The sequence below is a fragment of the Dermacentor variabilis genome, chromosome 4, assembly GCF_050947875.1.
Source record: "Dermacentor variabilis isolate Ectoservices chromosome 4, ASM5094787v1, whole genome shotgun sequence".
Lineage (NCBI taxonomy): Eukaryota > Metazoa > Arthropoda > Arachnida > Ixodida > Ixodidae > Dermacentor > Dermacentor variabilis.
The window spans coordinates 132,312,328-132,564,412 of NC_134571.1; the positions used below are offsets into that span (position 1 = coordinate 132,312,328).

Genomic DNA, 252,085 nt, shown 5'->3' on the forward strand with positions numbered 1-252,085 from the left:
ACTTCATTGTCTTGCTGTCAAACATTACATGTAGTGCATTGCTCAGTCGTTCAATGGTACGTCACATTGGTGCATAGGTTCAGGTGATACCACAGCTGTGAAGGCTAAGCACCTTTCCAGCGTAGTTTGGAGCCGTATATGTATTTTTTACCGACAGTCCGTACTACAAAATTTTGTGAGAGACGTGTGCTTTCAATTTGCTAACCTCTAGCGGTGTTTCTTCGGTTGATACCGCGTTAGGAGCCTACGCTTCAGGCCACACACGCTTTTCTCTGCCCTTCTAGGTGGGTGAGAGTAGCTTTGCTCAGAGCTATAAAAAGTTTGCTAGTAAAATACAATGCAAGACTTCCGCCTTAGCCTGCCACTCTTTTGACTCTTCGGCCGACTACCTCGAGAGAAGATACCAAGTCTCTTGCCAACTGTATTTCTCTATCGGCGCCAAATATACTGACGCTTAGACTTTTGTTGCTCCTTTTTGTCAAAATACTCGCGGCCTAGACCATGAGCCAGCTAACACTGCTAGATTTGGGCCATTTTTCTCTTTTATTTTTTTCTGTAGGATTGTTTCCATCGCGACAGCAGAACACTTTCGTGGGAAGCGAAAGACAGAGCGATACTCTAATGACATAAATGCGTAGAACTTGCAAAAATATGTTTGCCTATGGCTATGCTGATTTTTGCGGCACGAAGGAACTGTACATTGGTACACATGGACTCAACACACGTACTTGTTGTTGCGAAAAAATAGTTGAAGATCTTGAATGCATTTCAGCCGCTGCGATGAGGCAGCCGTTGGCACCGATGACTCGAGACCCTCTAGATGTGACTGCTTTTTCTGCCGCAGAGCTTCCTCTGCGCCAAGGCACCTCTGTTGTTCAAAATGTTTTGTAAACGTTTAGTCTAAAAGAGTTGGGGCGAATTGTGTTAAGTGACTATCTGTCGCTAAATCTTACACGGGTTAAAAATTTTCCGCGTTGTTCTTTCTGTGTGGATTTTTGCAATAACTTTCTTGAATTTGATATGCTGGGCCTGTTCGTCGACTATATGCTCATTCTCATATGAGGAACTGCAATATTTCAGCTTTACGTTTGCAATAATAATGATAGTAATTTATTCCTATTCAAGCAATATGTCCACTCCTTTTTGAAGCTTTTATCATTTAACCACGTTTTCCACTTCTTTCAACCTTTTAAGCTTTCGAATTTGAGCGGTAAGCTCTTTTGGCACAAATTGAGCATACCGATTGATCGAGTTCCTCTCACATATGCTGCGCATTTCCCAGTTTTCAGCCGCTGCGATGAGGCAGCCGTTGGTACCGATGAATCGAGACCCTCTAGATATGACTGCTTTTTCTGCCGCAGAGCTTCCTCTGCGCCAAGACACCTATCTGTTGTTAAAAATGTTTTGTAGACATTTAGTCTATAAGAGTTCGGGCGAATTGTGTCAAGAAAGAAGAAGTGCCACATCTTCTTTCCAAAGTAGAGTGGCTGTTTCCGTGAGGGACTTCATGACTTGGCCCGGAGTACCTCATCATCATCATCATCATCACCAGCCTGGTTACGCCCACTGCTGGGCAAAGGCCTCTCCCATACTTCTCCATACTTCTCCGGTCATGTACCTATTCTGGCCATGTCGTCCCTGCAAACTTCTTAATCTTATCCACCCACCCAACTTTCTGCTGCCCCCTGCTACGCTTCCCTTCCGTTGCAATCCAGTCCGCAACCCTTAATGATCATCGCTTATCTTCCCTCCTCGTTACATGTCCTGCCCATGCCCCCCCATTTCTTTTTCTTGATTTCAACTAAGATGTCCTTAACTCGCGCTTGTTACCTCACCCAATCTGCTCTTTTCTTATCCCTTAACGTTACACCCATCATTCTTCTTTCCATAGCTCGTTGCGTCGTCCTGAATTTAAGTAGAACCCTTTTCGTAAGCCTCCAGGTTTCTGCCCCGTAGGTGATTACTGGTAAGACACAGCTATTATACATTTTTCTCTTGAGGGATAATAGCAACCTGCTGTTCAACCTGCTGTACGCAACGATCTATGGAAAGAAGAATGATAGGTGTAACGTTAAGGGATAAGAAAAGAGCAGATTGGGTGAGGGAGCAAACGGGAGTTAATGACATCTTAGTTCAAATCAAGAAAAAGAAATGGGCATGGGCAGGGCATGTAATGAGGAGGGAAGATAACCAATGGTCATTAAGGTTTACGGACTGGATTCCAAGGGAAGGGAAGCGTAGCAGGGGGCGGCAGAAAGTTAGGTGGGCGGATGAGATTAAGAAGTTTGCAGGGAGGACAAGGCCACAATTAGTACATGACCGGGGTTGTTGGAGAAGTATGGGAGAGGCCTTTGCCCTGCAGTGGGCGTAACCAGGCTGATGATGATGATGATGATGATGATGTTCATGATCTGAGAATGCCTGCCAAACGCACTCTAGCCCATTGTCATTCTTGTAATTATTTCCGTGTCATGATCCGGATCCGCCGTCACTACGTGCCCTAAGTAGATGTATTCACTTACCACTTCCAGCTAGTGCCTCGCTACCTATTGTAGATTGCTGTTCTCTTCCCTCAAGTTTTCATTAAATGATACCGCTTGACTCACTTGTGTATAGAGCGGTCGGTAGCTCATTGCAAATAGTCACTTCTTCAAATCAAGCTCCGCCGAGCCAGCGTTCATATTCCGGAAGAGATTTTCCATAGCTACAACGTGCTCCAGGTCAGCGAAGCTCCTTGTTCTCAGTAAGCTGCTTGTTTTTGCACCCGACCGACGAGACCAATAACTACGGCGGACACACTTGAAATTCCGCTGTATCGTCTCATATCTTGGTTGATTATTCGCACATTTTATTGCGATAGAAATTAAGCGTACACTTCCAGCACGTTTTTGCCGTCGCCATGATGTTCTGTATATATTCCAAGGTCGATAACATCGTCATCACGCCTCGTGCGGGGCAGTGGACGATCGGGGCTCAATCTGCCGCGCGCGACGTAGAACAAACGTGTCTTCTGTCGCGCGAAAGGCCGTGAGCGGATGGGAGGGAGGAGAGGGGGGGGGGCGGCCTTGTACGCCGGCAGCAACTGCGCATTTAGCGATTGGGCGCAAGGGGAACTGTCGATGGCGGCTCAATCTCGCGCGCAATATATGGAGGAAAGCGGGAATCCCGAGCGCCTTCGACTTCGCCAACAAGTGCGTACTTTACACGGCCGCGTGTGCTCGCGCGTGCGTTATCTCGAAAGGGATCTGCTGGCGACTCATACCTTGTTGCACGCTGTGTTCTCGCCATTCTTGCCTATAAGCAATACACAGCGCGAAGGTCACTTCGCTCCCTGCTGCAGACGCGCATGCTCACACCAGCGTTTTGACATCGAGTGCCCCCGCTCATCAAATATGATTTTTTTACGCTTGATTGTGCGCGATGACATCACGCTTGCTAATTTACTTAGTAAGTGAATGTTTTCAATGATATACGGCCCATAAATTGACTATACTTGCTTAGTATATATGTTTCACGTAATAGCTCTGCGGAAACCTGCAAGTTGCAGAGTTGTCGTTAATTAAGGGAAAATGAGACATCCACCCAATCATAGCAATTGCTACATAGGAAACCCATATGGTTTCCTCGAAAGAAAGGCCTCGCAGTTGAAGAAAAATTCGTCTTGGTCCGGTACTAGAACCCGGGACCACCGCCTTTCCGGCGCAGCCGCTCTACCATCTGACTGAACCAGGCAGCTAGCAAATGGCAAATGGAAAGTTCTGGGAAGGTCACGCAAAATTCGAGTTGTTGACAAATTCGACTTCGCCCTGTCGTCTGCTAGCCGCCTGGTTAGCTCAGATGGTAGAGCGGCTGCCCCGCAATGGCGGTGGTCCCGGATTAGAGTCCCGGACCTGGACGAATATATAGTCCCGGACCAGCACGAACAACGAGGCTTTTCTTTCGTGGATCCCGTATGGGTTTCCTTTGTATGAATTGCTACGATTTCGTGTATGTCTTATCATCCTTAATTATTAAATATGTATACTAATTTAATATCACAATCGATGCTTCGCCTTTCGGGCGAAAGTGCAGCTTTTACGAGACCTTATAAAAGCGTATCTAAGACAGCTTTCTACTGAGACGTGAACAGTCACATCTCCTAATGGTCTAGTTTTCGAATGGTGAATATGGCAGAGGTTTCAGGAAGATGCGCCATTTTCTTTGAACACATGGGACCGAAACCTAGTAACAAAAGCTGTGTAAACGCGGAGTCAACTAGGGACGATGTATTACCCAAACACCTTCATGAATTCAAGCCTGGATCTAACAGCTCTTGCAAATTCAAGAACTAGCAGTTCCTTGATATTTTGTTGGGGGAGAGAAGTTGGCCAATGAGATGCAATTCCACGTCTTCTCTGACACCAGCCCAGTCGCGTAGGCACATGCAATTCACGGCGTGATGGACGTGCCATAAGTACTTGTCCTTCTGATCGGAAAGTGACATTTGGCTCCTAATAGCAGAACGACACTATGAGCTCGGGGCTCTTTAGGTGCGATGGCTGGCGCACGACTGCCGCCCTACGTGAATAGTTGCATGTAGTAGCATTCATCTTGAGAATGATATGTGCAACGACTTTACGACGGTAGTTTCCTGGAAGCAAGATTACTGCACGAAACAAAAGCAGTTAGCGGCCAATCGGATGAGTTAGATAACAGAAGTGTCGCTGCGGAGATACCCCCTTATCAAAGAATTATTCTGATTTAGTGACGTGTTGTGTGTTTCTTGAAAAAGTGACTTCTAGCTCCTTGTGCCGGATGGTGCGAACAGGTTAGAAGGACCAATAAACAAGTGCCCTTTCTAGCAGCCCACACTTCATTGATCGCGAAAATAATTGAGATTGCGGATGTCCATGCAGCAACGGCAACGAAAATTTTCAATCTAATCATAGACATTTAGCGTTTCATCTAGATTCAGCAACTTTTGAGGATCGCAGCATGGGTGTTTAGACTTAAGGACCAGTGCCTACACCTGACAAAAGATATTGGCCACCTGACAGCAACAGAAGTACTACGGGTTGAGCACTATTGGGTTAACTGCACCCAACGTAACGACCATTCACAGAACTTTTCTGCAAAGTACAAGGATGACCAATGGGATTCGCGTCTCTTATGGCGAATTTGCGAAAGACAACCATGGCACTCTCAGAGCCGGTTGATGTTCGTCGCTTATGGATTTCCCGAAAAACAGAATAACCCAATCATCGGCTCAGAAAATCACTACTACTCAACGCTGGTAGTCATGAGAGCTTTTCGCCAGCTTCAGCATAGGGGCGTACGCGACCCGCTTACGCAACTCAGAGAGTGGCACTGGATTTACCGAGTGCATCTCCTATTAAAGAAGGGGATTCATTGCAGTTATGTGCCCAAATATTTCGCTGCACGGTCGAGGAATGACTCTTAACGCACCGCAACGAAGTCAACGGATGACGGCGACAACACCATTCGAACTTGCTGCTTCCGTTGTTATCGTCCCGCTCTTGCAGGGACACAAGCCGAAGATGGAAAGTGTAGCGTTCTGCTTTTCACGGTGCTCTTTCGCGAGTACTCCACTTCCCGCTTAGCTCCTGCATGACCCCTTAGGTCATCATAGTCTGCTTGTGACGGCTTGTCGGCCGAAGGGGACTATCTAGTGATATCTATGCTGGCAATGCGCGGACCTATCGAAAAATTCACGTGTTAGTAGAAAAACACAGCGACAAGAAGACTTCATTGAAGTTTATTGTGCTTAATACCAGTCGGTGGGGTAGTGAATGGCGGGAGTGACTGTTCTAATCGTAGAAGGCTGCGCACCGTAATATTCTCGGCAGAGCCTGCGTAAAGTTTGTATAAGTCATCCAGATCTGACAGAATTCGAAGCAGTTATCAAGACCAGGCCTTTCCCAAACAGACGAAGCCTGCCCTTTCATGGAAGCCAACCTATTGCATGGACGTCGGCACACTAGTGTACCATACCATACAGTAAAAGTCATAGCAAACTCAAGCTGAACATATGACACTCGGCGAAATGCCCAGCGAATGTTTCGAACGGGCAACTTTTAGGTGCGATGAGGAAAGAAATATCTTCTGCAACTGCAATCACCTCATCTGGAGCCGCGAGACCCGCAATGAAGTTAAAGGTAAGCAATGTCATGGTCGTGCATTGTGGGGCCTTATCCTGACAACTGTATGAAAGGTCATGGAGGTTTTCAGAAGTCCACATGATCGCGTCCACTCATTCAAAGTAAAGCAACGAACTCTTTGTTCTTATAGCCAGACCTATTTAGACAAACTAGGTGCTTGAACTGTGTGAAAAAATGCGTGTCAAGGTAGGTAATTTTGCTTTCATCGAAAGATTGTGCCTGTCAAAGAAAGAGAAAAGCGTGCGCGCGATGAGAAGGTAAAAAGACGAGGAATCTTAACCACCAGCAGGCCACTTTGCTTGGCAATTGACCCTTTCCTTGGCATATCTGCCGGTCTTCGGCTACTACTACGCGGTGAACTGGTATGACATCCGCAAAGTCTAATTAAAAGTGTTGTGGGCGCAAATAATTACCATTCTCTCTGAAGCGTTACAATGTCTGTAGTTACGTTATCCGTCCACTGAATAGCAGTCCTGAAGTTTCAAAAGCCTGATTGGCGCAATGATGCACATCAAAGCAACGATTATCGTACTCATTTCAGGAAAAATTTCTTTTGAGTATTGCAGAGGGGCTCAAATTCTGTGAAAGGAAACACGGCCTAACATTTCGTACGAATTAAAAGATTCAGCGGATCATCAGCAATTCCCTCGGTTCACTTATTGCGGAAACAGATGCCCCCCTACAAATGAAAGCGGTGGATCTTATGAATACAGAGGCCTCGGCCTGCCGTGCGACAGCCCCGAGGTACTTCCCTTCCCGTTGGCTCACTCCCCGGCGATCGGGCGCGCCTTCACGACGCTGCTCGACTACTTGGACGGCCTGTACGAACGGCTGTAGCGGTCGTGACTTCCTTGACTTGCCTTACTGCTCGGCTCCTCTCTCCCCTCTATACACTATTTTCTTCCCTACTCTTTTTCATCACCTTCTCCCACCCGTAAAGCGCTGTGGAGGTGCCCTTGCACGAGAGGGAGTAACGGCGCTGTACTTATGTCTTTCTTTTCTCTTTTAATATCGCTCATCATACCAAGTTGACATTTCCGAATTTCCTGAGTTCTCCAGGTTTTCTCTGAGTGTCCTTGCAATATTCGCCAAGTGACACAGATCTTTGTTTTATGTCAAGGCGAGCTGACACCATGTCATCCGATGCTGTCACTCTCTAGTAACCATGTTAAAAATAAAAAAAAAACTACTTCCAGTTTTCCTAATGAGGAGTAGTGCTCATTTTATTCAATGAGAAAACAGAACGGGGGTGTGAGTTGGCTTGTGAAATGCTCAGCCAATAAGATGTCTTCGAAAAGATTGGTAAAAGCAATTGCGAATCGAGTCCACCGTTCTCAAATATGAATAAAAAGGAGATGCACATAGAAGCAAATATTTTTGAACATGAGCTATTTCTATCTATTGATTACGAGCTCATTGGTATGACGTCCGAACTTTGTCACAAGTGAAATTCTCTCTCAGCAGCTGTTAAGTCACCTTCAGCTGTCCAGACGTGCTCTCACATCACGCACAGCGCCTCAGTGTTGCGTTTCGTTGCTTGAAATAGTTTATTTTGGTTTGAATGAGGGACACCTGCATCTCGGTGTCAGCCAATACGCTTTGTTCTTTTTTTATCTCAAGTTTCTGTAAAGAAGCGGCGGCATGCCTCCTTTCCCGTTCATTCCTCAATGCGAGAGCCGTTTCTGTTCTCGTCCTCCTGCCGAAGCACGTTCGCTTCACGAATCATTTGAACCATCCGCTTGGTCAGCTGTACAGTGAACGTACGATTTTCAATACTCTCTAGGGGCCGCGAAAACATAAAAAAAATTTGGCTGTTCGACAACCTAAATATAGGTCTTTTACTGTCCTTTAAGGGCCCCTGAAACGATTCGGACAAATTTTGTAGACGCGTATTGCACAGCTAAAGTTAATCATTCGCACCACAATTTGTGTGAAACGTCTCATTATAAGAGAGCTACAGACGAATATAAGTTACCCTCCTCCACAGTCATGAATTTTCTCGTCAACTTGTTCGCCGAGTGATCGGGGCTAACCTCCACCTTCACTGGCTCTGCGCGATGATGGCACATCATGTCGTCAACTTCCGGTTCTCTAGGAGCGAGCGCACGAAGCCTCTCCAAACTCTCCACCAGCTGCTTGGAAGACCAACCCATGCGAGACCTATCGAACTAGTGTGCGTTGCGAGCATCCTGTCGCACCGCCGAACATGTCTGGTATTCCAAAAATCACAGGCTAGCTAGGCGTTTCGACGGATGGCTGGAGGCATAAACTCAAGCTCATGAAGGAACCTTATCGTAGACGTACGTGTGCGGCCTGATCGGTCTGCAGTGTCCAGACACCTGTTGGCGCAGAACGAGCCAAACAAAGCGGTAATATTGCTCTAACCAAGCGTAAAACATTTTAAACATTTGCAAAAACAATGTGTTAACGATTACACCCCTGTGAAAAATTTACACCAGCAGCAAAGAAGAATACATTTCGTTACTGCTACTGTGTGTGACAGAGCTCTGCGTCACCAGCTGGCTGCACTGTGCAGACCATTCACATTTGCGCTCTTGCTCGTCCCGTGAAACGACACGGTCAGACGGCCAGGCCCTGTCCCCTTGCGCTTGCGTTTACCCTTATACAGGACTCGCAAAACGCTATTGGGTTAGTAATCTTCCGGTGTAAATCACGGCCACAACACGCCAATCCTGGCGCCGATCGGATAGAGGCAGTAAGATGCACTGCAGCCAGTCCGCTCGGCTGCGGTCTTGCAGAGGGACACGATGTCCCAGCTTGACACATTTCCAGTCACTACGCTTGCCGTCCGCAACGCAACAAAGTCGAATCATAGTCCTTGCGAAAAGACTGAGACCGACTCTGACCGCGGAGCTCTCATCAACATGGAGCACGTTGTAACACAAGCAGACGACGCTTACATTGTGCCGGAAGTTCATTAGTGAGAAATTGTTCTTGTGCATTCTCTTTCTCTTACTTTCTTTTTATAGAAATAAATTAACTAACATTGCAACTACTACGAACATCATTCGTTCACCATAAAGATGGAAAAATTATCGATGACGCGCCCTGGGCACCCAATCGGATAGCTCGCCCTACTGACATCCATAGGGTGATTTACGTCAGATGGGTAGGGGCGGCTAAAAATCCCGCCGAGCACTGTGCTGCGATCGGCAGCAATGTACATTTTTAAAACCTTATAATAAATTACGCGCTCTACGCGGAGCACTTAGATGCATCAATTAGTGATCAGAAGGGCCTACTCTATGGACTCAGAACGTTTGTACAATATCGCCAGATCATTTCAGGGTCCCTTTAAGGGATCAAATCACCACAAGCACATGCGAAAAAGCTCTGAATGCGTGCCAGTACACTTATTAGCCATGATGGTGCTCATACTGTGACAGGAGATTGGAGTGTATGCCTGTATGATTAAGGAATACATACTGCGTGCCGTGACAATTGCCCCTTCCAACGCTTGTTATGTTTCACTGCAGTACTTGGCTTATGTTTCACTACGCAACATGTCTGTACCAAGGCGAAGATAACTTTCACGAACCAGCCTTATGTAACGCGCCGTGCTTTCCGAGCATCGAAGCTAATAGCGAGGACCACAAAGGCGGAGTCGCATTGCTGACGGCGGCGAATTCTTTCATTGAAAAACACAGCACCGAACGGCAAGAAGCTTAGCAGCGAACGTCGAAGCAGCTAGGCCTAGCGCTGCCGCGATGGTGGCTACAGCTGCAAGCGGATCTGCGTGCTAGAGCACTGTTCTAGGCGGCGAGGTAAGCAAAATTGCAGCGGTGGAGGCTTTGCTTGATTAATGAAATTTCGGACCTTGGTCACGGCAATAAGCCCGGAAAATCGGTGGGCGAAGGGTTCTTGCGTCCAAAATGTCAGACATTGACTCTATGGTGTACGCGGTGGTGCCGCGAAGCTGTCAGAATTATCGGGCGCCCCCAAAGTCGGTCGTTGACTGTACACTGGCACCTCCTCCAGCCGACGACACGGCGTCAAAGAAGATTCGTTACGATTCCTCTTTGTTACTCGAACCAGCATTACCGCGACTTTCGTTCCCATTCAATAAAATTAAAGCTAATTTCCCTTATAGAAGCACGAATACCCTGAGTTTCCACTGAGTGTTCCCAGACTATTCAAAATCCCTGAGAATTCCCGGTTTTCCCGGCCGGTGGACACCCTGCAATACCTACCTATTTGTGAAAGCAGAAAATTTTGTCTGCTGTAGTACTGCCACCGATGACACAAACCGCACTAGGGCAATGCGCGGTGAGCCAATGTGTAACAATCGAGAGACGCTAATGGCGTGCTACATAATCCATATAGAATTGAAACGATCTCCACAGGAATACATACCTGCCTTTAGACAACAGCGGTGCCTCCATATCGGTGTGATATTGGCCGAAAAATTCGGCGTGGAAGCACAGAACAGTCACACCACAAGGGCGCAGTTTGCTAACGAGGCCTTTATTGCGAGATTAGAGGCAAGTGACGAATAGGTGTTGCGACTTGCACTTTCCGGTGGCCCACATTTGTAGACACTTCGCAATGTGGTTCATATAGCAGATTCTGGGTGGGCAAGAACAAATGAATTTTTTCACCGCTTGAGTGCAGCCCATTGCTCGTCCATATTGTTCCATTCTCACAGGAAGCCCGCAGCTGCAATCACCGCACTTTATCTGTATGAGCGCACCGTCTATGGAACTTGGGTTACCCGAGATGCCTGTACCTAATGAAGACGGAGAGAATTTATTTTGCAGACTGAATGAAGTATCCATTTCTGAAATACGCAGTAAACAGGCCGGAAATTGTACGTCAGCTACTGAGGCCTGTTGAATACAATTGCGAATGAATTTTCGCGTAAAGCTCAACATTTTTTGCAAGCGGTATGGTATTTGCCGGTATTATGCGTGAATATTTGGTTTAAAAAAACATTATTTTTCAGCAGAATCTAATAACAGGATCTTCATGCGCAGGGCTCCATCGCTAAGCCATAAATAAAGTGCAACTGCTGGGCGCAACACCATGTGCATCATCCTTTTCCTCCGACTTTTTCATCTTCTTCATTTACGCCCAAGAGACACGCACGTCTGCAAGCCAATTTTAACTGACAGACTTTATTCAACCGCCATATCATCAGTTGTGCAACATACTTCCACGAATATAACCATAAAATTTTCTCATATCCAGGTCCTAAATGTATCCCCATTAAATATCTGCGCATGGGCTTTAATAACAAGCACTGGGTGCCGACACCTCCAGCCGCAGCTGTTTATGTGTGGGGACTTTGTGAGATCAAAAATATATTTGCAGTCAGATATATATATAAGAATGCAACCAACGATCACAAAATATTTCTACTTGGAGTTCAGCCGTAGTGTGCTAGATTTTAGAGTGTACTTTCGACTTGAAATGATTTTAAAACATTAGGCTATCAAAAAACGATCTCAGAAAATAGTGGACCTAGTGCGTTTCCTAAATGTAAAAGAAGTAAATGTGCCTAAATCACACTGAGTGCGAACGAACCGCAGCTACAAAGCACTGGCAGCTCTGCAATAACCTGATCTGAAGAACCACGCCTTCACTATTTAAGTGTTATATTTGGAGGAATGCTGCCAACAAAACGGGGTAAAAGGCTATACTCACCGTTATATCCAGTGTCTGGGCCTTCCGCATCGGGGCTGGGAGCTAAGCATATATAAAACATATATACTTTACATGTGCTGCGTGTGAAAATGTAAACATTTGATCGCCTAAAGAAAGTCAGATAATCCCTAGAAAGGCAAAGGGAAATGCATAGTTGAAACAGGTTAACATTACATAATATTGTTGCGTCCAGAAGACTCATCCTGTTCAGAGGTCGAAGATATGCAGGCACTGTTAGCTAAACGGGAATGTTAGTGACAGAAGCTCTGGAATCGGTGACGCCAAGCCTATTTCTTAGGTAACAAAGAAAAGGAAAAGCGCTTCATTGCCATAACATGTACACCGTACAACGGATATTTGAAAGAAATTGTCCGTATCGCCATTCAAGGATTATTTGGTACGACACTGGCCGCTTGCTAGCAGACCAAATCTGGTGCGTGATGATCCTACTCTCTTCAAACCAAACGGAAAACGTTGAGAACAGCTTTCGACATAGGAATATGCTGCTACTGAACGCTAGCGCAAGAAGAAACCACACGACAAGTACGGGGGGTCTTTACATATGAGACCCTGCTACCTTGACTCACACCCCTAAAATACACATTGAAATAAATTTTATGTACGGCATTTCCAGAGAGTTCTCCGTAGTTCACCACAATTCGTTGAGTATACCTTCCACTCTTTTTTTTACATCTGATGTGTATTGGACCAGATTCGAACTTTATCTGACGAACTTTACCGTCTTCTAAACATCCTTCTCGAAAACCCTCTGTCAACCTCCTTAACCTTGCAAAGCACACACAGCGTGCGACATAAACGGAAATTGGATGGACTTATTCGCTTCTAATTCCGACCTCGCACAGCACAGTATAAAATAAGTGAACTGCTCTATAAATCAAACTTAATTTTTATAGTAAGTAAAAAGCTAATATTTGTTTTATTGAATTATTCACAACTGAGCCTTTCCACCATCCAAAAACACAACTTTAAATTTTCATTTCACTTTGCAAGGCTTATGGGCAGCTTGAAGCATCAAGCTCCGCGTAGGATGCATGATACAGTGAGCATTGCTTAGGTACCCTGCAGTTTATTCCTTTATATAATTTGAACATTGCATTTCCACCACATTGTTCATTCTTTTAAATTGTTGTGGACGTTAAAATCCCAGAAAAAATGGTGTCAAGGGTCAAAAGCAATAAAATAAATGGCTTCATTGCGTTCATGCAACTTTTTTCATTACGTTTCTCCGGTGCATGTTTCTTGACGTCATGATAAAGAAGGTAGTGAAATCAAAACCTCGCAAATGTTCAACAAGTATACGACAAAAGTGGGAGGCAAGAGTTACCATGATGATCATAATATTAACTGCATATTCATTGATCTGGCATAGTACGCCGGAAAACTCACCTGTTTCCACTAGTTACAAATTGCGCTTTATGCGCGAACTTGTATTTATGTGTTTTCTCACTTATTGCAGCATTTCTGGAACCCACACAATGGTTCTTTACAGTAAAAATTCCACAGCGCAGAATTAGGTTACCGCTCAATTGTGCCGCAGCAATCCCATCCAGTTTATCCTTGAAGAGCGTACAAGTTTAACCTATATTAATTCTTTAAATGTGTACAGTTTAGACACTTCGAAAACATCCACCCGACTTATGTAAATACTGGCACTTTCCGTGCCTGCCGCGGAAGTGTGAACTGTGAGGCTAACTCTGTTCACCTAGAACAGGCCACCCAGTAAACAACTTTCTTATGCGCATGCGCATAACCAAAAAGCTTCACGTAGATGTTGAAATATATTTGATTGAATGCGTGCACGCTTTAGCTTATAATGTTACTCGTCCTTACGCATGCTCTGTTACGGTGCATTATTTGCCGAGCTGCCCATGCATAGTGCTTTAGTGGCACTAACGAATAGCATCCTCAACCATGACAGCGCCCGTGGCTCCTGATTCAGTGAGAATTTTCCTGATAGCCAGACTTTTGCCATCGTTGACCGCCAGCAAGTTAGCTGTGAGGTTCCTCAAACGCTGAATTCCCCTGATTCACAAAGAATAAGCAGCGAACCGGCGCAACATGTGAAATTGTTCAGCAGTTTTGGCGTCTTCATGAGCGGCGAAACTCACTAGTGCAGAATTCCATGCCTGGCTTACTGAACCAAGTTGTCTTTGACGTGTTGGCACCAGCACCAAATACCGCAAGGCATGTTTATGGTTAAGTTGCGTAACTCTTCCCGTACAGTATAAGCTAAACATAATCAAATCACGCAACCTTAACGCTATAAAGGACACCTTCATTGAACGTGCGTAAGTGGCCATTCGCTTTTCTATGCCTGTCTGGTAAACGTAGCGAAGGTAATTGCAATATTTTGACGAGACTGAAAATATGTCACTTTGTGTTGGCCTGGAGATTTTTCTCCTTATGCATGGCTGCAGAGTAGCGTAATTTTTCGATATTTAGTACACTACGGGGCAAAGTTTCTTATCACCACATCAACGATTAGCTCTACTGTCAGCGGAATTAACTACACCTCGATACCTTAAACGGTCAGGCAGCAGATGATGTATGAAACGCCGACATTTTAATTTTCTATGGCAGCTGCTGCTGTTCGCCATTCATTGCATCCTCACAACTTTACTCCCAGAAATATTTTCAAGCAGCGTTTTGATCACAGCCATCGTTACTTGTCAGAAAGCCTTTGAAGGCTGCAATGCGCCTGCAACAGCACTCCAGCTTAGAAGCACGGCAAATGTCCCGCCAAATATTGCTAAGCCAGTTGGCTTCGGGAGCCCACGCTAAATCCACAAATGAGGTAGGGCAAGGATACGTGGGTCGGGCCTCTTTTAAAGTCAGAAACGTGAAGAGGAAAGTTAGTTTTGAAGACCCAGGAACGCAGATAATAAAATAAGTGGGTGGCTGAAGTCCACAAGTATCTGTACCCGAACAGCGCGCAGACAGAAAGGAGGAAGAGGTGAAGAAAGTTGGCAACCAGATACAGGGTAAATGAATGTGTAAAGAGACAACCAGGAGTCATCAAAAAGAAAGTTAAGGAGGCAGAACCAATTAATTGGATTCAACGAATGGAAACAAATCAGACCATGGAGATTTACAAGAACCTCAAAAAAGAAATTAGAAGGGAAAATATATACGATAAGACCAAGGGATGCGCCTTTCTATTTGAGGCTCAGGCTCCCTGCCTATGGACAACACACCAAAGCAATTATTCGTAACAAGATGAGGTATCTGAAGCAAAAATACATGTAGCACGGCGTAAGGTGGTTTTTGTTTTCTATAATACGCTCAGAAGCCAAGTTCTTGCTCTTCTCAAGGTACAGCATGACAGAAGGCTTGGTGCTGCTATTCCTAAGTTCAAGTTCGTGTTGCTCACAGGTTAATACTTTAGAAGGCTTGAACTGGAAATAGGAAGAGAAACCTGTTCGCTGAAGGGCAGGCAGCAGTGTTTTTGTGTGCGTGTGTGTGAACTGCGTGCGCTGCACTTGGAATTGTATTTTAATCTGCTATGTGCTTTTTGAAATTTGTTGTCGTACTTGCCAAAACATCTTCAGCCTTCATAGAATAATTTCGTCGACCGTTTTTCAACACGTACGCTGACTCACTTGTGTATAATACTCATTCTTCAATTGTTCAACATGCGTAATATTTATTCGCATCCTATTTGCGTGAACGAAGTGCAAATTCGCCTCACTGTTTCTTTAGGATTGCTTAAGCATCGAAGTCCTGCTTATCCTTTCTACGGGAGTTTTCTTTCATCTGGAGCGCCGGGTAGCATCGGAGGGATAGTGTCACACATTAATTGCAGATGCACACTCGGAACCTGCATGATGCGTTCAACGAATTGCTCCTCGAAGTGGCGCTCACACACGGTTAATGCGGTTCAAACTTTTTGTGGACATGACACAATGCAAGCTCACGTTTCTAGGAATGTTCTAGGTCTCGTGGTGTCAAAATCAATGACATTTCAGGTAATGGCATGCATTTGTCTATCGATCATACGGCTCGACGCAAAGTAATTTGTGCTCTTGTGGTTGGTTATCTTTTGTACAGGAAGATTTTCACTCTGTCTCGAAGGCTCCCAAGCTTCACATTCACCAGCATCACCACAGTATTCACCTCGCTCCTTAAATTGCTAAATAAATTCTGGGAAATCTAAGAACTATCGTGATTACTAGCGTAGCGCACCGTGTGGTGAACCAACCATCATCATCATCATCATCATTATCATCATCAGCCTGTTCACCATCACCAATGCTTTTCGACCTGGTCATGTCAAAAGTGGCAAAGGGATTAAAAGGGATAGAGGGCATTCACTTTACCATTTATGCAGACGATGTGACCATATTGACCGCTGAAGGAAGTATGGGACATTCGGAAAGGAGACTTCAGAGGAGCATTTATGAGGTAGAGTCTATATTAGAAGACATGGAACTCAAATGCTCTGCTGCTAAGTCTGAATTCCTTGTACTCAAGAACAGAAGACGGGGTAGAAAATCGAGGGGACATGTTCACGAGGAAGAACCCAGGTTAATACTAACCACGAAGGCAGGCGAATGTATTAAGAAAGTAGTATCCATTAGAGTCTTAGGGTTATTCCTGGAGGCAAACGGGGCAAATGGAAGCACAATACGACACATCACAAGCAAGACTGAGGAGGTAATGAGACTACTACGGAGAATCACTAACAGACACAGAGGGCTGGGAGAGGAGAGCGCCACGAGACTGGTCCACGCTTTCGCCTTGTGTCACTTCTCATATGTAGCTGGGATGCTCAGTTGGACACAGGCAGAGCTAAACAAGTTGAACAGATTAATTAAACGTCTAGTCAAAACAACAGTGGGGTAACCGATTAACACGTCGGATAATAAATTAATGAAACTGGAGCTCCACAACACAATAGCCGAGATAATTGAAGCTCAGCAAATTGCCCACAGAGAGAGGCTCTCTGGAACAAGGACAGGTAGAGTAATACTAGAAGAGGTAAGGTGGTGCCCAACCGAATCCCAAATTTCGGGTGAAGGCACAGTAGAACTAAAAGATAGCATAAGAGCGATAATCAAGACGACTCCTTTCCCCAGAAATATGCACCCGGTGCACAATCTGGAAATACGGAAGGCAAGGGCCAAAGCTCTTCTGCAAGAGATAGAACACGACAGAGAACATGCGGCTTTTGTAGATTCTGCATGGGTCAGAGGAAAGAATGCCTTTACGGCAGTAGTAGTAGATGCAGATGGTCTCACTCGGGATGCTATTACAATCATGACTAAAGACACGACAGTCGCGGAACAAGTAGCGATAGCATTGGCTTTAAGAAATAATAAGTGGACGAAGATTTACAGTGCCCCCTAAGATGGGCTATTAGACACTTTACCAATGGCTTTGGAACCAAAAGGGCTGCCCAGATGATCGGTGAGTTGGACTACCGAAGGATCGAAATCCGCTAGTTTCCTGCGCACATGAGGTCTGTCGATCCATCTCAGAAGAGTTTAAACGAGATGGCTAACGCAGCTGCACGAGGACTTACTATCCGTGCACTACGCGACCAGGACCTTAAGAATATACAGGAGGAGAACAGCGACCAATTACTTACATATAATGAAATCACAAGGCATTACTACATGAACAGAAGGTTAATCCCCCTGCCACACGCTAAGCTCAATAGAGCTCAAGCGGTGACTCTGAGATTGTTGCAGATAAGAACTTATCCAAGTCCCAACTTTATTAACAAGATATATCCAGAAAGAGAGGTCGTAATGGCATCATTACTCTGGATCACATGCTTTGGCAATGTCCTGTGTCTTTCACAGACTGTGACAGGAGAGAGGCTGATGGCGGCGAGTCCTACACAGTGGAGTTCTCTTCGATCAAGTACAGGCCGTCCAGAAGGCCTACGATACAGCGGTAAGGTTAAACCTTGCTGTCCCGACGTTGGAGCCGCCTGCATCAACCTAAGGGTTGATCTTCAGCACATTAATAAAGTTCATCATACCATACCATACCATAGGCCACATTATGCGCCATTTAGTGGTCAAAGCATTCTGCGTTGGTTCCAGCCGACACGTTGGAGCTTATACTTCGATTGCAATGCATCAAATAATGTAAAGGATCAATTTTATATGTTTGTGGACGCACTTTTTGCCGCAGTTGTTCTGCTAGACAGCACATATTCATGTAACGTAGATTCCGCAGTTTGAATAATACTTAGTGCGCAGTTGGTTCAGAAGAAAACAGTGGGCGCATAGACGTTGGATAAAACTGGAATTCGCATCTATGGTTTCCACGTGCTGGCTCCAATATTTGTAATGCACTGCACATTACGTGGGACGATATATTCTAAAATAGTTCACATCTAATTCTCCAATCATTCGTGAACTGAAGCGCGGAAGTATATTATTGATATCTTATCTTAACGCACTCACCATATTTGAAAGCTTTAGGTTTTTCCTCTTAACTTTCGGGAGCAGCGTAACATTCATCTGTTTAAAGATGGAGGAATCGATCTTCGAACCGCGATTGGTGGCTACTGCCAGTTAATTTGCCGGCTACCGCTAGCCTTTTGTTTCTTGCCAGTTTACTTGGCACAATAACTAAATATAGGCATTAACCCATTAAGGACCGGTTTCTTTTTATTTTCCTGCTATATTGAAATAAATCTTATATATTACCTTCCCTTTACACTAATAATTCACGTGCAAAAAATTATTACTCTTGCCTAATTAGTTTTTGAAATATAGCCCGTGACCATATGGTCACACTGGGCCCTTACACTACAGCAAAATACGAGAAGTGAAAAACATTTATTTCAAGCCATCAAACACCACAGAAACATACATAGCGAATAGTCGAGCACTTATTTAGTGTGATAAGGTTGAAATCATCGAATACAGATGCCGACGTAATACATTTTGTATTGTGTGTGCACCGCGCTGTTGCGATTATCTCATTGACAACACCACCTCTTGCCATTAGGTATTGCTGCAACAAAGTGGGCCACTTGGTCACACTTTGTACCAGTCAGGACACCACCAGTCTTTGGGATTCTGCATTGACCAGGTTCTCTAGGCTTATTGTCCCATCGCATCAAGTAGCCTTGGGCAATTTGCCTGCGTAATTCCACCTGCGTGACGTTGAATCCTGTGCTACGTATTAGCGCCCAACGTTTCTGATAGACACATTACAAAGTCAAGTGAAAGTCGGCCACCACCACTTTTTGCTACGTATTGCAATCCTGTAGGCGCCTACATTTGCATTGATCTGGTCCGTACTTCCCATAAAACTTGTACTGAGCAGCATTGTTTGGACGGGCCGTCTTGATTCGCTTCTCCTGAACACGAGAGTACCTGTCGGCAGATGATATTGGCTCTACGCCTTGAATTGTGCTTAGGATCGTTACTACAGAATTGTACATTCAGCGGACAACAAACATCCCATTGTCGCTCAGCACGGGCTCTTCGTGCCCGCAAGGTTGGCGCTTGACGAATTCTGGCCGAGTGATAGCGCACGCTTTGGGAACACGGTTCTGCTTCTCTGTGCCCGTGCCTTCGTAGCCCTGTGGCTTGAGATACTTCAGTAGCTGCGTGCTTGTGAATAAATTATCGAAATAGAAAAAAAAGGAATGTGGTGCGTCTCTGCTGCGAGTTCATCGACCATTTGAAGAAGTGGTGCCACTGTCTTTCCGAAATCCTTCCTATATTTTCCACATGTTCCGGGATCCAATGCTTCCCTTATTTATTTATTTTGTTTATACATACTGCAGCCTCTTTATGGGGCTATTGCAGAAGTGGGTTAAACAAAAAGAAGTCATACAAAAAACAATACACTTTGAAGTTTGGAAGGTATCCCTTGTCGCCATTTGGGCATCATATTTTATACCCAAGGGGGATAGGTTTTCCGCGTATAAATTGTTTGCAGCCATGGCGATCATAATACTCAATCATACTTTCGTCATAGCTCGGGTGACGCACAGGTTGAAAGTGCTCCAGAAACCTTGCTTTCAATTGTTCCATCAATGGACGCAACTTTGCCAACTTGTCACTAAGTGTTAGGCTTGTATTTCGCACAGTGCAGGAATCGCATTATCTGTACAAAGCGATTTCATTGTATAGCATTGTAGGACATCGTGTTGCACATATCCGTGCCGCTGTCCCAATAGCAGTTCTTCCCTGGCGAGCCGTTATAGAAAACTTATCTTAATTCTTCTTTGGTAATCTCCGGTTCGGGCGTATTCAAAAATAACGCATACTTTCTTCTTTCTTCGACTAGCAGCTCCATGACGGTTTCGTCGAAAAAGAGTTCGAACAACTCAACAGGTGAAAAGTCCCTCTAAGCAGCAAACTTTGGGTCAGGATATATGCCAAGGCTCTTCTGCAGATCACCCTTCATCCACTTAGAAGCAGTGAATAATTTCGCAGGAATGGCCGCATCAACTACAGCAGAAGAAACCTCTGATGTTCCGTCACATTGCCCGCCGGGGCAATGTCACATCGTCCGAGTCGCATCCACCAATGCGGCGACTGTCAGTGAAAACAGTTTCAGCGCCGGCTGATAGCTGCCGCCCGCTTAGATTGTCAATGAGCCCGCCTGAGTCTTCATCGGCCGAGTCTTCATCCCAATGAGTGCTAGCCTCTGGCGGCTTAATATAAATCACCCACACAGTCGTCATCTTCCTCTTCGCGTATCATCGCTATTTCTTCCAACCTCAACCTATTCAGACAATAAAATGAGAAATAACTATTGCTGGAACGCGCCAGCAGCCATTCAAGTGATGAGAATGCAGTTAAAAAATAAAATGAAAAGTTAGGTAGCCTAAAGGCCCAGCATGACCGTATGGCAACGCGCAAGATAACACGCTTGTTCATGGATAAATCAAACAGCAATCTTTCACAAATGCTCATCGAAGGTTACATATTCAAAGAGCAACACGGAGGTAAGGATATCCGAACGTTGATTAAACAAGTAGTAAAAAAAAACACTTGCCCCTTGGAGTGTTCCATGGCTACGCTACTCGCAGAGCAACACTTATTCCCGCCTTTGCGAGGGACTCCCACAAAACGACTGACAGCTGCTGGAACTTCGTATCCCTAAAGCGAACTCTAATTCGTCAAAGGGCATGTCAAAGGTGATTTTGGTGCCGTTTTGTTAATCTTAATTGAAATCCACTGCGCAGACAAACGTGACCATATGGTCACGCTGGTCTTTTTAAACAAAGACACCTTCGTGAAAAAGAAATGAATCACTAAGAATAGCGCAGTCACCGACAGAATATGTCCCTAATTCACCTCATTTCGACATACTCCTCTTTAAGAGCACCTTCGTCGCCGTTTTATTTATGCCAGTACTTCCAAATAATCCCATTACCGTACCATTCCATGCAAGATTTATAAAACTTGCCAAATCAAGTGTTTATGGCTCGTAACATAATATGGTCATTGAATTAGGGAAATAACTGTACGAGAGGAATGTGCAATACAGAAAGGCTTTATCTCCACCTGATGGCTACTATCATCAAGTACTTTGCAAGATGCGATTTCATAGCAATAATAACTTATGAACTGTGACTTACCCAAATCCAGCATTACATCAATTTTCTGGTCGATGTGCGGGTCGATCTTCTGCTCTTTGACTGCTGAACCTAGTGAAACATAAACGAAAAGATGCCACACATGGCATAAATGAATAAATAAAGCAAGAAAGCAACATATTATATACATATATATATATATATATATATATATATATATACATATATATATACATATATATATATATATATAGATATAGATATATATATATACAGCTTGCAGAATAACTAACAAAGTCGCTTGTATAACTTTGCAGTCATTCATCTGAAAGATCGCACCAAATTGTGTAATAGAACCCTAACTGAACCCAATCTCTTGATTGCCAATTGCGCCGCTGATATCTCTAAATTCAGTGGATGGTAGGTTAATGGTTGATGTCGAAATCCCCGTGTGAATTTTATTAGTTGGGTTTTATAGAATTTCAACGTATTATATACAGAATTTATCATATAAGTCATATGATAAGATACTGTGACATGCTCTAAACCAATCATATACGCAAAATATTGCGAGGTTGTATCTCTATTGGTAGTTGTATTCCAAGTAAAGAAAATCGGCCAATAGAGAATGCTTAAATACTTTTTGGCTTCAGCTGAATGTCGACAGAAGCACGATACAACGAAATATATATACAGAAGGCGGCTAATCAGAATTCTTTTTTTACCTAAAGCATCACTCTAGTTCAGCAGCCAAGCAATGCCTCTTTATTCAAGTAACCCAGTTATCGAATCTGACAGAATATTGCTGTGAGTTTTCTGCTAAAATTTCCAGCGTGCTCGTTGGAGCGATGCGTGGCGCCATGCAGTGTGCTGCAGGAGGCTTGGTGTGCTGCGGATGCAAGGGTCAGGTTGTGAAGGCCAGCCGAGAATTTTGGCATCTTAATGCGGGCGCTGCGTCCCGACTCAGCCAGTGTTGGAGGTCGGGTTGTCTGCTGCATTTCGGAGTGGCGGCCAAATTGTTCGAGGGAACGGCAACACGGAAACATCTGCTTTGTGACAGAAGATCACACTTCCATTGCCGGCTCTCACCTTAACCCTGACTTTGTTATGACGTGTAGTCACGGTTCACGAGTTAACTCTATTCCTGTGGCGTATTTGTCAAATTTAAAGCGCAACGTTGTTCCGAAGAAATAGGACGAGAATATTTCCTGCTTGTTACAGTCGGGTATGAAACCGAAACCTCCTTCACGGCTTTGGGAACAATCTACTGTAAAAGCCGTAAGATGCGGCGTCATCATCATCGCAAGATGGCGGCAGAGCTCGCTCACTTGAAAGTTGCTGAAGGTTCCGTTTGTGCTTGACAATGATCGTTTTCGAAAATACTCTCACTTTGGCGAGATTTCACGTGACAGGGCGTCGGATGGGTTGCCGTATACGGCAACAAGCGTTTCTGGCGCCCTGCCAAGGTCGCTATCTGTGATGAGTTCCATGAACACACTTCGCTGCCTGCTTCGACAAGTTCCTAAAATCTCGTGGAAGTGAAACTCCTATCTCAAAAAATGATCGCTCAAGAATATCGCCTTGTGTGTTTAATGTCTGAGGCCACGAAGCGCGAATGGCGACGATGACGCACTGCTTTCATTAAGAAACATAACTTAAAAAAAAGATCTTCCCATCTGTGAGAGGAAATTTCACCACTTGCCTTCGTGAACGATATGACATGCTATATTTCTTTATAAATCATGGTCCCGTTATATACTACCTCCCTTTTGTTTACTTAGTTTATGCCCACGAGAATTAGGTGCGTATTAGGTTCGGTGGCGTGTTGCAATAGTACTAATATGGTTTGTGTAGGTGAGTGACGCCACGCGTATTTCTTTCGTGCACAAAGATACGGTAGCTTTTGATTCGAACCCCACGAGACAGACCAAACTCCTACACATGACGGGAGCTCCCGCCACCTTTCTTGCACGCTGAAACGATCAACGGCACAACCGCCAGCATCGTTGTTGGATCGAGAAAATGGAGCGCGGGATCGAGGTTTAGACTCTCGGTCTGGCGTTACAGCATGGGAATATATACGACAGCATGAACAGGCAGCTGGGTACTAAAAAGACGTTGCATTTCATACATTTGTTTGATCCTACGGAATCAAAGATCTCCCTGTGCGACACTTTAGCGCACCTCTTCGATCAATTCCAAAATATTGACACAGAGATGCTTGCAGATTTACGCCACCGCTATCTATTCACAGCGTGTTTACAGGAGGTATTCAGAGACCTAGATTGGTAAGAATTGGGGATAAAAGTTAATGGAGAATACCTTAGTAACTTGCGATTAGCTGATGATATTACCTTGCTTAGTAACCAGGGGACCAATTGCAATGCATGCTCACTGACCTGGAGAGGCAAAGCAGAAGAGTGGGTCTAAAAATTAATCCGCAGAAAACTAAAGTAATGTTTAACAGTCTCGGAAGAGAACTGCAATTTACAAAAGGTAGCGAGGCACTGGAAGTGGTAAGGGAATACATCTACTTAGGGCAGGTAGTGACGGATGATCCGGATCATGAGACGGAAATAATCAGAAGAGTAAGAATGGGCTGGGGTGCGTTTGGCAGGCATTCTCAGATCATGAACAGCAGGTTGCCACTATCCCTCAAGAGAAAAGTGCATAATAGCTGTGTCTTACGGGTACTCATCTATGGGGCAGAAACCTGGAGGCGTACGAAAAGGGTTCTACTTAAATTGAGGACGACGCAATGAGCTACGGAAAGAAGAATGATGGGTGTAACGTTAAAGGATAAGATAAGAGCAGATTGGGTGAGGGAACAAACGCGAATTAATGACATCTTAGTTTAAATAAAAAAAAAGGAAATGGGCATGAGCAGGACATCTAATAAGGAGGGAGTATAACCGATGGCCACTAAAGGGTTACGGACTGAATTCCAAGGGAAGAGATGCGTAGGAGGAGGCGGCAAAAAGTCAGAGGTGGGCGGACGGGATAGAGAAGTGCGTAGGGACGACATGGCCACAATTAGTACATGACCAGTGTTGATGGAGAAGTCTGGGAGAGGCCTTTGCCTTGCAGTGGGCGTAACCATGCTGATGATGATGATGATGATCTGAATATGTCACACACCGACTCTATACCCTCCTGTGAAGGCCTCCCAAACAAGGCCCTCGATGCAGACTTCAGCGAGCTGAAGTGCGCTACTCACTAAATTAACGTCATACCACGTCGGCCCCGGACCCCGGCGGGGTCTCGAAGCCCTCCTGAACTTTAACCTCACCTCCCTATCGACGTCAAGCGACCTTATGAACCACCCACTTGGGGGAAGGCAAACACCCCAAACCATAGGATATGCTCAAGTCATATTTATTCTGAAACCCGGTAAACCCCTCTCGAGCAAAAAAGCATTTCGTCATGTAATCCTCTCCTCCCGTCTACCGAAGTTTTAGAGCTCGTTTTCTTCAACCTATTCCAAAATCACTTGCGAAACCACTACTTTCTCCCCCACCCCCACTATGATCCCATTTTGCACCCAACTGTCCCCGCGGGACATCATGCTTCAAACCTTGCGAGAAGTTCGTGACCCCGCCCACAACGTGCACGATGGCCAAGCTAACCGAAGCTTTCGACATCAGGCATGACGCCCTCCTCACTAACATCTCCCTCGAAAATCTCGGTGAATGCTCGTTCAACTACGTATTCCCTTTCCTATCCGGTCAGACTGCCGAGATAAGGCTAGGCAGTTTGAGGTAGGGTCCAGTACTCCTAGGCCGTCGCGACCTACCACAAGGTTCGTTTCTTTCGTCATTCTTCTTTAAACGTCACCCTTATGATACTTCCCCCTAAACTCGCCGTCATTCTGGGCCTGCAGCACTCCTTCTATACGGACGACATCACCCTGTGCGTAACCGTGTGGCATAACAGCCAAGTAGACGAGACCGGGCGGAACGCGGCCGATGTGATCGTGCTTGACATCTCGGAGTAGGACTCGAGTGTTCCCATGGTAATTCCAAATTTCTATTCACCACGGGCTCATCACCAAGCCTTGCCCCCCTTCCTGCCCTCCAGATAACTGCACGCCGCCTCCCTATAAAGTAGCTCACCACATTGTGCGTTCTCGGAAACCTCCTCAGAGAAACCGTGTGAAATTCTCGTTAAGCTCACCACAACGATTACTAAAACCTCCCGCCTCTAACGGGAAATTGCATAGCAGCATCACGGCATGAAGGAAGCTGAAGGAATTTTATTGCTGCATTGATATTTTATATCTCCCGACTTTACCATAAGTGGCCACTACGTGCTAGCCAATACTTCTCACCTTCGCCTTCGTAGATGAGGTTTATACTGTCTGAAGACATCAACTTGGGATTTTCTGTTTTATTCACACGCTCAATAGAACTCGCCACCTGTGCCTCGCTCGTGAGATTTGGCTTTTTTTAGTAATACCGAGATATTTCTCTACACCTGTTGCCATCCTACTATGACCATTTTTTCTCCTTTTCTTCAATAAAACATTTCTATGATAAATTTGAGGACTTAGGTTTACCTGTCGGTGAGTCTATTTGAGTCTGTACCACACTTTCCTTCTTGCCGAAGTTATCTAGAATGACGTCTTTCATGCACCGCAGCGGGTCCTCTTCCTCGAACATGCTACCGCGTTTATTTTTCAAGCCGTTAGCGAATTTCTAGTTAGGTCTCCAAGTTCTTCCTCACTCTAGAATCTCTTTTTTGAACATTTGACTCTTACGCGAATGCCATGCACCCAATGTTCGTTTACACAACTACAGCGCAAGCGGTTATGGGCCCCTTCGAATAGCCGTTTGGGTTGGCGATGCTGTCCTCCGCCACCACCGCCACCGCCGGTGTCCTTAGCAGCTATCGCAAGGATTTAGAAAAAAAATGCCCTGTTATAACCGGTATTGAGTCCAGGCCAGCTACGAGGGCATCAGCTACTCTACCATTGTGTCAAGCCAGCGCTTGGTGGCACTCAGCAGGAACATGCCCTATAAATATGTCCTAGCACGAAACGAAATACGCGATGTAACATGCGTGCCGCGTAACGCCGATACGTACACATTTTGCATTGTAGTGGCATATTATTACAGCAGGATAGAACGCCATGCAGTAGATGCACAGGTAGCGGTAAAGTCAGCTAAAGAAGATTTGAGAAAGAAAAAGAAGTTTCAGGAGATTTAGAGAAGTTAGACATAGTACAGAATATAGAAAAGCGATAGCACTTGGTTCTGGTCAAGTATCTGGCGGTTTTCTTTTGTTATTTTTTTACCTAATTGATTTCGACCATTTGTACCAAAATCTCTTTCTACCAATATCTCTTAAGAATATATTTTGTTACAATATCTGTAATTACCTACTGATCTGCAATGTGTCTGTCATCGCCAGGCCAGGAAGCTTCCTCGTGGTCAGCTTCTCTTCCTTCCCCTGACTTGCCCGCGGAGCTTTTCTTACGCAGTGGGACGAGCAACATACCTGCGGCTTTACTCCCGAGTGATGGCGGCAATTCAAACCGACTTCAGGATGGCCTGGGCCAATTTTCAACAAATCCGCGAGGTTCGACAATGTGGCAGCGGGGCATTTTTTGCTCTTCGTCAGACCGGGCTTCTGTTCAATACTTACTGAAGTTCGATGCTTTTGCGACACATCCGCTGAGCAGTTTCATTCCTGATCACCTGAATGTACTGAAGGCCTAGCACGCGGTGTAGACATAAGTCTAAGTCCTGCACAAATGTTGCAAAAATTTTTCAGTGGTAGCCGTGTTTTTTCTGTATTTTTGCAGCCGTGTCGTTGATAATAAGTGCATGCCCAAGGAAACAGTCATTGCTACATTTACTGGACTGAACCGCGCATCGAAAATCAAGGCATGACGACTGATATACAGAGTTGAGCCTCAATTACACTTTGTCCTTCAATGTATAAAATGCTGGTGGTTTGGGAACTCCATAAAAGGTTCCAGGTCGAACACACGGTGCCGGATTTGTGGAGAAGCTCATAATTCAATTGGCTGTTCTTCACTTATTGAGTCCTGCTGACTTTGCGATGGTACTCACCCTACAGATGAGCCTAACTGCCTAGCATGGTCAACATAAATAGAAATCCTTGAAATAATTGATAGACGTAATCGCGAGGCCATTGGTTCAATGCAGAGCAGGACTCAAAGGTATGCTGGTCCCGTAAAACTGTGTAGATGGAAACTCAATCTCTCAGTCTGTGGTAGTTTGCGTTGGAAAGGTGTCGGAGAGACAGGGAGGAATACAAGAAGGCAGGGATATTAACAATTCAATAGCCCGGTTGGCTACCCTACGCTGGAGTAAGCGCGAAGGAGAAGAGAGAGAAGGGAAAGAGAAGGTGTAGATACGTGTAAGGACAGCACTTGAGTGAAAGCCGAAAGACGAGGGAAAAAGCAATGGGGCCCATTGTGACAAATCGCACCGAGTCGCTTGTTCAGAGGATGTCCTTACAAATAGTTCCCTGGTTAAAACTTACTAATAAAGCCAACATTGAGGATCATGTGCCGAGTCCACCGGGGAATTCACCTAGTGAAGTGTCGCCCGTGCAGCCATTGACCAATAACGATTTACCAGAGCCATCAACTTCTGAAAAAGTTGACCACATCCATGTGTTGAACAAAGATGGGAGAGCCAATCAAGATGAGTAATGGATCCCCGATCTCTTAAACTAAAGAGATCACCGATGGAGAAAAAGTCTAGCTGTCCCAGCAACTTCAAAGCAAAAATGTCCGTGAGAGAGATTTTTACTAAGAATGAATTCTTGAAAAAGAGCGTTATAGACCGAGCAGTCTCGGTTGCACGGATTTGTTTATCATAGGAAGTTTAACAGCAATTCCGAGCAACTGTCGTTCCATGCTTTCAACTGCAACAGCTTTATTATATACTGCTTCTAAATATTATCCGGGTATTTTTATATTACAGTAAGCTTGGCTTGCTGCTGGCGAGACTTCTCTTCTAAAAAATTGCGATGTTCTCGTTTGGATCGCCTTTCCCGAGGCGGTGGTTTAGTTTTTTTTATTTAAGCAATGATCTGCCATAGCGCTACTATAGCGCAAAGCATATAATTACCAAACTGTGAGCCATGAATATAACATTTCCTGTTTGCACGCCTTTTTTCTATAATTAACACGAACTTCCCCGCTGGAGCGTAATACACCCGTTATCTCGATACCTCCATTGCTTGCTATCAGATGAACACCATACTACTAGGCGATCTTAATTCTCATCATGTATCATGGGGTTTACGAACAGACAATTGTGGCAAACTGTTATGGGATTGGGTTATATTAAATCACTTCTCTTTTTGAAATTCGAGGGTACATACTTTTGTTCGGGGTCAGTCGCGATCTCCCATAGGTCTTACATTTGCTACCTCGAACATTTCAGTTACACTCTGGAACACTGATGAATCCGATAAAAAGTGATCACCTCCCTGTAATTTTTGAACTACCCGTTAAGACGCTTAGAGAGCTAGAAGTTAGATATTTATTTAAAGATGCGGTAAAATCAGCGTTAAACGCCCAGGAGGGCATGGAGAGGGATAGTAAAGCAATGAGCCCACGTTCAATGCTAAAACAGTAATTAAAAAGGCTAAATTTGTTGTACCACCTACTGCGGGTGCGTCATATTGTGCCTGGTGGAAGTGTGACTGTGAGAGAGATTTTATGCGTCGAAAACCTGCATGGAAAAATACTTCCATAACCAATGCTCTGTACCTTTGGGCGGATTGTACATATACAGCTAATACATTTAAGCGAACTCTTTCTAAAGCTAAGGACGATAATGATATTTTGATTCAAGCCCTTACACATATCTCTCGAAGTTTAGCAATAAAGAAGCCCTGCTTAAATTTCTTCGAAACCCGTAAAATTATACCGGCGCCCATGAATATCAATTCCATCGTTCTATCAACAGATGATTTATCAGAGTCACTTGAGAAAATTGCTCAAGGACTTGCACGATGCCGATAGGACTATTGAAACCTCCTTCGGGAGACGACTTTGTGGAGATTACAGTGGCAGAGCTTGCGGGCATTATTATATCCTTAGCCTTGTCAACCCCATGTCCAGATGGCATTAAAACAGGAACGATAAAAGGCTTGTTTGATTATGCGCCTGAGGACCTAGTTAATATTGTACATCTTTCTCGAAAAGATTCCTGGACTCCAAGAGAGTGGAGAGTAGCTAAAATTATTCAACTGTTGAAGAAAAAAGCAGCAAGACTTGACCTATGCAACATAAGACCCATTTCTCCTACTTCCAATGTCGTCAAATTACTAGAAAGATTTGTTCGGGTCCATATAACAAAGTTTCTGCAGAATGCTAAACTTCACAATGCTTGCCAAATTCGATCATTCCGGGCACTCCATTGGTGCGACCGCGTAGATCTAGAAGGCAGGTTAAAGCTTGCTCGGTTGGTGCAAACAAGAGTACGCAGCTTTGGCGACGCTAGATGTAGAAAACGCACACGGCTGCGTAGAATATCGTGTTCTATTCGATAAGCTACAGTCCATGAATTTCCCGAAGTATATCTGTGAATTTATGAGATAGAGAGTTTTGCTGTTATCAACGAAGTATTTCCACGGCTAAACACAAGTAGACATGAGGTGTTCCACGGGGCGTGGTTCATGCCGTTAGATTATTTAACGTTTTGCAAAGTACAATTTTTTTGTCTCCGGGAGTACACGTTTGTGTTTATTTGGGCGATATCGCAATTTTTTATATTTCCAAGTAATATACAGTCCCTAAACTAGATTGCGAAATTACTTAGAAATGCTGGAGAAATAGCTAGAGGGATTGTGCATGCGGTTATATGTTAGCGAAAGTGCGGTACTAGTCTTTCCGTTATTTTTACAGATGCATATAACTCTACAATAGCGCCAGGAAAATATTCCTCAAGTTGACTCAGTCAAGTACGTTGGTGGTATTTGCGATGCCAAGCTCACTTACACAGTCACATTGAACATACTAACAGAAAGGCAAAACCTGCCATAGCTATGTTCTGCCAGCTCAGCCAACGTCACTCTGGACTACTCAGGGATACCTTACTGATGATATATCAGATGTTCGGACTTTATTAGAATTCGGCAGCGTATTATGTTCCGGCGGCCCCACCTACAAAAGTGAACCTCTCGTACTTTTAGAAAGGGAAGCTCTACCATTCAGGATAGATGCTTTGGGCTACATTGGGCTACCTTGGACCTTGGGCTACCTTGGGCCACTTGGGCTACGCCTTCGGCTAGTTAGATTCATTGCCACCACCGTTTAATATCACGAAGCTCATAAACCCACCCTAGATTGCCCATTCAGCATGCTTTCGCTTAAGATATTCTCTTTAATTTATGACTCTTTAAAGAGGCGTACGCAATATGTATTTACACTGGACCATCCGACCTTTTTGAAGTATCGCGATCAAGATTACACAGGTCTCAGATAACATTTGTGCAGTCACAGTTGCAACAACTGGATATGTCCTTACGTCAAGTGTACCCTTCAAATGATGTTTTTCCGAGACCTCACAATTGAGTTCGAGCACCTATTTCCAAATCATGCAAAACTATTAGCAAGCAGACATTAATACTGTACACGACCACCTACATCAGATAGCAATTGACAATATAATAGCTACTGAAGCTTCTGCGTTCGATGAGAAGGCAGGAGGGGGAATCTTCTCTGAATAGCTTCAATGGACTTGCGGTCTTCGCTTTCCAGACTTCACATCCATACTTGAGGTAGAACTATTAGCGATTGTATTAGCGTTACGAGAGCTTTCCCAAAATGACCCATCAGCTGGTATTGTGACCGACTGACAGTCTGCATGCGCATCACTTACTCCATCTTCAAATTCAAGAATTCAGCGAACATTTTGTTCGATGGTACGTCCGTACTTACGGCAAGTATGCTGGTTTTGGGAATCGGGACATCTTGGTTTGCACTTGACTGAAATGGCTGATTCGCTCGCACAAGCATCTCTCAATGTCCCTATCATGTCTCATTTGCCAACGTCAGGTCATGTCACCAAGGCTAGGTATGGAAATTTATCTATACCTCAAAATTCTGCAATATCCATGCTAACACCATCTTCTCTATTTCACCATCTTGATTTCCCATGGAATATTAATTGGTGTCCTTCAAGGCAACTGGAAGTTTCCTTAGCCAAAACTAGATGTCGTAGGCGAACCCCAAATGTTTACTTACACAGGCCTGGTCTCGCTGTGTCTCCTCTGTTGTTCTTGCAATGCACCTGAATCTATTGAACCTTAATTTCTCACGTGCCACCTATTCTATAGACAAAGAAAAGTCAGAAACTCAAACAAGAAAACTTGCACCTTGCTCTTTACACATTCAAGCATTAACCAACTAGCCCAAGCAACAGTTTTATTTGAGTATATTTCTTTTACATTCGTGCCTTTCATTCAACGAAGCTTTCGCACCGATCGTGCCATTTCGTGCGTCAACTTGATCGCCGCCTCAACTTGCGAGTGGCGCCGGTCCTGTCGTTTGTACGGATACGTATTGCATACGGCAGACATTGTCAGCTCCTGACTGGAAGTTTACCATTATGATTGAAAAGGTGGGCGTATAATCAGTGCATTTTACCGGTGCAGACATATGGGGCAGAGACTTGGAGACTGACAAATAAGCTTGAGAACAAGTTGAGAACCGCACAAAGATCGATGCAACGAAGGCTGCTAGGCATAACCTTGAGAGACCGAAAGAGAGCGGTGTGGATCAGAGAGCAAACGGTTATAGTCGATATCGTATTTGACATTAAGAGAAAAAAGTTGCACTGGGTAGGTCATGTAATGCGCAGGTTAGATAACCGTTGGACCATTAAGGTTACAGAATGGATACCAAGAAAAGGGAAGCGCAGTAGAGGACGGAAGAAGACTAGGTAGTGTGATTAAATTGGGAAATTCGCGGCTGTTACTTGGAATCGCTTTGCGTAGGACAGGGGTAATTGGAGATCTCAGGGAGAGGCCTTCGTCCTGCAGCGGACATAAAACAGGCTTATAATGAGGATGATGACGCTTTCGTTATAGTAAGCCGTGCGCTTGACGGTGTCTTTCGTTCATAGATAGTCTGCGACCACTCAAGTTACGTGGTGTCCCAGTGCTAGTTAGAAACCTTGCCGCAAACATTCAGTTGCACGCAGTAAGAAGTCAATTGGGTGGCGTTATCTTCAATTTACTGAAAATGCATGAGGAATTAGTATTTTAGGCTGAATAAGACTGAGCTGTTTTGCTCATGCATTGAAATGGTGTGAATATATGCGTGATTATGTCTCCTGCTGCAGTTTTTAAGCACGATGGAAATGTTAAATTGGGGTTATGTTTACGAACTCAATGAATTGTCAAGCGGGGAGTTATGCATCGGAATCGAATATAAAGCCTACTGTGTAGAAATACAGTTGCAGGGTGTTTTGCATACGCCTGCTGTTTTGTATACGCCTGTGCATTTCCTAATATGAGTCGGCGCTGCAGAGTTATGTCATATGAGCAGTCACCCGTCCTGCGGGGTCACAAGCGTAAACTGTGCGTCTTGCTATTGCATGGCAGACCACAGTGTGTTCACCGCTTTAATATTTTAGTGGAAAAATAAAGTATCAAAATAAAACGTTGCCTTAGTTCTGTGTTATCAGTCTTCTGATAAACACAATACAAAGAATTGGTCTTGTAAACTAATAACTCTGGTCTGATCGCCACTTTTACATGCCTCCGAGAATGTAAAATCCTAGATTTCATGCTGTAGCAATAGTCGAGTCTATCAAAAATGAACTCCATTTCGTACCTCTAAAAAGAAACAACTTCGTGCCTTTTAGTATTCTTAGATGCAGTCCACAGTGAATTGTTTCTTGTTAGTCTTTGAATGTGGGTAAGCTTGCCGTAAGAACCCTTGTTGCGTATTCTTATAGGCACACCCAGTAATATGCATTCAACTGGTTGACCGCATTTTCATCCCTGCTAAGCGTCATGTTTGCCGATATGATCCTCAAATTTGGCGTAAGCTGTAGCACAACCAGAGATGGTGTGGGGCCACATTGGACACGCATCGCTTAGGATGTGTCTCTAGTGGTGTTTATGAAGCACCAGACTAATCACGGACTTATGGCATCAGACCAATGATCAATATTCTATTTATTAGTAGGAGTGTTTTGATATTACTGCTGAACTAGGATGAATTCTTGGTTATTTCTTTTTTCCATATATATATATATATATATATATATATATATATATATATATATATATATATATATATAGTCACATCATAAGAAGCCCACAACCACTGACTCCAAGAACAACATAGGGGAAATTACTTGTGCTTAATAAATGAAATAAAGAAACGATAAATTAATGGAAATTAAAGCGGAGGAAAAAGAATTTGCCCCAGGTGGGAACCGAACCCAGAACCTTCGCATGTCGCGAATATATATATATATATATATATCAAGCTAATTTAGCAGTTGACTATTGCAGTGATTTAAGCGTTGTGCATGCATTTCAATAAGCAGACTAAGCGCTAAGGCTTTCTTTTCGTGCAGTGACCTTACTTCTTCATCTTCTTGATGTTTTACACCATGTTCTCATTTAGACTTCTGCACGCGATATTTCTCAGACACCCACTTTATATAATACAAGAAGGCAGCTGCAAGGACACAAGATTGTCAGAGAGCCACGCAAGCACGACTCTACATTGTGCAGAGGAATACACTCCCAAGAATGAAATACATTGCCATAAAACTTGGGCGTGAAAACTAGAATGTGGGAATATTGGGTGCGCCATTTGAATAAATATCACCAAAAGGTTGCAAGGAAAGTACGTCAGACAAAGGTGAAAGTTTTCACGTGCTCTTGGCAGTCATTGGCAGTCACTAAAAAAGAACATTTCCATGCACATTACCCGCCACAAAGAAAAATGGAATGTTATGACCCCTCGGGCTAACAACTCTACAGAAAAACTGACATTCACCCTGCCCACTCTCCTGAATAATTACAACAAAACTACCGCTGATATTTTAAAAATAACTAATGCTGCAATACGGCAACACTATGTATAAGGTATCTAGTCTTTCTCATTGGATGATCTTTGTTTTGATTCCCAGTGTCCATTTCGGTGCCTATGTATGTTTTCGGTGTTCTTTCCTGTAACCTTTTTACTGCCGCTTTGTAGAGGAGGCTGCGGGCCCCTGTCAAGCTGCCGTTCTTACGTGCAGCTTTTACCTGCAGCCTCCTCCATCTATCTTGATGGAAAATAAACATTATTATTATTATTATTATTATTATAATTATTATTATTATTATTATTCTTATTATTATTATTATTATGATACAGCATTCTTGCAATGCCTCTAATTGGAAAGTTAAGATTAAGTCTGCTCTCTGGAGACAAACACATAGGAGCAAGTGTCAATGAACAGTTAGATATGTGTCTTACAGAAAAGTTTATGAGTTTTTTAAGATGTGACCGCTTTTTGTCTTGCCGCTTCAAAACATATATCCAAATGGCACAAATATAATGGTACATTAACATTGCAGGTTTGGCGTCTTAATGACGCAATACATGTTTGCACAAAGTACGGTGCGTGCCTTGACGATAAAATCAACAGATCAGGCTTTGTTAGCTGCTGACATAATTTAACAGGATGTAAACGCAAGGGTACAAGTACACACCACTGTCATTCTCTATTTTAAACGTTGACATGAAGGACACAGATTTTCCTCTCTCCTCTTTGATCTGTTTTTTGCACCTACCTTTACAAGTATGGCTTCCTCCTAGGTTTTAGAAAGGGGAATCGTTGGGAGCAGAATTCCCATGCTTTAAGAAGTAATTATCGCATACTTATATGCTCACAGAACCATTTCATACGAACCACTTGCGACTCCCGAAGCGGGAGCAAGGAGCGAGTCCTCTAACTATGTACACCGTGGTGAGCATGTTGCATCTTCATTAGAAGCCGCATGGCCGCTCGCAATTTAAAAAAAAAAATATGCGCGGCTCAGCTATAGCAAACGCAAGAGGCCAGTGAAGCTGGGTGAAGGCCAGTAAAGTAGTGCCAAGCCGCACACAAGACCCTCGACGGCCGGCAACGTGAACCTACGGCGTCCGCCAAAGGCGTCTACAACGGTGTCCGTGATTCACCTGGACAACGCCGTAGTAGACGGCGCGTTTGGCTCCACTCTGTATGGAGCATTGGGTGAGGTGGACATTGAGGCACCCTAGCAGCTGTCGAAGTACGCCCCTCCTCCATCGCGTGAATCCCCTGCCTCGTGCGCCACAGAAGAGGGCACGCCCACACGCCGCGTTCCTCGCTCGCGTGCGCGCCGCTACTTCACCCTCTCTAGGCTGCATCCACCCTCGCCGCTTCGCTATGCTGCACGAGGCTAGTTTGATACTATGGTTTCTCTCTCTCTCTCAGTTCACCCTTCGCCAGCTTGGCGAAGCTGCGCGCATCAAGAAAAACGCAGCGAAGTTCTAACAGCTCAACTGTAAAATTAATTTGCACATGTACAACAGGTATCCCCTAGTGCAAAAAAAGTCATATGTACGCTTCTGGCTGGTATTTCAGATTTTGATTAGGCCGGCGCAATCTACTTGCCAGCCAAGTATGTTAATGGAGGCACGGATCTGTTTAATGCAGAGAACTGAGAACATCTGCGTGGAACATTTGTTCATCACTTGACGGATGCGAGCAATAGTGTTAATCAAGCAAAAGCCCCTTAGAATGATGGCTTCTGCAGGCATAATTTTTACAAGGCAATATAAAAAAAGCATTTTTGCACATAGTGAACTTCTCGATTTAAAAAAAAGGGTGCAGTGAGCTACTGCATTTTCTTCCCAGATACATATATAAGTTTTGAGACGAAGACAAGATTCTCTGAAGCCTGATAATTTTTCTTACTTTAGTGTACCTTAACCACGTCATTAGGAGGAAAGCTTTCCTTTCAGGTGCCAGTATATGCACAGCCAGATGCGAAATTGACGGGCATGGAAGGGATATGTAATATAGGATGGTGCCGTTTCCAATTGATGATTTTCTTCTTTGTCCTTTCGTGCACTGCCCGGCATGTACTTATGCTGATGGCGCTTTTGATGCGTCATATTCATCACATTTCATTTTTGGATCAACCTGAAGCAATGGTACTTTATTTACAATGCATTTTCAAATTGTCACAATAACCGATCGTGTAAATATGCAAGCTGCTCCTCAGACGTATAGCATTCATACCGTAATGCCGAACCGAAAGCTCCAACATAAGACAAAAATGATCTGGAAAATGTTAGTGCCCGTGCTCCTTGTAGCTTTATACTGATTTGCTACACACTAGACAATACTGCAAATTTAATTTGATTTATTGTACGAAAGTTCAACGGATCAATCCCAACAGCACCAGGAAACTTTCCTGAGGACGCCAAAAGAACAGGTAAATATGACATGCCTCTGCACCGCTTTGAGATCGAGTTGGATATTGCTGCATAACCAGTATCAGACACACGCTTAGAAACAATTGGGTGCAGCCCACACTTGAATTACTTTGTATGAGTATTGATAACCAAAACTACACCTGCGGCCTCACATAAGAATATACGACACATTTCTAAATGCATTGTATTCTCAGTCAGGGACATCCATACGTTGTAGAACACGTTATTAAATGAGCTTCTAGAAGGCCCAAAAAGCATAGTCTTGCAGAATTTAGGTTACCAGCCCCATGCTTAGCAACTCATCTGGTAACCTTTGCCATATAAGTACATGCGTTTTGTGCTAGAGATGAGTTTGCTGGCCAGTAATGCGGCGCATATTTTTCTTCGATCGTAGTGTCAATACTTTGTGACTTTGAGCACATTTGTTCTGTTTAATTATTCATTGTATACTTTATTTTTGAAAAGATGGACCCAATTGAAGTTAAAGGATATTTCTACACTGAAATACTGATGAAATTTTAGAGAATATGCTAGTGTTCTTTTAGCATATATGTTGTAAAATTCATGGACATCATTGTAACATAATTTTATGTGTGTGTGAGTATGTTTATCGAACTCAGTTTGTCTTGTGACTAATAAATGAAGATTTCGACCTTTTAAGAGAAAAAATGTCTGATTTGAGTAACTCGGCCACTACAGATTACATCCACTTCACCAAGTATAAGCTCAGGAGCTGCTTATGAAGGAATGAAATTATCCCGACATGTAAGTATTCTGCACACCTTTTAACGCGGCCGTGGCTCTACATCGTGAGTTCTTTCAATTTATTGGGAAGAGTACTAGCATCTGTTCTGAAGAAGTAGAACCTCTCTGTTAGGAGGAGCGCAAGTTCTCTGTTTGTGGGAGTAGAAGAACTCGGTTTGGAGCAGTAGAAGCACTCGGTTTGGGAGAGTAGAAACATTTTGGTTGAGTGCTCTTGCCCTTGTGGTGAGAATATTAGCACTCTGCGGAAGAGTGCTAGAACTCCCTTGCGGTGGAGTAACTAAACTCTGTACGGAGGAGTTATTCTGCTCTCTTTCTAAGGAGGATCTATTTTGGAAAAAGGGAGCGAAATATGGGACAAGTAGATACTCCTTCGATGAAAGTTCTCAGAACTATCTTTGTGTTAAGAGTGTAGGTGTCATGCAGGGCTGCGCAGCGAAAGCGTAAACAATATTTGCATTAGTTATTTTTGCTTCTGCTCTCCGTCGAAAACCTATGTCGTTGTTAAACTACTGATTAGTTCGGTTACTTTGTTTCGCATAGGAAAAAGAGTAACCAGACTTTAACAGTCATTTGTTGCAAAATGTTTAGTTTGTATCGAATATCTTCAATTACCGTATAGTTTATGTTTAAATGCGAAGATTCAGTGCGTAATATTCGATTTGTATTTGAAACTTCAAATATCTGGCAAGTACAATTTCTTTTCCTTCTGAAATGCAAATGATTTGATCTTTTAAAGAGGTAGCAGTGTACTCACCAAAGTTGCGCACCCCTTTTGGAATTTTTGGCATTTTTGGCATTTTTGGTAATTTCTGGAGCACTGCTGACCCGGCCACTAGAATACATATTGAAAAAGGTGCATTACGTGCCATTACCGTAAATTGAACATATTTATTGAGGCGAAAGCATCGTGCGGTAAATTGCGTGTAATTGTTGGAAGCAGGGGCGTAGCCGGCGGGAGGGGGGGGGGGTGCTTCTGAGGCTACAGCCTCTCCCCCGAAATTTTTTCATGCTGTCTTACACAGCCGACCAATACCAACCACGGCGCCGGAAAAAAAATTCTAGATTTTGTCTAGAATGGGTCTTTTTCACGCTCGAAAAAGCACAGACATTTCAGTGTGATCATTGCGAACTCGGACTGAATTTCGGGGCAATGCCCACGCACATGGAATCATATAACTCAAGGAGCCCCACCTAAGCACGAAGTTTCAAGGGCGTTTTCAATGCGAGTAGGCTCGTCCGGCATCTCGTAGAGGCTGCAGAGTCTACGGAGCACATGGATTTCAATACTGAAACATGATGGGTGTAATGTTCCCCATAAACTTTAGATGTGATAGGTGCATTGTCATTTCTATAGTCTTGCTTTAGATTCTGAATTCCGGAACATTAAGGGTTTAATGTTGTTATAAACATTTCACGTCAGAGGTGCATTCAGTTTTCTAAAGTCGTACATCGGACCATACGACGAGACAAGTCAAATAAAAAAAATCTATCAGAAAAGTTGAGAAAGCATGCAGTGAGGTACGATGAAACCAACCTTTCGCGGTGGTTCATTTGTGCCGTCTAGCAAAGCCGTCGTGCAATGCCATCAAGAAAAGAATATCAAAATTTTCTTCATCTGCGCCAACAAACTAAAGCCAGCTAAGGTAGCTAAGTTCTTATTTTTTTGTACTTTGACTTTACTCACGAAGACACATTGAGCCTCTTCGATTTTCTTGTTCACGCTACCCGCAGGCTGCCAGAGCCGGCCAGAGCGTACGCGTTTTTCCCGTGTTGCCCCGTCCACCACGGGGCCACTTTGGTGCGCGTTCGTTTTTCTCTGGCCCAGTGAATTTTCGCCTGGCAAAGTTTTCGACGCTTTCCGGCGTGCCGACGAGAAAATAAACAATGGTCGCTCGCCACCATCCCTCTGGGGTAGACGTACTGCAACGCGCTCGCTGAACACAACCTCTCCGGGTAGTTTTGTATCGCCGTTGTAGGGTACCGAACATGAGGCGTATGCTTCTATGTGGACCAAGCGTTTCACATTTTATTCGGTATTTCTTCGGTAGCCACACATTAGGTGCCAAAGTAGGCATTTCGTTGTGGACAACATGCTTTCGTCAGTTTAAATTTTTTTTTCATTTCGGTGCCACCGTCTCAGAAAAGAAAAAAAAAAAGACATTGTTGCCGCGCAGCCATTTGTCGCATGGTGAATGTTCGATTTTCTTGCTCCTTCTTTTGCGGTAAGTGATGTGCCGCGGGACGCTTCAGTTGCCGGATATTCCTAACATACTATGGCCACAGCAATTATAATGGACACTCCAGGCGCATTCCTGCCATCACCGTCGCCCTCATGTTCCGACGGCGATAACGTAATGACTGCGCGCCGCATGTTGTATGTGCAAGTGAATGCGTAGGGCGGGAGCTGGGTCTTGCGTGCGCAAGGGAGAAAAACGAGGAGGATGCGCACCGCCTTCCGTCACACCCGATAAGTCAGGGGAGTCGACTCAGGGGGGGGGGAGGGGGGAGGTGGGGGTGGCGAGCTTTAAGCTGCTGTGATCTGTGAATGTGTGATTGCACAAGATGTTTATTTGCCTTGTTTGACGCATTATACACTGTGACTTTTTCTTAGATACGTAGATTTAGAGGAGACATTTTCCCATATTTAAGTATCTTGTAACGAGGTTTTGTCTATACGTGCAGTGAGCTTTGCTTCCAGTGACAGTTTTTTGTCCTTTATCAAGCTGTATCTTCACATTTGTGTATTTAATTGTATCTCCAGATTTGTGATGTATGAAGGCGAGTCAATTGAAAGTGAGTGAACCCATCCCGTGCAATACCGGTTTGGTTCATTATCTGCAAGGCATGCGCGTCGCACGCAGGCATGTCTCATTTGCAAAAGGGACACACGAGTGTGATAATAAATGTCCTTTAATGCTCTCATACACTGTGTTGAACATGTTTGAGAGACATAATGGACGTTCCAAAAGTTGAAGAGCATGGTGTTGTGAGGTTTCTGACAGCTGAAGCTTTTTCTGAAAGAGAAATTAGTCGCCGTAAGGCTGCCGCGTAAGTTGAACCTTGTATTTCATTGGGCACTGTGAAGCATTGGAGCAAATTGTTCAAAAATGTAGTGAAAACTGCAAATACGCTTCAAGACCGGGCCAAATACACTGTGTCTGAACACAATTACAAAGGTTGACGAGCTGATTAGATAAGAACGGAGGACAAGCATCGACGAACTAGCACAGCATGCGAACATTAGCCACGCTTCGCTTCACACCATAATTCAAGAACATCTCGGTTAGCGGCTCTTGTGTGCGCAATGGATGCCTAAGATTTTGAACCACAGCCACAAGACGGAGAGGTTCGGCGCTGTTTTGACTCATCTGATCCCGTATCACAATGAGGGCGAGAACTGCTTCTCTGCAATTGTGATCAAGGGACGAATCATGGTGCCACTACTACGAGCCTGAAACACGATGGCAAAGCTTACAGCGGAAACATTCGAGTTCACCACTCCAAAGAAAGCAAAGGGCACCGTTTCCATCGCAATGTTATTGTTGGCTTTTTTTCGATCATCAAGAGCCATTACTGATCAAATTTGCTAAACCTGGAGAGACAGTCAATCGTTTCCGATATTGTGAAACGCCGGGTCAGCTGCGTGTCGCAATGAAGAATAAACGACGAGGAAATTTGACGAATGGTGTCAAGTTGCTCCACGACAATGCCCGTTCCCCCGTCATTGATGTGGTTAACACAACACTGGCAAAGCTCAAGTGGGAAACGCTGCAACATCCGCCATACAACCCAGACCTCTCACTTGCAACTTTCACATTTTGGGGCAATTAAAAAAAACAGCTCAAGGGAACCAGATTCGTGTCGGAGGATGACGTGAAGGATGTGAGTTAGACTTTCTAAAGCAGTAACTCACTATGAGACGGGAATCACGTGACTCGTTATTCAGTGGGACTAATGTCGAAATGGTCATGCAGACTACACTTAAATAAAGTATGCCATTTGTCATATGTTCGCCTTGGCTCACTGTCATTTGAATCGCTCTCGTATATTTGCAGAACACCTACCTTTTTAGAAGCTCTATGTTGCGAACATAATTTCGGTGTATTTACTCAAAATGCGCGACCGGTGACGGCTGCTCCGGTGGAATACATTGGAACAAAGAACAGCGTCATTCATATGTTACGGGGTTGTTGCGAGTATAGAAAAACTCTATTTGCAATATATATACAGGATGGGTCGGAATTGTTAACATGGCAGACCACAAACAACACACAGCAGCTAGCGTCTCCGGTTTACTCCTCTCTGTTATTTCATTCTTCCGTAACAGGACCCCCGGGTAGCGAAGAACCGTCTCGGGGCATGGCAGGCGAACAATTGCGACCGAAGTATGGCTTCAGCCGCGAAGCGTGCACGACGGCGATAGGCGCCTGTCTTAAGGATGCATCAAAGTTTATGGCGAAATCTTGTAATTTACGTCGTTAACATGGAGTAAGATTTCTAAAGGCCCTGTGTAGCGAGAGAGAAGCTTCTGGGAGAGGACAACTCGGCGACATGGTGACCAGAGGAGCACCCAACCACCTGGTGCGAACATAAAATCGCAATGGCAGGGGTCGTAACGCTCTTTTTGTATGTGATATGAGGCTAATAAACGAGATCGAGCGAATTGACGTGCCATATTAGCGCGATCGATGACATTACGTGCGTAGTGAGTTACAACATGTGGCACAGAAGGGAGGATGGTGTCGAACGGCTGTGTTGGGTAGCGACCATACAAGAGATAAAAGGGTAAATGTACTGCGGTGTCATGTCGGGATGAGTTATACGCGAACGTCACGTAAGCCAGAGTGGCGTCCCAGTCGCGGTGATCGTTGGAGACGTACATCGACAGCATCTCTGTGATTGTTTGGTTGAGACGTTCTGTAAGGTCATTCATTTGTGGGTGGTAGGCTGTGGACATGTTGTGCTTAGTGGCACAAAAGCGCAGGAGATCATCGACAACTCCAGGTAAGGACCAGCGGCCCCGGTCTGTGAGCAACTGTCGAGATGCAGCGTGGTGGAGAATGACGTCGAGGAGGAAAAAATTGGCGACGTCAGTTGCGCAACAAGTTGGCAACGCCTTTGCTATCGCGTATCGTGTCGCGTAATCAGTAGCGACGGCGATCCACTTGTTTCCTGTCGGGAAAGGGCCGGCAAAGGGCTGGAAAAGGAACAAGTTGTTGAAGGCCAACGCGAAAGAACGGTTCAGAGGGAACTTCATGAGATGGAGCCGTCCGACAGGTGCCAGGGGAGTTTTCTTCCGGTGCTGACACAATTCGCAAGTTGCGACATTACGACGCACGGAGCGGTAGAGACCCGCCCAGAAGAACTGACGTCGTACGCGGTCGTATGTAAGCAAAACTCCAAGGTGTCCCGCCGTTGGTGCATCTTGAAGTTGTTCAAGAACGACGGGTCGCAGGTGACGAGAAAGGACAAAGTGCAACTCAGGGTCGTCAGGGTTGATATTGCAGCGGTAGAAGACGCCGTCATACAGCACGAACATGCGGCACGAGCCGTCAAGACTGCGAGATTGCACTCCGGCGATTATGCACTCTAAGGCTGCGTCGCGTTGTTGTTCGGCGCGCATGGCGGTCATGTCAGTCAAAGCCATCACGCAGGTCACCGGATAATGCGCAACAGGATCGGGAGGATCCACAGGGTGTCACGAGAGGCAGTCAGCGTCCTTTTGGAGACGTTCATTCTTGTAATGAACACCAAATATGAAACCCTGGAGCCCCAAAGCCCAGCGACCAAGCCATTCAGTCGGGTCCCGTAGGGAAACAGCCAGCAGAGTGCATGGTGGTCTGTGACGACCGAAAACGTAATGCCGTACAAATATGGCCGGAACATGGCGGCAGCCCTCACTAAATCCAAGCTCTCCCGCTCGGTGACGGAGGAATTGCTCTCAGCAGGTGACAGCAGGCGGCTAGCGTAAACTATCACGCACTCGGCACCATTGTGGTATTGGGCGAGAACAGCGCCGATACCATAGCCGCTTGCGTCAGTGTGGACTTCGATCGGTGCAGACGGACCAAAGTGGGCAAGTATGGGACGGGTGGTCAGAAACCGGATGGGAGTAGCGAACGCGTGAGCCTGCTCTGGGCCCCATGAGAATGTCGTGCTCTTCTTTAGAGGATTTGTCAAAGGCCGAGCAACGTCAGCGAAGTTTTTAACGAAACGGCGAAACTAAGAGCACAGGCCAACGAAGCAATGCACGTCAGAGGCAGAACGTGGCACAGGGAAACTGCGTACGGCGCGAACTTTTTCAGGATCTGGCTGAATACCGGATGCGTCATCAAGGTGTCCAAACACGGTGATCTGACGGTTCCCGAATTTACACTTCGTGGAGTTCAGTTGAAGGCCGGCTTTTCGGAAGACCGCTACAATTGTAGCGAGTCGGGTGCAGCTGCGATCGTCTCCGATCTTCTTCCTCTCTCTTTTTTCGTTCTTCCCTAACAATATTTTCCTCTGGCCGTCAGATTTGTACAAAAATGCAAACAAGGTTCTTGAATGACAAAGTGCCATTAAAATATTTCTCCTCAACTCGTTGATATCAGGGTCATGACATTTGTCACATAAGCGGAATGCACTGCTTTGGTGGTTTCCAACTAATATAGTTCTAAACTTCGTGTGATATTTATTTACTTGCTAAATTGACAAAAAACATATAAGCATGAATATCAGTTATTTCGGGCAAAATTTTTGTGACATACGAATATATTCTTTCATGAAAAATGCATATTCTCATTGACTTCACAGTGCGTAGCGTTCAAATTCAGCTGCTCCATCTTTTGCAATGGCAATGCGGTTATTATTCGCTTACTTGATCCCTCAACAAATTCCATAACGGTGAGGCCGAAATGCAACGTGAGCCCCCCCCCCCCCCCCGAACAAAATTTCTGGCTACGCCACAGGTTAGGGGGTACTTATTTGGTACAGCTGTGAAGTCTGCGTTGTAATTTTGAATCATGGATGGTTGTGCGATGGATCTATTCTGTACATAAGTACCAACCACTATTTTGTTCATTACATGAGTTGGGGACTGACCCGTTGAAACAGAAAATAATAAACGTTTGAATAAACCATGACGAAGTCAACAAACTGTTCTCGCTTTATAATTGTATAAGAGAGTAGAGGGCCTGATACGGTGGTGAACACAAAACAACTTGGCTGATCGTACATTTCAACCCTAAATTTCCATTTGAAGAAGTTACCTCTAATGGTCTCCCACCGACAGGGAAAGCTGTGTCAGCATGGAGTGTTACATATTAGCAGATGATGCGCCATCGCTGTGTCGTCTGCTCCGAGACATTGCCAGACTACATCGGACGTCTTCCTATGCAGGGTCTCGCGCAATACGACGAAGCGAGGGTATTGGCGTTCACCTGTGCCCGCGAGTCTGCCATTCGCGAGGTAAAATGCAGGAGCAAACTGCCAAGACGAAAATGCAAACACAAGACCACGTATGTCTACCGCGACGTATTTCAAGTACCTGCAATTATTTCCGGTGTCTGCAGCACGCAGAAGCCTGTCCTTCGATACCGCTTCGGTTTCACATGGGGAAACGTTTCAGCAGCTGCTAATTCATTTGATCAACACTTGGTGTGTCCAAGCTGCTGCGTAGTTCAACTGCGGCATAAGAATGTTATTGCGATAGCAATAATATGGACACCCCAGGCTCAGTTCTGCCGTCACCTTGATTTTCCGCATAAAGTCGAAGGGTGATAAAATCGTCGCCGTGCGCCGTATGCTGTATGTGCGAGTTAAAAGGTGCGACGGTGAGCAGACGATCGCAGCTCAATCTCGCACACGCAAGGAAAGAAAGCGGGGACGAAGCCTGACGTCTTCCGTTCCATGCAAGGCTCCGGGGAGAAGAGGGAGGGGCCGGTCGCGCGCCCGCTGCAGGCGCTTTATCTTGAAAGCCACCTTTGACGGTGACGGAATCCACCGTGCGCTGTATTCTAGCGGCCTATTTTGCGTTGGCACGAGACAGCACGACGATAAATTCGTTCGCTGCAGCTGCCGCGCTTGCGAAACACCAGTGTTTTGAGAGCGAGTTTCTGTGGTCATCTACTGAGATGTGTTTATGTTTGCTTGTGCGTGCGTAAAGGCGTGCTTGTTAATTTAGTTAGTATGCCTACGTTTACACTTTTACATGGCCCGTGTAACTACACTCCTTACTTATGATATCTGTCCACCAATTTGCTATCGCAATCGATGTTTCCCCTTTCGGGAGAAAAATGCGCCTTTCTTCTGTTTTTATTGCGATAGCAATTTCCAGCTCCCAAGTCCGTCACTTGTGCTGGCAGCTGCCCAAATAAACAACCGTGGCTACGACATCCAGAGTCACGACGACCATTTCACTTCTTGCTGCGCTCAAGTTTATCGTTTGTGGCGTCCAAACAAGCTGTTTAGTAGAAGCCCAAACGGCCCTGGTGCCGACCCAATTATTTTGATAGGTCTCAAGGACTCCAGCGAAAACACCGCACAGATAGTGGCGCAGTGCGTACAAACGTCCGGCTTGGCTACCAAGCCGGGCCAGATTTTTTAAAGACAGAGAGCGTTTCAAGTGACCAGGTGGTTAAATAAATTTGCGGCAGCTTCGCCCTACCGGCGAGAAGACTGGGCATACAACAAAACTAGGTGCCCCACCTAGGTTATTCTTGGTTCGACTAAGTTTATGGGTGGTTACGCTTGCAGACTCGTATAAGGTTTTGGCGTAGTTATGCTTCGAGACCCGGTCAAGTTTTGCGCGTGTGTCGTCCTTAGCCCGCGAAAGAGCAACGAACACTAGATCATTACAGTATGTACGATGTGTTTTTTTTATTACCAGTAAATTTTTTTCGTCCTTGTCTGATGGCACAACTACAAAGGGCAAATCTTCGTCCAGCGCATCTTAACCCCAGTAAACCTCGACCTCAACGCGTCTGGTTGCAGGCACGCTTTTTCTCGCTAACGCAAGCTCGTAACACCGAAACTTTTGCAACTCGCTTATGTTTTCCCGCTGTTTCAGCAGCTCGGTGGGACGAAGACGAAGTGATTCCCGTAGAGACGACAGTTCTTTGGCGCTGCAGTAGTTTCGGATTCGTCCCCTGTTTTACTGAGAGACGCCGCTCCCATTTCCGCGGCAATGGAAGTGGAGTCGGCAGAATGCCGACGCGACATGACTGCTTCGGCAGCAACCAGCCCGAGGAAGAGAAATTGCCCTCCTAGTCAAGCTGACAGTGAGGACACTGTGTTGTACACCTGTTCAAGCGATGACTCGTCAGATGACGAAGGCTTCGAAAGAGTGGTACACCGGAAGGCCAAGAGCAGAAACATCAGCGGGCGGTCTTCGCCAAGTAAGTCTACCGTCGTGCCACAGCGAAGGCCATTGGCGCACACAATTATTTTTCTGCCGGACACACCTGCCGGCAACCTCAACCCCCTTAAATGACAAGCGATTTCCGTTTCTCTGGAGGCTCTTGTCCCAGCAAAAATCAAAGATATCAGAATTAATACTCGCAAGAACGTCCTGGCTATTGATGTCCACAACCGAAGCGCAATCAACGCTTTGATGGCAGTAAAGCTCTTGGGCAACATCAATCTCCCCTACCTCATTCCGCAGGACAACGAAACCACGGCTAGTGTTGTTTATGATATTGGTACATCGATTAGTGACAGTGACCTGCCAATTTTATTGAAACCTGCGACAGATGGTGTTGCCTCACTACAAATTCGGCGCCTTGGCAAGTCGACCTGTGTAAGGCTCGTGTTTAAAGGTGACTGCCTATCATCACATGTAAAGGACGGCCACTTTCGGCATGTGGTACGACCTTTCGTACCCAAACCATTTCAGTACAGAAGGTGTCAATTAATTGGACATGAGAGTGCTGTCTGCCGAAATACAACAATATACCCACGGTGGTTCGAACAACACGATACTAATACTTGCCGTGCAGCAGAGCTCAAGTGCCGAAATTGTCAAGGCTCTCACACCGCATCCTCAAAAGGCTGTCCACGCCTACATAAAGAGCAGAAAATCATGAGAAAATTGGCCACAGACGGATCGTCACACAGAGATGCTTCTGAAGCGATAAGGCGACATCGCTCCCCGAAACGAAAGTCTAAGAAATCCTATTCCGGTTCAAGGGAAATGTCTAGTCCTACAACGCTGCCTCCTGTTCCATCTGTCTCCACTAAGAGCACGAATGTCAACGAAAGAAGTGGCCATGCTATTCATACTTCATCAAGTGAGGTGTGGCCATCACTGCCGAGGACATGCCACGCACCAGAGCCACAGGAAATGACTTGCCACTTAAAGCGGTATGTCACTACAGTTCTCCAAATGCAAGAGAAGGACTCCCAAGTGATTGCTATGCTCAAATCGCTCACGAATGTCATGCGTCTACTACTGACAAACATGGACACTCCGGCTGCTCGTAGCGCACTGCAAGTGTTAGACGCGCTGACTCCAGTACTTGAAAGCATCGCATAGCACCATACCCCATCCCTCGCCACCCTTCCACAAGGAAGTGAAGAAAACATCTCAACTGCAGTGGAATTCCCGTGGTCTCAAGTTGAGAATTTCAGATTTTAGACATTTTTTCTTCGAGTGAGTGAGTGAGTGAGTGAGTGAGTGAGTGAGTGAAAAACTATGTTGAGCTCTGGATTCGCTGGTCTTCTGCGGTCTTCAGATGGCTTCGTTTATTTTCTTGCACAACTGTCGGTTGCCCCTATAGTCGAGGGTTCCGCTGAATGCTGCTGCCACTTGTGCTCGTCGAATCACATCTTCATGGTCGACCCGGCGATCGCTGGAGAGCACTCCCTCCCATTGCTCTGCACTCGGGTTTGTTATAACGGATACCACGTCTATCTTCTGGCATGCCCACGTTATGTGATACAGCGTGCGCGTTTCATGGCACCAGGGGCATTTGTCATTGTATTGTGTGGGATACATTTTGCTGAGTACGTTTAGCCTCGGGTACGAGCCCATTTGTAGCTGCTTCCACGCGGCAGAGTCCTCTTTGGTAAGGGAGTTGTGCGGTGGTGGATACCGCTTTCTGCAGCCCTTGTAGTAATTTAGGAACGTCGAATAGTCTTGGGGTACAGGTTCGGTCCCCTCGAAGTCACTTACGTTGGATGCTCGGTAATAAGTTTACCCTCGAGCTATCCTGTCCGCCTCTTTGTTCCCTGCCATTCCCATGTGTCCCAGCGTCCATACTAGCGCATGCCTAATTGGTTCTTCTTTTGGTTGTCGTTGTGTTATGTGGTCTCCGGAGCGGACTATGCGGAGCGCTCCGTGCCTATTCTGCCGCGCAGGTAGTTGCGGCACGTCTTTTGTGAGTCTGTAAGGATTGTTAGAGACCTTTTAGACCGATATCCCTCCGCTGCCTCTAGAGTGACGGCTGCTTCTTCAGCCTCGACTATCGTACACTCTTGTAGTGATGCGCTGGTGACCGCGCGTAGGTTCGACTCAATCACAGTTGCTACCGCTTTGCTGTTGCTCTGCCCCACTGCTCTGGCGAATGTGGCTGCGTCCACGTGTACCGTCGTTTTTTGGGGTGCTAGTGTCTTTTGTAGGTATTCAGTCCTTGCCTCTCTGGGTGCTTTGTGTAGGTTGGGATCCATGTTCCTGGGTATGGGTGCTACTTTTAGCGTGTTGTGGTACTCGTCCGCCATTGTTTTGTTCCTCTGTATCTCTTGGAGTTCATCGGCGCAGCCTAGTTTCTTCAGGAGCTCCCTGCCAGGTGGGGTCTGCTGCAGCCTGCGCAGTTGGGAGAGTAGTTGCGCCTCTCTCAATTACTCGAGGGTGTTGTTTAGTCCTAAGGCTAGGAGGTTTTCTGTTGAGGTGTTGTGGGGAAGGTGGAGTGTGGTTGTGTAGGCTTTGCGCAGAATCGCGTCCGCCTGCTGTACCTCACTCTTGAAGGGATTGTAGTAGGGGAGTCTGTATGCCACTCGGCTGAACACCAGGCTTATGATCAACTTGAGTGTGTCTTCCTCTCGCATGCCGTGGAGTCTGTGGGATATGCGCTTGATCATGCGGGTCACTTGTAGGGTGGATGCCTTGAGTAGAACGAGGATGTGGGTGGAGCGTAGGTTTGACTGTATCCACATCCCCAGGATTCTGATGAGCGTCCTTTCCGGTATCGGCTTCCCCTCGAGGTAGACGTTGAGCTTTAACTCGTCGCTGGTGGGGACTGTGCGCTTTTGCTTTCCTCTCCAAACGCTCAGGAGCTCGGACTTCTCAGTGGAGCACGCGAGCCCTCTATAGCTATGACGTAATCCTCTACGCAGGTGGCTGCCTCTTGTAACTTCTCTTCTTTCTCTCTGAGCAAGCCTGTGTTCACCCAGATGGTGATGTCGTCGGCATACATGGCATGGGGTATGCCGTCGATTTCTTTTAACTGTTTTGCCAAGCCAATCATGGCTATGTTGAAAAGCGTGGGGGAGATGAACGACCCTTGAGGCATCCCTTTGTTTGGAGTAAGGAACTTCTCTGAGCGGACATCTCCCAGGCCAATCGTTGCCGTTCTGTTTGAAAGGAAGGCTCTGACGTAGCCGTAGACTCTCCTCCCGCAGTTCAGGTCGTTCATGCCCGTGAGGATAGCCTCGTGGCTTACATTCTCAAAAGCCCCTTGATATCCAATACCATTATATTCCCCCCGCACCTGGGGACGTTCCCGAGTACTTCTTTGATTTGAAGCAGTACGTCTTGAGTCGATAATTTTGCTCTGAAGCCGAACATGCTGTGGGGATACAGTTCGTTGTCCTCCATGTACTGTTGTAGTCTCAGCGTCACCACTCGTTCGTACAGTTTTCCCAGGCACGATGTTATTTAGATCGGTATGAGGTTCTCAATTTGCAGTTTCTTGCCCAGTTTAGGAATTATGACTACCTCCACATGCTTCTACTCCTCGGGGACGGTCTCCGCTTCCCAGTGTTTGATGAGAAAGTCGGTTAATTCTGCGACTAAGTCGTCACTCAGGTTCAGGATGAGTGCGTTATTGATCTTGTCTGCATCCACGGCCGTGTTTCTGTTTCTGTTTCGAATCACTGCGTAGACCTCTTCTCGGGTGATGGGTCTGTCCAGGTTATCGTTTTCCCTTCCCCGGTAGCGCTCTGCGTAAGCTGCTGGGTTTGTGTCCCCGAAGCACTTAAGCGTACCTTCTCCTGGAGTTCCGAGTCTGGTCCCGCGAACTGGTGGATGAACTTGAAGATGGCTTCGTTGTTTGCTGCCTTGGTCTTGATCGAATCTATGAGAGGCTTGAGGATATGCCACGTCCTCGCTGTGTTCAAAGTTCCGTTAAGGGAGTCGCTGAATTGCTGCCAATTTTGCCTTGCCGATTGCGCCGCGTACTCCTCTGCTTTCGCTGTGACGTCTGCGAAAACTGTGCTCCTATCCTCGTAATTTGCTCACTATCCGCTTTGGGGGAGTTTGAAGATGCACTCCAGGGGAAGGAGACTAGCATCCTTTGCGACACAGCACGACTGTTACGACCTCAGCGATGGTAGTCCGACATATTTACGCGGGCTTACGTACAGCAGCTGCCTTGACTTGACCCTGGTTTCTCGGCGTCTTGAAACAAACGTGCGATGGTTTCCAGACATCGAATCACATGGAAGCGACCATATTCTGACGTACCTTAAGATCAAGGGACTATCTAAATGCTCCTCCATGACCCTCCGGCGAATTCACTGGTCGGCGTTTGGGTCGCACATGGAGGGAGTAGGTCAGCAAGGGAACCATTCAAGTCTGGAACACGATATTCAAAAAGCGATGCAAGAGGCTACGCGCAGTTTTCAGCCTTTCCCGAAATATGAAGAACTTGAAGAACTGCAGCGACTACGAGGAATTCGCCGGCGGGCTGAAGAAAGATACAGGAGAACTAAATCCTTCCATGATCTCCGAGATGCAAGGTGGATGCAAAAGAAGATTCAACGTCGCATCGATGCACTACAATCTCAAAGATGGAAACGTTTCTGTGAATCGTTGGATCCACGTCAGCAAATATCTCAGATATAGAGAACCGTGCGTGGACTTCGCGTATCACTGTAACAGCGTGTTCCAATCTTTGTAGACTTGTATAACATGTCTGTGTCTATAGTCTGTCTATAGATTAATGAAAATTTGTTTGTGGACGAATGCATGCAGAATGTCATAGAAGAAAGTGTATCGGATTATAAAGTTCTTTTTGTAGACTGAAGTCTATAGACTATCTACAGACGTTCCAAAGGCATCAATCTACAAAAATGGAACTGTATATGTAGTTCTACTTTTGTAGGATGAATGTGTATAAAATGCCTGTAGATAAATGTCTATACATAGTCTATAGACATTCTATAGACTTGAGTCTACAATAATAGAACTGTATAACCTTATACACTTTTGTCCCTAAACATTCTGCGGACTTTTGTCTACAAACGTGAATTTTCATTAATCTATAGACAGTCTATAGACTCATACTTTTTATAGACTAGTCTATAAAATGTGTATGGCCATAAGTCTATAAACTGTCTATAGACTGGTCTATAGCAATAGTCTATAGATTGTCGATAGACATTCTATAGAGTTCAGTCTACAAAAGTTCTAGCTATAAGTCTATACACTTGCCTATAGAGATGCTGTGGACAATTGTCTACAAACCAATTTTCATTATTCTGTAGACAGTCTATAGACAGCCTATAGACTCAGACATTTTATAGACTAGCCTATAAAAAGTGTAAGACCATAAGTCTATGGACTATCTATAGACTAGTCTGAAGAAATGTCTATAGACAGTCTATAGACTTCATAGACAAATGTCTGTAGACTGTCTATAGACTTTCTATAAAAAATTTTGTAAGGGATAGCCAGTTGTAATGCCATTCAACTGTATGCACAGTGCCGCAAAGCAAACTACCGGCTCTGTGCGCAGTACGAGCACTCCATAATTGGAGCGAACACTGTTTGAAGTTGCTTCTAAATTTATTGCGAACAAATAAAATGACAGCTTCCGCCATTGAATGAAAAAACAGCATCTTTTTCTTACATCGCAAGCCTAAAGCACGCTATAAAAACGATATGTCGCTTCTCGACATATAACATGTGTCATGACCAACTTCGCACTCTGCGAGCTAGTTATCGTTCTTGCGACCATGCCATCGAAGACGAGTAAATTAACCAGAACATTCCCGCTGCGCAAAGTATTCGTAGCACTAATGCTGGTGCATAAGGCTAAGCTAACGAAATAAAATGCAGCGTAAGTGTGTCACCCTTATGCCTCGCTCCGATGCAGGTCGTCTGCTTATTTTGGGAAACGATGAATCATACACTGATGTCTTGCCTCCGCGACGACACGCACAATGGTTCACAGCAGGAGTCTTTCGACATCACGATTACTTGAAAACTGCGACACATTCTATGCATGCTGCTGTGATAGGAGACCATCTTTAGCCTCATGGCTAAGCGTGGATCGGCTGGTTCGCGGCACGGCCGCCAGGTGGTGAGCGATTACTTGGAGCCACAGCAAGAGCTTGGTGGCGCAACCCACCACCCCGTTCCAAAGGGGACGCTCATAACATCCATTCATTCATCCGTGAATTATATGGATAATCAAGACGAATTCTCGGCGTCGGCTTCGCGTTATGTCCTGTATATAATTACGTATGTGTGTGATGTACGCTTGCCCATGTGTTATACTCAAGGTACATATGAGATAATATTCAACTATCATTCCTGCTGTAACCAGTTCTGCTGTAATTGACAAAAAGCATGAAACCTGGGATCCACAGCGAATGTATTTATTTTAAACATCTGATTATGAAAAAGTGTAAAACACTATTAGTACTCGCTATTTGGAAATGACTTGATTTTACAGGCGCTGGCCTTTACGGGCAGCGTAATTGCACGGCTGCGATGCTATTATACGCCAGACACAACGCGTTAAAGTATTGATCTTGCCACAAATCCGATCACAGCTGCTTATGTTGCATTTGCGCATTTTTAGGACACCATCTGAAAGTTCAAGCGCAAGGCTACACTTAGTTCTTGCTGCCAGTGCTTCGCCCTTGGATCGAAACTTCCAAACATCGCATACATATATTTTACTATACCTAATGTGCATAAATTTTGCCACCTCGCCGTGGGATGCGATGCTTGATATACCATGAAAAAATCAAGCACGAAAATTTTTAACTGTCCCCCGTTCCAACGAAAATAATTTACTTCCACGAAACTTTTTTGTTCAAGGCAGAGAAGTCACAACCTGGCAAGAGCCGTTCAAAGAATAGACTGCATCTTATTATTCCCTAGCAGAAATGGTTTTGATAGCAGAAAATAACAATCGTTATTCTCATTAGCTCCTGTCTAGAGCCCCTACTTCTTGCACCAGAACTGAATTTGGAAAAGCCGCACTTCAAGTTTGGTATAAAAGGTGATAGCAAAATAAATTGAATATAACTCGCGAGGCAATATACGTCATTACATTTCGCGCTTGCCGCTTCTCTAAATTATTGAGGCCTTTCGCTGCTGAGCATACAGATATATGTGAAGTGATAAAACTTCCGTATAGCATCATAGGCGTACTGCAGCCACATTGAACGTATCAATCTAACGAAAAACATTTGGGACACGCTTAACCTTGACATTTAAGAGCCAAGTGCGATAGTGTTAGAAGGTCCCTGACTGCTCCTCTTTCTGTCGTTTCTCACCACGACCTGCTTCCCATGATCTCCACACAGAAAACGATCTGCTTTTCACCGCATATTAATGTCTTTATTTCGCACAATCGCTTATGCACACCAACATTTCCTCCTCATTGCATCGCTGTTTACTTTGTATGCTTTGATCTGACATTTTACTACCACAGCTCTTTGCTCCGATACACCATTCTCTTCGACATCTACGCCAGAAATGAATGACCAATCGCTATCGATCGCAAATCATTAGTCACCAATTGAAAATCAATCACTTATCTCTACTTACTTCGACACTCATGTACACTCAATCGCGTGACACGCTTATCTATATTCACAATAACTTCTCTACAAATTCAATGAAGCATCCAAGTACTCCCAAAACAGCTGTAATTATCTTACTATTTACCATAGAGACTCCTTAACAATACCAGATACTAGAACCACAACCATTTAGTCGATACATCGCACATACACATGCATGCAGTCGTTCAAGTTCAATGAGCCCCCCACGCCTTTACTTCAGTATCATTACCTCATTCCCATTAAGCTTACTAACATTTATCATATACGCGTCAGTACATTGCCCTAAGACAATTTACCAAGTAAGAACACAATTTACTTATCGATACACGCAGATTTACCTGTTTCAGTACAATGAACCCTCCCCCCATCCTAGAGCTTGCATTCCCTTCAGTCTAATTAGCCCATTTGAATTATCCTGTTCATAACTGCCATGCACGCAGCAGAAAATGTACCTAAAACACTTTACTACGTGAAAGATCACAAAGTATTTACTACTACTACCTTTAACACGCTTAAACCAACGAGCCTTTGCGAACGTTTCGCATTCCGAAGGAACAGCTTTTGTGACGCAAGCTAGCTTATGTGAACTTTGTGTCATGCCTTTCGGGCTTTGCAACGCCCCCGAAACATTTCAGCGTCTGATGGAGACCTTTTTGCATGGTCTCAAGTGAAAAAAGGCTCCCTGCAGCTTAGATGATGTGGTTATTTTTTGGGGGCTAATTTCCCCAGACATCTCTGTAGGCAAGAGGAAGTGTTATAGCGCCTAATTCCGGCTTCGGCATAACCAGAAAACGCCACTTTTGCGCAAGTGAGCTCACCATCCTAGGCCACGTAGTATCAGAATACGGTATCTTCCTGACGCCGCGACGCTCTATGTAGTTGATTTTTTTTCAGACCTTCCTCCATAAAGAACTTCGTAACTTCCTTGGCCTATGTTCATACTTTCGCCGCTTCAATCAGAATTTTCGAACAGAAGAATGGGCCTCAATGGCCAGGCTTGGTTTCGCAGTGACTGTTTCGCGGTGTTGCAGCCAGTGTCGCTGAGGACTCTTACTTCCTTGCCTCCTACGAAGCCGGTGACCACAGTTGGGCTTTCAGAGATTTCAGTGCAGCTTTCTGTGAGCCATGAGTTGAGGACGGGGACCTACCCGCCGTTCTTCAGTTTCAGTGATCCATGGTTGATGCAAGAAGTTGCCGACTCGTTACGTGGTACACCAAGTTTTGGTGTTTCATTCTTCCAGCACTTCCAACTGCGATGACCGGGTTTTCCACAATATTGACAAGACTTTTGTTTGCCCTCTTGCCGTTGTTGTAAACCCTGCTGTTCTCGGAGGCATGACTCGAGCGCGAGTACACGACAGGTCTCCACTCGGCCTATGCATTTTGAAAGAGAATGGCAACTTCAAAATTGCCTACATGGAAAGATCGTGGCTTTACCACCTGCATCATCACCTGAGAAGCAGTCTTCCTCCGGTTGACTACATTTGATTTTAAACCTGTCATACCCATACACTTTTGGACAGTTTTTGGGACTTGTGCAAACAGTTCATGTGAAGGGTTAGCCATTTTACATGGCTTGATTTCGTTTAAGATAGTCTCTGTTGAAAAACCTGAAGCGGTGAGGCCTAATATTCACGTGCTAGATGTTTGGTATGTAGAAGCGGCATGTTAGCTGCAACACTGAGAAGTCGTGCCTTATTCACGATTTTTTATCACCAGGGCAAAGCGCCGGCTTTATGTTTTAAGGAAGGCTTTTTTTGTCTTTGAGATCTCTCACTTGTATTTTGCAAAGCTGAGATGTTTAGTTATTTAAAATGTTGCCACTTGCTTTCCAGAATTTCTTACCTTTATATTTCGCTGTTGCATTGTTGAATCTTCAAAGTGTGTAACATGCTTGCCGCTACATGGTGCACAAAATTTTAGAAACATTTACACTAGCTTTCATGGTAATGAATTGGTAATGGATGAGTTATCCTAATCTACATAATGCCGGGGAAAGTAACCTACCTCGAGTGGGAGGCTTTTTCTGAGTGCTTATAAAGTGTATTGGTCACGATTAGCCTTGTATTATACGTACATCTGTGAATTGCCAACTGTATTGCTTTTAGTGTTCATGTTTTTGTTGTGATATTTGCCACGTGCTTCTGCCGAGCTTTCATTTGCAAATGTTCCATTATTTATTTTGGCTTCTACTGTATTTTACGTTTAATAACTCATTCACTACATTCTTCATTGGCCGCGTGATAATTCAGCTGTGTAAGCCCATTGTTTTATGCCTTGTTAGTACAATTTTCAGAGTACTCAATTCATTGGGAACAGGCATGCGTAAACTCGGTAAATGGCAGATAGGTACTTGAGCATTTGAGGTATGTTATTTCCTGTGATAAGCTGTGATGTGTCCGGTCACTTTTATTGCCCACTTCTTTAATAAAGGGGCATACGCGTGAATGCCACTTAGAGCCTAGCTTATATTCTTTTTTGGTATTTATTCCTTGTTGGCTAGTCATTTTTTATGAAATTTGAGACGAATTTGTCTTAAGTGTATGCAAAACTGCGAAACAATTTCACCAATAATGTACTATTCTGAAACAGTTGCCTAAACTAATGACAGATATAAGTTGTTGATACCCGAAGCATTTTTTGTACTACAAGAGCAGGCAGTGTTTTCTATGTAATTTACATAATACAAGGGCTCCTAACAGAACATACCTACGTTTCACGTTTTCACTGTGTAAGGAACGTGTGAGACAGGGAATAGTTGAGCAAGATGTACTCACATATATTTGTTAGGAAACCGGCGTCTACAGCAACGTGTGTGAGAGTGACGAGTACGACAGCGACTACGCAGCCCCTCATGATGGTTTGTTTTAGCTGAAAGGCAGCCTCCCTTCTTTCTCTGAACTTTTCTTGCAGGTGCAGGTACAGAAGTAGCAGTCTGCAAGGAGAGGTTGTAAGCAGTGGGAAACACAATACCAGTAAGATTATTTTACAACGTCGAGCTCCGCATTTTATTTTATGTCCTTCCTGATCAAGACATGGGTTGCTTATATTAGGCTCGAATGTGTCACAACATAGCGAAAGAATGCGGTGCTATCCCATACAAAATTAAATATTCAGAACAGTATATGGCTCGTTGTGTCGAATTTTTAAGCCTCTTCAGGTTAACCCTCTATTGCATGAATTATGAAAAAGTCGTTTTAAAAATTATTTTTTCAGCTTTTACTATTGATTGAATGAAGAAACACATATACAAAAAGTTTCAGAGTTATAACGACTGTATTAATAAAGATACTATTGCAGTTCTCAGCATTCGTGAAATGAGAAAATTCTTCAAGACGCACTTGGTTGTATATTGTTAACATGTGCAGGACGATTTCGCGATCTTTGAACAGTTCTACGTAAGACCGGTCTAGAGAGCACGTCTGGTACGCGTGCTCCTGACTCGACGTGGCTGGTCCAGTACTGTGGATCTACCACTAGAGCCACTTCAAGCTGCAATGCCATATCGATTTTTCTTTTGGAATTCGTGAGCAACGGAGGCATAGCGTTCAGATTCCCTTGAACAAGTCCAGCGGTTCCCATATGTTAGCTTTCCAACAGGTCATTTGTCGTTATTCACTTGCTGCGTTCTAAAGCTCCTCATGTACTCTATTGCAATTGTTATAGTTCAATTATATTTACCTCTACGGTTGCGAACGTTCACCAGTCGAAGGTTTTTTATGAAACTGCGGGGGTGTGTAATGCTAAAACCCATTCAACATTTTACTTGTGAGTCAAATATGAAGCCTGTCAGACCACCGCACTCGGAAGCACAAGCATAATGTCAACACCGTGGAGTGGGGACAACTACTGCTTCATCATGGTCACAGAACTCACGCACCGGAGAGACAATTTCGTTGACTTACTTGCTGATTTTTATATAAATTGGTATAAAAGAAACTTTCCCAACTTCGTGGGTGCTAGAACTTCTGTGTCTATTCTATACTTTCTCTTTCACATATTTATTAGCAAACCTGAATTCCTACACTATTATTTCCTTTTTAATATCCTTTGACAAAACGACGCCATCTTCGTCGCTATTTTTATAGCGTAGCTTTTAGTTGCGCGCTCCTTCAGCGAACTTCGGCGTAACCGAGCGAACGAACAAAGGATAAAAGCGCGAACGCTGAGCTTAGCTGGGGATCAAATACGCGAGGAGGAAAGTCCAGGGGGAGGGTGCAGCGAAAGTATAAGCTGAAAAGCGGAGGAGGAAGGTGGGGCGAAAATACGAGAAAAGCGTAGTGCGGCGACGATGGCTACGAGATGACGCCACAGTATCGCGCGTCGTCTTGGATGTCCATCTGCGGCGGCCGCTGTGAATAACGCCCACGCATCACCCATGCGCTGCCTGGTGATCTCTAGATAGGCGAGGAAGACGCCCCCCACTTCGCTCCTTTGCGACATGCCACACGAGAGAGATTGTTTGCATTAGCATATATATCACGAAATCAAAACACGTTTAGAGCTTCGCTCAAATTTTCCGTAAGGAAGTATCGTAATCGTCAGTGAATGTTCTTTTTTACACTGTGTATATCTATTCATCGTGAATCTGCAGCGTGAATATAGTTTCATATTCAGCTCATGTATATTGAGACAACAATATGTGGTTTGCACAGTCACAGATAGCACAATACCTTAGTATTGTTGGCGTATTGTGGTAAGCGCTGCTTTGCGAACGGCACAGGGGTGTTCTTGAATGTCATTTTTGCGATTGATTGCATGGTTGGCTACACTTATCATTGTCGGCAAAAATACTTTCTTATCAGCAAATAGGAGCTAACAGATAATTATAAACTCTTAAAATGATTCTTGGTAGCACAAACATCAGTGTTGTGCGAAAAAACAATCTGGTGGCCAAATATTCCAAAACATAACGAATATTTACTTTGGTAAACTCATAAGCTGGGAACGCTACTCGAACAGTGTTCTAACTAATCTATGTAACTTAGTCTTTATCATTCCCAGCTGTTATACGCCCATCCCTTACTTAATATCCCATTGAAACTCTGCATATATAAATAAATGAATAAATAGATAAATAAGTAACGAAATAAATAATAACATAAACACCGACCTATTAAGACTCTTTAAATACCGTTTATTGCACCATGCATTCTTAGGGCTGCACATGCGGCTTTGTTAGGAAATCCAATATGATGTAAAAAAAGAAAGCTGAGTTGCCCGAAAGGAAGGTATTCGAGACAGTCCCATTGCCCTTGAAAGAAAGGAAAAGAAAGTAACAGGCCTGCGCAGCACAGGCAGCATAGTTACAGCTTGGCCATATTGAAAAATTTGTATGAGAATTCAAGAAATAAAAGGGATGTATGCACAGCGCACACATCTTGAGAGAAGTGAACGATATACTGCGCACATTGGACGAAAGAGCGTAGAAAATGTGCGGGATCTGTATGTTGTGCTAAGAATACTTTTACGAAGTGCACGAGATCTATGCACCGTTCTATGAGAATGCGTAGAGCACGTACGAGATATGTGCGATGTGCTGCGTAGACCTAACGATATTGCGTATGAGGTGTGTCAGGTGACATGTGATGTGAATGCACATTAGTCGTGTGAGCAACGAGATCTTTGAAGATGACATCAACTGCACACAAAGTACGTGTACCCAGGTCGTAGTGCATACAAAAGCTCATAAATGACAGCGAGATCTTATAATGAGTCGTTTGTAGCACATGCAACAGGATAATCAATGTTCTATATCATGACATCGAACTATTGTGACACATATACTGGCATAAATTACAGAACGAATGAGAGATCCAGTGTTCCATTTCTGGAATTTCATGCTGTAAACACACACATCCCCATTAAAGCTGGTGTCGGTACTAATGACGCAATAATTTTCAGTCGGCGACGTGTTCGCGGATGACCACTTTGATGGTGCAAAGGCGTTCGCAGGACAGATTCTACAACCAGCCAGTAAGCACGCAATGGCAGTGATATCGTCGAAAGCCATTGTCCAGAATACGTACCTCGTTCAGACAATATCAGCCTAAGACTTTAACTGCAATATAGGAGTTGGGTACCTTCAAAGTTTAAGAACAAAATGCTATAGGTTTGTTTGTGTGCTCAACAAAAGAATCAGGCAATACGATTATAGCTCATTGGAAACACATCCAACAACGACGAGTTGACAAGGGAGTTTATTGCATGCAGTCTGATCAGTAACAGAAGATGCAACGCACTTTGTCACATCCTAATTATATAGCATTAGAGATGTTAGTCAGAGATAGTAATTCACGAACATCAAGCTGCACATTTTCCAAACAGCTCAGTCTGTCATCCACAAGATTGTCAAATACAGATATGCTAGTCGCTTTCTTTAGCAATGTTGAGAGGATGTTATTTCCTGTTCATGTCTTATTTTCGAAGTCTTGAACCAACCCACCACCTTGCCATCGCCGGGTTCAAACACCTTGTGGTGTTTATGTAAAACCGTAGCAGACAGGCATGAAATTGGCCATGTATGCCCACATGTAAAAAATAAAAAGAACCATAAAACACAGTGTCAATAAATTTCTCCATAAATAGCCAAAATAGCAGTCAAAATCAATCGCACGTTCTCATAAACAAATTGAAATAATGAAAACGCATAACAATCTATCACTTAAACTGTCATAGGATCATTGCATGATTACTGCAGTGAAAAATGACTTGCACAAAGTATTTCACAATTTGCTCACTGAATGCTGAGAGAGCTTGACCTAGTAAGCAATCCCCATATGTGCACAGCACCGGCGAAAAAAGCGAGATTAGCGTTGCAACTTGGCAACCATTATCTGCCTACATACTAGAAAAAAGTCAGTTTGAAATTAAAGAAATAACAAAGTAGTTTGCGTGAAAATGATGGTACAGCAACTTGAATAAGCTTTTTTCGGCGCAGTGACGGGCTTAGGAGGTTAGTTGAAAATTAAGTTGTTTAAAGATGGGTCGCATCAGAGGGCATTATTCTTGCTCTTTCTATCCATTGTAGCATTACCTGGGCTCAGTGACCCCTTACATACTATTCACAGTTCACACATAATAAAAAGATAAGGGGCAGGCAAATGGTCGAATGTGCAGCATGCTCATATCAAGGAATTAAGCGACACACAGTGCGCAAAAGAGGACAGTGCATTTTCACTCTCTGCAGCAACTGTTAAAACTAGCTCAATCTCCAGCTTTTGCAAATGGCGTTTTTGTCTAGAAACTACCCATATGTCAATGGTAGTGGTAGAGAAAATGGTAATGGCAGAGAAAATGTAAGCAGGGTGCTGTGTTATTGGCCAGTGCGGATATCGACACCTTAGTTGGTGCCACAACATCCAAGCACCACTGTGTTTTTCTTCATTGATAAAGTATTATAATATGGAGAGCTTGCACCTCTATATCAGTTTTGAGTTTGAGTTTTGAGAGATATGTTAAGGAAGAATAGTCGACGGTTGGCCTTGACGATAAATACAGTGGTGTTTTTTCAAGTGCCATTTTGCTATGCTCCTCACGGACATGTTTTAAGAGGAAGCTTACCCTCCTTAATTGTAAACTGCCGTTGAGCTGGTTTATGCCTCAAAGTAGCACTGTTTCTCCAAGAAAAACACTTATATCGTGCACAATTCATAAGGAAGGCAAAGAGCTGACAGGATATAAGACAGCTAACAACCATCCAATTTGACTGCTTGGACAGCAATGTAAAGCGAGAGGCGAAAGGGGGAGAGCAGATAAGTAAGTTTGCATTGCATGTTCCTTGCATAAGTGCGAAAAGGACCCATGAGAATGCTACCATGACGTTTCACAGTTACAAATAAACAGTGTTGCTATCGAATAATTATCTGGAGTGGCAGCTTACTTACAGTTCCTCTATCATATATATAAGGAAAGCCTCACAGTTCTAGCCAGCCCTATGGTTCTTATACATTGCAACATTTGCACACGTTTAAAACAAAATCGTGCAAGCGAGCTCTGCACTACCAGCGGATTGCCAAGTGGTCTGGACATCAAGTTAGCATGGTCGCAAATCCATTCTTTTATGCATTGGCCTGTTTTGTTGACGTAGCATCTAGGGCATCATAGTGGTACTTGATACCCATGAACGCTTCTGCGCGCTATGTAGTTGTGCGCTATGTACTGTGCGCTATTGTTCTACATGCTTTTCTTTTCCACAGGTAGTGATGCATGCTTCTTCGTTATTTAGGTGCCTACACAACAAAGCAAGCTTCTGCCATGCCGAGAAAGGATTCTAGGAAAAGCTAACGTGAGGCTACTTTTCTCATCATTGAAGAGGCTAGGTTTCTTGGTTTGGGTTTGTGTTCGTTGGTTCGATGGGTTTTGGAACATCATAGGGGCTCTTTCCTCGCACGAAGGCAGAGAAGCTTCTGGGATGTGCTTCTGCAATTTGTACAGCACACTGAAAGTGCAGGTGTGGGCCTCGTCTTCGGAAGAAAGTAAACCGACGGCACCATCCAAGGCGCAGATGACTCATCTTGAGTCAGAAAGGGGGTTAACTGAGGGGCCCGATCTTTATTAGTGATATAATGAGAAGCCAACGAACACTGACACCAAGGACAACATAGGGGAAATTACTTGTGCTGAATAAATGAAATAAAGAAACGATAAATTGGTGGAAATTAAAGTAGATGAAAAAACAACTTGCCGCAGGTGGGAGCCGAACCCACAACCTTCGCATTTCGCGTGCGATGCTCTACCAATTGAGCTACCGCGGCGGCGTTTCCCCATCCACTTTCTTGGGTATTTATGTGTACTAGTAGAACCCTGGGAGTGTTAGCCAGCGCCACCACTCATAGACCTTGGCGGCCGACGTGGAACGTCGTTTTTGCCGCAGGCGTCACGAGAACGTGATCTTTTTGGGTGAAGGCAACTGGTCAATAAACCCACATATGCTACCTGAAGGCATCAATGTTGCCGGATTCGATTGGTAGAGCATCGCACGCGAAATGCGAAGGTTGTGGGTACTGGATGTACTGGATTAAGAAAAAGAAGCAACTGGTTATTGCTCCCTAAGAAGCCCGACAAACATACAGTGCGACGCAACTGCAGCAATAATAATATTGAACTGTCCAAGACTTTCGAATAAAAGATAACGAAAGGTTGAGTTATCGCGACGGAACATCAGAACTCGTCATCACGTCGTAGTCGTTGAAGTCCCTAGTTATACCGAGATTATTTTTGAACAGCGTTGATAGTTGCCACCCAAGAATGGTTGCTTCTGTACTGTGAAATGCTCATATGATAGGGTCAATAGCTCTCTCCATGGTGCAAAAACGCGCTCGCAGCGACAGCGAAAGATTGTACACGGACATGCATGCAGACGCGCAGTCGGTCACCGGGAACCCATGCAGTTTCTGCGTTGGGGCTTCATTCTGTTATGTTCCACATGGTTATGCAGAGCACATTATATATGAACACATTTCGCATAGTTCACTCTGAGCTATTTTCGACCTTTCACTCAAGAACTGGTTCGGGTGACTCTATCACGGTGACCGCGCGCATCGGGCGTTGACTGTACGTATTCGGTGGAGCCTGTAAACCATTGTGTGCTTTCTGCTTGCCGAAGATTATTGCTTTGACGGTAAAAGGTTTCCTTCGTTTGGAGAGTAGGTACAGAAATGTGCAGGAGGGCTCCCACGCATGGTTTTATTCAGCGCCGACAGCGAAATTTATGAGGAGCGCGCCATGTAATTCCTCATACTGTAATTCGTCAGACCGATGGCGACTCCACAAGTCATCGCTTTCACTACACGCGTCTTTTGCATATCATTCAATCGTGCTTCGCACTGCGAAGGAGGCCTGTAGGGGCGCGACTATTGCCACCAGAGCCCGTGAAGAAGATGGGCTAACGTTCATGTAGCATAAGTATAGAACACGCTAGCGCGCGACCGAGCGTCCGCGGTATTGGCCGCTTCCGAGATGACCGGCCGGTCTGCAACCGTCGGTACCCCGGCTATCTCTTCGCGGTGCCTACCACAGAGGCTTTCTTAAATGTTTTGGTGATGGTGCAATAAAAGTCATTGCGAGGACCACATGTAGAGCTGACTTAGAGCCTTGTAGACACCACCAAAACTCCGCTTTTGCTAAAATTTGATTCCAAACACGCCTCACCTTAAAAGCATTTCTGTGGTCACGGGAGGCGGCTTCGGTTGGGGCGTTCATTCACCTATGAAATTGTGACCAATCTCTGAGAGCTCATGTGCTTCGCGTAGCGCAACACAGACAGATAAGCAGACAGTGAGTCGATAAAGTTGATAAAGAGTGATGAGTGGTTATACGGGTCTCATTGCGGTAGATAATGATTCCACGGGGATGGCTAAGGTGCTGAATAGCGATAAGGCCTTATAGGGGTAAGAGCATTGCGGATAATGTTTATAACGACCGATAAGGGTTGATAAAGGTCCGGGCAAGTTCTATAATGTGGCTAAGAAACTACAAAGATTGCTAAGGGATGGGTTATGTACTATAAGGTTCATAAGAGTCGGATAAACTGCGATAAAATTGACAGCGACCGACACGGGTATAATCGAGTCCAACAAGATTGATAAACGATAAGGATTGAAGGGTCGCATCGAGTCCCATAAGAGTTATAACCACCAATAATAATTTGCAGGGGTTTTTACTGATCAAGTGTGATAAGATTAATACCCAGGCTGCATGGAGTTGAGCAAGTGACACAATACTTACGCATACTTAAACAACTCCAGTGCAGTTTCTACGTTATTTTTGTTCATTGCTGACAATAGCTCTGTCGGACAGTGTCGGCGGCGGCGGTAGGCAACATGAATAACTGAAAACGCTTTTCAAATGAGCTCATAGAACCTTACGCTCTAAAACAAGTTTTTAGAAAGCGGAGAAACCACAATAAAGGAAGAATGCCAGCGTTATTCCTTTATTATTCATATTCATTCGCTTTTATTGACGTTTGTGCAAGTGTTTATTCCCGTGAGTTCTAGTAACGTCTCCCATTTGTCTGACCGCGTTGGCAATCCATATCCTCAGTTAAACCATCCTATGTATACCTACAAACTGTGCATTATATCTGTGCAAGAAAACATATCACTCGGGTACTGCTATCGTGGTGCTGCAATAGCTTGAATCTGTAGTACACATACATCAGGGACAATATGAAAAGTTTCGTGGCTATCCTGCTAACTGATACTCAGCAAAATACACACAGTGCACTGTGGAATAAACCAGGATGACCAGTTTTCATGACAGGCATACGCACACCCGGAGTAACGTGAAAGAAGACGAGTTGTCATCGACCACGGAGCATATATAAACTGAAAATAATTAGCACCTTTCCCGAATGGCAAAACGTTGGCTTTGATTTTTATTCAACTGCTGCACTTGCTTAAGGTTGTGTTCAGAAAATTATTGGACAGTGCTTCTCACAAGACTGTAGCTATGGCCTCTGTATTAGCAATGTCCTTCCAAGTGATTCACTGACTTCAGACCCCAGCCTTCAGTATTGGTAGCAAGAGTTCGGTCATCATCTATTTGAAAAATGGTAATGAAAAGAAGCTGATATTCGAATATTGCTGCAAGCTAAAATGTTGAGGGATGTCTATTCAAGATGACTACTCGCACGCGACGCTGTAGAAACGTAAGCTTCTCTCTGGGAAAGTGCGAAAGCCGAGAAAGTGCAGGATAATTACACTTACTTTATGACAAACTAAAGGTTGATAAAGATCTTTCCTTCTGGGATGAGATAGAAAACATGCACGTCAAGGCAGTGAGCCAACTCTCCCGGAAGCCTGAGACCTGACACCACTCTAAAGAATGCGACAAGCACTTGCGCATAATCAACTTAAACGCTCGTAGCGTATTCAACGAAACGGAACCTATTGAGATTTCCCTACTAGAAGAAGACGCACATGTTGACGTCATAACCTTAGACGTGGCTATGAACTGAAATATGCTACGAGGATGTTTCCCCACACCGCCATCCAGTTTTCCGCAAGCTACAGCCTTCCAGGGGACGTGGCGTGGCCGTCCTTATTGAAAACCGCATAGGTGCTGTTCCCTTGGACGGCATTTTTGGCATCAAACGTTCGTGCATAAACTTCTCGAGCTCGGGGCATCACTTTTTAGTCTGTGCCATTTACAGACGACCCGTTGGTGATTCTGAGTGTCTAGTCAAACTGTAAAAGCACATGTCTCAATTCCCCCCCCCCCAAAAAAAAACTTCTACAAATAGCGGATGCTAACTTTCGAGGTCCTAATTGGGAGCGCTTTGAATCACTTCCCATAACAGCAATCATTAAGACAGTACACTTACCATAATATTATTTTATGACCTAATAAATATCACTCAGGAACGAACACGCGTGCAAGGAACTTCGAAATCTGCACTGGATTTGGTGTTTTTAGCTAGGCTATTGCTTAGATATACAATTGAAGTTGTGTAAGTCACTTATAATCGCTTGCTTTTCAGTTTTTGCTTATTCGTTGCTACATTTATCAAATGAAAAATCCTGTGAAGTAGTCTACCAAAGCCTACTCACGTCGGAACCATCCATCTAATATAGCACATTTGGAAACTTGCCTTATTGATTTTACCGAAAATGATATGACCACACTTTGACGTCGTTTCGAAGGTATATGCCACTGCTGTATAAATAAGTTTGTGCCGAGGAAACGTAAACTAATTCGTAGACGGACGCCGTGGATTACGGGTGAAATAATCCACCTGAAGCGAAGGATAAAAAGGTTAAAGAAATAGTGCATGCGTATCGGTCATATAAAGGAACTAAAATAAAACCGTTCACATACAGTACACTCTTAGGAAAAACACTGCTTTAATATAGTGCGGCCGAATTTCATTTTAGACGAGCCAAAAAATTTCCAGAATATGTAAGCGAAAAAAAAGGAAACGGCTGTCACAAATTTCTAATAATGGTTCTATAGTTACCGATAATGGTGACATTGCGTGTCATTTCAATGAATATTTTAACAGCATGCTCTGTAACTCTGGTATTCGTTCATCCAGTGATACGGTGCTCAATCCTTCCGATGTCAATTTTATTTCATACAATGGCGCATTTTCTGTGGTACTAAATTTTAGAACTGAATCATCATGTGATCCTGACAACTATCCTAACGTGTTTAAAATCGACATGCTGAGTCCATTGCAAAGTTTCCTGTTATTATTTATTGTATTTCATTAGTTCGTCGAAATTTACCTGATGAATGGAATACAGCCTGAGTTGTGTCTGTACACAAGTAGGGTGATAAGGCCCTATCACGAAAGTACCGTGCACAGAGTTTCATCATCACGCTGTAAACTAAGCGGCCGTATTACTGCCAATCAGATAAATGAATTTTTAGACGAACACTCAGTCCACCCTAATTACCAACACGAGTTTATAAAAGGCTGCAGAACAATTACAGAATTAGTTACTGCTATACATTTGCACACTTTATGCCTTAATAAGAAGGGTCCGATTAATGCAATATTTCGAAGCTTTTGATACAGTTCCTCATGACAAACTCACGCATTGAACTTCCAGAAATATTGAACACATCGATAAGGAACTATTTGCTAAATCGCTACGAAATTAGCAGAAGTTAATGAGCGCCAACCAGGCTGTCTTCCGGTCGGCTCTGGGCTCCTCAACGGAGAGTGTGAAGACCAATATTGTTTTTACTGTATATTAATGATTTATTCACTGTAATTGATCCTAACGTGCAAATCAGGTTGTTTGCCGATGACCGCGTGTTTTTTTTAAGAATAACTTCAATTAACGATCCGAGCCATCTTAACTCCGCTCTTGCTAAAACGTTTGAATGGTGTGAAACGTTGAATATGCAGCTTCATACTGATAAGGCCACCTTTCTTCGCTTGTCTAGCCAAAAAGCTCCCCTCACGTTTACGTACAGGCTAGGGTCTGCAGGAAAAGAATCATTATAAGCACTTAGGTGCTACTAGTACCTTATCCTGGAATATACATATAGAGAAGATTTGCGCATCTGCATTCTGTAAGCTATATATTTAAGAAATAAGCTTAAACATCTCCCTGCCCAAGTGGAAAATTACTTGCGTACAATACAACAATTAGACCGAGACTTGAATGCGCATGCGTTGTTTGGAATCCGTTTACAAAACACATTAGTGTTCGTCGAAAAGGCACAGAGGAAAGCTGTAAGGTACACTTATTCAAAATTTTCACCGTGTGACTCACCCTCTGAAATAATGCAGGCAAATTGCATTCAATGTATCGAAGAAAGAAAAAGAAACTTCACGTTCGCAATTTCTTTTTGGCTTTGGAGTCGGGACCTAGGAATTAATCCATCACCCTATGTATCGTCTTTAAATATCAAGGCATACTCGCCACCATCATCTGAATTCGTTGACACCGTACTTTGCACGAACAGATCTACTCAATCTTTCATTTTTTCCTCGTACGGTAAGTGATTGGGAGGATACTTTATTGCCTTTCGTAACACATAGATGATTGCTTTGCTTATCTTTTTTACCTACTGTGCTTGAAACTGTACATGGTTTGGAGTATTGAACAAATAATAAATAAAGAAAACTGCAGTTATCTACCTACATTTTTTTTAATGAAGCACACAATATAAATATGGCTGCGTTTGTGATGCTGTTCAAAACTGAGTTCGGATACGAATGTGGCATTTACTGCCCTTTTTGAGACAATACTTTTTGGAGATTTGCACACACAATTTCGGGTGCGACTTTTCGACTTTCATGGCAAGGGAGGGGACTGCAACTGTTCCAAAATACATTTAGTTGTGATGCGATGCACTGCCCGGTTCCTTTCAATCAGAATTAATTGAACTGCAGTCACATGCCATTTGTATGTAAACGATGTGGTTTGACTGGAGATAACACATGCTTCCCCATTTGTTCATATGGCAATATTGAACAAGCAGAATAGGATAATTTACATATGTGAGCATTCCACCCCCCTCCGCATAACTTTGTTTTTGGCTAGAGTTCTGCTCCACGTTGCTTTACTCGCGTCGTTATCACCTTCAATATATTATTTGGATCGCGTGCTTTTGCTTTTATATATTGTACTTTGTATCCACGGCCATAGGTGCTATCTTAGGGCGGAAGTCACTAACGTGCGCTATTCGTACGCATTTTCTTAGCCAAAAATTTCTTACGCTAAGAAGAGGGTGCATGCCAAGTGACAGCGCACTTAACTGACGGCGTTGCACAAGAGCGAGAATGAAACAAAACTCGCATTTAACGACAAGAAATGAAAAAAAGCGCATTGAAATAGCATTATCACACATCATGCATCTGCTGTTGAGACTATATTCTCACGGCCAATCACTACACACCCCTCTACGACAGCTTCCTTTTCCGGGCGTGTACGTGCTACAGCGCTGACCAGCGTAACCACGCTCGGCCGTTCACCACACCGCCGTCTAAAGAATGACAGTGGAAGTGTCACGCGTTCCTCTCAAATTTCTGCGTGACACCGAACTAATAGGCACATGGTGGCATATTTGGCGCGGGAAACCACGTCCAGTGGAGCTATTGCCGGTCAAGTATGCAAGCCTAAGCCCGCCTTTAGCAACATCACCACCACCGCCATACTGCAAAGCGACTAAATATGTTTATTTCAATAATATTTGCGGGAAAAAAAAGAGCTTCATGTTATACAGTGTTTATAGCCTCGAGGCAAGACGACAAGCTCCCGTATTTTCATCGGTATGTTACGATCGCGCTGCACACGGTTGCAGGCGCTGTTCGTATGGCCTGCATAGCCTTCATATCGTCTCCCTCGGCTGCATCTACCGTCTGAGGGGTTGGTGGACGAGGCCGTCAAGCGCCAACCGACGAGGAAACGCGCCCTCCCGTCGCATAAGATCCCTGTCGAGGGCACTGAGAGCTATGAAAGCAATCCTAAAAGAGAAATGCGGCAAGAAGCCTTGGCTATGGACACTCCAAATTATGACAAAAAACTGCACATTGTAACATCCGCCCGGGAAAGTTTTGCTGCTTATCATACTTTGACATCGTATCAGCGTTCATCACTTCTTGGCTTCTCCTGTTCATGCGTAAGAACTTCATGTTCTCTGTGTATTGTGTGGCTATGTCTCCACAGGAGTGACGACTCCAGTGCTTCGGCATTGAAGGCGAACAGTCACATTTGTAGTCGTTATTTTGCCATCCTATCAGTGACTCAGTATTTTAGTTTGTTGTTATACATTTTTTGCTCGCGATACTCATCTCTGCTTGCGCCTGTACATGATCGACTTCGCAATGTTTCAATGTCTAATGTAAGCGCCGCGGCGTTTTCATACTCGCCGTCAACGCCGGCTCAACAACGGCCACGTGCAGCTCTCATCACGCTAAGGTGTTTGAAATAGATCACTACTTAAGATTAGGCTAATTTCCAAGACGTGAAAATTTACAAAACAACACAAGCGCTAAGGAGCTACACTCGACAGAGAATGGACATTCGATGATACTTGCACAATTGGCGAAACGTGACGAGAAAAAGAAAAGGGTGATGTGCGCCTTACATTTTTGTTCGATATGTTTAGCGTGCTCCGCCCCTTTAAATAAATATATACACGACGATGTTAACAGCTCCAGGAAACTAATATCCATAACAGCTAGAAATCTGCGCCCTAACTTGCCCCGGTAGGCTCTATTTGAGGAGTGCATTTGCATCGTTGTTGAAGTCGATTTCTATTATACTGTCACGAACAGTGGCTGGGTCAGAGTCTCCTCTGTCGGACTGAAAGACCTGCTAAGACCTCTGTGCCCTGTGAAGTCTTGCCTAGCGAAGTGCTAGCCGTCTACTGTTGAATAAATACTCCCTGTAACATCTTTTTGGTGTAGGTTTGGCGCTCTATTCCTCCCGGCGCTGGAGCTTCGAAGCGGACGCCAAGTTTCTCCCACCTCCATGGCCGAAGACTGTACGCCGTCGTCGCAGCCCGCGGCTCCGGCGACCGTCGTCCTTTCGCATCCCCTCGATGCTGGCCCATTTTGTGGTACGGACAACAACGACGTCGATGATTGGCTCCTACTCTACGAGCGCTTCAGGAATCACCGTAGGTGGGATGAGACGCTAACGCACGCGAACATCATTTTCTACCTACGGGGCACAGCTCGCGTGTGGTTTAATACGCACAAAGAACTGACGAGTTGGGACGTATGCAAGCAGATGCACGAATTGTTTGTTCGATCGGTGGTACGAAAAATGACAGCTCGGCACGAACTCGCCGCCAGAGCTCAGAAGTCGACGGCATCGCACGTCACATATATCCGAGACGTGCTAGCCTTGTGTGCACCCTTGACAAAGACATGCCGCAGGCGGACAAGGTTGGCCATGTGTTGAAAAGCATAGCTGATGATGCCTTCAACATACTCATGTGTAAGAACTGCCGAACGATTGGCTCCATCATAGGAGAATAGCGTTGGTTTGGACAAGGAAAAAGCAGGCTCATTATTCTCCGCTTTACCAGACTCCCGAACACGGGTGCGACAGCCTCATGCGAAGATCCCGTGACGCTCCCTCCGTTCTCGACGCCTACCAACCTAACCAGTTTTGTTCGCCAGCAGCTCAAAACCATGGCTCCAAGCCGCTTATCAGGCACCTGCACACGACCATTTGGCGACAATATCCCTGGCTCAAGTCATCGTTCGTCAAGAAGTTGCGCCTATGGGCATTGAACAAGCTACCTGCCACGACCCTCAGCCCATGTGCGCTTCCGGTTCTTTCACTGTCACTGAACACTTGTCTGCCCCAGTTGTTGTTGCTGCCACTTCCGCACCCCGGTTCACACCCCGCTACAGGCACCCATCTGAGTGGAGAACACCAGACAATCGACCAACCTTCTTTTCATGTCCTCGCGTCGCTTACATTTCATGACACTGCCGCAATAGTCGGTATTGCCGATCAAGCTTCCCTGGTCACCGCCGTCAAGATCGTGGCCCGCCTTCTAGCACATCTCTTCTCGACGACCACCTTCCGGCGTATGAACCTCACCTTCTATCTTCGCGCTCTGCACCGACGTACGCCGATATTGGCGCTCCAGGACATTGGTCTAGCCGATTGCAGTCACCTCAGAGTCGCCAGTCGCGCTCCCCTCAACGCCGTCGCTCTCCATCTCCCGCTTACTCTGGACTCCACCTAGGAAGCTAGCCAGTGCAGCTCCCGCAGGTAAGGCTGCATAGCCAACCAGTATAAAAAAAAACATCTATGGACCTCTTCTTCAAGACTCAATTTGCTCGGTGTTCTCGTCGACGGCGTGACCGTTACTGCTCCCATTGATACTGGCGCCCATATACCTGTTAGGAGTTCTACGCTCCGACGCCGCCTACGAAAAGTGTTGAAACCTGCCGTCTCTGCTACTGTGCGAGTAGCTGACGGCACCTGAACACTGGTTCTTGGTAAGTGAACTGCCCGCGTTACTGTTACACTTCAGTTTTCTTCGCTGTTCTCGACGCATGCCCACATGATGTCATTCTTGGTATTGACCTCTTAGACGCCCACTATCCCGTCATCGATTGTTCTACTGGCCCTTTCGGCTCGAACAATCATTGTGTCCTGATGGCGCCGCATCACGCAACACTGGTCTATGTTCTGTGAAGTTTCTACGACTACCTGCTCAGCCTGCTACCTACGTCCTTCTGTCACCGTTTCCCGCAGTCCCTGATGGTGACTATGTGGTCGCTCCCCTGGCATAACTGACCCTCTCGCGCAACATCGCACTTCATCACACCATACTGGTTGTTGCCATAACTGAGCTGGAGGCCAGCTCGGCAAAATATGTTGAGAATGGCCAGCAGAGGAGGGAGGAAGGGCTAGAGAAAGGCTCTATCGCGTCTTTGTCAAGCATTTTCTCTACCTCCTTTTGGATGACTCGGCGCTCAGAATGAGACGCTCGGTAAGGGCGCTTGTGGGGGGGGCTAGCATCTCCAGTGTCGATTCGGTGGGCAACGACATGTGTAAGGCCTATTGGACTGTTCTAAACACAAAAACGTCCAGGTAAGAAAATAGGATGGCACGGAGTGCTTGAGTTTGCAAAGGTAGCAGGCCGGGGAAACTCCATATGAGAACTCCAGCAACGTTACAACAGAAGGATGCTTCCAGCCCTCAACTTTTCTTCTTCGACTCATATTCTTTCTCAAGGAATTTCACTACCTGAACTGTCATCGCTGGAAGAATGTACAGTTTGTGCATTCGCTGCTGACACTGACACCATGCCCCAAACTATCATACCAGCAGCAAACAAGGCACTTCTGAACAAAATATCCCCCGACATCCTACCTTTCCACACTCAAGCACTCCATGCCGTCCTATTTTCTTACCTGAAGATTTTTGATGTTGAGAACAGTCCAATAAGCCCTACGCATGTCGTTGCCCACCCCATCGACACTGGAGATGCTAGCCCCCTACACAAGCGCCCTTACCGAGTGTCTCACTCTGAGCGCGAAGTCATCCAAAAGGAGGTAGAGAAAATGCTTCAGAAAGACGTGATATAGCCTTTCTCTGGCCCTCCTCTCTCGTCTGCCGGCCATTCTCAACATATTTTGCCGGGCTGGCCTCCAGCTCAGTTCCTCTAAGTGCATCTTTAGGCGCCGCCAAATCAAATTACTTGGACACCTGTTGATGCTTCTGGTGTCCAACCAGACCCTGACAAATCAGCGCCATCCACGAGTTTCCGGTACCGCGGTCCACGCATGAAGTACGAAGCATTCTTGGGCTCAGCTCCTACTTTCGCTGTTTTCTTCTCAACTTCACGGACATTGCTCGGCACCCCCTTAGACATATTAAAAAATTATGCGACCATTTATGGGGCAGGGACCAAGCGAATTCCTTTCTATCGCTGATTTCCGCCCTCGTATCACCACCTATGATGGCTCATTTTGACCCAACTGCTGGAACAGAGCTTCGTACCGACGCAAGCGGCCATGGCATAGGTGCTATTCTCGCCCAAACACAGAATGGAGTTAACCTTGTGATAGCGATGCTAGTCGCCTCCTGTCACAGTCGGAAAAGGATTACACCATTGCTGAGCGAGATTGCTCAGTAATGGTGTTATTGCTCGTCCGTACCTATATGGATGGCCGTTCGTGGTCATAACAAGCTATCATGCGCTTTGCTGGCCCTCTACTCTTAAAGAACCCACTGATAGGCTCGCCCGTTGGACGTTACCATTAGAGGAGTACATGCTCTCGGTTATGTACAAATCTGGCAAGTTACACACTGACGCGAACTGCCTATCTCGTCACTCCATTGAATCATGCGACTCCACTGAAACGGACCCCGACACCAAGGTGTTATGACAGACTTCATCCATATGGCTGACGAACAAGGCAGAGATCTATCCCTGCTCTCTCTTATTTACCTTCTGCAATCCGGCCCCCTCGACTCCTCACTCACCTTCTTGGTTCAGGATAACGTTCTTTACCGCCGCAACATGCACTCCGACGGTGCAGAACTGTTGTTACTTGTCCCGTATCGTCTACGCAGAGATGTCCTCCTCCAGTTTCATGAAGCCCCAACTTCCGGGCACTTAGGTGTCTCCAGAACTTATGATCGCATACCACGACGTTTCTTCTGGAGGGGCCTTTATCTTTCAGTTCGCCGCTACGTAACACCTTGTGACCTGCCACTTAACTTGCTGGTCTCGTTAAGCCAATTGGCGTTCAAACCGAGCCGTTTTATCGAGTTTGCCTGGACTTGCTCGGCCCCTTTGCCATTTCCACGAAAGGCAATAAATGGCTTGCAGTCGCTACAGGTTATACCACGCAATATGCACTTACTCAAGCGTTGCCAACCAGTTGCGCAACAGACGTAGCCGACTTCCTACTGTAGGACGTCATCCTCCAACATGGTTCTCCACGTCACCTACTTACAGATCGCGGTCGCTACTTCCTGTCACTTGTGGTTGACGATCTACTTCGATCATGTGCTGCTCATCACAACTTCCCCACCTCATATCACCCTCAAACCAAAGGTCTCATCGAACGTCTCAACCGTACACAGACCAACATGCTTTCCATGTACACTTTCTGATGATCACCGCGATTGGGACGTTGCCTTTCCGTTCGTCACATTTGCATATAACTCATCGCCTCATGACAACGCCGGCTACTCACCATTCTATCTTGTATTTGGCCACCATTCCTTATTACGCTTTGATATTTCGTTTCCTTTTGATCTGGAAACCTCCAATGCCCAAAAGGCCATCACGCGTGCGCTCGTCACGCGCACAGTAACCCGCGCTCGGCTCTCGTCATCGTAGACCACGCAAAATCCATTTGCGATCGTCGACACAGGGATGCTGTTTTCCACCGGGCTCTATCGTCCTTCTCTGGCTCCCATCTCGTCGTCTCGGCCTCTAAGAAAAGACACAGAGTCGCGGTATGTCGGGTCCTACCGCGCGCTACTCCAGGTGAGTCCTGTCACCTATGAGAACTCCCATGGCATCCACTTGATCGACGGCCACACTACGAAGTGACATATCGTAAATGTTTCCCGCCTCGAGCGTTACAAGTGTGATGGCCCATTTTGACCACAGCCAGTACCGGGACGGTGCTTCACCGGCCGGGGATAAAGTCACGAACAGTGGCAAAGGCAAAGACGTTGTAGTCTGGCTGGGTCACAGTCTCTTCTGTCAGATTGAAAGACCTGCTGAAACCTGTGCCCTCTGCAGTCTTGAATAGCCAAGTGCTAGCCGTTTACTGTCGATTAAATATTTTCCGTAACAATATATATTACCTGGAACTACCAGACCTGACTCGCACACGTCACGACGTTTCTTAAGAGCAGCCACACGAAAATACGTGTACCGGTACCTGAGGCATTAAGCCGCAGAGTGAAATTACTGGAAGCACCGTGTACACAATCGCCCCGTCATCTATTTCCCATACCAGTTCTCTTAGTGCTGCCGTTCGCGGCGCTGTTCACAATCGCGCCGCTGGCACCTTGCGCCGGCCGGCGGCTACCTATAGTTATAGAATATGCGGCCAGCTTTTACTAACTTCTGGGCCACTGCCGTTCGCTTTCGAGTTGTCGTTTAATTTCTTCCATCTTTTGCTGGCCATAGTCATAACGAGAAGAAACGCGTACAGTGAACACCGTTAAGGAACAAATTCGCCATTATTCTTGCTCCTAAGTCTTGTAGGTTTACGAACAATATTATTGATGCGTGTACAACGTCGCTTAAGTGGGGACCGAACAGTATGGAAGCAACATTTAGGCAGGGTTTAATACATAGTAGCTGGCTGCTTTTGTGACTGTGCGCATCTTATTTTATTCTTACAGTCTTTTCTTCGTTTGACTTTATGTAGTCTGCAATGCTACGCTTCCCACTGAGCGAAAACAATATAACTGGAATAGCATTAGATATCGCTATGAAGCTTCTGTCGACAATTTTTTTAAATATTGCGATGCACAGCACTTTGTGGTAATGTTTCCAATATCGGTATAGTTCAAATATGGAATTACGAACTGCTCCTCACTCATTACTGAGAAGGTAATTTGTGAAGTTCTCTTGAATCTAAAGACGACTGCTCGCTGCTGTCGACACTGCTATAGATCAGAACCATTGGAGACAAGTGCGATATATTTTGAACGAAACGGTGTAGTTAGCGCTCATTTGATGTCTTACACGATGATAAAACTGACGGGAGAAAGGTGCAGGTGTCTCAAGTCTGCTATACACAAAGAACATGCGCGAGAAATCGCAGTGCAGCAATGTGTACTCTCGTCCCAATGTTGGAAGTTTTCCTACTTCTACAACAATGCGGTGATCGCGACGAATATGAAAGCAAGCTTTTGGGCCCTCGTTTTTTCGCATAAAGAAAGAGCATCGAATCTGACAATCCGGTTGTTTTAAGAGACCATAACAAGACAAGGCGGCGACCGGATGTAATTAGCAAATTCCTTACAAGAGGTCTATATTTTTGTTTTGCGGTACTAAATATCACAGTCTTATTTTTCTATTTTCAATCCTGCTTCTGTCTGCCTTGGTGCGTTGGTTATGTTAGGCTCGGAAATACCAGGAGGTGGTGAAACAATCTGGGTATATCGTATGCTAAGGAATGTCAACAGCAACATAACTTCGGAATTGAACCTGAGGTAATTGTGATGTTGACATAGGTTTAGTGTGCGATTGTTGTACGTAATTTTACTTCTCAGCTTTCTCCGCCCGTTTGAATGTCCAAATAACATCAAGACCATTTGTTATTGCTGCCAAAGAGATAATCGCAAGGAATTCTAGCCAACTGCCTTACAAACTTCGACACTGCAAACAAAGATATCATAGTTCGAATGCGCATTTCTCTGCTGTTTTGTTCGACCGATGATCACCATAATTATCATCATCATCAGACTATTTTGATGTTCACCGCAGGACAAAGGCCTGTGTCTTGCTATAGCTATAGCGTCTTGCTATAGCTGATTCCAACTTGCGCCTCCAAATTTCCTAATTTTATCACCCCACCTCATTTTCCGCTCTCCTCGACTGCACTTGCCTTCCTTTGTCACCCATTCTGTTACTCTAATGCTCCACCGGTTATCTACCATACCCATTACATGGCCTCCCCAGCTCCATTTTTCCCTCTTAATGTCACTTAGCATATCGGTTATCCCTGTTTGCTCTCTTATCCACAGTTGCTCTTCGCCCAGTCTTTAACTTGTTCTCGAGCTTCTTTCTTGAGGTACAAGTTTCGGCCCTTATATTAGCACCGGTAGAATGCAATGATTGCACTCTTTGTATTTACCGACAGTGGTGAGCTCCAAGTCAGGATTTGGTAATGCCTGCCGTGTGCATTCCAACGCATTTTTGTTCTATAAATTTCCTTCTCAGGATCAGGCTCTCCTGTGAGTAATTACCCTAGGTAAACGTACTCCTACACATACTGTTGAAGTTCGCAGGCAATTATGAATTCTTGTTTCCTTGACAGGCTATTGAGCATCACCTGCATGTACCGCACCAAGTGCTATGCGTCACGTTACACTGACGTGCAGTGTAACAGCTTAACAACGGGGGCACCGACACCATCCGGTTCTGCTATTTGAGACATTTCTCTTAGATGCGTCAGCATGAGCAGCCGCCGCGGTTTTGTTGGGACCGCCAGCAGTTGCAATATCTCTTCCCGCCTCCGATGTATTGTAATGTAACAGAGATTTACACAATGTTGTTCAGGAAAATCTAAGTGTATTCAAATATGTGGATTTAAGGGTCGAAGCAGTTTTTATTCTCTGAATGATTGCCTACCACAACGATTTCAAACTTTCTAGCGTATGACTAGTTTCAATACGGGCGTTCTCTGGACTGCAAATGCTCGTATTCAAGCGTGATTAGCATATCTGTAACTGTATTGGTCCACCGGTATTTGGAGTAGATAATATATGTCGTCAGCTTTTGATTTTTCTTTATTTGAGCTTTCTCAGTTTTGCGGGGTGGGTACTATACCACGCAAGGGTACTTCATTTTATTTTATTTATTTATTTCTGAATACTGTTGACCTCAGGGTCGTTACGGGGCGGCTAAGGGTCGTTACGGGGCGGAAGTACATAATACAATATAGGAATAAGAAGCAGTGTTTTAGCCGAACATAAGATAACAGCAATCATAAGCAGATCTCAATGTGCAAGTGGGAATACAGTCCATAATATGCTACAGAGCAAATCACACGCGACACCAATGAGGAGGCAAAAAAAAGAAAATCTTAAAAGATTGCCAAGCAATCCGATGTATAGTGCTCCGAAAAATATTCGAAAATAAGAACAACACTGCCGAAATTTGTTGAAAATCAGCAGAACAAGGCATCTCTACAACATTAATGGCCGCAACGGAAATGAGATGAAAGCGGCTGTTCAAATTGTTTTAATGAGGCTGATTGAAGGACTGTCAGTATAGGGAATTCAATTCTTCTACTCCTTTAGGGAATAGCGAATATATAAAGGACTTTTGCGCGCAGTGAAAAGCCTGACACATTTAACACGCTGTATTTTAAGGCAAAAGCTTTAAGTGGCTTAATGCAATGGCCCCTACCCAAAAAACATGTCGTTCGGTCCAGTGGTAAAAAAATTACGGCCCATACCCAAAAACACGTCATCCCCACCAATGGTACAAAAACTATAATCCTCAGCTGTGGGTCATAACGCCCCCTCCCCCCCCCCCCACCCCCACCCTTAGCAAGCTGAATATGCGGGGCTCATTCCTGTGGTAATGCAGAGGCTTGGAGTACTCAGAAAAGTGCAACGTAGAGTCCATACATTCATTAGAATCATGCATACTGTTTGGGATCGGACTGCTGGTACGATCTGTTGGGAACTCGGCGCTGACGCCCGTGGTTGTACCTGGGTCGCAAGCCCCAAGGGTAGCGTTGGCCTGGCGGCCTGGGGTACAACTGGAAGCATCCGAAGGTCCCGGCAAAGCATGAGTCGACTGGTAACAACGAAACAACTTGTTTATTTTAACATCGCAAAGAGTTGGCGGTCAGGTTTGACCGAAGTAGAGAGACGGGAGAGCACTTCACTCAACAGAAGAAATCGGAGCCCTTCCTTTGGCGTCCGGGGGCAGCTGTTTTTATACTCTCGCAGTTGAGGGCAAGAAGGAACCCCTCAAAAGACGAGCACGTGAATGTACAATGGGCTAATGGTGACGCACACTGTCGTAGCGATGCCGTAGCACCATGTCGAGCACGATCTCGTAGCACCCTGTCGTGGCGCTGCCGGTCGGACACAATGACTGTAATGAGAGGATGGTCCCTGCTTTGGCATCGCCTGTTTCGGGCACAATGACTGGAACGAGATCCCTGCTTTGGCATCGCCTGTTTCGGGCCCAATAACTGGAATGAGATCCCTGCTTTGGCATCGCCTGTTTCGGGCACAATGACTGGAACGAGATCCCTGCTTTGGCATCGCCTGTTTCGGGCCCAATAACTGGAATGAGATCCCTGCTTTGGCATCGCCTGTTTCGGGCACAATGACTGGAACGAGATCCCTGCTTTGGCATCGCCTGTTTCGGGCCCAATAACTGGAATGAGATCCCTGCTTTGGCATCGCCTGTTTCGGGCACAATGACTGGAATGCGAGGATGATCCCTAGGCGGTCGCATCGCCGCAGTCGCGCCTGGAAACACCTGGCGATGAGTGTTGCGGCGACGACGATCGGGCCAAAATGTCTGCCGCCCCGCCGCAGTCGCGCCGGCAAAACCACGTGTCGCAGGCGAAACGCAACAGACCGCCCCGCCGGGGGAAGGAGATCCCGATGGACAGGGGACTGCATCCGCTGTCCGGAGGGATGTCGCTCGATGATGCTCATAACCGAAGTCGGGCGTCCCTCGACGTTTCTTGAGCGCAGCGCACAGAGAAGGCCTCGTTCTCTCGTTCAGGTTCGCACGGGACACTGCAAAGTGACTTCGGGAGAGTTCACATTTTTGTTCTCGTTCCCGGCAAGCGTTAGAACTACGCTGAAACTCAACCGCTCAGTCAGCAAGCACGGCACAACCCTCACTAAGCCCTGCCAGGCTCTTTCCCCTTTTTATACCACTGCCTAGTTCCTTACAGTAGTCTAGCATCACTCAGAACGCGTCGACAAATTGAAAAATTGCACTAGAAAGCATATCATCACTTTGAAACACTAAACAAAAGCAATATGTTAAAAAAAAAATCCTGCCTCAGGAAGAAAAACATCAGTAACAAACAATTTTGAGGCTGATTCCTACGTTAGGGGCTTCGACTTAAGCCATCGGCGTTACCGTTGAGACTCCCGTTTTTGTAACGCACCTCAAAGGAATATTGTTGTAAAGCGAGGCTCCAGCGCAGGAGGCGGCCATTTTTGGGAGAGATGGTCTGCAGCCATTGGAGAGGGCAGTGATCCGTCTCAATGATAAACCTCGAGCCGGCTAGATAGCATGACAATTTCTGAACGGCCCACACGAGACATGCACACTCTTTCTCGGTGGCGCTATACGCCTGCTCACGACTGGTCAGCTTACGACTAGCATACAGGACGGGGTGTTCTACTTCTCCATTTTCCCGTTGGCACAGTACAACGCCCATGCCTCGCTCACTAGCATCGCACTGAACAATGAACCCTTTTGTATAGTCTGGCGATCGTAGCACAGGCTGGCTTGTTAGGGCACTCTTTAGGGCGCTAAAAGCTCTTTCCTTTGTCTCGTCCCAGACGACTGTTTGAGGCTCTGTTTTTCTTAGAGCATCCGTCAGGGGAGCCGCGATATCAGAGTACCTAGGGATGTACCTCTGATAGTAGCCGGCGACACCCAAGAACGACCGAATATCGGTCTTGGTGCGCGGTTGCGGAAAGTCTCGCACAGCGGCCACTTTTATTTCAGAGGGGCGGCGACGACCCTGACCAATCACGTGACCGAGGTAGACAACCTCGGCCTGTGCTAACTGGCACTTAGGAGCCTTGACTGTCAAGCCCGCTTCGCGCAGGCGGGTTAGCACTGCCCGCAAGTGTGCCATATGCTCAGACCAGGATGCGGAGAATATCGCTACGTCGTCTAGATACGGTAAAGCGAATTCTTGCTGTCCCCGCAACACTTTATCCATGAGGCTTGAAAAACAGTATGGCGCGTTCTTCAAACCAAAACTCAACACTTTAGGACGGAATGTTCCCATTGGTGAAATGAACGCCGCATACCTACTAGCCTCTTCTGTAAGTGGAACCTGCCAATAACCCCTGACAAGATCTAGGGTGGAAATAAACTGAGCGCTACTAACTTTCTCAAGGCGCTCCTCGATGTTAGGGACCGGATAAATTTGATCCTTAGTGATGGAATTAAGCCTGCGGTAGTCGACGCAAGGACGAGGTTCCTTGCCCGGTACCTCAACTAAAATCAAAGGGGAGGTATAATCACTCTCACCTGCCTCAATAACACCGAGCTGTAGCATTTTCTTTACCTCAGCCTCCATAATATCGCTCTGGCGGGGTGACACCCGATACGCCTTGGATCGTACTGGCTCTGTGGAGGTAAGTTCTATATCATGAGTAAGTACAGAAGTCCTACCAGGCCTCTCAGAGAACAGACCTTGAAACTCTTGTAATAGCTGGTGTAGTTCGGTTTTCTGCTCGGGCGACAGCGGTGCTTTACTGATAAGGTCACTAATGACTTGACCGGTGTCTTGCCTGTTCGTCACTGAGCCTAGTCCTGGAAGCTCGACCGGAAGCTCTTCAGGAACGTTTACCATCATGCACACCACTGCTTCCCTTTGTCTATAAGGTTTGAGCAGATTACAGTGGTAAACTTGCTGTGCTTTCCGCTTTCCTGGCAGACTTACCACGTAGTTAACGTCCGACAGTTTCTGAACAATTCGTGCTGGGCCCTCCCACTGCACGTCTAGTTTGTTGTTTAGCGATGTGCGCAATATCATGACCTCATCGCCAACCTCAAAACGACGGGCCCTGGCTGTCCGATCATAATAAACCTTGGCCCTCTGCTGGGCCTTTGTCATTGCTTCACCTGACAACTCCTGTGCCCTTCTTAAGCGTTCGAGGAGCTTAAGTACGTACTCCACCACGACTGGGTCGTCGCCCCTACCTTCCCACGATTCTCGAAGCATGCGAAGCGGAGATCGAAGCGAGCGACCGTACACCAGTTCAGCTGGCGAAAACCCCGTAGCCGCATGCGGCGCGGTCCTTAAAGCAAACATCACCCCAGGCAGACACAGCTCCCAGTCAGTTCGATGTTCAAAACACAACGCTCTCAACACGCGCTTCATGACGGAGTGGAGCTTCTCAACGGAATTCGACTGTGGGTGGTACACTGAGCTGTGTAACAGCTTTACCCCACACCTTTCGAGAAAAGTTGTCGTCAAAGCGCTAGTAAACACTGTGCCCTGATCTGATTGGATTTCCGCAGGAAAACCAACTCGCGCAAATATGGACAGTAGTGCATTAACTATCTCAACTGAGCTGAGTTCTTTAAGCGGCACTGCTTCAGGGAACTTTGTCGCTGGGCAGATCACAGTCAAAATGTGTCTGTACCCCGTGGCTGTTACCGGCAGAGGTCCCACTGTATCAATAACGAGCCGTCTAAAAGGCTCCGTTATGATAGGTACCAATTTCAACGGCGCCCTTGATTTGTCCCCTGGTTTGCCCACCCGCTGACAAGTGTCACATGTCCTCACGAAATGGTCTGCGTCCCGAAAACACCCTGGCCAATAGTACTCTTGCAAGAGACGGTCCTTAGTTTTCTTAACTCCTAGGTGTCCGGACCACGAACCCCCGTGTGACAAGCGCAGCAGATCCTGACGATAGCATTGAGGCACGACCAGCTGATCGAACTCCCCTCCTCTTCGGTCTAGATACTTCCGGTACAGGACTCCACCTCTTTCCACAAAACGCGCATTTTTCCTGGCGATACCTTCCTTGACATTGCAGCGTATGTTTTCTAGGCTACCATCCTTCTTTTGCTCGGCTATCAAAGCCGACCGGCTGACTTTTAGCAACCTATCAAGTCCGTCTGACGTAGGCGCGATGAGCAAATCAGTAGATAGCTCTTCTAACTTTCCCGCGTCGGGCGTTTCCTCTCCAGTATCTGGCGCCTTTAACGTTACAGACTCAAGTTTATTCAGTTCGGGCGTGCTTGGAATATCAGCTTGCTGCGCCTCTGACCCTTTTTCGTTGTTTGATAACGTCGGCCCCGCAACTACCGCCTTTGCAGCGAGCTCCCGAACCTTCGATCTGGTTAAGGCCTGAACACTAGCTTCACCAAACAAAAGCCCCTTCTCGCGCAGGAGGTGATCGGACCTGTTTGAAAATAGGTACGGGTACTGGGGTGGCAGCATAGATGACACTGCCGCCTCTGTCTCAAGCGCTCCGAAAGGTCCTTCAATAAGCACTTTTGCTACCGGCAGACACACGCTATGAGCTTCCACGGCTTGCTTGATCCATGCGCACTCGCCCGTGAACATATGGGGTTCTACGTAAGACGGGTGAACTACATCCATCGTAGCTGCGGAATCGCGAAGCACTCGGCACTCTTTCCCGTTCACGAGGAGGTCTCGCATGTAAGGCTCGAGAAGCTTCATGTTCTCGTCAGTGCTGCCTATTGAAAAAAACACAACTTTTGGTGTTGTTTCCGGACACTGCGCCGAAAAGTGACCCGGCTTCTGGCACGTATAACACAAGCGCGCTCGCCTCATCTCGAACCGCTTTCTGCGTTTGGCTGCCGCCGTCTCTTTACGTTTGGTCGGACTGCTTTCGCTCGCATCCGCACTACGCGTGTCCCCCTTTAATCTCATGGGTGTGAACTTCGGCCTCTCAAACTTCGAGCCAAATTCACCCTTTTGACCGTCCTTAGCTCCGCGAGCTCGACGCGTCACAGACTCCTCGGCTAGCTCAGCGGCTCTAGCCACCGTACTCACGTCTGGCCTATCCAAGACCCAGTATCGCACGTTCTCAGGTAACCGACTATAAAACTGTTCTAGCCCGAAACACTGCAGAACTTTATCGTGGTCACCAAACGCTTTCTCTTCTTTGAGCCACTCCTGCATGTTCGACATAAGCCTATACGCAAACTCTGTATATGACTCACTTTTGCCTTTCTCATTTTCCCGAAACTTCCGACGGAACGCCTCCGCAGACAGCCGGTACTTTTTTAGCAGACTCGATTTTACTTTGTCGAAATCCTCTGCCTCCTCTCTATCCAAGCGAGCGACTACGTCGGCCGCCTCGCCGGGTAACAAAGTGAGCAAGCGCTGTGGCCACGTTTCCCGAGAGAACCCCTGCTTCTCGCACGTTCGCTCAAAGTTAACCAGGAACAAACCAATGTCCTCTCCAAGCTTAAACGGCCGCATCAGGTCAGTCATTTTGAACAATACTCGTTCTCCTGCACCGTGTGCCTGACTTCCATTACGAGCGCGTTCCATCTCTACCTCGAGACGCTTCATTTCCAAAGCGTGTTCGCGCTCTTCTTTTTTCTCTTGTTGCTCTCGCTCTTTCTGTTCTTTACGTTCACGCTCTTCTTTTTCTTTCTGTTCTTTAAGTTCGCGCTCCTGTTTCTCTTTTTGCTCTTTAAGTTCGCGCTCCTGTCTCTCTTTTTGCTCTTTAAGTTCGCGCTCCTGTCTTTTTGACCTCTCCTCAATAGTCTCAAGGCATTCCGACAGCTCGTCATCCTCAGCCTCTAACTCAAGAATAGCCTTTAGCAGTTCAGGTTTTCTGAGTTTGTCTGAGACATCCAGACCCAACTCTCTTGCAAGCTCCAACAATTTCGGTTTGCGCAACGACTTCAAATCCATGGCTGCTCTGAATGCTGCTTTCTCTACTGCTTACTATTGTCTTGCCGCAAACTAACCCGGCAGCAACGACAACCACAATTACCAGCTCTGTTTCTGACACTAACAAAAAGCCTGGCAAAGCTCACAAGAAGAAAGTCCCGCACTCACCAAACCTCGCAGGCAGGAATTCCGCGCAGTCGTTCCGCTGCAGGCAACCAGTCGTCACACAGGGCTCGTTGCACTGCTCCCGGATCGTCGTTGAGCTGCTCAGCATACAGTCAACTGCATCTCTTCGCTGCTGGCCTCCGTTGTCGCGATCTCACCGCTGGCAGACAGTTATTTGAAGTCGGAGGCGATCTCACCGCTGCCAACCAGATGTTTGGGATCGGACTGCTGGTACGATCTGTTGGGAACTCGGCGCTGACGCCCGTGGTTGTACCTGGGTCGCAAGCCCCAAGGGTAGCGTTGGCCTGGCGGCCTGGGGTACAACTGGAAGCATCCGAAGGTCCCGGCAAAGCATGAGTCGACTGGTAACAACGAAACAACTTGTTTATTTTAACATCGCAAAGAGTTGGCGGTCAGGTTTGACCGAAGTAGAGAGACGGGAGAGCACTTCACTCAACAGAAGAAATCGGAGCCCTTCCTTTGGCGTCCGGGGGCAGCTGTTTTTATACTCTCGCAGTTGAGGGCAAGAAGGAACCCCTCAAAAGACGAGCACGTGAATGTACAATGGGCTAATGGTGACGCACACTGTCGTAGCGATGCCGTAGCACCATGTCGAGCACGATCTCGTAGCACCCTGTCGTGGCGCTGCCGGTCGGACACAATGACTGTAATGAGAGGATGGTCCCTGCTTTGGCATCGCCTGTTTCGGGCACAATGACTGGAACGAGATCCCTGCTTTGGCATCGCCTGTTTCGGGCCCAATAACTGGAATGAGATCCCTGCTTTGGCATCGCCTGTTTCGGGCACAATGACTGGAACGAGATCCCTGCTTTGGCATCGCCTGTTTCGGGCCCAATAACTGGAATGAGATCCCTGCTTTGGCATCGCCTGTTTCGGGCACAATGACTGGAACGAGATCCCTGCTTTGGCATCGCCTGTTTCGGGCCCAATAACTGGAATGAGATCCCTGCTTTGGCATCGCCTGTTTCGGGCACAATGACTGGAATGCGAGGATGATCCCTAGGCGGTCGCATCGCCGCAGTCGCGCCTGGAAACACCTGGCGATGAGTGTTGCGGCGACGACGATCGGGCCAAAATGTCTGCCGCCCCGCCGCAGTCGCGCCGGCAAAACCACGTGTCGCAGGCGAAACGCAACAATACAACATACAGAAACGCGGCGTCAAAGCGGGGAATAAATCGGAGCCCCACTCGCATGGACGAGGAAGGGTTGTACCAGTCCATTACCATTCCGTGTTAAAATAATTTAACTGAACGATATGAGGATCGCTCACAGGATTTCAAATACATGCGCTCGGCCAAATATGCGGCGCAGTGTCGAAGACCCAACGATGCGGTTCGACGACATTTGCTACTTGATAGACCATAATGCCGTTATTATGGCTTTGAACGCCGAGACGCCACCGCGGAGTCCCAGTGACGGTGTGTGGTTAGAGGATCGCCTACTACCGGAGAGCACTTAAAATAGACTTCGACAAATAAACAAACATGAGGTACAACAATCATATGTGTCTTTAATTATGTTCGGGTTGTGTTACACAATCGTGACACTTACTGGCTACAAGCAAGCTGTACATATACGTAGTGCATTAAGTGCTCGCGCATGTCGTTGAGCAGGTCGATTTAAAGGGCCACAGATGTATTTCACACTGCGGTTCGTTATGTCTTGCAAGCAGTCTGACTCCGCAGATCGTATATATTAATGCGTTACCAAACGCGCTGCAGGCTTTCGCTTTCACGTGTTACAGGAGTGGAACATGCCGCCGAACTTTATTTTTCAAAAATGACTTTCTTTGTTTAACTTTCAAACAAATTGTTTTAACCTGTGATTGCTACCTTGTGTGTGGGTCACTACACCTATTAGATGCTTGAAGCTGCTTACATGCGATAGAGTATGTTTCACGACCTTGTAATGAATGATAGGTTAATTTTTATCGGGGGCTCATGTGCAGACGTGTTCTCTTATCGTAGTTGATTTGTGTGTAGCGTTTTTTACAGCACGGACTCACCACTTACAGGCGTTAATTTACCTTAGTTTGATATTTTGTGCGTGAAATTGGCAAACTGATTGAAGAATTATCAGGAAGAAACTTGATCTTTCTACGTGTAACAAGAAATGAGGAAATATCAGTGGCGTTTAGGTACATACGGAGATCGATCTTTATTAGCAAATAATAGGACTTCCCTGAGACCTAACTGGATAGCGGTTATGTGTTAGAAGGGGCGGGGGGGAGGGGCTTTACAAGAATAAGCAATAGCCCCACGAGAGATACTTCGTGTCCTCCTGAGAACACCTGATGTGGACTTACCGTGTAGTTATTATTCCGATAACATTTATATGGACGCTCCAAGCGCGTTTATGCCGTCAGCGACGGCGTCAACGTGAGGTTTCGTATGAAGTCTAATGACGAATACACCGTCGCCTCGCGCGCAACGCTGTATGCGCGAATGAAAGCGTGCGAGTGGAGACGACGATTGCGGCTCAGTCTCGTCCTCGCCAAAGGGACGGAAGCGCAGAGCAAGCGCGCCGTATTCCGTAGCGCTCGAGGCATCCACCCTTGTGAGGCACCTTGGGGAGGAAAGGGGCGGGGGGCGGCGTCCTACTCAACCTGCAACTGCGCATGTGGCGGCAGCACACGCTCGCGCGGCCGCATCTTAAGAGCGATCTGCGTTGTGGGTAGAGTCTGCGTACGTCGGCGCCTCGTATCTTGGTTGGTGTTGTGTGTTGTCGGCGCTCACTCTGCGCTGAAGCGATAGACAGCACGAAGATCACTTCGTTCACTGTTTCGGCCACATTTCCTCGCGCCAGCATTCTCACGGCGAGTTTCCGTGGTCACTTGAGTGCGATGTGTCCGTGTTTGCTATGGGCGCTGACACCATGCTTGTTAATTTAATTAGCAAGCGAATGTTTACAAGATGATATGGCCGGTAAAAGTACTATCCTTACTTCTTGTGGCTGTCTGTTATTTTGCTATCGCAATCGATGCTTCACCTATCGGGCGCAACTGCGACTTTTCTTATGCATACTGTTTGCTATGGCATAACAAAATTAGTTTATATTCGGTTTATTACTTAATTTTCAGTCTTAATCTAATGGCAAGGAAGGCTAACTTCCGGTACGAGACCTTGTAAAAGACTTTCCTATTAACTATTCTTATGATGTCAGCCTATTGTCACGCATCATTCGAGTCATAAAAATTCTGAAGTTTTTTTGTCAGCTCTGTCTCAGTCGAAAAGATGCTAACGAACACATATTGATTTCAAAAAAGTGCATCATATGTTTGGACGTAATTCATAACTTTCTTGACTAAAATAGGCTGCAGATGTTTGAAGCATACTGTCGTCAGCCTTTAAGGATCATAACCATTTATATCAATTCGGTTGGCACCTTTAAAAACGCGATGAAGTGCGCCACTACTTCATTCGATTGGCGTTGAATGTCAAGACAAAACTGCACCAACTGAGGATTAAATTTAGTGAACTAAGCTGTCATACTATGATATACCGCTAGTTTATCTTCTTTTTTTTTACCTGAAGCTTAAGCAAGACCTGAAAGACGCCGTCTCTGTGTAAAACACAGCGTTCAACGGAGAGTTCATGGGGGTTATTCCCTTCTTTATTTTATCACTCTTATCCTTTGTGCAAATTATCTGTTAAAAAGAACAATTAAATCTGGCGATGTGTTCCACGCCCTTTAGCAGTAGGAAGAGACTTGGCCTATTGAAAAATCTATACATGATTTCATGAGGCCTAATAAAACTTCCTCGGAATGAAATTCGAAGGACACAGAATACAACACAGCCACGGCAACTACAGGAAGCGCATGAAAAGAAAGAGCAGCTTCTTTCCAAGGAGATTGTAACTCACCGGCTTTTGGTAGCGCAAAAAAATAATGGTTAGCCTTTGTAAAAATTATCGCGATTAACACGCACCGCGCGATTTCGCGAGACAACTCTTGGGGTAAACCTTCTGGACTGCTCGTTCTAGATGTGTGTTCCGTTATATCATTTGTAGTGTTTGAAACAGGTAAGGCATGAAGTAGGTCACGTAGAAAAAATCGCTTCATTGTCTCTTTGTTTCGTAGTGGCGGCTAACCAAAAACCGAGCGCCTCGTTTGCCCTTGTCGAAAGGAAGCGTGTGAAAATACAATAGAGTCGCATTTATCGCACGACACTAACACCTGCGCGTCTGACGCACACAGCTAAGGAATAAGGGTGCTGCCATTGTCTTAATCCCACTGTGTATGGTATGGTATGAAGAACTTTATTTAGGTCCTGAGGGATCAGTCTGGGACTGATGCGGGCCGCTCCCACGTCGGTACAGAGAGGCCGAGCCCCTCTGCCATCACACGGGCCCTCTGGACAGCCCTGAGTTGGTCCGCCAGCACTTCACTGTGCAGCATTCGCTGCTACCACTGTTCACCTCGAGAACCATCACCGGCCAACGCTAAGCAGCGCCACAGCATGTGTTGTAAATCGAGCAAACCCCCACACTTACTACAATAGACTGAAACCCCGCAGTCCGGATTAATTTTATTCATGATGACCGGGTTAGGGTACGTCCGTGTCTGCAGAAGCCTTAATGTAACCGCCTGCGGCCTACTTAATTTAGGATGTGGCAACGGGAATGCCCTGCGCCCTAAGTAATAGTGCTTGGTGATTTCGTTGTAGGTTAACAGTTGGTCCCTGTACTCAGGAGCGGGAGATCCAGCCCCTTCAGGGAGTACACGGCACACTAATCCTCGTGCCTCCCTGTGCGCCACCTCGTTGAGGTTACGCGGGGCTCCCTCCACTGTCCCCATGTGCGCCGCGAACCAAGTAACTGTATGCGAAGTGATATCCCTACCCTGCAGCAGTCTGTTAGCCGGTTCCGCAACAAGTCCTCTCGAGAAGGCTGTAATCGCAGATCGCGAGTCGCTAAACACCAAAACTCTTCTAGAATCAAGTAGTGCTAGAGCAATAGCCACCTGTTCAGCAACCCCCGGGTCTTTGGTATAAATGGAAGCAGCATTTCTAACGCTCCCTTTGCCATCTACTACCACCACCGAATAAGCATTTTTACCATTAATCCATGCGGCGTCAACAAATGCAGACTCCTCCTCCTGATCCTTTGCCTCTCGCAACAAAGCCCTAGCTCTCGCGACCCGCCTCCCTACATTGTGCACGGGGTGCACATTCCGCGGAAATGGACGAACCATGATATTTGCCCTAAGGTTCACGTTCAACTCGTGTAGGGGCGCCCTATCGTGCGACACAGCCACCGATTCTTCAATTGACTGTAATATATACCTACCCGCTGGTGTACCTAGCAACCGCTCCCTCTGTGCGGTACGTTGAGCCTCAGCAATTTCATCTAAAGTATTATGCAAACCCAGTCGTAACAACATATCGTTTGACGTAGTCATAGGCAGACCAAGCGCAGCCTTGATGGCTTTTCTGATTAATGCTTCCAATTTATTTTTCTCCCCCCTATTCCAATTTAGCATAGCTGCCACATACGAGAAATGACACATAATAAATGCGTGAAGTAAGCGCATCGCACCTTCTTCTCCTAAACCCCTATGCCTATTAGAGATCCGTCTTATAAGTCTTATGGCCTCCTCCGTTTTCTTGGTAATACGCTGAATGGTTGTAATGTTCGATCCGTTCGCTTCAAGTACAAAACCCAGGACCCTGATTGCTTCAACTTTGGGTATCACCGACCCTTCCCTAGTATGAAGTCTAATGCAAGGCTCAACTTCCGGTACCCAACCCCTCGGCCTACGACCTAGCTTCTTAGATTTGAAGATCAACAACTCCGACTTTTTAGTGGAGCACTTGAGCCCCGTGAGACCCAGGTACTCCTCCGTAAGCGTTACCACCTGCTGCAGCCTAGCCTCAAGCTCTCCATCACTACCACCGACACTCCATATAGTAATGTCATCCGCGTAGATAGAATAGCCAATATCCTGGACAGTGTCCAGTCTATTAGCCAACTTCGACATCGCCAGATTGAATAACATAGGCGAGAGTACGGATCCCTGCGGAGTACCACAGCAACCCAATTTAACGACTTCCGATTTTATCTCCCCAAACCTGAGACATGTCTTTCTATCCGTAAGGAAAGCCTTGACAAAATTGAAAAGCCGCTGCCCCATATTCAAGTCCGATAGCACCCGTAGAATGAAAGAATGTCGGATTTTATCGAAAGCTTTTTCCACATCAAGTCCAATTAGTGCCTTAGTATCCCTTGTTCGCCGGTCAAGGATCTGATGCTTAATCGTGATCATACCATCCTGAGTCGAGAGGCCGGGCCGAAATCCTATCATCGAATGCGGAAAGACCCCATTGCCCTCAACATAACGCGTTAGCCTATTTAAAATGGCATGCTCAGCGACTTTTCCCAAACACGACGTCAGGGAAATGGGTCTGAGATTTTGAAGCCCTATGGCCTTGCCCGGTTTGGGTATCAGAACAGTAGTTGCCAGTTTACACTCTTCCGGGAAAGAGCCTTCCTTCCATAGGCAATTGATCTGCCGTGTAAGGAACTCAATTGACCCATCGTCTAAATTCCGTAGCATTTTATTCGTAATGCCATCCGGCCCTGATGCCGATCGACCATTAAGATTCTGCAGCGCCATCCTGATATCACTTTCAGTGAATTCCGCGTCCATAGCTGCATTGTCGTCTCCACTATATTCCAAAACCACATCAGGTGTATCGTGCCAGGTCTCCAAAGGAAGGTATCTCTGAGCCAAATCCTTTAGCAACTCCTGCTCCGTGGAGTCCCGACACGCCTGATGGACCAGCTTACCTATCACAGTCCTCTGATTAGACTTAGTGTTTGTCTCATCTAGTAAATATCTGAGCAAACTCCATGCGCCTCCCCTCTTAATGCGACCATCAATAGAATTGCACACTTCATCCCATTGCTGCTTGCACAGTACCCGACAATGGTCTTCAATTTCCTGATTAACCACTGCTATACGCTTTCTAAGCCTTCTATTTAATCTCTGACCCTTCAATCTCGCTAACATCGACTGCTTTGCTTCCAACAAATGTGCCAGGCGACTATCCATGTGTTCCGTGTCAATATCGGTCTGAACCTCTTTAGTGGACGCCTCAACGTCACTTTTAAGCTGACTAGTCCACTGTTCCAAGGTCAACTCATTTCCTTCGTCATCGATTCTCTGCGCTCTTCTTTTCCTAAATGCATCCCAGTCAACCATCCTGAATGTGCGCTCCTTTTTATTAGCCACTGCCAAAGTAATCATAAGTATGTAATGATCGCTACCAAAATCTTTATTAGAATTGGACCAGGACGAATCCACCACCCCCCGAACAAAAGTGAGATCAGGTGTCGAATCTCTACATGTCGACGTGCCACATCTGGTGGGATACGAGGGGTCTGTAATCACAGTTAAATTCAAGTCTAGTGCCTGCTGCCATAGTCTCTCCCCCTTAATAGTGCTATAAACATACTTCCACACATGATATGGTGCATTGAAGTCCCCTCCAATAAGCAATGGTGCATCCTTAGCCAGATTGGTTGCCTTGGTCAAGAGAGATTTGAAACTCTGCTTCGTGTCCCGGGGGCTACTGTACAGGTTAAGCAGGTAAACGTTCCTCTGACATGACCTTTGCCGACCTAAGATTACTTCCACCATAATATACTCAATCTTGCAATCTGCCATGTGAAGATTATGTCTAATGTATGCCAACCTCCTATTAATGAGAGTAGCGAGTCCTCTGCCCTGTTCATTATCCTTAACTTCCGCTTTGAAATTCGTTAAGGTCACGTTAGACGTCAGTGTTTCCTGTAACATGATAGCTTGAGGCTTAACACCATGCGTTCTAACAAACTGCTGCAGAGACGCCTTCTTATGATTGAACCCCCTACAATTCCACTGCCAAATACTAAATGAACTATTTAATAGAGCCATCTTGACCACGGAAATTTGGTGAACTATTTTTGAGCTCAAGTCCACTCGGCGACTTACCCTGCTGGGCTAGCGGCCGAGTGCACTCCCGCTCCATAACAGGGACCACTGTATCGTTTAGATATATTTCAATTTTGCCTAATCTCTGATCCGTGATATTTTCCCGTTCTTCTATCCGCTCCAGTCTACTAATGATCTGATTTACACTTTCTTGCAATGTCGCCATCATTGCATTAAGCTCGGAACCGACTTTACCCTGAATCCGTACGGTCGAGGATAAGGCCCTCTTTTTCGGAGCAGGCGTCTCTTCGTCCGCCATGTTCTGTTCTGCGACCTCCACAGACCTTGGTACCTCAACCGAGTCATCATGTTTCCCAGTCTGTCTTAAGCTATCGTTGTTACCGGAAGGTAAGCCGTTCCTAAGTACAGCTATCTCTTTGATAAGCCCGTCAATGGCTGCTTTTAAACTACGATTCTCTCTCTCCAATTGCGCAATCCTATCCCTATCCTTATTACCATCCACATGCTCCTGGCGCTGCTCGGGCGCTCGGCCGGCGCTGATGCCACCCTTGACCTTGTCAGCCCAGGTGGTCTGGCTCCCAGCTGCGCCGCCGCCGCCACCAGCTGCAGGAAAGCGCACCCGCGCCTCCATAGAAACGGATCGGCTCCTGGTCGTACGAGTCCCAGAAGATGGCCGCTGCCTCGACCTGGAGCGGCTCCTAGAGCGCGAGCGTCCCTTAGAGCGTTGGCGGGCGCTCACCAGCTGCACCATCTCGGCTGCCTCTTGTTCCGCCGTTAGCTCCGCCCTGGCTCTCTCCTGTCGTCGAACACGCACGACGTAGGGAAGCTGGTATCGTTGTCTGCATTGTTTATCCGCGGTCAGGTGTCGTCCGCCACAAAGCTTGCAACAAGGCACACAGTTGTGATCCTCTTCAGGGTTCCGAGCCCCGCATCCTCGGCATTCAAAACAATCGGGTGCTGGGCAGACGTCCGCCCGATGTCCAAGCTTGCCACACACATAACATACATCCAACTGCTTTCGATACAGGAAGCACCGTACCAGAGTTGGCCCATATCTGACGAAATTGGGCACCTTTAACCCATCGAAAACAATGATGACTGATCCTGTGTTTTTGATGCGTTTGGCCGCCATAGCCAGCGGATTGCGATCGTTAACAATGTTCCGCTCAAGTGTCGCGGGGCCATCCATAATGTCTACATTGCGAATGACCCCCTTACACGTAGTGTGTGGGGCCGTCTCGTATGCACTGATTTCAAAATCCTTGTCTGCCACTCTGATTGACCTGAGTCTCACATATCGTTCAGCGTTGCTCCTTTCTGGCGTACTAGCCACCAAGATATTTTGCATAAAGTTCGGGCAAATAACATCTTCCCGAATCTGTTCAATACCGAGGCCTGCCGCCTCTACGATTGCCTTGCCCACCGCTGTAGAGCTAACTTTCTCCAAATTCAGTCCACCCCGTGGGCGAATGACTATTTTGATGTGTTCTTGTGGCATCGGTGGCATGCGCGACGCCTTCACAATGCGATTCTTGATTGCCGAGCCTCCGCGTCGTTCACCTGCGCCCCGTCGTTCAGGCATCTCACTTGGCGAACCGCCATCACCTAATCCATGCCTCGTCGTAGTTCTAGATTTTCGGTTGGACACTGTCCACCATCCCAGGTCTTCAGTAAAGTCCTCCGCCGGGAGCACTTCCCCTTCAACGTGCATTGCTGCCATGCCGCGCTAGGTCTACCAGACGCTAGCTCTCGGCCAGCGTGGCGTGAGCACAAAAGCTCCAATGAAGTCCAAAAAAGGGGTGGCCCACCTCAAAATCAGGTATCCGCTGAATCTTCTCTTCTTCACAGATCCGATGATATCAAATTTACACCACTAGGTGACCAAAAAAGGCTCGGAAGCTTCGAAAAAGACGGACCCATAAAAGCCCACAAGCCTCCTTCGAACTTCGTCGTCGTCTCTCTCCAAATGTGTAGTAGTAGCAGCATTTATTATTAGCTGAGTGTGAAGGCCACCGCCGTGGGCACCGCAACTATCGCGTTGATGCGAACACATGAACCCTCCCGGAGCGGACGGAGGGTGAAGGAGATGGGGAGAGAAGCTTATGGGGAACCCGCGCTTCACATGTGACGCGCATGAGAAAAGAATCCTCACCACCGTCTAGTGAGAAAGCCCCTTGAGGTTGCACAAGCTAATGCGGATCAGCTAGGCGTGCGTTGTTCTTGCGCTTTCCTCAGCTGTAATTCTATCGAGCTTCGCTTGTGCTTCATTTCACGCAAGGGAGTATGCGCGCGTGTGAATACCGAACCGCTCAAGAGGCTACGATCGTCGCAGACGCATTTATTTCTTAAAACAACGTGCAGCTGTTGTGCGCAGCAATGTCGGCATCGGCATCTGTAAGCATGCCGCCGCCAGTGTTGCGGCAGCGCTTCGAGACGACTGATTTACTGCAAGTGTTCGCTCCGGCCAAGTCTTTCGCGGAGGGCGAGGATTGAATACAATAAATTGCTTTGGACGTTGAGAAAATGATCACTTACAACGGTAGGTCAATGTTACAGCCAAACACATTGCACGAGTGAAGATTTTTTTTTCTGCACATTACAGACGCTATTAGAGAAAGCCACTTGGCAATTAAAGCGCGCCCTCGTGGCGCCGCGGAAACTCACCGCACGCCGTTGGCATGCCGCGGGCTATTGTCTTCTCGAACGGTGAGATCTCGAGTGAAAGCGGGCTCAATCTTGCGTGCGCGAGGGAGTAAAGTGGGAAGGAAGCGCGCCAACTTCCCAAAAGCGGGGTGGGAGGGGAGGGTGCCTTATACTCCGACGGCTATTGCGTTTGAGTGGCCGCGCGAGCCCTGTCTCGAAGGCGATTTGCGATGCGGACAAGCCAGGCGCCTAGGCACACTGAAGGACGACAGCCTCGTGTGCGCTGTAGCACCCGTACGCTTGCGCGCCACCCGTGTTCGCGAGGTGACACTTTTTGTCGTCTGCTAGCCAGAGAACTTGCAGAGAGCAGCCAGAGCAAAACCGTCCCGGCTGATTCTGGCACCCTGCCGGTAGCCAGGATCGTCCCGCCCGAGCAAAACGAACGCTCGGCGGATGTGCATAACGTGGTGGTCGGAGAATCCCGTGAAAAACAAAGGTGCTCTGGTTGGTTCTGGCAGCCCGTGGGTAGCCAGAAGTGGAGAATTCTAGAGGCCCACTGCCTGTTCTCGGGATGCTCTTGCCCGGGCTAACATTGCCTGCCACATTGCGCGCGATCGCTTATCGGATTCACAGGTCAATTAAATGTGTCTTGATGACCACCGATACCGGGAGGTGCTCTTTCCTCCTCGATCACTCGTCATGCTGCGGTTAACGGCACGTCGCCTTGGCCTATGCAAAAAAACTTGTCTAACGTTATCTTGGCCCCTACCATGCCATACCCAGTCACAAACGTAACCTATCACATCGCTCCTCTACATCCTAAGTCACGGGCTGCCACAATCACAAGTGACATAGTCCATTGCTCGCACCTTGAACCGCACCCCTGTACGCCCGAGCATTATTAGCACCGGGCGGTGTTTCTTCCGCCAGTGGGTGCTGTCAAAGGCGGTGATCCCGTGGCGTGCACTTTCTACATGGTGTTTACCAAGCTGATATTTCCAAATTCCCCGAGTTTTCCAGGTTTTTCCTAAGTGCCTTTGCAACATACTCTGAGCGATACAGAACATTTGTTTGATGTCAAAAGAAGCTTACACCATGCCGCCCAATACTATCATTCTCGAGTAAGCATGTTAATAAATAAAAAAGGACGTAATCCAGTTTGAATGGTAAGGAGTAGTGTTTATTTTATGTAAAGAGAAAACAGAATGAAGGTGCTAGTAAAATGCACAGCGATTAAAATGTTCTCAAAAGATATGGTAAGGGCTGTTGAAAATACTGCCGAACAAATTCCAATGCGAATAAAAACAGATGCATACAGAATCAAACATTTTCGCATATAAGCTATTTCTATCAAATAATAGCTAGCTCATTCGCATGAGGCCCTAACTTTGTCACAAGTGAGATTCTGTCTCAGCTGCTGGAAAGTCAGCCTCGACTGTCCTCAGATACTCTGAGCCCGCGCAAAACGCCTCAGTGGTGCGTTTCGTTGCTTTAAAGAGTTTATTTTGTTTTCGATAAGGGGCACCTGCATCTCGGTGCCGGCCAACACCTTCTTCATTGAGCTCAAGCTCCATCAAAGAAGCGGCGGGAAACTTCCTTTCCCGTTCATTCCTCAATGTGTCGGTCCTCTGTCTTCTCGTCTTCCTTCTGCGGCGCATGCGCCCCACGGGCAGTTTCAAGCATCCTCTTGGTTAGTTGCACAGTCAACGCCCGAATTTTCGGACTCCCTAGGGGCCGCGAAGTTACACGAAAAAATGAATGCATGTCTTTTACTGCTCTTAAGGGCTCAAATTGCCACAGGCACCTCCGAAAAAGCTCTGAAGGCCTGCCAGCGCATATTATCGCTCGTAGTGAGAAAGGAGACAGCGGGTGCAGGCGTGTGTAGTTAATCAATACATACTGTGTCTCGTGACAATTGCCCCTTCCCGCCCTTGTTAAACTTCAACACAAAACTTTAAACGCGCTTTACCGCTTAGCACTGCCGTATTGGGGCGAAGCTAACTTTTGGAAACCGGAATTAGGCAACGTGTTTTGCTTTCTGAGCTTCGAAGCCAATCGCGAAAATTACAAATGCGGAGTCGGTGACACTGCCGACAGTGGCGATTTTTTTCATCTAGAAAGGTGGAACCGAACGGCTAGAACGTTAACAGCGAACGTTGAAGCTGCTGGACCTAGCGTTGCCGCGGTGGTGGCTGTGCGTGCGAGAGCGCGGGATCGAGGCGGCGAGATAATAAAAATGGCTTTGGCGGTGGCTTTGATTAATGCTGTTTCGGACCTGCACTCACGGCAGAAAGTCCAGAAAATCAGACGGCGAAAGACTCTTGCATGAGAAATTTGAGACGTTCTTATACATTGACTTTAGTAGGAAGAGGCTCTAGCTTTGCTATTGCTGCATTGTTGTGCGTCTTTTCCTTGCAAATATATATTATCTGTGTAGAGTTTTTTCGCGTAACAATGTGTTTAACTCTTTTAGTAGGAAAATATTGTCGGTTTTCTAGAAAGCTTTTTAGAGATTAAAGAATACTGTGTCCAGGACGCCTCTATGGGCCCGAAACGGTGTTTAATTATCTAAGAAATAGATAGATATGAAGCTTAATTAACCACTTTTTTAAAATCATTGCTCTATTGTCCTAGGATATTTTGTCATTCAGGAAGGAGGCACTTGGACAGAAGTGAATATTTATTTATTTTTTAAAGGGGAGCTTGCTTGGCAAGTTTGAGATGCTTTTTCCAATGTATCTGGCCTGTAACGCTAAAAGCCACGAAGGCATGCTTCAACAAGCGGCATAGAACGCCCTGAGTGCAGCGCTACACTAAGGATCGCCACTAAAGATTTTGACAATTAATATGTGTATGACGTACTGCGTGTGAATATGGCTATATAATATCCACCTTCTCTATATATACTTCACGGCGAAGAAAATCGTTTTTTTTTTCCGTATAACATGATGGTCTTTAACTATAAAATTTCCGCCTTATAATATTACTTCATACCTGGAAAAGCGTACTTCATGAACACACACATGGTTCATGAGCAAATTACACTAAGAAGGCTTCCCTTTATTTCAACTTGAGTTCAGTCTAGAGTGAACACAACTCGTGTTTTCGCATTCAATCTGCATGCTTAGAGACACGACTATTCCCGCGCTCCAGCTGATCCAATGCGCCAAGATGCCAAAGTATCCACGAGGCCTCCACTGAGTTTCTGCGAGCTAGTCGCCGATGTCACAAGGTCGTTCGTCTACCTGTGGACGCGGCGCGTTAACGGCAAATCCTCGTAGTCCCATCTCACACTTTGGACATCGGTAATAGACGTGGCCCACTTCTCCGCAATGCTAGCAGAACGGGCGGTGGTCGACGGTGCACTAAACGTTCGTCTTCTTTCGCAAGTTGCGCTGGGTGATGGCGCGCGCTACGGGCGGTGCATGTAGCGGAGGTGGACGAAGGAATTGCGGTGTATGGGGCCCTGGTGCAGGCAAAGAGGGGGAACCACACGATGGGTTATGGTTACGGTCAGATGTTATGGCAGGGGTTGATGAAAATCGGGTTCCACTTTGGTTACTCCGCAGTGACTGCTAAAATTATTCATTCGCGATGTCAGTGATTAATGCCACCTGGTGCAGCAACCTTGGGAGCTCATTCCGCACGGCCACTATCATAGTCCTCCGCAAGTCTTCGGTACCTATAGTATTCGAGCTTCGGCGTAGTTGTCGTCAGCGCAAAGAGGTTCTGTGCATGATCCGTGCCTCAAGCGTCTTCTCCATTTGGTGCACTCAGAGACAAACTCGTCGACGGTCTTTGGCAGGTTCCGTACCATTCCGGTGAAAAGTCGTCCAGTACACCCATACCTACCCGCACGCATCAGAAAATCAATTTTTTTTCCTGTTTGGACATCTGAAGGTTGGCGTGGCGGAAAATACCGCTCATATCTCTTCTGTAACGATGGCGACTACACTTGGGTTTCCAGTGGAACTTTGGTTCTGTCTCTTGGGTCGACTCTCGTGAAGCCGCTTAGGAAGTTGCGGGAAAACAGGTCCTACGCTGTTATATGCACTTCCAGTTCTCGAACGAAGTCGTCATGGCTTCTTCCAAGAAGTACACGTGTCGCAACTTGTCCTCAGAGTTTTAGTGGCTGAATGTTAATACTCTTTCGCTAGCCTCGAGCTAGGTTTCTGAGTTGCCCGACGAAGCTCCACGGAAGCTATGTGACGTCCTGGTTTGTTGCAGTACAATGGCTATGGGCGATGCAGGTTCCTTCGTTGGGGCACTTCCACATCCGTTGTGACACTTCCACATTGTCGCGTCCATCTTCCACGCCTTGTTGAGTAAGCGGACACATTCCGATGACAATCTTTGCACCCTGAGATTAGCTTGTTGGTCCGGAGCGGCGATGGCATTATCTTCACGCATTGGGCTCGGCTCACGGCTTGGACGTCCTGTCGCAAACATAAACGCCGATGCACCTGCAGTGGATGTCATGTTGCTGTGATGGTGAAGAACGGTACTTCCAAAACGCTAGTTAGCGATTGAACTCTTCCTTAGATGAACTCGTACACAGAAAAACATGCAACAAACAAACCACAACAAGAGCAGCGAGCACAGTCGTCGATTGTCGAAATATGATCTGAGGCAAACGTTTTAGCTATATGTAGGTGAGTTATCGTATATTCCAACGTAATCGCTGGTACTCACGTACGACCTAGACTGTAAAAAACTCTTCGCGTCGCACATGAATTGTGATCACAGACAACATTCCTTAGCGAGTGCAATAGCCCGCGAATTTCTAGCACGAAAGCAATTCAGACTAAAAAATAAAGAAAAATACTTTTACTAATGATGAACAATAATACAGCGCACATAAAAAGGCACACTATGAGCTTTATTTGGCTGCGGTAAACGTAGATTTTGTGCCATTATATTAGATTGATTCGATTTTATTCAGAAATGAAAATATTTGGCTTTAAGGGAATCCGGGGCAAACATATTTGTTGCCGTTACAATTGGAGAAAGGCTACGCTGGATAGTAATTATGGATTAGTTCCACTAGTGGGCATAAGCAGCCAGTTAGAGATGGTAGGATTGTCCCCATACTTATGCGGCGTCCTCGAAATTTTTGGGCATTCAAAGAAAAAGGCAGGCGCCTCTCGTGCACAGTTAGGTAACCAAACCTTTATTGCGTGATAACGCAAGAAGAGGTTCATGCTGAACTTGGCCCTCTCTGCTGGGAAGCGATATCAGCCATGCACCTGGTAACGTTTTGTGGGCTGCAGCTTTGGTTCTCGGGGCCAACATTTCAACTTCATAGTTGAAGCGCATCCGATTTTCTTTCCATATCAGCTGGCAGCGTAAGAGAGCCTACACCTGCGCTTACCGCAGGATTGTGAGAGTGAGCTAGCCTACATCCACAGTGCAATACCTGAGATTCCAGGTCATACAAAAGGTTAAAGAGAACACATTTGGCAGGTATTTTAATGTAAGCAGAATAACACTATATATAAGCGCCGTCAGTAGCTACACGATTGTCACTCGTCTAGTGAATGGTGTGTATTTCATTTGTAAATAAATTTGACATTACGGCCGGCTACTTGGTTGAGCCGTTCGCAAAGAGAGAATGTGTTCGCTAAAATAAAAAACTTCCGCACTAAAAGCCAGAGTGTTCACCTTTATAACCATTACTTGATATAGATACCACAAATCATTGCGCAGTAAAGACGCAGAATATTTTGTGCGGCAAAAATATTGCCGCACAATATAATTCATGAAATTGCGGCGTCCAATAGCGCTAACAACAACTCAAAAAAGCTTGTTCTCGTTCTGGAACAACCTTCCTCATTGGTCAATTCAGTTGACGTGGTTTCAACTTTCAGCACACCAACAAACCTTGTGAGGTACCAAACAGATCGCGCATGTGGTAACACAAATCAGCGTGCTGGGAGGGACCAACTTCATTGGCAAGAATATGTTCAATGCATGTGAAAAAAAGCAAATTATACCCATGGCCACACTGACGCTCGTTTAGCCACAGTTGCAAATCACCACCGACTCCGCTGCAATGCGAACTGAAAAGCATATGGTCGCTGTATTATCAACGCATACGGACAGCTTCTATAATCGCCGATACGGTAGCAGGTGCACCTACCGGTATACCCAGTTGCGTCGCCTTCGAGGCTCGCAGTGGGAGCTGGAAATACATTCATACAAACGCACATATGTACCCACATATATATAACCTTCAGGAAGGAAAATCAAAGATCTCGAATTCCGTTAGTCAGAGCCATATGAAGACGACATATTGTCAAGCCAAGGAAAGCATAGGGGAAATTACTCGGTGTTTTAATTGAGCCGGAGGAATAATGCAGTGTAGGATGAACACCGGAGAGAGGCTACCATGCGGACGTCGCTCGAAAACCCGTTTCTGTAATTAATGCAGTTTTTCATACTACTTCACACATTACATTCAACGCGTTCCCGTATATCCCTGGTTCCTGTCCTGTCACCGGCGCGCTGCCCGACGCAGCCGTACTTGAGGCCACAACTATCAGCAGAACTGCCGGATAGTCAAGATTGTCAGTGGGATCAACCGAATGCACTTAGCATAATGGTTCACCACTCCTTGCACTGAAGCCAACTTCAATTAAGTCATTCACCTGGACCTGTAAAAGAAGAAGGCCGCCTTTAGTGGGCACGTAAGAGCGGCTACCATGCGGACGTCGCTGAAACACCCCTTTCTATATTTCATGCAGCTTGGCGATTTAGTATCATTTTACCCTAAACTTACTGGCAATACTTGCACGCTGCTTAACCCCGGCTCAACGGTATTGTATGCAGCATTCTCTGAATGTATCCTAGCCGGGAAGCTTGTGATACTTTGCCGCGATGTGGAAGTAAACCCTGTCCCCCATCGCATGAAATTGACCAGCATAATATATGCTTACCCCAGTTGGTAATCCTTCAAAATCGGCACGCGTCACGGGGACAGAAAGACAGACAGACAAAGAACTTTATTAATGGTCCTGAGGAACCGGCGTTAGGGTGCCACCATTTTCAGGGAGTCGCCGTAGCCGTCGCGGGCCGCACCCACGTGGGGGTCGGAAGATCGTGGTCCTCCGCCCTGTCGTAGGCCCTCTGGACAGCCCGTGGTTGCTCTGAGAGGTCGCTGCTCTTAAGAGCTCCCTCCCAGTCGGTTAGAGTGATTAGCGATGATCTGCGTAACGCAGGGCATTGCCAGAGGATATGGGATAAGGAGCAGTACGCCTCCCCACAGTATGGACAGTGGGGTTCTACATTAGGCGCGAAGTGACTGAATCAGCCCCTGGAGGGGAATAGCCCGGTTTGAAGCATGCGAAAGGCCGACGTTGGTGGTCTACTAGGTTTAGGGTGTGGTAGCGGAAAGGCTCGCCGAACAAGTTGATAATGTGCCAATATTCCATGGAAGGTGAGAAGCCAATCCCTGTACAGTCCTAAGTCGCCGCCCGTGAGTCCACCTGCACCGCCACGGTGTGTAAGACCTCGCGCGCAGTCATGGGCCAACTCATTGTCATTAACAACTTAAGAGTGCACATTGATTCCCATATGGGCCGGGAAACATTTGATGCTATGAAAACCAGCAGCCCCCTCGCTGCCGAGGATGGCCGCCGCCTCCTTTGAGAACGAGCCGGAGGCGAAAACTCGGGCTGCACACCTGGAGTCTGTAAAGATATTGGGACGTAGAGGGTCCTTCAGTGCTATAGCTATAGCAACCTGCTCGGCTACTGTTGCAGAAACCTTCCGCACGGATGCTGAGTTAGAGTGCCATTGGAGTCAACCGAAACTACGGCATAGTGATAAGAGCGCTCGTGCTAGACGGCGTCAACGAAACATGCCAGATTCGGAGTGGCCGCAGCCGCTTTTAACAGGGAACGAGCCCTGGCTACCCGGCGCCCTACATTGTATTGAGGGTGGACGTTACGTGGCGTGGGATCTACCTTGAACGTATCTCGGAACATGGGTGATCGGGTCACGTTGCGCTCCGTGATTTCCTGGTGACCGCATGCAACGGATTCGAGGATGCGTCTCCCCGCTCGCCATGATCAGAGTCGTATTATCTGGGCCACTCGTCGGGCCTCGATCACCTCTGATAAGGTGTTGAGCATGCCTAGTTGCATGAGACGCGCGGTGCTGGTAGTGAGTGGTAAATCTAGCATGGGCTTGATGCTTTTGCGCATGAGGGCGTTGATTCTGGCCTCATCCCGTTTAGACCAGTGCAACGCGGAGGCTACATAGTTAACGTGGCTCATCAGAAACGCGTGGTAGAGTCTTAGGAGATTGCTCTCGCTTAAACCCCCTCTGCGGTTCGAGACCCTGAGGATAAGCCGAAGCATATTCTCCGTCTTGGAGGTAATGCGGGCTATAGTCTGTGAGTTGCCCCCGCGAGATTCTAGCAAGAGTCCGAGGACCCTGATAGTATCCACTCTGTGGATTTGTTGTCTGTCGCTCGTATAGAGGGCTATGGGAACTTGATCTAATGGTGTGGAGCACCTAACCCCCGTCGGGTGGGCCTATACAAGAGAAGTTCGGACGTGGTTGGTGACAGACTCAGGCAAGTGTCTAGTAGGAAGTGTTCTGTGATGTCGAGGGCCTCTTGGAGCGCACTCTCAACTGCAGCGTCAGACCCTCCCATGCACCACACGGTAATATCATCCCGTAGAGGGCGTGACCCGTTCCTCTTACTGTGGCCAGTCTGTCCGAGAGGCCCTTCATGGCGATGTTAAACAGTAGGGGAGAGATGGCCACCCCTTGCGGGGTGCCTCTCGCTCCCAATGTAAATTCCTTGGATTTGATTTGCGCTATTTTGACAGTGGCCTTGCGATCCCTGAAGAAGGAGCTAACGTACGCATGGAATCGTGGCCCCATTCCCAGATCCGAGATGGCGTCTAGCACGAACCGGCGCGAGATGTTATCAAAAGCCTTGGACAAGTCTGGAGCATGGATGCCCCGAGTGTCTCTAGTCTCGTGATCAGTGATTTACCTCTTAATAAGTAACATGACGGCCTCTGTGGAGAGTGTCGGCCGAAAGCCGACCATTTTGTCAGGTAATAACTCATTAGTTAATGTATGCCTAGATATACGGTTGTGAATGGTATGTTCGGCCACCTTACCCACGCAGGACGTGAGCGAGATGGGCCGCATGTTCTCCGGTGCAAGAGGTTTGCCTGGTTTCGGGATGAGCACCACTGAGGCTGTCTTCCAGGAGTCGGGGACGAGGCCCGTTTCCCAAATTTTATTGACCTCCCCGGTGAGCAGCGCAACTGATTGTTATTCCAAGTTGCGGAGGCGCTTATTGGCGATGCCATCCGGGCCCGGTGCAGAGCGACCGTTTAGCGTTTGGAGCGCCTCCCAGTTTTAGGATTCCGTAAAGGGGCCGTCGAGCTCCCCCAACGCTCCCCCCCCCCCTATAACGACGATAATCCCCGTCAACGGAGGGGCCCAGCGGAAGATAATTTTCTGGCAACTCTTGCAGGAGGACGTGTTCAAATACGCACGCCGCCTTTTGATTATGAACTATGCGATCAATCGCTTGTCTCTGATTGCTTGTGCTTTGCGAATCGTCGAGTAAGTGTTTGAGCAGGTTCCATTTGCCCCCCCATTCTCATCTGCCCATCAACCGAGGAGCACACTTCATTCCATTGTTGTTTGGACAGTTCGATGGAGTGCGTTTCTATTGTACGATTGAGCTCCGCAATTTTCTTGCGAAGTCGGCGGTGGGGTCTGTGCGTTCTCCAGCGGCGCAGGATGGAGTGTTTGGCTTCTAGGAGGTGCGCAAGGCGCGCGTCCATCTGATCTACTTTTAGGTCGGTCTTAACAACCTTGGTCGCAGCTTCTGCGTCCTTCTGTAGTCTTGTGAATAGACTATCGAGATTATCGTAGTCGGTCTGCTCCTCCTTCCACTTTTTCCGGAAGGCAACCCAGTCCGTCACTTCAAATTCGCACGACATTCTCTCCACACCAGATCTGTTCAATGACTGTTCAGGAGTAGGCTTTTTCAAGCACTGTAAGGTAAGCCGTAAGCTTTATTGTCGTCTTCGTCGCGCGCTCTCAATTTCGCGCGCTAAGCGCATAAAAAGTATTGCTTTCGCATTACGTGGTGAGGGCCTATATCACATGAGCCTTCTTTATTTTATGATTATCCTGGTCGCATGGCGTCTCATGTCTTTTTCTTGCCTAGCTCAAGGCCGCATTGCACAGCAACAGAAATTATTAAAGAAACCATCCAAGGCGATTTTCTAATTAAATGACCATCTTTATGCACATTGCAATAATCAGTTGCTAAAGACCCAGAAATTAGTATTTTCTTAATAACAACAAAGAAAGGCTTACTGCAGTGGGTTTCACCAGGAAAATAGATATTTACTTAAACACACCTCATAATTCATTTCTTGAAATCTTGGAGGTGTTTAAACGGTCCCCTTTTCCTACGCAGAGTGCAAATAAGCCAAAGTGTGCGTTGCACCAATATCCCCATAAAAGAACACCAAAAGTCAACCAAAGATTCAACAATGTCCACCTTTTGTAGCCGTTATCGTTCATGTGACTGCACACCAGATTTTGCATGTACTTATTTCTGCCTAACACAAAAGGATCAGCGCAAACGAGAAGCAGTTAAAATATATATCCCGAAGCAAGCGCATGTGTGTAGTCACCCTTGCATGCTTTAAGCAAACTAAAATGCTGATATCTGAGCCATTGTAACAGCCTGTGACTATGTAAAGCCGCTTTAATGAAAGGTATTGTTTGTGTACCCTCAGATTCTGTTGTGCTTTGTTCTGCTTTGTATATATTTGGAACGTGTCTTTATAAAACGTTTATTTGAAAGACAGCACTTTTGTGGTCTTTTCTTGTCCGCGTCGAATGTTTCTACTGCTGAGCGGTGAAGCTACTTGGTATTTATATTAGTACTTTAGTTAGGAGGAAGGAGTGGGCGAATTCGCACGCGAAAATAATTTTCTTATACAGATTTGCTCTAACAATCCAGTGCAAACCCTGAAATGATCAGAACGACTTCGTGGGTATAAGATGTAACCGTACACCGTAATGTAATGTTTTAACGAAGCAAAGATGTAATAGGTACGGTTCTGAGAAGACAGCTGATACAGTATTCCATATATCGGATCCAATATGCAATGGCAAAAAACACTAGCAACTTCTATTTCCTAGAGTATGTTGTCTCATTTAGATACGTTCTTCGGTGTACGCACGGCTTACCAAAGTTTTCTGGTAGAAGAAACTTGGTTTTCTCTGCGCAACGCGTCCATGGTTTAATACAAAATTCCGACCTTTGGTATTCGCAATAAATGTCTTAAGCTCCATTTCCGATGCGACTTATAAGTAGGAACGTTCTTCAAAGATCACATTTTTAGTCAGAACTACGCACTGCGCTATGGCATGCATCAAATGTTCAGCTGACCTTTCCTTCTTTCGGAAAACACTCCCTTAAAATGTTTTCTTTTCCCGACCACTTGTGCTTGAGCAAATGCGTTGACCCGCGTTCGGAGAAGATAAATAAGCTTGGATAGATGCTAGGTGACATTGCAGGAGTCGAGCAGTGGCGATGGTGAAAAAGGCAATATTTATTGAAATGTCCTTTATTGGAATCATATAGGAAACATGATTAATCAATAGTCGTCACACTACGATCACAAAGCTCCTCAATGGCTCCACCACTGGGGTTATTTCTACGAATCACCCGCCGTGGTTGCTAAGTGGCTGTAGCATTTAGCTGCTGAGAGCGAGGTCACACGATTGAATCCCGGCCACGGCGGCCAGATTTCGATGGGGGCGAAATGCGAAAACACCCGTGTACTTCGAGTTAGGTGCACGTTAAAAACACCAGGTTGTCCGTATTTCCGGAGTCACCCAATGCGGCGTGCCTCATATTCAGATCATGGTTTTGGCACGTTCACGCCCGTCATATTTGTTAATTCCTACCAATAACATCCTATTAATAAATGATGTGACGGACTCACGATAAATTTGATAAGATTACACTTTGGCTAGCTCCTTCGCATGATTATTTCCCTATAATTTGACAAATCTCGCTGCGGAGCGAGCAGTACGCGCGTACCGTGGACCCAGGATATAAATGCCCGGCATTTAACAGTCCTTTACGGGCTTTACGTCCTTTACGGGCTTTACGTAAACACGTGCTTCTTCTTTCAAAAGCTCTAGGAAGACCGTCCTTCTCGAAGAAAAATGCTTCGTTAAAAGGACTTCTTACCTAGCCGTATGAAGAAACATATGAAATGCGCAAGATGGCGACAAATTAAGGAATTGAGCTGTCTAAGTGAACAAACGCATACTGTGTTACTTTTTTATTTAGTATATTATGTTTATCTCGGAGTCCCATTTCTTGCTGTAATACATTAGCACGCTAGATGTGGCATCATTACTTTTCGTCGATATGTTTTTTAGACATTTGGGGAAGTAGCGACTGTTGGACACCAGCCCAACGGATGCGTTCGTGAACTGAACAGCAGAAGCTCTTGAGAAGGTCCTCAAGCCTGCGCTTGCACAGCGTAAGCTGTTATGGGCTCATTCCAATAGCCGTTTCGGATGACGATGGTGTCAGCCGCCTCCGCCATCGGTGCCAGTAGCAGCTATAGCCGGGAATCAGAAAAAAAAACCCATTTCCCGCAGGGTTTGAACCCGGGTGAGCTGCGAGGCAGTCAGCCACTCAACCACTGAACCATGCCAGCGCTTTTTTTGAAGAAGTTATTTTTTTACACTGGATGAAACTATTTATGTACAAGAACTATTTACAATAGCGTGCAAGCATGCAGCCGAATAAATGCCCTAGAAACGTGCTCTAGCGAGCTAGGAGACGCGCAGTGTGACATACGCGCCGCGTAGCTTCGATACGTGCACATTTTGCATTGCAGCTGCATATTATTGCACCATGTAGAATGCCGCGTAGAAGATGCCCCGGTAGCGGTACAAGACAGTTATAGGAAGTTTAAGGAGGCGTATACAAGAATGCTAGAAAAATATATATATTGTCTGCCTGAATAAATCAGCTTCGATAGATGACTATGTCACCAATGCCTTTCAAAGGAGATCCTATAAAATCATCATCGTCGTCATCATCATTACCATAGTATCCTAATATTTACCACCCGCCGCGGTTGCTCAGTGGCTATCACGTCGGGCTGCTGAGCACGAGGTCACGGGATCGAAAGCCGGCCACTGTGGCCGCGTTTCGATGAGGGCGAAATGCAAAAACACCCTTCTACTTAAACTTAGGAGCTCGTTAAAGAACCCCAGGTGGTCAAAATTTCCGGAGTCCCTCCCTACTGCGTGCCTCATAATCACAAAGTGGTTTGGCACGTAAAACCCCAAAATATAATTAATTGACTGATTAATTAATTAATTTAATACTTCTCTTGCGATGTGAGATGCGCGCTGCCTAGCGTCCGTACGTGCGCCCTTTGCATTGCAGTTGCATGTTATTTCAACAGCTGAAACGTTGCATAAGTAACGGTACAAGGTAGGCAGAAAAGTCATGAGGAAGAAAGGAAAATTAGGGAGGCGTATAAATATTGTTCTAATGAAAAACATTTATTGCATACCTGAATAATTCAAGCAGGCTCGGTGACTGTTCGTCAGTGTCTCGTTTCAAAAGGATTGCCATTAGTCATCGTAATCATCACTAGCACCGTATCGTGCCATTTGACAAACGATATGACATCTGCGTCGCGTAGAGTCTATACGTACAAACTCCATAGTGCATTTCTGTTATATTCCAGCAAATGTCCCGACCTGTAGCAGGTGCATATAGCAGTTGCGTGGTGCGTGTAGCTGGACCTGGCTAACTCAAGCAGGCTAGGTGACTGTTTGTCACCACCCCGTTTCCAAGATGATGTCGATAAACCTTAATTATCATCGTTATCATCAACAGCAGCATACTGCGTAATGGATCAAGGGGCGTGACATGTGCGCCTTGTAGTCTGTTTGCCTGGGTTTAGTGTTTGCTATGCGTACTGGCGCCTCTTTACGACTTACAAACTACTGCTGAAGACATTAATCGCAGAGCTAAGCCTGCGGCTGCAACCAGGCAAGATCGGGCTCACCAGACCGCTATGCAGAGAGCAGGGTCTAGCAGACCTAGTGGTCCAAGCTATAAGACAACTTAAACAACTGGGTTGGAGTGGAAGGTTAACGGGGACAGTGAGATAAGTGTCAGGTCACGAGGCTGGAATGATGACGATTGCATGACTGGATGATTGGATTGCATCGTGATGGTGGTGTAACGAGGGACGCATGACGAAAGTATGACGATGATGGCGTGAGAACTACGGCGGGTTGGGCGTGGGATGACGCCAATGCAACGATCACGAAGGCATCATATGCACGATCCTATTCTTGGTGCTCCAAACTATTAGACAACTTGGGACACTGGGTGGCGGGTAGAAGGCATGACAAAAACGGCATGACGAGAGTAACGTATCGACGCTGTAATGACGACGATCCCGACAACACCAAGCCCAGAATTTTCCTAGTGGCCCGGGGAAAATAGACAACTTTGGTCATTTGGTGGGCGAAAGAGGATGTGTATATATATATATATATATATATATATATATATATATATATATATATATGTATATATAATAGGGGCATAGAGCGACAGATTTACAGTTACATGTTATTGTTAGGCTCAAAAAGGCAGAAGTAGGTGTACGCATTATTGGTGTCCACGTCATAAGTGTGTGTGCTTCAATGCAATTAGCATTCCTCGCCAACTGTCTGTCTACCTACTGTCTATCTACCAGTCAATCTATCTATTATCTATCGAGCCTCTTTCGCTGACCCAGTAACCCAAGTTGTCTAATAGCTTGGGCCACTTGGTATGAGCTCTAGGCCTTGATGCCGTCGTGTTCACTGCACCGTTGTCATTCCAACATTATCGGCCTGTCGTCATGCGGTTGTCATCACACTACTGTCGTCATACAGACGTCAGGAATTCGTTGTCATGCTCCCGTGATACCATCATGAGTGTTGTAATGTCGTCACTCCATCTTCATCTGACTTTCTTCCTGCCGTGGTCATCACGCCATTATCGTCAGACACTCGATGTTGTCCTATTGTCCGCAATACCGTTGTCATGACATCGTAGTCATGTAGTCGTGTTCATGCAATAGCTGTCATTCGACCGTCATAATGTCATCTTGGTGGGTTCCATTTTCCGCATTCTTACTTCGGCATTCCGCACTCGCCATGCCTTAATTATTACGTCATTGTCGTAATACAGTAATCAGGCATTTGTTGCCGTACGGTCATCGTCATGGTGTTGTGGCCGCTGTATTGCGGTCACTTCAGCTTTGTTATCCGATTCTCTTCATGCCATCATCGTCAAGCTATCGTCACCTACCGCCTTCACGATGTAATAATCGCAGTAACTTCTTCGTCACGCAGTCCTTCTCATGCTATTGTCCACAGACCTTTTTCATGTCGTCGCCGGCATTCGGTCGTCGTCATACAGTCGTTGTGCCGTCACCGTCATACATTCACTGTCTCACCGTCATCGTGATAACTTTGTGGTTGTACAACTCTCATTATAATTTCGTCGACCCCTCCTCATTGTACAGTCATTCTCACGTCATTGTCGTCATGCAATCCTTGCCATCGTGTTACTATCACCATTGCACAAACCTCAACTGAGTGTCATCATACCATTGTCGTTGAGGCGACGTTATTCCTTCTCCCTAATTCCAGCGTAATCATCCTTTCGTCAAGTAATCTGCATTATGCCGCCATCTTCATGCCATCGTCACCATCGCGTCATCATCAGAGAGTCCCTGTCGTACGTGCACTGTCATACCCTCGCAATCATGCAGTCATGGCCGCCATTCTCGTAATACAGTCGTTAAGCATTCATTTCCATACCATCATTGTTTCTATCATCGCCGTATTAGTCTTGTGGCACAGTGGTTGACCCGCTATTTTCGTCATCCCATTTTATTCATACCATTGTCATGCCATCGTTGTCACTGCGTAGTCGCCATAACGTCATGCATTCGTTGTCACGCCGTCGTCGCTCTGCCATCATGCTCGTCGTATCAACATGATTCTAACTTCGTCATCCCTACATGTTATGCCGTTGTCGTCACGTCGTCGTCCTCAAAGAGTCGTTGTCATACTATTGTACTCATGCTGTCGTCACCATACTGTCGTTCTACCAGTGTCATTACTTCAGAAGAATAGTCTATTGTGATCCTGCCGACGTCGTCCATTCACGAAGTTCCGTCTCAGTAATTGTAGCGTTCTTATGCTGCCCTTGTTAAACCGTGAATATCGCGCCGTTATAATGCCTTTGAAATTATTACGTCCTACTCAGAGATTTCCTGTCGTGGATTTGTTTCCATGCCGCCATTGTCATTTGAGTTCATCATCTTGCCGTCGTCATAAATTCGACGCCATCTCGTCTTCACGCCATTTTCGTCACGCTGTCTTCATTATACCACCGTCATTATTTAAAAGTCGTCATGTCAATATCCTCATGCTGCCGTTGTCATGCCCCCTTTGTCGTTCCATCCCTATTGCAAAAACCAGCGCCACTGGGACCCAGTGCGCCGGATTATGGGCCCAGTACAGCGCACTGGACGCTGGGGCGCTGGGAAGGCGCGGCGTACTGGGAGGCACTGGCTACTCGTGCGAAAAACAGCTCTAGCGCGTTAAATATACGGTGCCTGGACACCGTATATATTTTTTGCATACAGAAAGCAAGAAAGAGCGCTTTAGTGCAATAAAAATAAGAAAAACACTGCTCCGACAAGGATTCGAACGTCCCACCTACAGATCCCACGCCCGTCATTTTACCACTACGCCGCGCCATCAGCGGGAAATACGCGGATAATTTGCCTTGTCAAAGCCGAGAAGCAGTTTGTTTCGCAGAGATACGTCTCGTACATACGTGGTTGATGCGCTATCGCCCAGCAACTAGAACTCACGCCTGTACCAGAAATAAAAAGTTGCTGTCCGTATTCAGCTGTATGCTTGGAAGTGCCACACCATCGATTTTCGCTTGCGATTGCTATTTTAACTACCCGCGCCAAGATCGCTCCCCACCGAAGCTTAGGCCTAGCGAATCCGCCGAGTCCGTCCTCTTGGCGTGTCTGGGCGCAGGAATCAAGAAATCTAACACCGATAAATCACTCTGTATTTCAGCTTTCGCATCGATGTTCTTAAATAAACGACTTTTTCATGTCTACAGTGCCAGCACAAGAAGCGGTGACCGCAGATGTGACGCGTCATAAACACAGGTATGTGTGCTATCGCCGAAGGCTCCCAGCACTAGCCCGCGCTTCTCTGACGAAGATCCCTATCCACGAACAAGGTTACCACGCGTGGTCGCAAGAATTGGTTGCGCACCTTCGTTCGGCGGAAACTCAAGTTCAACTATCGGAGGCCATGCCGGAGGTCGACAACCACCTCCTGCACCTATGGGAGGCGCGGCACAGCCTCGTCCGTAGGTGGCGCCGCCAAAAACACAATCGGAGGCTCAAAATTCGCATCGCCGAGCTCACCCAACGAGCGGCAGAGTACGCGGCCCAGCTCGCCGACTCGAATTGGGTGGACCGATGCAACACGGCCGCTAGACAAATGTCTAGCCGGAGCACCTGGCGTCTCTTTCGCGCCTTGATCGATCCGACTCAAACCTGAGCCGAGACACAAAAACATCTCCAACGGGCTATCCATAGCTTCGACGGAGACATCTCGAAATTAGCATGCAAACTACGCGATCAATACCTTTGTATACAACAGGACCCCCGAGGGCCAGCGTACTCGTATGCAGGTTCCGAGAACGCGGAGCTGGACCAACCGTTCCAGCTCCACGACCTGAAGGCGGCCCTCACTAAAATGAAGCGAGGAACGGCGCCGGGAAGAGACAAAATAACAGTGAGACTACTTGCCAACCTTCCCGACCCGGCCTACGAGGCGCTCCTCGCATACATAAACTCAATCTGGCTCGGTGAGGCAATCCTCCCAATCGAATGGAAGACCGCCCTGGTCACTTTCATTCCGAAAGCCGGCAAAGCCATAACCACGGACAACCTCCGCCCAATCTCCCTCACGTCTTGTGCGGGAAAGCTGATGGAGACTATGGTGCGAGATAGGCTGTCCGAGTATCTGGAAAACCAAAACGTTTTCGCAGACACCATGTTCGGGTTCCGCCCGCACCGGTCCGCGCAAGATGTTCTGCTTCAACTAGACCGCGAAATTCTAAATCCCGTCGAATACCCCCTCAATGACAAGGCAGTACTCGCCCTCGATTTGAAGGGGGCTTTCGACAATGTCACACACGACATAATTCTGACACACCTCTCCCAAACCAACTGTGGACACAACACGTTTCAGTACGTTAAACAATTTCTCTCCGACCGGCAATCGTACATCCGGATACAAGATGAAGAACACGGCCCCTACCAATTAGGCACCAGAGGTACCCCGCAGGGCGCGGTCCTCTCACCCCTACTATTCAATTTGGCAATGCTGAAACTTCCGGCTCAGCTGGAGAATGTAGAAGGCATACAGCACGCGCTGTATGCCGACGACATCACCATCTGGGCTAAACATGGATCGGTAGGAGACATTGAAGCCAACCTGCAGCAAGCGGCGGAGATCGTGGATGCCTACGCCCGCCGCTGCGGCCTTCAATGCTCCCCGGCCAAATCGCAATTTGTGCACATTCGCCCCTCGCCGAAGTGCACTACCAAAATCGAACTGTCCCTACCAAATGGACCCATCACAGAATACGATCAGATCAGAGTACTGGGTCTCTTTATTCATAAACACCGCCGAGTCGACACAACACTGGCCAAACTGCGCAAGGTGGGGGACCAGGTGGGCCGCATGGTTCGCCGGGTTTCCAATAAACGCGGGGGGTTACGGTGCAAAGACGCTTTGCGGCTGGCGCATGCATTCGTAACTAGTCGAGTGTTGTACTCGACTCCTTACCTCCACCTTCGCAGGTGTGACGAGAACGCCCTCGAGGTGATTCTCCGTAAAATTTACAAGCGTGCTCTCGACCTCCCGATCAACACATCCAACCAGCGCCTCCTCGGCCTGGGAATGGTCAACACCTTCGCGGAACTCCGAGAAGCACACTTGACAAACCACTACACAAGACTCTCAAAGACGCCGTCGGGTCGCCGCCTTCTTGCCCGACTACACATCCACCATCCAACACTGACGGAGGAGCGCGTGCGCATCCCGGAAATCTGGAGATACGCCCTGCACGTGTGCCCTCTTCCGGCCAACATGACACGAGACGACCATAGTGGCCGGCGCCTCGCGCGCGCGGAAGCGTTGGCACGTCACTATGGGAACAAGCACGGAGTATTCTACGTGGACGCCTCCGGCCCACACCATGGGGGTTGGTTTACGGCCGCAGTCGTCCACCAAAACACCGCGGTGAACGGCCTTACGTTCAAAGCACAAGACATAACACATGCGGAAGAGGTGGCCATCGCGCTCGCCGCCGCAGATCAGGACTCGCGGGTCATTATTAGCGACTCACGAGGGGCCTGCAGGAACATTGAAGGGGGCTTTATCCCCTATTTGGCGTACCGCTTACTTCAAGGCAGCAATTATCTCGGGGTCCCCGCGCCCCGCACGATAGTATGGACTCCCGCGCACGAGGGTCTCGAGGGCAACGAAGCGGCCGACGCCGCTGCCCGCGCGCTCACTCTCCGGGCATCGCCTTCGCCTCCCGTCGCTGCGGACTCCGACCCCAATCCGGTATTTACCTTCAAGGAAATCACCCAACACTACCAATATGGCCATGCAATCTTTCCTAAGCCCTGTAAGGGCCTCACGAAGGCGGATGAGCGTTTACTCCTTCGCCTCTATACTAAAACACTGTTGTGCCCGGCAATCCAAAAACATTTCGACCCTGCGTGCACAGGGAAGTGCCCGCACTGTGAGGAAAAATCTTCGGACATTTTCCACATGGTGTGGGCATGCCAATCAACCCCTCACCTTCCCCCTATACCCAACCCTACCCGGGAGGACTGGGAGGCGGCCCTGCTCGGCTGCTCCGACCTGGCGAGCCAGAAGGCCCTGGTCGGCCGTGCCCGAGCCGCGGCTACAGCCAATGGGTTCCTGTAATGAGGTGCCCACCTAGTTTCTATAAGGAACGGCCCCTTAGGGACTGCTCCACACGCTCCCTGTAAACACTTCAAACAATAAAGTTTTTCAGTCAGTCACTCTGACGAAGATCTATGACTAGACATGCGTGTTGACTGAAAGGCATCACTGAACTAAGGAAACGGTGCATATCCTTTGCGTAAAGAACAAGAAATGGCTATCGAAATCGGCAGTAACAGGCCATACACCATCCCGGGTCGGCGGTTCATTTAGGACTTCTTTTCGAAATTAAAATAGCAATCGCAAGTGAAAATCGATGGCGTGGCACTTCCAAGCATACTGCTGAATACGGACAGCAACTTTTTCTTTCTGGTACAGACGTGAGTATTAGTTGCTGGGCGATAGCGCATCAACCATGTCTGTACGAGACGTAGCTCTGCGGAACAAACTGCTTCGCGGCTTTGACAGGCCAAATTATCCGCGCATTTCAGTCTGGTGGTGTGGCGTAGTGGTAAAGTGACGAGATTGGTATCTGCAGGTCGGACGTTAGAATCCTTGTCGGAGCAGTATTATTTTTTACGTTTTTTTTTCTTTTTCTTATTGCTATAAAGCGCTCTTTCTCGCTTTCTGTATTCAAAAAAATATATACGGTGTCCAGGCACCGCATAAATAACGCGCTAGAGCTGTTTTTCGCACGAGTAGCCAGTGCCTCCCAGTACGCCGCGCCTTCCCAGCGCCTGCCCAGCGTCCCAGCGTCCAGCGCGCTGCACTGGGCCCATAATCCGGCGCACTGGGTCCCAGTGGCGCTGGTTTTTGCAATAGGGATCGGTGCCATTCTTTCTTCGGCATGCCGTCGTTGTCAGTGCGTTGCCGTCATACAGTGATCTTCATGCTGTCATTCTCATGGGCCACCTTGACAAACAAGTGCCATACCTAGCTACATTGGTACCGGAGGGACTGGGTGCCACATATAGCCGAAGTATCGGAAGTCTCAGAATGACCACCAGATAGGTTAAACAATTGCGACCTAAGCAATAGCATGTATCGCTACATTGCTTGAATGTTAATCGCATTATCGTCCACAGCCATCGTTAAATGAATTTTGTCATATTTTCAATTTTTGAGACGTTTTAAGGAACTACGAAAAAAAGGAACGTCCTACCACACCTCGCGGTATCCGGTGGCCTTAGTTAAAAAAAGACAATAAATGATACGCCGTATTATTTGTTTGTGATATAAGAACTTTATTCATCAAGCAGAATAAGCAGGATCAACAGACATGGTGAGAGACCACACTCGAGAAAGTCTATCTTAGGAGTAGAGGCTGCTCTAGTGCGTATTGCGCTTTGAATCTTCCATTTCCGGAGTGCATTTCGCATGTGGCCGCTTCTGTGTTTACTTGATTTTTGAACTATAATTTGACTGTGCAGCGTAAGTGCGTTTGCCTATTGCGCGTCTTAACGTACAAAAAGCTCGCATGGCATTACTCATATTTCTACGCAATAAAGGAAAAAAAAGAAGACTTGTCCTGGCCTAATCGTTAGAACACTGGGCTGCTATGCTCGGCGGTCGAGGTTCGATCATATATTATATTCTTCTACAGCAAAGCTGAATATGGCTAGGTTTTGGAAAAATTGCGTGCTTCTACCGAGCCGTGTGGGTGGATAATTTCTCCCCGTACGTGAATATCCCGCCGTTAGCGTGCTCTAGAAGATACAGCAATACCAGGCGAACCCGCGGCGGAGGTGAAGCAGGATTTAAGCACTCCACCAACTTGCAGAAATAAGTTTAATAATTTGGGTTCAAAAACTACCCGTGTCAGATATTAATCTGATCAGAACAGATACTAGACTTTGAACCGCGTCGGCCATGTCTACGTTCGCACCGCCCTCTCTTTGTCGGCGTTCCAAGCGCTTGCGTATCTCCTTCCCTTTCCTTTCGCTTTCCCGTGGTGGCGGTTCCGTAAGCGTGCTTCCCGCAAGGACCGCAAGGCGGGAAGAAAAGCCAACCGTCCATGCGGCTCTGATCCCGCAAACTTGGAACGTTTCACCGAAGCAACCGCCAGGTTTCAGTGGGACTTTCTGGGGAACCAATTTTGTGTAGCCTGTATTGTGTGTGGCTGCTTGTGGTTTTAGAGTGACCTCATAACCATTGTTGCACTGCGGGACGTCGACCAACGCATGGTCGCCTTGGATATGGTGAATCAGTGTGTGCCATCGGAGTGCGGTGAGGGGTGTGTCTGCTCTACGTGCCACCATTCGTTAGTAAAAGGTGTTGTGCTGCGTTTTGGAAGAATACATCGGTGTGTGTGCCCCCAGTGCCTCATCATCTTCCGAGGCTCAGCATCTGTGAGAAGCAACTAGTCGCGAGGCTCGCCTTTGATTTACTTGCATACGGCGTACGACGCGTGGCAAATGACAATTGCTATTCAGGGACCCACATACACAGCTTTGCTGGTCATCCACCTTCACAGACCGGGATGGCATTTAATTTTTAATAAAGCGAGATGGAGGCAGCAATCTTTCCATATTCTGCAAAATGCGAAGAATGAGATAAAGAATGTTTCACGTTAAAATTTACTTGTTCAGTTTAGTTTAGTTCAATATGGGGCTTTACGCTAGTGAAAGAAAGCACAACGCTTTAAGTATCGTTTCTCGTGACTTGAAGAATAACGAAACAGAGTGCCACAACGAAGACAAAATCAACGCTTCATGAAACATATTGACCTTCCTGAATGATGTTCAAATCGACGCAAGGAAGCGTTGTCCCAGAAACACATCCCTACAGAAGTAGGCGGAAAAGAACAAAGGAAATTAAGAGAGGTGAACCAGACGCACGTCCGGTTTGCTGCCGTAAGCGGGGAAAGAGGTTGAAGGGATGGGAAGAAAGAAAGTAGAGGGAGCAAAATGGGTGCTCTCAGTGTGAACAGGTGTAGTTGCCCGTTGTTTCACGCCTGGAATTGGTCCGAGGCCAGTCGATTTCATGAATCGTAGCAATCGCTGCGTTGCTTTGTGAGCCTCGACGTGTGGTGTCATGGTCCAAGAAACTTTATCTCTGAAAATGGTCTGGTGCGTAATCAGTTTACTAAACTCCGACGAACGTCACGGAAACGTTCGGTCACGTCTTATGTGACCGCTACGCCACAGTGAACTCGGTGTGCAAAGAGGGATTGACAAACCCCCTGCCTACAATATGTCACCTGTTGAACACTCCACATAATTACTGCAAATTACGTTCTCTCTTTAAACACCTTGTTTTTAAGACTGCAGTTGGTTTGCAGAGTGTATTCCCTGCATAAAACCAGGCATCTTGTGTTAAGTATCATTCAGGGTTAATTTTTTTATTTAGTGGCAGGCACAATCGAATGCTTTTAGATTACACAGCCACCGAAGCAAAATGTGCTATTGAGTGTTATAAGTATGTATTACGACAACGGTGTGCTGGCATAATAAATGCCACCAAGTTTTAAAAAATGATGGGAACATTGAGGCTGATATGCCTGCAATCTTAAATGTGGTTGGGTAAATTAGGGCGCGCGGGAGAATTTCTTAGACACGTGCTCAAAAGCAGCATTGGGCCGTGTTAAGCAGTGTTTACGTAGAGTTCAGGCACACCTGTATACGACACCGCGTTTACATGTTGCAACTGCACATAATTACACACAGCAGATTGTTTTCTCTTTCTTTCGATATGGTACATTTTCAATGAAAGACATGCAGGGCAGAATTCCATTGATATTAAGTGGAATCTTCACTCAAGACGATGTGAAACTTGTAATCCCATCCAGTGCGACAATGTTGGAACTGTCTCTGGGTTGTAACCTGCCACCATAAAATGTGCACTATTCAGGTTTGACGATCATAAAGAATAAGCTGTTTACCGTTGCTATCATTCGAAGCGCAAACAAGCTAGTGAGTTAGAATAAATTTGTAACATTGACACATGCACGCCATCTTTGTATTACGCTGCAGTTTACGCCGTAGTATTATTGCGACTTTTGTGGGCTCGAAGAGCCGTCGAGCAGGTGGCAGCAGCGATTTTTGATTGCCGATAACAGATTTCCAACATAATCATTTATCATCATCATCATCGTCGTCATTACGGAGCTCGTAAAGAATGATGCTAAACTTGGCAAAGCTGTAAACCTTGGCCTCACTTAAAATACATTTTTCCATCATGGTATGGTGCCTAGAACAGAGAAGAATATGTAGTGTGCAAGAATGCCCTACGTTGTTTCCGGTCCAGGTAGGCGAAAAAAGATAATACGGGCCAGAGAAGTGGCTTGTAACCAGTTGCCTACCCTTCCTTCTGCTACTCTGCTCTGATTCTCAGAATCTGAGTTACGTCTTTGGCACGTGCTAAAGTTTCTATTGGCGCGTCTTTGGCGGAAGATCACCTAAGTCACTGTACTAGAGAATTTCCGCTACCTGTAGTAAATAACTTCCTTCGTGCCTGTTCCAATAGTAAGAGTGGCAGAAAGTAAAACCATTCTGTCCTGTCAAATTGTCTCGGTCCGTTTGCTCTCACGGCGTTGAAGAATCGAGAGTGTTGACTGCTTGCCATCTGTTATCGCCTGTCTTGGAATTCAATAAAATACATACGCTATGTGCAACAAGAGCGATGTATAGTGAAAAGGTTTCATTATGCCTGTGCGCGCTAGAGCATTATAGTGGCCCACTAATCTATTTGTTCCGTTAACTATTCACTTTAGTGACTGTTCACATTCCAGCTGACCCACAGGGCGCCTGATTGGCATTGTAAACATTTAACAAGATCTGCCTGAAAACTACGGCTGTCGAGAGATGGACAAGCCTGCGAAAAAACGGCTGCAGTTCTTTAACGATGTAGAGCCGGAAGCTTTCATTTAGGATTTTTTTTTTACGCTTTGGGGCAGATCCTCCCAAACAACAAAGAAAAAGAGAGCCAACAGCGAAAGCTTTCCGAACGGAGTATTGCTGGCGAATGTTATGGGAAAACCGAAATACTCGCGGTTAGTTCACTACTGCAGGTGTTTCTACCGCACCAAAGTGACTTTGTGTTAATCCGCGATGACTGAGCTACATTTAAAAGGCAGTGGCATCGCCGCTCATTTAACGTCTAGTGTTGATATTTTTTCAGTTCTGATACCGTATTTCTTAAAATTCAGGCCGTTCCATTTTTTTTATTTGTTATCTGAATAGGAGTCTGAGTGCCGCTAAGACTCGACGATTTCGTTATCAGGTGCTCAAATTACCCTATAGACGTGTGTAAGAGCCTAATTTCTTTTTCACAATTCTGACGAGGCGCGGCCTTTACAAGGGAACGAACCTCTTGGTCATTATGGTGCCGACGCAGGCGTCGACTTGTGCGCATCGCACAACCCCGATTTACCGTTGCATCAGAGGTCAACTAAAACCCCTGAAGCTTTGTAAAGTAACGACACTCTCCTCCTTCACCTCCATTCCGCCTCGTTTCTCCTCTCTTGCTCCCTCCTAGACCGTGGCACCACCTACAACGCTTGAGCTTAGCAGGCGATCTTTCGCAGAGTCAGTACACGCATGGTAAGGCGGTGCGCTTTAAGCGTTTACGTTGTCTTTCTAGCTCCGAGGAAATTTGTGTACATTATAAAATTTCTATACGCAGGGTTACACAAATTCAGCGACTGCATCCTATATCCTGTGTTTATAACTATTTTAAAAAAAGAATCTAAGTAAGCGTTAACGCCGCACCATGATGGAATGTATCGCGTGTGCTGCAGTTAGGTAGGCAACGTTTGTCAAGCGCGTGTCGCAAGATCTTGTTGCGAATGGTTGTAAATAACATGTTTACAATCGAGTGTGCATATACTGGCCTTCAGCAAGCGCTCATCAACCTAAATACACCGCGCTGTCCTTACCATGTGAATTCGAGACGCATATCAGCTATGACGCACAGAGGCTAGCAAAGGGCACTATCGCTGGTCTGAAGCTTCGATAGAGAGTAAAAAGGTACAGTGCCACCAACTTGCGAGTTTCCCAAACTTATACGTACGCACAAATGCGCGGAGTAGGCGCTGGTGCTTCTCGTGTCTCAAAGTCAACATAAGTACACGTGGTCGATCATTGAGTCTGTACTCTGCATATTTAGAAACTGAAACCAGTGTTACACTATTTGTTCGCGAAGCGGGAACGCGGTAACAACGCTTCATACAGGCTCAAACAAGAGCATAGCGAGATTACGATGAGTAAATAATTTTTTTAGGTTAATGGTTCATCAGAAATAACATTTCATTGTGGGTTAACTCCTCCGTTTACGAAGTGACGTACTTGTGGCGAACCGAGTTCACTAACGTGCATGCATTGGGGACGGTTGCACTTGCTCCGAAATAACCTTTGCGAGATATGAATTTAGTAAAGTGATGAATGCGCAAAGAATTGCCGCGGTATGATGCGGCCGAAAATGGGTAAGTGAGACGATGCAGTCGTTAATATCTAGGAACCATTTGTTGCCTGGTTACGTAATTAAGCGCACCAGCCTAAGTGGCCTACGCCAAGTGCATCTGAGGGACGTAGTAGCCATAGGAACTAATTGTTGAACGAACGAGCAAACGACGATAGACGAGCCAGTGAACGAGCGGGGGACCGCACGTTTTCATTACGAGTGCTCGAACTTAACCATTCCTTCACGTACTTTAATGTTCACGCGAATTAGCACATATACTTCACAAAGATCTACGATGCTGTCGTCGAGCGACGAACGTGCCCCGTAACTCGGTTTCGGGAGAGCACGCACGCTTCTTCTTCGTATCGCAAAGTTATCGGGCGGCTGCCAGCGACGAACACGAACAAAAAAGGCAAACAAAGCTATTTGCTCTAAAGCAGATTAGTAAGTAACCACAAAAGGCAGAGATTTGCTTTCTAAAATGGTTTTTGCGCTCGAACCTCAAATTTTGTCAAAAGGACAGGCTTGAATCTCAAAACCTTTGTGATCACGTTTTCGCACACAGCCTCACTTGCCCTTGAATTCATGTCTGTTGGCGAACAAAACAATTAGGCGCACCAAATACTACGACGTAATGCTTATATAAACAAAGTATAAGTTGCGTAGGAATCTCGTTAAAGAGTGCAGACAAGTCGCGCCAACATGCTAACTGTGCAAAAGTTCTCCCTCTAAATTCGATCGATCCATGCCTTCCTTCACCCGGCGCGTTTACCGGACGGTATCGAGACGAGTTTCATGCCTTTGTCTTTAATGAAACTATTTTGACATATGAAGGTGCAGCAGGTCGTGATGATGGAAAATATCGTGAAGCAACGTCGCACTTGCCACCAAACTTAGCTCAAAGAGTTCGCAAAGCAGACCAACACGGAATAGCAAGGGAATAAATGTGTGCTCCTCGCCAGTCGGTAGACGCTTCTCAAGCGAAAATGGCGTTGGAGAGTCACTGCAAACAAACGAAGCCGGCGCGAAGACCCACATGATGACTTTACGCCAATAGCAACGCGGCGTTGGCCTCGGCCAGCGCACGCGAGAAGGAGGCGGCATTCTTCAAAGTGTGTCGCTACATTATGAAGTTTGAGGAGTTTTAAGGTCGACGCACAGCTCTCGCCATCTAGTGGCGGCATCCAGAAATATGCAGCGCGAGAAAATGCACCGCCGCGCGCGCGGAATCGAGGCACAGAACGCCTTCGTTTCTCCGTTGGAATCTGTCTGCCAAGTTTTGTGCTGCCAAGTGGTGGGTGCGGCCCTTGCACACGTGCGACCCTTACACGAGTCTATACGGTGTTAGATACGGACCTTTTCCCTGGCATCACTCGAGTTCCCCAGACCGCATCCAATCGCCGTTGCATCCAATTAAGGTGCGCAGAAGTGCGTCTAACACGTTCCCGAGGCGCAGCACCTCCAGACAAGTTGGCGACCCCCAGCTCGTGCGCCGCACATGGAGCTATTGTCCCACTACTTGACTCTTCCCAAAAGTGCAACGGGAGCCTGGCACGGTTCCAGGTAATCTGCGTCCCGAGTGAAGTTGTTTTGCAGCTCTGAAAGGTCGCTTGAAACCAACACCCATCCGGCGATTGTGACGGCACTTGCAAGCCATGAGGCAAAGCCGGTGGCAAGTCACCCTTCCTACAGTGGAGCCCTTGGAGCAAACCGCACCGCCGATTGTAATGGCACTTGCACGGGCGCCTGCCATTGGAGCAAAATGACGACACCTGAGCGGGATCGACGATTGGCCACAGAAATGACGAGACCCCTAGACATCGAAGGGGTTAAAAGCGAGTGACAGGGAGCCGAGAGAAGCATTCCTGCCTTCATTCATCTCTGTCACGCTTCTTGCCACGGGCCGCAGCGTCCGATTTGCTGCCGACCATTGATGACTTTATGACTTTTAATTACGTCATGTTTTACTGTAAATAATGTAAATAAACCTGCAGTTTTCATGTCAATATCCTCCGCAACGTCGGCCAACTCCCGCACTCAATGGCAAAATCCAATAACTGGTGGACAGCGGTGGGCTTGTCCTCCAGATCCATTAGCGGAGAAACATGACATGCCGCAAGCCACGCACAAAAAAAAACGCGCGATGTAGCCAATACTAGCACCGATAGTGTACAGTAGCATGGTAGGCCGTTTTGACAACATTGAATGCGCCCAGTGAGGGCGAAGTCCCCGTCTTTTTTTTCTATGTTGGTCTTCAGCAAGGCAGTTAGCGCCGATCACGCGGCTTCTTGCGGTAAGGCCGGCCAAATTTGTGGTTACCAGTGCACATTGTCAATAACTATCATTTCGTTTTCATGGCTATTGTAGTTTTCATATTAACTATAGTCGGCTTGCAATCCACGAAATTTTACTATTTTCATAGTTTCAGAACATGGATGGCCGGCTCAGAGATGAAGGCTTAGATTTTAGAAATTGCGGTTATATAAGTGGCGCAATATATGTGGCTATCGCATGATCCTTATGCTTTTGTCTGCTGTAGGCTTCGCTGCGCATTTTTACAAGTGTCGCTAACACAAGTTAGAGCACTATAGCAACAGCCCAATGTCATTCAACTCGCTGTAATTTCCCGAACCTAACAATGGTGCTCACCAGCGACTCGCCCTTTAAGCATCCTTATAGTTCACTGACTTGGAGAGGCAAAGCCGAAGGGTGGGTATAAAATTTAATCTGCAGAAAACTAAAGTAATGTTTAACAGTCTCGGAAGAGAACAGCAGTTTACGATAGAGAGTGAGGCACTGGAAGTGGTAAGGAAATACATCTACTTAGGACAAGTAGTGACTGGGGATCGGGATCATGAGACTGAAATATTCAGAAGAATAAGAATAGGCTGGGGTGCGTTTGGCAGGCATTCCCAAATCATGAACAGCAGGTTGCCGTTATCCCTCAAGAGAAAAGTATATAATAGCTGTGTCTTACCAGTACTCACCTACGGGGCAGAAACCTGGAGGCTTACGAAAAGGGTTCTACTCAAATTGAGGACGACACAACGAGCTATGGAAAGAAGAATGATAGGTGTAACGTTAAGGGATAAGAAAAGAGCAGATTGGGTGAGGGAACAAACGCGAGTTAATGACATCTTAGTTGAAATCAAGAAAAAGAAATGGGCATGGGCAGGACACGTAATGAGGAGGGAAGATAACCGATGGTCATTAAGAGTTACAGAATAGATTCAAGGGAAGGGAAGCGTAACAGAGGGCGGCTGAAAGTTAGGTGGGCGGATGAGATTAAGAAGTTTGCAGGGACAACATGGCCACAATTAGTACATGACCGGGGTAGTTGGAGAAGTATGGGAGAGGCCTTTGCCCTGCAGTGGGCGTAACCAGGCTGATGATGATGATTATTATGATTATGATAGTTCAGGGACTAACGCAAGCAGTTCAAAGTCGAAAATTTCTTTTGTACAGCCTTCAATAACTGCACATTCCACGTGGGACAATCGCACATTTATTGTGACAAATGTCTGACAATTCCATGTTTCTCAGACATTAATGACTACTCTGCTTTTCCGAGAAGGGGAACCGCGTGCTAACTCTTCTCATTAAAGCAACTGGCCTCATCAGTGCTAAACAGAAATAGGTGTATGCTAGAGCAAAAGCCAAGTGACCTGGTCGCACACACGAAACAGTGGCTCTTTGCTGCGGCTCGCGTAGCAAGATATAATAGTTTTTGTTGTTATCTTCAAACTACTTCGTAGGAACTGGAAACATCGGCGCAGCGAAAGCAAAGCACTGAAAGCACATATCAGACGACTCACCGTCAGGCTAGCGCCCTATACGACTTCTTTCGGGAGGAAAGCTGAATGTACGGTGCGGTGACTTCGGAAAAAATAACGAAGCCTACAAATTGCAGTATGACCGTGTTTCGAACCTCGAACTTTTGTTTACAGTGTCACGACAGCGACCGCTCTCTTGGCGAGTAAGTGAAGCTTTGCTTGTTCGGCAGTTTTCTTTATTAATACGTTTCCAGGTTTCGTTTGGCCAATCGATTGGCCTCACGGTTTCCTCGTTATACGGTCTAGGCAGTTAGTTCGGCATTGGTGAGGCTTTGCGAATTTCGGTCGCACTTTTCCATACAGACTTTAAAGCACGTCATTCCACGGTACGTCCCGCTCCTGACATCTATCTAGCTATTTTAGTACATGCCCCCTTTTGTAGAACAGCCAAAGCTGCGCAGTATTATGCCTAGTTATCACATATTACGAATGTATACATTATTCACCTAGTTATCTAGGCGCAAACGATGAGCACCTAAAACGGATTTCTCGTGAGAAAATGCTTTGGTGAGTTCCGCGAAATCTGGAAGTTTCATTTATTACTGTTGCCATCAAAACAGTATATGCTCTCTTGATAGAATCCTGTAACATTATACGTCAAGGTTTCGTCGTCGTCCTGGCTCTCGAGTCCTTTCTCTTTGTCCTTGAGCACTCCCACACCCACAGCGTGCGGCGTTTCGATCCGTTCGCCAGGTAGCTTGTCGGAATATTCCATATAACCGTGGAAACCTACCTTGGCTATGAACGTGCATGTCTAGAAATAAAAATTTTAAACATTTCGTCATTTATCAGCCTATAGATGCACTACTGACCTAAAAAAGTTTAGGTTCTTTATGAAATAAAAACCTACTGCTAAGAATGACAAGTCCTGAATCAAACATAACGCAAGGGCTTCTCCTCATGTAAAAGCTCAATACAGAGATAGTCTGGTTATGAAGTCAAAAAATATGACATCTATATATGCAGGAGTAAACTTCAATGTAGGTGAAGGAAATTGTCCATTGATTCTGTATAGCGTAGATTTCCCCCCCCCCAAAAAAAAAGAAACAGTATAAGAAAGTGTCGTAAGATGACAAGTACATAAAATTGATCATTGACATCTTCTTTATAGATATAGCAGTATTACATTGTAGCAATATCATCCTTGTTTACCTGTTATACTAGGCAAGCTTTAATTGTAGTACCACAATGAAAAGTTCCTTGTAATACTTCTACTGAGAGCACCGCTACTGCGAAAATTACCATTTGACAGATTTTTGCAGTAGGTGGACACGCGCTAGCAGTACTACTAATGATAACCTGTAAAAAATGCTTGAGACAGAAAGAAATGAGCATAAAAAATAGGCAGTCCACTGCCACAAAAGGCAGAATATATACGGGACACAAGGTGAAATTTATCAGAAAAATGTAGTAGCATAGTTAAGCAAAGCTAGGCGCCTGCCCTTGAAAATAATGTATAGCCCTTGAAAATAATGTAATGTAAAGTGTATGTACACTTTCAATGTTATCGTCACACACTTACCCTTAGCAGGCTATGCGGGCCCAGTTCGTATCTTTGGTGATTCCACTTTTCTATTTTCTGTACCGTAGTTGTCAAATTGTTTAGATCAAAATTTACCATCCTTGGTTTTAGCCCCCCTGTCACTATTACAGGGACGGCAACACGCATCATGATTGGAAAGGGGCTTATTATGCTATTTGTTATAGTCCACACAAAAGATCCAGTGCAAGATTTCAACCGCACATGCAGGTACTCGAGGTGACGTTCATACTGGATCCAGTAGACCGATGTATTGATCGGAGACCTGCAGTAAAACCGAAAAGCGCCAATATATAAAATTCTCGTAACGTAAAACAGCGCTTTCACAGGAAAGCCTAGGTGACGCATTAGTGTTCCTTTATTGCTAGAAGATGTTCACCTCCCCAGGCAATCTATATCCCATAAATACTTGTGAACTACTCATTCCTTTACTATCTGATCAAGAACTTACTTTCGCACCTTTATGCTACTGTCAAAATACACTATTTAGGTTACAACACTACCGAGTAAACGAAAATCAATTTACAAAGTGTGATGACAATAAATTATGTTATTTGACATGCGAAGTATTGTGAACAAAGTCTGCCTGATACATTTGTAATGCTGTTAAGCGAGGTTTTTAAAGGGCGAACAGTCGTGCGGTTGTATTATTGCTCTAAAAGAACTATCACGCGTTTCATGTGCGCTATTGTAGTGCGAACATTATGTTGTAATTGGTAGCGTAAGGTACATTTGAGTTTCACCTTTATGAATTGACGGAGATACATCGCATTTCTTCATAGGTATTTTTATACTTCGTTTATACAATATGATACACCTATGACTGCTTCAGCATAAGGAGTCTCAGTGGGAAAAGTTTATGTCTGTCAAAGGCGGGTTGGACTTCGTTCCTGGATGTGGCAGGAGCACCTGAACAACACTTTGCAATGGTGTGAACGCAATTTAGCATAAATAATGGATCTGTGACCTCAAACAGGTGCGTTGCAATGATGACGATTTTTCTCGCATTTACCGCTAAATAGATATAGAAGTTTTATAACGCTCTTTTCTGGTTGAAAGCTGGAAAGAACAAGCATAAACTTTGGTAGCTGGTTACATTTTACTGTTCCTATATTATCAAAAAATGGCCTAATTATTACGCGTGTATTACCGCATTGTTCAAGAAATTGCTAGTTCCATTATCTACCGTGAAACAGTCCTAATTGTAATTGCAGTTATGTTTGAACGTGGCACGTAATTGTTTCTGCAATCTACCAGATTTCGGAGAATCGAATCTATTAGGTGAAGCCAGGGAAAATACGAGTGCTTCATACCATCTGCATTAGGTTTACGGCCCGAACAGTTTTGCATCACCGAGTGTGCCTAGTCTGTGAAAAAGTCTGCTATTCAATTTTACTCATGAACTAATTAATAATGCTACGAAGAGGAAGCCGAATGCACAAATGTATGTACAACTATTTACATGGGGAAAAGAGTCGTCCTTTTGCAGCTCAGTAACAATGTCGCGAAAGACAGAAATTGTCACAATGCAAGTATCGGCATCCTGTTCATCGTTGTCAGGAGGATCGACGAGGAGCAAGACGCAAGGCAAGGTAATCGTCGCGCACGACTATAACTATGCTACCGAAATACAGCGATATGTTGGTGGCTTTAGCTGTCCAACGGAAATAAGCGTAGAAACAGCAATCTCGTGGATACACAAAACAAAACGACAGCCACTGGCTGGCACAGAGGGCTTTGGCGTAAAGCATGTTTGAATGGACACACAAGATTTGGATCAAAGGCCGACAGTGAAGCGTCACTTCAAAAGTTCCACGGTCTAGTTTTTCGGAGTATAACCTTGGCATCAAGCAATGAGCTGGGTGGGGGCAACTAGGCGTAATGGACACCATCGTGGATCAGTGAATAATGACTTTCAGAAAGAGGCAAATATATTATGCACGACACGATCACTGTCTTTAAATTCAAGGTCTATTAAAAGCATGAGCCAATAAGTGTACATGGACACAAGAGAAAGAAGGTAATACAGCTGAAAGTCGACGGCGGTTTGGCAAAACGAGCGATCGCATGCGCGAGGCGTAGTGCTGGGACCGTATAACGTAAAACTATTCCCATATGCTTTTAATCCAATCTCCTGACGTCAAATTTGCGTAACCGCCGACGCAAGCATCAGGTGGCGACCCGCAGGGTTTTCTGAACAAACCAATCAAATGCTCCCCTGGTTCACAGGAGGTCACTTCTGTTTGCTTGAAAAACGAATAACATTACCTGCACTGAGCGGCTTGTCTTTTCTAATTGGCTCACCAGAGGCGAGGAGCATGCTCAAGTGTAGAGGGATTCGATGGGGCCGAGCCACTGCACTGAATATCGATAACCGTATGAAGAGGATGGTGCCGGCGTCTGCGATTGGTCCGCTTTCTCCTACTTGCGGTGGCTCGTCGACAATCGCGGCGGCATGCAACGGAAGTTTAAGAATGACGCTAAAACGGATCCTCAGCAAAGAAGAATTGGCAGTACGAGGTCGTAAACGTGCCGAAAGTTCACGAAAACGTTACGCGGTTACGCAAAAAAAAGTTATTACACGCAAATAAACTCCTGCTCTCCGGCACGGGCGAGAATCGATCGGGGGCAGCCATCTTTTATTCCTTTAGGAACGGGGCAGCCTGCGCCTATTCAGAAGAAAATTCAGTTTGTTGAGGCATATTAATGCATCTTTAACGCATACGCGTCACTTTGACGCGGTCAGTTTTTACGGTTTTGTGACGCCGCGTGAGAGGCAGGTGAAGTGGGTGTAGCCCACAAAATTTTGGCCAATAACCGAGGGCTAATGACAAAAGGCGCCACATCAGAAATAACTATTTTTGTTTTGTTCGGTCAAATTATGCAAATTAGTGCGTACACGTCATATCAGATGGGGAGCTATCGTGGTTTGTGTGTCGTCACGTGACATACAGGTGAAGTGGGGGTGGTTCAACAAAGTTTTTGACCAATCGCGGTGGGCTGATTGCAGAATTGGAATAGAAAAGTTTGGAATAGTTTTACGTTATAGCGCCCCTGCATTATTTAATAAAGCAACCTTCTATCTAGTTACAGAGAGACCGGTCACACAAAACTAGACATGTTTCAATATGAAAAGCTTTGCACTTTCTTGGGTGCTCTGATTTATGTGGCTTATGTGAATACAAATGTTAGTGAAATCTATTCAGCCATAATTCGACTGGCAGTAACATGATACATGGAATCTGGTTGTATCTTTCAGGCAAACTGGAGCGTTCCCTGAGGTCAGCATTGCTACAAGAGCCAGTCTGACATATGTAAGCCTTGCTACAATATAGCGGGTCTTCTTAAACAACACCCTTATAAAAACGAACAAAGATAACTGTATGCATGTTAATGTGACCAGCTGCCCCACCCTCGACTTTTCAAGTATTGGGAGCATAAATGCTACCAAGCTCTGAATTTATTTACTGTAACCGCAGCAATCTCCAACTGTGAGGAGAGCCGTCCCAATTTTATTTGCTGGCTTTTTTTTCTCAAGTACTTTGCGTTCTGCCTCTGTCACGAGAAGAACCAAATGGCTATAGTGCTAATAATTAGGAGGGAGGCGTGTAGTACAATAAAAATTATCAAATAAAGTAGGAGTTAGAAAAGGAGAAAATTAAATATAACAAAGTGGTAATTTAAGTTAATTGATATGGCAAACATCAAATTTATGTTGAATAAACAAGCTGTTCTTTTTTTTTTTTGATGTGCGCAACTTCCTGTAGGACACTAATGCGATATGAAATTCACACACCGTACATAAAAACTCTTTAGCACTCTGAGGCTCCTCATTCATAAGGGAGCTGGATTCATTCAGTAAATATGCATAGCCTTAACAATCATTTGTTTCATATAGCTTGTTTAAAGCTTTTGATAATAGCTTTTATTTCGATAACAATTATACGGCCGCTTGAGACACAACAATACCGCCGCCGCCATTGCTGCGCAGCACCACTGGACGGCGCATGCTCGGCTAGTGCGCGGCGAGTTAGAGGTGCCCTCAATAGTGACAAAACGAAGTCAGCACACCGTCCATACTACGCTAGATCACCTCGCTAGTCCAGCCAGAGAAGTACTCAGCCTTCCGTTGCTGCCACAGCAGCACTGTAGGCGCGCCACTGACAAATGCACTAGCGTTCCTGCTCTGAGTATACAGTGCCGTGAGCGAAACTGACAGTAAACGCCATGCTAACGTTATCTAATAGTTTGCTGGGGGCTGACTAATGCAGGTGATTGGCCGTTGGCCTCAACTCGCGCACCAACAAACTGTGACGCCTGCAGGGCCGCTGGCGACGCTACTCGTCAGGCCTGCGCTGTGAGACGCCTGGAAGCTGCCAGACTACTACTTCCTACTATCTAACAGGATCTGCATCGGGTAGTTTGTCGTACCAGCAAAAAGCACCCGTTTTGCTTAGGACACTGTCCGAAAAGAGTGAGATATAGATGTGGTGACAGAGAAGAGGAAAGTCTCACGACCACGCCGTATTTGCCTAGCTCGTAGCTAATACCAGAACATGCGTCTGCAGTATGCGGGAGAAGACGAAGGGACGAAAAAAACATTAGTCATTCCCCTCTGTGAAGTAGGATGACCAGCGACGCTGTTGGAAACCACCAGAACTGATCAGGGTGGTATGCAATGCTTTATGGCTTTGAGTAGTAGTAATAGTGCTATATTAGAGTAACGGTACAAATGGGAATAATTGTAATTTTGACAGAGCACCGGGCCTATAGCGGTGCTGCAACGACATTGAAATCAGTTGTTAGGCTGGTGATTTTATATACGAAAACCTAGGGACGTCACACCCTATGGCGAAAGCTGGCGGTACCGTGGCAGCTTGGGCAAGAGTAATCTTTACCGGAAAACGTTTGCGAGGAGCGCCACTTGCTTCGCATTGCTATCACGAGCGCCTTATCATCAATTATGTGGTTCAAGTTCTTTTTTTAGCTTGTTCTTTATTCAGACATATGCTGTTCTGCGCGTTGTATGCGTCATTTTCTGTTTTTTGTCCCCTCCTTTCTGAAGAGTAGGCAGCCGTTGTGGCCCTTCCAGTGGCAGTTGTCCGCCTCCTCCTCGCTTCGCCTTTCCGTCAAGAGCATATATGTTTTCAAAAGAAAACAAAGTATTTATGCACTGTTCCCTGCACTTTGGTGAGGGCAAGTTGCCTCTGCGTTAAGTGATTGATAATGACAGTTTTCGACATGCTGTTCTGTATGGTGTATGCGTGATCCCAAAGAATGTAAGCACAGTTGGCTTCCTGCTGCGGAGCGTTTGGAGCATCTGCCTTACGGGGCTACGTGGCTATTACGATGTTTGCATACTTACGGGGGTATGAGCCACTGATGATGATCGTTTTTGTTCACGGAGAACAAAATTACATGTAACCGTAGCCATATATAGCTTCGCTGTAAAAACGACTGACATAGCAAGGAACGGACTTTCCGGAGCTGATAGGTCTGCTAGCGCAAGCTGCTGACCGAATGCCTACAGGAAGTGAAATTTGGGCGAGTTTGTAAGAATTCATACTTGACTTCAAGCGCAATAAGCCTGTCCCCGTTTATTGTAATCGTTCACTGTGTCCTCGTTCACTTCTCTTTATGTCCAACTATGGTCGAAGAGTAAACGCAATGACGAATCCTGACGAATTGATTTAGCTAGCCAGGCTACAATGCGCCTTATCTCGAACTCGGGTGCCTCCACGCGGCCAGGAGAAGCATTCCACGGCGCAGACTGAAAGGCCAAACACGCGGTGCTGAAGAAATATCGCTTGACGCACTGTAGCCGAGTCATTGCAGCATAGCAACACATGTATAGGCATCTCAAGTTGCGCGAATTGGCCGCAGAAGTGTGATTTGGCGACACCAAGGCGTACCTCTGGTCTCTCCCACACTTGCAGAAGGTGAAACTATCGGAACCACATTAATGTGTTCTACCGGCGGTATCAAACAAATGTCAAAAAAGCACAGTTTCTATGCAGGCTTTGTTGAAAAAACTAGCGATGGTGTAATAAAGGTCATCTCTACGACCACATGTACAGCCGACTTGGAGCATCTTAGACATTAGGAAAATTTGTATTTTGCGAGTTTTTAATGTCAAACACGCCCCACGTTTGATAGGTTTCGCTGGTCGCGGTATGCACCTTCCGCTGGGGCACTCCTTCACGGACCGAAATGCCACCGATTTCTGAGGGCTCACGCACTTCGCGTTGCCCAGCACAGGCAGATAAGTAGTGAATGAGTTGACAAGGGATGATAAGTAGTGATATTGGTCTCATCATGGTTGATAATGGTTCGACGCGGACTTTTAAGGTGCGAAGGGCAATAAGGGCTTATAATGGTCGTAGCAGCTCTGATAAGGTTGTTAAGGACAGATCAAGGTTAGTTAGAGTCGGATCGAGTCGACTAAGGATGACAAGTATTCATAAGGGTCGGATCATGTGCGATAAAGTTGATAAGCACAGATCAGGGTAGATAAGGATTTCATCCATTACGATAAGCGTGATAACAATTTATAAGGATTGATAACTCCGTTACATTGATAATGACCCATAATAGTTGTTAAAGGTTTATACTCGTCTGATCACGTTTGATAAAACTGAAAATGACACTAGGCTGGGTAGAGATGAGCAAGCAACACAATGATTACGCATACTTAGACAGCTCCAGTGGAGTTGCTGCAGTCTCTATAAAGAGAAGCTTTATATTGGTTAGGCGAAACGAAGATGAGTCTGCGCCTCTGTACACAAAAATGTGATCATCAGCACTGGCTCGACCGTCGTCGTCATCCACAGCTAGCTCTTGAGCTAGCTGTGGAAGACGCTAGCTGTGAAACCGCGCGAACACGCTCGTGTGCCTACCGCGTACATCGGCTTCCTCCACAGCTGGCTCCTTTGCCGCTCATCACTGCAATGTAGAATTTTCCTTCTCTTCTGTCGTCGTAATGGGAGGCCGCATTTACGTGGGCGTGAGCCAACGCTTAAAGAGGTATGATCCATTCGTTGTATTACGTAACTGCCAAATCGAAAATTGAAGCAATTTTTTTTTTAATCTAACGCGTCAATGGCGGGCGGATACTGCTGACCAGGCCACCGAGCAAACGCGAGACATCGAACGCAAACAACTGCGGACTGCGGGCATACTGCGGCGCCAGTTATGGACACAGGGGCCACGCGTTTCAGCTTCGCTCATTAATCACGGTTAATCGCTGTACGGAGTGCTGGGGCGGCAATTCTTTTCTTCACACTCTCGTGATTATGATGCCCACGAGATGACGAGGTTGCCTGCTGACGAAAAGATGAATGATCGTTGTTTGCATTGGTGACGACAATGGTCGTCATCAGCATTAGGGAACGGACGGACATGGACATTCACGTGCTACCAACGTTCTTGACAGAACGTTACACCAAATGCAGATTTCATAACTATTTTGCACTTTTGCAGAACAAGGGTATTATCGTAGACAAATTTCGGCAAATACTCCATAGGACTGAAAACGCAGACGATAGGACCCTTAAAGGACCCTTAGCACCCAACTTGACCCTTAAAGCTAGCCTGAACGGAATCAACACGTGATGCTTTCAAGCATGACCTGATGACACCTTTTTAATGCGATTAGCAGTCTCAGGATACATCATGCACTTTCCGATGCCTTTGTTTGAAACCGTTTTCCTTACCACGAATGCGCATGACGGTACGCTTCGGTCAAAGAGAGACCGCTCCCCAGCGCTGCTGCAATATGACCCGCCGACTATGCGGCAGAAATTGTATTTCGCATGACATACGGGTGTAGGAGGGGCCGTCTATCCATACATTAACAGTTTAACGGTACCGGGAAACGATACGGTTTCCTTGCTTTCGAACTCAGAGCTATCTTTCACAGTGCTCATAGAGAAACTTGTCAGCTCAAAAACAAGCAAACCTCCCCGCAATACAGGGATAAAACGATTGCGTCCACAAGCAGCAACACAAGCTTGAACCGAAACAAGACTCCTCGGCCGCAAGCAGCATCGCATCTTGCCGTTTGCCTTGCCCCGGCCAAAGAGTGTCCAGAGTGCCCAGGAATTCGAAGAAGACAATTGGCAGCGCTCGTAGAATCGTCATGGCGTATCATCACTAATTACATATTCATCTAAGGAAAGAATGCGAATTTTATTATCCTAGGCAATAGCCTTGAAAAAATGAGGTGCCGCCAATTTTAAATGCGTAAGCATTTCTATGCGAACCCAACGAGGAAACCCGTCCGCCGGTCACGTAAGCCGAATCAGTATAGAGGAAGTAATGTATAAAACTTATATGTATAAAACTTATACAGGAAAGGAAAAATACATTGGAAGCGGTGAGTTTTGAGCCTACGACCCAACGTTCAGCAGCGAAGTGCTTACCCAAAGGACTAATCAACCACACTTGCAGAAGGTTAATGTATCTGAATCATATAAATATGCTGTACTGTCGGTACAGAACAAACGTCAAATGAGAATAGCTTCTATGGAGACATTGGCGAAAGATTTGATGCTGATAAAACAAAAGCCATCTCCAGTACCACATATACAGCTGACTAGGAGCATTGCAGAGACAAGGAAAATTACACGAGTTTGTGAAAGTTTAATGTTTGACTTTCAGTATTAGCGGGATGTGCTTTCCGTTGGGGGCGTTCCTTCGCCTTCCGAAATGCCACTGATCTCTCATATCTGATGACTCATGCGCTTTGCGTCGCGCAACACTAATATAAAAGCACTGAAGAGATGACAAGGATGAAAAGTAGTGATGAGTAGTTATATTGGTCTCAGCACGGTTGGCAATGATTCGACGAGGATGGATAAGGTGCTAAAGAGAAAAATAGGCTTACAATCATCGGATAAATTTGATAGGATATGATAAGATGAGATAAGTGTTGTATTTAGTCTGATCAGCTTTATAAAGGATGGCTATAATTAATGAAGGTATGGTCATGTTGATAAGGAGAGATAAGGGTAGATAAGGATCATATTGCCAGCGATCAGGTTGATAACGACTGATAAGAATTGATAAAGGCCCTATGGAGTCACATAAGGTTGATTACAAGCTATACGGGTTGATAAAGATCAGAAATAGTCCGATAAGACCTGTAACGATCGATAAATGTTCATAACTGTTTATACCGGTCGGATAAATTTTGCGAACATCAATAATGACACAGACCTGCGCGGAGATGAACAAGTGGCGCAACACCTACGCATACTTAGACAACTTCAGTGGAGCTTCTGCATATTTTTTTGGAATGCTGAGCGTTCTGCAAGCATTCCGAAGTCATAAGCTATGGGGTGCATATTGACTCCTCGACTCGGCTGGTTATTGGGCCTGTTCAATAACATGTGCTACTGAACAGTCCTTTCGCAATAAGAAAGTAACAAAACGATGTAAACCCGTTTATCCTAACTTTGTTTGGGAAAAGGGTAAGGGAGACCTAGTACAGCGAAGCTGTTTACCTCTGATATGTATTCCCCGCATCCGTTCCAGGGGGGGGAGGGGGGGCGGGGCGTGAGGACGGGGTAGCCTGGTTGGCTTCCATCCCTGTCTCGGCGCGTGGACAGGACCGACTCGCGGGGAGGGAAAGCAGACTTCAAGCACTTCGCCAACTTCCAAACGTACGTTCAATACCTTGGATTCAATATATATATATATATATATATATATAGGAAACTGCACTTAGTGTAGAAGTTGGCCTTTCTGCGCTTTATTTCTATCAAATCCTGTTTGACGAATAATGAGAGGGGGCAAATGTGCTCAATGGCCTGCGCTCCTGTGGTTATACTGTCACGCGCGACAAAGGCGCCGGCGCGGATGCATCAACGGTTGCGGCAGATGCATGGTAGGTGCGGTCACCGCGGCGGCGCTTGTGTTAGCGTAGAGAGGTACCGTATGAATAATGTATTATTTCATAATGTATGTTGCCTAAACAGTTTCGCTGGTAATCCATCTCTATGTGATTGTTGCGGCCCCGTGACTTTTTTTTCACCTTGGTGTCACACCGAATGAAGATGTTTGGTAGTAGATAATGTCTGAACAGTCCTGGGAGGCCACGAATTGTGCAAATTAGTGATAGGGGAAGTTTTCTGTTCACTGGAATACATTTGGCGCACAACTTCTTATTCCAATACGTGTAGCTATATGCTTCTTGCTCAATGCGCACTCTGGCTTCATTTTCTTCACTTAACTTCTCCCTTCACACAAGGTTCATTATGTTGCCCGTTACTTGACTTATCTGTATGGGATATACAATGCTTGTGCCTGTTTATTTTCTTTGCTCTGTAGTGAAACCACCCTCACTCAATGAACACTCTGATTCCATTCTGTTTTTTTTTATAATTTCTCCTTTCAAGTGCTGTTGTTTCCGACTTCTTAAATTGTTCCTACTTCCTCGGTATGTCTATTGGGTATCTACGCAGTGGCATGTAGTAATTTGGGGCAGTCGGGCTATAATATTCGCGTACTCAGTGGCACATGCACCGCAAACCCAGTGCGTCAGATACCCAGTGAGACACATCCAGTTGTCGAAATTGTTGTATAATCGCCAAGAGCGTAGCAGCCAGCAACCTGCACTAGGCAGAGGGGAGAACAGAAAAAAGCATGGCTTAAAAATCTTTCCTACTTACGCTCATACTTAGGTAGCGTCCCTGAGCGATAGTTGCAATTTTGGTATGTAATAGTGACACAAACAAAAAATTTGACGTCATTGCATGAAATACAACGTGTAAGGAAAATTACTTATTCTAATCGGCGTGTTCGCGAGAGAAGATACTCTCTGTCACAGTCCTTACTTTTGCTCTCCGTTGATCCATATTTTGTTTCCTGAATCCAGACCCCACTGCAGAATGGCTCCGTGTTCGCTTTCGTTCAGCTTGTCAAAGTAGGACCTTGCCTGATCTTCTAAATTTACTGATGCAAGAAGCACTAAAAGGAAAAGAAATAGAAATGACTGTATTTCATTAGCAGTTTTCATACCGGTCTTAGTGATGTTCACATTAAGGAATGTTAGAAAACTGGCGACACTGCGGAAATCGCCAACTGATATTCACCATTGCTTTCCACAATATTATTTTCGATGCAGCGCAGCATGCTTGCGTGCCTAAAAAGTATTTTAGCTTATAACACTCAGTAAACATTACGAACACATTACATATACTGTAGTAAGTCCCTCGGCTTAAAGTGGCCCTGAAACACTTTTTATCGAAGTGGAGAAAGGCATTTGAAGTGAAAACAGGCCATTTGAGCAATACTTCGCCGCAAAAAGTACTTCAACGCGTTCAGCAGAAGCGGAGTTATTGGCATTCAAACACCACATCCGCTGTGATCCCGTACCTTCTTCAATGCGTTGCACTGCGAAGGCAACGGCGCAGTGGGGCGTGCGCACAACGTCCGCCTCACGAGTACATTATTACAAATGAGCATCCCATAAAGACAGCAAGAAGGAATAGCAATGTGATCAAAAAGAAGAAGACTGAGAAAAATATGCACGAAATTCAAATATATCATCCTTATCTAAAGCAGTTCAATCGAAGTTACGACTTTAATAAGAGCGTCTAAGTTATTCCATAATGTTAAAAAATATATAAATACAGTTTGTTTACCATGTTACTATGTATCTTTTAAAAAAACTGTATCTAGCGGAATGCCACCTTTGCACTAGGAATAATAAAAATTCAAATTCGGCAGTGCCTAAATGATGTCGGATATATTAAACCATAAAAATATAATAAAAATGCTGTACACATCTAATATTGTAAATAAAATCAAGGGCGTATGGTAAACCGTTAATCCACAAGCAATACTGCAATACCGTTCTCACGATGGCCGTCTACAGTAAGGCGATTGGAATCCAAGCAATGTAGTGGCTCACCGTATAATATGTACTGGTTCTTCTGAGAGTTCCATTGTCTCGGCTATATGCATCCTTTCATATGACATTTGCTTGCGCGTGTCCGCTATGTCTATGATGGCATGACCCTGACCGAGTGAAGACCATTGGATGATGACAAAGGAATGGCGTCGAGGGAACGATGAAGGTGGTATGACGATAAAGCATGGAAGTAGCTAACACAAGAAATCAGATATCATTCGCAGAAAGATGAAAGCTAATAAACAAAAGGCAATCAAACGATAGTAAAAAAGTGACAGTCGGAAACAACGCAGAAACAGTATAAATTAGAGAATACATGAAACTCAGTGAAAACGAAACTTGGCGTCGGTAAAACAAAAAGTTACGGCGCAACTCATACCACGGTTACTGACCAGCCTAATGGCAATAACGGTCAAACAATGTAGCGATAGACCATATTCCTGAAGTTACATTTTTTTAACACATGTAACAGTATGCTTTAGCTGTTTGTAGCTTCAGCAGTGTGTCAAAAACTTCATTATCGTCCCACATCACTGTGCACCTCTTGCCAAGGTCGCCCACGAGCATGGACACATGACAACGAATGCATGACGCCGACGCAGTGATGATGAAATGACGGACGAGTGGGAGTGATCGAACGACAACGGCGTGTAACGACAACGGCATGACGACGATGAGATGTACATTCCTAAATCATGGCCATAGAGTAGCGACAACAACGTAATGACCACGACATGAGGGCAATGAGTTGACTACTAATGTGCGGCGAACATGGCGTGACCGCGCCGTTATGAGCAAAGACCGACGAATCACCGGGAATGACGGCGATGATACGATCAAGACGGCATGATAACGACAGTATGACGAAGGATGCATGATAATGTATATGTGATGACGACGGAATGACAACGACAGCATAACAATCGTGGCATAATCATGATTGAATGACAACAGCATAATTTCGGTACGATGCCAAACTGCGAGTTACATTGGTAGCTTCACGAAAGTTCTATGACGACGGCATGGCGGCAGTGGCAAGACGACACTGAAGTGGTGACGATGGTGAAACGACAGCGTCACAACGACGGCATGACGAGAGCCAGATGTCGTAGTTATAATAATGACGGCAGATCGCGATGGCATATCTTCGACGGTTTGACAATGAATGTATGCCGACGATGGCATGTCAACGGGATGAGGACAATTGAAAGCCAACCAATATATGATCACAATCGTCTGACCATGACTGTCCAAATATCACTATGACGACGACACCATGATGTGAATCGGATGACAAAATATGAGTGACGAATATGGCACGACCACAATGGTATGACGAAACAGCATTATGAAGCAGTAATGATGACGATGGGGGGGGGGCACAACCAACACGCCATGATGGTGCTATTATGACAAAATATGTACGATACTGTGATGTGTGGTGCGCGACGTGGTGCGGGGCTCGGGACGGTCGAGAGCAGACGACGCTGAGTACACGCGCGCCGAGCTGGAAGGAGAAAAAACGACGACGCCGAAGAGCGCCCGGCACGTGAACGCGCGGCGCAGGAAAGACAACAAAAGGAAAAAAGCAACCAATTAGAAAAGACCACGGGGCGTCGGGCAGCCAATCAGTAAATGCCAAATCGGCCAGACCACGAGAAAAAGCGTGGTGCGCTGGCAGAAGGGGGGCGACACGCAAGAGGACACGCAGGGAGCCGCCGGGGAGACGCCAGGAGAGTCCCAGGGAACGACGGCAGGAGGAGGTCAACCACCGGAGCGGGCGTTGAAGACGGGCCGTCGGGTTCCGGACCCGAGCCCACCAGGACTTCACCCGCCCGGGGCCTCCTGCCAACCTGTTCCTGTGCGTCGCCCGTCTACCTGAGCGTGCCGTCGGCTCCTCAAGGCCGGTGAGCTTTTGCGCCAGTGGGCAGGACGGGAACAGTCGGGCTTCGGGCCCGAGTTCTACGCCAGCTGCCCGGCCAGAACGCCACCCCCGTCTGCCGTGCCGCCTGCTGCCCGAGGCCGGCGTTCGAGCTTCCGTGCCCGTGGGCGAGAGGGGAGCAGTCGGGCTACGGGCCCGAGCTCTCTGCCCGGCCGGAACGCCGCCGCCGTCCACTCCTGCCACCCAGCCGCCAGCGTTACCTCGCCTCACCAGAGCTGGCGCGCTCCCGGTACCCGGTCGGTCAACCTATGCCGCAACCTTTGGTGAGACCGGCGCCACCCCTTCTGCCAGCTTGTCGCCGCGTTGCCGTGTCGAGGCTGCGACGCGTCCCCGCCCTCGTGGCAAGCCTGAACTCGCACCCTCGTTAACCTCGTGCAAGCCCTATAAGAGCGTTCCTTACCGCAATGTTTTTTTTGAGTGTGTATTTCAAGCATGTTTTCTGTTTCTTTTTATTTGCTTTATGCTTCTTTTGTGTGTGATTAAAAGTCTTTGTGTGTGTGTCCAAACCAACGGCTTCGTCCTCAATTGGGTTCTCGGAGGCTCCGCCTAAGAGAACCGCTAAAACATTGAGAACACGAACCTTTGCCCATAAGTGGGTCATCACAAATTGGCGTCCGCGACAGGACAAAGCCGTTCGTTTGGATCCTTCTTCTAGCGGCTAGGAACTATGGCTAGCGCACGAGACTTGTTAGCCTTAGCCGAGCGCATGGGGCTAGAAGGTGCGGAGTTGAGGGAATGGATAAACGAGCAGGAAGCGCGTGCGCGAGAAGAGCAGGCAGAGGAGCGCAAGGCTAGGAGGGAGGAACTTGCATTGGAGGAGAATAACTTACAATTGCGGCTAAAAGTCGCAGAGGCGGAAGGCGCATATCTGGGCAAGAAACAGCCAGAAATTAGTCTGTTTGACTTAGCCACCGTGGCCCAACGATTGGGTTTGCAGGGGGAAGACTGGCACAGGTGGGTGCAAGACAGGTGGCTGTTAATATGCGAGAAAGCTCAGAGGGAGTGCGAAAGCCGAGTGGCAGAACAGGTGGCTGAGAGGGCACGCCTGGAGGAGGAACTTCGCAGGGTACGCGTTCGCATCAAGACACTCGCGGATGCTTGCTCCGAGGGGCCAAGATCCGCGGTTGAGGATGCAGCACAGCAGTGCATTGGCGACCCTAGGGTTCCCTCCGACATGGCCTCAGGCCTTGGCGAGAGAAAACGGTCTCAAGGAGAGACAGTCTCTCAAGGAGAGACGACTTCTGACCACGCCATTGTAGGCAAAGATACTGTTAGGTCACAAGACAAGAAGCAGATTGCTTCCGTATATAAACCAATGCTGCGTGGGCCTGGCGTAGGCGATGACTGGTTTGTGCAAGGTTCAAAGCTACGATGCATAAACATGGTTGAGAATGAAGTGAGAACTGAACACTTCAAACAGGCTAAATATAGTACGTCGGAGTGTTTGCGCCAGGGTCAAGATGGACCTGAAGATATCAGGGATCCTGAGGAACCAGGTTCGGTTTCAACAAAAAGTATTGAGTTGTCCTTGCTGCGTCCCTTTAATTCAGCAAGGGGAACTGCTTGTGACCCTATGCGCATTTGGGAGGGCTCAGGCATGTGTACCCAACCAACGTATGGCTTTAAGGATTCAGAACATTTGTTGGGCTTTCATGAACTCATGTGTGGTTCGACCACTGGCATTGATGCGGCAACCACGCATTACAAGGTTCACTACATTAGAACACAGGCAGTGACTCGGTCGAAGCCATGCACAGACATTAATGCCTGGAGCGATATGGTCACGGACCGGCCAGTGCACTCTGACCAAAAAGATATACGTCTAGTCCGCCTCATGTTCGAAAGGGTCACCTGAAGGAGCCGATGCTTCGCTTATGGCTCTTCACGGACTTGTGACCTCGGACTTGGTGACTTCAACTTGATTGTTTATAGAGTGTGGTGTGATAGCCTCTGGTGCTACAGTTTTTATTCTTTAGAGTTGTTGTGGTGTTTGTGAGTTAGTGTCTTTTCCATTAATGGTCTTTGATCTGTACGCTCAGTGAATTGTGTAACTGTGTAAATTGTGCATTGAAACATTACCGTGCGTTCTTGTGAACGGACAATGACTGTACTGTTGTGAACTATGTCGCGCACTGAGCGGCAGTTTTTCTTCTGAAAAACTTGTTAAAAAAGGGGCTTATGTGATGTGTGGTGCGCGACGTGGTGCGGGGCTCGGGATGGTCGAGAGCAGACGACGCTGAGTACACGCGCGCCGAGCTGGAAGGAGAAAAAACGACGACGCCGAAGAGCGCCCGGCACGTGAACGCGCGGCGCAGGAAAGACAACAAAAGGAAAAAAGCAACCAATTAGAAAAGACCACGGGGCGTCGGGCAGCCAATCAGTAAATGCCAAATCGGCCAGACCACGAGAAAAAGCGTGGTGCGCTGGCAGAAGGGGGGCGACACGCAAGAGGACACGCAGGGAGACGCCGGGGAGACGCCAGGAGAGTCCCAGGGAACGACGGCAGGAGGAGGTCAACCACCGGAGCGGGCGTTGAAGACGGGCCGTCGGGTTCCGGACCCGAGCCCACCAGGACTTCACCCGCCCGGGGCCTCCTGCCAACCTGTTCCTGTGCGTCGCCCGTCTACCTGAGCGTGCCGTCGGCTCCTCAAGGCCGGTGAGCTTTTGCGCCAGTGGGCAGGACGGGAACAGTCGGGCTTCGGGCCCGAGTTCTACGCCAGCTGCCCGGCCAGAACGCCACCCCCGTCTGCCGTGCCGCCTGCTGCCCGAGGCCGGCGTTCGAGCTTCCGTGCCCGTGGGCGAGAGGGGAGCAGTCGGGCTACGGGCCCGAGCTCTCTGCCCGGCCAGAACGCCGCCGCCGTCCACTCCTGCCACCCAGCCGCCAGCGTTACCTCGCCTCACCAGAGCTGGCGCGCTCCCGGTACCCGGTCGGTCAACCTATGCCGCAACCTTTGGTGAGACCGGCGCCACCCCTTCTGCCAGCTTGTCGCCGCGTTGCCGTGTCGAGACTGCGACGCGTCCCCGCCCTCGTGGCAAGCCCGAACTCGCACCCTCGTTAACCTCGTGCAAGCCCTATAAGAGCGTTCCTTACCGCAATGTTTTTTTGAGTGTGTATTTCAAGCATGTTTTCTGTTTCTTTTTATTTGCTTTATGCTTCTTTTGTGTGTGATTAAAAGTCTTTGTGTGTGTGTCCAAACCAACGGCTTCGTCCTCAATTGGGTTCTCGGAGGCTCCGCCTAAGAGAACCGCTAAAACATTGAGAACACGAACCTTTGCCCATAAGTGGGTCATCACAGATACGACCTATGTGACAATGACATCGTCACATAGACGTGACGGTTGTGGCAATGAATATGATGGCATGACAAAAGTGACATAACTAAGATAGCAAGATTATGAAAGAACGACGAACAATAATGACGTCAAAGTATCGAAAGTGGCTTGATGACGACGGAATGATGGCAGTGAGATGACGATTCCGAAATGACGAATACATTTACACAGAAGTGTGAAGGCAATGACTTGACGACAATGGTACGTCGACGACGGCATGATACGAGTCGGACGTCAAAGTTACAATGATGGCGATGGAAGGACCGGGATGAGATACCGACGACGGTATGACCATGAATACATGACCATGATGTAGCGATAACTATGGCATGACAACAGCAAGAAGACAAAGAGATGACGACTACTGTATAATGTCAATGACGTGACGATGACTGTTTCATGAAACCTGTATAGCGACAATGGCGTGATCACGACGGCTTGTTGAATGTCGTATGACGAAGCTGTAGTAAAGTGGATGGCACGAACGCGACGGCATTACAACGATGGGCTACATCGAGTTACGATAGCGGCTGTTTGAGAGCATGACAACAGTGGTAGGTTTTTTATTGAATGACTACAGTATGATCACAATGAAATGACGAAGAATAATTGAAGTCGATGGAACGGTGACGTTACTGAACTGATGAAAAAAAAACCACAGCATGACGGCCACGGGATGAAAACGACTTTGTTACGACCGTGGCATGATGATAACGGCATGAAGAGAGGCAAATTACCAAGCTGGAATGACAATATAGCGACCATGACGGCATCACGACGCGGAACACATGCCTAGTGGTTTATGGTAATAGGCAACTATGATCACGGGGTTGGAGACGAAGGGGTGACGACGCCAGCATGACGACAGGCAAATCACGATGCTGCAATGAAGACCATTGAATAACCACGGCGGCAGAACTACAATGGTGTGACGACGAATGCATGATGATTGTATGACGATGATGACATGATGGCGACGGCATTGCGAATGCCAGATGACAAAGCTGCAATGACGGCGACTCAACGACCACGACGCCATTACGACCCTGAGCCCATACCTTATGGCCCTAGCTTTGAACAACTTGGGTCACTGGCTCGGGCTACAAGACGTGATGACTACGCCATATCGAGAGTAAGATATTACGAGGATGGAATGCCGACATTGAAACAACCACGACGCCATCACGACCAGCAGCAGATAAAGAGGGGCTCAAGAAATGTAGAACTTGGGCCACAGTTGCCATAAAAGAATAGGTAATATATATATATATATATATATATATATATATATATATATATATATATATACACAGAGAGATAGGCTGAAAACGGCCAAAGTAGGCAAAAAATGCTATTCCCATTAAAACGTACAGATTTGAAAGATAAGCCGCGCGATGTCATCATCAATCTCCCTGATATAGTGAATGAAGCAGAGAAAGCGAGGGACAGATACAAGCTTAAATGATCAGCTAAAAATCTTAGCCTCGCTCTTCGCCTTACATGCTACTCCAGGTGTTAGGTGTTGATTATTATACGTACATTGGTAAAACCTTACCAGCGCATACAATCAGATGCACACACGTATAAACTGTAGAGATATTAACAGTTTCGTGAAGGCTTGTGGCCTGCAAGAACGTTGGCAATGCTTTCTTGGTGCTTAACGCGCAGATGGTGGTTTGCCGTGGCTGTACTAAACTAACCTGTACAGTACACAGAACAACCACGCAGTTTTCATTGGAAGTAGTCATGAAAAGAATACACAAGTTGTATTCGTTATTAGCGATGGGGTCTCAGGAGTTTTGCAAGGAAGCCAGGGAGAAACGGCTAATTGAGATATAGATGCAGTCGATTTCATCAAAGTCGCAAAGGCTGGCTTCAGGAAAGTGTTTTATACAATGGATTAAATTCAGGTCGCGAATAAGATAATTGGTGAATTTGAAGAGAACAAAATGGCCTCTAGATATGGCTTTTATGGATTACGAGAAAGCATTTCATTAGGTAGAGATATCAGGAGTCCTGGAGGCCTGGTGTAAAGAAGGATTGCAAGCATACGTGAATACCTAATAAATATCTATGTCGACTCCACAGCTATATTATTTGTGCTCCAGAAAAGCGAAAAAAAATTCAAATAAGGGGTTGAGTAAAGGATACGCAATCTCTCCGAGGCGATTCACTGCATGCCTAGAAGTATTCAAGTTTTCGATTGGGAAGGAATAAGAGTGACGATCAGTGGCGAATATCTCAACAACCTTTGCTTTGCAGGTTACATTGCCCTGATCAGCGACGCTGGGGATCACACAAAACAGATGATTGAGGACTTCAGCTGATAAAGTATAAAAGTATGGTTGAAGATCGCCACGCAGAAGACTAAGATAATGGTCAATAAACTATCAAGAGAAGAAGAACTTAGTCACAGGGGGTCCTAATCAGCAGCAGGAAATTTATAGAAGAATAAAGATGGGATGTAGCGCATACCTACAGCATTAGCAAATCTGACCGGCCGCTTACTAATAGCGTCGACACAATAGAAGAAGTGTACAATCTTTGCACTCTAGTGGTACCAAGGTATACAGCAGAAACTTTCAGGTTAACAAACAAGTTCAGGAATAAATAAGGCACTGCGCAAAGAACAGTGGAACGAAAAATATTATGCCTAAAGTTAAGAAAACAAGAGCAGTGTGGTGTGAATTAGCGAACAAATGGCTGTAGCCGAGACTCCTCTGTACACAAAGACGTAAAAATATGAATGGGCAGGCCGTGTATTGCGTATGGTAAATTAATAATGGTCGCTTATAGCTACAAAACGGGTGCCTAGGGAAGCGCAGTCGTAGATGGAGGAAAACTGGATAGTGTGGTGAAAATAGGAAAATCGCAGGTAAAACTTCGAATCAGCTAACTCAAAGAAAGAATAAATGGAGATCGCGTGGGGACGCATTTTGCCTACAGTACCTATAAAAATACGCTGATAATTATATAAACATGCAATGTGTTAGTTATCGTGTAACCACGTTTTCATTTTCTCATATAACACTACAGTTCATCACGAAAGGAAATCGAACAATACCAGATTCCTATAACGTAAAACTATTCCAAAATGTTTTTCATTTCAATGTCCCGACGTTAAATTTGCGTAACCGCCGACGCAAGCATCGGGCGGTCACCCGCTTGGTTGTCTGAACAGACCAATCGAACGCTTTCCTCGTTCATAGGGGGTCACTTTTGTTTGCTTGAAAAACGAATACCATTGCCTACCCTAAGCGGTTTTTCTCATCTAATTGGCTCACAAGTGGCGAGCAGCAGGCTCAAGTGGAGAGGGATTCGATGGGGCCAAGCCACTGCATTGAAAATCGATAACGCGATGAAGAGGGTGGTGCCGCAGTCTGCGATAGGTGCGTTTCCCTTTACTCTGCTTGCGGTGGCTCGTCGACAATCGAGGCGGCATGCAACGGAAGCTTAAGAATGACGATAAAACGGATCCTCTGCAAAGAAGAGCTGTCAGAACGAGGTCGTAAAAGTGCCTAAAGTGCTCGAAAACATTAGACGACCACGCAAAAAGTTTTATTACAGGCAAATAAACCCATGCTCTTCAGCAGGTGCGAGAGCCAGTGCCTGAGCGATCGGCGGCAGCCATCTTTTATTCCTTTCCGAACGGGGCAGCCTGCAGCTATTCAGAAAAAAAATCAGTTTTGTTCGGCATATTAACGCATCTTTAACGCGTACACGTCACTTGGACGCGGTGAGTTATTGCGGTTTTGTGACGTCGCGTGAGAGGCAGGTGAAATGGCGACAGCCCGAAAACTTTGGACCAATAGCAGAGGGCCGATGGCGAAAAGACATCGAATCAGAAATAACTATTTTTCTTTTGTTCAGTCAAATCATGCATAATAAATGTGTACACGTCATATCAGATGGGGAGCTACCGCGTTTTTCGTGATGTCGCGTGACAGACAGGTGAAGTGGGAGTGATCCAAAAAAGGTTTTGACCAATCGCGGAGGGCTTATTGCAGAATCGGAATAGAAGTGTTTGGAATAGTTCTACGTTATAGCACCCCAGTATACATTACAATATTTCAGGGTCACTCTAATTAAATTTGGTCGGTATTTCTATAACTGTCCGCAAATTTTCATTCAGGGTTCAGGGATATCGTTGATAATCTGTGTGCGCAAAAACTAGACAGAGATAAAGAAGAACAGACCACCACAGGTACTAGCTATAGCACCTTTGAACTCGGTGTAGTATTTGAGCCCTTTTATGGACACATCAAGAAAACATTGTTTTGTGCTCGTGGCATAACGAGTCGGTTCTTCGTCAGGCATTTTTTTACTTACACTAAAATCTCCAAGCTCAGAAAGATTTTGCACAGTGGAAAGTCAGTTAATCCTGTATGTCTCAATATCCACCTGCAGAAGTTATTCAATAAGGGGTCTGTATGGCCTGATTTCGAGCAATTAGTGACTGACTGTAAAGTTATTAATGGCAAGGCCTATGTACTATTATGTAAGCAAACCAGTATATGCAGGCTTTTATGTTTTTAATGCATTTATATGTAGCCGTTGTATGAGATGTTGTCTCAAAGGTTTCGTGGCTTGTCATGTCTTAAAAAACAAATGCGTCTTTGAAAACAAAACGCACCGAGAGAGAGACGTCAGTTTTAACTATATGCCGCGCATGTTAGCATGATTATTCGCCTGACATGCTACTCCAGGTGCTGGGTCAATATTACGACACAGACAGTGAGAAACACTTAGCAGAACATACAGATCCACCAATAGATATATATATACACACACACACACACACACACGCACACACACACACACACACACACACATATATATATATATATATATATATATATATATATATATATATATATATGTATATATATATATATATTGTAAGGAAGATAACGAACGTGCGCACAGAGTCAGCAGCATCGGCAGCATCAAGCGCGCAGCAGAAGCTCGAGCTCGGGAATTGCTCGGTGCATCGTAGAACCGGCGGTCGCAACGAACCTCACTAAATCTGCTTTACAAGTGGTGGAGCCGTGCGGGGTAACGTTGTACTCTACCATCCCGGAACTCCGTTCTCGGGCGCTACCCTCTGCCATGCCGGACGCCGACCAGCAGACTCTTCCACCGCCACCCGTCCCTTGCCCTGGCACCGTTCGCCAACGAGAGCCTCCCATCTTCAGCGCAACCGACGACAACGATGTTGAAGAGTGGCTGTCGTCCTACGAGCCGGTGAGCGTTCATAACAAATGGAATGACTCAGATAAACTGGCTTACGTATCCTTCTATCTCGCGGGCGTGGCCAGTCTCTAGTTAATAAATCATGAGAGGGATATCCGAACATGGTCGGCGTTCAAGACGTCGATTAGAGAAGTATTTGACCGACCCGCCGGCAGGAAACTCCGAGCGGAGCAGCGTTTGCGTACACGCGCACAAGACACAGGTGAGACATCCACCAGCTATATAGAAGACATTCTAGATTTGTGCAGGCACGTGAACGCTGCCATGACGGAAGCGGAAAAGATCAAGCACGTCATGAAGGGAATCGATGATGACGCGTTCCAGATGCTTTTGGCCAGGGACCCACGCACTGTTGGCGACGTCATCAGCTTGTGCCAGAGCTATGATTAGTTGCGTAAGTAGCGAGCTCTGACAAGGCGACATCCCACACCAAATGCGACGTCACTCTGCAGCCTGACCACCGGCCCAGAACAAGCCTCCCTGATAAACCAAATCAAGGATTTCGTCCGCGAAGAAGTTACATGGCAGCTATATCTGGTGTCCGTTACTGAAGAGTCTGCCAGCACTTTGCCGTCTCATCTCCGTAACGTGATCCAGGAAGAGGTCGCGGAAGCGCTGCCGGCTGTTCTCCAGCAAGATTTCGTCACTACACCACTCACTTATGCTACGGTTGTTGCAATGGCCCCTAGCACTGTTCCTGTTGTGTCGGCGATAGCGATACAGTGTTGTATCTCATGTCAGTGGGTGACCAGGCAAGGGATCAAACAGGAAAACGGTGTTTATTACCCGAAGCTTACGGGCTCCTGGTTACATCTAGGATCAACGGTTCACGCACATAGCAAGACATTATAAGTACTTGTGCGCACATGCGCACTAACAGCAGTCTGCTTATCAGGCGCGCTATCGCCGACACAACACTTCCTCCGCTTTTATTATGAAACTACCAAAGTTCACGTTCCTGCTTGGAACCTATCAGGTGGTCGACGATTTCTAATTGGGTAGCGTCGATCCTCGTCACCCCGTGCGGTGTCAGCCTGCGACGTCGGTGGTGAGAGAGAAACACTAGCTGGTGGTACTGAAAAGGCTTGTCCCGATCCGGGGTCGCTGTGTGGCCCCACGGTGAACCCATCGCCTTCAACGGAGTTTTCCGCAGCTGGTCCCGATCCGAGGTCGCTGTGTGGCCCCACGGAGAACTCATCGTCTTGAACGACGTTTTCCGCAGGCACTGTCGTGCTTTGAAGCAACTGGTTCTTGTGACGCCGCCACTCCAAGCATCCTGAAGGGGTTGATACACGAACCTTGAAAGAGACTGGTCCAGTCTGGGCCATTACTACTGCTGGCATCCATTTTGGCTGTCCCCTGTAATTGCGTGCGAGAACATGATCACCAAGAGCGACTTCGCGCACTCGACATGGTCGGTTCACCGTCTGTTTGAACTGTTCGTAAGCCACCCTCTCCCCCACCACAGGTTTGAGCACGTCAAGGCGCGTACGCAAACGTCGACCCAACAACAAGTTGGCCGGCGCCTCGTGCGTTGTAGCGTGAGGAGTGTTCCGATAGGCGAGCAGAAACTTGTTTAACTTTACCTTCAGTGGTTGGCGCGTGTCATCCTTTCGCAGCGCATTCTTCAGAGTTTGCACGAAACGTTCCGCGAGCCCATTTGCACTAGGATTGTAGGGTGCTGTTTGCACGTGTCGGCAGCCCATCTCTCGGACGAACTGTTTGAAGTCCTGTGACGTGAATTGTGGCCCGTTATCCGACACAATTGTCTCGGGGAAACCGAAACGTGCAAAAACATCTCTTAAACACTGAATTGTGGCCTCTGTAGTAGTCGACGGCATCACAAAAACTTCCGGCCACGTGGGCATCGACCACTATGAGAAACATGGATTGTTGAAAGGGTCCTGCAAAATCAATGTGTATGCGTTGCCACGGCGCTGTGGGCCAGGACCACGGATGTAGTGGTGCTTTGCCAGGGGCGTTGCGTTGGTCTTGGCACTTTGCACATGATTGAACCATACGCTCAAGATCCGCTTCGATACACGGCCACCAGACATAACTTCGCGCGAGCGCCTTGCTGCGAACTATACCTGGGTGACCCTCGTGTAGCTCTTCCAAAACTGCACTCTGTAGTTTTGCGGGGATGACTACTCGTGTTCCGAGCAATATGCATCCTTGATGCAAGGTTAATTCATTGCGCCTGGTGACGTAATGTTTCAGCCTGTCTTCACTGACGGATCTTGGCCAACCTGTACTTATGAATTCTTTTACTTGTACCAGCTCGTTGTCGCGTTGCGTGGCACGCGCGATTTCTTTACTCGACACTGGCAGGGAGGCCAGTCGCAATGTATAAAAAGTTTCTTCGCTTTCTTGCGTCTCGTCCTTGACATAGGGAAGCGGCAACCGGGAGCAAAAATCAGCTTCGGCGTTATCGGCTGACTTCTTAAAGAGAAGGTTGTAGCTGTACGCCGATAACGTCACTGCCCAACGCTGTAATCGCGCAGCTGCAATAGGCGGGATCCCAGTTGTTGGTCCCAAAATTTGCTGTAACGGCTTATGGTCCGTGATTAGAGTGAATGATCGACCATAAATGTAGTAGTGAAACTTCTTTATGCCAAAAATTATGGCCAATGCCTCTTTTTCAAGCTGGCTGTATTTCTTCTCCGACTCGGACAACGTGCGCGATGCGAAAGCAACCGGTCGAGACCTACCGTCCTCGAAAACGTGGGAAAGTACGGCACCTACTCCGTACTGCGATGCGTCACAGGCCAGCTTCAATGGTCTATCCGGGTCGTAATGGGCCAGCACCTGTGGTGATGATAACATTGTTTTGATTTGCTCGAACGCTGCGCGGCAGCGGTCGTCCCAGCACCACGAAGTGTCCTTCTGCAAAAGCCGGTACAAGGGGTTAGCGACAGTTGACAAATTAGGTACGAACTTCCCGTAATAGTTGACGACACCTAGGAAGGACTGCAGTTGCTGCTTTGTTGTCGGTGCAGCAGCTTTAATAACTGCCTCAATTTTGTCCGGTGACGCAGCGATTCCTTCCGCACTTATTTTGTGCCCCAGGTAGCAGAGCTCGTTTTGAAAAAACGCACATTTTTCTTTCTTCACCCTGACACCTCGCTCTGACAGACGTTTCAGGAGAGCTTCTAGGTTTATCAAATGTTCTTCAGCGGTTTTTCCCGTGACTAGAATGTCATCGAGATAACAACACACTCCGCTCAGGCCCTTCAGCATCGTGTCCATTATTTTCTGAAAAATACCTGGCGCTGACGCAATTCCGAAAGGTAGCCTGTTAACTGTAAACAGACCCTTCTGCGTGTTTAATGTCAAGTACTTCTTTGACTCTTCCGCCATGAATACCTGCTGGTATGCCCTGTTCAGATCGATCTTCGTAAAATGTAGCCCCCCGGCCAGCGCTGCCAGTAGATCATCTATCTTAGGCAGCGGGTAGTGTGTGATGTCAAGTGAAGGGTTTATCGTCGTTTTATAATCCCCACATAGGCGTATGCTGCCATCTTTCTTTATCACGGGCACTGCGGGCGTGGCATACTCCGCTGTATTCACTGGCGTGAGAATTCCTATTTCAACCAATTTTGCTATCTCGGCTTCTACAGCTGACTGCAATGCGAACGGCACATTCCTTGCTTTTAGGAACTTCGGCCGGTGGTCTGGTTTGAAAAACAGCTCGGCCCGTTCGTCTGTGATAGCACCTAACTCATCCTTGAACAGAGTTTCGTACTTGGCTAGCAAGGAATCGAGCCTTTCCTTCGTTCGAGAAGACGAGTCAAACACTGACCTTGAGATGTAGTTCAGACCCCAAATGCTGTCCCAGTCTAGACGTAGTGTGTGTAGCCATTCTCGTCCTAGCAGTGGTGGTCCTGCTTGGTCGACGAGGTAGAGCGGCAGCTGCGCCGTCCGTCCACTATGCTGCACGTTGACAACCGCGACGCCACAAGGTCGGACGAGTGCTCCGGTATAGGTGCGTAGGGTGACGTCAGTTGATCGGTAGCTGGTAGAAGGAAGCCGCTTCTTGAACTGCTTGAAAGGCATGATTGACAGTGCAGCTCCCGTGTCGAGTTCCATTTCTACCGGTGCATCATTTATATTTAGTTTAACAAAAATGGGAGCGCGGCTGGCAGCCCCTTGTTTGGAAATGCTGATAGTCGGCTCCTGTGTCACAACTTTTAGCGTTTTCAGGCTCCGTTTTTTCTTATACCCGTCATGACATTGCCTGTTGCTGCTCCGACAGGCTCTTTGAATGTGTCCTTTCTTCGAACACTTAAAACAGGTATCGTTAATGTGAGGGCATACTGCATGAGTGTGGCTCGGGGAACCACAGCGGTAGCAAACTAGTAGCGGCTTACCAGCTCTCGTTTGCACCTCGTACAGATCAGCATGTGCCTCTCTACTATCGTCTTCAACTTTGTGCAGCTGTGTGGCCAATGCTTCCACGACTCGAGTCTCGGCGACATTCTTCCGGGCTGCTTCCATGGCCAGAGCGCGGTCCACTGCTCTCGAGAACGTCAACGTGTCGCCCTCGGTAAAAAGTACTCGCTGCACGTCCTCACGGAGCAGTCCGCACACGAACCGATCCCGCAGCGCTTCGTCTAAACTGGCTCCAAACTGGCAGGTCTGAGACAACTTGCGAAGTTCGGCAACATATTCCGGCAGGGGCTCACCTTCATGCTGTGCTCTGCGGTAAAACTTGGCTCGTTCGCCGATTACGGACGGCACTGGGGCCAGGTGGGCGTCCAAGGTGCTCTTCAGCTGTTCGAAACTTTTAGCCGACGGCAGGTCAGGTGCCGTCAACGACTTCAGCAGCCCATACGTTCGCGGGCCGATGATGCTGAGGAATGCGTGCACCTTGTCGCTGTCAGGAACCTTGTTGACAATCAGAAAAGATGTCAACCTCTCCTTGTATGCCGTCCAGTCACTTGCGGTAACATCAAATGACTCCATCTGGCCAAGCTGTCCAGTCGACTGCATTGTCGCTTCTTTGTTATCCATGCACAGACAGCCGCAAAATCAGCATTCTTCAAAGTCCAACTTGGAACAGAGGCTGACTTTGAAAAGACTTGCCTTCTTCACCAACTGACAGCGGCCTTCGGTCCCACCCTCGTCGCCAGTGTTGTATCTCATGTCAGTGGGTGACCAGGCAAGGGATCAAACAGGAAAACGGTGTTTATTACCCGAAGCTTACGGGCTCCTGGTTACATCTAGAATCAACGGTTCACGCACATAGCAAGACATTATAAGTACTTGTGCGCACATGCGCACTAACAGCAGTCTGCTTATCAGGCGCGCTATCGCCGACACAACAGTTCCCGTGCGTCGCTTCCAGCAGCCTGTACACCGCCCTCCCCCTCCCGTCCCCTGGACCACCATTGTCGTCGCTAACCCGTGGCGTACGCCGGACAATCGCCCGATATGCTTCGCCTGCAGGAATCCCGCTCATGTCGCAAGGTTCTGCCGCGCCGATCGCAGGCGTTCGATGGCGATCACCGCGCGTCCTATTTGCCGCCTGATCCAACTGCGCCTTATGGATCCTTCGACCCATCACCAGCTCGCTCCCAGACTGATCGCCGTCCTCGCTTCGAACGCCTCCGGTCCCCCTCCCCACGACGCCGATCGCTTTCCCCCATGCGTCGACGGCCCGTCTCTAACGAAGAGGGAAACTAGACGACGCAGTTCCTGAGGCAAGAACTGCGCAAGTGTCGACATGCCGAAGTCCTCCTCCTTTACCTGCCAATGTCATTGACATGTTTATCGAACATGTCGCTACAGTCGCCCTCGTCGATACCGGTGCCGCTATTTCAGTTATGGATGCAAGATTTTGCCTTTCGCTTCATAAAGTGACGACGTCTCTGTCTGGATTGTCGCTCCGAACGGCATGTGCTCAACCCATTCGCCCTACTGCTGCTTGTACTGCCCTTGCGACCACACAGGACGTTTTGTACATGATTGAATTCATAATTCTTTCATCGTGCCCCCACGCCGTTATTCTAGGATGGGATTTTCACTCACGCCACAATGCCATCATCAATTGCGCTCAGGCTGAGATTGAACTTTCCCACCTTGGTGACCTGGCCTCCGTCGATGCTCATCCTGCCGCTAAAATTGCCGTGAAAGAAGAAACCTGTATTCCTCCGCGCACTTCAGCATTCGTACCAGTCTTCTGCAGTACCATATAGACCAGAACACGACAGCCTCGCACCCAGACTAACGGAACGCATACTCTCGCACACGGGTTGCCCGATCGACCGGCGCCATCTTGTACTGGGCTGCCAAAGTGTGTTCGCCGGCGACCGGCACACATGGCGAGCGTCAGCTCTAGGACTCCAAAGTGCGGAAATGTGCCCGTTCACGCGGATCCAAAGTACAAGAAGTCATCTGGGCATCATTGCGTCGTGTTTGGATGCCAAAACAACCAGCGCAAAAGGAGCAGGTTGCTTAGCGCTGTTTGCGAAGAGCACAACACACGTAGGGAATCGTGCCGGTGCGGTGTTTTCAGCCTGCACCGATTTCCATCCGCAACGAAGAATGCCATGCTGCGCCACCGGTGGATAGCTGCAGTGAATAGGAAGAACTACCAACCCAGTGAAAATGCACGAGTATTCGATCTCTGTATATTTTGGTGCCACGTTCAACTTTGCGCCCTACGAACGTAATATGTGTAACACGCAGGTTTGCTCCGAGCACTTTCTGGGCAACAAGCCTACAGAGCAGAATCGCGTGCCGGTGCTTCGCCTTGGCTATAACAAAAAGACAAGCCTTTTCGTGTTTTTAGTCATGCAGAGCTCCCGACGGTTAAGCGGAACAGTTGAGTTTGCGGTTAGCGATACTTGCAGCTGGTGCACGGCATGACCATTAAGCGTGAACGACAAGTTGTAGGCAATAGAATGTTGCCCTGCTGGTGAGCGTTATTGCTATGAAAGTAAACCGAAGTCTGCTCGTCACGTAGCATGCGTCCACAAAAACGTAAACCACGACTGCTCGTCGCCGAAGGTGCTCGTGCAGCGCGCCTGTCTTTACGAGCTGGTGTTGCAGGTGCCATTCGTGACGAATTCATTTGAGCTTCCTGAGCTCTAAACTGCGCGCGGGCTTTTATGCGGGGTAAAGCGCAAGATTTTTCCGTTCATATAGCGAGGAAAATAAGGTGGTTAGTTATTGTTGTATTTTGTAACAAAATTTTGCTCGTTCTCGCCAGGTTTTTTTTATTTTACTGTTTTCTTTTCTAAGGGAGCGCCAACAATCCGATATGGCCTCGCACAGGCGAAACAGGTCTGATACCAGGTAGCTGCAGTTGGTGGGGCTAATTTAATGCAGGTGCGGTTGTTGTATTGTACGAAGGGGTCCCTGATGATGCAGCTTAAAGTAGGGATGGTAATCTAATGTGCCCTGTCATGGTTTTTGCAGCAGCTGTACAACACCTGCATCTGTCATGCTCACCCTGTTATACGGGCTTTGACTGCACATGCAGTTGAGCATTATAACTACTGTAGTTCCTCATTTTCCATTGAGTGCAGGTTTAGCTTCGTATGCTGCTTGTTCGAGTGCTGTAGGCTTGTGTTCTGAATGTTGTACTCTTAAGTGGTTGCACGATACAATTGGCCTGGTGTATTTTTCATATTGAGAGGACTTTATATCTTCGCAATAGTGATGGCATGGGAAAGAACTACAGCCGTTCTTACTATAACATATATTTTGTTTTCAATGTGCAGGTGGTGAAGGGCAGGCGTCTGCTAATCAGGCAGTCTATAAGCCCAGTCATACGACCTCGCCAGTTGGTTGCCAAACGCGGCCAACCCTGTAGTGACCATGACAAACAAGACCAAACTGAAAGTGCAGAGGGCAATGTTCTGCGTGCTTTATTAATATATGGCACCAACACAGTGCTGTATATTTCTTCACAGGTTACGTGCTAAAATGCGGAGATATTACAGCTCACGTGTTCTAGCATATAGCGCGCGGTTTGCACAAACGTAATAGCGTACTTGCCTGATGTATTCGCTTCTGCAGCCTGCACAGCACTCAGTGTGGCCATTGCGGACTTGCATGATGCCTTGAAGTTTGATTGGATCGAGACAGCGAAAATTACAGGTTAGAAAAAACGCGACACACGCCTTCCGCCCAGCTGAAAAGCCCAAGTTTATCTTATGCGCCGGGTCGCATCTCCCGGCGTGGCAGCCCAGACCTGCCACTTCGCGACGCTTGGGATAGATGGCGCGACGAGCGCTCATCAATATGGCGGCGCGCTTTGAATTCACGGTGTTCTGGTGTATACGATGGGATGGTCTTCTTCATGCCCTCTCATCACTTTGTTACCCGAAAAGCGATTCCTTCGCCCTTTGCAGCTCTTCACCTTGCCGCCAGTGTCAGCACGATGCCCATTTACAATCATCTTTCATAGCCGCTATCACTGCTCCGACGCGAATGCCTTGGTTACGTCGAGTCGGTCGATTTAACACGAATTGTTTCCGTCCTCGTCGAAGTGCCTTTTACTGCCGTCCATGAACTGAGTGCCCTCTCCGTACCCGACTCAACATGGACTGGTGTGTTCAGCCCATTCATCTCCGAAGATCTGACGCATTCGCAGCGATCTCAACTTCTCGTAGTGCTTCAGCACTTCCACCGTTCTTTCGACGTTGCGCAACCATCTCTTGGCCGTGCGTTGACAGTCGAGCATTACATCGACACTGGCTCTCACTCACCGCTGCGACAAAGACCGTATCGCGTGTCCGCTACGGAACGTCGCGTCATTGCAGACCAGGTCGATGACATGCTCCGTCGAGGCGTCATTCAACCTTCCCAAAGCCCATGGGCCTCTCCCGTGGTCCTCGTCACAAAAAAAGGTGGTTCCATCCGCTTCTGTGTTTTCGACGATTGAACAGGATCAAGCTGAAGGACGTCTACCCATTACCGCGCATCGATGATGCTCTGGACTGTTTGCTGGGAGCCGAGTTCTTTTCTTCGCTGGATTTGCGGTAAGACTACTGGCAGGTTCCGATGGCAGAGGCCGATCGCCCGAAAACGGCCTTTGTTACACCAGACGGCTTGTGTGAATTCACCGTCATGCCTTTCGCACTTTGCAACGCTCCTGCTACGTTCGAAAGAATGATGGATAATATTCTACGTGACCTCAAATGGAAAATCTGTCTTTGCTATCTTGACGACATTGTGGTGTTCGCCCCTGATTTCGCAACGCACGTGCTCCGCCTCTAGCACGTACTCACTTGCTTGACCAACGCCGGGGGGACACTTAACCTGAAGAAGTGTAGACTTGTTGTTCGTCAGCTCACAATTTTAGGCCATGTCGTGTCAAAGGAGGGCATTCGCCCAGATCCCGAGAAGCTACGTGCTGTTACTACGTTCTGAAAACCTACCACTATGAAAGAGCTACGCAGTTTTATCGGCCTCTGCTCTTACTTCCGACGATTCGTTCGAAACTTTGCGTCACTGATATCGCCTCTCACACAGATTCTTGGTGGGGCTAGAGATCTCTCATCATGGTCTCCAGAGTGCGACGACGCCTTCACAACCTTGCGCAGTCTTCTCACGACACCACCCATTCTTCGCCATTTTGACCCTCAAGCGCCAACCGAAATCCATACCGATGCAAGCGGTGTAGGCCTTGGCGCTGTGTTGGCACAGCGTCAACCTGGCCACACAAAATACGTCGTGGCATACGCGAGTCGCACGTTAACCAAGGCGGAAACCAATTACAGCGTTACAGAAAAGCTGTGTTTGGCCATTGTGTGGGCGCTTGGCAAGTTTTGCCCATATTTCTACGGTCGATCGTTTGACGTAGTGACCGACCACCATGCACTATGTTGGCTGTCGACGCTCGAAGATCCATCCGGCCGCCTTGCCCGCTGGGCATTGCGAATCCAAGAATATGACATTCGCGTGGTTTACCGTTCCGGGCGAAAGCACGCCGACGCTGACGCGCTATCCCGATCACCGCTTCCCCCGAAGGCCAGTCACGACTCTTCCTGCGAGAGCACATTATCCTCTCTGGACGTTGACGCTATCGCTGCTGCACAGCGTAATGATCGCTGGACTGCATCTCCGCTCGACCTTCTCTCGAATACGTGGAAATTTCCAGCGTCACGTACGCTTCGGCGCCAAGTTCCTCATTTTGCGATTCGAGACCAGCTACTATATCGACGCAACTATGCCCCAGAGGGACGCACCTGGTTACTCGTCATTCCGAGAATCTTGCGATCAAAGCTCCGCTCCTCGTTCCACGTCGACCCTCAGTGTGGCCACGCGGGAGTCTTCAAAACATGCGAAAGACTTCGACACCGCTATTACTGGCGGGGAATGTACAATTTCGTTCGAACGTTCATCCGCTCTTGTCGTGAGTGCCAACGCCGTAAAGCGCCACCACACAACTACGCCGGTGAACTCCAGCCTTTGCAATGCCCATCCCGACCCTTTGATAGAGTGGGCATAGATCTCTACGGGCCACTTCCGTTGACTACTATCGGCAACAGGTGGATAATCGTTGCGGTAGACCACTTAACCCGTTATGCCGAGACCGCTGCTCTACCAAATGCTACAGAGCAGGAGGTCGCCAATTTCATACTTCACCGTTTTATCCTTCGTCATGGAGGTCCACGCGAACTTTTAAGCGACAGAGGCCGCGCCTTTTTATCTTAAATCATCGAACAACTGTTTGATGAATGCGCTATTGTTCATCGTAAATGCTCTGCTTATCACCCACAGACTAACGGTACCACGAAACTCAGGCAACTACCGGATTCTCACCCTTTTAACTTCTTTATGGCCGTCATCCTTCGCACACAATCGACACCATTCTGTCCTGCCGGCCAGACCCATCCGAATGCCTGCCGATCTCGGAAGCCACCAGACACGCCGAGGAATGTCGCCAGCTGGCCCGCCGATTCACCTCGGAAGACCAGAACCGTCAAAAAGCCGTTCACCATGCCCAGAACTCGACTCCCACTTTTCTCCCGGGCGCTCTCGTCTGGTTGTTAGTGCCACACCGCACGCCTGGGCTCGCTTCAAAACTCCTTCGGAAGTACGACGGGCCATTCCGCGTTCTCGAGAGAATATCACCCGTGAATTACCTGATTGAGCCGCTAACGCCGCCGTCCGACATGCGACGTCGTAACCGCGAAGTCGTTCATGTTCAGCGTCTCTAGCCGTATCACCCTTCTACCGCCTTTCCAGAAAACGAAGTCACCAGGATGGCTCCTTTATTTCCGCGGGGACATTGTAAGGAAGATAACGAACGTGCGCACAGAGTCAGCGGCATCGGCAGCACCAAGCGCGCAGCAGAAGCTCGAGCTTGGGAACTGCTCGGTGCATCGTAGAACCGGCGGTCACTACGAACCCCAATAAATCTCCTTTGGAATATATATATATATATATATATATATATATATATATATATATATATATATATATATATATATATATATATAGAGAGAGAGAGAGAGAGAGAGAGAGAGAGAGAGAGAGAGGTATTTACAATGTTTCATTAAGGCTCGTGGCCCACAAGAACATCTGCAGCGCTTTCGTTGCCCGTAAAGCACAGGTTTTTCCATGCCAAGTAAGCTTTTCCATGGGCGAAGAATGTGCCGTAGTGCCAAGCTCGACTACAGCTGAAGCGGCAGTGCCACCTTCAAAGCCTCTTTATCTGACACGCAGCGGTAGCAGTCGCACGGAACATGCTGTAGGTACTCAGGGACGTTACATCAGCGCGCCTTGACGAGTTCGTGAGTTGAATATTACACCTAAAGGAGATTCTGTAGGCCTCAGTGAGTTTTATGAGGTGAAGCGTGCTTGGTGATTTCCGTTCAAGTCTCGCGCCATATGAAATTCACACGATTGATCTGTTTTGTATAGGAGTTCATACTGGTAGCTTGCACCTGTCCAGAGGGATTGCTTAAGATGCCAAGCTTGTGCAAATACCAGCGTCGCTGCGTCTTTGCTCGAGAAAGGCACCTGGACCATTTCTCTCGAAGTGTCGTGCCAAGCTTTGACACCATAGTGAGCCTGGACGGTGCTCCTCCCCTTGTATTCGCCGAAGAAATTTTCCACAGTGGTTCCGTCGGCATTGAACGGCTTTCATAATTCAGCGGGAGGAAGGTCGCACCAACAGGACCGCTGTCTGAAGCAAGCGGATATCCTGGCACTCTACCGGCAAAGCGCATGTGTACTCCAAGAAACTCTTGCTGCACTGAAACCGATAGGCGTCTACTTTCAGCAGGGGTTCCTACTCTTGATGTGATTTTCGGTAGGCCGACGCACAGCCTCAAGACGTTTGCTTGCGCACCAGCGAGTGCTTTTATGTTGGTTTGTGAAATGACCCTAGCACAGGAAGGTTGTGTCGTAGGACGCGTTCACAGAGAAGCGCATACATGCGTAGCAGAGAATCCATGGAGAAACCCCCAGTGTTGCTTGATAGCATACGGAAGATGCTCAGGCAGCATCTATATTTTTCTTCGAGTATTGCAATATGCGGTCCCCGCGTCATTAGTCTGTCGATTGTCACTCCCAGTAACTTGTGACTTGATCCGTACCGAATGGGAGAGTGCACAGTTCGAGTCTTCACGCCTAGTAAAAGCAATGGCGGCGCACTTTTCTGCGGAAATTGTTAGACGTCGTGCGAATCGAAATTTGTCAATAGAATTGATATTTTTCTGAGTTCTTGCTCGTAGGACGCGTCTGTTGCGACTACAGCTGCATATACCTATGTCATCTACGTATAAAGGGATTTCAACCGACACGGAATGCACTTTTCCGGTCGAATAAGAGAGATGTCAAATATGGTCGGATTTAAAACACCACCTTGTGGAACTCTTTGATGCACTTTATGGATATGTAGACTGACCGATCAGTGAGGTAGTCTGAAGTCCGGTGGTACATACGACCACAAATCCCAACGGACTTCAGAGCGTATAAAATAGCATCGGGAGCAAAGTTATCGAACGCTCCCCTTGTTGTAGAGGAATATGCCAATAGTAATGTTGGCTGTACCTTTTCTGAGTATTCAGCAGTTGCTCTGGCCGATCACGTTGTATTTGCTGCTGTGGCTCTTTCTGATCCCTGGCATTAGCGAAGGGTCGACATTCACGTTCGTCAGAAACCATTCCAACACATTAATACCATCTTCTCCATAAGTTTTACAACGCAACTAAGAAGAGCAATCGGATGATAGGTGTTTAAGTCTGTCGGAGACTTGCCGGGCTTGAGGACAGGGATAAAATGAGATTGCTTCCAGCAAGGTTCAAGACAGCCATTCTCCTGTCCCAGGTGGCATTGAACATGGCAAGTAGGCACATCTTTGCTTTGTCACGTAAATGCGTCAACTCGGCGCAGCTGACGCGGCCAGGACAAAGAGATCACGCCTTGTTCACCAAGGCCAACGCTCGAAGTAGCTCCATGACTGAAAATGGTTTGTATACTTCAACAGTAGTTCTATATTAACGAGCAAAAATATCTGGGTGTTTATGAAACCTTGGAACGCGCATATTATACACAATCATAAACAAACACAGACACACACTTGATAAACAAAACACATTTTCGCTGTTCGATTTGAAACCCGGTTGTTCGCCACGTCCACTTCGTTGCTGTTACGGGATAGTGCAATTGAACAGGAAAGCTGCAGATTGGACGGCAGATATTTCAAGCCACGCACAATGCTACATATTCTTGACAGTCGTTTTATGGGGCCCACTTTGGAATAAACTGTCCGCCATCGCCTCCTGCCTAGCTTGTCCAGGTGATGTTGTATATGTATTTGCATTGTCTTAGCGCTACGAATGTCGTCTACAGACATCATCATTTACAGAATGTCATCCTACAAGAACGTCTCCCAGATCTGCGCCGAGTCGCGTGCAACCTCTCATACTCAACCTCGCCTGTTAGGTGAGCTCGACGTAGTTTGCTTCTTTGTTTTGCTTGACTTAGCGGACTAACAAACTCCTCTTACGTAAACCCAGATGGGTCTTAATCCGCCATTGTAGCGCTGTATACATTCAAGTTAATGAGACTAACCGCCCTTCGTTGCGTGTGCCATGTAGGACAGCCCAAGAGATGGAGGTTGGTACGGGGTCACTGCTATCCCTTTCGACGTCTGCAAACCAGGTCGCCGCAAACACGAGGTGCATGGTGATCATCGTGCCACCCAGTGCACTGGATCGACCATTCTTCGAGAAGGTTAGCTGCCCATCGTTTAGAATTGGCAGGTTATTTTCATGTGCTATGTCAAAGAGGCGCCCACCGCGGACTCAAGACTTCCTACCGCCCCAGGCTGGGTGATGCGCGTAGAAGTCCGCAACTAGTATGTGCGATCGAACTGTTCCATCTAATATATCCTGCAGCCTACCGGTATCAAAGTATAGCCCGAGGAGGTGCGTACGCGGCAATCACCGTAATGTCAAAGTGTCGCATTTTGCTGTCACTGCAGCACATTTACTGGATACATCGGCTGGTATGGCATGAGAAAGGAATGTTAAATCATTGTGAAGAGCCAATGGAACCCTGCTAGTATCCATTCTGTGAGTAGAAGTGTGATCGTATGTCCGGAAAGGCGAATGTTGGTGAACACACGGGACTCTCAGGGAGCCATCACGGAAAACCGGTGCTTGCGTACAAATTGTCTGAAATCAGAGAGATGACAGCCGAGGCTCCAGGTGTTTCAATGAAATGTGATAGCCTTGTTTCGAATATTTTTCAGGCTCGATGTTTGGGCCGACAGTGCCATTTTGTCAGAACAGGAGCAAGAAAATCAAGCATCATCAGTATGGCCTTTCCCACTACAGAAGATATTGGGGCTAGGAAGATGCGAGCAATATGCAAGTTGATCTGACAAGCGCAAATAGCAATAAGTATGTGTTTTCGTTGTTTTCAGGAGCACCGCACTCATACCGTCCACCCAAGGAGGTTGATACGCATGTCTTTTCCGACGTGCCAGCTGTGCTCTTCTGAGCCGCTCGCATAGGAGGAGTTAGCGCTAGTAGGCGAGTTGGTATAGACGGGAAGTTACTTGTCCCAGATTGGCAATTTTAACTACTGCCTTTCTAGGTGAACCTTTGCTGCCTCCAGGCGTTTTTGCTTGGCCACTGCCTCTAGTTTCTTTTTACTGGCGTACCGCAGCCTGCGGCAATTAGTACCCAACGTTGCTTTTCATTTTGTACTTCCGTATCTGTTTCTCTGCGCGAAATGGCCGGGCGAGCAAACGTCGATCAATGTTTTTCCCCGTAGTTTGGGCACGGCTGCTTTTCATTTCGACAGGCAAATCGGTCATGATTGTCCCTGAAGCGTGAGCATCGTGCTGGTAACATACAGGCACCAGCAACGTGTAACCTAGAGGCACGAGATCAAAACGCTGGAACTTGGTATACACCAGGTAATCGATGCTCGGTCCAAGATGACGTACTTAGGAGCACTTTCTGTAGCAAACACAATACAGACTTTGATGGCTCTCCCAGTCGACACAAAGACTTGACAGGACCTCTTTGAAGAAGAGCCGCAAATGTCTACAGGAACTCTCCTATGACTCCTACTGCGCAATTTCTCGGCCGTGGCTCGTAGGCTTGAATAGGTATTTCAGCAATACTTGAGATTTTCGGAGGCTATTCAGAAGCCTGTGCATTGCGTTTATCGACAGCCGGGAGGCTCATACACTTATTTGGTGATACTTATAGTACTCCATCTTAAGCTACCGCTTCAAAAGCTGTCTTCAATTGGATTAGGTTGCAGCGGGTGATAACTTGCTCAGGATTTTCCTGCTTATATATGATGGTCAAGTTTGGCTCCGTTGTGATTTTCACTGGAAGGGAGTTCACTCCCATTATCGACCTTATCGATTCGCGATAGCTTCTGGGGGCGATATTTCGGTGTGTTTTTCGGAGCCATCGGAAGAATTCGCTGTACATTCCCTGTAGGTAACAGTAGCAGATGTTTCCTACACAGCAGAAAAATCATCGTGGCCTTCCGGCAGACTGACGTCGAACGAGGAGATGGTCTCAGTGGGAGGACCTTGGCCAGGCGGAAGCTAGACATTCACAGAGCGCAGAGTACATTGGTATCCTCTGACTTTTCCCGGCTATAATCTAGCGCCAGCGAGTATCCCGAGGCTGGATACCGCCACTTGTAGATATTCCGAAAGCTTTTTAGTAAACTAAACTAAAGAACTTACCTTCTTTAATTGTACTTAGAAAAGCCTGGAAAACAAACAAAATGTTCATTAACGGTCAGTAACAACGTTGTTTGCGTAGCCTACGTCTTGTAGCTGAGAAAATCAAAATATATACATTGGCTACACTCTTCAATATACTTGGTGTCAAGAATAAATTACTGCCGACATTTTTTCTAAAATGTAAATTGACTAGTTTATCTGTAAGGGAGACTGCTTGGGACTAAAATGGATCTTATAGGTGAATTCCCTAGCTGACTGTAACTCTTATCTTTCAAAGTGATTAAGATTCTTTGCCTACTTCAGGCGTTTTCAGTTCGTCTATCTACCTAGCCGACCACACACACACACACACACACACACACACACACACACACACACACACATATATATATATATATATATATATATATATATATATATATATATATATATATATATATATATATATATATATATTGGATAGATTGCATAGACAGGCCGGTATCTCCGGCCCAAACGTCAATAAATCGCTTCATACAAGCGTCAACATCATAGTGTATATATATATATATATATATATATATATATATATATATATATATATATATATATATATATCCTTCTATGCCGACGTGGTGGTTACCCGTGGTTTCTACTAGCTCGAGCCAATAGCTATTTATATTATCATGGTCTTCATTCTGCCTTTGATCATAGTCATTCCGGCTTCGTCATTTCCCTTTATGTGTACTGTCGTTGTCACGCCTTCTATACCTGTCCAGTTGCAGAGTAGCATAGGTTGTCTGAAATCGTGCGCCACTAGGTATCTGCTTGTGGTTGCGTTGTCCTTGCGGTCATTTCATCACCGTCATTTCAGCTTTTTCATCCTGCTCTTGTTATGGTGACGTCGTCACCATATTTCCGTTATTCACTCATTAGACGTTTATTGTCATGCCGTCGTCGTGATGGCGACGCGATAGTTCAGTCGCTGTCACTCGAGCTTCCTCATCCAAGTCTCTTCATGTTGTAGTCGTCACGCCACCGTCGTGTTACACTCGTTATCGAGCCATTGTGCTTTACCCTTGTCACGCTCTCGTCGTCAATGAGTCGTAATCATAAATTTGTCGTCATAAAAGCGTCGTGGCGTAGTCGTGGTCATTCCATCTTCGTAATCAAGCATATCTTATCAGATAAGTTGAATCTGTTCAGAACCGTTCAACTAGGCTAAATCACTCACCATCTTCATATGATGTCAGTATCTTTGCTGCACTTAAAACAGAATCCAGATTAACACTACTACCCAATAGCCGACTAAATGCTAGTCTTGAGCTCGCTCACAAGTTCTTTTTCAGCACCCTTCATAATGCGTCATACATCATTCCCGCAGCGCGCATCTCACCGCACCAGTCAATCTGCAGGAAATTGCACGCCCGCGTGCCCGAGCCGCTCAATTTTCCACTTCGTTCATTCCTCGTACAACTAAAGCCTGGAACGGCATTTCTGCTGACATCGCTTGCCCGTCTTTGTTCCAGCAGCGTGTGGTTGATCACTTTGCATATAGGTAATTATTCGTACATAAGGCGGAACCTATGTTAAACCCACTTCTTATTTATTACCCCCTCCTACGTCTTTACGGACTACGTTGTCACGCGGTCGTTTTACATTGCCATCACTTCAGAAACGCCACCTCATTATCGCCATGCCATCGCCGTAATACTGCGTTTGTTCCATAGACACCTTTCCTTCTCTATCACTCTAGTATAATCATACAGTTCAAACTCAGTCTTGATTATACAGCGTTCTCATGTCATCATCGTCTTTGCGTGGTCGTCATAACGTCATGTTTGATATTGTCACATTATCGTGAGACATTTATTGTCGTACCGCCGACGTAATGCTATATTCGTCGTTCTATAGCAGTCACTTTAATTTCCTCATCCGAGTCTCTTCATGCTATTGTCGTCATATAGTCTTTGTGAGACAGTAGTCGCAGTGCCACTTTCCTAATACACTCCTTGTCATCCCATTCTGCTTATGCTGTTGCCGTCGTTGTCACACTATCGTCGTCGTGCATTCGTTGTCATTGTGTCGTATTGATGCAGTCATGGTCGTTCGATCGTCTTCAATGTAACTTCGTCATCCCACTCTTGTCATGCCGTCATCGTCGCGCCATCATCTTCACGCTGTTGTCGCCGTACCATTGTCTTCATGCCGTCGTCTTCACACTGCCGTTTTCGCATCGCCATCATCTCAGAATCATGAAGTCATTGTCATCGTGCAATCGTCGTCATACAAATTTCGCCTTTCCATTAACGTCCTTCCTTTTCCATCACTCTACCTTGATCATGCTGTCATCCTTACATCGTGATTATGCCACCGTTGTCATGCAATTGTGTCTTTGCGTCGTTGTGAGACATCCACTGCCATGCATCCGCTCTCATGGCGTGTTTGCGGCGCCATGGTTATCATTCCGTCTTCCACATCTGTTTGCGTCATACACTCGTCGCCATCGAATTCTCTTCATGACGTTCTTGTCACGCTGTGCTCATTGTACCTTAGCCGTAATTTTAAAGCCACTACCTTAATGTCGTCATGCCACCGACATCATACCACCTTTGTTGTGCTTCATGCTGATGCCACCAAGCTGTAGGTTGATATAGTATGCGAGTACAATACCAAAGTAAGCTGATGTGGGCGACAGTTATTGTCCCATACAGCGCAAGCAATCGAAGTCTCTGAATGACTACTACAGATTTTAAATATATTTCAATTTAGCAAGACGGTGTATTATGTATTAGGCATGCATTATGAAATAATATGCTGAAATATTAGAATAAATGTTATAATAGCAAAGTACATGTGCATGCGTGTTTATATACGTAAGAAATGGGACTACATGCATTGGTACCATTTGGCAAATCAAACAATCATGTACACATTAGGCACCCACCATTATCATTCCAAATGTTACAACCATGGACTGACACACACACCTGCCATGTTCTGGCTGTCACATATATTCGCTCATTTTTCTTCCACTATGTGTTTCACGTACCACCGAGTACACCCACCATTCACCCAGCATGCACACCATTTACCCACCATTTACATTTCACCCAGTACGTACATGCAGTATTCACCCAGCACATCCATCATTCACCCACCATTCCCACAGTTCACCCAGTATGTACCCACCATCCTCCCAGCACGTCCAGCATTCACCCACCATTTACACAGGTCACCCAGTAGTCATCCCACCATCCACCCACTACACCCACCATTCACCCAGCCCGCCCACCATTGAGACAAGTCACCCAGTATGTATCCCACCAATACATCCCACCATCTACCACTCTACCCACCATCCACCCATTATACCCACGATGAATTCCACCATAACCACCATGTTTTCCATCATGCCCAGCACATTTTACATCACGCCCAGCATAAAATTTATGATGGGCAATGCTGGGATTTTCAATAGGGGTGTGGCTACATTGCTCAAATTCTAATCGCATTACCGTTGATAGTAATCGTGAGATTGGTTCTGGCGTAATATTTTACTATTCAGATAGGTTTCAAGATTTTTGAGCGTGAAAACTAGGAAACTTTACACAATTGTACTGCTTTACTGCAATAATTTTAAACTCTCAAGGTATACCTCATTAGCTTGCAAATTTAGCCCGTTGTAATTATCATTCGAAAGCTGTACAAGGCATTTGAAGGATTATTGAGAAAGTTTAACATTGTAAAGCGTAAAACTCATAAAGCAACCAAGGGAGTATCTCTCATGCTTGATGATAAGTGGAAGAAGTCTTCAGAAGTTGTAACTTACCATCGAGATAAACTTCTTGACTAAAACATTTCTTTTCATTTTATTATTGTAGTGCTGTGGGAATATAAAGGTCACATATTACGGTGACAATTTGGTCTAAGCTTGCTCCGAGTATTTTTGCATCCATACATCTACAAGTCTTATTTATGCGACTTAAGTACTAGTGCGAAGCAGGAATACACTGTCGTCGCAGTCATGCCTAATATTGAAGGTATTTTGGGCGATGGAGTTGAGAACTCAAAGTTCAAATGAATATGCAACGGTAGGGAAATGGGTAGTCTAGCCGTTCTGAGGAACACATGTGCTATGGGCTCAATGGTGGTTGGTCGCGTAATTTTGATGAAGGTTGAATACACTAGCTGTGTTATAAATTGTCCTATATCTTTCTTGGTATATGTTAAAGAGAGAAAGGACAGGACCAATTCTACTGCACTAGATTGTGGTGTTCTAAAAAGCTAAAATATTAGCATTTTAATTGCAGATCAGCAGAAAATGCCATGTACGGAGAGAATGACAGTATTCAGGACTAATTAAGACATTGTTGCGCCAGCAGGTAAATAAACAAAATTAATAAATGATGGGTCGAGCACTGAACTTCAACTGATTTCATTCTTCACTAATGCAACTGTAGCGAAGACTACACGGTGGGATTTGGCGTTAACTATGCACGATCCCGCCTCAGTTGTTTTGGATTGTGGGTCTAAACACAACTGATATGACCACTGGCCTCTCCGGCGTACTGGACCATCGTGTACGTCCCGGTTTTTGTGTGGTGGCTTCATCAAAAGGGCACCAAAGGCAAATATTAAGTGAAGCTTAAGTCATAAATTATTGCGCAAGAATCTCTTAAGTCGCCAATATTATCGCAAACACAGCCATAATAATCGAGAAAGATAGGTGAATGCAAGACATGATTCAAGACTCCGCCGGGTCATCCAAGTACTTGCCCCATGACGAAAGCACTTCCCAGTTAAATTCTGTCACTGGTACTCAATCACTAGTTACAAAAGCATCCGTGTATTGCATTACAAGGCGAAATAAAATGCTACTTGTCCAGTTGTATTTCACCTATAGAAAAAAAAATTATCTGCAGTGGTGATTCAGTGACTTCTGTTGCTTCGTCTATTAATACTTTGTATCGAACTCGCTTACGGTGGTCACCCATAACAACGCTGACTGTTGAAAGCTTTCGTTTTCGCTCGTCTGTGCACCACCCACACATTCTAGTTTCGGTAGTTTCGTTATGGCGTTGCGCTGCGCTAATTTTGCTGGCTCGCGAAACTCGCCACATATTGCAAGCGGTAGAGAATTCAACGTCCATGTAATGTCGCGGGAGGCCCAAACAATCCACGCCACTTGATAAAAAAGCAGCTGCAGCAGCGGATCCACCGCTCTGCTTTGGCTCGGTTTCTCCATGACCGAGCGTTAGCGTTTGGGAAAAAAAATCGTACCTGTCGTCTGTCGGGCGCCGTTTTCCTCGCCGACGGCAGCAAAGTGTGGTGATGGCGTATGCAACGCTACCACTCCTCCGGTTGGCCGGCGGGATATTTGAATTACAAGAAAGGTATCCGAACCCTTCAGATGCGTTTTTCCGTAAACTATGTTTTTCTTGGCAGTAAATAAGTGCTTCGTTGTTTGTGGAATGGTACTTGAGCAGTCCACGTCCACTTAGCAGCTGCCCTTATTAAATATGTTACTGTTTACTGATCTGCATAGCGGTAGCCTCTGAGAGCCTAAGGCTGTCCGCTAAATCACGTTTTGAGGTCGCAGTGTTCCGCATGTAAATATAATTTCTCCTCTCTTCTCCGTCGTCTTTCTTATCCATAGTTGTACTTCGCACCGTTTTCCAGCTTTCAGCCAGTATCAGCTAGCTCCCATTCGAATCTTTTTTAACATTATTGGAAAACGTTTTACCAATGCACAAACTTTTTTTTAGTATCGTTGCTACCGTTTGTCATTCAGTCAATGTGTTTTATTTTGACCAAACAAAAACATCTGTGAAAAAAGGGGGGAAATTCTGGTGTTTTACGTGCCAAACCCCTTTCTGATTATGAAGCACGCCGTAGCGGAGGACTCCGGAAATTTTGACCACCTGGGGGTTCTTTATCTTGCACCTAAATCTAAGTACACGGGTGTTTTCGCAGTCCGGAAAAAGGGGGAGACGGTGAAAAAGCTGCGGATACTGCAGCTTGACTAAGCACCGTCCACCCTGTACGAGCAATGACAGGGTAAATATACGAGCAAAAAGCGATTATAGAAGCAAAAAGCAAATAATTATACCAGCAAAAAGTTAATAATTAAAGTGATAGAGTAAAGACACAAGTGAAAGCAAATGATTATTATACATCAGTACGAAAAATATTAGTACATATAGCATCATATTTGCACACAATAAAGCAGGAGAAGACAAATGGCATCGTAGTTCTATGTTTAGTGTAAACATAATGATATAGAGCAGTACAATTAATGAATTCGCAGTAACACAAACAAACTAATTACATTGGTGGCGTTTAGTGTTTTGTTTTTATTTCGATGTTTTGCTGCTCATATGCGCTAAGAGTGCTTGGTAATGTGTGGCTATGCCTTTGCGTTCCGTAAATAGTGCGTGAGAACGGAATTTTCAAGGGGGTTTATGCCGATGGAAGTAAATACATTGAGTAGCTTCAAGATTTGCAAGTGTGAGAAATGTGTCAAGCTTGCCGCGATGTACACTGATGTAGGATTGAAGCAGCCTGCATTTGTATATATCGTTCGCCATAACAATATTATGCTCAACAAAAATATGTCTGGTGTGTTCAAGGTATAGTATATTCTAATACTGCCATAATCGCTCTTTTATGAAGTATTTTTAGCTTATTCAAATTGGTTACTGCAGTATTTCCCCACACTAAACCACAGTAGTTCAAGTGAGCATGGAGGAGAGTTTGATAAATAAGTCGCTTTATTGTAAGTGGCTGAAATATCGTCTACGAGTTAGAGCACCAACCACGCATTTCAACTTTAAGCTACTCTGATCTATTTGCTCAATACAGGATACATGTTCATTAAAGATTATTCCAAACGTATTAATTGAGCTGGTTACTGCAATTTTGTTTGGGCCTAGGGTAATATGGTATAGTAACACGGGGGATGTGCCAAGCGCTCAGAAAAGGACACATTTTGTTTTTGTTTCATTTAACGTTAAATTGTTTTAGTACACCAATCGCGAAGCTTACAACAAGTGCTTGCGGCTAGCGCCTCTAGAGTACCTAGCTTTCTTCCAGTAAAAAATAGTGTGCAACAATCAGCATAAATTTTAAATTTGCAGTCTTCGTCGATGTTGATTATGTAATCGATGTAATATAAATATAATACAGACCCTATAATGTTGCCTCGTTGCACCCCGGTTTTAATTGGTTGCGTGCGTGATTTAAAGCCATTTATTTCAATGTACTGAGACCGCGCACTCAAATACGACTGAATAAGTTTGAGTGAGATTCCTCTAAACCCATAGCATTTTCATTTCTTTAATAATAATTCATGACTTACGTGATGAAAGGCCTTATTGAAGTCCGAATGCCTGTAAAAACGTGCGTATAAACCACTGTCACTGCTGTCAAAATGCCGAACCGTGGGGCGGTGCCGGATATGTGAGGGCTCGACGCCGTGACCAGTTGAAGCCTCGTCCCCCAGTCGCCGCTTGTGGTTAGTCGTCGTGCTCTTTTGCATGCATCGGTAAGATAGTGGTTTCCGCAGCCATTCAGCAGTGCTCGGCAGTACTCGATATCCCTCGGTGCTACGCTCTGGAACAGGCAATGAATGTTTGTTAAAGCGTGCGTGCACCACTGTCACTGCTCCCCCCCAAAAAAGATGGCGTGAGACCTACATGGTGTGAGACCTAATCACTCACGCTATAGCTTCACCTCTACATAATCAGTATTTTTCAATCCACCTGGACAATTCCGCTGTGGAGTGCAACGCCCTCAACTGCGCGAGTGAAGAATCTCAATTTTTACTTAGAGGGAAGTTTCGTGCATTATATTTGCGTGCATAGTGGAGCATAACAAAAAGAATTCGGGCAGAACCCATCTAACGATGGATGTCGACGTTAATGCTATTAGCATCTGAGCAACGTAGTGACAGACCGTATTTCCACCGCGCAGATGCTGTGTGTGACGTGCATGGGACGAAGCTCCTTTATCGCGTTTTCCTCTGAACAAGCTGCGCCATCTAGCGGCATCCAGGAAATCCGCACTAGGCGCCCATGTGAATATCTACTTATACAGAATTTCCTGATCATATATGACGCGAGTTTTATAGCGGCAAGTGCCAGATATCTATCTTGTCAATGAAGAGCAACGCATGTCTTGTGGCAGATATTCAGTGGCACGCACTCTTTGATTCACGTTGTTTTCGAAAATTTCATCGAAGAGCAGCACATACCCAATGGCAAATACCGTGCGACGGCAGGTGGCATCATAGAGGCTCACTGACGAGCGGCACATATTCAGCAGTACATTCATGGTGGCGTAAATACCCTGACCGAAGTTCACGTCAAAGGACGTTGATTGAAGAGCGCCAAATGCCCAGTGGTACATACCCACTGACGCAGTCGGTGCCAAACAGGTTGTGGCGGAGGCGGCATTACAACGACAGCACGACGAGAGCCACAAGACGACGTTGGAATGATTATGCAACGACCATAACGGTATGACGACCGTGAGCAAGTTCCTAGTGGCTTAAGTTCGTGGACACTTGTTACTTGGTCAGCTTAACAGGCTAGCTGGCTAGCTAGCCAGTTAGATAGATAGATAGATAGATAGATAGATAGATAGATAGATAGATAGATAGATAGATAGATAGATAGATAGATAGATAGATAGATAGATAGATAGATAGATAGATAGATAGGGCCAAAACACCTGCAGTAGACAAAAGTGCTAATCGAATTAAAATTGCACATATGAGGCGCTGTGGAGGAAAGGAAGAAAGTAACCTGCACACGGATCATACCTATTTGCTTGCTGTGTTCTCGCCGCTCTTGCCTTGAAGCGATAGGCAGCACCAAGGTCACTTCACTCGGTGCTCGTGCCGCGCTTGCTATCACCAGCGTTTTGACAGCGAGTGCCCGCGCTCTTCGAGTGTGATGTACTCATGTTTTCTTGTGCGCGTTGATATCGTGCTTGTTTCCAAGCAAATCGTGCGAATATTTCCAAGCTCATACGGTCTATAAAGCTAATATCCTTACTTCGTATAGGTGTCTATTAATTTGCTATCGCAGTCGATATTTCGCCTTTGTGGCGAAACTGCGACTGTCTATAACGACAGTTTGGAAGTATAGAGCACTTGACCAAGCTGAGTACATTTTAATTATGAAAAGCCCAGCTCAACATTAAGTTGTGGGGCTCGAAGAAGTGAACCCCATGTAGGACTATGATGAATTCACAACTACTGACGACTGTGTATTATGACTACAGTATGACGGGGGTTGGACGACAATGACGTGACGAGCAAGGGATAACAACACTACAACACCGAAGAAAAAACAGCAATTTTATGACGACGTTGGCTTGACGACGGTAACATGACGACTATCGGATGATAAAGCTGAAGTAAAGATGAGGGAAGCGACAGAACGCATCATCACTACGACGATATACTGTGGACGTCCGGCGTATTAATTGTAATTGATCTATACACGAGGCATTTTCTGCCTTCCCCATGCTCTGGCACCTCCTCCGTTGGTAGCGCTGCTACTAAATACGAATGAATTACGGCAGATTTCTGACGCCGACATGATAACTATAATGGCATGGAGACGGTGGCACGACGACACTGCAGTGACTGCTTCCTAATGACGACAAATGACCATGAAGGCCGAATCCGAACGGTAAAAGTTGATGTTATCACGACGACGGAATGAAAAAGAAGGAATGACAACGACGAAATAAAGGTAATGAGATTACAAACTTCAAAGGATGACGAGGATATTATGACGACCACGCGACAATAACAGTATGCCGACCATGGCACGATGACTAGGACTATCATCGCATGACCAGGAAGTGGCCGATGATTGTAAGACAATATAAAAGTGAGGAAGCTTGAATGACGGTGAAGGAGTGACCAAGATGGCATCAGGATGACGCTATGACCACGGATGTTCTCCATTGTCTGACCGTCGTCGTCATGCCGTCGTAGTAGTGCCATCGTTGTCACACTAGCTTGATCACTCTGGTTTCATCCGGGCGTCATCATTATGCCAACGTGATCATACAAGTTTTAAGATAGTCACCTTAACGTCATTTTCGTCATACACTTGTCAACTGATTGTCCTCATGCCTCTGTCAAGGCTTCGTCGTCATGCTTCGTTGTTATACTATCGTCGTGATAACGTCGTGGTCATTACATCGTTGTCATTGCAAGTTCCACATCCTCCTCTCATCATGCAATCGTCGTGCGCCATCTTCGTCACACAGTCGTCGTCATGCTGTTGCCGTCATGCCATCGTCGTCACGCTGTTGTTTTACCATCACCATCACTTCAGCAACATTATCTCCTTTTCATTCCGTCGTCGTCATTTCATTGTCAGTATGTCGGCGTCATGCAGTAGTCGTCATGCAGCCAGAGCAGCAATGTGGGCTTGTCGTTTTTCCGTGACAAAGAAGTAAGTGCAACGCTAAAAGGCACCTATAAAGAACAAAGAAGACGCACACGCAGCGCTGCTTGTTTGTCTCTTCTGTTCCTCTATCTATGTGTCCGTCTCCGTTACTAGTTCTCGTGATGCAGCCATGCTCGTGGGTGACCTTGGCAAGAGAGTGACATAGAAAAGTGGGACGATGTCGGAGCATGTGACGTATATTCGAAGCAACGGAAGTAGCATAATTGCCACTACTGGTGGTAAGTAAACGTAGCTCCAAGAAAACGGTCTGTCGCTGCTTTGCTTAATTGCTATTCTCCTTACTTTAGGCAATTATCGTTAAATTAGTTCTGCCGTAATTTTCAGTCTATCTATCTATCTATCTATCTATCTATCTATCTATCTATCTATCTATCTATCTATCTATCTATCTATCTATCTATCTATCTGGCTACCTAGCTAGCTATCTTTTTGTCAATGTAGCCTTTTACGCCAACCATATGATCCATGTTGCCCACCAGCTTGCGTCACTAGGTAGGAGCTCATAGTCGTTATGCCATCGTGGTCATTCTCTCATCATTGTTCCAGCTTTGTAATCGTACTCTTGTGCTGCCGTCGCATTTCCGCCTTCTACACTGATCAAGTGGTTCAATTTGGCCGATAGCTTGGGTCACTAGGCACGCGCTGGTTTTCATGCACCCGTTGTCACACCGCTGTCGCGATGCCTTTGTGTTCGTTCCGTCGTCGTGATAAGAGTTTCATCTGACTCCCGTCATGCAGTCGCATTCACGCCATCGCCGTCACGCATTCGCCGTCCTAACATTGTTATCTGGCCGTCGTACTCATGCAATATGTTACCATCATAACCAATTCAGAAACATCATGCCATTAACGAAATACTATTTTTGTCATGCCGCCTTTGTCCTTCCATCGACATTATTCTTCTTCATTCTATCGTAGTCATGCTGCTATCATTCAAGATCATGCCACCATTGTAATTTTCTGATCATGTCGTCGACAGCGTGCCCTATCACGCATCCGTTATCGTATCGCCTTCATTATGTCATCCTGGTAGTGAATTGCGTCACTCCAGCTTTGTCATTTAGTAAAACTTTGATTTGGGCGAGTTGGTTCATGGCTATTTAAAGGGCGCTGCGTGACTGGGACGGAGACAGAGAAACACAAACCACAAATCAAGCAATGACTAACAACTGGTTTTATTTGCGCCGAAACCGGCCTATTTATGCGCAAGAAGGCTTGGTATGTAGCATCGCAGTTAGCACAGCTATGGTCACACATGATCAGCCAAAAACAAGATGACGCAAACGTTTAAGAACACGTTACTAAATCCTTAGGAACTGTTGGAAAAAGATATGCCCATCGAACATAGTCTACTTTCGCCACTTATCTCAATGCTTCGGCCTAAGGCGAAGTCACTATGCAGAAGAAAATATTATAATGGAAACAAGACGCATGCGCACAGAACAAGGTATCCACACTCTTGGTTTGGGCAGGCTTCTGTAACAAAAAAACACCTTCAAGAAGGGGCGAAACTTCTTAAACCTTAAAGAACCTTCAAGAAACTCAATCACATCGCCATGCAAAAATATGGATGGCTTGCGGACTCACTTGTCCGCCCATATCTTGATAAAAAAAAATGCTTCTACAATTTCTCGCTCGGTCCTGTCTTTTGCTTTCATCAGAAACTTAGTGTCGTCAAATTAGGCTTGCAGCCGCACAGCTTGCAACGTTCAGCCAGGAAGCTGCCTTTCTTATTACGTACACTAGGATTGTGCTCCCTGGACTGCTCTTAGAAGCATCTCCCGGTTTGGCCTATATACCTGCGACCGCAACCCAAAGGAATTTTATAGACAACATTTGCCATAGCCTGTGAATTTATTTCTGTGCTGAGTAGCACGTTGTGACAACTTCCCTTTGTTTGTCATTGTACAAATTTTGACAATTTACGGGGCGCACAAAACTCAATCTTAGCCTCATGCTTAGAAGCAATCTTCTTGATGCTATGGGACAATTTATCAATAAAGGGAACCGGCCTTTTTTGCATATCAGGCTTACTTTTTGGATTAGGGTTCTTAATGTTTCGAAGCAACACTTCTGAAGCCGCAGTAACTAAAACCGAAGGGTATCCAGTTTCCTTCAGCCACGTCACCTGAAAGCCGAAGCTTTCGCTCATTACGAGGACAAATGTTTTTGTTAGGGCTTATTGACGCCAATTCATTGCAATTCCTATTTTGACAAGTTTTTAATGGGCACTGGCGAAAGGCAGTCTTTTGACCTCAAGTTATATTGTCAGCATATACATATGGTCATCCCTAAATAACAACAATAGGTCCAGATACTGTAGTTGGCCGATCTTTGAAGTTTCCCAAGTGAAGCTAAGCCCGGCATCGTTGGATGACAACACCTTAACAGTGTCATAAACAGCTGCCTCCAGATCAATGTATGAAACATTTAATAAAATTACGAGAAAAATCATCTACATAGCGGCGTATTTTAAGAATGCGAGGATCCCACACGTGTGAGTGGAGGAGTGTCCCGACATAGGCCAATAACACGCTACAAAGAACCGGAGCTACAGCCGAGCCTATACATATCCCTCGCTTTTGGAGAAAAAGTTTCCCCCAAACTGCACAGCAGTGGAGTTTAGATAAAATTCTAACAAATTTAGGACTGCGTCATTTCGGGTCTCTGTAGCATTATGAAAATCGCTTTCTCCGTAAGCCGCTATCTTTTCTATTAGGACACTTAGCAGCTTTTGTTGTGGAACAGAGTAAAATAATTCTTCTATGTCAACTGAAAATCCATCGTACAACCCATGTAACAGTTCCATCTAAACATGTTACAAATAAAGAAACGTTACAAAATAAAACCAGTTAGCGCTTGTGTTGTAGTTTGTGTTTGTCTGTCTCCGTCTCAGTCACTCTGCGCCTTTTGAATTTGGTTTCTGACTCTCGTCAGGCCGTTGTCGTCCCCCGACAGGCGTTATAGAGGCTTCGTGATACAGCCATTGTTACGTCATCGGCTTCATACACTCGTTGTCATCCCATTGTCGTCATGCAGTTCTTATATCATTGTCGTCATACATTTTTCGTCATACTGTCGTCGCGGTGCCGCTAGGGTCATTCTATTATCGCCCTTCTAATTTCAACATCTTACTCTCGTCATATGATCGTCGTCACGCCATCGACGTCACATGCAGTCGCCATCATGCCGTTGTCATCAAGCTGTCATTTTGCCATCGTCATACCTTCAGTAACATCATCCTTTTTCCGTATTGTAGCCGTTGGAGATTCATCGACGTCGTTCTTTCTTGGTAATTCTATAGTAATCGCACTGTGGTTATTCCAGTGTGACTTTGCTGCCGTTATCATGCCATAGTCGTCATTGCGCTATCGTTAGGCAGCCGATATCGTGCATTCGTGGCCATACCGTCGTCTTCGTACCAGCGTGATGGTGAAGTCGTCTTCAATCCAGCTTCGCGATCTGGCTGTCGTCATACTGTCATCGTCACGTCGCCGTCGGCGTACACTCATCAGCGATTCCACTTCCCTCGTTACGTTTCCGTCACAATTTCAACGTTATACACCGCTATCATTTTAGAATCATCGTCTTATTGTCGTCATGCCGTCGTCAGCATACCGCCTTTGTCATTCCACCGTTGTCCCTGCGTCAGTGTATTTAAACTCTTCCTCATGCCGCCATGCTCGTGGGAGACCAACACAATCGAGTGCCAAAACAAAGTAAGACCGTGTCAGAGTATCTTGCCCATTCTCTATGCAACGGAAGTCTCAATATTACTACTAGATAATAAACAAACTTCACATAGACCATTTTTACCCCATTGCCCGAGTGATAATCCCATTACTATCGACCGTCTTCGTAAGATGAGTTCTGTCATAATTTGTTTATCTTATGGCAGACGACACTATCGTTGGCCTGAGTTGTTGAAGTAGCAAAGTTGTTACGTTGTTCCGATGCTGTGCACGAAGTCTCGGCTTTCATTCCAGGCCGTGGCGTGTATACGACGTTGGAGGATGGACGCGAAACAGCATTCGTATTGGGAATTAGTTACATGTAAGAATATCTGTAGTATTCTATAATGATGCTCTTCAACACATCGTGCTGCTTAAGGACGTTAAAGTCCGTAATTAAGAATAGCATCCAGTCCATGATGATTTTGTGACTTTACCGCCTCACCTCAATGGCTCTAACTACGTCTGCATTCCCTTGGCGCCCATTGGTACTCCGACTAATTTTGTATTTTGTCATTCGCCACACGCTGAGGTTAGGAATACCTTCTTTCTTTATTTACATGCCAGGGCCCAATAAATTAGTACGCCAGAATAAACAAATGATATTGTTTCCTGTTCTTTCATATTGGTTGCGTGAATTAAGAATGCATACCATAATGCCTGTTATAAATGCGTGCCAGGTTTTTTGGATGGCTGCTGTTAAAAGTGGTATGGTGCATATTATAGGTTGTGAACACTCACAAGAAATCAGACTGCATCAGGCGGGCGTCCAATGTCAGGATTATTGGAACCTATGAAACCTTCACGGTGTCACATGTGAGTTACGTCTACAAACTAGGCGTCGGTGTTATATGCACACAATGCCGCCTCCTCAATAGAGCAGCACACATCTTGCAATGAACTTTAGGTTTCGAAAGGGCCACGTAGCAACACGTGACTGACATTACAGCAAATTCTGCACGGGCTCTCGACGAGTGCATGCCAGCGAGCAAATGTGTCAAGGTTAGCGCATCGATAGAGACTCTTACGAGATTTGCATGAAAGCACTGCGATGCACGAGATATTTAGTGTGACCTTGCGTTCATATGAGGTATAATAGCCTTGTCATATATCATAATGAGTGACTCGTGTGCAGCGCATCGATAGAGACTCTTACGAGATTTGCATGAAAGCACTGCGATGCACGAGACATTTAGAGTGACCTTGCCGTCATACGAGGTATAATAGCCTTGTCATATATCATAATGAGTGACTCGTGTGCACTGGTAGATGTTATTACAACAGGAACTCCCACCTCTCTTTACCATAATAGGGAGCCACTCTGACGCACTAGGGCCATGCAAGTACTATTATTTTGCGACGTCCCTTGCGCAAGCGTCAAGTAACGTAAACAATTTGTTTTTGGAATTGTCACATGTTTACATTGTGTTTACAGTGAATATATAAAATATTATATGCCATGAATGAAATGTGCAGTTAAAAAAGGAAGTCGGATGCTATGAACGGAGCCTACATTCAAGGCACATGCAACGTCTACAGTCAAATGAACATGTCAGCGCAAGACAACGTTTAGTCCGATTAACATATCTGCCTTTTCTTAGAGCCAGCACGTGTATAGCCAGCCCGCTTTGGAAGCTGCCGCTATAAGCGCCTGCACATACATACATACATACATACATACATACATACATACATACATACATACATACATACATACATACATACATACATACATACATACATACATACATACATACATACATACATACATACATACATACATACATACATACATACATACATACATACATACATACATACATACATACATACAATCTGCTTTTCTCTGAGAAGGCAAGGCTCACGTCCTAAGCACACAAAAGTTGGTCCGTCTGGCAAACGCGGTTACGATCCCGATGCCATGGCGTGGGCGACGATCCTGGTCCCTAAGGGACAGCAATCTGTGTCTGCGGACTCCATCCGCAGCGAAGAACCCTTTCACTTGGTTGAGTGCCACTCCCAGCGCAAAGCTCTATGGCGGCTCCATTGGCACCACCCGCCGGCAAGTCGCCTTCAACCCAGACGTGATCCGCCACGCGCTCGGCACAAGGATCTAGCGCGAAGCGCAGGAAGCCTACAGTAACGTGAAAACCTAAGCCTCTGCCTCAACCACACTCAGACGACTTCGTAGTCAGCATCAAGCCTCGTGAGCCGGTAGCGCTCCAAGGCTTCTTTCAACGTGGCACACTCCACGGCACCTTCGTCACTCTCCTCGGAGCACAAGAGGCTGCGACACTCTGCCTGCTTCTCTCCCCGGAGCAGAACCTCATCATCGCTAGCACGCAGGAGTCCCAGACGGCGGAGCAGCTGCTTGGTGACTTTGAGCTACAGAAAGAAAAAGGCAAGATGGCCACCCACGGCCACCTGAAGCAACATGGCGGGGACCTCTGCTATGGCGTGGTCACGGTCGCCAACCACGAAACGACCGACACCCCACGTCAGGCTCTGCAGTGGCGCGCAGGCTAACTCTTGGATATCCGCAAATTCGGCACGTCGAAAAAGGCTCGACTGATTTTTGCCGGCAGATTCAAGCCTCGCAACATTCATTACAACTCGGAAATCACCTTCGTTCACCGATATTACCGGACCATCCCAGCCTGCGGACTTTGTGGCAGCGTTGGACACCAGGCTGGACACCAGGCTGAATCTAGCCAGTGCAAAGTGCGGCCTATATGGACAGCAGGCTTAGCTAGTGGACGGGGTGCGGGCGAGCGGTTTGTGGAGGAAGCTATGCCACGAACTCGCGCGAATGTACATCCAAGTATAGGCAATCAAATATGGCCGCCCCATAGCAGAGTGGCCTCCCCAAGTCGGGGAAGAAGACATGTCATCACGAGGCATGCAGGCGCGGCAAATCAAGGCATGTCGACGTTCCAACACAGCAGCGCCTCCGCCTGCAGGTGCCGTCAAGGGCCAAGCGGTGCAGCAACCACCACCACACGACGGCAAGGGTAACTGCGGCCACCAGCAACAGCAGCGCCATGATGCGGAAGCCGGTGCCTGGGCGAACGCAGTGAAATGCAAACAGGTGAGCGGTCAGGATGAGGCAGCCTCCCCTCTCGAAATCCCCCTCCCTCTCCTATTCTTATTGCAGCGGAGATCCGCAAGCAGACGGAGCCTCTCCGCGCTAAAATTGCGAGCCTTGAGGCTAAACTCTAACTCACTGTCTGCTCTAACCTCCCCCTCCGCCTCCAATGCAGAGTCCATGAATAGGGAGATTACGCTGCCGAAGCTGTCGGGCCATCACACTTTTGACGCCATGGACACGCGCCACAGTGCGAAAATGGAGGTTCTGATCGGCACCGCGATAGTCCAGATCTTCGCGAAAGTGGATGACCTGATCACGAAAAAAGTTAACCAAGCTGTTGGTGCCCAGCTCAGCATGATGCGCAAAGCGGGTCCCCTTAAGGACGTATCTGGTTGCCCCTTCCAATTATTGCGTCGCATTGTCGACGTTGATGATGATGAAGACTGCACCATGGCAGGCCTAGAAGTCAAGCCTCTGGTCGTACCTACTGGCTGTGGGGCAGCTCCACTCACTCTTAACGCCCAACCTAGTCATGGCAGGAACCCCTAAATTTGGGCGTTCCCCCACTACAAATCGGTATCCCCCATCGCCAAACCCTGTGGAACTGTCGGGGCCTCCGTTCCCACACCAAAAGAGCGGACCTCCGACTTTTCCTCCCAACCTTTTAGCATCGGCCCGCAGTGTCTGCCCTCCAGGAGCCAGGGAAGAGTGGCACGTTTACAAAATATTCGACGTTCCAACAGGACCCCTCGTCTTGTCTCTGCCTCCATCGAAATTATTCAGCTAATAACGTAGGTCTTGACCTCGAAACCAGCTATTCCTACGTGATGCTGACTCTCCTCCCGCTCCGAAAATTGGACCCACCCATTCACATCCTCAACGTATACTGTTCCCCCCAACTCCAAGAAGTGTCATTTGCGGAACTCTCTAGTCGTGCACTGAGAGTTGCAGGCCGGGACACCGTCCTGATAGTTGGCGACTTCAACGTGGGTCAGGGGGTACCGCCCTCAAGAGAAGCGTGGCCGCAAGTTGGCGGAGCTTATGTCCACGCTGGGCCTCATTCCTTACACGGACCCTGTAAACCCAACACGGATTGGCAACTGCGTGACCAGGGACACCTGTCCGGATTTGACCTTCACACGCAACATTCAGTTCGACGACTGGGCCAATACTGAGGAAACCCTCGGTGGCGACCATTGCCTCACCAATACAACCATTCGTACATGCCCTATGGCACGACCCATCAAACAAACCTACATCCCAGATGCGACGAAGTTTAGGCAAAATTTGCAGGACACTGTTCCCATACATGTGTAAGGCTACGAAACCTGGTCCCAGCAATTGGTTGCTAGCTTGCGTCCTACGAAAACACAGATCCAGCTCTCAGAGGTGGTCTCGGATGTAGATAACTACCTCCTCCACCTTTGGGAAGCCAGGCACAGCCTCGTCCGCCGCTATAAGAAATACAATAGGAAGCTAAAATCTCGCATAGCAGAGCTTGCCCAGAAGGCGGTATAGTACGCGTCCCAGCTAGGCGACTGGGTTACTGGCTGCAACACGGCTGCGCGACGAATGTCTAGCCGAAACACATGGCCGTCTCTTGCGCGCCCTCATTGACCCCACGCAAACCCACTGAAACGCAGAGACACTTGCAGCGCACCATCCACGACTTTGCTGGAAACACAACTCAGCTAGGGCACAAGCTCAGGGACCAATATTTGTGCGCTACCCAGGATGCCCGAGGGCCGGTATACTCATATACAGGCTCTGAAAAGGCTGAGCTGGGTCAACCTTTCCAGCCTCGCGAGCTGAAGGCAGCCCTGGCCAATGTGAAACATGGCACTGCACCCGCACGGAACAAAATTGCATTCAAGCTTCTGGCAAACCTGCTGGACTCGACTAACAAATAAGTATTGGCATACTTCAATTCTATATGGCTGGGAGAAGTGTCCCTCCCTATCTATTAGAAGTCAGCACTTGCCACCCTTATTCCTAAACCTGTCCAAGCCGTGAATACGGACAACCTCTGCCCCATCTGTCTCACCTCTTGTATGCGAAGTTAATAGCGACGGTGGTGCGGGACCAGTTGTCTACTTTCATGGAAGACCACAACAGATTTAGCAACACGAAGTTCAAGTTTCGCCCACACAAATTCTCACAAGATGTCCTCCTCCAACTTAATAGGGAAGTCCTAGACCCCATTGAATGCCCTCAAAACGACAACGTTGTCCTCGCCTTGAAACTTAAGGGAGAATTCGACAACGTCACTCATGAAATCATCTTAACTCATCTCTCTCAAACCAACTGCGGGCGTAACGCTTTTCAAAGTACGTGTTACAATTTCTAACACAGAGACACGAATACTTGCGGCTTTAGGACACCGAACACAGCCTATACATTCTAGGTTCCACAGGTACACCACAGGGCGCTCTCCTCTACCTGTCTTTTTCGATCTGCCCATGAAGAACTTGCCTGCCCAGCTGGAGGCCGTCGCCGGGGTGCAACACGCACACTGCGCGGACTATATCACCATCTTGGCCACACAAGGCTCTTTGGGAGACATGCAGGCCAACCTGCAGCAAGCGGTGGCCAAAGTGGACCGATATGCTCACGCTTACGGTCTCTATGCGCCCCCCAAAAGTCTGATTCGAGCAACTCCGCCCCTCACCTTAATGCACGTTCAATATTGATCTATCTCTCTATCTATAGTATAGTGGAATCCCTCAACAACCTGAGATTAGAGTCCTCGGACTTTTCATCAACCAACACCGCCGGTCCGGCGCAGCACTAGCAAAGCGGCGGAAGGGGTGGGGGGGGAGGTGGGTCGCATGGTTCGGAGGGTTTCCAACAAGCACGGTGGTCTCAGATGTAGAGATGCCTTGTCGCGGGCCAATGCATTTGTGACTAGTCAAATCTTGTATTCGACTCCAGACTTCCATCTCCGCAAGCATGAGGAGGACACCCTTGAGATCATCCTCCGAAAGATAGTTAAGCGGGCGTTTGACCTCCCGGTCAGCACCTCTAACCAGGGCGTTCTGGGCCGGGTGATGGTGAATACGTATCCGGAACTCAAGGAAGCTCATCTTACCAACCAAATCACACGTCTTTCTTAGGCACTGTCGGGTCGCAGCCTCCTCACCTGACTACACCTCCAACCTCTCAGACAGCTGGAAGTGCGCGTACGTGCGCCACAAGACTAGCGCAATGCCCTGCGCGTGCACCCTCTTCCCCATAACATGATACGCACATACCGTTACGGCAGACGCTTGGCTCGGGCGGGGGCCCTGGCACGCCCGGAGTTTTCTACGTGGATTACTCCGGACAACACCATGGGGTATTGTTTACGGCCGCGAAGGTCCACGAAGGTAAAACAGTTAACGGCCTTAGTTTTCGCGCTACGGACACAACATCTGCGGAGCAAGTCGCTATCGCGTTGGCTGCATCTGATTCTCGCTCTCAAACTATTATTACCGAGTCGCGAGGGGCCTATCAGAACTGAGAACAGGGTCAGATTCCATTCCTGGCCTATCATATTCTTGAATCTAGCTACCTAACTGGGTTACTCCCCCCCCCCCCCAATCCGTCGTTTCGGCTACTGCTCACATGAGATTAGAGGGGAACGAGGCAGCGGACGCTGCCGCCCGCATAGTTTCTCACCAGGCTCCTTTCTTCTCTGACCCCTCCGATGAGGACTTCACCTCCAAGCCAACCTACTCGTTTAAGAATTTATAGCCTATTATCAATAGCTCTACACCCGCCCTTGTAGAGGCCTCAAAAAGGAGGAGGAGTGCCTCCTGCTCCGTCTCTTTACCAACACTATGCTGTGCCTGGCGGCTCTCAAACATTTCAATCCGGCCTGTACCGGAGATTGCCCGCACTGTGCGGAGAAGTCCTCAGAACTGTACCGCATGGTGTGGGCTTGCCCATTCAACCCTGCTTTTCCTCCATTACCCAACCCTACTCGGCAAGACTGGGAGGCTGCCCTGCTTGGCTGCTCTAGACCTACGGTCCCAAAAGGCCCTAGTTGAGCGCGTTCAGGCGGCGGCTACTGCGACTGAGGTCCCGTACTAGGGACTCCACCTAACGCTTATTAGGGGTAGTCCCTTCAGTGTGTTCCCGAGCCTACCTCCTTGTGCTTTTTGTACGACCACTGAAAGTTTTTCACCACCACCACCGCCGTTCCGGACATTAAATAGGAAAAACAATACCGATTCCACCACCTCAGCCGGCTTATTAATGCGAAAGCATTATATGTCTTATGAAGCTGCAAATCCTGCGAGCGTCCGAAGTTAACGTCCGATGGGACTAAAACCAACGTGACCAACTGATGATGTCGCGTTCCCGGCGCTTGGCTTGATGCGGCTCGCACTGCGAAATCTTACGGTGAACAGCCACGGCGTCCGATGAACGCCGTGACCGGCACAAAAAACTGACTTTGCCAAATTGATTTAACCCACGTTCTAAACCGACCTGACCTACTCCAAAAATTAACTTAGCTTACCATCAAAACTTGAGTAGCCCATATTTAAAACTTCACTTCGCCTAATTCGAAAACTGAGTATACCGACGTTCAAAATCTTCCTAGTCCACTCCGAAACATGACTTGGCCAACCCCGAAAATTTAGGCGGCCCAGCCTCGAAATTGGTTCATCCTCAAACCTCCCAAAATTGACTTGGCCCAGCCTCAAATTTCCTTTGCCCAATTCGAAAATTGAGTTGACCTACGATCAAAACGGACCGGGCCCACTCCGAAAACTCACTTGGCGCACCCCCAAAATTTGGGTGCCCTTGCCACAAAATTTACTGCGCCTAATTCGAGTACACAACCAAGTGAAAAGTATCGCGCGGAAGAGTCGTACTGCTGTCGCATTCAATGAACCTACGGATACGGAGGTGCTTCGGGTCATGGGAGGCGCGACTGACCGAACTGGAGTTGGGAAGCCAGCTGGCGACACCCGACCAGGCTCGGCGAACCGCATATGCTAGTGGGGCCCTGCAACATGGGCTCCATCTATGCACACCACTACGATTTATGAGTCAATAATTTTTTGTTCTTGTGTAACTTTCATGGCAACCCCAGCACGTGTGCACCGTTCGCTCCGGCGCGACAGCCTCAGGACGCTACCACTTACGCAAGCCAATCGATGCCCTTCGTCCACGCCGCCTGCAACCATGATCCACCCGCCGTGGTTGCTCAGTGGCTATGGTGTTAGGCTGCTGAGCACGAGGTCGCGGGATCGAATCCCGGCCACGGCGGCCGCATTTCGATGGGGGCGAAATGCGAAAACACCCGTGTACTTAGATTTAGGCGCACGTTAAAGAACCCCAGGTGGTCGAAATTTCCGGAGTCCTCCACTACGGCGTGCCTCATAATCAGAAAGTGGTTTTGGCACGTAAAACCCCATAATTTTCTTAAACCATGATCGTCGCAATGCAACCGTCCTCATCGACCACAGCAGCGAAGGCTTAACTCCACAAATAAAGGTTCGCTTTAAGGATCGAACGAACCCCTTGTCCTACCATGGTACGCTCATTGTACGGATGTACTAAATTGCTAGTGTGCACTATGACATACCGCGCACAATGACAAGACGTTAGGAAAAAAAATATATCCCACTAGCCATCGGCCACCAGGACACAAGGCTATTCCGTCCGTGCGATTTCGCCAAATGTTACTTCATGTATTGGAACGCTCTCACCACAGTGATCTCCTGGTGAAAGTAAGAGAGCAAAGGAACACAGAGAGACGAGAAACATGGTCACTCCCTTTGATTATGGAATGCCACTAGCTCAAAGAGCCACCCAACATCCAACTAGGATATCTTATGGCAAAGTAGGTTTCGTTTTAGTGGCCAATTTGTCTAAACAAGAATGTCATACTACATACCTAGCGAGTACTTCAGAAGATGTACGAGTTTAATGTAAACGGTGTGATCGCTGTATGTTCTTAAGAAATCTTCTCTGGCGAGAATAATTGAAAAAAAAGCGTTCTTACAAGCCTGATTAGGAAAAGGGGGTGGCATAACGTTGGAAATGTGGAAATATAGAAGCTATGCAACTGGTGTAATGTCGAGTACTACCGGGTCCAGCTTCAGAGCACGGTGAAACAGCGCGCAGTCAGTGAACAAACAGTGAAGATCACGCCGGATCTTTCCTGAAGTAATAACCGCACTGTCAATAACCGCTCCATAGTTCATTCGGACGTTCTTCAGGTGTTGTTTTCTTGATAAAGAGCTCTTGTGCTCATGGTTCTCTGAAGTGGAGTTAACTTTGTTGAACGTAATGCAGGGTGGTGGGCAGTCCCTCTTAAGACCAGGGGGGGAGGAGAGAGGTCAGAAATAAGCGCAAAGGCTCGTGCGGGAAAACAAGGCGCCCTGACACAAACGCGAAAGCGCATGCGCTCACTTGGGCAAGGCTGCAACGGCACCGGCACCATGTTTAGTCGCTGCTTGTTCTTCATGCGGTTCCTCGGCTTCCATGCTTGCTGTACCCCCTCCCCCCTTTGTGGCATTACATGGCTTGGAACTGCTTCGTCTGACTTGGCTCCCCATACCGGTCGAGCACGTGGATGTCACCGAGTGCTTGCCCAGGAACTGCTCTATCGCTTCCATATGTGATTGCCTCGGTGCGTCCGTCTTCAAGCTACAGCATGCCAGTCACCCCGATGTCCTGTCCTTTGATCAGCCAATCATCGACAACTCTCGGTCTGTGACATCAGCAGCCGACGGTATAAATGTCCAGCGCGTGGATCGACTCTTCAGTGGGCTAGGCTGCAGCGGCACCGGCACCATGTTCAATCACTGCTTGTTCTTCATGCTGCTCCCTAGCCCACAAAGTCTTGTATCCTGCTGCTCACATGCATTGTATTGCGCAAGTTGTCGTCTCTTGAGCGGAGATGTGGAAATCCACCCTGGCCCGGGCCCTCGGTCTAGGTCTAGGCGTGGATCCGGTTCCGCTCTCGATGAGAATGATGATGTTCGCCCTTCCTTTGATAGCCATGACAACAACGGCCCTTTGGTATCCGAAATGTTCTCTAAATTATTGGAGGGGCAGACTCAATTGGCACGAGATGTTGCGGAAATTAAGTCATTTCAACAGTCAGTTGCGCGTCGCTTCGATGTTTTAGAGTCACGTGTTGATGCATTAGAATCCACTCCTATGTCCAAAGACTAGTTTACTGTGTGATTTACGTGCTGAAATAAATGCCTTGACTACAAAGGTAACGGACTTGGTCTTGAAAATCATTCTCGTAGAAATAATCTGATAATACACGGTATTTCTGATGTCCTGGATGAAAACGCTACCACCCTGATGACTGCAGTTTCATCTGTATTTACTGAGCACTTGAAGACTAGTTGCCCTCATATTGAGCGCTGCCATAGGCTCGGTAGAGCACGCACTGGTTACATTCGTCCCATTATCCTAAATCTTTCTAAGTTCAACGATAGAACCCAGGCTCTTAGGAACATCTCAACACTCAAGGGCTCGAATTTCGTCATTAAAGAAGATTTCTCTTCTAGGGTTCGGTTAATTCGGAAAAAAATCTGGGACGCATCAGCCTCTTTTCGGGACAGCTGTTCTGTTCTGAAGTTGACATATGATCATGCTTTCATTGACAAGGTTCTTTATAACTTCGATGACAGTTCAAACTCATTAGTAATGGCACGCGCTGAACGTGTTTCTTCTGAGCCTGGCCATTTGACTTCCGTTCCATCCACTTCTTGAATTCATCCTGGCCGTTTTGAGAACCTTGTTGTCTTGAATATAAACGCTCGTAGTATTGTTAAAAAGTTTCCCGATTTATTGTCCCTTATATCTGTTCAATCCCCCCCTGTTATCGGCATCACAGAGACTTGGCTGCACAATGGTATTTACGAATCTGAGTTTACTGCACCCGGTTTTCTTGCGTGTGCTTAGACAGGAATCGTGCTACTGGTGGTGGCGTGGCACTGCTTATCCGGTCGAACCTACGATTCTCAGTCTTGCCTTCTCCTCCAGAAACAGAACCCGTGTGGTGTAAAATTTACCTACATAATTGGTGTATTGTGATTAGTGTTATATATCGTCCCCCCGGCTCTACTATTGATATCCTTCATGCTGCTGCAAATTCCATAAGTGAGATTAACATTGCTTCGTCGAGTTTTATCTGTATGGGTGACTTCAACGCCCTTGGCATCCACTGGCCATGACTGTCTGCAGTCGGTCGCGACACAGCTATTTGTAGAGAACTAATAAACATCCCCTTGTCCTTTGGTCTCACCCAGATTGTTCCTAGTGCAACCAGGATAACTTCCGTCCTTGACATAGTTTTTCTAAGCGCTAACCTAGCCAAACGTGACTTTTCTGGCGAGGTGATTAATGGTATTGCAGACCGTAAAGGCGTTTTAGTGTAACTCTCTTGTCAAATTTCTAAACCTCCCTACACGCTTACTAGTTTCTTTGATTTCACTCGTGCGGACGACAACTCCATTAGTGATGTCTTATCTGATCATTTCGATACATTTAGTGCACTTTCAGATAACCAGGATGTCAACTGCCTTGCTAACTACTTTGAGCGTCTTCTCAAACCATGATCGAACGTTTTGTGCCCATTTAAACTAAGAAAGCAGTTCTAACATTCCATGGATGACTCGTGATATCTTGCATTTTTCCCGTCGCGCTCGAAGGTTAAGGCGTTCCAGAAGAGGCAGTGATCCCTTGCCCTTGGATAGATTTGTTAAGGCAAAGAAAGAACTCCATCTTGAATTGCAAAAGGCCAGGGATTTCTTTTTTCGCGTTCACCTGCACAATTTGTTAAGAATTAACCCACGAAAATTTGGTCTTCTATTTTACCTCGTGATGCTTTATCCACTTCTTTCAGAATGGATAATGACGTCATCAATGACCCGGCGGTGATATCCGGTGCTTTCAACAAGTATTTCTAGTTCGTGTTTGTTTCCGATAACAACTTTATCCCGACACTTAGCAATATAGTTTCTTCTGAAGCAATCAACGATGTTGAGATAAACTGCGAAGCCATCCTCAACCTTATATTAAACCTGGATGTTAAGAAATGCGCCGGACCGGACGGGATACACAACGCCTTCCTTGTTCGTTATTCGTTGTGGTCATCGAATTACCTTTCAGTCATATTCAGAAAGTCCTTATCATCCGCTACTGTACCTTCTTCATGGAAGTAGGCCAAATTGCTCCCTCTTTATAAATCTGGAAATAAGCAGCGTTTGTCGAACAACAGGCCACTTTCACTGACGTCACAGTCATGCAAAATGCTAAAACACGTCATTCATAAGCACATCGTGCTCTTTCTGGAATCAAATAATTTACTGTCTAACATGCAACATGGATTTAGGCGCGGTTTTAGCACGTTAACGCAGCTAGCTGAGTTCACGCATTACATTTCATTTAACCTTGATGTAGGCAACGAGGCTGTGCCATGTTTATATGTTTCTCGAAGGCATTTGACACCATTTTACATTCTAAACTTATTGCTAAACCTAATGCTGTACTGAATAATCCTCATTTAGTTAACTGGATTTTAAGCTTTCTCTCATTTCGCTCCCAGTTCGTCTCTTACAGTTCCACTGACTCCGCTACTGTTGATGTCATATCAGGTGTGCACTAAGGCTCCGTCCTTGGGCCGCTTCATTTTTTATTATATATGAACGATCTGCCACTTCACTGCTCTTATAACATCCGTCTTTATGCTAATGACTGCATTCTATATGAAGTGATTAACTCTTCTAATGATTATTATCGCCTTCAATAGTAATTTTTTAGGTTTTGCGATTGGTGTAACACTTGGCAAATGAACATTAATTTCAATAAAATCGTTCTGATGTCTTTCTGCAACAAATCTTCCCCCTCCCTTTTTAGTTACTCGTTCAATGACCGTGCTGTAGATAAGGTTTCTGAGTATAAGTATCTTGGTGTCATTTTTACGTATAACATGTCATGGTCTAAACACACTGATTGCATATGCAGTAACGCACTAAAAAAATTAGGTTACTTGAGGCAAACGCTAACCCGATCTCCTAAAGACACAAAGTTACTAATGTATAAATCTCTAATCCGCCCTGTTCTTGATTATGCATCTGTAGTATGGAGCCCGCATAAGCAGTTAGAGATTAATTAGCTGGAAGCAATACAGAAAAAGGCTGTGCGATTTATATGTCATCGTTACGATCACGACTTTTCACCCTCTTCAACGCTTTCTTCCTTGAACCTAAACACGCTCTCTTCTCGTCGCCATGTAGAATCATTAAAATTCTCGCATGGCATTGTCAATTCTTTGGTTCGGCTCTCAAATCATAATTACATTAACTTCGTGCCAGGATCATCAACGAGACGACGTCATGACCTAAACTTGATACCCTACTTCGCACGTACTAACATGTTCAAATTCAGCTTTTTTCCCCGCTCCATCGAAGACTGGAATTCATTACCTGGGTCCATTCACTTATGCTCATCCCGAATGTTTGCAACCGCCATCCTAGATGCATAATCGTGCTCACCCATGCCCGGAAGCATTTGTATAACTTCTTGTGTATTTTCCTTTCATCAGTGCTCCTTTGTAAAGTGTTCAATTGTGTTTAGCGCTGTATACTCCAATGCATTTTCTTTACCTTTTCTCAACCCACTCCTGCTATAGCACAAATTGCGCTGCAGTATGTATAAATTATAGAATGAATAAATAAATAAATAAATAAATAAATAAATAAATAAATAAATAAATAAATAAATAAATACGAAGCAGCACACGTTTGTAAATTGGCATACTTCGGGCGATATTTGTAAACGGGTTTAAACATTGCAAGCGTCAGGCGCCCGTAAAGTAGGAACGTGTCTGAAGTTCCTACTTTACGGTAGTGTATTCGTGCGTCAGTTAAGCAGTGCCGGGGCGCGTCGAGAGAACACAACGTTTATCTCTCGGAAACTTTGTATGGTCACCTAATATATTTTTGAGGGAGGCAATGCTAGGAAGCACTGTTATTCTATTACAAATTGGCAGTGCCACATACTAAAGATATAGCTAAGCAATGTTGAAAACGTTCCATAATAATTCAGCGGTAATCTGAAAAAGCAATATATATGTAGCCAAATTATAAGCCATCTAACACTGACACCAAGGACAACATAGGGGAAATTACTTGTGATTAATAGATGAACTAAAGAAATAATAAATTAATGGAAATGAAAGTGGTAGAAAAAAACTACTTCCCGCTGGTGAGGAACGATTCCACAACCTTCGCATTCCGCGTGCAATGCTCTACCAATTGACCCACCGTGGCGTCGTTTCCCCACCCACTTTCTTGGGTATTTATGATTCCTAGTTGAACCCTGGGAGTGTTAGCCAGCGCCACAACTCATAAACCTTGGCGGCGGATGTGGAACATCCTTTCTGCCACGGGCGTCACGAGAACGTGATGTTTTTGGGTGAATGCAACCGGTCAATAAACCCACACATGCTACCTGACGGCATCAATGTCGCCGGATTCGAAAACCTCATTGGAAGTGTTACCTAGCGCCACCACTCACAAACTATGGCGGCGGATGTAGAGCATCCTTTCTGCCGCAGGCGTCACGAGAACCTGATCTTTTTGGGTGAAGGCAACCGGTCAATACACCAACACATTCTACCTGAAGGGATCAATGTCGTCGAATTCGAGACCCCGATGCGAAGGTTGTGGGATCGTTCCCCACCTGTGGCAATCTCATTTTTCAACCATTTTTATTTTCATTATCTTTAATTTCTTGATTTCATTTATTAAGCACAAGTAACTTCCTCTATGTGGTCCTTGGTGTCAGTGTTTGTTGCCTTCTTATGATATGACTAGTTAAAATCGCGCCCCTCGGTTGACCCCGTTTATTGTCGTTCATTATACAGGGTGTCCCACCTAACTTGGAACAAGATTTTGAAAAAAAAACTGTGCGTTCTTAAGAAAAGAATACGCGTGGATGTTGTTAGCGTTCATCTAAACTTGCAGTACCACTTCTTGCTAGTGTTTTTTGAATAATTAGCCGAGATAAATTAATTGACGTTTTAAATGCAGCTTGAAACGTTCAGGCGTCAATTGGAAAGATATGGAGCTCCACAAATATTGGCCAACCCAGGCACTTCCAACGAGATAGACTTAGCGTGGCCGTTGTTATGCGGGAAAAACGAAAGGCCGCGGAGTTTTAAAAATATCACCTGACAGTGCGCTCTGCGCACCCGAATGCGCCACGATTACAGCGCTCTGAACGGCGCTTTGTGAAAAACATCGCTCGCTTCGTGCCTTTCGTGCTGCGCACGACAGAGCTTCGTGTTGTGCTTGGTTCCGAGATAAACGCCAGTGGGTTTGGGCGGCAGTTGAAATACAGCGCGGCTCCCGTTTCTGTGGTGTTAATTGCACTCTCACGCTAGCAGAATGCATGTGGAGGAAAAATGACAAGCTCATGAGTTCAAATTTGGGAGCAAGACCCCATCAAGCAAACACGCATTATAACACGCTTGATAGCGTCGTGTGAATTACGCTGGTTGTCGCAAAAAGAATTGTAAACTGACACGCAATGTTGCTTTTTAGCTTTCTGTACATTCCTTGTCGGCGGAGAATTTGTAATTTCATAATACTTAGGTACCTTTTCCGCGTCGTGCAAAAGTGTCACACATACGGCTCTTTTCATGGATAACGGTTGTAGAGATTTATTCGCTGTGATGTCTGTCTAAAGAATGTGTTCAAACAAGTCGCCCTCTGCCATAATACAGTATTGGCTCCTTTTCATCACGTCCGATGTAGCTGTTTTGATGACGCAAGACGGTATCTCGCTGCAGGCCTCAGCTATCTTGGCGTTTTGCGCTTCTGGTGTAGTTGTAGGTTTGCGGCCCACTCGATGTTTCACATGTCCCCACAAGAAGAAGTCAAGATGTGTCAAGGCTGGTGACCTTGCAGGCCATGCCACTGGTCCATGCCAGCCCACCCGCGCCCTACTAGCCAGAGTCGGACAAGACTGCTGCTACGAGCTGGTGCACCGTCGTGTTCATTCGAAGTTCGCCTTAAAAAATCAAGAAGAGCATCACAGCGAAAATCTTCAACTGGGCCTTTCAAGATGTCGGTCATGTACCGCTCAGCAGTGAGCATGTAATAAAAAATATAGGGCCAATTATTCTTCCGTCAAAGATACCGCACCTCACACTGAATGACCATTGCTACTGGTGTCTGGTATGCGCCACCCAATGTGGTTTCGTATCGCTCCAGTCATACGGATTGGGGGTGTTGACATGAGAATTTCTGGATAAGGTTGCCTCATCTGTCCATAGCACTTTGTCAACAAAATCCGGTATTTCTTCACTTTTCACAAGGATCCAATTTCAGAAATGAAGCCGCCATTGAAAGGCTCTTTCTTGCAGCTTTTGATGCAGTCGGAGGTGACACGGATGCATTTCAGCCTTCCTAGAACTCTTAACACTGAAGACTTTGAAATGCCGACCTCACCACTGACATCACGCACGCCGGTATGAGGGTTTGCGGTCACGAAAACCAAAATGTCTCCTTCAGCCTCTTCACTGATGGTCCTCTTTCTGTACCGCGTCTTCTTGAACCTACCTGTTTCTTTCAGCGTCCAGTAACTTGTCATAATTGTGTTCGCGCTAGGTCATCCCCCCCATTGCCAATTTCGGTATACCTTCGCAGCTTTTCTCTTGTCGCCCTGTGCCGCTCCCAAGGCTAAGACCATGTTCGCTTCCTTATTGCTTGAGTACGGCATGCTTTATGTATTTCGAAAAATTCTTCAGAACGGTTGCGCGGCACGACAGTAATAGACAGTCACATGAATCTAGCCGCTGGAACAGCTTGGAAGAAAAGCGGCGTTGTAACAAATGATGCTCTCTCTGTCTCGCACAGGTTAAAGATATATGATGCATGTTTTTTGTGTACTTTTTCTATTCCGCATCGATTTGAAAGCATAAAAAACATTTGCCTTCTCGTCATATCGAAATAAACGACTGATGACGGCGCGTTCTTCGGCGACAGACGGGAATGGCTGCTGATGAAGCTCTTTTGGGAGCGCCGTCGCCAGCCGCTGCCCGTAATGTCAGAGCGCAGCAAAGGTTGAAGCCATTTCTCGTAAATGTCGTAAGTGAAGAGAAGGCGCGGCACTGGCGATGCTATTACAAATCACTCATGAGAGCGCTGTAATCAAGGCTCATTCGCGTGCAGAGCGCGCTATCACGTGGTATTTTTTAAATTCCGAGGGCTTTCGTTTTTGCCGAATGAAAACGGCCACGCTTAGCCTATCTCATTGGAAGTGCCTGGCTTGGGCAATATTTCTCATGCTCCACAACTTTCCTATTGACCCCTGAACATTTCAAGCTATGTTTAAAATCTTAATTAATTTATCTCGGCTAATTACTCAAAAGAAAGATTAGCAAAACAATGCTACTGTAAGTTTAGATAAAGGATAACAACATTTCCCAGCTAACTGTCCAAGTTAACTGTTCAAATTTCCCAGCTAACTTGGACGAAGATCTTTTCAAAATCTTGGTCCAAGTTAGCTGGGACACCCTGTATAACGAGGGTCTCGAGTCCGGCGACATTGATGCCTTCAGATTGACCCGGTTGCCTTCAAATTGACCCGGTTGCCTTTACCCAAAAAAGTCACGGTCTCATGACGCCTGCGGCAGAAAGGATGTTCCACATCCGCCGCCAAGGTTTTTCAGTTGTGGCGCTGGCTAAAACTCCCAGGGTTCAACCAGGAAACAGAAATACCCAAGGAAGTGGATGGGGAAACGCCGCCGCTGAATTGGTAGAGCATCACACGCGAAATGCGAAGGTTGTGGGATCGTTCCCCACCTACGGCAAGTTCTTTCTTCATCCATTTTCATTAGCATTAATTTATCCTTTCTTTGTTTCATTGATTAAGCACAAGTAATTTCCCCTATGTGGTCCTTGGTGTCAGTTTTTGTTGGCTTCTTATAATATATATATATATATATATATATATATATATATATATATATATATATATATATATATATATATATATATATATATATTGAAAGGGTGTTTATTGCAGCTCATACGTGGGATCGCAAGAAGCGCTTGATCGCGAGTCCTAGGCGTTCGCATCAGCAGCCCGAGCTCGGGTCTCGCGCCGCAGCGGTGGCAGTCCGCACAGCGCCACATGCATAGTACCCACTACAATTGCCCCCGCGGCGAAGCAGAGTCATCCTGGCGACCTAAGGTGATGACACGATAAGGGGGTCGTGGTACGGCTTCAGGCGACTGACGTGAACCGTCTCGCGGCCACGGCGGCGTTTGTCCGAAGATGGCGTCACCGGTTCGAGCACATAGTTCACAAGCGATGTACACGCGACGACCCGGTACGGACCCTGATATTTCGGAGCATGCTTTGGGCTAAGGCCTGGAGATTGGAAGGGCAGCTGAAGCCAGACGTGACAGTCCACGGCGAAGGACTGTGTGGGCTGCCCGTTGTCGTGGCGATCTTTGTGAATTCCTTGGGTAGCCGACGTGAACGAGCGAGCCAGTTGGCGGCACTCTTCAGCATGGCGAGCAACTTCGGAAAAAGGGGTGAATTCAGAGGCATCCGGATGATATGGTAGCAGGGTGTCGAGGGTAGTGGATGGTTCCCGTCCATAAAGAAGTGAAAATGGTGAGATGCCTGTGGTAGCCTGAATGGCGGTATTATACGCGTACGTCCCAAAAGGGAGGACATCGTCCCAATTGGAATGATCAGACGCAACATACACGGAGAGCATGTCACCAAGAGTGCGGTTGAACCGTTCCGTTAGACCGTTAGTCTGTGGATGTTACGCCGTAGTGGTGTGGTGAATAGTGCGGCAAGCGGCGAGTGGCTCATTATTAACTTCGGACAAGAGACACGGCCTCTGTCGCTGAGCAGTTCTAGCAGTGCGCCATGCCGTAAGATGAAATCCCGTAACATGAATGCGGCGACGTCGCGAGCAGCAGCCGAAGCAAGGGCAGCAGTTTCGGCATATCTGGTAAGGTGGTCTACTGCGACAATTATCCAAGGATTTCCTTTAGCAGTGCATGGAAGAGGCCCATAAAGGTCAATGCCAATGCGATCAAAAGTACGTGCAGGACACGGTAAAGGTTGCAGAGGGCCTGTCGTATGAGGAGATGTCTTGCGTCGCTGACAGGCTACACATGACCGAATGTATTTGCGGACATAAGAATACATGCCGCGCCAGTAGTAACGCTGGCGGAACCGCTCGTAGGTTTTCAGGACGCCAGCATGAGCTTGTTGTGGGTCGGCGTGGAAATACGTGCATATGTCGGAGCGCAAATGGCGAGGGATGACTAGCAGCCATTTGCGACCTTCGGCTGATAGTTTGGGCGGTACAAGATGGCGTCCCGTAGCACGAAATGGTTGGCTTGCCGACGAAGGGCTCGAGGGCATGTAGCCGTTGAAGAACTGTGAAGAATGTCAATGAGGGACACAATCCATGGATCTTTCCTCTGATGAGACAGCATGTCAGTAACAGCAAGTGTAGCAACCGGGCACTCTATAGATGAGGGTGGCGTTTCGTCGGATCGCGCGGGTGATCGGGAGAGTGCATCTGTATCAGAATGTTGGCACCCGGATAGATAGATGATGCGAATGTCAAATTCTTGGAGCCGAAGAGCCCAACGTCCAAGACGGCCTGACGGGTCTTTCAGTGACGCAAGCCAGCAGAGCGCGTGGTGGTCTCTCACAGCATCGAACGGATGGACGTACAAGTGAGAGCAAAATTTGTTTAACGCCCAAACTATAGCCAAACATTCTTTTTCTGTGACAGAATAATTGGTTTCTGCCTTCGTGAGGGCACGACTCGCACACGCAACCACATATTCCGGAAAGCCAGGCTTGCGTTGGGCAAGGACGGCTCCAAGACCAACACCGCTGACGTCCATATGAACTTCAGTCGGTGCAGTCGGATCATAGTGGCGTAGAACAGGCGGTGAGGTAAGCAGACGACGCAAAGTGGTGAAGGCTTGGTCACATGCCGGAGTCCAGTCGCGAAGGTCACCAGAGCCAGCCAGGAGCTTCGTCAGGGGAGCGATGATGCAGGCAAATTTGCGCACAAAGCGTCGAAAATAAGAGCAAAGGCGGACAAAACTTCGGAGCTCTTTCAGTGTAGTCGGCCGCGGAAATTCTGCGGCAGCATGAAGTTTGTCAGGGTCGGGAAGGACGCCGTTTTGCAAACGATATGGCCAAGTATGGTCAGCTGGCGCGCTCTGAAGCGGCACTTTTTCAAGTTAAGTTGAAGGCCGGCTGTGGCAAGGCAAGTAAGGACTTCGCGTAGACTAGAGAGATGAGTGGTGAAATCAGGGAAGAAAACTGCCACGTCGTCTAAATAACACAGGCACGTTTTCCATTTGGGGCCTCGCAGAATGTTATCCATCATCCTTTCGAATGTCGCGGGCGCATTGCAGAGGCCGAATGCCATTACTGTAAACTCATACAGGCCATCAGGCGTAATGAAAGCTGTCTTCGAGCGGTCGGATTCATCCACTGGCAGTTGCCAAGAGCCCGATCGCAAGTCCAAAGAAGAAAAGAATTCAGCACCATGTAGACAATCCTGGGCGTCATCTATGCGCGGTAGAGGATTGACATCTATTTGTGTAGTCTTGTTGAGGCGACGATAATCCACACAGAAACGCGTCGAGCCATCTTTTTTCTTAATGGGTATTACGGGCGACGACCAAGGGCTGCAGGATGGCTTGATAACACCACGGTCAAGCATGTCTGCAGCTTGCTCGGTGATGACACGACGCTTGGTGGATGACACACGGTACGGACGCTGGCGTAATGGTGCGTGATGTCCCGTATCAATGTGGTGAGAGACGGTACTTGTGCGGCCTAATGATGCTTGGTTCCAGTCAAAAGAGACGTGAAAATCATTTAAAAGAGTTATTAGCTGCTCACGTTGTGTCGGCTCGAAGTCATCGGCAATGGAGCGACAAAATACATCCGGTGGTACTCGGTTAGATGGCACATGGGGTGTCAGTGCTGTTACGTTGGCAGTATCTACGTCGTCGGCAATAGGGAAATGCACAATAACGTCAGGGTCCACAGACTCGATGGTACCAATAGTCTCGCCACAGTGCAAAGCCAAAGTGTACGAATTTGGGTTTGAAATCAGTATTTCTGCAGCACCATGGTGAACCGTGAGGAGGGCGAAAGGCAACAATATAGGCTGGCGGCGAATGAAGACGGCAGCTGGTGTAAACGTGACCGTCGCATTGGCAAGCGATGCGCATGAAAGAGGGACAAATACAGCACTGTGAGGAGGAAGGTGAGTATCTGAAGCTACACAGATCCTCCTAAGATCCTGAACTTGAAAGTCGTGAGGTGGCAAATCGCACAGAATGCAGAACTGAACCTCAGCACGTGCACACTCAATGACTGCATGATGGCGCGACGGAAAATCCCAACCGAGAATCACATCGTGGGAGCAACAAGTTAATACAAAGAAATCAATCGAATACAAGATGTCTCGAATCAGCACCCTGGCAGGGCACATAGCGACTGGTTGAACTTGTTGTGCACTGGCTGTTCTAAGCAATGGTACCGAAGGCTTCGTGGTCACTTTCCGTAATGCACGATAAAGCTTCTCACTAATCACGGATACAGCAGCACCAGTATCGACGAGTGCAAGAGATTTGATGCCATCAACGGACACTTGAATAACGTTAGCGGGCGAAAAACGACGCATGGGTGAGAGTGAGCGCCGACGAGGGGAAGGCGGTGCCGGTATGTCATATGCCGGTATGCGGTGCCGGTATGTCATCAGCAGCGTACACTTCCGGTGGTGGTCGTTGAGGCTTACGGAAAGGTCGGAAGTCGCAGCTGGGTCGTCGCGGGCTGCCCACGAAGGCCGGCAAGCGCCGGCGGCAGAAGCGCACTACATGACCCGTGGTACCGCAGGCATATCATATTGGGCGGGTTGTCAGCAGTGCGCCAAGGATTTGTACCCTGCTTCTGTGCACTGAAAAAGGGATCCGCCGGCTGGCGAGGCGAAGGCCGAGGAGAGAACACCGGCGGGCGAGGCGCTGAATGCGGAGGAGAGAACCCTGGCAGACGAAGCGCCCGTGCAACGGCTTCAGCATACGTCACAGGAGCGGCCACGGGAGCCGGCTGACACGGAGGTGGAAGAGCTTCGGTCACTTGCTCTTCAATTATCTGTCGGATCGCTGGAGCCAAACGTGGAGAAGGATTCTCCGTGGTCAGCAAAATCGAGAGCTGTCGTGCAACCTCCTCGCGCACAAATTCTTTTATTTCCGTCAGCAAAGTTGTGTGGTTGTCGCCAATAAATAATGCTGCTAACGAATCTTCCGTAGGCGGTGGCCGCCGACCTAAGATGCGTTGTTTCCGTACGGAAACAACGCATCTTAGGTCATTTGACGTGCTACGTAGCACGTCAAAACTTTGGCACAAATTGATAACTTCAGCCACGGTACGCGGATCCTTCGCTAACAACATTTGAAAGGCGTCCTCATCAATGCCTATTATAATGTGTTTTATCTTGTCCTATTCTGACATTCGCGAATTCACGCGCTTACGCAGGTCAATGACATCTTCGATGTAACTTGTGAAGGTTTCATCGTGATGTTGCGCACGCCCCCGTAAGCGTTGTTCTGCGCGAAGCTTGCGCACAGCGGGGTGCCCGAACACTTCTGCGAAACTTGTTTTGAATGCGCTTCATGTTGCGAAATCGTATTCATGGTTTCAGAACCAGAGGTTCACGACGCCGGTTAAGTAAAACAGCACGTTGTGCAACTTGGTGACGTCGTCCCACTTGTTATGCTGGCTCGCCCGTTCGTAAGATGACAACCAATCCTCCACGTCATGATCATCGGTGCCGCTAAAGATGGCAGGATCACTCTGGCGCAACGCACCGGAAACGATGACCGCCGGAGGCTGTGGTGCATCTTCCTGGGTGGTTTCGTCAGGCATGGTCGCAGCAGTAGGTAGCGTCCGGCTTCGGAGTTCCAGTTTCCGAGGTCTACCCCGCAGCTCCATCACATGAAAGGGGGTTTATTGCAGCTCGTACGCGGGATCGCAAGTAGCGCTTGATCGCGAGTCCTAGGTGTTCGCATCAGCAGTCCGAGCTCGGGTCTCGCGCCGCAGCGGTGGCAGTCCGCAGAGCGCCACATGCATAGTACCCACTACAATATATATATATATATATATATATATATATATATATATATATATATATATATATATATATATATATATATATATATATATATATATATACCGTGCTAATGTTTATACACTTCTACACTTCTGAACAGCCTGTCGCATCTCTAGAATTTTATGCAGGTATCCACTGCTTATTATACCGGCAGTGCTTACAAATAATTCATTAATTAGAAGATATCGCTGAAGAACTGTTTACCTAATTACTTTTACGGAGATATTGCAATACACGATTTGAAGAATGGTTTGACAAGGCACATCCGCTTCGAACAAATTTTAAAACGCAGTAGTTTCTTGATAACCGCAGTCCTACTTGCCGTAAAAATGCGCCGTTGCACATATCTTTTTAATAAAAAGCCTTTTTCTGCATTGAAACTGAAAAGTGACTGGAACGCCAGTGCATTTCATCGCAGGCTTTGGGAACGCATATCTGGAAACTGGTGTCATCCTCATCGCAAGGTAGATCCGCCCGCGCGGTGCGGGCGATGACGGTGCAAACTGCACCACGCGCAGCGCTATTCGCGCTGACAGCACCCAAGGCTTCGGCAAACTGTGCGACAAGACTCGCCGTACACTGCAATATTGTAGCTTCATTTTTACTTTTTATTTTCTTCCTTTCCAATGTAAGAACCAGGACAGAAGCGAAATTATCTCACCAGAGGGGGATCGCGCAGTGCGGCCAAATCGGATGTGCGCGCCTGTCAATGGTGATGACTGGACGGCGCGCACTATATCTTCACTTATGCTTGGGCCGCGCTCTCCTCTGTTCAACTTTCATTTGACGCTGATAGTACAGTTACTATTTACCACATTCTCTTGCGAGATTTTAAGCGCGACCAAAGTATTTGCATATGTTGTAATGACATGTTGAAGCTGCAATGACTAGGACATGAGATAAAACGAAACTGCAATATTTCCTTGTATAAAGGGCATCCGCTGGGTGCATGGTAGCTGCAGTCATTGGTCTTACGTAAGCAAACCCATAGCGATGTTGCTTTCTTTCTAACGACAACAACGATTCCCAGTTTCTGAAAGATACTCACAGTTTCGCCGCTGTTCTGAAGCGCAGTTCGGCTTGCAATGCAACAAATACCTTGTGAGCTGTACCCGCCTTAGGAGCTACTTCCCGGAATAAGTGGCACTTCCTTCTGTGGTTCTTAATGCCGAGTTTTTATACTTGCATCAGTGCGTCTCACCTTTTGTGTGTGTCACATAACACATGTTTCTCCTCAGCTGGCCCGATCTTGCAGCGTACTTATGCGCAAGTGCACGAAAAGCAAGCGTCACTTATTCTGGATTTTTCAAAAAATATTTTATTGTGATTTAAAGGCCTAAATATTACTTAACTATCCATTATCATCTAAATTTCTGGACATCTAGTGTATTCAGTGTGCTTTGCTTACGCTGAACCCAATATTTCCGCAGCAATGACTAACAGAAATTGTTTATTTATGGCGCGTTATGTAGCGCAATATTCTAGAACATTCTGCAAATGTGCTACAGATTCTATTGAAGTAAAAGTCAAGGTGACAAAATTATCTACGTATTCCAACGAGCCCTTGTATTACAGTAGAACAATATTTATTATTTGTACACTAAAGCAGTGACAGTTTCAATAAAGCACAGGCACAAGTGGTTCAAGGTGACAGTAATTACAAGAAATTGAAAACTATGCTTGTGTCATTGCTGAGAAGCCGCGACAAATCGAACAACCCGTCAAACTGGCTCGTGCATTCCGCGAGGTGGCCGTATCTAGGAAGAATCAGAACATCGACGCAAAACTGAGATGTAATTGCAACACAGAGGGTTCATTTTACCTGAAGTTTAAATTTAATTTCCTTTAATGCGATTACATTTTTAACACCTTCACCTACATTACCGCGTGCTTGTCTGCATCTAAGCTCTTTGATAACAGCTTGGGTCACAGCGTATGTGCCACTGTGCACACCACTGCACTGCTAATGTCATGTTTTGTACGCTAAAACGACGACGATATTCGTAGTCTGGCAAATAAATGGTAAATAATGAATAATTTGGGTGATCCTGAAGCCTGTACAAAGTCGCACAATTTCGCACACGTAGCATGCTATATGGAAAGAACTCAGCAAACTGGGCCGGTTCGAGGATTTGCAAATTCACACACGGCGCCTCCCAGCGCGAGTGGTCATAAGGAACGAAGACGAGGAAGTGGCACGGGGGATGCAGGCGTCGAGCGTTTCCAAAAGCTGCCTCGCTTTGAAACATAAGTATGCGTGCCATCGAGGCCAACATCAAAAAATCTGAGGATGCTTAAGCTTCGCCTTCAAGAGTGGAACGCGATAGCGTTATCGTAACCCATTCGCACCACCCACTCATTCGCTCGGCAACCTCTTGAGACGAAGGGGAGAAGCGGGAGAGTGGCGCGCCACCTGTCGGGGTAGCACCGTACGTTGCGAGTAGGGGTCTTCCTTGTTTGCCGCAAGATGGCTCTGCGTGTGCGCCAAGCGCAGAAGAAATGTAGTGGAAACGTACTTCGCTACGCGTTTTACTGCGACTTCTGTAATTTACATGCTCAAAATTACCGATAAACACCGCAGTATAAATTTGTACGGCGCGTTTCCAAGGTAACACTGCATTCACTAGAGGCGCTTTTGTCTAGCTTTGAACCATCGAACTCATGGCTGAGTGGTAGCGTCTCCGTCTCACACTCCGCAAACCGTGGTTTGATTCCCACCCAACCAATCTTACAAGTTGTTTTTATTTATGAATCGCCTTCCTGGATTTTCCGCTCACGGCGAACGCCGACGACACAGACTTTCTTGCGACACGAGCTCCCTAACGCTCTCGCGTTAAAACATTTTACAACGTAAGCTGTTATTACCCAGTTCCCGCCGGGATTGAACCCGAGCCCACTTCAAGGCAGCACCTACTGAGCCACGCCAGCATTTTTTTATTGCGTGGTATTATAAGCAGTGTCATTCCAAAATCGTTACACCACATTTGGACACACATGCGAAACAAATGCAGATTTGCTACGCATGCAGTCCAATGAAAGTTCAAAATTCGGGCAAACACAAGCGCCCAGACGCGAAATCCATTCAGGAACGGGATCAAAGGTTGCAACCACACTACGCACTTGAGCAGCGCCTTCTCGAAAGACAGACTTTGTCGCGCGAGGTGGCTTGGCATGTCTGCCGGTCATACGGCTTCTCCATAATGAATAGAGTACTAATAACATAAACAAATCATATGGTTAAACGCGTAGCGAAGTACGTTTCCACTACATTTCTTCTGCGCTTGGCGCACACGCAGAGTCATCTTGCGGCAAACAAGGAAGACCCCCTACTCGCAACGTACGGTGCTACCCCGACAGGTGGCGCGCCACTCTCCCGCTTCTCCCCTTCGTCTCAAGAGCATGCCGAGCGAATGAGTGGGTGGTGCGAAGGGGGTACGATAACGCTTACGCGTTCCACTCTTGCAGGCGAAGCTTAAGCATCCTCAGATGTGAGAAGAACGTCTTTTTGACAGTGCTTTCTAAAGCTTCCCAAAAACGAAATGCGTCACGACAAAGAACAAAGCAATGTTCTATCGTCTCGGGTTGATTGCACCAGCGCTTGCTAGCATTCCGCTGAAGTGCCCTATCAACGCACCCCAAGATCCGAGGCGAGATGCGATGTCACATGCGCGCCGTGTAGCGTCGGTGCTGGTACATTTTGGATTGCAGTTTCGTATTATTCCACCAGCTAGAATACCCTGTAGCAGATCCGCAGGTAGCGGTACAAGGCAGTTAAGAATGTTTACGGAAGAAAAAGAAGTTTAAGGAGATATGCGCGAGAATGCAAGAAAGTATATTATGTGCTTCATTAGATCAAGCTGGCTAGGTGACAATGTCACCGTACGTGTCAGATGGTGATGCAAATAAATAATAATATTCATCATCGTATCGTGTCACTTGCCTTGCGATGTGAAATGCGCCCCGCGCAGCGTCTATAGGTGTGCCATTTGCATTGCAGTTATATATTGTTACACCAGGAGGCACCTCATGTAGTTGTTGCATAGGTAGAGATACTAGGTAGATAGGGAAGTTGTGAGGAAGAAAAAGAAGAATATGGGCATATATAAATATTGATATAACGAAAAGCATCTATGACATACCTGAATAATTCAAGCAGGTTAGGTGACTGTTTTTCGCTGTCCCTTTTCAGAGGGAATGCCATTAAATCATCATCATTATTAGCATCGTATCGTGTCATTTCGCACGCGATGTGAAATGCGTTCCACGCAGCGTCGATACGTAGAAAATTTGCATTGCAGTGCCATTATACTACACCAGGTGTCCCGATATGTAGCAGTTGCATAAAGTTGTTGTATGCTGCGAAGAAAGCGTGACGACGACGGCTCATGGCGTGACGACGACGGTTACCTGATTGACTCAAGCGAGGTGGCTATTTGTCACCACCCCGTTCTAGAAGAAAGCTAATATGCCATCATTATCATCGTCATCAACAACAACGTACCGTGCGACGGGTCAAGGGATGGTATATGTGCGCCACGTAGTCTGGATACCTGTGTTTACTCTTCGGTACACGTTATGGCGTCTCCTCGAAAGGGACGAAACTGAAGAAGCGATTCGTAGAGCTACGTGCGCGGATGCAATTAGGCAACATCGGGCTCAGCAGGCTACGGTGCAGAGAGCAGGACAAGCCGCAGCTCACCGTTGTCACCGGGCGGACATTACAGATCGTTCTCATGAAAATTAATGCAAAGATACTTTGCCGGGAGTACGCTGTAGTGCGTGGTGTTGAAAATACAGCTCCTATGGAGCCGCTCATCTAGCTTACGCTATGACTGTGCTGAATGCTACCGCAGTTACGATGCTGTCCTCACTGTTTGCATATGTACAGGTGCTGGTGACTGGGCTTGGTCGGCTGACGCCTACATCATCGACTGCGCAATTCATGACACAAGAAGGGTGGAGTGCAGATGCTTCAATTGGGAATGCCGCTAGTGAAATGGAACAATGCGTCCTTTCTACGCGCTGGCAGCAACCTTTGTCGCCACTTCATGACAGGAGAGCACCCCTCGTCTGGCCACATAGAACTTTGTCAGCTGATCCACCGAGTATAAGAGGCGTCAACATGTTTGACCTGTCGCGACACACCACCGCAGTTACGATGCTGTCCTCACTGTTGGCATTTATACCAGCGCTGATGACTGGGCTTGATCTGTTGGCGCCTACATCAATGACTGGGCTCTTTATGACAAAAGAAGGATGGAGTGCTGATGCTTCAATAGGGAATGCCGCTGCTGAAATGGAACAATGCGTCTTTTCTACGGGCTAGCAGCAACCTTTGTCGCCAATTCTGGACAGGGGAACACACCTCGTCTGGCCACAAGTAACTTTGTCAGCTGATCCACCGAGTATTAGAGGCGTCAACATCTTTGACCTGACGGGCCACGCCACCGCAGTTACGATGCTGTCCTCACTGTTTGCATTTGTATAGATTAGATATCGTGATTCCTATGCTCTTCGTGACCACAATGTGTGTCTTGTAGCGGTGTCTGGGCTGCCTCATTGTTTCTAGTGATATCGTACGGTTGCGATGTACCTATGGTGATTTTTGTTGCTGGGTGGGGACAGCGAGACGAACTGCGGTCCGATGGCGAAGGCATAACAAGAGAAGCTTCACCCAGCATGCAATGCAACTCTGCGTCTCGGGACAAATAATACGAGCCTTTTGGTATCCGTCAATAAAGTTATTGCTAAATAAATTTGAAATGACAATAATGCAAAGGCAAAAATGCAGTAAAGTTAAAAGAGACTTAGATATGCTTGCTATTAGCGTCGATGACCTTGAATCGAAATCTGTGTCGATGCCCTGTAAAGAGCCTTCTGAAACCTGCAACAGCGATGTTAACAAACTCGAAGGAAAAATCGACGACCTCGAAAACCGTTCAGGAAGGTCGAATGCATTGTTCTTTGACATTGAAGACACTGACCGTTTAGAAACGCGCGAAAGTTCCTAGACCCTAGCTCGAGAATTTTGTATAAACAAGCTAGGAATTTCCGTCCAGTCAAATTGCGAGAGCCAATGGCCTGGGTTGCTTCTCCACTGACAAAAATTTCCAATAATAGCGAAATTCTAGAACGAAAAAGAAATTGCGACTCTGCTAAGCAATGGCAGAAGCTCAAGGATACCAACATCAGAATAACGCGGGACTACTAGGTCGCTGTGCATGATAAGCGTCGTAAACGTAGGCAGTCCTCGAAGTCGATAAAGGAGTGTGATCGCCCTCGCCTTGCCTTCAATAAGATTATTGTAAATAATGACGCTTACGTCTGGGACACGGATGCCAAGTGTGCAATTCATTTGCAAATATCTGACTATCGTGCGGCGCAAGTAGAAAATCGAGCCTCGTGAAGCTACGATGAATGAGTCAATCATCCGCCTGCCTTAGCACAATTCAGTAACCCTTCCCTACCATCGCTCAGTAAGCACAGTCGCAATAAATCACTTTGTTTCCTTTATACTAATGTAAGAAGTATCCTCTTGAAAATCGTCCCACATTTCTCGCTCATCGACTCGTGTTCTGCATCAGTAATCGCGCTCACGGCAACGTAGCTTACAGACAACGTACCTGACGACATTACACAGGCTTCGTTTAATATTCTTTTGCTGCGGCAGAACAAATCGCAGAGGCGTTGGTGTTTTGTTGGCAATAAAAAGAGAATTACCATATTTGCCCAATATGATTACACCGTTTCTTGAGGGCGCGTGGGTGTTTTAAAAGGGAGTAGTGCTGACATATTTATAGGCGTTTTTTATCGCGCCCAAGACATGGGCAGTATTCTTGCTAAAGAGTTTTTTTCGAATTTTTAGTGAAGTGTGTGATCAATTTCCCAACAGTTCTTCATTAATATTTGGTGACTTTCTTTACCCACATATTAATTGGGCAACTCTACCGGTCGAGGCAAGTGAAAGAGAGTCCAACTCACTTATTCAGTCATGTTTAGATTTTTCATTATCTCAACTTATCATGCAACCGACACGCCGCATTGCCACCTGCTTCAGTGTTCTCGATCTCATTCTCACTGATGTTCCGATGTTTGCAGCAACATTCGCCATACAGATGGTTTCTCCGATCATAAAATCATCACTCGTAACATAGTTTATCCACCTGTCAGTAGGAAAATCATCCCTAAGGAAATTAAATGCTATATCATAGGTAACTTTGACGGAATAAACGCCGAATTATCTCTTTTTACAGATCACTCGTTACGACTACCTGTCCTGTGCAGTTCACGATAACTGGACTGCGTTCAAATATGTGTTTACTGACCTCAATAATAACTATATACCGGTCATAGCAATTAGGCATAAACAGTTCTACACCGCGGTTTAACCAGCAACTGCGGCGCCTAAACAACAACAACAAGGGAAGCCGGCAACTGCAATCTTTCATCAGCGTGGCCTAAATACAAGCAGTGCGACAGGAAATACAAGGTTCTGCTTCAAACCACTCGACGTCACTTTTTCAACCACGACATATCATCTATGCTGACTAACAACCTTCGTAAAATTTGGCAAGTAATAAACCCAAGCAACCATCCTGATCTAAGCCTTACTGATTCCACAGGCATCACTGTACCAGAGTCAAGGTGTGCACAGGTAACAAAAGACACATTCTCGTCTGCATTCACCCGCGAGGACGTCACTTCATGCCCAAATATAGGCACACTTCCAGCTATCTCCATGCCGCAGATAACTGTTAGCGAATCCAGTATTATATCACTACTTAATAATCGTAAGGTATCATCTGCATATGATCACGTTGGATTCAACAAGTTACTCAAGAGTACATCACAAGGCATTTCAGGAATCGGATGCGCTGCTTTTTGGCAAACTTTGTCATCGGGCTAGATTCCTAATGAATGGAGGACAGCCAAGGTCATACTAGTCTTTAAATCTGGCAATCGCTCATTACCACTCAGCTACCGGCCCATTTCGTTAACTAGTACCGCCTTTAAACTACTTGAACATGTCATACATTCGCAAATTAAAACATGCCTATAATAACATAACATAATCTTTAAATATCAGCACGGCTTTCCGAAGGCATATTGATGTGATGTGCAGTTAGCCGGATTTACTAATGAGTTCCTTTCATGAATTGATGCTGGCAACCAAGTTGACGCCATCTTCGTAGATTTTTCATCAGTTTTTGACCGTGTTCCTCACCACAGGCTCCTACTGAAAATAAAATATCTTAACCTTCACGCAGAAGTCCATTGCATGGGTAAAATATTTCTTGTTATATCGAACTAAATTCACAAATAATAATAACTACCACTCCTAGTTTATTCCAGTTACGTACGGTGTTCCAAAAGGGATCGCTCTTGCTCATTTGCTTTTTTTAGTCAATAATAATCATCCCCCTACTGCATGTCATCCCCACTAAAACTGTTCGCCGATGATTGCGATGACACTGAACATGAAGCACTGCAATCAGATAAAACCACATTGAGTACATCTTGTTCAAACTGGCAAATGACCTCAAGTTGTACTAAAACTAAATCTATATGATCTACACGCTCTTCGTCTCGCATTACAACGTCATAATTCCTTCATAATTATACTGCTGAGCTTACTCTCACGTATATATACGTAGGACTCCATTTTCAATCTGATCTAACATGGCATCATCACATCAACGTCACTCTTGCATCTGCTAACAGCCCGTTTGGATTATTCAAACACAGACTAAGGCCAGCGCCTTCACACTTAACAAAAACTCGCGTATACTACAATAATCATACCAAGAATTGAGTATGCATGTGCCATCTGGGATCCGAACCAGAACCACATCGTACGTAACCTTGGATCCTTGCAAAGCCGTGCTGCTCGTTTCATTTTGTCTGTTTATTTCCCGTACTCTAGTGGTACACTTAAAAAATAAACGTGTCGAATTGGATCCCCTATCCTTAAGATGGAAACACGTGCGCCTATCACTCTTTCATGAACTTCTACATCACGAGCGTTCGCATGATGACTTCTTTGTGTCATCCTCTGCCATGTTTCCTCACCGAGTCACCCTTTTACAGTCAAACGCCTGGTATATCACTCAGCTCTTTACGCACAATCATTTATACCCAGAACGATACCCGACTGGAATAGCCTACCATCAGACATTGCTACTGAAGCTGACGCTGATAAATTTCAACAAATGCTGCTTACGTATATCAGAACGTTAAGTATCTGTGCAATGTTAAAATCTACATTTTTCGTTTTTTTTTCTTTTTGACTTGTCTTTTATATTGTAGTCCTCTCGTACCTTCGCTATTCTTCTGCTAATGTTTCCAATTATTCCCTTTAAGTGCCTTTGATGTACCCTGAATTATAGTTGTTTCAATTTTCTAATTTCTTGTAAATACGTCCAACTTTCGTTTCATCCGAATTTTCATTTTACTACCGAGAGTCGTGTTTGCATATATTCTCGTATTTGTTGCGTTTTCTAACAAATTGTTAGAGTATATTCACGCGTCCCCCCCCCCGCCCTACGTAATACGCTCTTCCAGAGGGCCTTTAGGGGTATTTTGAATAAATAAATGTTCAGCACTTGTTCTGATATGAATAAATAAATGCTTGAATGAATAAATGATCCTATGACTTGGTCTTTAAGCTGCGCACTTCCAACTTCTCTGTAAAAAGATGGCTTCCTGAAAAAGCACTATAAGTGGATTGTAAAGAAAGGAATAAATTATGGGGTTTTACGTGCGAAAACCACGATCTGATTATGAGGCACGTCGGAGTGGGGGACTGCGGAACAACTCGTACCACCTCGGACTCATTAAAGTGCCCCGAAATATATACTAGGACGTTGTTGTCAGCTAGTTGCTTCATACTTCGAGGAAGGTTGAAACTTAGCAAAAGAAACAACAAGGACAAGCGCTTGTGGTACAATGTCTGTACCTTCCGCTTCTCCTTGTTTCTTAATTGTGCAGCTTTAACCTTCCTTCAACTTAAATCCAAGTACACGGTTGTTTTCGAATTTCGCCCCCATCAAATGCGGCCATCGTGGTTGCCATTCAAACCCATGCCCTCCTACATCCTCCTACATCTCATGCTCCTGTCCTCAGAATTTTCTCATGCCATCGTCGACATGGCGTCGTCAGACAACCGCCATCATAGAGTCGTCGTCGTGCATTCTCTATATTACTGTCGTCATGATGCCGTCCTGGTCATTTCATCCTCGTCATTCTAACTTCGTCATTCCACCCTCCTCATTGTGGCCCTATCGTCGTCACACAGCCGCCATCAAGTTATTGTCATCATGTCATCGTTGTCACCCTATCGTTTTACCACCGTCATCACTTAAGAAACGTCAACTGATTGTCGTCATGCCGTCGTCGTCATACTGCCTTCGCTGTTCAATCGAAGTCATTCCTTCTCCGTCATTGTAGCATAATCGTGTCTTCGTCATTCCAACTTGATTATTCCCCCAACATCACGCTATCTTCATCATTGCGAAACTTAGAAAGGCGCTGTATAGGACATCTGTTGCGATAACATCGTCGTTATGCTGTCATAGGTGCCATTGTCATCATACAGTCGTCAGGCGTTCGTTGTGATAACATCGTTATGAAGCCGTATGGGTCATTCTATCGCCGCTATTTTAGCTTGGCAATACAGTGGTCGTCACGCTGTTGTCATTATTCCAATGTTCTCATACCTTTGCAGTGCCATTGTTGTGACTGCGTCGCCGTCATAACGTTCATAACGTCATTGTCATGCATTTGTTTCCGTATCGTCTTCGGTATGCCATCGTGGTTGCTGCATCATTGTCATTCTAGCTTCGTTATCCTCCTGTTATTATACCTCTGCTGTCTAGCCATCGTCGTCACGCAGTCGTTGTCATACTATTGTACTAAAGCTGTCGTCCGCACGCTGTCATTGTGAAATCGTCATCACGTGAGAAACGCATCCCACTTCGGTCATGCACTGGACGCCCTACTGGCTTCGTTGTACCATTCACGACGTTCCTTCTCCGTAACTCTAGCGTAATAATGTAGTCATTATTTAATCGTGATTATCTCGCCCTTGTCATGCAATCGCCGCCATTACGTCAACGTCAGACAGCCCTTTTCATAGACTTATTGCCATGCAGTACTCATCATTCCAGTTTCGTGATATGGTCGTTGTCATACATTCGACGGCATTCCACTCTCTTCATGCTATCGTTGTCACGCTGTCTTCGTTATACGACTGTCATCATTTAAGAATCTTCATCTGAATATTGCCACGCTGCCGTCGTCATGCCACCTTTCTCGATCCATCACTGACATTCCATCTCTGTCTTACCGTCGCTATCAGTGCGCCGTTGTCATACAGTCGTCTTCACGCTGTCAAGCTCACGTCCAATATTGAAGAGGCTGTATGTTGCCTATAGCCGATGTATCAGAAGTCTCAGAATGACCACCGCATAATTTAAATAAAATTTTCACCAGTATGGTATGGCTACCTTGCTTGAATCCTAATCGGATTACCGTCAACGGTCATCGTTATAAGGTTTCTGCTGAATTATTTTTAACTTTTGCGACATCTTACAAGGAACTATGAAAAGAGAACGTCATCTGAGATCTTGCTGTATCCTGTCCCTTTCCTTGAAGAAGACAATCAGTAATGCAGCATGTCATTATTTGTGGAAATTTTTTGTGTTTTTTTTTATCATTATGAAGAACCTACATGATTGACACAGGTGACAGAGACAGACCTTGCTTTGCAAGGACTGTCTGTTGAGAAGAGGCTGCTCAAGTGCGTAGTGCGGTTTCAACCTTCGATCACATTCCGGAGGGGATTTCGCATCTGTGCGCGTTTCTTTTTCCGATTGTTTTAACTTTAATTGGACGGTGTACCATGTGTACGTTTATTTTTATTCACTGCCCTGCATAAATGTAGTGCAAGTAGTGTTCGCATGACATTACTCATGTTACTAGCAATAAAGAAAAAGACGTGGTCTTGCCCCAATCTTTAGAGCACCAGGCACCTGTGCACGGCGACATAGGTTCGATTCCACCGTCGAGTCGCACATCATATTCTTTTTAATCATGTAACATCAGACAGGAACCTCTGGTCCTTTTGGGAAACTTCAAGAATGCGGCAGAGCATGCTTTCCAACAAAAGTGCATGCGATAAACGGACGTTTGACTTTGTGTATGCTGTTCACACTAGTGAAAGAGTCCACAAAGCTTTATTTATCATCCCCGTGACTCCAAGAAAGACAAGAAAAATAACAAAACGGAGTGCTAAATTGAATATCAAGGCAATGCTGGATGCAACCTCTCGCTTTTGACGTTCTTCAATGATGAGAAAGTCAACACAAAGGAGAGTGGTCCAAGAGACACGTCCATACGGAAGGAGCAGCAAAAGAAGCAAGACAATGTAGGGAGGGCGACCAGACGCAAGTTCAGTTTGCTACCCTACACGGCGATCAGTCTAAGGGATAAAAAGTAAGAAAGCAGAATGAGGGAAGGAAGCATACTCAGTGTGAGCGCGTGCGGTTGTCCATCAGTTCGCGCCTACAGTCGGTCAGGGAGGCCAGTCCTTTCACGAATCGTAGCAATGGCTGCGTCATTTTGTAATCCTGTGACGCGTGGGCCCATGGTCCAAGAATAATAGTCTCTGAAGATAGTCTGCTGTCTAATCGGTTTGACACACTACGATGGACGTCGCGAAAGCGCTCAATCGTTTCATATATGACCGCTACGGCAGTGTGAAGTCACTGACAAATGCACGGTCTATAAAAGTCAAATTTCGACTGCGCTACCTAAATTACTGTAAACCCATTGGCTGTCTGTCTTTTTAAATGTTATTTATATAGATGTAGTTGGTTTGCATAGTGTCTTCCAACCACTTTATGTTACATGTCCTTCGGGGGGGGGGGGGGAATTGTGAGTGAGTGGTAGGCATAGTTGAATGCGTGTAGGATACGTAGCCTTCGAATAAACTAAGGCATGCAAGCACTACTCAGCGTTATATGTACGCATTACGAAAACGGTATTGTAGAATATTACATACCGAAAAGAAAAAATGGCCGGAACGTTGATCCCGATATGTCTGCCAAGTTAAATGTGGCTGGATAAATTATGGCGTTTGGGATCATTTCTTTTTTACAGGAGCTTACAAGTAGTATTGGGCCGGGTTAAGCAATGTTTACTTTGAGTTCAGGCACAATTGTACACGAAACTATTTGCGCTAGAACATAATAGTATTCCAAACTTCTCTATTCGAATTCTGCAGTCAGCGTCCCACGACAGGTCAAAAACATTTCGGCCACCCCCACTTCGCCTGTCTATCGCGCGACGTCACGAAAACCGCAGAAACCCCCCATTTCACATGTACACACTCATTATGCATCATCATAAAAAACACAAGAAAAATTATTATTTTTAATTAGACCCCTGTTCTTGCCGTTAGCCCTGTGCTATTGGTCAAGCATGCTTGGGCTACGCTCATTTCGCCTGTTCGTCGAGCGACGTCGAAAAACCGAGGAAACTCACTACGTGAGAGTGATGAGCGCGCGCGATAAAGGCGCGATAATATGCCGAACAAAGCTGAATTGTTTTCTTTTTCCTGAATAGCCGGGCAGTGCCTCGTTCAAAAAGGAATAGAAGGTGACTGCCCGCCGATCGCTCTAGCATTGGTGAGTTGGAGCTGCAGGGGAGCATGGTTCGCCTTGCTAATAATTAAAATGTTTGCGTGGCAGTTTATCGTTATTGAGCCGTTTTGGCGCATATACGGGATTACTCTGCCATCTCTTCTTTGCTGAGGATCCGTTTTAGCAGCATTTGTAACTTTGCATCGCCAGCCGCCGCAATTTTCGACCAGCCATCGCAACCTGAATACGGGGAAACCGGCCAATCGCAGACGCCGGCCACACCCTTCTCATCCGGTTACCTGCATTCACTGTGCTAGCTGGGCCCCGTCGAAACCCGGCCTCTCCATTTGAGCGTGGTGCTCGCCTCGTGTCAGCCAATTAGATAAGAAAAAGTGCTCAATCTAGGCAATGTTATTCGCTTTGAAAGCAAAAAAAAATTGACTTCCTAGAAAAGACGACCGCGTTTGATTGGGCTTGCCAAATAACGCTGCGGGTTACCGCCCGATGCTTACTTTCTTTTTATTTGAAGTACCTTACAGGTCCGTAGGGCATTGTGTAAGGGCTGGCAAAAGATCCCAACAGTGTATGCACGACCAGATCAAAATGATAAAAGTACAATACATGGCATATAAAATTTGGGCACATAATAGCAGTAAAGAAGAGGTTACTGAGCAATGCGAAAATAACGAGAAGAAATATGGTACATAGTTTAAAAGCACAGGATAACATAAAAAGCGCATGGCGCATGAATAAGTGCGCAATTTCTAAGCGTACGTGTTATAGCAAATGAAAAAAAAAACAAAGGAAAAAAGGGGGCAAACAAAATGCTTAACTTCAAAATATGAACTGAAAAATGAATATGAAACATAAATAAACAAGAGCTAAAACATGAATGTGAAACATGCTAAACGACGGCTTCAGTGAAATAAGTAATAAATTGGTTATAGAATGTATCAGGATTGGACAGAGATGCGATGCTGTCTGGTAGATTATTCCATAATCCGATGGCTCGTGAAAGTGCTGATGAATTAAAAGCTAAAATGTCACCATAGATCCGTGTAAGACTTAAATGATCGTGATTTATTTTGGACATGCGGGATGGGACTTCGAGGTGAAAGGAACATTATCTATCGGAGCGTACATACTTGTGAAATATCTGTGGTTAGGTAACTTTTAAATCAGGAGATTGGAATAAAAATAAATTGGAATAATTGTACGTTATAGGGCCCCTTGTTTACATATTGCAGCAGAGCATAATAGCATACAGCAGACTGTTTTCTCTTCGTTTCGATACTGTACATTTTCAAGAAAACGCATACTCAAGGCGACCGACCTCTCAGCTTTTCTCTCAGGTTAAATATATCTCTCTCTTTACTCGAGACGATGCGAAAGTGGTCTTCACGTTGAGCGCGGCAGTGTTGGACTTTATTTGTGGGTGGTAACATGCTACCGTAAAATGCACACTATTTAAGCTTGACGATCGTAAAGGACAACCTCTTTTCCGCTATTATCGGAGGCTCAAATAAGCAAGTCAGTTGAAATAAATTGATAATGCTTAGGCGTAGAAGTCAAGCTCGCTTTACGCTGGAGTTCACGCTCTGTAACCATTGAAGTTTCTTGCGGGCAGGAACAGCCCATATGTAGGTGGTAGCAGCAGTTTTATTGGCTCTAACAGAGTTCGTACGACGGCGTTGTCATATCATGATCATCACACAGATCGTAAACAATTATGTTACAATTGGAAAATCTGTAAACACTGGTCTAATTTAGGATACCTATTTCTCCATCTTCTAATGTTTGCTAGAAAAGCAAAAAAATGTTTATTGCGTGAGAGTGCCCAACGTTGTAAGGAAATCAAAAAGAGGAAGAGCGGGAATGCGGGCCAGAGAAGCCACCTGTCACAAGTACCTAGCCTTTCTCCCCCTGGCCTGCTCAGATTCTCAAAATCCGAGCACTGTCTTTGACACGTGGGAAAGTTTCTATTGGTGCAAAGTTGGAGGAAGATCACCCAATGCGCTGTGTAACAGGATTTCTGCTACCTGCAAAAAGCAAATAACTTCCTAGGTGCCTGTTCCAATAGTTGGATTGGTGCCAAATAGCGCGACTCTATGCTATCAAATTACCCCGACCCTTCTGTTGTCACGCGAATGGAGAATCATGTTAGTGCATTGTTTGCCAACCGTTGTCGCCCATATTTGATTTCACTGACATTGGCCTCTTCGTGCACCGTGCGTAACAGAAGCGACATTCTGTGATACCGCTACACTATACGAGTGCGCGCTGACGCATAAATGTGACACACTAATCAGTGACCGCTTGCATTCCGGCAGACCAACCAAGGCGTTTGAATGGCACTGTGAACTTTAACACCTACTAGAAAACTACAACCGCTGGGTGCTGGACAAGTGTGCAAAGAAACTGCTGCACTTCCAGCACGATGTAGAGCTGGGAGCTCTTATGTAACTTTTCATATTCTTTCGGCATTGCAATATGGCCTACCAAATAATAGACGGGAAGAAAGCCAGAACCGAAAGTATTCTGAACCGAGGATAGCTCCCAAACGTTATCGGAAAACCGAAATCATCTGCGTTGCTTTACTGCTGCACATGTATGTTCATCGCTAAAGTCATTTTCCGCTACCTCGCGATGGCTAACATTCAAATGCCACTGGCCTCGCCGCTCACTTCTCTTATAGTGTTCATAATTTCCTTTAAATATAGGGCGTTTTTTATAATGGTTATGTATCAAACGACCTCTGAGATTCAACGATTCCTTTACGTGCTTTTGAAACTGGAAGATCGACACGCCGCTCAAGCTACATGGGAAAAGAGCACTGTGGATGTTACTATTACCGCAGCCTGCAGAAGCACATTTCGCCGTCTTGACAACATGAAATGCGTGCAGTGCAGTGCAGATGCAGTCATTGTTATTTCAAAGTTCGTTTTCGTCATGGCACTGAGATAATAGCGCTGATCAAGTGGTATTAGTACATTGTTGCTTGCGGTAAGGCCGGGCAAATGTGTTGCTGGCAGCGTACATTGGCAGTGAATATAATTTGCTCTTCGTGGCTGTTTTATTTGCAGTTTAGCTTGTAGGGTGGCAATCGATGAAACTTTTTTTTTTCATTTCCGATATTCAGAACGCGTGAGTTGGCTTAGAGGTCAAGACTTTGCCCTATTGGAGTAAATTTTGTTATATTTGCAGCGGAATATATCTGGATATTCTATGATTCTTATGGTTGTTGTCTGCTGTATGCTTCATCGCGCCTTTTCTACAAGTATCGTTAACACGAATTAAAGCATTATCGCAACGGCGCAGTGCCATACGATCCACTTTAATATGAACAGCGTAGTGATGTTACCAAACGGTGACAAACCTTTTAATCATATCTTTAGCTGGAGCTAGGACTAACGTAACCTATTCAAAGTCCGAAGTTGTTTTCCTACAGCCCCGAACAAGTGCTTATTCTGGGCGGATTAATCGCAGATTTCTTATGATTTGAGACCCTTACATTTATTTCGCTCATGTATAATTCACTCTATTGCGGCACCCAGAACGGGAACCACTTTTCACTCTTCTCGTCAAAACATCCGGCCTTATAGCTTCTTAAAAAATAATTACGTACTACAACAGAAGCCAAGCAAACCGGCCACATACATGACACAGTGGCGCCCGTTGCGGCTCGCCTAACAAGATATAATACGTTTTCCTGGTATTTTCAAGCTAAATCGATAGGGCCTGCAAACGTTGACGTAGCGAAAACAAAACACTGCAAGCACAGATCACCGTCAGGCTGGCGTTGTGTACGAAGCATTTCGCAAGGAAAATCGAATCAGCCTTTGCGCGACTTTAGAAAATATAACGAAGCCTACTAAGCGCTTTATGACAATGTGTAGAACCAGAAAATTTTGCCCTCAAGAAGCCGAGGCGAGCGGACGCGTGTCACATGCACTCCGCAGTTTTTGGACTGTTTGACCCCTCAAAGCCTATTAGACCACCAAAATTTTGGCTGGAATCGACGACGACGACGAAGTGCCTTCTTCTTAGAACGCTTCTTTCTGTGTTCTCTGGTTTTCGACGAATTCTTCGGAATTTCCTGGTGCCTCGGCTCCCGGTTTTGTGGCCATGGACGCGGAGCCTTCCAGAGGCCCTCCTGGCCAGCGGTCATCAAGGCCGTCCCTCACGAGGAAGAGAGGAAGCGTGCTCAGTGACACCGAGGACACTGAGCTATACTCGATGTCGGATGAAGACTCATCGGATGATAGCTTCATCACTGTCCGCAGAAAGAGGGCCAAAAGGAGGACTGTCAACGCGAACCCATCAACGCAAGCGAGCACGGCGACGTTGAAGCCAAGGCCTGAACGCTGGCCTCACGCCATCGTGTTCGTACCCGAAGAGCCCTCAAACAACCTCCGACTGCAAAACAGGCAAGAACTATCTGTTTTCTTGGAAGGGGTCGTGCCGAATGAAATTAAGGATATTCGGATAAATGCACGCAAAAATGTCCTCGCAATCAATGTTACCAACGGGAGTGCGCTCGAAAAACTGAAGCAAATCTCGGTGCTAGGGCGCATCAAAGTGCGTTCATATATCCCGATGGATGACGCATCCACAGCAGGTGTCATTTATGACATCGATGTCGCCATTCCCAACGCGGACTTGCCTATCCTCGTCAAACCAGCAAGTGAGGGTGTTGTCATCACGCGTGTGAGCCGCCTTGGAACATCGCGCTGCGTCAAACTGATCTTCAAAGGAGATTGCTTACCAACACACGTCAAAGTCGGTCACTTCCGACACCCTGTTCGGCCCTTCATACAAAAGCCTCTTCAATGCCATCAGTGCTTCAGGCTTGGACATGTCAAGGGTGCCTGCCCAAACTCGATACTATGTCCCCGTTGTGCTGAACCTCACGCGGAGGAGACGTGCCGGGCTACTGTCCTAAAGTGCGGCAACTGTAATGGTTCCCATGCTGCCTCGTCTAGGGACTGCCCTCGCATCAAGAAAGAGGTCGCTGTTCTCAAGCAAATGGTTCGGGACAATTCGACACACAAGGCGGCTGCTGAAACGATCCGGCGTCGGCGTCGGCGTCACCGAACCGCCTCAAAAAAGGCTGAGCCGCGAAAGGAGAGGGCCGCTTCCATTGTAGCACCCACTTTCTCCAATCAGGCCAAAAAGGGGCTGAACAGCACAAGGAAGTCGCCTGACAGGAATTTGTCTCAAGAAGAATGGCCTGCGCTTCCGAGCCAGGAATCTCCCACAGAACTACAGATTGTCAAGCCCGCTCGGGAGTCTGCTCTTGCCGCCGATGCCACGCCCAAAGCAGATCGTCAAGTCCTTTCAATGCTGCGTCCCCTCATAGATGCCATTCGAGTGATTCTGTCGAACCTTGGAACTACGTCTGCTCAAAATTCACTGAAACTACTGGACGCCTTAAACCCAGTGCTTGAGTGCCTCGAATAGAGACATGGCCAGCCATCGCCCATCGTTTCGAGAGGAAGTCAAGGCAGCGTCAATCATTCAATGGAACGCAAGAGGACTAAAATCACGCCTTTCGGATTTTCGTCAGTATATATATACTAATTTGTTCCCAGTCATTGTCATATGTGAGCCTAATGTGTCAAAACCAGTCAGATTATCAGAATACGAAGCTGTTATATCCGCAACAACTAATGCATGCAGCAAAGTCATCGTTTTTCTTCGTCAAGAACTGACATAAGTTCGCCAACCGATTCCGCCTCATGATAAAAATCAATACGTTTGCCTAACAATTAAAAAGGGCAAACTCATGTTTACACTTGTTGGCGTTTATATCTCGCCTTCAAGTATTTTTGATCCCAAACGATTAGCGAACATCTTGTCTGCGTGCCCTGCTCCATATGTCATCATCGGAGATTTTAATGCGCACCATATAGCATGGGGAACCGCAAGAACAAATGCAAGAGGGCAAAGACTTGCAAACTTCGCCTGTAACCACGGCCTTTCACTCCTGAATGACGGCAGCCCAACGTTCATACGAGGCGTGAATTATGGCAGCTGTCTTGACCTAGCTTTCGTCTCCAGCAGTTTCACAAGATATGTTAAATGGTTTTCGGATATCGAGACACACGGGAGTGATCATATTCCCACATACCTTGTCATCAAAGGAATGTCCAGTCCCACCCCACGGAACACCATTCGATTAATTGACTGGACCACTTTTACTTCCACCATGGAGGATGCTTGTCGAGAGGGCTTGTCCTCTGGATTAGAGGAAGCAATCAAGTCTGCAATGCTACACGCCGCGCGCACGGTCACGGTTTCGTCGAAGCACACGGAATTGGATATAGAGTTGGAGCGACTTCGTGCACTCCGTCGTCGTGCGGAGCGGCGTTACCGGCGTACAAAATCCATCGAAGACCTTAGGACAGCCAGACGACTACAAAAGAAACTTCAACGTCGCATGGATAGATTGGCATCTCGACGTTGGGCAAGATTTTGCCAGTCACTAGACCCCCGAAAACCACTTTCCCACATCTCGAGAACCATACGTGGTCTACGTTCCTTCCCTGAACAACGCTTCCCATTCAAAGCGCTGGCGCTCTTCCAGGGGCGGCTAGAGGCTGATGTTGCAGAAGACTTTTGTGCAAGGATCGCTGGCCAAGCAACCGGTCTAGGCTTTGGAGCCCCCAGTCGCATCTCTGTTTCACGTGACGGCCGCATGGATCTTCCTTTCATAATGGAGGAACTAGATGCGGCTCTTGCTCTATGCAGGCGTTCTTCATCCGCGGGACCAGATGGAATATCCTACCGCGCCTTGAACAACCTGAGTGATGGCGCACGGAGAGAACTGTTACATCTCTACAACTTATCTTGGCAGGATGGCATGGTTCCCGAAGAATGGAAGATAAGCCGCTTGGTCCCTCTCCTGAAGCAAGGCAAGTCCCCACTTGAACCCACCTCATACCGCCCAATAGCGCTGGCCAGCTGTGTGGGAAAGATAATGGAAAAAATGATCCTTGCCCGCTTGGAGTGGTACCTGGAACACTACAACATGTTACCGAATTGCATGGCTGGTTTTCGTCGAGATCGCTCTTCAGTAGACAGTGTTGTTGATCTCGCTACGTACGTCCAGCTTCAAAAGTCACGCAAAAGATTATGTACAGCTTTGTTCTTGGATGTCAAGGGGGCATACGATAACGTATCTCACGAGGCTATCCTCGATGCTCTTGAGATGGTTGGTCTAGGTGGTCGAGTTTTCCAATGGATCTCTCATTACCTTTTTATGAGATCGTTCTTTGTCTGTACCGGTGATGGTAAAACCGCACTACACTACACGTACCGAGGTGTTCCTCAAGGCGGTGTACTAAGCCCTACCCTATTCAACCTCACACTCATTGGTCTCGTTGATCATCTGCCAGCAGCGATCAAGATATCAATGTACGCCGACGACATATGTATATGAACCTCAGGTGTGACACGTCCTCAGATATGTGCAAGACTTCAAAAAGCTGCTAATCTAATAGCTATATACCTCCGCAACCAAGGTCTTGAAATCTCGTCAGACAAATGTGCACTGATGGCGTTCTTTCGCAAACCAATGACACCCTACGCCATATCAATAAATGGCCAGATAATTTCTTATGAGAAGACTCACAAATTTCTTGGCATAATCATTGATAGAGATCTCTCATGGAGCCCGCACGTGACCTACTTGAAAAAGCGTCTGACAGCAATCTCCCAACTTTTCAAGTTTCTGGGAGGAAAGACTTGGGGAATGTCAGTGCATGCAATGTTGGAATTGTACAGGGCTCTTTTTCTGGGCTTCTTGAGATACAGTTTGCCCGTACTGACCAACACCTGCCAGACAAATCTTCGTGCTCTACAGGCTATTCAAGCTCGGGCTCTCAGGGTTTGTCTTGGTTTGCCAAAATGCACATCGATAGCAGCGACTATTGCGCTTGCTCGGGACCAACCTATACAAACACACATTGCGGTAGAAGTGTTGCGAGTGCACATTAGGCACGTTGCCCGTGCCTGTTCCCACCATCTGGCAACACTACCGTCAGAAAGGCCGCAGGCAGCATTTTGTACTACGCTTTCGGAGTATTACACCTGCCTCCCGTCAGGCTTCACCCCCGCAACTAAGCCATCGATTCCTCCATGGTGTTTGGCTCGACCCGCAGTGCAGCTCACCGTACCAAGAATCAGGAAAAAATCTGAGCTGTCATCACCTGCTCTTAAACAACTAACTCTGCTCCTTTTACACGAGAGGTACGCCGAACACGTACATATTTATACTGATGGATCGGCAACTCTCCAGTGTTCCTCTGGAGCCGTGGTCTTCCCAGCGAAAGCCACCACCATCAGTTTCAAGACATGTCACCCAACGACACCGATGGCCGCCGAACTTGCAGCCCTTCGCGCTGCACTTCGTCTCGTCAGCCAAGAGCAACCTCGAAGATGGTCAATATTCAGTGACTCGAAGGCTGCACTGCAATCTTTGCTATCGGCCCTGCGGCGCGGGCCAAACGAACAACTGGTATTTGAGATTAGAGAACTCATTCATACCTTAACTGAGAAAGGACACCACGTGACATTTCAGTGGCTTCCAAGTCACTGCGGAGTCATAGGGAACGAACACGCTGACAACGCTGCTCGGTCGGCTCTTCAAGGGGACAAAGAGGAGCCCATACCGTTATCAAGGACAGATGCCGCTCGAAAACTTCGAATTATCAGCCGTGACATCACGTTCTCCTTGTGGAACGCTGGAAGTTTTCACGACTACCGACTCCAGAATCTTGACTACCCTCTACGCCTTTGTATTCCAGCTGGACTCTGCCGTCGCGAAGCTACCCTGCTTTGTCGACTATGGCTAGGGGTGGCTTTCACCAATTCTTTCGCTTACCGAATTGGATGGGCCGACGACGCCACGTGTGAGGACTGTGGTAACGAGGAGACTTTTCAACACCTTCTTTGTGACTGTCCTCGATATAATTTGCAGAGACAATCACTCGCAACCGCGATAGCGCGCTTTGACCAAAGACCTCTCACAGAGGAACTTATTTTAAAATACCGCCATCACAAGCCGTCGCAGCAGAGGGCGACGAGGGCACTGTTGCGGTTTTTGAGGGCGACAGAATTGGACAGGCGGCTGTAGCCTGAACAGATGTTGATAGTGCGGCAAGTGTCACTGTGCTGTGCGATGACAGTATTCGGTGCCAGTGACCGATTGTGATTGTGTGTCTACGCTCCTTCCTTTCCTTATCTCTACTTTGTTACCACTTTACCTCCCCCTCCCCTCTCTCCCCAGTGTAGGGTAGCCAACCGGATCTTTTTCTCTGGTTAACCTCCTTGCCTTTCCCCTTTCCTCTCTCTCTCTCTCTCTCTCTTGGCTGGAATCGACGCCGGAACTGAAGAGCACCACGAGGACCCCAAATTCAAACCGGTGGGTCCAATATTTTGAATTTTATCAGACTTTGAATTTCCCGCGTGGTCGGCCGGACGATAGGCCTAACGAGACCTAGCACGAGAGCGGGGCTCCGCGGGCTCCCCAGCCTCGGCCCGAGGTAGAGACGACCCGGGGCGAAGTCCCGAATACCCAACCCCAACTTTGAGCAATCATCGACGAGAGGACCGACAGGTTTCATGGCGGAAACCCAGGAAACCATGGAGGAAGATTTTCACGATGCCACCGAGCCCGTCCTCGTGCAAGATCGAAGCGGGCCCGCGGCAGGCACCCAAGCCCCGAAAGGCAGCACCCCAACGACAGGAAGACCACAGGCAGAAAGCAATAACGACGCGGACTCGGAATGGGAGATCGCCATGTCCAGAAGACAGAAGAGGCGCCAGCGAGACGGCAAAGGATCGAGCAGCCAACTTTTGGCGGGAACGGCGCTAGGGAACAGAAATTCCCTGGGCGACGCAAAGATCACAGGCGGCGCGCTACCTGCGCCGAAGCGAGGAGGAGGAGAGGGGGTGTCGCGGAGGAGACTGCCTCCGCTCCCCAAGGACGATTTAAATATAGTGCTCAGGCCGAGGGGACTCGCAGTCAAGAGCTTGCAGACACACCAGGTTGCGCGAGCGGTGGTCGCGGCCACCGGATCCGGATGCAAGGCGGAAGACTTGATCATCAGGCTGCGCAATGGCTCCAATATCATAATAGTAAGCACCGACAACGAAGAGGCGGCCCAACGTATGCGGCGCATCACGCAGCTAACGTTGGGGAACAGCGGCTACGCCATCAACGCACACGTGGCGGCACCGGATGGCACGTTGCGGGGGTCATCCACGGTGTGGACGCGGGGACCTCGCCGGAAGAGCTCAAGGCGAACCTTAGAGTCCGAACGCAAGGAGTCAAGATCTTAGCAGCCACGATGCTGGGACGGTCGAGCACGGCGGTCATCACATTTGATGGCCCAATAATCCCGAAGCAAGTACTCTACTACGGTGGAGAGATGTGGTGCTACCCGTACCGCCCGACGAGACAAGTATGCTACGAATGCTGCCAGCAGGGGCATCGGTCGGACGTCTGCCCGAATCCGGAGGCCAAGGCCTGCAAGCAATGTGGCTGCCAAAATCCAGCGGAACAACACCAGTGCACGCCCAAATGCCTGATATGCGGGGGCGACCACGTTGCAGGCACGCGGGACTGCAAGCAACGACTCAAGACGGCAGGTGAGCTGCGAGGAGGTCCCCAGGGACATCAGCAGCAGAGGCGCAGCCGCAGCCGAAGCAGAGGCGGCGCAAGAAGACCGAGGTGGTTCCGAGATGAGGGCCAGGACCAGGGTCAACAAAACTTCAATGCCTATCGGAGCGGGTCACGGAGCTGGAGCCGCGGCCAGGGCCGGAGCCAGAGCCGAGGGTCCAACCGGGACGTATCCTATCCACCCCTGGGCGGCACGGGCCAGCAGCAGCAGCAAAAACAGCAAAAGAAGAGCGGCGGCGGCGTTACGGTGAGCTGGGGGACCGGCCCTCCCAAAACACTTTTTGCTCCGCACTCGGGACCACACACTAACAACAACAACACGCAGACAGCGGCCGAAAGGCAACTAAGTGAGGAAAACAAAAGTCTCAAACGCGAACTCGAGCTAAGCCGAGAAGAAACGCGACAACTCAGAAAGAGTATAGATGACCTAATTAAAGGAATGCAAGAGCTCAGACGAGCGGGGTACTCGCCAATCAGAACGCCAACGCCACCACCGCAGGCCGTGGCACCAGTGCAGCAAAACACAGAAGAGAAAAGCTTTAATGATGAAATCAGGAATTTCATGACTAGCCTGCAAAACCAAATGCAACAGGTGCAAAATCAGATGCAACAAACGCAAAAAAAGACAGCTCTGCAGGACCAGAGCTTCCGTAACTACGTCAAAAATCAAAACACGCAGAAAACCACTAATGACACCAGGGATAGGCTATACAATGACAGGAGATTCGGATCAGAAACCCAAGGTACAAGCAACAACAGTAACAACGCAATATGGCAGGACAAAACCAACTAGAGGTATGGCAGTGGAACTGCAGAGGGTACAAGCGCAAGCAAGGACTCCTGCAACAGTTCATATCTACGCGAGAAAATCCACGAGATATAATCATGCTACTGGAAACCAATAATAACCCCGCGCTTAGGAGCTACACGTGCCAGGAGAGTGGCCGCACCACGACCATCATAAGTAACAAAGTAGTAACCATAGCGCATAAAGAAATCGAGGACACCCAGATAGAACACGTGATCACGGAGGTGATTCCCAAAAAGAAAAGAAAGGCTAGAAGTACCTACATGGTACACTTGTACAGTTCACCTAAACAGACAAAAGGAAACTTTATTAAACTTTTCGCGGAGGCGAAGAAATTGGCGGGACAAAACACCCTAATCATAACGCTAAAAGCCCGCGCTGGGGCTATAAAAAGAAAGACAAGAAGGGACGAGGCATCTGCACGGCGGCAGGAAACACCGGGTGCGAGCTGCTAACCGATGAAAGCCAGCCGATTAGACAGGGAAACAGCGTCAGTCCAGACACGTGTCCCGACCTAACCTTTATCAGGGGCGCCAAGCAGGCAAAGTGGGAAAACCTGCTAGAGAACCTTGGCAGCGACCACCACATAATAAGAGTCAGCGCGGTGGCAGATAATGTCAAGAGGAAAATCGGTACGGCTCGGCTGACGAATTGGGACGCCTTTAGAGCACACTGTCGACAGCTAAAGGGTAACATTACCTCGGTAGAAGAGTGGAGCCAACAACTCAAGCAAATTCAGTAAATGTACACGCAAGAAGTGCACAGAACCGAACAAACACCGGAGGTAGACAAGCGGCTCCTCAGGCTCTGGGAGGCTAGACGCGGGCTCACCAACAGATTGAAAAGACAAAAGCTAAATAAGAAGCTAAAGAAGAAGATAGCGGACATCACTAGGCAGACGGAGGAGTACGCGACGCAGCTGGCCAGACAGGGGTGGCAACAGTTTAGCAACTCGCTGAATGGGACCCTAAGTACGGCCAAAACTTGGCGCATCCTCAAGGCCCTAATGAACTCTAGCAAGAACAAGTCCGAAAGCGGCAAATCGATCCAAAGACTGGTCCACCAGTACGAAGGTTCCGAAGAGCAGCTCCTGAAAGAAGTCTGAGAAAAATGCTACGGGAAAGACCAAATCGAAGGTTACAAAGGAGATTATCTCGGTGAGGAAAACCCGAAAATGGACCGACCCATCACGAGAGAGGAGGTCACCGAAGCCGTGAGAGCGGCGACGAAGAATACAGCGGCGGGAGCGGACAAGATTCGAAACTCACTCATAAGAAACCTAAGCGACGAGGCAATCGATCAGCTGACGTCGTACCTCAACACGCTTTGGCAAGAGGGGAAGGCACCGGCGGAATGGAAACACGCCGTCGTGGTCATGATACCCAAGCCGGGCAAGAAACTACAGGTCGAGAATCTCAGGCCGATCTCGCTTACGTCGTGCCTGGGAAAACTGTATGAGAGAATAGTCACCAGCAGGATCCAGCAGCACCTGGAGAACGGGAGGTGGTACCCTGACAGCATGTATGGCTTCAGGGCCAACCTATCGACGCAGGACGTCCTCCTACAACTCAAAGAGGAGGTACTCGACACAATGCCCAAGGCGGGTGAAAACGTTATGATGGCGCTCGATATCAAAGGCGCCTTCGACAACGTCAGCCACGCGGCCATAATGGAGGGCCTCAACAACACCAACTGCGGAAGGAAAGTACACGACTATGTCAAGGACTTGCTAACCGACAGAACGGCAACGGTAGGGCTGGGGGAGTTGAGAAGCGACACCTTCTCCACACCGTGTAAAGGCACACCCCAAGGCTCCGTGATATCGCCCGTGCTATTTAATGTGGCGATGATCGGCCTGGCAAAACGACTCGGCGAGATCCAGGGCATCCAACACGCTATGTACGCGGACGACGTCACGGTTTGGGTCACGCAAGGTTCACTGGGAGAAAAACAAGAGAAGCTACAAGAGGCTGCGCGCTGTGTCGAAAAGTACACCAGAGAGAGGGGACTGGTATGCTCCACAGAAAAATCCGAACTACTGAGAGTAGGTAGACACCCCACCCAAGCAACACTGGAAGCAACGCTTGACGGTCAAAACATCCTGGAAAAGAATATGATCAGAATCCTGGGCATGTGGCTACAGGGCAGCAGAAAATGCAGCCACACCATCAGCCTGCTGAGCAAAGTGACGGAGCAGGTGGGCCGGATGATCAACAGGGTCTCCCAAAAAAGATACGGCATGAAAGAGGAAGACACACTAAATCTCGTCGGCAGCCTGGTCGTCAGCCGAGTCATCTACTCGCTACCGTACCACGCGATGACCAAAGGAGAGAGGGAACAGGCAGACACGATACTCAGGAAAGCATACAAGACGGCTCTCCATCTGCCAAAAAACACGTCAAACGAAAAACTGCTCCAACTGGGCATCAGCAACACTTTCAGTGAACTGGCGGAAGCCCTGCTCGAAACGCAAGAAGCCAGACTCAAGAGCACCCCTGCAGGGAGAGCGCTCCTGACTAGGCTGGGACGGGACACGAGCGGACACGTAGATAGATACGCAGAAGTGCCCGACTGTTTAAGATAAACAATAAGCGTTAAGCCAGTACCTAAGAACATGGACCCCAACCTCCACGAGAGCAGAAGGCAGGCGCGAGCCGAATACTTGGAAAAGATACTAGCGCTACTAGAGAACACGGTATACACGGATGCTGCCACGTACCCGCGAGAAGGGAAGCGCACGGCCACGGCGGTGGTGGTGGATGGCGACGGGAATCTGATCACATGTGCGACGGCAAAGGCAGCCGACACAGCGGAGGCCGAAGAAATTGCCGTGGCGCTGGCGGCAGCAGAAGGATATAGGACAGGCAGGCCTCTAAACATCTTAACGGACTCGAAGGAAGCCTGCAGAAATTACACGAGGGGCAGGATTAGCAAAGCCGCCCTCAGAAATCTCGGCGGAGCCAACTTCGCCGAGAGGAACGTTACGCACAAGTTAATCTGGATTCCGGCCCGCGCAGGCATAGCGGGTAACGAAAGGGCAGACAGCCAAGCTCGAGAGACCACGTTCCGAGCAGAGCAGTCGCACGCCCCGGAGTATCACCCACACGCTTGTGAGGGAGGATACACGGAAATCTTAAACTTATACAGAGGGACGAGAGCCAAATATCCCCCACCGCACAAAGCTCTAACGCACGAGGAAGTAACGAGTTGGCGCAGATTGCTGACAAACACCTTCCCAAATTTATACATCCTAAACAAAATGTACCCAACACAATACAGAGACACCTGCCCATAGTGCGGGCCCACACCCACACTATATCATGTCACATGTGAATGTAAACACAATCAATCATTCCACCAACACAATAACCCGAGTGCGGAGCAATGGGAGAGTCGGCTTACCAGCTGCGAGCTCACGGCCCAAAGGGCCTTAGTGCAAAACGCTAGTCAGGTTGCTAGGCTCCGTGGAGCCCCGGAATAGGGGCCCACCCTTGCCGGAAGAGGCTCCAAGTCGCCGGCGCCTAAGAAGACGACCGAGACCTCGCGACGCTAAATCCTTGAAGGAACCAAATAAAGTTTCTCTCTCTCTCTCTCTTTCACATTGTCACAGCAGCGGCAGCTCACTTGGCGAGTAAATGAAGAAGATTTGCTTGTTCGGTTGTTTTCTTTATTATTACGTTTTCTGATGTCATCTTTCCAATTGGTTGGCGTCATGGTTTCCTCGTTATACGCGTGAGGTAACTAGTTTGGCTTGGTGATGCCATGTCAATTTGGGTGCCACTTGTTCATACAGACTTTAAGGTATATCATCCTACGATAGGTGGCACTCCTGACCTCAAATTGCCTTTTTAGACATTACAGGAGCCTATGACAACGTAGACCGCAACATTTTGTGGGATATTCTGAAAGGGGAGGCTTAGGTGACCATTGTCTACAGCTTTTGAGAGAGATTTACCTAGAAAATACCATTTGCGTTGAATGGGAAGGTATGAGAAGCGAGGAGAAAGCTCATATCAACAAGTGACTGAGGAAGGGGTGCCCTTTATCCCCACTGCTGTTTATGACGTACATGGTGAGGATGGAGAGGGCGCTAGAAAGAAGTAATATCGGGTTTAATCTCTCCTACAAACAGGCGGGTACAGTAGTAGAGCAGCAGCTCCTAGGTTTATTTTATGCGGATGAAATTGTGTTTTTAGCTAACAAGCAAAGTGATTTGCAACGTCTGGCTAATATCTGTGGACAGGAAGGTAACGATTTAGGTTTCAAATTTAGTGTTAGAAAATCAGGTGTTATAGTATTGAATTAAAACAATGAACAGACAATGGAGATACAGGGCCAGGAAATACCTCGGGTAACAGAATATGAATACCTTGGTATATATATGGATAAGCGAGCGCAATAGATATATGGAAACACATGAAAAAACAATAACAGTGAAGGAGAAGAGAAATGCAGCCATAATGGAAGCACAGAGTGCTATGGGATACAATAGGTACGAGGTCCTCCGACGTATGTGGAAAGATGTAATGGTTCCAGTACTTACTTTTGGAAATGCGGTTGTTTGCTTTAAATCAGGGGTACAATCAGGACTCGATGGGAACCAAAGGTCAGTGGATCGCCTCGCATTGGGCGCTCACGGGAAGACTAAAATGAAGCTGTGTAGGGTGATAGGGGCTGGACTACTTTTGAAGTGAGGGATGCTCGCAGTAAAATTGAGTATGAAGAACGCCTGAGGAATATGGATGAAAGTAAATGGGCTGGGGAGGTGTTCAGGTAGCTGTACAGGAAAAACATTGATTCACAGTGGAGGAAAAGAACTAGGAAGCTTATCAGCAAGTATGTGGCCTGTAAAGTGGGCAACACAGCAACAAAGACGGTCAAGCGGAAAGTCAGAGAGGCTGAAATAATCTCATGGGTTGCGGCAATGGAAAGGAAACCTGCCATGAGTAACTACTTAAGAGGAAAAAACGAAATCAGCAAAGAAACAATTTATGATGACTCACAGGGAAGCTCATTACTTTTCGAAGCGAGATCTGGATGCGTGAGAACACGCACCTATAAAGCGAGATGCAAGAAGGAACAAGAAGCATGAGCTTGCTGCGTTAAAGATAGAGAAACTATGCAGCATGTTTTATTAGAATGTGAAGAGGTCTACCCAGCGGTCGATTTAGGCACCACTGGCCTCCTCGAAGCCCTTGGGTTCACCGGGAGCAGTGGAAAAGTAAACATGTCCGCAATAGGCATTAGTAAGAGGCGATTGGAAGATTGGTGGACGAAAAGTAGGGAAACGACAAAAAACGGAGACGTGCAAAGGCACAGTTAGCCATATAGGGATCGGAAAATTTGTCTGTGGGTGTTCATAGTGTTTATTTTTTAATTATTTGTTGTTTAACTCAGGTAGGAAGTTAGGCGGTGTAATGGCAGGCGCTTGGTGGCGCAGCCGACCACCCCGTTCCAAAGGGGACACTCATAACATCCATCCAACCATCCAGGTTTTAGTGCATGTCCTCTTTTGTAGAGCAGTAAAAGGTGCGCTGTATTATGCCTAGTTATCTCATACTGCGAATGTATAACACTTCTCTTACGAGTAAAATTGAAACGCAAATTTCCCCACAAGCCTGATTGCAGAAAGGGCTGCAAGCGCGAAAGCTCGGCAACTGCCAAAATCTTGTCCAGCACTAGATGGTTCATCTTCAGGACACGCCGAAACAGCGCAGAGGAAGTTAAATCAATGCGCCGATCTCACCTTATCTTCCCTGAGGCAGTGACAGCACTGTAAATAGCCGCTTCATAGTTCAGTTGGAACGTTCTACAGATGTTTTCTTCATAAAGGGCTAATATATTCATGGTTCGCCGAAGTGCAGTTTAGTTTGTTGAACATATTGCAGGGTGACGCAATCACCGGGAGCAGTGTATGCATCGGGAGGGCTCGAAAAACAAACGTTAACATCTATGCGCGACAAACTGACGCCCTAATACAACCGCGACTGCAGATACGCTCGCTCATATGAAGCTCGCTTTCAAAACTGGCATACTTCGGGTCAAATTTGACAATTTTCCAAGGTTCGGCATGAAACCCATTATTAGACCTCGGCTGATTTCCCGTTCTTCCGTCAAGATTGCAAGGTGAATTAAAGAGCGATATTGTAGTGGTAAAAGTCGTCTAATTGATGTTCTATTTGTGTATTTGCTTACATCAAATGCGTTTGCCGTAAAGATACTGACTGTATCCAGTTGACAACATGTGTCCTAGAGAGAATACTGGAGAAACACGCTTGGTCTCGAAGAAATTATTCGGTGTTTATATGTTCTATTTCACAATACTGCAGGCCCTGCTCGGGCCCATGCAGGAGTGGTTACATGGAACACAGTACAAAAATAACAAAAAGAAGAGAAAGAAGTGATACCACTGCATCCAAAGCAAAGAGCATTAGCACGCACAAAAATAAACATATTCAATAAATACATACACTCTGCTTAAATGAGCGGTTCGTAGAAGCAGGAAAAATAACGTTTACGATAAGTATGCATCAAAAAGAGGCTGCATATGAAATACAGATAACTTCACTTACTTTATCGCCATACGAATTCCAGATTCTCAATACTGTCAATAAATGCATTCGCAGATGGGCAGTTTACTGATCCAGAGGGTAGCATGTTCCAATGGGAAATGGCGTGTGGGAATAAAGAGTAATTGTGATTGTTATTATGGCTGGGATGGTGCCGTATTTATTTATTGTGACTCGTTCGGGCAGAAAATATGAATGGCGCTTGAATGTGTGTTCCTTGTGGTATTCGATAGGATCCGTGATACAGCAAGTATAGACATATTAATCTGGAAATCATTATACGTTGAGATAGTGGTTGAACGTTAGCCTTAAACGCAGGTTCGTAATGCTCGTTTGACGCGAATATTGCGAATATATGAATCTGAATTCTAAGTTCTGTAGGCGTTCTAGTTTGTCGGCTAAATACTCCTGGTGCGGGGCCCAAACGATGTCAGCATACTCAAAAGTGGGTCTAATGAGGGTTCTCTATGCATTTAATTTAACACTGTGAGCTGTGTTTCCAAGTTTTCTTCTAAAACAATGCAGTTTACTTAGCGCCTTGTCATATATGTTATTCATATGAGCTTCCCAAATTAATTTCGTTGTAAGAGTGACCCCGAGATATGCGACCTTATCGCATTTTAGTAGTATAATGTTTATCGTGTATATAAACTGAAGCGCATTTTTCTTGTGTGTGAAGGAGTAAGAAAGTGACAAAGTGCCAGACAAATAACTGTGACACCTGGTGTATTATAAACGTAATAATAAGTTGTCAGTGTAAGTGCGCCTGTATGAAAGAAAGAGCATTGTCTTCGTAATGTATCATCTTTTAAATCAAGGGGATCTCACAGCAGCGAATAACACTAACGTTAAAAAAAGTTCTCGAACGATACCGTCCCTGGCAAAATGTGTAGGCGAGCTTAAATGGGCTCCGTGCTAAGTTTGTAGCGTTTAATCAAAATGTCTGCGGAGTACGATGCGGAGAGAAACGGATTCTTTTTTTCTGAATAACGCATTCTGATTCTACAAAGTCAGACTCTATAGCTTTGATTACTTGCTGTTTATCGGGGTCGTTACAGACAAAACATGGCGTTTCAGATAAAGATAAAAATATAATTTTTTCTGCTTTTCTTTAGGCTTGTTGGGAATTTGCAAGCACAGCTCTTACATGTTTGGTTTCGTTTTTCACGAATAATTATTATTCATGGAATGAATATCGCAAGGTAACTTGACCAAAAGCGTCTCGAATTAGTAAACTTTTATAATTATTATCAGTTGCTAAATAAATTATTGTCAACAGCCTATTTCACAGGTTCCAGATATGGCCTTAAAACAGTTTTTTGTCTGTATCGAAGAGATGCTATAAAATGCGCGATAAGTACAAGCGTGTTTTCTGTGTCATGGCGCGAGAGGTTTCTTTATTATTAGGAGCTATTATCAAGTAATACCAACACACAGTATTACCCACAGTAACACCAACACAAAGATATTCGATCCACAGATCCATTGAAGACAACTACTATAGCCCTACACCACATAGCTCCACCTATAGACCACACACGCGAGTATCCAGAGCACTAGTGCAACGCAGCAGACATATCACAATGTTTAAATTCCGATGAAGTTGATGTCCTGAAACACGGTATAATGTTTTGTCCCACGAACAAAGCAGTAGATGAGTATGAACTCCCCAAAGATATATCAGAGTTTCGAAGACGCGTGCGCATCAAGCTATTTTTTTTTTACTATCCACACGTAGGAAAACAGGATGGAGGCGCTCTTAGACCACCTAGCACGTGGACAACGGAAACCGAACAGTGCCCAGACCTCGATTTAAACAGAAAGCTAATCTTAAAGAAATTCTAGAGCCAACGCGGCATTTCCGCAAGGGCAAAAATTTGTGTCATACTCAGCACCAAATTATTACAGAACGAAGGAGACGACCCCGATCAACAATGAACGACCAAGACCTCTGCATCGTGGCTGCCATCAGCGACAAACCATTTCAAAGGGCAAAGGACGTTCGAGATGCTCTTGGCCGGGACAACTGGAGCGACCGCACGGTAGGACGAAGGCTTAGAGGAGCAGGACTGCGAAGTCCCATCACCGCACGGAAACCTCTGCTCACCGCAGCCAACAAAGCTGCTCGCCTGAGGTTCGCTACTGGACGCCGCACCTTGAGCGAGTCCGAGCGGAAGTATGCGGAATAGTCCGCAGAATATCCAGGAGATGGCCGCCAGCGTACGCATGTCTGTGAACGTCTGAGGGGCGATTTCCCACGAAGGCCTAGGCCCGCTCGTGAGAATTGATGGGAGGTTCACCAGTGCTGCGAATTGCACTCTGCTCGAGCACCAAATGATCACTTACGTGTAGAACGGGCCGCACCCGCATGGGTGTTATTTTTCCCAGCAGGACTTGTCTCCCATTCGCACATCGAAGGACGTGACGCGCCTTTTGGAAGAGCGAGGGGTAATGCAATTTCAGCGGTGCGCGAAGGGTGCCGGCATGAACATTGTAGAGCATGTTTGTGGCCGTATGAAAGTGAACCTTTCGAAGAGGTCACTAGAACTGGCGAACTCCGACCAACTATGGGAAGCAATAGAACGTAAGTGGAAGCGCCTTCAGCGTGATACCGCATTCATCGAGGCTCTCTACGCGTCTCAGCCTCAAAGAATGGAGGCCCTCGTTCAAATGGCGGTGGCATGACGCGTTATTAGGCCTCCAAGGAACAAAACAAAGGACGAGCATAAGCTACGATGACGCAATTGCCTTATTTCATTTGCTTCAATATTTTTGTAATATGCGGCAAGCGCCAATAAACTTATTTTGAACTCACCCTTAAAGACCATTTTTTTCCCGATTTACAAAATTTGCCATAAATCGATATCGAAGCAAGGAACAGTGCAACCTTCTGTTACGATTCGGCGCAAGAAGTTACCAGTGACGCAATATCGAACAGCGTTATCATTGTCTGCTGGCGATGCGAAGTTTCGCACTTTGCAGACGCACGGCGGAAGTGAGAACAGTTCTTAGAACAGCGTTCGCCTTTCCTCTTTGTTTCCAACGGCGACCGCAGCGTATAAACTATATAGCTGGGTCTGCGGGTGTTTTCTACGCGTTCCTGTGTTCCCTTTCATATTGCTCATAATAGTACGTCCAAAAAGATGAAGACTGAAGTTACGAGGAATCGAATGGACCTTACGTAATACGATAGTGTGTAATCCAGTGTGGCGACGAGCGACCACGTAGACCGGTAAAGTCTCGGGCTCTTGCAGGAGAGGAAGAACAGACACTAAATGTCTTAGCGTAGCATTCTTTTTAATAATATAGTGTTTTAGCAGAGCGTATTTGCCCTTCCGCTCCCCTCACGCGGCCCGCTCAACCTCACCGGAGCGTGGGAGACAGATTGCAGTTTAGCTAAGCGGAGAAAATTTGCACGTAGAGCCCCCAGGTTATACAAGATGAAACTACACTTATAAAAAACACACTATTTTATTGTTCAGCCGCACAAGAAATAAATATTTTTTCTCATAAACATTTTATAACACATAAAAGGAAAGCCTTCGTTGTTATTAAGGAAGGTTCGTTTTTTTTTTTGTTACTAAGCACAGTTACGAGCCATTGCCGGGCCAGAAAGTGGTTGTGCCATAGCCATGCTATAGTCGTGCGCTTTGTTGCGTTCGCGAGTTTTTTTGCAGCAGTGGTATCAAGCCGGCGTCATGGCAAACAAGAAAAGTGTGCTGCAAGATCCACTCTTATTGAGTCAGCTGACGTGGCATGACATCGAAGACCTTGTAGTCATGGAACTGTTTTCTGTGACGCGGCGAGATCCGCTTTCCGTGGGCGGATACCTTAACATCGACGCACTAGACAGTGGGCTTTTTCGGTTATATTTTCGTTTTGAAAAGGCTGATATCAGAAGACTGCGAAGTGCTCTTCTTGTGCCTGATGTCATCTCAACACCGCAGAGAGTGCTCGTCCCCGGATATGAAGCCCTCTGCATCACACTGCGCCGCCTCTCGTACCCTAACAGGCTCTGCGAGTTGGAGCAGCTTTTCGGCCGGCACTACTCTGTGATCTCCTCAGTGACTGGATATGTACTCTCGCACATCGAAGACAAGTCCGTTCACCTCTTAAAAGACGTGAACAACCACACCTGGGTTGATTTGCCTACAATTGACATGTTCGCTCAGGTAAGCAATTCATTCGAATTTCTTCGACCGCAATTACAGATGTTTGCTTTGCAGGCCATAGATACCAAAGGAGCCCCCCTCCACAACTGCTGGGGGTTCATAGATGGAACCGCAAGGGCTATCTGTAGGCCATCGACCAGTCAAAAAGTTTTCTTCTCTGGGCACAAACGTGTTCACTCCGTGAAATATCAATCGATCATGTGCCCAAAGAGTATCATTTGCCAACTCAGCGGGCCGTTTTTCGGTAGCCGACATGATGCTGGTGAGTTTCGCGTTCACCGTTGATTGGCATAGCATCAATACAACTGGCTTTTGTACTAGACAGGAGGAAGAAAAAATACAGTAACTTAACCCCCTTTTTTGCTTACATGTCTCTCAGGTATCCTGCGGAAGAGCAAAACGTACGAGAAGCTGGAGAGGCTAGTGCAACGGCACGACTACTGCCTCTACGGGGACCCTGCTTACCCATTGAGGCCACTGTTGCTAAAGCCTTATGGTGGAGTGGGGATAACTGCACGTCAAGAAGCCTTCAATAGGGAAATGAGCAAAGTAAGGCAAGCTGTTGAGTGGGGCTTCGGGAAGACCGCAGGACTGTTTGCGTTTCTCGATTTCAGAAAAAATCAGAAGCTCCATCGGCAAAACTTGCCTCGCATGTACAGGGTTAGTGCGATTCTCGCAAACTGCCACACATGTATGTATGGCTCTCAAGTGTCACAGTACTTTGGGCTTGATCCACCGAGCTTGGAAACATACCTTTGTCCAGGGTACCAGTAAATACCACTTACCACATACATTCAGTAGCATGGAACTTGATCGGTTTGGTTTTTGTAGTTTAACGTCCCTAAGCGACTCAGGCTATGAGGAATGCCGTAATTAACTTGCACTGACATCGAACAGAACACTGGCCTCTAGCATCTTGCCTCCATTGAAATGTGATCACCACGTCAGGGGTCATACCAGCGTTTTTCGGGTCAGCGGCTGAGCACCACAGCCACTGAGCCTCCACGGTGGCTGCATGAAACTTCAGTTGAATTCATAACAATAAAAATTGCTCTTAAAATATTGCTTCTTTTATTGCATTGTTATGGAACACAGGACAAACGTTCAAGTTCTTTTATTGAGTACTTGGAGCAGTCATAATAAACAGCACAAGATAGCTGAGCAAATTGAGTTTGTCTTCATTGAGGAATGAGCAAACGGGAATGAGAAGAAAAACGTGGTGCTTACAAAAAAACATACGGCAAGTTGAATTATGCAAACAAGAGGTGAGCCGTGCAGACACGACACAAGAGTAGAGAAGTGCACAACACGAACGCCGACTATCAACTGAAGGGAGCACTGAGGCGAAAAAAGAAAGAAGACACCAAACTCATCTGCGCAAGCTCAGGAATGGTATCACCACGCGTCAGTCGGGTACATGTGTCGGTCTACGTACCCGACTGACACGTGGCGATACCATTCCAGAGCTTGAGCAGATGAGTTTTGTGTCCTTTCTTTTTTCGCCTCAGTGCTCCCTTCAGTTGATAGTCGGTGTTCGTGTTGTCCACTTCTCTACCCTTGCGTCCTGTCTACGCGCCTCACCTCTTGTTTGCACAATGAATCCTTACCAACTAGCTCAGCTTTCTGTCGTTCTAAGGCAAGTTGAGAACTGCCTTCACCCATGTGATTCCCCCAATACCATCCTCACTGCACAAGCAAACGTGACTGAGAGCAAGCTACGTCAAACTGTTTAGGTATGTTTAGGATATTAACTTCACGTGTGTGTTCTAGTACTCCATTAAATTGACTCGTGCATGTGTGATTACAAGAAATGATTTAAATAGTATTCAGCCCAGTAAATCGGTCCTTCAAGATATTCTCAATGCGCTCCATGCGCTCTAACAGCTGATGGTGTTGGTGTTTCAAAGTTTGAATTTGCAACCTATGGTTTTCCTCCTCTAGGGCAACTTTTCTTTCTTCCAATGCCAACTTTTTCTCGTCCAGTTCTAGTTGTCGTTTCTGTATAGCGAGCTGCTCCTTCTTCAACGTGAATTCATAATCTTCACGTCGGGCTAGGAGCTCCAGGGCCATGGCTTGAAGCCCTTGAATTCCTGTGAGGACAACAAAGGGAAACATTTCTGCTGTCACCTGGAGTGAAGAGCTTATTACAGTATCTAGCCAGTAGCAGTCACGTTACAAATATACTCTTAGAATAAATGTCTCGTCCAGAGCACACTTCTTATGCTTGAGAATATTACACAGCAACAGAGCAAGAGCTGGCACGTACCTGTGCACACAGAAGTAATCATTATGCACAGCATGTCAAAACTGTCTAGCCAACAGGGTTGCCCTGGAGCGGTGTACATTCTCAGTGATGCATCTTGAGCCATGAAGCAACATTGCAGAAGATCCAGAGCTTTACAAGGGCCAAGGTGAGAAGAAAGTTTATCCTACCTGGCTGCTGCAGGAGCCGTGGTTGACCTAAAAGCTGCGCCTTTTGGTCTCGACACTTTCGTCAAAGGCTCTACATTGTGTTTGTAAACTCATCATCCCCATCACCACCAGCCTATTTTATTTCCATTGCAGGACGAAGGCCTCTCTCTCCCTACGAACTCCATTTGCTCCTGTCCTGCGCATACCGATTCCAACTAGCACCCGCACATTTCCTAATTTCGTCGCACCACCTAGTCTTCTGCCGTCCTCTACTGCGCTTCCCTTCTCTTGGTACTCATTCTGTCACCGTAATTGTTCAACGGAATCTCTGTAGATATCTTCCAGGTATGCATCCCTGTTTTCAAAGGAAGTACACATGTAACACCGTAAAAAATACATGTACCTCTGAGTGATGCCATGTGATAATTATACCTATTCTCTTGTGTAAATTGCTTGTAGGCCGACTTGTGCGATTTTACATGCTACAGTAAGGTTATATAAGCCCAGCTCTATGCTGCAACTTGTGAAGGCTTATTTGTATGGCAAAGTTAGCATTGTTAACATGAATACAACTAAAAACTATTACATGTTCAGTAGTATGTAGGAGTTTGTGGTTGCACGCAGCTGTAACTCACAGCATACTACATACGCAGTGGGTGCAACGAGTGCGAGGTTTTGCAGATTACTTTCTTCAGCATTTCTCATCTCATGCAAGGTATACTATCAAAGAGAAACTAATATCAAGCTTGTTCCTTAGCTGTTAAGGTACACATGTTGTAAGTAAAAAAAAACTGCATTAAAATTGCAGATTTGTCGGCTGGTCAAATTTCAGCTGAAAGTCAACCCTTCATGGTGCCTGCTGTTCTTTTGCATTCATTTTTGGTGCTGTTACCATATCTCGTTAACTATGCATGTTTACTGTCATTTCTAGCTTGAAACAGCCAAGCTAAAGGTATCGTGCCAGACAGTACAGGCATAAACTCTGAAGTGCAAAGGCCAGAGCTGACGACAAAGATATGCATTAAAATGGATTTCCTAACTGACAGGTTGACTTACCTGCATTATTCAAGTTTCCACACTTCTTCTGATGGCTAAATTATATTCATAATTTAATACACATGTACAAACAATACAGAAAAGGTAGCGTGATCATAGAGAGCATTGCTTCAAAATTATTTATAATGAACCATGAATAAAATATATGTACCACTTCACTAGAACAAACCAAACAGAAAGTACAATGAATGTTATTTTGCTACTGGCCTATGTTTCTCTCGGTTTCTAACCTTTCACTAACAGTATTTGTACAGTGCACCCTTGGCCCAAAAATATTCCAGTTTGGAGCAGTACCGTGTTCATAGGCAGGTGGCTCATTAATGCGTGCACTGATATCACTCCACTTACATATGTGACGGTTTGAGAAAGCAAACCCTTCCGAAAGTCATCCCGTTTGAGTGCAAGTGGAAGTTATAGGTGGCGATTAACTGGCGGATGTTGCATATAGACCATAGGAGATGTTAGTGGAGGACTCCAAGGAGACTGGGAAGTCTGTCTACTTTAATGCCGTACATAAAGGCAACCTATGTATAATAATCTCGTAAAGCTCCGCATAACGTTACGCAAAAGCACCACACAAGACATTCATTCTATGCAGTACTGTCACTCACCTTTCGGAGCGTTACTAACGCACTGCCTCTTCCGCTTTCGCGGTAGCTCTCGTTGTGAGTCTTGTACCATCGCAGCAGCATCATCTGTGTCGAAATTTTGCATGTCTGCAGACACCTACCCAGTGTGGGTAGAGAGCGGGCTCTCCGGTGACAGCGGGTCCTCCAGCTCAGCTCTGCACATTGACGTTAGCAGCTGAGATGCCGCTGACTCACCGCAGGCTGCAAAAAACAGCAGTGAAAAAATAATCGTAATGCCACTGCTATGATTAACTTTTGCAACCACCCCAACCGAATGCAAAGAAAATTACACTGGTGCCAGACGGCATGCTGGCACTGGCACGACTGCATCGTTCACACACACACACAGGCGCGCGTGCACGCACGCACGCACACGCGCACGAATGCGAGCCCAAATCACATGGGTAATGTGATCACGAATGCGAGCCCAAATATGGACATACACACTTACTTTCGCAGGTTAACGCTGTCCTGTTGTCGAAAATATCCCACGAGAAGGTCCACTCTGTCGTGCACTGCACGGAGTGTGAAGCTCGCGCCCCACTGTCGAATAAACGTTTTCCCTAACTTGATCCCACAAGCGAACGTTTTCGAATGGGTTCGTCGCTACGACTTCGCGCAGAAGACATAAATCTTCATCATTGCGGAACCTCTTTCGAGGTTTCCGGCCTGTGAGTTCTGCAGACACTGTCGAAGCACATGTTGCACCGGCGACTGCCCTATTGGAATCCGCTTCTCCCCCGACGAAGCACGAGACCAGAATGCTTTGCGTGAGACGCGCACGCCAAGAGTTTCCTACAAAAATTACTAGAGGGAACTCTGGCGCTAGTGTCTGCGGGAGCTGCAATGGGAGCGCTTGTCCAAGCATGGGAATTATGGGAAGTACATGGATTTGCCTAAACTTCGTCCTTTCGGCCTCAAGCGGCTTTGTGACTTTGTAAACTCGTCATTTTAAACAGTGTATTGCGTAATAAATAAACATCATTAAAATTGCCCGAAGGCAGGATTCGAACACAGGCACTCTAGCACAGAAGCCTGATATTGAAACCATTAGGCCGCGGACGCACGCACCGACAAGCGAATGAAACGCCCTTATGAATTTATCGCGGGCATGCGAGTGCCTTGAGACGCTTGGCACGTTTCGATTGGGCCGCCTGGACAAGCCGAATCGTTGCAATTAATAGCAATTGTACGCGTTCCCGGCGTCTTCTGCACTTCGAAGAATATAGATTGCGTTGAAATATACGACAATAAGGTTTATATAGCGTAATATACAAAGCCACAAGAACGTCTGAATCCACATGCACGAAGATCAGACAAATCCATGTACTTCCTATCATTCCCATGGTAGGACAACGACTGCAGCGCCAGAGTTCCCTCTAGTTTTTTTTGTAGGAAACGCTAAGGCTCCGCGCTCCGCAAAGACGCCGCGCAAGCGAAACGGAAGTGCCGGTCCGCTTGCGCGCTCCCATTTTAGGGTGTGGCGCATGCGCAGTAATGCTCGCGCCTCCTCGCTGAGCGGAGCGGAAGCGCAAATACGCTCTGCTAAAACCACGCTAAAACACTCTAATCTCCTTCGGAACGCTAGCCCGTGCCGGAGCGTGCCAGCGGCTCGCGCCTCGTGTAGACGCGAGCGTCTACGTCATCACTCGTGTGACGCCGATTCTGCTGGCGATACAGAGGGCTCCCCCCCCTAGAGAGGAGGAAAGTTCGACGAACGATGGAAAGTCCACGTGACGCGGCGTGTCTTGTGAGCAGGAGGCGGCGAAGGATTCAGCAGGGTCGCGTCGCATACTGGTGGAGCTGATGGCGCGGGTGCTTCGATGTAGGCGGGTTTGAGAGGTTCCAGGGCAATTGTGTCTGATCGACCGTTGACATTGACAACAAACGTCGTCGGACGACGCTCTAGAACACAATATGGGCCGGAGTAGTGTGGTTGCAAGGGCTTCCGCACGGCACAGTTACGCACGAAAACGTGGGTAGCAGAGGTGAGTGCGGGAGAAACGTACGGGGACCTTGCTTCTTGTGAACGTGTAGGCACGGGGCGTATCTGGCTGAAGAAAGCTTGCAGTTCGGCAACGCAGTTGACAGGTGATGGCATAGGCGTTTTGGGGGTGGCGACAAAGAAATCGCACGGAAGGCGTAGGTGAGTGCCGTAGACTAGCTGAGCACAGGAGTAACCTAAGTCACTCTTGAGTGCGGCTCTGATGTCAAGTAAGAAGAGCGACAAATGCAGGACCCACTTCTCCGGCGATTCATGTGCCATAAGGGAGGCCTTGAGATGCCGGTGAAAACGTTCAACTAGTCCATTGGACTGCGGGTGATAAGCAGCTGAGCGAAAACGTGTCCTTCCGAGTAGTTTGAGTAGCTCGTTGAAGAGTGCTGAGTCAAACTGCCGACCGCGATCTGTGATTATTGTGGATGGGCAGCCGAACCTTGCGACCCACGTAGACACGAAGGCTGCTGCAACAGTGGGCGCTGAGATGTCAGATATAGGTGTAGCTTCTGGCCAGCGTGTATAACGCTCGATGCATGTCAGTATGTAGCAGTAACCTTACGAAGGTGGTAGAGGGCCGACAAGGTCCAGGTGTACGGTGTCAAAACGAGCATCCGGTGGAAGAAAAGACTTGGCAGGCGGAATGGGGTGACGCTGGATCTTCGAACGTTGAGACGACAAACAGCAGCGAACCCAATCGCGAACTTGCGCGTTTAGCCGAGGCCAAACGAAACGACTGGAAAGAAGCTTCAGTGTCGCGCGTATTCCAGGATGCGACAGGTTGTGCACGGTTTCGAATAGACGTCTGCGAAAGGATGCCGGAGTGTATGATCTAGGTGTGTGGTTAGAAGTGTCGCAGACGACGGACGTACCATCTGGGGTCGCAACGACGTCTTCCAATTTCAGGGACGTTGACGAATTCCGGAGTGTACGAAGTTCAGTGTCGTCACGCTGTTGACTGGCGAGTAAGTCGGCCTCGATGATGAAAGGTTCCGATGTCAAAGTGGAAACGACATTGACACGACTCAGAACGTCAGCTGGAACGTTGTCGGTGCCCTTGATGTGGGGGAACGTTGTAAACTCTGATATGTAGGAAAGGTGTCGAATCTCGCGGGGCGAGTAACAGGACGCTGAGCGATTCGTTGCGTGCACAAGGGGTTTGTGGTCAGTGAAGACAGTGAATGCACGGCCTTCGAGGAAATGGCGAAAATGCTAGATAGCCAGGTAAAGAGCGAGTAATTTGCAGCCGAACACGCTGTAGCGGGACTGCGCAGGCTTCAGTTTCTTGGAGAAAAAAGTTAGTGGATGCCACGCATTGTCGATGAATTGCTGCAGAACGGCACCAACGGCGGTGTTTGAAGCATCGGTCATGATGACAATGGGTGCGTCTGGCTTTGGGTTTCTAAGCAGCGTGGCATCGGCGAGGGCAGACTTGACTCTTGTGAAAGCGTCGGTGGCCTCTTCAGTCCACTGAAGCACATTTTGCGTTTGTTTACAAGGAGAGCGCCTAGCGGAGCCATAAGTCGTGCGCACTCGGGAATGAATCGGCGGTAGAAATTGACGAATCCGAGAAACTGGCGAAGCTTGGTCAGTGTGGTCGGTCGGGGAAGGTTTTCGATGACGCAGATCTTGGACGGCAGAAGTCGAATGCCGTTAGCGTCGACGATATGACCGAGGAACACGAGTTCGAGTTGACCGAATTCACTCTTGGCGGCGTTGATGACAATTCCTTTACTGGCAAGGCGTGAAAACAACAACCGCAAGTGGTGAAGATGTTCTTCTGCCGAAGAGTTTGCGACGAGAAAGTCGTCAATGTACGCAAAAACGAAAGGCAAACCTCGGGTTACGGAATCGATGAAATGCTGAAAGGATTGGCCCGCGTTCCGTAAACCGAAAGGCATGCGGAGAAATTTGAAAAGACCGAAGGGTGTGGTGATGGCGGTCTTGGGAATGTCTTCTTCAGCGACCGGTAGCTGATGGTAGGTGCGAACGAGATCGATCTTAGAAAAGGTCGTCGCACCGTGCAACGCTACTGTGAAGTCCTGAATGTTCGGTAGAGGGTAGCGGTCAGGAACTGTGACGCTGTTTAGTGCCCGGTAATCTCCCGTCTTCTTAGGCACCATGTGAAGTGGTGATGCTAAGTTACTGGAGGAAGGGCGGATGATGCCAAGTTGCAGCATGTGTTCGAACTCCGTGCGAGCGATCTTGAGTTTCTCCGGGGACAAACGCCTGGGTCGGAAATATACCGGTGGGCAGGCGGTGACGATGTGATGGCACACATCATGTTGTACCGGTTGCGTCCAGTCCAGCAGGCGCGTCAAAGAGGGAAACTCGCGTAGGAGCGCGGCGAGAGGTTCGTCCAATAAGGCATAAATAGGCGCTAGGGGCGATGTGCCTGATGATGCGACGCCGGGAGCGGATAGCTGGGTCGCGGAGTCGAAGAGACGGCGTCGTTGGATGTCCACAAGGAGTCCGTAGTTATGCAAGAAGTCTACTCCAATGACTTCAAGACGGACGTCTGCAACCAGGAAAATCCAGCGGAATGCTCGTCGAAGGCCAAGGTTTAGCATGACGGAGCGTGACGAGAAAACTGGAATCCTGGTGCCGTTGACGGCTTGCAAAAACGAGACAGGTGTCGCTTTTCGGTCGGAGTGCTTTGCGGGAAGAATGCTGGCGTCAGCACCTGTGTCGACTAAGAATCGTTGTCCCGTAACTCTGTCCGCCCCGTAGAAAAGGCGACTTGTGTGCTGGGCCGGACCACTCGTCGCCGTTAGAGGTCGGCCGGCCTGTTTCCCTGCCAAGCGCAGGGACGCCGACAGTGACGAGCGTCGTTTCCAAAACGGCGGTGGTAGTAGCAAACGCCAGGCGTTGTAGTTGAATTCATTGCGGGTGCCCGTGCGTCTTGATCTGCTGGAACTACGGCTGCGTGGGCGACGAGATGTGCGGCGATGTTCTGCTCCACAGATGATGCGTTCCAGGCGCTCACACAAGGAGTCGAACGGAGATTGCACTGCGAAAGAGCAGGGAAGAGTTTGCAGAGCGGTTGTATTGTCACCGGAGACGGTGACGTGGCTGCGATGGTTGGGGTCGCTGCTTCCATGACTTTGTCGGCCAAAGCGGCAAGTCCGGTAAGGTCCATGGTAGAGGCTGTCGCCAGGACCATCTGCACGTTAGCCGGGAGTCGTTGCAGAAACAATTCGCGCAACAGCGTGTCGTCGATGGATCTCGGGTTGTTTCCGAGCAGCTGGCTCATTCGGCGAAGAAGTTGACTAGGGCGTCGGTCGCCGAGTTCTTCAGCCCACAGAAGCTGCTGGATCCGAGAACACTGTGAAGCTGCTGTGCGCTGTAGCAGTGCTGCCTTGAGATCGTCCTAGGCGGCGGCAGACAATGGGGAGTTCAACAAATCTGCTACCTCGTCAATGGCGGCGGGCGAGAGCGCTGCGACGGCGTAATGGAACTTCGAGACTTGAGGGCGGATACCAGCGACTTGAAATTGCGCTCCGGCCTGAAGAAACCACGCCGAAGGATGCTGGTCCCAGTACTGTGGGAGGCGGACAGCGATGGCGGAACAGGAGGGCTCACCGCGTTCCTCGGAAGGGTTCTGGCCTTGGGCTCTCGTAGTGTCGGTGTGGTCCATGGTCGTCTCCACCACTGGAGCGTATGGCAGTATCACGTCCGGAGTCACCAAACTGTGGCGACTAGCGACCACGTAGACCGGTAAAGTCTCGGGCTCTTGCAGGAGAGGAAGAACCGACACTCGATCTGTTAGCGTAGCATTCTTTTTAATAATAGAGACTTTTAGCGTGTCCGGTATTCAGGCAAGCGCGGGCGGTTTTCCGGTTTAGCGGGGGCGTCAACGTGAGCGGCCAGATTGGTGGCGCCAGCTGGTGGCGCAAAGTTCAACCACACAAACACAGAGCTAATTACTATATTCTACTTAGCTGCTGGCGTAAATTTTCGACAGTGGCGTGATCGTGTTCACAATTACGCCGCTGCCAAAAATTTGCACGAGTGGCGAAGCAGGATATGGTGAGTTACTGCAGTTTTAGCTATGCGTTTGTCTGGTTGAGCTCTACAAAACCAGGCGGCTTCACCGCTCCGGCCGCTCACGTTTACGCCCTGACCATCCGGTAATCCGCCCAAACCGCTTCCGTCTACTGGAATAGCGTACAAGCTAAACGTTTCTAATCTGCTTCGGAACGCTAGCCCGTGCCGGAGCGTGCCAGCCGCTCGTGCCTCGTGTAGACGCGAGCGTCTACGTCATATTTTGTGCGACGCCGATGCTGCTGCCGCTACACCAGAAATAAAATATTCATACGGCGCAGCGGCCAGAAGGAAGAGCGGTAAGTGGTCCACTTTATTGCTAGTGTGGGAAACAAATGAATGAGAATAAATGGGGCGTGCGGAACGCGGACCGTGTTACTTTTGTCTGTGATCAAGGGGAGCTTAAAAAATTAAAGCGGCGTATCAAGTGAAGACGAAGACGGGAGTGGTGTGAGTAAATTTTGTGAAACAGGTTGAGGCGAGAATAAATCGCGTCGACTTGTGAGTAGAGGAAGGTTGATACTGCTTCATCTGAGTTACCATGGTCTTGCGTCAGTAGTTTCGCGACATGAAACGTGCGGAGCGATATTCCCTGACTTGTAATGATTCATTATTTTGATGCCGTTAGGATCATACGTGCACGATGCATACTATAGTTGTCAGTTAAGCTACATTACTACAGTAGCTTACTTTTCATTGAAACTTGGCTTAAGTAGAACATCTTGTGTAAGTGCCCTAGAGTGCGGTTAGCTTTTGAATATTGCACCTGATATGACTTTTCCTTCGAAGGGTACCACAAATATTAACACTAGGGTATCAGTATGAAGAAGCAGGCTCGTGAATCGCTTCATTAGTGATATATTCTGAGCTTCATATTGAGCGGCGAGTGACACGCACTGTCTTTCGCTTTGAAATACGTAGCTCAATTCTCCATGTCTTGCATCATCTACGAAGATTAGTGAGACCAGTTTGAAGTGACGTGATGTTGTCAGCGTTAGGTATTCTGCGATATGAGACGCATTAGTCAGCAAACCGGCACATTTGGGAGGAGATGTTAATTTTCCGATCATTGAAATAATATTGTGCCTAGTGAGCATCCTTGCGGCAATCCACAGGGAACATGCATTGTAAGCGAGTGTTTGTTATTGTCTGGTTCGACCTGTGTGCTCTTGATGAAAAAGGCACAAATTATGTAAAGATCATTAGGGTGGATTCAACGTGCCGTAGCTTGAAGAATAGATGTGAGTGGCTGCCTTTATGGAACGTTTTGGGAAATCTAAAAACATTATGTCAGGTATGAATTCGGAATCTAGAGCAACGTGTATATCGTTAATGAAAATTAGTAGCTGAGTCCCGCAAAAAAATATTTTCTCAAAGGCAAAGCTGTTACCCAGTAAAAAGTTATTGACTAAAAAAAGTTGACGAGTAGAGTGGCGATAATATGCTCGAAGATTTTCATGAAATTGATGTACGCTATA

General features: G+C 46.8%; 4 protein-coding genes, 1 long non-coding RNA gene and 1 pseudogene across 8 annotated transcripts; 2 read left to right on the plus strand and 4 right to left on the minus strand.

Annotated features, from left to right (window-relative positions):
• Positions 1–10,622: 10,622 nt before the first annotated feature.
• On the minus strand, positions 10,623–90,030 carry LOC142579794 (uncharacterized). Of its 3 annotated transcripts, none has more exons than XM_075690367.1 (6): positions 89,874–90,030; positions 57,361–57,518; positions 38,340–38,417; positions 21,403–21,471; positions 11,823–11,864; positions 10,623–10,905 (listed from the first exon to the last, which is right to left on the minus strand). In XM_075690367.1, exons 2-6 carry the CDS (start codon positions 57,437–57,439, stop codon positions 10,655–10,657), a joined length of 519 nt encoding a protein of 172 aa, XP_075546482.1. In that variant the 5' UTR covers positions 57,440–57,518; positions 89,874–90,030; the 3' UTR covers positions 10,623–10,654. The 3 variants fall into 3 exon arrangements, with proteins under 3 accessions (XP_075546482.1, XP_075546483.1, XP_075546484.1); XM_075690368.1 differs by lacking the exon at positions 89,874–90,030 and adding an exon at positions 88,316–88,418; XM_075690369.1 differs by lacking the exon at positions 38,340–38,417.
• LOC142579795 (uncharacterized) lies at positions 57,543–209,564 on the plus strand. Its single transcript, XR_012827447.1, has 3 exons — positions 57,543–57,558; positions 131,741–131,795; positions 209,486–209,564. It is a non-coding gene; the product is annotated as an uncharacterized LOC142579795 (long non-coding RNA).
• Positions 115,559–116,757, plus strand: LOC142579790 (uncharacterized). The gene has a single exon (XM_075690361.1). It carries the CDS (start codon positions 115,693–115,695, stop codon positions 116,728–116,730), a length of 1,038 nt encoding a protein of 345 aa, XP_075546476.1. The 5' UTR covers positions 115,559–115,692; the 3' UTR covers positions 116,731–116,757.
• On the minus strand, positions 118,404–118,580 carry LOC142580630 (U2 spliceosomal RNA; annotated as a pseudogene).
• Positions 127,455–182,154, minus strand: LOC142579793 (uncharacterized). 2 transcript variants are annotated; one of them, XM_075690365.1, is made up of 7 exons: positions 182,051–182,154; positions 174,446–174,699; positions 170,918–170,971; positions 167,107–167,131; positions 139,317–139,449; positions 128,464–128,746; positions 127,455–127,695 (listed from the first exon to the last, which is right to left on the minus strand). In XM_075690365.1, exons 2-7 carry the CDS (start codon positions 174,623–174,625, stop codon positions 127,474–127,476), a joined length of 897 nt encoding a protein of 298 aa, XP_075546480.1. In that variant the 5' UTR covers positions 174,626–174,699; positions 182,051–182,154; the 3' UTR covers positions 127,455–127,473. The 2 variants fall into 2 exon arrangements, with proteins under 2 accessions (XP_075546480.1, XP_075546481.1); XM_075690366.1 differs by lacking the exon at positions 128,464–128,746.
• LOC142579791 (uncharacterized) lies at positions 151,754–155,673 on the minus strand. Its single transcript, XM_075690362.1, has 2 exons — positions 154,726–155,673; positions 151,754–152,282 (listed from the first exon to the last, which is right to left on the minus strand). The coding sequence occupies exons 1-2, from the start codon at positions 155,418–155,420 to the stop codon at positions 151,874–151,876; spliced, it is 1,104 nt and encodes a 367-aa protein (XP_075546477.1). The 5' UTR covers positions 155,421–155,673; the 3' UTR covers positions 151,754–151,873.
• Positions 209,565–252,085: the final 42,521 nt, after the last annotated feature.

Bases quoted from the DNA above. Each gene is read 5' to 3' on its own strand.
- LOC142579791 (XM_075690362.1), bottom strand. From the start codon at position 155,420: ATGGAAGCAGCCCGGAAGAATGTCGCCGAGACTCGAGTCGTGGAAGCA. The intron at 152,283-154,725 runs GTCAGTGTTTGA...ACGCAATTACAG, and splicing joins GGTCTGAACTACATCTCAAG to GGGACAGCCAAAATGGATGC.
- LOC142579790 (XM_075690361.1), top strand. From the start codon at position 115,693: ATGGTCAACACCTTCGCGGAACTCCGAGAAGCACACTTGACAAACCAC.
- LOC142579794 (XM_075690367.1), bottom strand. From the start codon at position 57,439: ATGAGGGGCTGCGTAGTCGCTGTCGTACTCGTCACTCTCACACACGTT. The intron at 38,418-57,360 runs GTGAGTACATCT...TATGTATTCTAG, and splicing joins CGGTTTCCTAACAAATATAT to TGGCCGGGTCAGCAGTGCTC. The intron at 10,906-11,822 runs GTGAGTATAGCC...CGTCTTCATTAG, and splicing joins CCCAGACACTGGATATAACG to GTACAGGCATCTCGGGTAAC.
- LOC142579793 (XM_075690365.1), bottom strand. From the start codon at position 174,625: ATGCAAAAGAGCACGACGACTAACCACAAGCGGCGACTGGGGGACGAG. The intron at 139,450-167,106 runs GTAAGTTCTTTA...TTTTCCTTTTAG, and splicing joins TCTAAGTACAATTAAAGAAG to TGCTTCTTGCATCAGTAAAT. The intron at 127,696-128,463 runs GTAAGTGTGTGA...TTTTATTTCTAG, and splicing joins GCCCGCATAGCCTGCTAAGG to ACATGCACGTTCATAGCCAA.